Source organism: Diadema setosum, chromosome 22, assembly GCF_964275005.1.
Source record: "Diadema setosum chromosome 22, eeDiaSeto1, whole genome shotgun sequence".
Lineage (NCBI taxonomy): Eukaryota > Metazoa > Echinodermata > Echinoidea > Diadematoida > Diadematidae > Diadema > Diadema setosum.
In genome coordinates, this window is record NC_092706.1 from 22,431,422 (window position 1) to 22,690,055 (window position 258,634).

The 258,634-nt window shown below is 38.5% G+C and overlaps 9 protein-coding genes and 1 pseudogene across 9 annotated transcripts; 8 read left to right on the forward strand and 2 right to left on the reverse strand.

The window, feature by feature from the left end:
• Positions 1-94,804: 94,804 nt before the first annotated feature.
• LOC140245104 (carbamoyl-phosphate synthase [ammonia], mitochondrial-like) lies at positions 94,805-227,762 on the reverse strand. The gene is made up of 34 exons (XM_072324701.1): positions 227,643-227,762; positions 226,794-226,903; positions 225,709-225,853; positions 225,236-225,382; positions 223,588-223,770; positions 222,588-222,716; positions 220,724-220,830; positions 219,749-219,890; positions 219,059-219,136; positions 217,441-217,638; positions 216,275-216,511; positions 215,566-215,676; positions 214,600-214,728; positions 213,116-213,260; positions 211,873-212,083; positions 211,121-211,319; positions 210,045-210,215; positions 208,617-208,735; positions 208,241-208,382; positions 205,949-206,014; positions 205,196-205,259; positions 203,993-204,174; positions 203,145-203,269; positions 198,447-198,516; positions 197,311-197,378; positions 112,904-113,057; positions 111,680-111,787; positions 109,198-109,287; positions 103,835-104,005; positions 102,065-102,139; positions 100,434-100,592; positions 99,039-99,154; positions 97,541-97,670; positions 94,805-95,306 (listed from the first exon to the last, which is right to left on the reverse strand). Exons 1-34 carry the CDS (start codon positions 227,760-227,762, stop codon positions 95,205-95,207), a joined length of 4,503 nt encoding a protein of 1,500 aa, XP_072180802.1. The 3' UTR covers positions 94,805-95,204.
• Positions 115,809-116,741, forward strand: LOC140245417 (toll-like receptor 3). Its single transcript, XM_072324995.1, has one exon. The coding sequence runs from the start codon at positions 115,809-115,811 to the stop codon at positions 116,739-116,741; it is 933 nt and encodes a 310-aa protein (XP_072181096.1).
• LOC140245416 (toll-like receptor 3) lies at positions 127,437-128,372 on the forward strand. Its single transcript, XM_072324994.1, has one exon. It carries the CDS (start codon positions 127,437-127,439, stop codon positions 128,370-128,372), a length of 936 nt encoding a protein of 311 aa, XP_072181095.1.
• Positions 137,506-140,274, forward strand: LOC140245520 (uncharacterized). Its single transcript, XM_072325085.1, has 2 exons — positions 137,506-139,044; positions 139,318-140,274. The coding sequence occupies exons 1-2, from the start codon at positions 137,506-137,508 to the stop codon at positions 140,272-140,274; spliced, it is 2,496 nt and encodes an 831-aa protein (XP_072181186.1).
• LOC140245401 (toll-like receptor 6) lies at positions 145,876-146,696 on the forward strand. Its single transcript, XM_072324977.1, has one exon. It carries the CDS (start codon positions 145,953-145,955, stop codon positions 146,694-146,696), a length of 744 nt encoding a protein of 247 aa, XP_072181078.1. The 5' UTR covers positions 145,876-145,952.
• On the forward strand, positions 160,627-161,559 carry LOC140245087 (toll-like receptor 3). Its single transcript, XM_072324685.1, has one exon. The coding sequence runs from the start codon at positions 160,627-160,629 to the stop codon at positions 161,557-161,559; it is 933 nt and encodes a 310-aa protein (XP_072180786.1).
• On the forward strand, positions 168,916-170,570 carry LOC140245521 (piggyBac transposable element-derived protein 3-like; annotated as a pseudogene).
• On the forward strand, positions 179,073-180,122 carry LOC140245407 (toll-like receptor 3). Its single transcript, XM_072324984.1, has one exon. The coding sequence runs from the start codon at positions 179,190-179,192 to the stop codon at positions 180,120-180,122; it is 933 nt and encodes a 310-aa protein (XP_072181085.1). The 5' UTR covers positions 179,073-179,189.
• On the forward strand, positions 189,733-190,665 carry LOC140245426 (toll-like receptor 3). Its single transcript, XM_072325006.1, has one exon. It carries the CDS (start codon positions 189,733-189,735, stop codon positions 190,663-190,665), a length of 933 nt encoding a protein of 310 aa, XP_072181107.1.
• A 15,914-nt stretch (positions 227,763-243,676) lies between the features above and the next one.
• On the reverse strand, positions 243,677-247,444 carry LOC140245079 (uncharacterized). Its single transcript, XM_072324679.1, has 2 exons — positions 247,378-247,444; positions 243,677-245,635 (listed from the first exon to the last, which is right to left on the reverse strand). The coding sequence occupies exon 2, from the start codon at positions 245,622-245,624 to the stop codon at positions 243,960-243,962; it is 1,665 nt and encodes a 554-aa protein (XP_072180780.1). The 5' UTR covers positions 245,625-245,635; positions 247,378-247,444; the 3' UTR covers positions 243,677-243,959.
• Between the last annotated feature and the right edge of the window lie 11,190 nt (positions 247,445-258,634).

Sequence of the window (258,634 nt, forward strand, 5' to 3'; positions counted from 1 at the left end):
GATGTTTGCTCATACTTTTGGAAATGAAAAACGATAAGACTCAGCACCGTATGGTGCTAAAACTAATGTCAGATATTTGATTTTGCGTTCGGAAATGATTAAGGACAACATTCGGCTCCGGAAGACGCTGAAATAAATGTCGAACATTTGCTTTGACGTTCGGAAATGAAAAACAATATTCAACTCCGTACGATGGTTAGATAAGTGTCGGATGTTTCCTTATACTTTCGAAAGGAAATAGCAATAACATTCGGCTCCGGAAGATGCTGAAATAAATGTCAGATGATCGCTTTTATGTTCGGAAGTTCCAATAACATTCTGTTCCATACGATGCTAAAATAACTGTCTGATGTTTGCTTTTAGATTTCGAAATGAATAACAGTAACATTCAGCTGCGTTCAATGGTAAAATTAATGTTTGATGTTTGCTTTGACGTTCGGAAATGAGTAACAATAACATTCAACTCCTTACGATGATAAAATAAATGCTGGATGTTTGCTTTTACGATCGAAAGTAAATGGCAATAACATTCAGCTCCGGAAGATGCTAAAATACGTCTCGAATGATTGTTTTTACGTTTGGCATGTTTGAAAGTGAATAGCAGTAATATTCTGCCCCATATGATGCTAAAATAGGTATTGGATATTTGCTATTACATTTCGAAATGAATAACAGTAATATTCAGCTACGATTGATGGTAAAATAAACGTCTGATGTTAGCTTCGACGTTCAAAAATGAAAAACAGTAACATTCGGCTCCGCACGATGATAAAATAATATTGTCAGATGATTCATTTCACTTTCGGAAGTGGACAGCAGTAAAATTCGGCTCCGTACGATGATAAAACAAATGTCGTATGTTTGAAATGAATCACGGCAATATTCTGCTTCGTACGATGCAAAAATAAATGACAGATTGTTGCTTTTACATTTGGAAATGATTAACGGTATCAATCCGCTCAGTTAGATGCTGAAACAAATAGCGGATGTTTGCTTTCACGTTTGGAAATGGATAAGGATAGCATTCAGCTCCGTAAGATGCTAAAATGAATGTCTGTTGTTTGCTTTTACATTTAAAAATGATTAACGGTAATATTCGGCTCCGTAAGGTGCTAACAGACTAATAAATGTTTGATGATTGCTTTTACAATAAGAAATGAATAACGGTAACTTTCGGTTCTTTACAATGCTAAAACAAATGTCGGATGCTAACAGATGTCGGCAAATGCTCCCACTTTTTCATTTCAAACGTAAGTTTTGACCTAAATTTTTAGGCATCAACTTTTATAATAATCTATACGCCTATTTGCTAAATTTTAAAACACAAAATAAGATGATTGGATTTTCTAATTCTAATTTTGAGTAAATTCGACCACCAAAAAATAAAGATCAGTGATACTGGTGGCCGATAAAAGTTAGTGTGGAGCCCTGTCTATTCTATTCTTTATCATGCTCGGCCTATACTTCCACATCATGTTCCACAATATTTTCATAATCGCATTGCTGAAAAAAAAAAAAAAAAAATCAGTGCTTGCGTTCTCGGGGAAGAATAAATGAAACATACTTCGTGAAAGGCAAAAAAAAAAAAAGTTAAAATAAGGCACTACGCAGGAGATTGATGTTTGGACAGTGGACCGTGATTAATGCCAAAGATATACTTAGTAACTGTCAACACCCAACACCTACGCAGGTGCGCCACGACGGTTTAGAAATCTACGCGCGCGGTATTAGACTATCATGATCAAGAATTAAAACACAGTGGTTAAAGAAAAGAAGATGATGGGCAGAGCGTAGTGCTATCGTAAGCACTCCATTGGCAAGGGTGCTATGTGCATACCGTGTACGTGTGTAGGTATGTGTTGGGGATTTTTCTTGTCAGCTGTGTACCGGGTATTTCTTTGGGCGCGCGATTGTTCTGGTCGGGAATATTTACAGTCGAGTGTGAAAAGATTTGTGACATGTCTTCTTCGCTGTCCACGCGCGCTTAATCGGAGATGCTGAGTGATGTTGCAATTCGATTCGAGCTACATGCTGGGAAAAACAATAAGTTAATTAAGATCGGGACAGTAGATTTCACTTCGAGGTAACCGAACTTCGAGTTATTTCTTCGAGCTACGCGAATTTTAATACACGGAAACTCCATAGGAACAATCGGGACTTTCATTTTGCCCCCGAGTTAAGTGATATTCGGCTTATCCGACGTCGAGGTATCCGAAGTTGACTGTAATACGATTGTAGAGGAATGCAGAAGATTAGTCAAAATCTTGTTGAAACACTGCACTTGTTGCTGAGTAAAGTCCCACATTTATTTTCTTGCAAGGGCTGAGGCATTCATCGTGACAGATATCAGCATTGTAGGGTAGAATTCAAACTATTCCTCACAATCATATGTAGCTAATACTTTTGCCACAAATGTGTAATGTCCGTAACGCATTGGTTATGTAATGTCCGTAATGCTTTTTAAAAGGAATTATGCAGGTTCCCGAAAAATTGTGTGGACATGTTGTGTGATATCACATTTTAGCTTTGCGTTTGAATTTGTAGAACAAAATTAGACCAAAACACAGTGTGTTACAAAAACTTTTACATCTAAAACGTTACGGACATTACACTTTGAAAGAGGTGGAAATTCAAAAAATTGAAATGCTCATCTTTTAAAATAAGGATTATTTTCTTTCAATACCAAGAAGGATGATGTAAAAATGAGTCATCAGCTTTATCATAGCATAAAAATGGTTGCCTGTAAAGTCATTTTGTAGGGAAAATTTCTACTTCAGAAGAATTACAATTTGTACATGCAAATCATACTGAATTTTTCTGCAATGGCTTAGAAAAAACACACGATTTCAATAGCTAAAAAATTACATTTGTTCCAAATTGTATCAAATTTTTTCGTCATATCAGTTTGATATGACCCTTCCTGAATACTTTCCACATTAAAATAAAGTTGTTTCTTGATATTCATTTTTTCAACCTCGGGTAACATTTTTCATGGAATTGCCCATGGGCCTTAAAAATTTCAATGACGACCACAACGACTTACGTGTAATGTATGTGGATGGGTGTTCTAGGCAGTCTACAGCAGGCCTTCGAATGTACAAAAATTATTGTACTATCTTTGTACTTGTAGGACTTTTAGATCAATATCTACAGTATGTAACATGGTCAGCCCCAAACTGGCCAGAGAAGAGACAAATCTTCTCGTATCGATCACATTGCTTTGGGTAAGTCTAAGATACAGATTGTACACAGTGTACACTAGGCTATACACTTGTAGGATTACACATGTAGGACCCTAAAAAGGTTCCCTGAGAAGGCAAGATTTCATCTTCAATGCTTAGCTAATCGGCTCTATAATAGTACATGTACATGTGACATGTTTGGTATCAGGGCAAGTCCAAGATAACGCGCGTTACGTATGGGACATTCAGAGACTTTTATGACCTGAAAAATATAAATGTTAATGGCCTTTGATCATATTGAGCTTTATCATGATGATTGATATCTAGGAGAAGTATTTAATTAGAATGTAAAAAATGAAGAAAAATGACCTTGACGATTATATTCTAGAAGAGGAAATACTGTACATGATGTGCCGTTTCATATGGGACCAGAAAATGTTTGTTTTTTTGAACATTTTTTTCAACCTCAAAACTCTCTGAAAGTATTTCATTCTACAACTTGTAACTCACTGTGATGAAAGTTACAACACTCAAGATTATCAGAGGTAAGTTTCAAGTCATGAGGCAAAAAGCACTAATTACAGGTTCTAATTAAAGACAGACATGACGTGTTACATATGGGACAGTTACGTATGGGACACTTTGTCCCCCATTCGTTTAGTGTGTGGAGAACCATGTTTATGGGTATTTTGCATTTAATAATTATTGAAGTAAAATCAGTTGAAACTACTCAAATACTGAACCAGATTGTAAAGGGAACAATATTCCCCAAATATTTATCATCATAATCATATTTAATCATATTTTATAATTCTTATATGACCAACCAGGGTATGCATGCCCTTTGTCCCCCATTCATTTAGTGTGTGGAGAACCATGTTTATGGGTGTTTTGCATAATTATTGAAGTAGAATCGGTTGAAATTACTTAAATACTGATCCAGATTGTCAAGGGAATCAATATTCCCCAAATATTTACCATCATAATCATATTTAATCATATTTTATATTTTTATGACCAACCTGAGTACGTACATACATTGTAATGTACACTTATGCATGCATGCCCTCAGCTGGCCTCGAATTACCCGCGCGGCAAAAGGCAATTTGCCGCAATGCCCTATCTACTTGCCGCGATGCGTCTCTAAAAATTACCATGCTTACAGCAACTTGTTGCCGTTCCCTCTCTTTGGTTTGCCGTGATTCCCTTTCAACAGAAACGCAGCTCAAAAAATTGTATTTGTTACGAAAAATTGAAGGGAATACGAAATTTGATACAAAAACGTCCTTAAAAAGTACAAAGTCACAGTGGGAAAAATAATGGGTAAAAAATGACAAACACACATCGCATTATGTGCCATATCATCTGTACTCGGCTGGGATATCGATGCAACGCGTACGCACTGTATGTAGAAAGCGCTGAATAGAAAAGTATGCGCACACGCAAATCGCTGCTTGCGTACTGTACATGTATACACCGAATGGAACTTCGCATGCGTGAATCCCTGCCCTTGTAAAAAAATACCATGGTTTGACTATGAGGCATAACCATGGTTTTACATTGGATCCATCCATGGTTTAACCATAGTGCAATATGGTTTGATTATGGTCAAACCATGGTGCACTAGTGTTTAACAATAGTTTAACAATAGTTAAACAATGTTGCACTATGGTTAAACCATGATAACTACGGTTAAACCATAGGTTTAGCATGGGTTAACTATGGTAACCATGGTTTAAAGGTGGTAAATTGGAACGTACTTACCATGACATTACTGTGGTATTACCATGGTCACTACTGTGGTTCTACTGTACCAAAACCATGGTTAAGAAAAAGTAAAACCATGGTTAAGGAAGTGTAAAACCATGGTTAGGAAATGGTGAAACTATGGTGAGGAAAAGATGAAACCATGGCAAACTCATGGTTCAACCATAGTGCAATATGGTTTAATTATGGTCAAACCATGGTGCACTAGTGTTAAACCATAGTTATAACCATAGTTAAACAATGGTGCACTATGGTTAAACCATAGGTCTAGCATGGGTTAACCATGGTAACCATGGTTTAAAGGTGGTAAATTGGAACGCACTTACCATGACATTACTGTGATATTACCATGGTCACTACTGTGTTTCTACCAAGCCAAAACCATAGTTAAGAAAAAGTGAAACCATGGTAAAGGAAGTGTAAAACCATGGTTAGGAAATGGTGAAACTACGGTTAGGAAATGGTGAAACTACGGTTAGGAAAAGATGAAACCATGATAAACTCATGGTTTAACCATAGGGCAATATGGTTTAATTATGGTCAAACCATGGTGCACTAGTGTTAAACCATAGTTTAACCATAGTTAAACAATGGTGCACTATTGTTAAACCATGGTAACCACGGTTAAACCATAGGTTTAGCATGGGTTAACCATGGTAACCATGGTTTAAAGGTGGTAAATTGGAACGCACTTACCATGACATTACTGTGGTTTTACCATGGTCACTACTGTGTTTCTACCGTGCCCAAGCCATGGTTACGTAAAAGTGAAACCATGGTTAAGGAAGTGTAAAACCATGGTTAGGTAAAGGTGAAAGTTTGGTTAGGAAAAGATGAAAATATGGTTTTACAGCTGCCAAACCACAGAATTACAACCCAAATCACGATACAACCATGATCCATTGTACATAGTAAACCCACTATTCATTAACCACAGTGCAATATCGTAGAAAAATGTATTTTTAACTACAGTTGTATTTCACAAGTACTTTGAGAAACCATGGGGAAAATTGGTGAATAATAAAAATTGGTGGATATAATATTTGATGAATAATAATGATCAATAAATAGCACAGGTAGAGTCTTCACATAAAGTGATGAAATAAAAATATTTTCAGTAAATTACCTGGAGCAGAATAATAATTCTTACAATTCCTATACATATGTATTATGATACAGTACATTTGTAAACATGTATATGAACCTGGACTCTGAAACAGGAGAAAACCAATTCTCTATTATTTTCCTTCTAGCTATAGTCTAAAAAATATGTACAGCTGTATTTAAAAACTGACTTCCATGTGTGTGTTGGTGGATGGGTGCAGATTGTAAGTGTTAATTGATTCACTATTTAATGAAAGAAGCTATATGTAGCAACGAGTAGGTCGATGCTCTTACCAGCATTGACTTTCACACAGCCAAAGCTCTCCCCAAAACATACATGTATATCGAATACACTATGGCCAAATTGAGGAAACCAGAAAGTCCCAATTTTTATGGCCTAGTCATGTGTATTCCTCTGAACATGCAGAAGTCAAACATTGCCCAATTTGATGTGCTTTTTCAGTCAAAACTGACTGACTGGAGTTGACTGTACTGTCATTAGCATTTAAAGGCACATAGACCCGGTGGTTTGCTTGCGTACACGGCGCACGGCACAAGCTTCCTTGAGAGACCTATGCTATCGACTCCTCTTTATCGTTAGCGCTTACGCTTTGACCCATTTCCATGAGTCCGAAGAAGTCCAATCCACTGCTGATGATGACAGCTTTAATATTTTTTTCTCTGAAGTCAAACAAAGAAGCATGCACCCTGGCATTCAAATTCTACGGACTGTCTGACACGCAGAGAAGACAATGAAGGCAACATTACCTAGCAACACCTACGCGCTTTACTGTTGACGACAGCTCAATTTCGGCAGTCTTTGTATCAATGCTAATGGTGATCGCCACTCTCATCCAAAAGCGCTGCAGCAACTACCGGGTCTAGGCACCTTTAAAATAAGAAAGTACACAAGGGTAGAAACAGTCAATTATGATTATACATTCAAAAGTTATTTTTCAGCAGCTGGGTGTGAGAAGTCAAAGTATCATACAAATATCACATTATTTCCAGTTGCAAAACTGTAGGTTTATGTAAACAAATCAATGAAGAAAATGTACTCTTACTGAACCTCAGTCAACAAATAAGACATAAGAATGCACATTTGCTCACTTTGCTGTTACGATTGAAAAGTAGCTTTTTATTGCTTCATGAGCAGCATCTTGACTGTACGTAGGTATGGCTTATTGCCAGTCACATGATTTAAAACTATAACAATATCACCTGCAAAGATTTAGTTGGATAATTAAATACAGTGTACGTTGTACATACATTAATGCATGTTTGATGTACATGATCATTTGTACATGCCGCCTACGGACCCGAGGATGTTTACTGTACATCGATCGTGCCACCGTGGTAGCCCCGTGTGTGTGTGGCCGGCTGGTGATGGGGAGGAGCACGAGTAGCTAGCTACACCAAGGAGGTACTAGGCGAGCTCGCCTACACTGTAGTACATTGTACCTCCTTGGCTACACACTGCAGCCAGTTCTAGCCACTTGATTGTACTACAATGTACAGGTAGTGCCCTACAAGTTGTATTTCGTTTTGAGGCGGGGTAGAAGGCGTTCCGTTTGTACAATGTCTGCTTCTTTTTCTCTTCTTTTTCATCCACTTTTCCCTTGATTCCCAAATTGTACGAAATAACTTTTAGAGTGTTGTGTGTTTTTTTTTTAACTTTATTGCATCATTTAATATTTTCTGCAAGTAAGAGGTGAGTTTCTGTTCATGTGTTGATGTGCACTGCAATACCAGTGGCAGTACCGCAGGCGAAAAGCGTTCGAACTTTCTTTCCTGTGACTCGATATATTTCTAGGCCTATTAAAAAGGTCTCATTTATAACAGAATACTTATAACAAACTATTTTTCCGGTCCAAATTAATTAATTTCCTTTGTTTTGTATCGTTTATTGACTGTTGATCTCAAGGATCTCGTCGCAATACCAAGTTTCTACTGTACATTTATTTTCTCGTAGCTCCCGGTGCTGCAAACTAGTGCTAGGGCCACTTGTCGATATATTTCGGTCATTTCTCATGCCTCGTTTGGTACAATTTCTTCCGTTTAATATCACTTTATCCGTTCCATTTATACTTTGTATTTAAACGTAATTCTTTCAAGTGTCTCGCACTGTACAACGTGTACATGCATTTTCGTAACGGCGATTTCTCTGCTTTTTGCTGCAATATTTCGAAGTGAGTTTGATCCCAGCCGCTTCGGTGTGCTGTGTGTTATCTTTTGAAATGTTTGTGTTGTTGTCGGGAGGTTGTTACTTTGTATTTGTGATTTATTTATATTCCTATAGGCATTTATCTCGAGTGATGATGGTGATCGTGTTTCTATAAAATGTTGATAGGAAAAGGACAAATGAGTGATGCCTGATGGTGATGATAATTAACGATGCTGGTGTAAAAGACGGCTTGCTGTGAATGCTGAGCATACTTGCCCTTCGTTTTATTTCATTTTTACCTCTTGCTCTTCTTTCCCCTCCCAAGAATGATAAATAAGAAAATACATACACCTCAAAACAAAAAGAACCAGGTGCTACCAACCTTCGTAAAGTGAAATCTAAATGTTCACTCTCAGCAATGAATAAGGGGAAAACACGAATGACAGTAGGCCTAAAGTGAAGAGATTGTGTATGCATTCTCTTATTCGGCTCGAAGAAACTTGACACCCCACCCCTCTCCCCTTGTGGAAATTTCCACAAAAGGTGGCAAATCCAGGTGCGTGCCAGACGAAAGAATGCGCGCACTGGAATAAACAGCGTGTAAATATCCTGGAAATATCGATCGGAGAACTAGCTCATGAGTTGAATTAAAGGAATCATCGCAGAGATATGATTCTACATATGTATATCCTTTCTTTTGGCAAATAATAGGAAACATCGAACAGTCAATTATATGTAGTGTACTTGATTGAATATCTTTCTTATATGTTTCCTGAACAATAAAAAAACAAAAGGATTGATTAATCATTCGATTAATAAGTAAATGCAGTCACAGAAGAAATACATGAAAGATCTCATATGCCCATGCCCAGACAAATTCTTTACGAGTAGGTCCTATGAGATGCAGCCATCACCAGGTTAGACAACAAAATCATGACAATTAATTCATAGCTCATCAAAACTGCTTATTACTTTTCAAAGTTTTAGCTGTCAACATTTGTTCGGTGGTGTTTTTTTTTTTTTCCCTTGTGAAAGCGGCACGTGTAATCTGAAATGGTAGGGCACGATCGGCAAGGATAAAAATTTAAGTGGATATTTAGCCATCCTAAACAGTCCGACTACAATGATACCCGATGTGAGAGCAAACTAAATGATGTACCTGAGCTGCATAGTATCCTTTAGTTGTGCAAAATACAATAAAATAGCAGCATTCGCTGTTTTCATTTGGGCACGCCAATGGCGAACTGTACGTAAATGCCCTTGTGTGACCAAGCCGTGTATTACCATATGAGAGCCCATATCACGTACGTGCACGCAGATAGTGTGTTTCGTGTAACCATCGTCAATACATACAGTACGCGCAATAGAAAACGGCCGACGAAAGTGCGTCCAAATTTCGTCCCAACGCTTTTAACGTTATTGATTTCGCCGGGGACGTTTTCAACGCTTTTTGCGTCCAGACTTCATGGATGGATTTTGGACGAATTCAACGAATTCAACGAAATCCCTGAACGCTTTTCCGAAGCTGTGGACGCTTTCAACGCTTTCAACCCTTTGTACACGCGATACACACCCACAGCTACAGTGTACATACAAAGTTAGCTCTAATCGCGAATCGCTAGTTCTCTAGGTTTCCCGTCCATTTCTCTCATTTTCTCTCTTTTGCTTTCGTATCATTGTATCCCTTTCTTTTGAGAGTACAATCATACTTCTGAGAGTGTTTCTTTTTTTTTCTCATTTTTATTAAGTGATTACCCTGTTTGCCACAATTTGGGGTGAGTTTTTGTTCGAGTGTTTGTTGAGTTTTTCGATTGAACGATGTGTCGGGATTATCTTCGTGTGTGCGAGAACATCGTACCCACTCATTTGTTTCCGTGTAAGTATTTTTACCGTAAAGTGTCTTCATCGTTCGTCTTCACGCATCGGGTTTTCACCCTAGTTTTCCTCATCGCAGTTTTCCACATGTATCCATTTTTTTTTTCCGGTGCAAGATACTCTGTGTATTTTCTGCTACGGTAAAATGCCATCGTCGATAGTTTTTGTGTATTTATCGTAGTTTTCCACCTCCATTTCATTTTTTTGTGCAAGATGTGTAGCTAGGTCTGCGATGTCTGAATCGTTTACAGATGTGAATTGTGAGAGCATTAACCACGATGATTTTGAGGATTTTGAGGGTTTCGCGGTGGATGAGATTGACTGGAATGATAGTGATAATGATAATGATTCTACTATCTAGTGGTGTTGATATGAGAGCTCTTATGATGATGCAATTTATTTGGTGTGACCGACCATCATGACGTTGGCGATGACGAGTACGAAACGAGTAGCCTATACATGTACAATGTAGGCCTGTATGATCTAAGACGAGAGTGACAGTGACGACATGGCCTGGCCCTGGGGGCTGTTTTAGTGTTGCTCACTCGATCGTGCACTGGAGTGGTCTAGAGACCTGCATTTTATTTTTTCATTTAATTGTATCCTTCTGCTTGTTCACTCTGGTTTACTGCTACCAAAATTTATGTCTCTGAAGAAACTCAACCAGAAGCTAGACAATATGTTTGCATCAGGTCCAAGTCTGTAAATTGCGATGTTCCTACTCCTGTTAAACTCGAAATCCCATTTTCTTTGCTCATTTTTCCACTGATAAATTATTCAGAACTGTACTGCATTTCTGATGAATTGCTTGTGTGTTATATCAAGAGCCTGCTGAGTAGGTGTTTCATTCTATCCTTTCAATTATCTTTCTATCACTTTCTTCTTTTGACCCTGGATGAAAAAAAAAAAAAACCCTATCTTGCCATGTAAAGACAGAACATGTACCATCATGAAATATCATGACATTACTAAAGTAATAAAAGAAATAGGTAAGCGATGAAAATTCTTGTTTGTAAAATCATAAATCAAAGGTGATTTCATATGAACACCCCCAGCTCTTTGAAACGTATTTAATTTGCCTATTGATACTTGCTTTGCAAGTATACATTTTCTCTCCCATGGACTTTGTGTCCCCCTTTTTTATGTGCTTTAATGATTATTATTCTAATTTGTTTTGTCAATATCATCATTATTGCTGTATTAATATTACCATACTTTGATATGGTTAATTGCATTTGTTGATTGACTCTCACTTTCATTTTGTTGCCTCCTCTTGGTACTTGTACAGATCCTTTCTAGGGCTTGCTGTTTGCTCACCCCCCCCCCCCCCTTTGCTGTTGCTATTTCACTCTTTACCTTTCTTTATCTCTCTGTTCCTTATCTTGTTTGATGTTGCCTCCATATTCATCCTTTTCCTTCAATGGTTGCCCCCTGGCCCTCACGACCATTACCAACCTTCCCCTGCCTTTTGTCTGTCCATCCTCCTGCTCTAATTCCCCTCCCTTTACCTGTTGGGCTCCTTGCCCATGACATCCTACCCTCTCCTTTTGTTTTCTTTGTTCCGTGTCCCTTGCCTGTTCCTGACTGTTCTTGTTGTGTGAAGTCGCTTTACATGTGTGTGGTTGCTTTTTCTGCCTATTTGCCATTTTGCTTCTGACGAAGATTCTGCTATGATCGAAAGCTTACTAATAGGTCCCTTTTGACTCTATCCTAAAAACATTCATGTACACTCCCAAAATTGCTGGGCTAGTAATGAAAACTTCCATTATCTAGCAGGGGAGGGGGAATGCTTTCATTTTCTCAAGAGAGCTTTTGTGTGAGAGAATGCAAAACTTGATTGGGTGTTGCCAAGTTGTTTTCAAACTTCTTCATTTTATTTGATCTTAACCATAATCACTTTCGTAAGTACATGTACAGTATTACGATTTCTTCTCCCCTGACTGTAATCGGAAAGTTTGCCATAACGACGATCGCTATAAATGTGTTTGGATGTGCCGATATGCGAAACACGTGGTTCAAAGGAATGCACCATGTGCTACTTACTGCCTTAGAGGTTACTGCAAGTTGAATGGATCGAATGCGCCATAGGCTTAGTTCGGTAAACAGTTTACATTCGATGCGAATAATTATTACTTCTTTCAGGATCGAGGAATAATACACACAAAACATGCAAACAAACAAATCCACGAACGAGCGTTGATAACCAAAATTCATTTGAAAAGTAATAGGCAGTTTTGATGAGCGTGAAATTTTATTGTCATGATTTTGCTGTTTAATCGGGTGGTGGCTGCATCACGTAGGACATCTCAGTGAATTTGTCTAGGCATATGAGACCTTTCATATAAATCTGTGATTGCATTTTTGAGTGATTAATCAATTCCTTTTTACAGTTCGGGAACATATAAATACATTGTACTTAGATCAAGTACACAATAATCGACTGTTCGATGTATGCGCCTAAAGAAATGATTCCTTTAACTCGACTCACCAGCGAGTTCTTCGATCGATATACTACACCAGTGCGCGCATTCTTTCGTCTGGCACCTGGGGTCTGGCACGCACCTGGTTTTGTGGAAATTTCCACAAAGGGAGAGGGTGGGGTTTTTCCAATCCCAAGAGACCGCATTATACACAAGAAGACAATCTCGTCGCTTCTATCATTTTCCGTCACTCGTGTTTTCCCCTTATTCTTTGCTAATAATGAACATTTCGATTGAACTTATTTGAATAAACGAAGGGCACGTACGCTCAGCATCCACAGCAAGCCGTCTTTTACATCAGCATCGTTGATTATCATCACCTGCACTATATCATCAGGCATCACTCAGATTTTTGTCCTTTTTTTATAAACATTTAGAAACACGATCACCATCACTCGAGATGAACATGTAGCAGTGGCAGATCCAGAGGGGGCGCATGAGGCGCACGCCCCCTTTATTTATCGTGAAAAAAAAATTAAAAAATAGGAGTGAAACCAGGAAGTGGCACCAGAAATATTAGTTGCGCACCTCCCCCCTCCTTTACAGAATTCCTGGATCCGCCCCTGCCTGTACGAAAATGAATGTCAACAGACAAAGTATCAACAACCTCCCCGACAACTACATAAACATTACCACAGAGCACACCGAAGCGGCTGGCATCAAACACCCTTCGAAATACTGCAGCAAAGCGGGAAATCGCCGTTACGAAAATGCATACACAGTGCGAGGCAATTGAAAGAATTACCTTTAAATATTTCAGAATATGAAGGGAACAAATAAAGTGATATGAAACGAAAGAAATCGTACACCAAACGAGAGGTATAACGACCTCCAATAGGCCCTTAGCCGCAGCATATCAATAAACATGACGTATAAGCACACGGAATATGCGTGTTTCGGATTCCTTCCTTCTGTATTTCTTTCCTGAACTATTCCCAATGCCCGAATAAAATAATGACTTGTTTGTTACTCTGATTTCTTCTTCTGAGGTAAGGAAGTTCGTTCATCCGAAAACAAAAGGATTGTCACTCAGAAGGTTTGCTAATCGGGCACGTGCCCCCCCCCCCCCCAAAAAAAAAAAACAGCCCACAAAATGCTCGTTAATCAAAATATTGGTTAAAAATGTTGAAGACGATAATAATAATAATAATAATGATAATAATATAAATAATAATAATAATAATGATAATGATAATAATAATAATAATAATAATAATATAACAATAGGGAGAAATAAAACAATATATGGCCCTATAGCAATTACCCGCAGCATGATTATACATTTTCTAATCAACAAACATGGATAGGCACAAGGAATATGCGTGTTTCGGATTCGAAATAACGCCGTAACCATCGGAATAGCGCACCCGTTTTCTTTTTCGGAATAATGACCACCACGGAAATGAATTAATGATTTCAAACTAAGAATCCTTCGTAATTCTTGCCTTAAAGATTTTCCTCCCTTCTATATTTCTTTCCTCAACTATTCTCAATGCGCGAATAAAATAATGACTAGTTTGTTACTCTGAAAGTGGTGTTGTGAGTTACGGAATTTCGTTTATCCGAAAATGAAAGGATTGACACTCCGAAGGTTTTCTAATCGAACAATGGGAAAAAATAATAATAGTAATACATTTTATTTTCACACTAGGTACGAACATCTACAAGGTGTAGGGAATTTGTGTGTTACGGAACATTTTATCACTTTCGCATCAGCGAACTTTACGTGCAGTGGGTACTACAAAAATGCCTCCCCCCTTAAAAAAAAATTGTATATATAATTACACCAACACTTGACAACACATAACAACAAACAAGCAAGCAAACAAACAAATAAACAACTTAAGATTTAATCTCATAGCTGCTTTGAATATTTTACGTTCCGTCTGTATACTTCTTTTCAGAATTATCTCTCGCTTCCCGCTTCACAAACGATGTCAAACTACAAGTATCATAAGAATTAAACTTACAGTATTGTCTTGCTCTGAATATAAAATTCATTATTCCAAAAGTTTGTTTATCTGTGAATACATCAGGCTCGATACTACAGTACTCCGAAGGTTTGCTAATCCGACAATAACGCACCTATCCAATCACAAACATTCGTGCATTTTCGGATTATGAATCATAATTTGACTATCACATTTACGAACATCTATTTTTCGTGTAGGGAAGTCGCGTGTATTTGAATGTTTCATTTTCGTACTAACGAACCTTATGGGTGCATGGGTACAACGAACATGACCCTCACCCCCCCCCCCAAAAAAAAAGGAAAGAAAGAAAGTAAGAAAGAGCCAAGTCAAGCTAAGAATCAGTCTGAATTAGTCGCTTTAAAAATTCCACGTACCGTCTGAATTATCTCTCTGTCCAATGAAGAAATAAACGATATCAAACTAAGAATTAAACTTATTGTCTTGTTTTGAATATTTTTTGCTTTTCTGGGGCCCGTTGCATAAAACTTACCATTGAATTTCAATGTTAGGCATCACAGCCAATCAGCATCAAGGATTATAAAATTTACCGCTGATTTGAAGACTTACCGCTAGAAAGGAGCGGTAAGTCCAGTGGTAAGGGTTTTATGCAACAGGGCCCTGATTCGATTAAAAAAAAAAAAAAAAACGGGCAATGTAACACGCAATTGCTGAAGAAAGAAAATATATTTAATGACCAAATAACGGCGAACAAATCCTTCTAATTTCTTTTGTCCTCTTTTGGGGGGTTAATTTTCTTTCTATACTCAAATGGATTTTACGTACACGCAATTTTAGTGAAACCATTTTCTTTTTGGTCAGCATTCTACGATACGGTTCCTGTGGGTTCCTGTGGGTTCACCCTCGCCAAAATTGCGTGATTTCTCTTCAATACTATGAACCCAAATGATCTCTGATTGGTAATTTAGTCTATTTCATGATCAACAGTTGTTTATTTTCTGCTTGTAAAAACAAAAAACAAAAGCATGTGAACTGCTAGTACATCGTATAGCAATGGCGACGCACATATGGCGCAATCGCCTTTCCCACACGTGCACATTCCCTGGTTACATGCAGCCCGCATACCACCATGTGATGTATCAGCTGACTTACTAAATGCAGTGAATAATCTGCAAACGGTGCCGTACTTACAGCAAGGGTAAGGGAAACTAAAACTTTTACAAATTGCTTTAATGAAAACGGCATTGATACTTGTGTACATATTACCATTTCTAATATTATTATGTGTATCAGGTGAATTCCACGCCTGTCTACTGTTTTCATTCCCGACCACTGTGCTACTTGTTGAGTCTAATCTTGCAGTGATTCTTGACCTTATTCTCTTTCTCTTTTTTTCTTTTCCTTTCTCTCTCCCCATTCTTTCCGTCTTTTTTGTCAAGTCGTGTCATGTCTTTTGTATTTCTCCTGTCTTGTCTAATCTGTCTAATCTTGCAGTGATTCTTGACCTTATTCTCTTTCTCTTTTTTTCTTTTCCTTTCTCTCTCCCCATTCTTTCCGTCTTTTTTGTCAAGTCGTGTCATGTCTTTTGTATTTCTCCTGTCTTGTTCCGTTCTGTCGTAAATTATACCTGTGATAAGTATTTGTAAATATTAAAGTAATTCATAAGTTTGTTCATTTTTTGAGTGGTTCACAACATACAAGCTTGCTTTTTAGTGGACCTCTCAGTTCTTTTTTTTCCTCAACTGAAGCATAACTTTGTACTTTTTTGCCAGTATGCATTCTTTTGTTTATTTGTATCATTTATCTTTTACAAAGTTGAATGTTTATGTTTATGATGTAATTCCAAATATATTATGCGTTATGTTTTGTTGAAAAAAAGAAGAATGAAAAAATAAATGAATTGAATTGAATTGAATTGAATTGACAGCTATCCGGCTAGCGGCTGTGGATGTGGCCACTACACACACACGTGTGTACTGTATTCCATGTGCGCCTTGGATCACGGACGCTTCTAACGAAATTTGGACGAAACTGCCCAGCTCCGAACACGCATTTTCCGAACGAGCGACGCATTTGCCGAACGGAATTGAGCGGGCGGTCATGCGTGAAATGCGTCCACAAAGCGTCAGAATTGTTGCTACTGGATCGATAACGAAATTTCGTCCAAATTTCGTCCAGATTTCGTTGCTACTCGATCGATAACGAACTTTCGTTGGAAAACGAAATTGACGGAGGCGTTTCTTATTGCGCGTACTGTACACAGGCGCAGGCCTGTAATCTGATATGGAAAGGCACGATCGGCAAGGACAAAATTTAAGTGGATATTTAGCTGTCGACATCACTGCTAAACGGTCTGAGTACAATGATACCCAACTTGAGAGTAAACTGAATGACGTAGCTGAGCTGCAGAGGATCCTGCAGTTTTGGAAATAAAATATGGCATTCGTAGCTTCCCGTGTACCGAGAATGCATCATGATATGCAATGCAACACAGCGACAGGCTCAATGCATACGCATATCTCTCTGCGATATATTCCCCGTACCCGGTATCCATAGTGTGTGTGTCATGTCTCCGCGAACGATCAGCTGGGCGAGCGAGAATGCCGACTGTGCTACCACAGATTGTATAGAGTTCTGTGTGTGCGACCTGAGCCTGCGAGCTGTATATAACCCGTATACATCGTGTGCGTGTGTGTGTGTCCGCAAGAACGATGATAGAGCTTTCGCCACTGAAGCGGGATTCCAACGCGCAAACGCTGCATGTTGTTGTTTGTCTTTTGTTTTTCTTTGTTTTTGTACCGCTCTCGACGTCGACACGGAGGAGGAGCGCGGACGAAACCCGAACGGGAAATAGAAGAGACCCTCCCGCTGCCAACGGCACCGGTCTCGGGGGCCCGGAGCCGGTGGCTTCGGAGGAGATAGCCGCACAAAATAAAGCACGGGAAGGCATGGGGGCGATCCTTACGCGATTATAATATAGATGATGTCTGTCTAGCGACCGGTTGTTGATTCGAATCACACCTCAGTATGTATCACCCATGATTTTTGTCCTGGCTACTACTATGTGATAAACTGATCTTATGTAAGTCTGAGGTTGAGACTACTGTACTATCATTTCCGCGTGGAGCCTGTGTTGATTGAAGATCACACACATTTCTTTCTGCCATCTCCACACTTGTCGCAATGTCAACGGCCTTAGTGAGATCAAGCTTCTTCTCAGCTAGAAGAATACGTTGGATCCGATCATGTCTGATGCCGCAGACTAATCGATCGCGAATCATCTCACCTAGAGTAGAACCATAATTGCAGTGCTCTGCCATTGACTTTAGTGCAGCTATGAATTCACTGATTGTTTCTGAGTCTTTTCGAAAACGGCTGTTGAACTTGCACCGTTCAACAATTTCACTTGGTGCTGGGGTGTAATGCTCCGTCATTACCTGGACAAGTTCAGCATACTTCTTGTCCGCTGGCTTGGCTGGAGAAACAAGACTGCGGAGAAGACTGTAAGCTGCTGGCCCGATGACAGTCAGCAATGTCGCTTTCCTCTTCTCCTCTGCTTCAATCCCATTGGCTTTGAAGTACAGGTCCAATCTCTCTATGTATTGGCACCAGTCGATTCCCTCTCGGAATTCTTCTATATTTCCTACCAGACCAGCCATTTTACAGAAGTTTAATCCTCGTCGCCAGTATTATAACCTTAATATATATGTGAAGTATATAGCTAGGTTATATGCACGCAAAAGAAAGTACTGAGTAGACGTTGACTCAGTGGCTGCAATTACCGGACTGACTTTATTTCAGTCTATGTACATCTTTTATACAGTGAGTTCCATGGGAACGGAAGGGGTTGTGGTCAGCAGTGGTCAGTAAGGAATGCATCCAGTCTAACCACTGGCGTCTTACAGCAGATAAGAGAAAGATGATAGATATTGTGGCATAGGAAGAACAGAGAGTTACTGTTATCAGAGAGGAGAGAAAACAGGGCTGGAAGTAGAGAGGGTGAGAGCAAGAGCGGAAATGATAGTACAGTAGTCTCAACCTCAGACTTACATAAGATCAGTTTATCACATACTAAAAACTGAATAACTGAGATATCCAGAAACGTGGTGTCCTAATAAAAGATGGGTCACATTTTTCATTAGGACCACTTTGTTTTACTTTGTTTGTTTTTTGATATCTCAGCCATTTCAAATTGGATCTTCATCAAATAAACTTTGAATTCCTGTAGTCTTAGAATCATCTTGTAAAATGTTGAAAACTGAATCCCCCATCCATTTAAGGCTGATTTTCATTGTGTATTTTGGTGTCTCCCCCTCCCCCTTTCTGAAAATTGTTCAGTCAAGTTCATGTATTGTTTCAAGTGTCTACAAAGATACCAAATGGCTAAAACGTTTCCCATTTACTTTTTGTAGGATATTCGGCGACAGAAGATGTTCAGGCCCCTGTTGGAGAGGATATCAAGCTGCCCTGTCCATTCAACTACAGTGTGGAGGATGTATTTTTGTTGCAGTGGAGGAAAATCGTTAATGGAGAAAAAGAACATCTTGCTCAAATGAATGGAGTGGGGGAAATAAGTGCTGAATCCCCGCGATACAACATTTCATCTAACCTCGACTTGTTAATCAGAAATGTGTCCTTCACGGATGCAGGCATATACCACTGTCACGTGTCACACAGGGACATTAAGGTTACAGCAACGGAAAATGATGTTACCCTGAATACTTATGGTAAGAGTAAAGTTCGATCACAAATATGTCATTGCGTGGACATTGGAATCATCCTTTGATTTGCCTCATGCATTCATGATTTTTTTCTTTTTATTTCTTCACACATTCTTTCTTCTGACATTCTTTCTTTCTGACATTGTGCCATATAACCAGCAATGTGTACATTGTAGCGAAACTTTAGAGGGGAGATTCCAAGCTTTACAATGATATGTACAAATGTAACTCAAGCAAGATAACATGCCTCCCAACCCACTTACATGTACAGGGGAAATCCAGTCCAATTATAAGTTAGTCTGATAAAAAAGACTAAAAATTTATGAGTATAACAGTAAAAATTTGACTGAAATTAGATTAAAAATGAGGAAGTTGTGTAATTTTGAAGTTTCGATAATTTCTCCAAAACAGTTCTTGTACAGTGGGTATGAATATATGCAAATGAGTGAGCTAAAGTAACAATCACAATTTGCCATTGATTGTGTACAAAAAAAAATGACAAAAATTCAATGTTAACATCTTACAAAATGTATGTCATTGAAGTCTGGAACAGATGTTATTCCTGGTTGAATAACTTTAGAATAGTGATCAGTTACTACATGTACAATGTATGAGGATTTGAGCCTCGGGCATAATTACATGTTTTGTATACCCCCATCCACACATAGTGTGTATGGGGGTATCTAGATAGGAATCACTTTGAGGTCGGGTGGCCGGCCGGTCAGTTTGTCAGTTGGTCGTTCCGTTGCAAAATCTTGTGGATCATACTCCTCTCTCATTTTTTAGAGCAATTGACCCAAAGTTTTGCATGTGTGACCTTTATCAAAGGTAGATGTGCAAGACACCTTTTTCGTTATTCAAATTCATGAAATTCTTCCGTCGAGATGTTTTCATTGCAACTGATTGACAAATTGCCCTACATCGACGTAAATAAGCACTGAATTGATCAGTGTTTTAGTAGTAGCCATGATAAAAAAATCATGGGCGTACATACTCGAGCAGGATTCGAACCTACGACCTCCTGATCAGGAGGTCGTAGGTTCGAATCCTGCTCGAGTATGTACGCCCATGATTTTTTTATCATGGCTACTACTAAAACACTGATCAATTCAGTGCTTATTTACGTCGATGTAGGGCAATTTGTCAATCAGTTGCAATGAAAACATCTCGACGGAAGAATTTCATGAATTTGAATAACAAAGCAGTACCCGCTGCATGCTATAAGGACTAGAACCAACACCTTTTTCGTTATTGTCACGTGATGCGTTGTCATGGCAATGGCATATTTCTCTTTAAAAATTGTGGATTGAACTACTCTTTCATTTTTTGAGCAATTAACCCAACATTGGGCATATGTGACCACTATCAAATGAAGATCTGCAAGACACCTTTTTCATTAGTATTGCATAATGAGTTGCCATATGGCAATGGCAAATTTTTGAAAAATCTTACAAAATGTTGTGGATCGAAGTACTCTCTCATTTTTTCAGAAATTGATCCCAAATTTGACACGTGTGACTGCTATCAAAGGTACGATTGTAGATGTGCAAGACACCTTTTTCGGTAGTGTCACATAATGCGTTGCCATGGCAATGGCATAAGTGTGTTTTCATTAAAAAATTGTGGATTGAACTATATATTTTACTCTCTCATTTTTTAGCTCAATTAACCCCAAATTTAGCGTGTGTGACCGCTATCAAAGGAAGATGTGCAAGACACCTTTTTCGTAATCATTGCATAATGAGTTGCCATAGCAATGGCAGATTTAAAAAAAAAAAATTCAAATTGTTGTGGATCAAACTACTCTCATTTTTCGAGCAATTGACCCTAAATTTGGCATAGTATACTGGTGACTCCTATCAAAGGTTAATGTGCAAGACACCTTTTTGTTAGTATTGGAATATGTTGCCAGGGCAATGGCATATTTTCATAAAAACTTGTGGATCAAACTACTCCCTCATTTTGTGAGCAATTGACCACAAATTTGGCATTATATGTGACCGCTATCAAAGGTAAATGTGCAAGACACCTTTTTTGTTAGTATTGCATAATGCATTGCCATGGCAACAGCAAATCTAAAAAAGAATCTTACAAAATGTGGATTGAACTACTCAGTTTTGCAGCAATTCAATAGAAATTTGGCATTATACGACCAATGTAAGTTTTGAATAAATCTTTTGCCATGGTAGCAGCAGTTTTTCATACAAATCATACAAAAATATTTGGATTGACCTAACTCCCTGAGATTTTGAGCGTTTGACTTCAATTTTGGCACATGTGACCACTACAGCATGTAGATGTGCAGAACACATCTGCTGTCAATGTTGAACAATGTATTGCCATGGTAACAACATTTTTCATTAAAAAAGAATGCAAAAATATTGTGGATTCAGCTAACTCCCTCAGTCTTTCAGCCTATATATGGCTTGAAATTTGGCGCATGTGATGGCTATGGTACGTACAATGTAGATGTGAAAACTTAATCTTTTGTCATTGTTGAACAACGTGTTGCCGTGGTAACAGCATATTCTGAAAGAAAATAATGTAAAAAAATATTGTGGATTCAGATATCTCCCTCAGTCCTTGGACATTTGGCTTGAAATTTGACACATGTGTCTGTTGTGGCCGGTGCATACATGTAGAAGTGCAAACTTAATCTTTTGTCATTGTTGAATAATGCATTGCCATGGTGACAGCATTTTTTTTTTTTTTTTTTTACTAAAAAGCATGCAGATATATTGTGGACTATTAAAGATTGCACCCTCACTCTTCAAACATTTACCTTGAATTTTGACACATGTGACCACTATGGTACATACGTAGATTTACAAACTTATTCTTTTTTCATTGTTGAACAGTGCATTGCCATGGTAAAAGCACTTTTTCCTAAAAAGCATACAAAAATATTGTGGATTCAGCTTACTCCCTCAGTCTTTGTGCATTTAGCTTAAAATTTGGTACGTATGTGACCACAATGGTACGTAGATGTGCAAACTTATTCTTATTCAAATTCTTATTATGCCTCCGCCACGAAGTGGTGCCGGAGGCATTATGTTTTCGGGTTGTCCGTCCGTCCGTACGGACGTCCGTACGTACGTCCGTCCGCTTTCGTTTACGCGATAACTTGAGTAATATTTACTGGAATTTTACCAAACTTGGTCCAAGTATGAAGTATGATGGGGCAATTATTTGATTAGATTTTGGGTGAAATCAGCTAAAGGTCAAAGGTCAAGGTCAAATCATGAAATTGTATCCGTTTACGCGATAACTCAAGACTGCATCAAGCAAATTTCACTAAACTTTGTTGGAGGAGGATGTATGATAAAACAATTACTTGATTAGTTTTTCAGTGAAATCGGACAGAGGTCAAAGGTCAAAGATCAAGGTCAAATCCTAAAATTTATCTGTTTACGTGATAACTCAAAACTGGATGAAGCAGCTTTCACCAAACTTGGTCCAAGGATGATGTATGATGGGACAATTAGTTGAGTAGATTTTAGTGACATTGGCAAGAGGTCAAAGGTCAAAAGGTCAAGGTCAAATGCTACAAATGTTGCAATTTCCCCATATCTATGCAATGCCCCAAAGGTATTTTCTTGAAACTTGGTGTGGACATGTACTACTGCGTAAAGATTCTCCAGAGAGAGTTTCATGTCATAAGGTCAAAGGTCAAAAGGTCAAAGGTGAGGTGAAAATGTTGCAATATCACTTTTCTCGCAAATGGTTCAATGTATCTTCGTGGAACTTGGTAAATATGCATACTGGCAGGGATTATCTAGGGAATTTAGGGGTCATGGGTTAATAGTCAGGGGTCAAAGGTCACGGTCAACTCCTCAAAATTTTATTATGTCCCTCATATACTAGTATATGCAGTGCTTGCATTATTAGTTTCAAAACTTAATACATGCATTACCAAATTTCCAGCCAGAAAGTCAAAGGTCAGAGGTTTAGGGTCAAAGGCCAGGTTTCAATCCCCCCCCCCCCCAAAAAAAAAAAAAAAAAATACATATATATATATATATATATATATATTTTGTACCATCATTACACTCTTTCTTCATACCTTGGAAATTACTCAATGCATAAACTAATAAAAAGGTCCATCAGAATTCAAGTAAAAATTCTCAATTCTCCAAATATGTGTACCTGCACTCTTAAAAAAATTATAGCAAACCCAGATCAAGACATTTCTGACAGACCTGTCATTTCAATATTTTGCCAGTTATGTGAAACTGTCATGGATTACACATTGTGAAGACATTGTACTATACGCCTATTGGGAGAATCATGCATTATGGCGGAGGCATCAGGCGCCATAGCGACATTTCTAGTTCAAATTCAAATTCTTCTTCTAGCTCGGTGGTCTAGTGGAGATGACGCCTGTCCGGTGATGAGGAGGTCGTATATGTATATACTCGAATCCTGCTCGAGTATGTATGCCCATGATTTTTTATCATGGCTACTACTAAAACACTGATCAATTCAATGCTTATTTACTTCGAAGTAGGGCAATTTGTCAATCAGTTGCAATGAAAACATCTCCACGGAAGAATTTCATGAATTTGAATACTATAAAAGCAGTACTCGCTGCATGCTATAAGGATTAGAACGGACACTTGCGTCGGGCGAAAGCTCGGTGGTCTAGTGGAGATGACACCTGTCCGGTGATCAGGAGGTCGTAGGTTCGAATCCTGCTCGAGTATGTACGCCCATGATTTTTTATGATGGCTACTACTAAAACACTGATCAATTCAGTGCTTATTTACGTTGAAGTAGGGCAATTTGTCAATCAGTTGCAATGAAAACATCTCGATGGAAGAATTTCATGAATTTGAAGAATAAAATGTCACAAATGTACACACTAGTAGTTATGTACATGTATGATGTACTGCATGCATGGTTGTTTTAATTTCGGATCAAACACGGCTTGAACTTGCTAAATTGGAAATGGAGAAAGAGAAAATGAGACTAGACTTGGAATTTGTCAAGACAGACAAATTAGGTGATCCGATTTTTTTTTTTAATCAATGATTCGAGTCCTGATTGCAATAGGCATGACCATATAGGTTTCATCTGTGTTTAGAGACATTGGCCGTGTGATATTTGGATTCTCATTTAGAAAATAGAATCAGGTCTGCCATCTTAGGTACCAAATTCGGTATACACTATAACGAAGATACAGAAAGAAGTATATGTGACCATTGACCCAACTTTGCACAGCCAAGATGGCCTCTGAGCAAAAACTGGTTATTTTGTGAAATGATTCTTGTAACATGGTCTTTGCGTGTGCAAAATATGGGAAAGATAGGACATGTATTCACCAAGATACAGGTTGAAACATTTATGACCTTTGACCCTTATTTACATACCCAAGATGGTATCTGATCAAGTAGTTGTTATTTTATGAAATAATGTACGTGACATGAACTAAACATGTGCATAATATGAGGATGATAGGGGCTGTTTTTCTTGAGTTATTGCAAAGAAAGTTGCAGAAAGAAAGATATATCTCAATACATCAAAGATAAGTTTGATTTCAACCAAGTTTTTTAACGCAATTTCGGCGTCGTATGAAAAAATGCAGAGAACATTGGCGATAGCCCAAAGTGTCAGCTACAACATATTGAAATCTGGGAGAAATTCACCGAAGAGTGGTGAGCTAGTGCTCGATAAGAACCGTCATGTCAATTTTCATTTCCAGAAAAATTCCCTCCCATAGAGATAACACGTAAACTGGTTAAATTTTACAAGGTTACAGTATATCCATTTTCACGAGGTGAAGACATCATCCGATTAAAACTTTCATTGAACAAAACTTAAAGAGTATTAAATTGGCTACAGTATACTAAAATCTGGAAGAAATTCACTGAAGGGTAAGTGAGCTAGTCGATAAAGACAATCATGTCAATTTTCACATCTAGAAAAATTCCCTCCCATAGAGATAACACGTCATAACGAAGATACAGCAAGAAGTACATATGACCTTTGACCCCATTTTGCACAGACAAGATGGCCTCTGAGCCAAAAATGGTTATTTTGTGAAATGATCCTTGTAACATGGTCTTTACGTGTGCAAAATATGGGAAAGATAGGACATGTATTCACCAAGATACAGGATGAAACATTTATGACCTTTGACCCTAATTTACATACCCAAGATGGTGTCTGATCAAGTAGTTGTTATTTTGTCAAATAATGTACGTGACATGAGCTAAACATGTGCAAAATATGGTGGTGATAGGGTATGTTTTTCTTGAGTTATTGCAAAGAAAGTTGCAGAAAGAAAGAAATATCTCAATACATCGAAGATAAGTTTAATTTCAACCAAGTGTTTGGACGTGATTCCGACTCCGTATGAAAACATGAAGGGCACGTTAACGATAGCCCAAAGTCTCAGCTACAACATATTAAAATTTGGGAGAAATTCACCGAAGCATAAGTGAGCTAGTGCTCGATAAAGATAGTCTTGTCAATTTTCATTTCCAGAAAAACTGCACTCCCATAGAGATAACACGTAAACTGGTCAAATTTGACAAGGTTACTTTCAATCCCTTTTTACGAGGTGATGCCGTCATCTAATCAAAATGTTGTTATTATATGACTGAAAGACCATTTAATAAGCTACAACATATTGAAATGTGAGTGAAAATCGACAAAGGATAAGTGAGATGCGCTTGAGTAAACTTGAAATTTGATGACGTCATTTTGAAAATTTACTTTTTTTACTTTATTAAGAAATTTGATATTTTTTAATCATTTTTTCAGTATCGCCAACCCATGAAACGACATGTACAACTCATCAGCTTTCAAAATATGTAAAGAAAATTGGGGGTCACCGTCCATCCTGACGAGTAAAATCGGATCTAAAATTGGCGGTTTTTTGACATAGTTGCACTGTATATCGCCATTGACGGGCGTGCGGAATTTCAACTTTGACGGGCCCGCATGACGTCATATTGAGTCGGATCGATTTGAAACTTGGTAGAAATATTCCTTGACATTTCAGACATCCGATTAAAGTGAAAAAACAGGAAATTTCTATTGCATATGAGCTGTGTGTACGTATATGCGCGCGCGTACGCGTCCGTCCAATTTTTTCAATTTTTCAAAAAATGCTCCAAATGGTCTGAAACGTGTGCAAAAAAATTTTGAGCTCGATTGGAGCATACAAATATTTCAACGCGCGCGTACGCGCACGTTTTAAGGTATAGATGAATTTTGAGAATATGAGTAGAATGCGCTTGACTTGAAATATGTGACGTAAATTTCATTGAAAAATTCCATTGCATTAATGAGATATGATTGAGAATGTGTTTTCATATAATGACGTCATAGTGACGTCACGGTTGACTGATCACTTTGATTTTATTTCGATTGTCGTCTTTGGGACACGATACATATATGGTATAAGTTTGACATTCATAGGCAATGTACTTTCTGAGCTAACCTCTGCACAACTTTTGGGGAGAAATAAAGAAAAAAAAGAAGAAGAAGAAGAAGAAGAAAGAATCCGTACAGAAACAGAAGGTGATCCGAGAGGATACTCGGATCACCTAATTAGAAATGAAGAAACTTGAAATGGAACAGCAAAAATTTGAAGTGGAGAAACAAGTGAAATTGCGTGAGATGGAATTGACTCATGCACATACTGTTGAAAATCGTGAAAGGGCTCCTTCTGAATTTGATTTGGCCAAGAACATTCGATTGGTGCCAACGTTTGAAGAAAACAGAGTTGATGCATACTTTGTGTCATTTGAAAAGGTGGCTGACAGTTTGAACTGGCCACAGGAATTTTGGCCCATGCTCCTTCAAAGTGTGTTTGTCGGCAAAGCAGCCGATGTGTACTCATCTGTTTCCAAAGAGCAATCACGTGACTATGCTCGGCAGTCAAGAAAGCAGTGTTGAATGCTTATGAGTTGGTGCCAGAGGCATACAGACATAAGTTCAGAAGTTCGTACCGCAAACCAGGCCAGACACATGTTGAGTTTGCTCGTGAAAAAGAAATGATGTTTGATAGGTGGTACAGATCCCTGAAAGTGGATCAGGATTTTGATAACCTACGTGAGGTTGTCCTCTTGGAAGAATTCAAAAAGAGTGTTGCTTTCAGTGTGAGGTCACATTTGGATGATCACAAAGTGACAAGTTTGCATAAAGCAGCCTTGATGGCCGATGAGTATGAGCTGACCCACAGAAATGACAACAGACCACCTTTCAGAAATTTCTCTGGAAATAAGAGACAAAAATCAGTCGAGCAATCCAAAGAATGCTGGTTCTGAAAAAGGCACGAGTTCTGATACTCCATCGGCACCAAAGCCTCAATCTGACAAAGGGTCCTGTACAAGTGCAAATGTCATCAAATGTTTTCACTGTAACAAGACAGGGCATGTAAAATCACATTGTTGGAAGTTGCAAAACAAAACAAAGAAAGACATGGGATTTGTCATGTCAAAAAATGTCCTACCCGAAAATAGTGTCCTGTTCAGTGAAATACAGGCCATTGAAAGTCAATCTCCCAAATTCAGAGATAGGACTAAGCAGGTGGATGAGAGCTATCGTAGCTTTTTGTTTGATGGTGAGGTGACCCCATGTACTTCTGGTGAGGCAGGTAAACCAGTAGTCATCCTGCGGGATACGGGGGCCTCTCAGTCGTTGATGGTGGATGGTGGTATGACTTTTCCACCAGATAGTGCAGTGAATGCAAAAGTCTTGATTCAGACTGTTGATGGCAGTTATATGTCAGTACCACTGATAGAGTGGATTTGAAGTGTGACCTAGTTTCTGGTCCTGTCACTGTTGGAGTTGTTCCTGAGTTGCCCATGGCAGGGATTGATTTCCTGTTGGGGAATGACTTGGCTGGGGACAAGGAGGTTGCGTCTCCAGTTGTCGGATAAACCAGTGGTGGTTGCTGAAACTGAGCAGTTGCAGGAGGAGTTTCCTGGGATTTTCCCAGATTGTGTTGTGACTACGTCTCAGGCTTGTAGAGCTGTTCAGGATGATGCGGATTCTGTTGATTTGGAGGAGAATTCCGGTGTTTGGTTGGCAGAAACCTTTTTCAAGGATTTGAATGATGGGGTTGCTGTATTAGGCTCCGAGGCTAACAGTGATGGGCTGTTTAGCAAGTCTTCCTTGGTTGAAGCACAGCAGGCAGACTCTGAGTTGAAAGGCTTGTCTCAGACGGCGTGTTCTGAGGCTGAGGCTGAAAAGGTCCCCGAGTGCTATTATGTCAAAGATGGCATTTTGATGAGGATGTGGAGACCTCCCCATAGGCCAGCTGATGAGGATTGGACGGTGGTCCGTCAAGTTGTTGTCCCTCCGAGTTACCACAGTGAGATCTTGAGGATTGCTCACGAGTTACCTGTTGGCGGCCATTTAGGCGTCAGAAAGACAAAGGATCGGATCATGAGGCATTTTTATTGGCCAGGGTTGAATGTGGATGTGGCTGAGTTTTGCAAGACTTGTCACACATGTCAGGTGGCTGGCAAACCACAGCATTCAGTGAAGCCGGCGCCATTGATTCCGATACCTGCGTCTGAAGAACCATTCAGTCGGGTTCTAGTTGACTGTGTTGGACCTTTGCCTAGGACTAGGTCGGGTCATAAGTACCTCTTGACAATCATGGATATGTCTACACGGTTTCCAGAGGCTATCCCATTGAGAACTATCACTGCCAAGACTGTGGTAGATGCTCTAGTGCAGTTTTTCACTGGGTATGGGTTGCCCAAGGAAGTGCAGTCTGACCAAGGGTCAAATTTTATGTCAGGCATAATATTTCAAGAAGTGATCTATCGTTTGGGTGTGAAGCAGCTGAAGTCATCAGTTTATCATCCCCAATCCCAAGGTGCGTTGGAGCGCTACCACCAGACCCTAAAGACAATAATTAGGGCATTTTGTGAGGAGTATCCCGAGGATTGGGATAAGGGCATCCCTTTCCTGCTGTTCGCAACGAGGGACTCCCCAAATGAGTTGACGGGTTTCATCCCATTTGAGTTGGTGTACGGTCATGAAGTTAGGGGCCCACTGAAGCTCATCAAAGAGAAATTCATGACTGAGGATGATGAGGTCCACCTACTTGACTATGTGTCAAAGTTTCGTGAAAGGCTTTCAAAGGCTTGTGAGGTAGCTAGGGAACACTTGAAAGTGTCACAAGACTCAATGAAGAGAAAGGCAGACAAAAATGTCAAAGCCCAAACCTTCAAACCAGGTGACAAAGTTCTTGTACTGCTGCCCATACAAGGTGAATCACTGAAAGCCAAGTTCAGTGGCCCATACTGTGTCAAAAAGAAACACAATGATGTGAACTATGTGATCAGTACGCCAGACAGATGAAAAGATCGGAGGATGTGTCATGTAAACATGCTGAAAGAGTACTATGAGAGAAAGGCTAGTCAGCCTGTAGGTGTAGCTCAGGTGGTAGAAGAGGAAGTAGATGAAGAGGGAGAAGATCAAGATGAGAATGGAAGTGAGCCCTCTAGTGCCAGATTGTCTAACTCAGAGATGTTAGGGAAAGTAGATGAGGCACTGAACTACCTACCTGAAAATCAGAGAAAAGATGTGACTAGTCTGTTACATGAGTACAAAGAATTGTGTAAAGACAAACCAGGCTGCATCCCTCTGGCTGTACATGATGTTGATGTTGGAGATGCTGACCCTATCAAGCAAAACCCTTACAGATTAAACCCGAGCAAACTGCAAAAAGTAAGGGAAGAGGTTCAGTACATGCTAGACAATGACATAATAGAACCGAGTAAAAGCAGTTGGAGCTCCCCAATCGTCATGGTGCCCAAACCGGATGGGTCTCAAAGATTCTGTATAGATTACCGAAAGGTAAACGTCGTGACGAAAACAGATTCTTTCCCCATTCCCAGACTAGAAGACTGCATTGACAGGGTCGGAAATTCTGCATACGTCAGTAAAATAGAAAGATTAAATGAGAACTTACCTGTTTGAAATTTGATCTTTATTTTACGAGGGAGTTGTAGGAAGAGAATACATTGAGAGACCCGCTTTGTGCACGCGCAGTCATTTTTCGAAGCATCAAATGTGGCTGCTGGATATTTGAAAGATTATGGAGAACTGAGCCTCAAGTTTGAAAACTTTGGGAGGGAGAGGAGGGAATGTATTCTCTTCCTACAGCTCCCTCGTAAAATAAAGATCAAATTTCAAACAGGTAAGTTCTCATTTAATCTTTCTGTTTTACTTCTGGAGTCTCCGAAAGAGACTACATTGAGATTTTGAAGCCCAGCAGCCATATCTGTAAGAAAGATAACAGAAATGACTCTAAGAATTGTCATTTACCAAAAAAGGGTAAATTGTTTACCTTGTCTGGTCATTTCTTTAGTAGAGCAGTTGTGAGACACTTGCTCCCATCATCAAGCAAGGGTTTGCTGTAGAACTTTCTGAAAGTTTTTTCATTCGTCCAGCCTGCCTTCTCAAGGATGAACGAAACTGGCAAGTCTGCTCTGTGTGCAGCTGACATTGCAGATGCTCTTGTTGAGTGAGCCTTATATTTTGAAGTGTCGATTCCTGCCGCTGCCATAACATCTTTGATCCACCGGGAGATGGTTTGTGACGTTACTTTCGCATGGGGTCTGCGAAAACTAATAAAGAGCCGGCGCTCTTGACCTTGAATTTCCTCAGTCCTCCGCATGTAGGCTTTGATGTAGTTGACAACGCACAATCGACGGTCTGGCGGGTAGGCTCTCATGCTCAGTGTGAAGCCAGCGTTTCCCGGCCTATTTTGTTTCAGTAGCTCGCTGAAATGAAATGTTACTGATGATTCCTTGAGTATCATGTTGTCCAAATTCAGGAGCTGCAATGACTGTGCTCTCTGTGTTGAGATGAGAGCCATGAGCATGCATAGCTTTTTGGTGAGATCTCGTAGGCTCAGTGCATTTGCTGGTGACAGCTTTCTGAGATAGCAAAACACAATATTTACATCCCAAGTATCTACATAGCGAGGTCTTGGGGTTCGGAGATGGAAAACTCCCTTCATAAATCTTGATATCAAAATGTTGTTCCCAACTGTAGAGGCACCATCCTCAAGAACTAGGAATGATGCGAGCGCACTTCTTGCTGTGTTGAGTGCATTGTATCCAAAACCTCCTACATAAAAAAGCTCACTAAGAAATTCTAAAACAAACTGAACACTAGAGTGAAGATGGCTTTTCTTCTTGCTCTTGCAAAAGTCTTTCCACTTCCTTATGTACACACAATATTGCTTCTGGGTAGAGGCTCTCCAAGAAGCGGCCAAAATGTCCACAATTTCCTTCTTTAGTCCTCTCCTTTCGAAGGGGTGCCGCATAACCTGCAACAGAGAAGATCAATTCGATCATACAAGGGATGTGGTTCATGCGTTACAGGTTGCGTTAATAGGTTCCTACTCCTTGTAATTAGCACTGCTTCACCCTTTAACATCCTTTTCAGTTTAGGAAACCATGCCTATGTGGGCCAATTTGGCACTACCATTATGCCTTCAGCTCTATCTGTCGTAATTGTTTGAAGACATCTTGGGATGAGACAGAATGGGGGAAAGGCATAGAATTTGAATTCTCCCCAATCCAACGTAAATGCATCGACGGCTTCTGCATTTGGATCTGGCAACCAAGTGACATATCTCTCAAGTTGGTTGTTTAGTCTGGACGCAAAGAGATCAATATCTGGAAGCCCAAAAACTGAAACTAGTTTATTAAAGGCTTGCTTGTTAAGCATCCATTCATTTCGGTCACTGAACTTTCTAGACCTGCTGTCTGCCTCAGTATTCTCACTCCCTGGAAGGTGTGCTGCAGTAACCCAAATATTACGTTCAATGCACCACCTCCAGATGTCTCTAGCTGCACTGTCACAGTCCTTGGACTTAATACCTCCCATGTTATTCAAATAAGCAACTGCTGTTGTGTTGTCTGACCTGAGGAGGACATGAACATCATGTAAAGAAGAGCAAAAGGACTTCAGTCCAAACCCGGCTGCCAATGTTTCCAGGTAATTGATATCATTCTTTCTAGCTTTTTTCATTTCAAGATCGTTCCATCTGCCTCCTGTTTCCATGGACAGATTTGTGGCTCCCCAACCAAGCCCACTAGCGTCTGTACGCAGCTCAAGTGTAGGTCTGTTACGCTTAATAGTTGCACACTCCTCAATGACATGATTAATCCACCATTTTAGCTCTTCTTTCCCTTCTAATGACAGCTTCATAGGTCTGTCAAAATGGCCTTTGTTAGCTTTAAGGGCAGCAATTTTGTCACGTTCTAGGCATCTGTAGAAAAGAGGGCCATGTTGGACTCCAGGGAAAGTAGCTATTATCTTCCCGATAACATGTGACACCTGCCTGATTGTGGGTCTAGTATTGTCAAGCAAGTCTGAACAGACTGTGATAATGTCCTGCATTTTCTCTTCTGGCAGGGAGATAGTCATATCACCCGTGTGCAGCTTAAACCCTAGGAATGTGAGCTCTTGTTGGGGTTCTAGCATAGATTTCTCCTCGTGGACTACGAAACCTAGTTCAGACAGGAGATTTGTGGTTGCACGTACAGCCTCCTTTGCTTGTTCTATTGACTCTCCGATAATGAGAGTATCATCAAGGTAGCCCAATACTATGTGCCCCATTTCTCTCAGTGTAGCGAAAACGGGTTTCATGAGCTTGGTGAAACATCTGGGCGCTGTGCTGAGCCCATTTGGTAGGACCTTGAACCTGTAAAATTTCCCTTTCCATGGAAATTTCAAGAATTTTCTGTATTCAGTGTCAATTGGGATGGATTAGTAAGCATCTCGGAGATCGACTGAGGCTAGGAAATCTCCTGGGGAGATTAAAAGGGCAGCTGTATGAATGTTATCCATTTTGAAGTGTTGTACGCTCACACACTTGTTCAAATCTGACAAATCAAGTATTAGTCGGACACCCCCATTTTTCTTGGGTCATGTGAAAATGTTGGAGAGAAATTCTCCTTCTTCATGACCACATTCTTCGATAACATTCTTAGTCAGTAAGCTTGCGATCTCTCTGTCAATACAAGCTGAATCGTGCTGGTTTGGTTTGTATTAAATGAAGGGCTTATCCCTCCTAGGGGGCATACATGCTTCTTCAAACTCAATTTTGTAACCCCTGATTGCTGCCAAAATAAATGGATCAGCTGTGATTTGGCACCATCGCCTGTAAAAAAGCCTCACTCGACCTCCGACTGCCACTGGAGCTTTCCTTGAAATACATTGCACACATGTACAAATACATTGGGGACTGCAGGTATGATCATGATGTGAATCGAAACTACCTACCTCTTTGGGTATGCTGGTAGTTATTTCTTGCGCTGCATTGGAGGCCTGTGCTGAGGAGCCTGTTGTGGGGGGCGGCTCGCTGTGCGGGGTGGTGGCTGCTTGCTGTGACCCCACTGTGGGCGCTGACCTAAAGAAGGCCTGCTACTACCGCCGGCTGTTGGTCTGTGTGTTGAAGCAGCTGAACTTTTGCAGTCCAGCCAGCACTTCTGTATTGGCGCTTGGAGGAAGCGAAATTGGGTTTCTCATCACCCCTGATGCAGCTTTCTGCTCCTCTTTGAGATCTTTCATTCTCTTTCCCAATTCATCCCCGAGCAGGAATTTAGTGACGGAAGTGGAAGGTTTGCAAAGATGAGAGTAAGTGGCTGCCATGTCCGGCTTGATAAGTTCTTTCCTCAACGAATTGAGTTCAAAATTGGCATTGCACAGCAACACCAATGCGTCCTGCTGTATGTCATTCAGCCGAGGCGATGGAAAGACTGTATTAGCACGCTCAGCCCCTTCGTCAGCGACTTCTGCACACGCTGTAACTTAGCATCTCTACTGCGTGTGTGTTGCGGTAGGTTATCCCAGATCGGGCCGTTCACCTTCGGTGTAGCGAGGTAAACACAGTTGCTCGGGGCTGGATACTTAGATGCCGTCTCTTCCAACACTTTTTCTTCAAGCGGGTGACTGATGAGGTAAGAAGTAGAGCTGGCTAAGTCCTCGTCCACCGGTAGCCCCGTATCACCCGGCTTGGCAAATTTTGCTGCGAGAACGGGAATTTCTTGCACGTCTGTCGCAAATTCGCCTTCTTCCCTGTTGGCTTCGCCCGTGTCACGCACGTGCGGCTCCCCGCACTGTTGAAAATCAGTTTCCATAGGAATTTCACACTGTCCGGCGCTGTGCGCCTCATCGTACGCCACAAAATGGCGCGATGCCGGTTTCGGCGTGGAGTTTACACTGGGCAGTGCGTCGACCACTTTACTCAGAAGACTTTCCAGTCTCGATAGTCTGTCCTCGACATCCGAGGATTTTTCGGCTGTCTTTGGGCCCTGCTTCGATTGCGGCACTTAACCCGCCATGTTAGTACCGGAAACCGTATCCGACTTTACTAGTTTCTTTTTCGGCTTGACTTTTTTGTCTGTCGGAGAGGAACGTTCTTCGCAAACAACGTTGATGCTTTCCGCTGCGCCGGGCTTAGCCGGATGATGCAGCTGTTGGAGCTGTTGTGCCTCCATCACGATATAGCCACCGCGTGACTTTCGTGGAATGAGGCCGCTAGAAGAGGCTGTGCTTGCCGCCTTGCTAAAGCACCGAATAATCGTTGTACGATATAGGAAGATTGCGGAGATCTAAATTCCACTAACTGCTGGTTTCTAGAACCGTTAGTACCGCGAAAACGCAATAAAAATCAGAAATTTCGACTGCGATAGGGGAACTACGTTCGAAAACTCGTGCGTAGAAAAGCGATATGACTGCGCGTGCGCAAAGCGGGTCTCTCAATATAGTCTCTTTCAGAGACTCCAGAAGTAAAATAGACCTTCTAAAGGGATACTGGCAAGCGCCCTTGACTGACAAAGCCAGGGAGATTTCTGCCTTTATTGCCACACCAGATGGCTTGTTCCAATGCAAAGTAATGCCATTTGGCATGAAAAATGCTGCGGCCACCTTCCAACGGCTGACAAACCAAATCATTGCCGGACTTGACAACTGTGTAGTATACATTGATGACATCCTAGTGTATAGTGACACGTGGGAAGAGCACATTACACACTTGCGGCAACTCTTTGATTGACTCAAGGAGGCTGGATTGGTGATAAATCTGGCAAAGAGTGAATTTGCAAAGGCCAAAGTGGTGTATCTCAGGCATGTAGTCGATCAGGGAGAGGTATTGCCAAGAGAAGCCAAGGTAGAAGCTATACTAGGCTTTCCCATCCCCCAATCCAAGAAGGAGTTGCTCAGATTTCTGGGCATGGCTGGTTTCTACAGGAAATTTGTACCGAATTTCAGCACTGTAGTCACCCCCCTAACAAACCTGCTGAAGGGCAAGGCAAAGTACACCTGGACTGATGAGTGTCAAAGAGCCTTCGAGAAACTAAAAGCAGTCCTTGCTAATGAGCCTGTTCTGGCAGCTCCTGACTTCCAAAAGCCATTCAAGGTGGCAATAGATGCTAGCGATGTAAGAGTGGGAGCAGTTTTGCTCCAAGAAGATGGAGAAGGCACTGAACGACCGGTTAGCTACTTTTCCAAAAAATTGAACGCATAGCAGAAAAAGTACTCCACAATCGAGAAGGAGGCTCTCAGTCTCATCCTTGCCCTCCAGCAATATGAAGTGTACTTAACAAATAGCAAAGGGGAGATCACGGTCTATACTGACCACAACCCCTTGGTCTTTTTAGACCGGTTCAAAATGAAGAACAACAGGTTGTTCAGATGGAGCATGATGATGCAGCCATATGCACTCAAAATCAAACATGTGGCAGGCAAAAATAATGTAATTGCTGACGCTTTGTCAAGAGTGTAACATGAAGAGAGTATCAAAGGTGAAAAGTTTTCACCGCATTTCACTTACAGTGTATGTGTTTAGCATATCCATTAATGAATACAAAACAGTTTGACATGATGGTATAAGCTTCGAGAATCCAAGCAATATCATTGTAAATGGTGTCCATGAAAAGAGAACATGGAATTAATGCAGCTATTCAAAAGGCATGTGATAGTATGTGATTATTGTTGCTTGACTTGGATTTTACCTCACATTCATTGTAAATAACAATGAGAAATTGTGAAGGTAAAAGAAATCCTTGCTACGGCAAGGCTTTCTTTTTCCCATGGGGGATGATGTCACAAATGTACACACTAGTAGTTACGTACATGTACTGTATGATGTACTGCATGCATGTATGTACACAGGTGGACCAGATTAATGGAGAACATTCTATATGATGTAGATATACTACATACACTGTACAGGTTGACCAGATCAGTGGAGAATTTTCTAGGTGGTATACAATGTAACTATAGTACATGCATGTGACAGGAAATACATTATAGCTCACTCAATCTAGAATGATTTCACCCATTCCAGAATGTTCTAGGAAGTGCTAACATATGTATTTGGCTGAGCGAGGCACTGTCCCTGTAGCCCAATGTGATTGGTAGTTATTTTTGGCAATGATGTTATGCACATACTGTTGTAGGCAGTGAGTCATCCAGGATTCCTGGAACTTGGACTTGCTAGAATATTCAAGTGTGTAGCCCCAGGTTGGAGAAAATTACAGAATGTACTAGAAAGGGGTGAATGGATTGTATAAGCCGGAGAAATTCTGAGGTAGGCAGAGTACCCAACACCACTGCTCTGAGAGTTACATGTACGTCAGTTCTGGCTCTGAAGCGACTTGTTATAGTCAGTCCTGTGTTACCTGCTAACCTGTTATGTTTGTGGAGATAAGGCCTGGGAGACATTGTGCCTGCAGAGAATTAATTTGCCTACATTGTACATTGGAGATAGACTCCATTTTTCTGTCGATGGACATTGCTACGGCAAAGCTGTGATGGGCTGGATTCCTAGCTGAACATTATTAAAGTGAATCATCATTCAACGCATCAACTGGACGTGGTCGTCATAACGTTTGGATTCTGCACGTTTCGCCGTGGACATATACCGTGGATTTTACCCCGGATCTATACTGTGGACTATCGTAACCTGCGCCTTTGGAGTTACGTCGGAGGAATCATTCATCGGTGTGTCAAGGATCATTCATCTGTGCATCGAACATCCTATCTGGACACTACCAGGGAACTGTAGGGACTTTGTGATTTCCAGGGATATTGCATGTAATACGTGTAAGTGATTCCACTACCTATTTATAATCGTTTCTATTGATCATTATTGTACTGATGTCAAAACCGTTTACAAGTCTGTACCCACAATATCACTGTTAATAAACCGCCTGAACGTTAGTTGATTGTTTCTTTTGTGCGATCATTCTCAGAGTGATTTTGGTCGTAACAAAAAGCAGTACTCGCTGCATGCTAAGTATAAGGATTAGAACCAACACTTGCTGTCGGGCGAAAGCTCGGTGGTCTAGTGGAGATGACGCCTGTCCGGTGATCAGGAGGTCGGAGGTTCGAATCCTGCTCGAGTATGTACGCCCATGATTTTTTATCATGGCTACTACTAAAACACTGACCAATTCAGTGCTTATTTACGTCGATGTAGGGCAATTTGTCAATCAGTTGCAATGAAAACATTTCGACGGAAGAATTTCATGAATTTGAATACTAAAAGCAGTACTCGCTGCATGCTATAAGGATTAGAACCGACACTTGGGTCGGGCGAAAGCTCGGTGGTCTAGTGGAGATGACACCTGTCCGGTGATCAGGAGGTTGTGGGTTGAAATCCTGCTCGAGTATGTATGCCCATGATTTTTTATCATGGCTACTACACTGATCAATTCAGTGCTTATTTACGTCGAAGTAGGGCAATTTGTCAATCAGTTGCAAACTTATTCTTTTCATCATTGTCGGGTGAAAGCTCGGTGGTCTAGTGGAGATGACGCCTGTCCGGTGATCAGGAGGTCGGAGGTTCGAATCCTGCTCGAGTATGTATGTACGCCCATGATTTTTTATCATGGCTACTACTAAAACACTGTTCAATTCAGTGCTTATTTATGTCGAAGTAGGGCAATTTGTCAATCAGTTGCAAACTTATTCTTTTCGCCATTGTTGAATAATGCATTGCCATGGTAACAACATTTTTTCCTAAAAAGCATACAAAAATTTTTTGGATTCAGCTTACTCCCTCAGTCTTTGAGCATTTAGCTTGAAATTTGGTAGTGACCACAATGGTACGTTGATGTGCAAACTTACTCTTTCATCATTGTTGAATAATGGGTTGCCTTGGTAACAGCATATTTTGAACAAAAATCATTAAAAAATACTGTGGACTCAGTTATCTCCCACAGTCTTTGAGGATTTTGCTTGAAATTTGAGACATTATGGTATGTGACCTCTATAGTAAAAAGATGGGTTAACTTCATCTTTCGTCATTGTTGAAGAATATGTTGCCATGGTAACATATTTTGAATGCGACCTTTGTGAAACATTCGCCAGTGGTAAACTTTTAACCTTCATTCATGATTTTAAATGAATGGACGCTGCGTTATTACCTCAAGCAGAGGGTCAATAATTAACCTATCGCAGTGGACGTTATGTTGTGTATCACACACACAAGGATCGCCTGCGTAGGTGGTTTGCTTGATTTGAAATGGGGTCGGGATGGATGACGGAGGCATGAAAATATTCGTGTCACTATGATTGAATCATATAATTTTTTTTTAATTGAAGCAGATGAAGGGAAATTTTCTCTGCTTTCAAGCAAACAACATATTTTGGGATGTTTTCCAGCTCTAAAAAAAGTTAAGAGCCTTCATACGGGACTAGTCATCCAGTCACTCTCAAAAACAATAAAAATAGCAAATTACCTCATATATCAATAAAAAATTTATTAAAAATACTGTACAAAAACCCTGATTCATTCAACTTCTTCATAGCCTGCAGAAGCTCCTGTCCTCAAGCAATGTCCAACACCACCATACACTTGTAGGTGGCAATTTTCCACTTGACTGATTTTTAATGATTTTTTTTTTGTAAAAAATAACATTACCTCATCTTTGTACTGCCTTCCCTGTAGGCAATGCGCAAGTTGAATTAGGGGCGTGAGGCCCATAGAGCAGTCGAGTGCTTCCAAACACTTTTTTAACACTTTCATCTTGTAGAGATATTAATTCCGACTACAACGATATAAAACTTTCTATATTTCATGCTTGTTTTCAGCAGAGTGGACCCCATCAAGCTACAGTGCACCATGTACTGAAATCCAATCAATGCACCCTTACTGGCATTATACCTTGGGTTCGGTGAAGTGGATGTAGGGCCCATATAGACAATAATTCAATGGTATTCATTCAGTCCAATTTGAAGGTTTAAATGCTGGATACCCTGAAAACCTCCCAAAATATCAAAATAATTATTCATAACACATTTCAAGGTAAATATTTAACTTCAGTGAGCAAGAAAGGGAAGTTCAATTTTACTGTTTCATGGAGCATTTGAGCCCACCACCAGGCTGGGCCATATGATGTACTTTTACAATATAAATCAATGTAAAACTCAATAAAAGGTAGACATTAGAGTTCACAGAGGTTAGTATGAAGAATAGAATGGGATGGGATGAGAAATGGGGGGGGGGGGGTCCAGGACATGCCTACAGAATTAGGGCAACAACAGAGAGCATGAGTAGAGGTTTATACAATACACAGAAAACTGTCAGGGTGAGATAGCACTGGATTTCAAGAGTTCTACACTATAGCTTAGACTGGGTTGAATTTGAGCCTAGTTCATAATTACTAGGTACTGTAGCTAACAATAGGGTTAAATTTGGGGTTAGAATCTGATTTTAGGCTGAAATCTAACTATGGGTTGGCAATGGATTCAACTTTAGGGCTATGGTTCGGGTTAAGGGCAAGGGCTACCTTAGGACTACACTTGTTTACTAGTGGTCTGATTTACCCCTTGAAGAATCAGTATTTCCGAATTTGAGCTAGCAGGTACAATGGCAGCAACCCGGGAACCTTCCCGTACACTCTGCATGCCGTTTGCTGTGGCGAGAACATCGCATTCTAGTAGACAACTCTCATGGCCACTGCCTACCAGTCTCGCAGTATAGGCCTCACGCTCCTTTTCCGGGCTCCCATAGAAACCTTTGTTAAATGCAGCATATTCCATAAATCATAAAAAATCAATGGAATCATAGAATTTTTTTAAATTGAAGCAGATGAAGGGAAATTTTCTCTGCTTTCAAGCAAACAACATATTTTGGGATGTTTTCCAGCTCTAAAAAAAGTTAATAGCCTCCATACGAGACTAGTCATCCAGTCACTCTCAAAAACAATAAAAATAGCAAATTACCTCATATATCAATAGAAATTCATTAAGAATACAAAAACCCTGATTCATTCAACTTCTTCATAGCCTGCAGAAGCTCCTGTCCTCATGCAATGTCAAACACTACCAAAGGTGGCAATTTTCCAATTTTTTTTTGTCTCCTTGACTCCAATATATGATGAGTATCTACGTTTCCTCTATACGAAAAAGCCAAAATCAGAAACGACACTTTCTTAATCTGGTCAGGAACCAAAAACGAACTTTAGATGACAAAATCTGCCATGAAAAGCAGGTAAAATTTACGCAAATTTAACTGATTATATCGTCATGATAAGAACCGATATTATACGCAAATTTGGTATCAAAATAAAGATCAAAGTCTGGAGAACAACTTACAAACGTAAGGTGACTTGTAGCCATGATGAATGTACATGTATGTACAAGTCGCTACATTGTGAAAACCATAGCCCTGTCAAACTCTCGCAAAATCTCGCACGTACGAGACACCTTTCGAACGCAAAGATCGTCAGCTGAGAGTGCTGAATAAATCTTGCTGGATCGGCTCATTAGCATACGTGCTGCGGTCTGACTGGTTTTATTAGTACAAAATATGTAACCATCAAAACAACTAGAAATAACGCCATACAACCTATAGAAAGCATCACAAGAAATACTAAAGTGATTGAATAAAATGGAAGCAAATGTATTCACTCATTTTTTAGGAAGAAATATAAGTTGATCGTCTGAAGAAATTCAGTGAAGTTCATTTCATAATTTGGATCTTCTCATGACAGCCCTTAAAAGTCAAAGGTGTGATGGTCAAAGTTTACATGTAGGATGTGTGTCACAAATGTACACACTAGTAGTTATGTACATGTATTAAGGCTGTATGCATGGTTGTTTAATGTGTATGTACACTGGTGACCAGATTAATGGAAAACATTCTATATGATATAGATATAGTACATACAGCTGACTAGATCAGTGGAGAATTTTCTACGTGGTATACAATGTAGCTACAGTACATGTATGCATGTGACAGGAAATACATTAGACGTCTATAGCTCACTCAATCTACCCATTCCAGAAAATTCTAGGAAGTGCTTGCATATTTGGCTGAGTGAGGCACTGTCCCTGTAGCCCAAGATGATTGGTAGTTAATTTTGGCAATGATGTTATGCATATAGTTAGGCAGTGAGTCATCCAGGATTCCTGGAATTTGGACTTGCTAGTATGTTCAGGTATGTGGCCCCAGGTTGGAGAAAATTACAGAATGTACTAGAAAGGGGTGAATGGATAGTATATAAGCCGGAGAAATTCTGAGGTAGGCAGAGTACCCAACACCTCTGCTCTGAGAGTTACGTCACTTCTGGCTCTGAAGCGACTTGTTACAGTCAGTCCTGTGTTACCTGCTGACCTGCTATACAAACTGTGTTTGTGGAGATAAGGCCTGGGAGACATTTTGCCTGCAGAGAGTTAATTTGCCTACATTGGAGATAGACTCCATATTATAGTGTCAACGGACATTATTACGGCAAAGCTGTGACGGGCTGGATTCCTTGCTGGACATTATAAAGTGAATCATCATTCAACGCATCAACTGGACGTGGTCGTCATACCGTTTGGATTTTGCACGTTTCGCCGTGGACATATATCGTGGACTTTACCCCGGATTTATAACGTGGATTATTGCCACCAGCGCCTCTGGATTTACGTCAGAGGAATCATTCATCGGTGCGTCGCGGATCATTCATCTGTGCATCAAACATCGTATCTGGACACTACCAGGGAACTGTAGGGACTTTGTTCTTTAAGATTTGGATGCATATAAGTGATTCCATGACCGATTTGTAATTGTTTCTATTGATCATTATTGTACTGAAGTGAAAACCGATTACGAGTCTGTACCCACAATATCACTGTTAATAAACCGCCTGAACATTAGTTGATTGTTTCTTTTGTGCGATCATTCTCAGAGTGATTTTGGTCGTAACATGTGTCAAATGATGGTCAACTCTTTCAGCTTTGACACCAATATTAGAAGTATTTCTAGGCATTTGAAGCACAATACAAGGAGAACATGCTCTTATTACCTCCGCCAAGGGAGGAGATTACGTTTTCATTACCATTTGTTTGTTTGTTTGTCCGTGTGCAAAATAACTCAAAAAGTAGTTAACGGATTTGGATGAAACTTCGGGAAAGGTTTAGAATGACACAAGTAACAAACGATTAACTTTTGGTAGTGATCCGCGAATATTGTGGGAATTTATGAAGGATTTTTGATATTTTGGCAGGTAGGGTCATTGAACTTGGGAGTTCAGGCTGCGCGTATTTGAGGTTTGCATGCGCGCACTAAAGTGCATGCTCTAGTTTCTGCTAGGGTGAGGCGCGCCGTGCAGCTGAGGGTTTATGATGTAACAAAGACTTCTATATTGGGAAATTGGGCGACTTTCAGCACACAATGCTATATACAAATGTACGTATGGATGGAAATCACTAATATCTCTAATAGATGGAAGAACAAGATCAGTGGTGGAAATGAGCTGCATGCTTGGCGGAGGTCTGCGCTCTCAGAGTGCTTTTCTAGTTTTTGATATGTTATGATTCCTAGGAATTATGAATAGAATGGAAAAATGATCATAAACATGTGTGTGTGTAATTGCTTGTTCATGAAACCTGTTATCGGTTGGCTACTTTTTATGCCTCTGCCACGAAGTGGTGCCGGAGGCATTATGTTTTCGGGTTGTCCGTCCGTCCTTCCATCCATCCGTAATCAATTTTGTGGACAGCGTAACTAAAAAAGCTTTAGAGTTATCCTAATGGAACGTGGCATGTACAGTGATGAGGGGGTGAAGTGCCTATCAACTTTTTGGTGTACATGCTCAAGGTCAAAGATCAAAAGGTCAAGGTCAAATGCTTAAAATTTCACTATTTCCCCCATATCTATGCAATGCCTGGAGATATTTTCTTTAAACGTAGTGTATACATGTAATACCCATTTAAAATTCTCTGGTAAAAGTTTGGGGTCATGAGGTCAAGAGGTCAAGTAAAAATGTTAAAAATTTCACTTTTTTCTCCTTACCTTGGAAATTGTTCAAGGTATTTTCATGGAACATAGTATAACATGTATGCATGTACTGATTGGCAGTGATTATCTAGGGGAATTGGGGTTCATGGGGTCAAAGGTCAGGGGTCAAAGGTCAAGGGCAACACTTCAAAATTTTACTATTTCCCTTGTATTTATGCAGTGCCAGCAGGATTATTTTTTTTTTTTTTAACTTGGTGTATGCATGTACAACCCAAGAGAAATTCTCTGGAAAGTTAGTTTGTTTGTTTTTGTTTTGTTTTGTTTTTTGCCAAAAAGGTCAAAGGTCAAAAGGTCAAGTGAAAGTGCTAAACTTACAACTGTACTTCTCTATCTCGGAAGTGGTTCAAGTTACAGTATCTTGAAACTTAGTACATATTTATGCATGTTCTGCCTGACAGTGATTCTCTTAGATGAATTTTAGGGTCAAAGGCCAGATGCAAATGGTAATAGTATACAAATAATGAATGTTTATGAATGCAGTGGACAGAATATTTCATGAGGTGAAAGATGAAATGGTCCATTCAACGAGGCGCAGCCGAGTTGAATGGATCAAACATTTCATCCTTCACCGAATGAAATATTCTGTCCATTGCACGAATGAAAAACATTAATTATTTGTTTTATATAACGCCTAAAATAGATCCTTTTCATTTGATGTTTTATTAATTTAGAAACAAGAGAGAATCTGAGATTGTGAGAGTGCTCACTGAGCGCTTTACGCTAGCGCGCTGTCGCACACACACACTGCACTATCTTTGCTGCAAGCGCAAGCACGTTTGACACGCGCAGTGTGCCGGGCTCTCAGCGAGCGTGCAATGGAGCAAATCGTGTGGATCCAAAATTGCATGGTAAATGGAGCCACAATTGCACGGACGATGATGTCATAGTGAAATGGGCCGAATGATCAATGTCAAACAACCAAATGACAAGGATCTCTTCAGACGTTATATAATACGGTCTGCTATGTCGAAACATGGGATCCCGTGAGATTTTCGTGCCAAAATTGATTTTTTTTTTAGCTAACTTGGTCACTTTGGGGGTGCTGAATCCAAAAAACTTTGGTTCCATTTTTTTTTACCACATCTTCAGCCGCCATTTGAATTTCAAAATGGCCGCCATAGCTAACTGTATTCTGACCATAGAGCTGTATTATACGTACTAGAGTGCGGACTCGTCATACGCGCGCAGGTTAAGGCTATGTGATTGCATGGAGCACGGTCCGCCGTTACTAAGAGTGGCAAAACTTCAGTACAGTGCGAATCGCTTGTGTATTTAATAGCAATGTACCGTTGCGTTGACAACCACAATGAAAATCAACGATTTGAGTGATAATTTGATAATCTCATTCACAAAACCACACGTAACGCAATATAATTGCTATTTTTAATGTAAATTAAAGCTAAATAATTATCTCCTCAGTAGTGTATCAATTTTCATACGTGGACATTCAAGTGCAGCTACGCAGCTAAATAGCTCTGATTGATCGAGTGGTGAACGCGACTTGGAGATAATTTGTAACCCCGGGGTGGGAATCAGTGGCATAGCTAGGATTTTTCCAGTAGAGGGCACTGGGGGCCTCGCAGTAGGGGGCACCCTGAACTGCTACTGTGATTATTTTTTATTCAGCACATTTTTTTTTTTTTCAGGGGGTCATGGTGGCATACAATTATTATTATTATTTTTTTTTTTTTTTTGGGGGGGGGGGGGCAGGTCCCCCATACCTACAGCCCTGCATGGGGACACTGCCATTACATTTACAAGTCCTGAATAAACAATGCGTGTAAAAGGGGTTGTTTTTCAATTAAGGACGGGTGATGTACGCGCGTGTAGTAAAAAGGGTAGAAAAATTGCTGGAATCAGAGGAAAAGGCCATACTTTTACAGAAGTAGCTAGGCTACTTGAAAAAAGGTAGCTTCAGAGTGAATTTGGTGTATTCTGAGATCAAAGGATCATTACTCATACTTGTACACACACACACGCGCGCGCGCGCACACACGGGTGACACAAACATAATGGATACCTAACAAACATAAATACATACACATACACATCCATAACAAACACAAATACACACATGCACACACACACACTTACTGAAGGCCCCCACCTCAACCTTAATTAGGAATACAATAATTTGAATGGGACATAGTGAATATGCCTGCACACACAAACACACACACACTCTCTCACTCTCTCTCTCTCACACACACAAAGTCCTGCACATATCACACAAATGAATACATGTACTACAGAGCATATATTCTATGCATTTGATCTTGTCATGGGATATTAATTCCCAAATTATTCGACATACATCATAAATGGCTGTTAGAAAATCTGTAATACAAAATACAGAATTATTTAAAGCCCAAGTACGCACTGGCAATATCGTCTGCATGCACAATTTTGGCAGATGCAGTGCGCGTGCATAATGCACTTGCCACTCTTAGTAATGGCTGCAAGCTCTCCATGCGATCACAGCGATTTAAATGAGTATGCCCTCTAGCGATATGTAAATACAGCTATATGATTTTGACCCAGTTCTCATAATATGAGCATCGTATAAGGTTCAAATTTGATGCAAAAAGCATGTTTATGATGTCAGACATTCTGATACACCATTTTCTGATATTGTATATTGTTTTAATACAATTTGAGGGCTGCCATCTTGAAATTCAAAATGGCCGCTATAGCTAAAATGTATTTTACCTGTATCTCGCGTTGTAAGCGTTAGGAAAAGTATAAACTTGGGGCAAAAAGCATGCTTATGATGTCAGAGATGCTAATATATACATTTTTGTTTTAAATAATGGATCATTTTGGTTGGTGGCCATCTTGAAATTCAAAATGGCCACCATAGCAAATGTAATTGGGCCTATATGTCATATCGTATGCATTGTGTAAAGTTGTAACTTGGGGCAAAGAGCATGCATATACATGCTATCATCTTTTTCTGAAATGATCGTCCATTTTGATTTTATAGGTGGCCGTCTTGAAATTCAAAATGGCTGCCATATCAGAATGTATATTTTGACCCATATTTTTTGACCCATATTTCATGTTGTAAACAATACAGAAAGTTCACATTTCGGGCATAAACCGGGCTCATGATGTTGAACATTCAGATGCACTTTGATCCCCTCCCTAAAATTGCAGATCGTTTTTTAGGCTGCATTTTATCATTCAAAATGGCTGCTTTTCAGCTAATATCTGTGCATGGTTACAAGGAACTTTTAGGCATATCAATGTGTATGGTGGTTTACATTGCACATTCTTTTACAAACACACACACACATAATTATTCATTCTGTAATAATGGATTATTCACATTGGCTGCCACTCTTGAAATACAAGATGGGTTTCGACCCATGTTTGGTGCTGTAAGATCTTTACCAAGCATACTCAAGCATGCTGGAGCACTTTCATGATGATGTAGGACCTACATTTGTGTGCATGTATGTGTAAGTCAATCACTTCAATAAATAGTATTATTATTATTGCATAGGCGGGACTGCTTCCTGTAGGTACACTGCCATGTTGAAATGCAAAATGGGTGCCATGGGAAACATTCCTTTAAGAGCATTGCATTTGGGTAAAACTTGTGAATGGGAAATCATGTGATTCTGGTGTCAAAGCAAATGACTTTCAAAAGTGCTTCAGTAACTGTGTTTGAGTGACTAAATGCCCCCATTTAGACGATTTGTTTGTAGAGTTTAGATAAACAATATTAGCCGTGTACTAGAAAATTTATCTGAAATTTGCTTTGTTAATGTCTTCTAGGCTCATTCCCTCCATGTGTTTTTGAAGTCATACAACTTGTACAGGGCTGTACACAAGGGAGAATTGGTTCTAAATTCTTCCAGAAACAATGACTTTTACATTTCTTGCCATATGAATATGATAATGAATTCTGTTGCTACCGTTGGTGTAGGAAGCTCAAAGCATTTAATTGCACAGTTTATGTATATCCCCTGGAAATAACTACAATGTATATTCCCCTGTAAAAAGAGGCACAAATCAGGCTGTGAAGGTTTACGAGGTTTGCTCTTTGGATGTGTTGTATCAAGACTCTACGATATCAAAGCGGGAGATTGTCCAGGTTGAAGTCATCCGCGCCCAACTTTGAAGGCATGGACTGTGTCATTGCACATTCTGCATGATTCAAGGCTTAGAGAATTCTTGATCCATCTGATCTTTGAGACATCCTCAAATTTTCAACTTCAGCCTGCACCATGAAAGGCGTGACCAAGCAGACCTCTGTTTTTCGCAACAATTATACAGTGAAACCCCAAGTTCTGTTATAACGAGGAACCGCTTATAACGAGGTGATCGCGTCGGTCCCGTTTTCCTTTGCAAACGTATGGCAGAATGAATCGGTTATAACGAGTTCGGTTATAAAGAGATTCCGGTTATAATGAGGACAATTTTAGAGCATCATGATAAAGAAAAACATAAGCAATTTGATCGGATATAACGAGGCTCAATTTCTTGACTAAATTGCCGCTTTCAAACACGCGACAAACGAAACACTGAAAACCGAATTCACGCTATCCACGTCTTTTTCCCATTTTGCAGAGAACAGTTCCATATGTTTTCTTCTTAATCACGCAATAAGACACAGGAATGCCTTCCTATGTTCCTACTAAATCATTAAACATAATCATTTGATTTTTTTTTTCGCGAGACACGCGTGCGTGATATTAGGGCAGAACACAGCGCAACGAGAAAAAAGAAAAAGAAAAAGATAGCGCATTCAAAAACTTTTCATGTAGCGACACTTGTAGCGATCCCGCCGGGTGACAGTAGCGTAAAAATAGTTGAATAACGCATGTTAACCTACTTAATCGGTGTTCAGAAAAAGAAACAAACGCATTTATTAATTTGAATAGATCTGGATTTGTTCATTATCATTTAACAAATGGTAATTTGAGTATGAGTGTGTATCATTAAAGCCGAAATAATTAATGAAGTCATCGCGATCTCGCCGGGTGACAGTAGCGTAAAAATAGTTGAATAATGCAAGTTAACCTACTTAAGTGGTGTGCAGAATAAGAAACAAATGCATTTATTAACTTGAATAGATCTGGATTTGTTCATTATCATTTAACAAATAATACTTTAAATATGAGTGTGTATATTAAAGCCGAAATAATTAATGAAATCATCGCGATCTTGCCGGGTGACAGTATAGCGTAAAATAGTTGAATCACGCATGTTAACCTACTTAATCAGTGTTCGGAAAAAGAAACAAACGCATTTAACAGTTCAAGGATGTACAACACGCGAAGAGATTTTCGAAAGAAAATAAAGAACGCATTTTTAATCCCTTCGGACGCAACAATCATACATTGTATGAAATCACAGCCGAAATGATTCATGAAATTATCGAATTCCTGTTGGGCACCAACAGCGTAAAATACCTCGCAAGTTAAAGGTAAACAACGCATGTATGTTACTCTAGAATCATCGCGATCTCGCCAGGTGACAGTAGCGTAAAAAATAGTTTAATAACGCATGTTAACATAAATCAGAAAAAGAAACAAACGCATTTATTAGTTTGAATAGATCTTGGTTTGTTCATTATCACAATTTTAACACTGCATTTCACAATGAAGATTTTTCTTTCTTTCAGAATGGTCTACAAGGTACAGATTTGCGTAAAAGGGATCACAATGTAACCTTCCACATTCAATCCTGTCGCATACTTTTCAAGAACGGATGTACAAAACGCGAAGAGATTTTCGGAAGAAAATAAAGAACGCATTTTTAATCCCTTCGAGTGCAACGATCATATATTGTACAAGATTACAGCCGAAATGATTCATGAAATCATCGCATTCCCGCTGGGCACCAACAGCGTAAAAATACCTCGCAAGTTACGGTAAACAATGCCTGTATTTTACTCTATTTGCGCTGGTGTTAAAAAAAGAATTAACGAACAAGAATTACAATAAAGAATTACCTCATTTTAATCCCTACTTTTTCGTCTAATTCACAAATAATTTCCCTTTTATTATATCTCAATAATAATGATCCATAATTGTGTAATAACAACGTAAAGATTGTTCTACAGTCTGATTGATAGGTATATGATTTCGTGCTTATGTTTTTCTTTGTTTTTGATGCGTACGGTTATAACGAGGTAATATCGCCGGTCCCGCGGACCTCGTTATAACGGGGTTTCACTGTACATAATATGTCAACAATGTAAATTGTACTTTATCATCTCCTTTTCCAGTGATGGAGCAGACAACATGCGATGCAGTATTAAAAGTAAAGCAAAGATCCATTAGGAGAATGAAAGTATCAGTGTCTATACATAATAATCATCTATACCTCTGAAATTCCCTATTGCTCTTGAAGTAGCATCTAATACATGCAATGGAATGAGGATATCTTCTTCCTCGTTGTGATGGGTGACAGTTCCCATGGCATCTTGGATGAACCATTTGTTTCTTTTTTCCCCCCGTTCTGTGTCAGATGGAATTGACTGATCAGTATTTCAACTGTCAGGCTGATTATTTGGCTCAGTCTTGTGGGTTTCCAAGGCATGGGTATGAAAAATGAACCTTTGTATAGTGAAAATTAGGAGAAGGCCATAAAATTGTGAGATGAAGAGTGATTGTGGAATTACTTCGAACAGTAGAACTAAGATAACTTCCGATAACTGTATCATCCAGTAATGGCTGGATAATAACAGGTCTATCAGACTGTTGTACCTGCAGAAGTACGTGTTCTAAGAAGGTATTGATTCAATCTTTCATGGGGTATTTCAGTTGCAAGATCTCAATGTCTGACCTTTCTCATATTATCCCAGACAGATTTTTTTTTAAATTCTTTCAGATACAAATTCTTAGTGCAGAACATGAAAACTTCCCTTTTCATCTCTTTCTAGAATATCCTCCTTGAATGTTTCCTGTACCTGATTGCCAAACCCCACATCCATCAGTTCCAATGCAGTGACAATTTTTTAGATTACCCTCGTGTGATGGTGTTCTAAATTGTTGAGGAATTCTGATGCATCCAAAGTGTCACAGAACTGAGCTTTTATTGCTCCTTTGTAGTTTTAGAATCACTGGCGTTACAGCAGTAAGCATCTTGGAAGTCTTGATTATAGAGGATGACCCACACAAGGGCAGTCAGGAAAAACCTACTCATTGGTATTCCTTATTCATTCTGTGTTATTCCAGAAATACATCCAGCAATTATGAGCTCCCTGATGAGTTGTTTCATTTTCTGGTCAACAAACAAGCTTGTGAATGAGATGTCTGGTAAGATGACCATGGTATTTCTTGCCATTGCGAGACTTTTCCTTGTTTGTCTTCATTCTCTCGAGGCAGCGTCAAGTTTTTGAAGATCACATTTAATCGTATCAATGCTTGCTTTAGTACAAATATTTAATAACTGGGATTAAATATAACTATTAACAAGTTAACCACGACACCAAATGATGTATTGCCTGTGAGGCAGAAACAAATCACGTGTGTATTAAGCGCATGTAGCTGTAGCACGCAGTATACGCATGTAACGCTAACATGTTTGCCCACACTTATGGGAAGTGGTATGGCACCCTTCCCCCCCCCCCCCCCCCAAGCAATTTTTGCTCGTCAGGATGGTTTGATGACGTCATTTGAACCTCATCCTTGCAATCTGAATTTATGGCGGCCATTTTGAATTAAGAGATGCGTTACCTGAAAATGAATTCGGTCTAACTCTGACAATTTTGGCAAATTCATCTAAGGCTCTTACCACAGTATTATATGTTTTTCTATGGCCACCATCTTGAATTCCAAGATGGTGGCCTTAATGATCCACAATAGGAAACAGCTGTACTAGAACGTTGGACACCACAAGCATATGTGCATTACTGAAAATTTGATGCTCCTACAATAATTGCAACATGAGATATGGGAAAAAACCAAAGAGGTTCTATATGTAATAGAGTAAGAGCTCACCATTCAGTGCGTACAAATGAAAACGGGGCCAATTGAACAGTGGCGCGCGCGCACGAAAGAGGTCGACTACCAGAAGCCCGAACCCGGAAGTGTCGATAGTAATACACGTAAAGTACAGCTTCGAAGATGGGTTGGGTTGGAAAAATCATTCTAATTTTAAGGAAAATCAATATTTGTCCATATGCCTCCAGATTTTATAAGTGAGATACATTCTCAACACAGTATACGTGTTCGATGAAAAAAGGACTTGCTCTAATGTGTCAAATATGTGCCTTAAATGAAGCCAAAATTGCCAAACAGGCATTCATGCATTCATACTACATTATAAAGATTGCAGAAAGGTACAGTGTATGCTTTTTGGTATGGGAGTACTGATTTCACATAATATATATGTCACTTAGAAACATCAGACACACATACAATACACACTCCCACACACATACAACACACATTCCCACACACTTTTTTTTTTATAATATTCTTTTATTTGAGTTTCATTAAATGTGAAATCCATATTAACAATAAAATTAATACATCCACCAACAAAAAAAAAAGAAAGCAGCTGTATTCTTCTTTCTTGTGCTGCTAAATCATTTTTCAAACATACAGTACAATATATTTGATTCTTTTTACCAAATCATACCCTGTTTTTATAAGGGAAATGACATAAAAAATCTACATAATTCTCAGAAAAAGCTATTTTGATCAGCCTAATCAAGCCAATCCGAATGTGCCTTATCACTCACACACCGACTAAGAAATGTGTGCTACTCAATCACTTTTTCACTTAACTTCCTTTTTTTTTTCTTTTTTTTTTTTGGCAGAGCACACACTATATACATAAATATATCAGATAAAGTATAACTCTTAAAGGGAAAAAAATCTTGATCAACTTGATCAGATTGCTCAATATCCACTTCATTATATAAATTCTCTTACACTCTTTTGAGAATACAGCACTTCCTAAAACATATAAAAAAAGGCATTCTTTACTTAACCGAACAAAACTCATCATTTTTTTTTCCATCACACACACCCACACACCCACAGCAAACACACACTCACACACCCACACACATACGCACACACATGTACACACCAAACCACTTTTTTTTTTCAAATTCCAACACACATACACACACACACACACAACACAAAGTGTGTTTTGTGTGTGTGTGTGTGTAGGAATTTGAAAAAAAAAAAGTGGTTTGGTGTGTACATGTGTGTGCGTATGTGTGTGGGTGTGTGAGTGTGTGTTTGCTGTGGGTGTGTGGGTGTGTGTGTTAAATATGGTTGTTAAATTCAAGTGGGTCTTTATAAGTTCACTCAATTGATGAGAGTTCCGTCTCACTTGGTGGAATTCTAATGCTTTTTGAAGTTAAAAAGGGCATGGTCATGCTTTGTAGATAAATTATAGATAGGGGTGTGGTGAAAGATGTTTAAACACTTACTTTGTAGGTATGGTTAATGGATTCCCAGTCCACCCATACCATTGCTGATAGAAAGTTTTGTCTTTAAGTTATGGAATTTAATTTGCATACTGGTATTTACACTCAATAAAAGGGAGGAAATATATGTAGTTTTAGGGCGGTTGCGTATGACATGTTTCGAAAGTCAAAACAGACAGTTTTGTAATTCCAAACTGGACAGAACCAGTTTCTTGCTGGTATGCCTGCCATGTAGGCAAACTGTCAGGCTCGGGGGTGATGCTGTTATTGTTACATTAATACACAATGGGCGTTTTCGCATCGGCCCGGTGTTTCGGGGTGGCGCGCTGTTTTCTGACTTGGGAGATTGGAAAGTGTCTCGGGCCTGGATTCTTGTCGGGCTGGTGTGGAGACGCCTGATGTCTTGTTAGTTTGTTTGTTTGTTTGTTTGTTTTTGTGTGAGTGTGTGTGTGTGTGTGTGTGTGCTCAGTGGGCGTTTTCGCGTCGGCCCGGTGGGGATCTGGGCCCGGGATATATATATATATATTTTTTTTTTCTTCTTCTTCTTCTTCTTTTTGCGATCGCAAATTGGCGCGCTGTTTCATTTATTATTCGCATCAGCCCAAGCGTTATCAAGTGGCGCGATGGTTCGCATCGATTTACACTGCTGTTTCGAGGTTTCCAGAGTTATGGACTCGGGAGGATTTCTCGATAATAGCGCGCTGATTGGTATATCATTAAATGGCGATCTGTCGGGGCGTCGGGCTGGTGTGAGGACGCCTATTGATATAATTTTCGATGTGAATTACACCACACCCAGAATGTACGAATTGTTGGTTTGACATGGGCAGAACCATTTTTTTTTTTTTTTTTTTTTTTTCTTTTCGCTGGGATGCCTGCCATGTATGTTAACTGTCAGGCTCTGGGGTGATTTGTACACTATATTTATACAATGTTTTGTTTTTGTTTTGTTTTTTCCCATCGATATGGGTTTTGGTGCGTGTTGCACCACACCCAGAATGCACAAATTCTTGGTTCGGTATGCTTCATATTCTTTATGCATAATTTGAATATTTTTTTTTTTTTTTTAATTTTATCTTATTATCTACCCGGTTCAAATTTTATCTTGTTATCTACCCAATTCAAATGTTATTATCTACCCGGTTCAAATCAGTGCATGTATGTCGGGTAAGAAATTACTGTTAAGTTATGTGTGTAGAGTACGCAGACTTTGCAGAAACTCTTTTTTTTTTTCTTCTTCTTCTTCTTCTTTTTTCGTATGGCTTTGGTGGAGGGCCGCTTTCAATCATCTCCTTATGGTATGGAAAGTGGGTTAGTTGTTTTGGTATGGAGGTTTATTTTTGTAGTGTTTGAAGTTATGTACAGGGTAGGTATATGTAGCACATGGGTATCAGGTTTTTGTTACCGAATTAGATATTGGGATAAGTTAGGCTGCAATAGGAGGGAGGGAGAGGGGATTAATTCTAGGAGTGAAGGGTGTGAGGTGAGTGTTGTGTGCTTGAGGTGTTGTGAGCGTGAATGTTATGGGATGTCAAGTCGTGGTAGGGTTGCCTGTTTCCATTTTAAGGAGTTATTTTCAGTCAGCGCAAGTTCGCACTTTGCAATTTCCTGTCTGTGTAATCAGTTGGGAAGAAATGTCCTGGGAAAGAAAGTTTTTTGTGGGCATGTTTGGGGTGTGATTGAATTATCTGTTGGGAATAAGGTTGTTAGAATTTTTGGGATATGTGATGTAGTATATGAATAGTCTGTCTTCTTGTACATTTATGTCTTTAAATGTAAGAGGAATAAGAGATAAGTTGAAAAGGAAGAATATTTTTGAATGGTGTAAAAGTAAAGGGAGTGATATAATTTTATTACAAGAAACATATAGTACACGGGAGGTGGAAGATATATGGAAGTTAGATTGGGATGGACCTATGTTTTTCAGTCATGGATCAAATCATAGTCAGGGTGTATTAACGTTGATATCTTCACATTTAAAATTAAAGATTGAAAAAGTGGTAATAGATGATGATGGAAGATATGTTATTTTCAAAGGTGATATGCAAGGGGTTACTTTGGTAATGGGAAATTGTTATTTCCCTACAAGAGATAAAGAGAGAATGCAAGTGGAGTTTTTGCAGAAATTAGATATTAGTGTATCTAGGTTGTATAATCCTAATCAATTGTTTTTTATAGGAGGGGATTTTAATTTGATAATGAATGGAAGTTTAGATTATATGGGACCAAGGAAGGTGTTGAAAACTGTTTTTAATGAAAAATTTGAAGATTTTTTGAATAAATATAATTTGATAGAAATATGGAGAAAGAGAAATCTGAATAAACAACAATTTACGTTTAGACAAAAATGGCCTGTTATTCAAAGCCGTTTAGATTACTGGTTTTGTTCTTTTAGTTTACAACACTCTGTGAAAAAGTGTGAAATAATAACGTCAATAACGCCTGATCACTCTGGTGTTTTGTTACAGGTTGAACAGTTGGTAGATATATTTTGTTATGGTAAGTCATACTGGAAATTTAATAACAGTTTATGTATGGATAGAGAATTTGTTGAAAAATTTAGTAATGAAATAATTAGATTAAGGGAAGAATTGAGTTTGAGTATTCAGGGTAAACGATTGTTATGGGATTTTATGAAAATGAAAATGAGGGGATATATTATAAGTTATTCTAAAGATAAAGCAAAATTGAGAAGAAGTAGAATAGAGGAGTTAGAAAGAAATATTGAGGAATTAGAGAACCAGATATTAGTTTCATCCAGCAATGCGGTAGTAGATGATATAGAGGAGAAGAAATCGGAGTTACGAAAAATATATGAGTATTCTCGACAAGGTTTGAGAGTTCGGTCTAGGGCTGAATGGTTTGAAGAAGGAGAAACAAAAACACAGTATTTTGAACAATTGTTGAAATCTAATAAAAAGAAAAGTGTTATTAAGGAAATATATGATAATAAAGAACAGTTGATAAAGGATGTAAATGGAATAATGAAAGTAATTAGGTTATTTTATGAAAAGTTGTATTCTAATAATGATGAAAATATCTATGATATAAATTGTGTATTTTTTGATGATATTCCGAAATTAAGTGAAGAGAGTAGAGAAAGTTGTGGAGGGAAAGTTAATATAAATGAATGTTTTATGGTTTTAAAAGAAATGAAAGGTAATAAAGCTCCTGGAAACGATGGTTTCACAGTGGAGTTTTATCTCACTTTCTGGTCGGTTCTGGGGCAAATGATGGTAGATGCTCTGAATGAGGCATATGATGAAGGGGCTTTATCAATATCAGAAAAGCAAGGTGTTATTACTTTATTAGAAAAAGAAAATAGGGATGTACTATACATCAAAAATTATAGACCAATTACACTTTTGAATGTAGATTATAAGATATTATCTAAGGTCTTATCAAATAGAATTAAAGTAGTTTTGGGAGAGATTATTCATTTTTATCAAGTTGGGTACATAAAGAATAGGAATATAGGAGAAGCGGTAAGATTAGTAGATGATATGTTATTTCATTCTTTGCACTATACAAGTGGGTTTTTGGTCACAGTGGATTTCGAAAAAGCGTTTGATTCAGTTGCACATGAATTTTTATTTCGGGTCTTACATAGGTTTGGTTTCGGTGAATCGTTTTGTTCCTGGGTTAAGGTGCTTTATAAGGATATTAGCAGTTGTGTTATGAATGGAGGGCACTCTACTGGTTATTTCAAAATCAAGAGAGGGGTTAGGCAAGGTGATCCCCTGTCTCCGTATTTGTTTTTATTAGTAATTGAAACACTGGCACAAGTAGTAAGGAAAGATAACACTGTAAAAGGAATATGTTTTGGGGGAAATGAAATAAAGCAAATTTTATATGCGGATGATATTTCGTTGTTTATAAAGGACATAAAATCTTTAAATAGGTTACAGTATATTTTTGATGAATTCGGGAAAATAAGCGGTTTAATTGTAAATAAAGAAAAATTTAATTTTTTGTGGATGGGTAAGGATACAGAGAAACCTGTATTATCTGTATCTGGAAAATATGTTGATGCAGTTAAAATTTTGGGGGTGAATTTTGTAAGAGATGTGAGGGGGATGAATGAGATCAATTTTAAAGAAATATTGAGTAGAATAAAAAAAGTTGTTAGGATGGTGGAAACAGCGTGATTTAACACTCATGGGAAAAATTCATTTGTTGAAAACTTATGCATTATCAAGGTTAAATTATGTTTCATCACTCATAGTTGTTCCTCAATGGATATTTCCTGAATTGGATAAGATGATTTTTGAATTTTTGTGGAATGGTAAAGACCGGGTAAAAAGGAATATTATGTATCAAGATTATGTTAATGGGGGACTGCGAATGATAAATTTTAAGTTGTTTGTCAAAACGCAACGTATTATGTGGCTGAAACGTTTATTGTATGGTGAGAAGAAATCTGGGTGGAAAATGTATTTTGATTTCAGTTTTCGATCAGTAGGAGGAAGGTTCTTATTTTTATGTGACTATGAATGGTCTAGATTGACATTGACAAATCCAGTTCCACCTTTTTATTTAGAAATGGTTAAGGTATGGCAGGAAATGGATAAATGTAGGAATTTCGAAGATGAAGTGATGAATCCAGTTATATTTAATAATAGAAAAGTATGTATAAAAGGGAAGAGTATTTTTGATTGTGATTTATATGAAAAAGGTGTTTATAATGTACATCATATTTTACAAGGAGGTTTTATTAAACCCGTTGGGTATTTTCGAAATTTAGGTATTATGGGAAATGGTATATTTAAGATAAATGATATTTATAATGTTCTTCCAGAAAAGTGGAAAGAGTCCGCAGGGAGTGTAAAGTTTCAGCAAATTGATGTATTAAATTATGATATACAGGTGAAGATTTTTGGTAAGATATTAGAATTTCAAAATATTAAATCAAAAATAGTGTATGAGTATTTTGTTACAGCTTTACAAGAATTGTATACTCTGGAAATAAGATATGGTGAAGTGAAGTATGATTGCAGTGATAAGGAAATTAGAAATTTATTTCTTAGACCTAGAAGCACGACTTTACTTAGTAAACATAGGGAATTTCAGTTTAAGTTGTTACACGGGGTGATATATACAAGGGAACATTTGTTTAAGTTTGGTTTTGTGAATGATAATCTTTGTTCTTTTTGTCAATTGGAAAGGGAAACTTATTCACATATATTTTTTGATTGTGTAAAAGTAAAGCCGATATGGCAGTTTCTTATTGAGTTTTATGATTTAGTTGAGTTAGAAGAATTAGAATGGAGAGATATTTTTTTAGGTTTACGAGGTAGTTCAAATCGAATCAAATGCGTGAATGCCTTGATAATTTTGATGAAAATTGTAGTATTTCGGTCAAGAGAACAAAATAAGTTACCTAAGAGGGAAAAGATAAAGAAATTTGTTCTGGATTTTATAGAGGAGGAAAAGAACGTTGCGGTTAAAGCAGGTAAGCTCGGTTTTCATTTGCAAAAATGGGAGCAGTTGAAACTTTCATAGAGTCAGATGTATGGTCAGTTTAGGTTTTAGCCGTATTAATGTTTAGGAATTGGTATATGTATCAGCATTATGCTGGTCACTTTTTTTTTTCCCCCATGTAAAATGTTTAGTTAGCTTCGGTTTTAATTTGGTGTGTGTTTAACTGTCAAAGAAACAGGTAACCAAGATACCACAAGTATGTAGTGTGATTTGGCGTGCAAATGTTGGTGTTTGTGAGTGCGCACTGGTGGGTATGTTGTTGTTGTTTTGGTTGATGTCTAGTGCATATATGGGTGTGTGTGTGTGTTGAGGGAAGGCTACGGGGGGGGGGGGTATGTTAGTGGGGAAATAGGTGGGGATGGTTAGGGTTATAGGTAGATGTAGTTAGGTTAGAGTAGAGTAATGGTTAGCGGGGAAATAGGTGGGGATGGTTAGGGTTAGGTAGATGTAGTTAGGCAATGGTAGAATAATGGTTAAGGGGTCAGGCAGGAATATGGTTTGTTTTGATGATATACACATATGGTTATTTTGTGCTTGTACGGGGGGGGGGGGGGAGGGGTGGTTGATAGGTTAGATGGAAAAAAAAATGATGAGTTTTGTTCGGTTAAGTAAAGAATGCTTTTTTTATATGTTTTAGGAACTGCTGTATTCTCAAAAGAGTGTAAGAGAATTTATATAATGAAGTGGATATTGAGCAATCTGATCAAGATTTTTTTTCCCTTTAAGAGTTATACTTTATCTGATATATTTATGTATATAGTGCGTGCTCTGCCAAAAAAAAAAAGAAAAAAAAAAAGGAAGTTAAGTGAAAAAGTGATTGAGTAGCACACATTTCTTAGTCGGTGTGTGAGTGATAAGGCACATTCGGATTGGCTTGATTAGGCTGATCAAAATAGCTTTTTCTGAGAATTATGTAGATTTTTATGTCATTTCCCTTATAAAAACAGGGTATGATTTGGTAAAAAGAATCAAATATATTGTACTGTATGTTTGAAAAATGATTTAGCAGCACAAGAAAGAAGAATACAGCTGCTTTCTTCTTTTGTTGGTGGATGTATTAATTTTATTGTTAATATGGATTTCACATTGAATGAAACTCAAATAAAAGAATATTATAAAAAAAAAAAAAAAAAAAGTGTGTGGGAATGTGTGTTGTATGTGTGTGGGAGTGTGTGTTGTATGTGTGTCTGATGTTTCTAAGTGACATGTATTATGTGAAATCAGTGCTCCCATACCAAAGAGCATACACTGTACCTTTCTGCAATCTGGTATGTAGTATGAATGCATGAATGCCTGTTTGGCAATTTTGGCTTCATTTAAGGCACATATTTGACACATTAGAGCAAGTCCTTTTTTCATCAAAACTCGTATACTGTGTTGAGAATATATCTCTCTTACAAAATCCGGAGGCATATGGACAAATATTGATTTTCCTTAAAATTAGAATGATTTTTCCAACCCAACCCCATCTTCGAAACTGTACTTTATGTGTATTACTATAGGCACTTCCGGGTTCAGTCTTCTGGTAGTCGACCTCTTTGAAAATGGCGGCGGGTCGTTCAATTGGCCCCGCTTCTGTATGCAAGCGCGCGCTCTATTACATATATAGAACCGTAAAACGGGGTGAATAGGGACGGCGAGGTGAATAGGGACAAAACCGAGAAAAGTTTTTTTGAATGTGCATGTTTCATATTTGCTTGAACTTTTTTTCTTATTTTTATCACAGGATGGAAGGACCATCCAACAGTGTCCAGAAAATGGTCCTCCTGATGTGAAATTTTTTTTAAAGGGTACAGGAGGTCCAAATAAAAAGTTTTCAAAAAATCACAAAAAAATCAGGGCGGTCAAAACTTTTCTGCTCCTGTGGCCATTGATTAATGAAATTCGCTGAAAATGTTCATGAATCTAGCCTATTAGGTCCTACAACACACCTTTAAATATGAAATAATCATTCCAACAGGAATTTGTGACAGCACATTTTTTCTTCTCTTGGGCAAAAAATCAGTTAGACTGGGGTGAATAGGAACACCATGGTGTCGTTTGATTGGCCCTTTACATTTTCTGTATGATTAAAGGCATAATTTACCATTTGCAGATGAAAGCATTAGTGCTATAAAATAGTTCTAAAATGTGAGTTAGGGATAGAAACAACCACTGTCAAAATTTGAATCCGTATAATCGATGTTAAGTGTTGTTAAATACACAAAATGTGAACAATAGTTATAATAAAAAAATTTCCAGACTAAACCGTATACAGTTACGGTTTATTGAGAAAAACCCTGATATCTCCTTATATTTTAGGTTTTATTGCAAATATTTCATATGGTAGGATGTTTTATGATACAACAGACCTACACATATGCATCAAATATGATATCTTGAAAATTTTTGAAATCACTGCTCCCAAAGGTAAACTGGACCTTTAACTATTATAATGTCATAAATTGCTCTGAAATGTTTTTTTATGTCCAGCTATTTCCAAAAGTGTGAATTTTTATTCTAAATCTCTTGACAAGAGAGCAATAAGATCTTTGGATATGTGGCTTCACTTTTGTATACATACATGAGAGTGAACTTTGCTGTCTTAACCCTAACTTGGGGAGGAAGGGTCTGAGAACCCCGGTCCCACTGACCCTCTTGGGAATTTTTTTCACTGCCTAAGACAGGCTAAAACTTTTCCACTTGTATTTCATGACCCTTTTCTCTGTCTTCTGCATGTTTTAATGCCAATAACACATCTGTTTGGGTCAGACCCATACTATAGGTGCCAGCTTATAATTGCTGTAAGAACTCCCAAAATATCCCCGACATCATAAGAGTCAAGTTACACTGAATTTAGAGTGTATGAATAAGATTGTACATCATGATTTACCACTAGAAGAAGAAGTGGGTTAATATTTGAGTGCAATTCAATGGATTAGTAAAGTTTTTACTTACTTTTCAATCTTAACCATTGACCTGATGGGTCACATTTTTTACATCAGCTCATTTTGTTGTGCTGTTGCAATTTTTGTTAAAGATTAATTTATAAATGGAATAGATTGCTCTTAAATGTTTGTATATCATTTTTAAACTCTGTAGTTGTTCCCGTAATCCAATTCATTGAATGGATTGAAAAAAATGCCTTCAAACAGCTTTTTTTTGATCAAAAATAGTGTTGTCCCTGTTGACCCCAAATTTGGGGTCAACAGGGACAGCATCATTTTATCAAAAAACATACTTTTCCCCAAAATATTTTTTTTTCACAATATCAAATTAAAGGTATTTTAGGTGGACATAAAATCCCCACATAAGATTGAGTCTCTGGGCGGCATGAAAAAAAAATACAATCATAAGAACTTTAAATTTGTCCCTATTCACCCCGTTTTACGGAACCTCTTTGGTAAAAACGCTATGGTGGCCATTTTGAAATTCAAGATGGCAGCCTACAAATTGTATCAAAACAATCCACAACATCAGAAAAAGATATACAAGAGTGTCTGACATCACAATCATGCATTTTGCACCAAATTTGAAGCTTCTACCGTGCTATAGTAACTGATCAATGGGAATCAGTGGGAATGCTGGGGGATGATTGTTCCCATTCTTGTGGGATTCATTTAAGAGTACATTATATATCTATTGTTGTGTGAAAATTATTTGCTTCAGAGTGGTCTCATATTCAAGTAATTAAAATGTGCAGTTTAATGTTTCCAGGCTAGCATGGCTGTACAGTGACAGGACATTAAACTGCACATTATACTTGAATATGAGACCGTTCTGAAGCAAATCATTTTCACACAACAATAGATATATAATGTACTCTTAAATGAATCCCACAAGAATGGGAACAATCATCCCCCAGCATATTCCCACTGATTCCCACTGATCAGTTACTAGCCATCCCCTTTAATGAGATATGGACAAAAATACAGTTTGCTATGGCAGCCATTTTGAAATTCAAAATGGCGGCTGAAGACGTAGTCGAAAAAAATGGAACCAAAATTATTTAGATTCAGCACCCCCAAATTGACAAAGTTAGCCAAAAAAAAAAAATCAATTTTGGCACAAAAATCTCACAGGATTTCATACTGTAGTAGCCTCTACTATAACAATTTACTATTCAATACAGAAATTGGACTTTTTCTCCATACCTTGAAAATTACTCAATGCATAAACTTATGAAAGGGTCAAGGTCAAGTAAAAGTCCTTAAATCCACAAATACATGTAAGCTCTCCTATTCATCCAATTAAACCTAGGTCAAGGAAGGTGAACATTCAACACATTTGTCACAAATATGTTATTTTAGAATATTGCCAATTTTGTGAAAATGTAATCACGCATTGCCCTCATGTACTATAGACGTATTAGGAGAATCATGCATTATGGCGGAGGCATACCAGTTGCCATAGCGACATTTCTAGTTTTCTTCTTCTCTTTTCTTTTTATTCTTTAAAGAAGTTCATTAAAGTTCTATGAGCTACATTTGTACCGTATGATAGCTCACCCTTCACAGTATTTGTCTGGTACTCCTCTGCGGAGTATAGAGCCTGTCTTTTGTGAAGTACATGTGCACATTTTTATCTTGAAAATGTGTGGTCAAGAATGTCACCAAACTTGGCAGGAATGTTTGCTACATGTAGGAATGTAGAATGTACATTTCTGTGCAAATGGGCACCATGCGCCACCTTGTCCCTCCTTTGTGAATGTAGAGAATTTTCCAAATGTGTGGCTGAAAAAAAAAATGTTCCTGTATAAGCTGTTATTTTCGCGAGGGTTTAATTTTCGCGAATTTCGCGAATCACAGTTGGATCGCGCATCTTAACAACCCACAAAAATGCCTCTATGCGCTTTATTGATAGAGCATTAACGGAAGTATCGGTATCAATTCACGAAAACAACATCTCGTGAAAATGTCTGTGACCTCGTCATCCACAAAATCATCTGTACGCGAAAATAACAGCGTAAACAGTAAATGTTTTGTAGCTCAGGGCTTTTTTTTTTTTTTTTTGTGAGGGATGTCCCAAGCAGAAGCATTGCACAGTCTTGTCTTGAGTTTGAGGTTTATGGTAGTCAGTCCGGACTTGTGATGCACACAATGTCTTCCATGGAATACATTGTATCAAAAGGTAAAAATGACTTGTTGACAGTCCACAGTGTTGTTGATCTCCAGCTGACTTATTCATGCTCGCTGAGTGAGCAACTCCCTTCTATGGGAGGGACACCATTCCCACAATCCCTCACGCCCCCACCTCTTGGTTGTATGCTGTCTCATAGAATAAATCCTGGCTCCTGGGTCAAAGTGATCATGCTGTATGTTGGCATTGCTGGACACATTCACTTTACTGTAAGTCCATATTTGTGGCAATTCTTCTGTGCTGTCTGAATCACGATTGGCAAGTTCATGCTCAATCTCTTCTTCAGTCAATTCTGCATAATGCCCCCTTTAACCCAATAACATTATTAAAGCCCAAGCTATTTTGACCCCTCACAGGCCCAAAAAGGGGGGGGGGGGATTGTGCCCCCCCCCCCCCATATACCTTTTTCTTTTATTATTTGATGTATCATCGTCATATTTGGTACATGGGTAGAGTAACTCATACTCTACATGACCGTACATTTGAATTTTCTCAAAGTTGCCCATGGAGGGCGCTATTTACCAAAATGTAAAGAAGTACATAGGAAATATGTTAAAAACATGTTTCGGTATAATTTCTTTATCCCCATTATATATGTCTTATTTCAATCATTTTCATATTTGCTGCAAATGATAAGCAAGTGGAATCATTTGTTATGGTTGAAATTTCTCGAGGTCACCACAGGGGCGCTATTCATATCAACATAAAGAAGTACATTATGAGATCTGACATGAAATGTTTTGGATGGGTACATGTACATGTAATTATGACATTTCATATGTTGCATAATAGTGGAATTTTGAGATTGCAAATTGATAATATGATAAACTAATGATATTAGAGGCATAATTTGGGTGAAGGAATCAAAATAACACAAAATAGAAGGGCAATCTTTAGAAAATATTTTTGTTTTCCATTATCTCTATTATATCTATTGTGTTATGCCTTTGTCACATAAAAACAAATGAAATAATAAAAGGAAACTTTCCAGGACCATAATTTTTCCAAATTTTGCTCCTTCAACGAATTTCAGCAAAGAAACATCCACTTCATACACTCTAATGCTGTTAAATGAAATTGGAACAGAAAAAAAAAGAAAAATCTGACTGACATGGTTGCCATGGCAACCAGCTACATCAAATATAGCTAAAATATACATCAAAATGTTTGCAATAAGATTTTAGGAAAAGTCACCAAATTTGGTTGAAATCGGATAAAGGGCTAGGGAGTGGCAAATGAAAATCTGGTAGGGGGGCACAATGTACCTCCCTTGGGCTTTATAGGGAAACTATTTAAGTCTGGAGATTACTTTGGATTTCATTTGCATTTTGTGTGTGTGAGTGTGTATTTAAAGCAATACTTGACCTTTCTTGATGTTCGACATGTAGGGTGTATAATACATTGTATATAATTATATTCATGTTCGATATGGAGGTGAATCATTAAAAGCTCTACGGTGTAGCTGTCTTTAACTGAATATATACGTATAGCACCCTTGTTTGGTTCATCTTGGGCAAAATTAGTTTTAGTATTCCAATGGTTTGCTTAGGCTGTGTGCTCTATAAGCGGTTAATAATCCAGTCAAGTCCACCCCTATCACTTTTTAATGGTGATGCTGCTGCTAATGTGATGTCCACAAAGCCATAGACAGTCTCCATGTTATTTCTCTTGTACGAACTCTGCTATGCACATTTTGGATTTATTCATTTTTCCCTGTCACTAGCATGGAGGTACATCATGGTGAAACTTACGTAAAATCCCTTTTTGTATTTGGTGTTCCTGCCCCTAGTGTACCGTCTTTAACATGGATCAAATTTTTAGGGACAACAACAACAACAACAACAAAATCATTTTTGGTAACAGGTATAAAGAAGAAAATTCTTTCAAAAGGTATACTTTTTTCTCTCTTTTTTTCTTACAGCTGTAAAAAATGAGACGGTTAGGGGTCACATTGGAGCGAGTGTGAAGTTATCCTGTCCGGCACCAAGTGAACACGGAAAACCTGAAGGTGCCTATTGGGAGATTTACTCAAATGACTTTCCAGGAGGCAAGCTAATCGCTACCTTTCCCAGTGACATCACAGCTGATGGTTATACAGTCGGATTTGACTTCTCCCTGACAATTCAGAATGTTGCACCAATGCATAAAGTGTATCGGTGTTACCAACCTCCAACTCAGGAGACAGCAGGTGTTTTGCTTTCTGTTTCCCTCCATCCCTATGGTAAGATCATGGGAATTTATTTTCTTTTGTTGGTATTTCATTCCATTTTTTGCTCTTGGCTCGGTGTTTGAAGGATTAAATTTGCTATCATCTTTTGCTGACTGTGGTGATAATCTCTGTCGCTGTTTTGTCTCTATGGCTTGGTAGTCTTATAGTTCCCGCATTCACACAGGAGTCCCCACGATGCAGGGAAAGTCCTGAGCTATGTATGGTACATGTACTTTCTATATTATACCCCCTTAATTAATGTGAAGGGGGTATTTAGGAATCACCGTGATGTTGGTCAGGCGGTCAGGCGGGCGGTGGGGCGGGCGGTCGGGCGGGCGGTCGGGCGGGCGGTCGGTCGGGCGGTCGGGCGGTCTATTGCAAAATCTTACGTTGCGAACTCCTACAGTTTTGAAGCAATTTAAATGAAACTTAGGGTAAATGATGATATTGAGGTATAGATGTGCAAGACATGTTTTTTGTGTTTGTCGGACTATGCGTTGCCATGGTAAACCATAATTTTACCAAAACTTGTGGATTGAAAAACTTCCATAGTATTTAAGCAATCAATTTCAAAATTGGTATCTCTGATGATCTATAGGTGTAGTTAGCAAGACACTCTTTGTGTTTGTACGTGACAAAGCGTTGCCATGGTAACCGCATGTTTTCTTCGAAATCTTGTAGAGTGAACAACTTCCACAGTTTTGAAGCAATTGAAATCAAATTTGTTAGGCATTATGGCCTTGAGGCATACGTAGATGTGGAACACATAATTTTTGTGTTTGTCGGACAAAGCGTTGCCCAAAAAAAAATTTACCCAAACCTTGTGGATTGAATAACTTCCACATCATTCAAGCAATTAAGGTCAAATTTAGTATGCATGGTGATCGGGAGGTGTAGCTATGCAAGACACCAATGTGTTGATATAAGAAAAATGTTTTGCCATGGTAACCACTCATTTTTGTATCAAATTGAACTTCTTGTTTTTAATCTGCATTGTATGAAGGTAAAATTTGGTGTGTATGATGCTCTTTAAGTGTAGTTTTGCAAAATGTCCTTTGTACTTGTATCGGACAATGCGTTGCCATGGTAACCGCGTTTGTTTTTGTTTTTTTAATTCCTGTGGCGTGAACTTCTTCCACAGTTTTCAGGCAATTGAAACCAAATTTGGTAGGCATTATGGCCCTGAGGTATAGATGTGGAACACATAATTTTTGTGTTTGTCACACAAACCATTGCCATGGTGACCACAATTTTACCAAACTTTGCAGATCGAATAACCTTTCCATCATTCAAGTAATTAAAGTCAAATTTAGTATGTATCATGATCTAGAAGTGTAGTTTTGCAAGACACCAATGTGTTGCCTTGGTAACCACTCATTTTTGTATCAAAGTAAACCATTCAAGCTATGAAGGTCAAATGTTGTGTGTATGATGGTCTTTGAGTGTAGTGATGCTGGGGGAAAGCATGTTTCCATTTGCTGTAAGTTTTATACTCATTGTCAACTCTGTAATTGTAAAGTAAACTATACTGTTTCCAATTCGACAAGTGCACAAACCTGGTATTAACGTCATTGCCCTCATGACATCACATACTATAAAGTAACACTAGGGGCGGGGGTATTTATCACCTTCAGTGATAATTCTAGTTAATGCTTGCTGGGAATTGTCTGGCCCCCCCCCCCCCCCCTTGTGTTTGAGAAAAAATCTCAGCAATCACGCACTATAAAAATCGTTTTAAATACTGGTTGCACAGTTTATCAGAATTTAAAAGGTCTATCACTGTGAAAATCGAATATGGAATTAGTGCATCGCGGCTCATACAGTGTATGTAGTTTGAGATGGGTATGATTTCAAGTGTGCTCATGTTCAGCATATATGAACCTGTACTGAGCAAAATCATTCGATCTATGCAGCCATCAATATACATGGTACCCAAGAGAAAAGTATGTTTAATACCAAGACCCCTTTTTGTAGCAACTACCTTGCCAAGGTTGTAGGGGCTACCTAATTTTTGTTGTGTTGTAGGTAATGTTTCAGCAGCTGCTGACTCTAAGTAGGAAAATATTTGCCAGTGTATTGAGAAAATTTGTGCATGGTCATTCTGTGTGTGTACATTATGTGTAAGTAAGTACTGCTGCAGTGACCACTTGCAGTGGATTGGATGTCAGTGGGGAAGAGCTGTGAACATGAGTCTGGCAAAGTTGCCCCAAATAGAGATGGCATGCACATTGTTCATTAAACCTTCAGGAGTCACAGTGACACAAACAACAATAAACTGATGATGATGGTGATGATCGTGATAATGATAATAATAATTTTTCGTCACCTTGAGATACAATTGAGAGTGAATCTTCTGAAAATCAAGAAAATGATTATGTGTGATAATGTTAATGTCATAATTTTGATATCTTCTAAATTAATTCTTATGTACAACAAAAGCTACAATTCGTTACAAAGATTTCAATAGTTTTGTTTATTTGATTATAACATTTTATCATATTCAAGACTGTGATAATGGCATTTATCTGTTTCTGTACTCAAACTCATGTCAATAATACTACTTTATCATATCTTCAGGGAAGAGTAGTTTAGATTGCTTCACATTATACCGAAGAAAATGACTATTTTTTTGGCCTATATGTTTCCATGTTTGCATTCCCTGAAAGTGAATGCACTTTACCAATATTTAAGCACACACGTCATGCCCAGATGTTGTGACTGTTAATGAGTAATTACAATAGATTATAGCTCTTTAGTTCTTAAAGTAAACTTGATGTTACGAACATGTAACTTGTGATTTATTATTTGTTCTTGCAGAGTTCACTAATGAGCCGTTGAAGGGCCAGATCAGGGAGATCATCACATTTTCATGCCCGTTATCAACAGAACTCAGCAAGTCTGATGCTTATTGGAAGGTGTACTCAAATGACTCTCCAGGAGGAAAGCTGATTGCCTCCTCTTCTGGTAACTTTACTGCTGCTGGGTACACCATCGGCCCAGACTTCTCTTTGTCAATTGACACAGTGTCGCCAGGTGATGATGGATCTTATGAATGCATCCAAAGTGCAACTCGGGAGACAGTAGGTGTCTCCCACACTGTTACTTTCAGTGCCTATGGTAAGATCATGTAATTTCTTCTTCTTCTTCTTCTTCTTCTTCTTTTTTTTGTGTGTGTATCACAACAAATTATTTTTTCATACTACTAACAACTAACTGCTAAAAGATAACAAATGTACAAATGAATTGAGGCATTTTCCAGTTCCCTGTGATGTCCCATTGATATTTACGTACCTAACCAATGTGAAAAAGATTGACTCCAGTGCCAACATATACACACTACATGTTATGTACAATCTTGCTTTACTGCTGGAAAAGTACAACACAAAGCCATGTGTGTGTGCATTGTGTTCAGAAGTGGCATCAGTAAAGATCACAACAGTGTACTTCTTTTGTAGAGTGATGTAGAAAGATTAGCATGTAATCACTGTGGTTGGAAATCACTGAAAGGGGAATAAAACCCTATTGAACATACTGTATGTGAATTTTAGGAAATGCAGCAATATTAATAGAACACATCAATAAAGTGTTAGAAAAATCAGTCTGGTGAAAAATAATGAATTTTTAAAGTTTTAATGCAACCATTAGTGGATGAGAAATAACCAACTTATATCTTAAGCAGGGCTCGACACTAACGGTGGCCTGGTGGCCTGGGGCCACCAAAAATGCACGTTGGGCCACCAAAATTTCAGAAATGAAGATTTTGGTGGCCCGATTGGGCCACCAAAAAAAGTCGGATGTTTGCCTTTACTTTTGGAAATGAACAGCAGTAACAATCGGCTCCGTAAGACGCTAAAATAAATGTCAGATGTTTGTTTTTCATTTTGGAAATCAATAACGGTAATATTCGACTCCATATGATACTACAATAAATGTCGGATGTTTGCCTATACTTTTGGAAATGAATAATAATAATAATATTCAACTCCGTACGATGATAAATTAAATGGCGGATGTTTGCTTTTATGTTTGAAAGTTAATAGCAATAACATTCAGCTCCGGAAGATACTAAAGTAAATGTCGAATGATCCCTTTGACATTCGGAAATCAATTTCTAACAATAATATGCAACTCCGTACGATGATTAAATAAATGTCGGATGTTTGCTTTTACTTTCGAAAGTAAATAGCAATAACATTCGGCTCCGGAAGATGCCAAAATAAATGTCAGATGATTGCTTTTACGTTTGGAAGTGAATAGCTGTAACATTTTGCTCCATACGATTCTAAAATAAATGTCGGATATTTGCTATTACATTTTGAAACAAATAACAGTAACATTCAGCTGTGTTTGATGGTGGAATAAATGTCTGATGTCTGCCTTGACGTTCAAAAATGAAAAACAACATTCGGCTCCGTACAATGCTGAAATAATTGTCAGATGATTCATTTCACTTTCGGAAGTGGACAGCAGTAACATTCGGCTCTGTACGATAATAAAATAAATGTCGGATGTTTGCTTTTAAATTTGGAAATGAATAACAGTAATATTCTGCTCCGTACGATGCTAAAACAAATAACAGATTGTTGCTTTTACATATGGAAATGATTAACGGTATCAATCGGCTCAGTTAGATGCTATAGCGGATGTTTGCTTTCACGTTCGGAAATGAATAAGGATAACATTCTGCTCCGTAAGATGCTAAAATGAATGTCAGTTGTCTGCTCCGTCCGTGCGTCCGTCCGTCCGTGCGTCCGTCCGTCCGTGTGTGCGTCCGTGTGTGATCAAAATGTTCAATTTGCTACTTCTCTGTCATTTATGAGCCAATTTTGATTCTGTTTGCTTTATGTGATAGCACTACATGGGAGCTTTAAAACTTCTACACAGAATTTCAGTTGTGACCTTTGACCTTGACCTTTGACCTATATTGTACATTTTGCTACAAAATGCTACTCCTTTGCCATTTCTAACCCGATTTCGATTCCGTTTGCTTTATGTGATGGCACTAGGTGAGGGCTTCAAAACTTCTGCACAGAATTTTGACCTTTGACCTTGATTTTTGACTTATATTGTACATTGGCTACAAAATGCTACTCCTTCGCCATTTCTAACCTGATTTCGATTCCGTTTGCTTTATGTGATGGCACTAGATGAGGGCTTTAAAACTTCTACACAGAATTTTGACCTTTGACTTCTTTGACCTTTGACCTTGATTTTTGACCTATATTGTGCATTTTGCTACAAAATTCTACTCCTTCGCCATTTCTAACCTGATTTCGATTCCGTTTGCTTTATGTGATAGCACTAGGTGAGGGCTTCAAAACTTCTACACAGAATTTTGACCTTTGTCTTCTTTGACCTTTGACCTTGATTTTTGACCTATATTGTACATTGGCTACAAAATGCTACTCCTTCGCCATTTCTAACCCAATTTCGATTCCATTTGCTTTATGTGATGGCAGTAGGTGAGGGCTTCAAAACTTCTACACAGAATTTTGACCTTTGACTTCTTTGACCTTTGACCTTGATTTTTTACCTATATTGCACATTGTGTTACAAAATGCTACTTCCGGCGGGGACATATATTACGCACCGCGTAATTTCTACTTTTCCTTGTTATTTTTGTCATTTGGACGAAGGGTGGGGTTCCAGTCAACGCGATGCGACCCAATGCGTAAAAATCATCGCGTAAAATCATTTAATAACATATTTTCTTCTTCGGCACAGTGTCGCGGATAAATTTCATCGAAAAAACAATGGAAAACATAAAGTCTGTAAAACAAAGAAATAAAAAAAACAATAAAATACTTAAGAAATTTTTCTGATGCTACAATTTTTTTTCTCTGACATTGGCTAAGGACACGAAAAAGAACATTTACACAAAAAAAAAATGTGGCTGTTTTGAGCTTTATTGAGTGATTTAAAAATTGTCTGATTTCATGCATCATTATGCATAAATTAGCAAAATTTAGCATGAATGATAATTTTTTGAAAAAATAACTTCATGGCACTTTAGATATTACATCATGGGCAATGTGTGTACCAATTTCCGTTGCGATCGCGCAGTCGACGGCCGAGATCTGGGGGGGGGGGGGCCTGGGAGGACTCAAATTGATTAGCTCATGAATATAAAAGTACACTTTTCTGAAAATGCCTGATTTCTGGTCCTCACACTGTGTCTCCTTTTTTTTTGGGGGGGGGGGGGCAAAATAGTAATTGTCCCCGCCGAACGAATTCGAGCAGGGACTATGAAACGGGCTCCGTACGTGTGTGTGTCCGTGCGTCCGTCTGTCTGTGTGTGCGTCCATGTGTGATCAAAATGTTCAATTTGCTACTTTTCTGTCATTTATGAGCCAATTTTGATTCTGTTTGCTTTATATGATAGCACTCCATGGGAGCTTTGAAATTTCTACACAGAATTTCAGTTGTGACCCTTGACCTTGACCTTTGACCTATATTGTACATTTTTCTACAAAATGCTACTCCTTAAGCCATTTCTAACCTGATTTCAATTCCGTTTGCTTTATGTGATGACACTAGGTGAGGGCTTCAAAACTTCTACACAGAATTTTGACCTTTGACCTTTGACCTTGATTTTTGACCTATATTGTACATTTTGCTACAAAATGCTACTCCTTCGCCATTTGTAACCCGATTTCGATTCCGTTTGCTTTATGTGATAGCACTAGGTAAGGGCTTCCAAACTTGTACACAGAATTTTGACCTTTGACCCCTTTGACCTTTGACCTTGATTTTTGACCTATATTGTACATTTTGCTACAAAATGCTACTCCTTCGCCATTTCTAACCCGATTTCGATTCCGTTTGCTTTATGTGATGGCACTAGGTGAGGGCTTCCAAACCTCTACACAGAATTTTGACCATTGACTTCTTTGACCTTTGACCTTGATTTTTTACTTATATTGTACATTGGCTACAAAATGCTACTCCTTCGCCATTTCTAACCCGATTTCGATTCTGTTTGCTTTATGTGATGGCACTAGATGAGGGCTTTAAAACTTCTACACAGAATTTTGACCTTTGACTTCTTTGACCTTTGACCTTGATTTCTGACCTGTATTGTACATTTTGCTACAAAATGCTACTCCTTCGCTATTTCTAACCCAATTTCGATTCCGTTTGTTTTATGTGATGGCACTAGGTGAGGGCTTCAAAACTTCTGCACAGAATTTTGACCTTTGACCTTGATTTTTGACTTATATTGTACATTGGCTACAAAATGCTACTCCTTCGCCATTTCTAACCCGATTTCGATTCCGTTTGCTTTATGTGATGGCACTAGATGAGGGCTTTAAAACTTCTACACAGAATTTTGACCTTTGACTTCTTTGACCTTTGACCTTGATTTTTGACCTATATTGTACATTTTGCTACAAAATGCTACTTCCGGCGGGGACATATATTACGCACCGCGTAATTTCTACTTTTCCTTGTTGTAAAATGTCATGTGCAAATGTATGTACATTGTAGCTCACCAAGTCCTTCCATGACTAAAATTGATGCATTATCTTTAATAGGCTTCAAATTTGTTTTAAAAGATGAGAGAACACAGATTTAGCATAGCCTCTGCAGCTGTTAGTTTTGCAGTTTTGCAAAAATATTTTGTTTAACAGTTGTCCTCCAAATGACTAGATTGATACAGGCAATGCAAATCATTTAGTGACAAACATTGTTTCCTGAAGTTTAGGTGGTAGTCGCCCTCAGAACAGGGCAGCATGAAGAGTAATTCTTTGAAGAATCATTGATTGCTGTCATACAATATGTCTAATCTTTCAGTATCATCTTCATTGTATGTACAATATGTATGTACATTATGACATAGCTACAGTGCAAAAGTGAATATTCTTTTATCTGTCTCAATGCTTGATAGAGTGATTGTCTTTCTCTCCCCTACCCCAAACAGCATTACCTGTGACATCTCCACACATCGGTGGTTGCAGAGGTGATGCAAAGCAGTGCGAACAGACAATCCTCTTTGGGACACATGCCAACTTCAATTGCAGCATAGAAAATGTCTATCCAGAGACATATCCAACATGGGGTGAACATAATGAATATGTAGGCCGAAGTATCAACAGTGATGGCACCTTTAATACTTGGTGTGTAGTCTTCATCAGCAGTCCAAATGCCCCAGCTGAGAGGCACTGTACCTTTGCATTGGAGACATTTCATGAATCTTCCCACCTGATAGTCAAAGGTATGTACTCTGCATCGTGTTTGAAGTGAATTGAATAAAAACTCATAAACTGTAACATGCACACAAAATGTGATAAAGATACACTCTTGCACAGACCTGAAAAACAAGCAAAAACAGAAACATTGCATTTTTTAGTTCACCTGAGCCAAAGGCTCGAATGAGTTATTGACACTCTTGCACAGAGCTGAAGAACAAGAAAAACAGATATATTGCATTTTTTAGCACACCTGAGCCAAAGGCTCGAGTGAGCTATTGCGATCGATCTTTATCCGGCACTCGGCGTCCATCATCTGTCGTGCGTAAACTTTTTACATTTTCATCTTCTTCTTGAGAACCCCATGACCAATTTTCACCAAACTTGGCAGGTAGCATCCGTAGGAGGATAGGATCTCAATTTGTTCAAATGGGCACCATGCCCCACCTTGGGGGCCCCCAAAAAATTAAGGAATCTTAATGCCTCTGCCCGAAGGGTGCCAAAGGCATTATGTTTTCAGTTTGTCTGTCCATCCGTACATCTGTCCGTCAGTCCCCATTCGTTTACGCAATAACTTGAGTAATATTTAGTGGAATTGTACCAAACTTGGTCAAAGTATGAAATATGATTTGACAAAAGTAAGATTTTTAACTTCAGTTTGCATATAAAATAAGATTTTTGCAATCCACGAGTAAGGTATTTCATCTTGAAATGTTGGCAGGTATGGTACAGGGATAGGATCTCAGTATGTTCAAATTGACACCATGTCCCACCTGGGGAGCCCCAGGGGGCCTAACCTTCCCCCCAGTAAGGGATTTTAAAGATCTTCTCTAGAACCAGAAGTGATTGAGTTAAATCGATACATGAGTCAGTATATTGATGACTGTTGTTTCAAGTTTGTTCATGGCAGAATCAGGGGTGCCCCCCTCCCTTGGGACCCAGGGGAATGGAGTGGGATGGGTTCAAATCGGGACTTAAATCGTATGTGTTCATATTCTTCTTGAAAACCCCTTGATGAATGTTCACCAAACTTGGCAGGTACAATGTACAAGTAGCATGCCAGGGGGTTAACATCTCAATTTGTTCAACTGGGCACCATGCTCCCCTTGGAGGCCCAAATTAGGACTCTTTTTCTCTGTTTAGGAATCCAAATTTCTGTCACTACTTTGTTATGAATATATGGAGCAGTTTATTAGAATGTGTGATCAGGCTTTGGTACATTTTGCAGTAATTTGTTTTTTAAAAAATTGTAAAGTTATATGATATTGAGTTTTGCAAATTCATCACTGACAACAGGGAGAAAGGTTATAGTTTGATCTCACTTGTCATTAATCATATATTTTCTACCCATACACAAGGTAGGCAGAATGAAGACAAATAGAACAAATAGAATACTATGTCATTCTTAATTGGCAGCAATACGACAGGAATGATCATCTATGTAGTAGCCTGGTTGAACATTCAAACTACATGTTACTGTGCTATGTAAAGGCCGTGTCACACCTTTCCAGGCAAGCTACGTGGGCTTGTGGCGAGGAGGTAGTTTCCAGCACTTAGAAGATTTTCCGCGGGCGAAAAAGAATGTTTGCAATTTTCGCACTTGTTTCTTACCTACTAGACTCGTGCTACTTAGCTTCTACTTGCGTGCATTCTGTGTTACCTGCGTGAGAGCTCTGCAACCGATCCATTTTCTGTTACGAGCGACTTATGGGTACTGAGAGGTACCTGCGTTGGAGTTGCCGGCGAGGTGCTGCTGGTAAAGGTCTCCAACTGGTGTTCTGCGTGTACCTCTGCGAGTGAACCCCCAAGACTCACTCGGAACAAGTTTTGAGCATGCTCAAGGCCTTGTCAACCGTATCTGGGGAAGTTTTCCCCGGGGAAACAAATTTGGTACCCGGAGCTCTCCGCAGTTGGTCCGTACCTGACAGTACCTAGCGTGTATCTCGCCTGTAGTTGCCCGGAGGTGCTCACGCAAGTCCGATTTAAAGGTCCTGTTTACCTTTGGGAACAGTGATTCATTAAATTTTCAAGATGTGACATTTAATGCATATGTGTAGGTCTGTTGTACCACAAAACATCATATAAAATTTTCACGATAAAGCCTAAAATATGAGGAAATATCTGTTTTTTTCTCAATAAACCGTAACTGTACACAGTTTAGTCTGGAAACATTTTTATTATAATTACTGTTCACATTTTGTATACTTATCATCAATTTTACTGATTCAAATTTTTACAGTGGCTGTTTTTATCCCTAACTCACATTTTAGAACTATTTTAAAGCACTAATGCTAAGTTTTGTTTCATCTGCAAATGGTAAATTATGCCTTCTGAACTGCAGCCAAGTTTTGAGCATGACCAAAACTTTTTCCGGGTGAGTCGCGGGGATGCCCGCAGAGGTCCATGCAGAACGCCAGTAGGAGGCCCTCAGCGGCAGCACTTCGCAGGCAACTTCCACGCAGGTACTTCGCAGTCCCCGTATGCAGCCAAGACAATGACATTCCGTGGGACTTCTGTCATTCCTTCAGAGGAATTCCTTCACTGAGTTGTCAGCCCCCATGTGACTGGTACACAGGTTACACAGTATACCCGCAAGTAGAATTTAAGTAGAACGTGTCCAGCAAGTAAGACACATGCTTTGACTCCCCCAAATCCTTGTTCGCCCTCAGAAATTTCAGGTATGCTGGAAAATTCCTACACGCAACAAGCCTGCCTAACTTGCCCGGAAAGGTGTTACAGGGCCTAAACATGGCTGCGGGTAAAAAGATTTGCGTGCACACCTCCGGGTGACTACGGGTGAGATACGTGCTACAGGTACTGCCATGCGCAGCTCATTCCGGGGACCTCTGGGTAGTAAAAAATGTTCTTCATAAGTCGCACGCAAGGATTGCCCGGAAAGGTGTGACACGGCCTTTAATTTAGTGGATGCGAAGTGCTATTTATCATGAAAATGTTGGTGCAACACTTTAACACTTTCCACACACTTATTAAATATCTTTGAGTTTATGAAGTAGAATTCACTGAATATTGTTGGGGTTTGCAATGAGTTGCTGCTCCTGTTACTTATGCAATTCTCAGCTTTGAATGCTAATAATGGATCCACTTGCCTCTTTACCGTGATTATACTGTATTTTAGGGATTTCTCTTCAAGATTATCAAGAGCCAATGGGATATGTCATCACGACATATGTTTTGGGCGTCTTGCTTGTGCTGTCATGTGCTGCTCTCGTGTACACAAACCGAAAGCTTTTCTGGAGAGGCAGACCAAAGAAGAAAGTACAACAGAACGGACACCACTACAACCCTGCACCGCAGGGAGATGATGTGCACATAGAAATGATGCAGGGAAAAGGCTCATAGAGTAAGTTTGGGAGAGGAGTAACACTCTGGACATCCAGCAATGTTCTTAGTATGGCAATGTATAATATGTGACCCTGCATAAGTCGCCAGACATAGATTTTTAGTTATGGGCATATTCTGAAAGAGCAGACTCTAAGCTGTAAAATTATGTATAACTCAATTCAAATGGACTCCCCTAACCTACCTAAATTTTGGAAAGAAAGCACACACTCTGGAAAAGTGTGAACTGAGAAAAGAGGCTCTGAAGTACAGGGTCTATTCAAGTGCTTAATCTTTACCAAGAAGTGCTAGCTGTGCAATGAAAGGGACAAAACACAGGATGTAAACCACAGGAGCAACAGCAACGAAGGGATTATCAGATTACGTAGTAAGCTGAAATTGAGCATGTTGTATCAACACATTCTATCCATGATTAATGCCAACTTTCAAAGCAGTAGCAATATCCTTTCAAAAGTTATTAGACTTGAAAGTGAAGAGTGTGCAAAGGATTTCAAGAAGTTAGAAGGGGCCCATTAGACATACCTGATCATTCTACTCTCCCCCAAATTGGGTTGTAGAAAAACTGCTGAAAACACACTTTCCCATTCATGTTGTGATCCCAAATTAAAGAATAATGTAGAAGAAAGATAGCTCTTTCAGAAAATGTGATAAATTCAAGATTGACTCGGTTGACCCATTCCACCGTTTTAAGTCCTCACATAAAATTGAGGGGTGCAACTTTTTGTGATGCACGGTCACATACTGTATACGCTGTTATTAGACAGATATTTTCGCAAATAAGAAGGTCACAGTCATTTTCACGAATTGACACAGAGGCCTACATAAGGGCAGTGTTATTTTAGCGTATGGTGACACTTTTGTGTGCTGTTGAATTCGCGGTCCAACTGAAATTCGCGAAAAATCAAACCCTCGTGAAAATAATAGCTTATACAGTAAATATGTAGTTTTGACCAGAAATGTATGCATATATGCAGGAAGGCATGTTTTGTATTTCGATGTTTATACTGATGTGTGATTGTACGTACATGTACAGTGTACTTGTATGTTTTAGTTGTTAGTGTGTGCATATGTTTACCATTCAAAGAGTACAGATACTGTATATGCTGTTATTTTCGCGTGCAGATATTTTCGCAAATGACTAGGCCATATAGACATTTTCCGGAGATGTTGTTTTCGCGGATTGACGCGGACGCTTATGTTAATGCAATATTAACAGGGCGCGTTGAGACATTTTCGCATGTTGTCAAATTCACAATCCAACCGTGATTCGTGAAATTCGCGAAAATTAAACCCTTGCGAAAATAACAGCTTATACAGTAACTTGGATTTAAACTGGTCCTAGTTCTATGCTAGAGCCATTCACTGCATCGTATGATAACATAGTGATTCATATAACGTCTGAAGAGATCCTTGTCTATTTGATTGGCTGTTTGACATTGATCATTTCGCCCACATTTCACTATGACGTCACAAATCCGTGCAATACTGGCTCCATTTACCGAGCAATTTTGGATCCATATGATTGGCTTTATTGCACGCACGCACGCCAAGAGCCCTGTAAAACGTTTGCATTTGCAGTGTGTAAGGTTGTGCAATAGTGCGCCAGTGTAAAAGCGCTCAGTGAGTACTCTCTCGATCTCAAATTCTCTCTTCAAATGAAAAAAGACATTCTCTCATCAAATGACAAGGATCTATTTTAGACGTTATATTAAACAAATAATAGATGTTTTTCATTCGTGCAATGAACAGAATATTTCATACAGTGATAGATGAAATCTTTGATCCATTCATCTTGGCTGTGTCTCGTTGAATGGATCATTTCATCTTTCACCTCATGAAATATTCTGTCCATTGCACTCATAAACATTTATTATTTGTACAGTATGGAATGCACTGTTTTGTTCTCTCTCACCTTTTGGAAAAGCATGTATTTCCTCTGTTTTAACAGATATGACTAAACAAGGTTTGCAAATGTTGCAATGTTTCTTATTTAGTCATGTCAGTATGATTTAATAGCCACATGCCATCAATGAGCTTCAAGAGATGGAGTCACCAATGTTTGAATCCCTTCGGACCCATGTTCAAAGCTGCCACTTGAATAGGGTATTTGTCAAACTGGTTCTGCCTCACAGATAGGAAGACAATAGATTCATGTCTCATTGCATAATGACTATCCACTCTGAAGGAATATCTTTATGATAGTAGGCCCTTATTACAAGTTCGTTTTCCATCCTTATAAAAGATGTGCAATACATAATGGGCCGAATGCATTACAAAGTACTTAGCAATACCCTGTGCTAGCCTTTCACTTGAAACCGTGTGCATAGAAATATTTCTGCTTTTGCTAGCAAGCACAAGCAGTAATTGGTTACTGCCTGCAAGCAATAAGTGGTTGCTGCCTTTGAACTTTACTTACAGATGAAGCATTTGCATAAAAGCGTATCCATGCCAAAAAACAAAACAAAACAAACAAAAAACAGACCTTTTGCTTGTTCTTGTTGGCAATTGCATACTTTTCTTCAAGCTCTATAAAATGAGCTTGAGCTCCGACTTAACAGCGGCATTATTTGCTTTTCAGCATCATATCCATGTTTGTAAGAAAATGTATTATTTTGTGTGTGTATGTGTAGTATGCGTGTGTGTGTGTGTGTGTGTGTGTGTGTGTTGATGTCACAATGATGTTTGTATTAACAACTCATTGTTACACTTCCAGGGTAAACAAACTTTAATTCCATCATCATTTTCTGTTCACATGTGCTCTATGGGAAGAGATGATAGCAGGAGTATAGTGTGCACCAATTATTGTACTTTTTCTTTCCTTGTATGTTTAGTAATACATGTACAGTGTATTTTGAGTCAGATTTTATGTTTTTTCATTCTCTTTTCCACTGTCTGTAATCTTTTCCTCTTTTCTGCAGGAAGTTGGAGCCACAGAAAACTGCCAGCTCAATCAAGTGCTCTTAAATTGTGTTTCGTCAACTGTCTTTACATGCAATGAGCTTGAGAAAGAGGTGTTTGAGTCCCGGTACACTAAAACCGATACACTGCAGAAAGCTGTACTGAGCTAGAGCTGATCAAGGGAGCATGGCACCAAGATGGCTACCCACAGATTTGTTTGAACTGCATGTATGTTTGGGGTTATGTGCAACACATTTTATGTGGACCATAACAACGGATCAAGAAGTCAGATGTGGCTCCATCCCCAAGGGCAACAAAAACATCATGTCCGTACATGCCAGTTTTTTTGTTCCTGAGTCTTGTCACCATTCTTTAAGAAAACGTGTCTCAGATAGCTGTCTTGGTGCCTGGGCTGCACATGTGTCGTGAAATATGAGTATATGAGTATGCTGAAAACGTTATCTTGCCAGGGTTACGAGATACCACTCATATTGCGACATGTCTCTCAGTAGTTTTCCATATGTATTTCAAACCATAGAATTTAAGTGCCACATTTTCAGTCACTTTTCCTTAAATAAAGTATCTCTTCTCTAATGAAACATTCAGCATCTCCTCCTAATTGATCCATATTTCTTTTCTATCTTATCGTTCACTTGATATTATTTTATGATTGCTGCCATCGAGCCAAGCTCCTGATGGTGACATGATATTGTAAGGATTATGTTGTAAGAATTATAACAAATCATCCTTTTTGTTTTTCAAACTTCTGACATATAGATGAGCAATATTTGTCCCTTTGTCCATGAGGAAAATTGGGGGAGTCAATTCAGGGGAGCAAACGTGAGAAGAAAGATGTGGATGTTATCTGGTTGGACCTTGTGAATGCATATGGATCAGTGCCTCACAGTTATACCTCAGTTTTGCTTTGGAGTTTTTCTGGGTTCCTAGGGTGATCTGGGAAATGGTGCAGAGCTACTCAGGCCGTTTATGATGAGATTCACGACCCAGACTTACACAACGGAATGGCAAGCGTTAGAGATTAGCATCCTCATGGGATGTCCAGTCTCACAGCTGCTATTTGTTCTAGGGATGAATTTGTTAACCCAGTGTGGCCACAAGAATTGAGGGGTTGATGCTGGCTGAGAGGTAGCTGTGCCTTCAGTTAGGGCTTTCATGGATGACCTCACCACTGTGTCTGGCAATGAGACCCAGGTTGAAGATGACCTCCACAGGTTAGAAGAGTTGGTTGCCCGGACACGGATGAAGTTCAAGGTGTAAAGAGCCTTTGGACGATGGTATGAGGGCAAGTTGAATGATAGGCATTGAAGTGTTCATATTTATGACAAAGTGGTTGAATGGCGGAAGAGAGTGAACAGATCGCTCATCCCTGGGAATGCGAAAGTGTGGTGCTGCCAGTTTGGCTTGCTACCACAGATCATGTTGCAACTGGAGGTGTACGAGGTGGCAGTATCCAGGGTTGAGAGGATGCAGCAGAAGATGAACTCGTACTACCGGAAGTGGTTAGGCGTTCCAAGAATGCTTACAGATCTGGCATTCTTTTGCAGATCAGGCAAGTTGCAATTGCCTATGAAATCAGTGGTTGAGAAATTTAAAGCTGGCAAGGTTAGGCTGGTGATGATAATGAGGGAGTCGAAGGACCAGACAATAGCAGGAGTTAGACCACTGATCCGCACAGGGAGGAAATGGAGGGCGGAGGAGACTGCGGACGAGGCAGTGGCAATGGCAAAGTGGAAGGAGATGCAGGGTGCGGTTCAGGTGGGGCAGAAAGGGGTTGGGTTTCATCAGAGTGTTAGATGGTACAGCAAGCAAGGCAGGAAGGGTAGGAGGGAGTTGGTGGTGGAGGCAGTTAAGGAGAAGGAGGAGGAGTTCCGCTTTGCCAAGGCTGTACAGCAGGGAGTGCAGGGATCATGGACTCCATGGGAAGGGGTGGAGCAGAGGAAGGTGACATGGAATGACCTTTGGTCGATGTCCTCTGGAGCTCTGCCTTTCATGATCAGTTCAACCTTTGATGTTTTACCTTCTCCAGTAGATCTTAAGAGGTGGGGCGTTGGAGGACAGAGGATGTAGGGTTTGCAACAAGACGAAGGGCTCACTAGAGCACATTTTGTCAGCATGTGGAGGGTTATTACAGTTGTACAGGCCTATACATGGAGTCATAACCAGGTTTTGAAGGAGATAGCGGGAGTGGCAAGGGTGGCAGTGGAGGTGAGAAGGAAGAATGGGCTTCCTAGGGTGACGGATATCCGGTTTGTGAAGGAGGGGGTGAGATGCAGTCCGAGAAGGAAGGGCCAAGGGGATGATGTTGGAGGGATTTTAACAGTGGGAGACGATTGGGAGACGATTGCGAGGTGCGGGTGGACGAGGGAAAGCGTACGGTGCCAGAGGAGGTGGTGGTGATGTCCTGCTGCCGGGGCTGGTGGCTAGGTCTGTGCACAGGATAGCAGCGATGGAGCTGACTATGCCGTGAGAAATGAAAAGCGAGGATGGATGAGGCAAGGAAAGAAAGTTGGATAGGTATGCTGAGTTGAGAGAGGAGTATGAGAAAAGGGGGTGGAGAGCAGAGATGCATACTTTGGAGGTGAGGTGTAGGGGATTTGCTGGACAATCAGTGAGGAGGTGGGTCAGAGCGATGGGAGTAGGTGGTAGGGAGGGGGAAGGTGGATTACGAGGATTTGTGGGGCAGCAGAGACAGGATCTGCATGGATAGTTTGGAATGCCTGGGAGGGGAGGGGGGATGGGAATGGAGGGAATGGGGAGGTGTAGAGAGAGTGTTAGTAGAGGTTTTTACGAATTACCAGTTTGGTTTTCGCGAGAAACATAGTACTACGCATGCTCTTTTGCATTTTGTTGATAGAGTTGTTCATGCAATTGATAACCATTCTCATTTAGTTAGTATTTTCTTGGACTTCTCCAAGGCCTTCGACACTATCGATCATGATATTTTACTTTATAAGTTATCGCATTATGGAATACGTGGGAAGGCCTTGGAGTGGTTCAGGAGTTATTTAGTTGATAGAAAACAATTTGTGACAATTAAAAACATTGATTCAGTTGTCAGAGAAGTCAAATGCGGCGTCCCACAGGGAAGTCTTTTAGGGCCGTTGTTGTTCATTATTTATATCAATGATTTTTGTCGCGTATCCGACAGCCTCTCTTTTATTCATTTTGCAGATGACACAAATGTATTTTTTGCCCATAATGACATTGATTTTCTTGTTCATAAAATTAATATTGAATTGAAGAAAGTGACAAATTGGGTCAGGGCCAATAGGCTATCACTATCAATGCTCAAAAAACGAAATATATGCTTTTTAGTAACACTGTTGATAGTTTAAGTATGAATATAGTATTAGATGACTCTCATCTACAAAGAGTCTCACATACCAAATTTTTGGGTGTCATTGTGGATGACAAACTTTCCTGGAAATCACATGTTGATAATGTTTGTAATACAATATCACGCAATATAGGTATAATAAATAGATTGAAATTTTATATTGCACAAAAATCATTACTTATGTTATATTCGTCGTTAATATTGCCTCATCTTAATTATGGAATACTAGTTTGGGGCAACACCCATCAGAATTTATTAGACAAAGTGTTCCTTTTACAAAAGAAAGCTCTTCGTGTTATCTGTAATTCCTCTGTATGTTCTCATACAAATATGTTGTTTTCCTCCAACAAGCTCTTAAAAATGACAGATTTGTTTTTGTTTAATTTAGGACAATTTATGTACCAGTATTGTAATAACTTGCTTCCATCTATTTTTGATTCTATGTTCCTCAAAAATCAATCATTTCATAAATATCCCACTAGGCGATCTAGTGAATTTCATTTACCTCTTTTAAGAACGATTTTTGCTAAAAACACACTTATTTATGTAGGTCCAAATTATTGGAATTCTTTGAATCATGACTTAAAAAATGCTCCATCCATATACTCTTTCAAGAGGAGACTGAAGTTTTTTATTACAATCGTATGACTCTACAATACTGAATTAACCTTTTGGCCTTTTTTATATATTAACCTGTTTACTTTGTCCCCTATTCGAAGAATTAATGGTATTTTTTCCCCTGGATGTTTGCAATGTTGTCATCTTTGCCATTTTTACCCTTAGCGTCTAGTAGTTGACTTTCCGTATGCTACTTCGGTTCATATATCCCTCTATTTTCTATTTTCTTGTCTTTCTTTAAGGCGTCAAAATTTCACTTTCCCCAGCAACTATCTTCTGTTTCTCTTGGCATGCTTCTGCCGAAGATCGCTGTTTATGTTTATGTTGCTTCTGTTGTTCTGTTACTATTTCTGTCTCTGTTTTGCGTTCTTGTCTGCTACTTTGTCTTCAGTTCGTCAGTCTTGTCCATCCCGTTTTGTCCTGTACAACCTTTCCTTTAGTAGTTGTCTTGCTGTCTAGTCCTGTTTTATGTTAGTTCGCGTCTATGTAAATGTATTTATTTGTTAATCTAATAAAGTGGGCTTCCAGACTTCCTCCACTCTGTTATTTTTTTTTTTTTTTTGTATATTCGACGGTTCAATAAAATTTATCTTTTCGTTGATGTTCTTCTCCAGAGGGACCCACATACTACAAGCTCTGTCTTTTTAGTGGGTCCCTCCATTTTTCGCATTTAGAAAACAACGGTATACATGTATTTCGCTTTGATCACTTCTGTTTCTTTCTTGCAATACAATGTATGATTACTGGTCCTCAATTGTTGTAGTCTTTTTATTTCACTATGTTCTATTTACCTTATTTTCTGTTACTAAATGAAGTGAAACATATGTTTTTGTTGAAAAATGAAATAAACTTTGAACTTTGAACTTTGAACTTTGAATCTAGAGGGAAGAGAGGTTATTGATTCCAAGTGTTTTTAAGATGCCATGGGGGTGCTGTCTTGGGAATCCCAACGCAGCCTGGCCAGCCAGGGGGAGGTGTCCAGTACTATAAATGGCTGAAACACTGGTGATCCCTGGTGTGCTGCTGACGACCCATTGGCATTGGCAGAATTAACACCTTTCTGTTATCTTACCTGATACAATAGAAAACACACCCATACAAAACCAAATAAAACACAAAATATTCATTAAGGTGACTCATAAGAGTCCTCACACATGAGTGCTTTATCCGGATGCAATTAGTATTCAAAAGTTGTTGGCTTTTGATCGGAATTTTTAATGGTATAAAAAGGTTAATAGTTGGTTACACAGTGTAACACTGTCTTCTTATATTGCCTTTTTTCCATTGAGTACCATATCAAAGGTTTGATACTAGACTCATTAAGTAATGAGCACATGCATTTTAGGGCTTTCATTAATTGATTAAAAAATAATTAATGTGGCTGAAATCCTTTTTAGCAATGCAAACCAATATTGATTATGTTTGCATTGTCCCATTTAAGTGATGATTAAGAAATAACACATTTTCTGTTTTATGAAGTGCAATGTTCTCCACTTTGATACCTTGCTTTGTCATCATTCCTGAACCCATGAGCACGAAAAAAAGATAAGAAATGTGGGATATGATGCAGAAAAGATACCAACATATGTTTGGTCTTCCTGCTGAAGGATACTGCATGTGCTTCATCATTTGTGTATTATACATGTACTGGTATATACCAGATTTTGCATATCAGATCATGCTATGAATTTCTTTTCATCACACCATTTAGTTTGTGTAAATTGGTCAATCCCGTCTTTGAAAACTTAATAAAAAGTAAAAGTCTAGTTGGTATTTTCATGTACCTTTTGAATTAACATGGTGTGAATGAAAAGTGACATGAAGATATGGCTCACACTGTCTTGTGTATTATTAGAGGATTGTTTGCATTCTAAAATGCATACACCGTGATGTACAGTCTGTATCTTTTTCATTTTGCATACATGCAACACCTGTGTTTTGGTGTACACACAGGAGTTTAAAAACGACTTCAATTCTCTTCAATTTTAGAAAAGGTACATGTACATGGGGGAGGGCTAAGCTTTAATGTACATAATGCTCGTTGGTGTTCTTTTGAGCTCGAAAAGTTTTGTAAAAGATATCCAAAAACAGAATATATTTATACTGTATTTATGTGTGGTGTCTGTAGTGACTGTGTTTCTATAGTATAATGAATTCACAATGTTTTGAAACAAGTGATATGTAAGATACATGTACTTTGCAAAAACAGTACGTCATCTTTATAACTGCAGCCATAAATCTGACATTTTTAATATTTTTATATTTAATGTTCAGCTGTGAGATTTTATCGAGATCATGAATAATTGATGATGATGAATTATCTTTGTACTACTTGCTCTCATTGTATATGTGTCTCTGAAATAGACTATAGAAATTTGCATATATGCATATACATTGTAGATGTTTTGTAAATGTTCTATTGAAAGGTGTTCTGTAAAAAGGCACTACATAAAAAAAAAAGATGTATATATATATATGTATGTTTAAGTGGTGGTGGCTTATTAATGAAATATTGTGAATGTGAATTCATTTTTTTTTTTTTTTTTTTTTGAGATATGAAATGATAAGATGTAATGAAACAGTGCGCTGTTCAATTTTAGTGCAGCTGGTGTGAATCTCAAAAGATTGGAATTCATGTGCACCTTAATGTTTGATTCAATTGTTCATTTATACTGTTTCATCTTGCTTTTTCATATCTGAAATAAAAAGTTGATTGAATTTGCTCATTTTTACAGCTGGAATTTTGACCTCTCTCTGATGTTAATGTGCACATTTGTGGATATGTGTTGTAAAGGAAGGATAGTAATGAGTCAAAATAATCTGCCTGAGGACTGAAATCAGTGTCAGATATGCATTCATATCAATATCATGTCTGTTGCAACTACTTACAATATTCAAATACAGTGTGTAAACCATGGCAAACCCTTGTAGTGGTTACTTTACAGTACAGAAAGATTTGTGGTAAATTTAACATAACATTACTGCTCAATGAACGCATTTCATAATTATAGATTTTTTTTATTTTTATTTATTTTATTTATTTATTTATTTTTTATTTTTTATTTTTTTTTTTGGGGGGGGGGGAAATACATTATTATTACATGTGTGCACACATGGTCTGCCAGCATTGATTTCATTTACACACAATCATATAGTTTATGTGTGTGTATATATATATATATACATATATATATATATATATATATATATATATATATATATATATATATATATACACATATATACATATATATGCACTTAGCAAAACATATTGTTCATAGAAGATTTTGATGAAAATCAATGCATTATACAATGTATATCATCTTACAAGTAATTTAATTGGCTATATAACTATTACATTTGTAGGTCAATAAAAAGGGAAATAAACATTTTAACACAATGTGAGACATGAATGAAATAGCCAAAAAAAAAAATTGTTCTCTCTATTTCTTCGTAACCTCAAAAATAAAGTTGGAAACGCAAAACGGAGAAACTAAGAATTTTCTGTCAACTCAAAACTTCAAATGAAATAGGGAGTAAGGGCAAAATGATGATTGAATAAACAGAATATCTTTATTTCATTCTTGTAATTCAGAAATTAGAAATTTAATTTATTTCAAGAATCAAATATTTCTTACAGGTTTCATAATTTGAGAAATCAATTCAAATTTCTACCATTTATCGCTTCTCTCATTTCTTTTGAATCTGAATTTGACAGAAGATTCTTCATTTTCCTTCATTATTTTAGCCTTTATTGATCTTTTGGGCATCAAAGATATACAGATCATAGCTGCTTTTTTGCAACTTAATTTGTTATCTATATTGTGTTATATTTGTCCTTTTTTTCTAACTACACAGAAAAGCGCTTATGAAGAGCACGCATGAATGACAACTTGCTAATTTCTGCAATTTTCACTTTTGTGCCTTTGAAGAGAAAATGAAGGTGTTCACTCATGCGTAAAGTTTACATTTTTATTGACCTACTAGATTGACAGCCATGTTACTTTATTACCTTTCATAATGGTACATAGTACATTAACCTTTATGCAAATGTTCTATGAGAAACATAAACTTGAAAAAGTGTTAACTTTCTTTTTTGCTGGGTGTTTATATATACATGTGTAACATGTAGATACAGTAGATATTTATCATTTCATCTACACACACACATGACCCAAAAAAGCAATTCAGCTCCCCCTGATCAAGTTATCATATCAAAAATCAAAGTGAAATGATTCTTCTAATTGGTATACATCTTGTATGATTACCTGTCATCAATGACCACATTTTGTGGATCTCTTTCTCCAGTTGTTGCAGACACATTCCACAATAAATACTCAAAATACATGGCCCTGTTGCATGAAAACTTGCAATCAAACATTCAGAAAATCAACCCAAGTCTGGTATGAATTGATCATCATTGAGTAATTGGGAGACTTTGGTCGATTTTCTGACATGCATCAAATCTCAACTTTCATACAACAGGGCCCAGTTTGTATGTATCATCTATGGCTATATTGGGCAAGCTGTAGGCAATCCTTGGGCAAGCCTTGGGCAAGCTTCAAGCTCACTTTGCAAATTTTCAAATCATACATCACTCAAAATTTGTGCACACATACATTATATACTGGTGTATGCAAGTATACATTTAAATACATTGTATTGAAGTACACCAGTTATATTCTAGTTCATTAGAGCTCAAAGTGGCCTTAAAATCCCATTAGTGTTGGGATTCATGGGTAGTCCAATTCATTTGCTACTCCCTGGAGTACTATACAAAAACCACAAGTAGCAGCAGCCAGCGAATACATGCATCAGAGTGTACACTCGTCACTCGCGGTCGATTCCTGTCAAGATTCTGCAGCTCTGTGTGTCCTTACACAGAGATCAGTGATAAAGCTGTACACAATTCGTTACTGGGATTCTTGAATGTATCTGAACCAAGCCAGCCTTCCTACTCCATGAATACCCATGCCACGGGGTCTCAAACACTACAACTCAGAACATACTGATGATAAACCAGAGTAAAAGAGCCATAAGAATTACAAAGTAAGATGGTTTTATTTCACATCAGCCACATAAGTCACACAGTGCATTTAAAACAAATGTGCATATATTCAGAGACAAAAAATTCCAAACCCAAAATTTAAAAAAAAAATACCCCCACCAAATTGAGTAAGCTACTCTATTGAAAGATGAGTGCCACCAACCAAATGTGCACATCCACTGATTCTAAGAAAACAAAAGACAGGTCTGGAAAAATCTGCTTTTATGACTTGTTACTCCTTCAACTTGAGAGATAAACATTGTGTAAATTATCAACCTATGAGATATCTGCAGTTATAAAACCTCCTGAAATATTCGCATTGTAGTACAATATATTCAAAATCTCATAGTTAAGTGATTTGTACAATGTCTTATTCTGTCCTTAAATCCCATTTTACTGTTACAGTTAGGTTGGTTGCCTCTACATATCAAGAATACAAAGATACTCAATTAAAAGTGACACATTAACATATAAAAGACATTGATGAACATAATAGTTGTTACAATAGCGACAGTCAAAACCTCAGAATTCAGTTATCCATTCAATTTTCCCTTGATATGGAATGTTTGTTAGTTTGTTGTTTTTTTAAGTCTGTTTCCTTTTTCCACTGTTTTTATAGTGATATTTGACTCACACCAACAAGCTTCATCTATAACTATGTGCTCACATTTTAGACTCCGTTCTTTTCAGGACAAAATAATTTTCCTCTAAAGAGAGGCAGAAAATATTTCAGCTTATAACTTTGAAACAATTGCAAACATTATAACAAAAATGAATGAAAACAATACAATCAAATTGTGCAACATCATAATTTGTCAAGATGTTTGACTCACACCTGATGCTGCTCATAAAAACACAAAATGTGTACTAACTATGATCATATTATAATGTCACTGGTTGTACAACCTTTGACAGTGAATAGAAATGCTTACATTTGAGAAATATTGAATAATGTGTCTTTTGAGACTAGAAACATGACATGAAATGATTGAAATATCTCTGATCAGAGTGACAAAAAAAAAGTAGAATCATAGGGGATTAAAAGAAGTGCCAAGAATGTTGAACAATTCAAATCTCAAACAACTGAATTAAAAAGAAAAGATTATTTTCCCTGTGATAATCTGAATTACAGTTTGCTAAGAAAATTCATATAAATGTTTTCTTTCTACAAAATTAAATACTGTATGCATCAATATCATTATACAATTTTCAATGAAAAAAAAAACAGATTAAAAGAAAGTTATTCGTCTTTATAGGTAATACTCAAACAAAAAGTTATGGTTGAAGATGACAATATCATTGTGACAAATGGGAGTCCCATTGTAGTGAACAGGATTACACAAAATTTCATTAGAAAAAGAAGATTCTTCCAGGCTTGACTATCTTGCAATGATGAGGTTCCCCTGTAGTCTATGATACCTGAACTCCACATGATCACATTCTCAATACCTTGTCAAAAAATGTAAACCTGGTAGACTGTAAATTTCACGAGGTTGTTTTTGTTTTAATTCAATCAAATTTGACTAAATTTATGCATGTATTCCAGGAGCTGACAAACTATAAACGCATAAGACAGTAAAATTTTCCATCACAGAATGGCCTCCTCACTACACCTTCGTTTAAAGACCAGAAACATGTTATCGCACCAGGGCCCTGCTTTATCAAAAGATAAAATTGATTGTAAACTCCCTTACCACACAGGCTACCATAGACTTATGATAAAAATCAACTATATAATCAATTATAACTCTTCACAAAACTAGGCCTAGGAACAGCTGTAGCATTGATGGCCTTACAGACTGCTCACACACATGTTGAAATGCACTCTGTCATTTGTCGTTTGCACACACACTCACAGAAAATAAAATCCACACATCAACTTTTAAGTAAAACTTACATGTGTATCAGAGTTTGTGACCATATCTGTGAGTACTCTCTGGGCTGGTAACACTAAAATATGGCTAATTAAAATTTTTAATCTGGGTTTTTTTTGTACTTCATTCACTGATGAAAGAAGTCTTTTTCAAGTTTCTTCATTCAAGACGCAAAGGAAGGCAAGAGGGACCTGTTACAAATTCTTTTCATCCGACCACACAAAGAGATAAAAGAAAGAGTGAGAGAGCAACACATCCTCATTTTCAAGCTCTGGACAAATGACCATCCACAGACATTTCAAATATCATGTAATGGTAGAAATAAATATAGCCGTAGATATACAATGAAGATTTATTTGGGCATACAGTGATGAACTAAAATTACCACCATACAAATAATAACAATAAATAACGACAAGTGATTTTAAGTATGAGTGAATTTCATTGTTACCCATACTTTAGAAATTACCAGTTTGAAATGCCCGACGTGTATTTCCGTTGTGTCTAGATATATTGCTGATCTCTTGGGATGAAAAGTGAATGATATGCTTAACAAGGCATGGGTAGGGATTGCACGTTACAACTTTGGAGGACAGTTTCCCTCCTTGTCATGCACACTAGACACAAATTTACACCTTTGCTGTATAGAGACATACTGTTTAAGGCAAGGACTGTTGGTGGCCAGATAATGTACTGCTGAATTCCTCCCTTCTGTTTTTGTTAACTGACATCTTTTATCAAATTGGTTTACTTTGTCTTTTATGTTAATATCATATGTATGTGTAAATGATACTCAATTTTACTTTATTATTTTATAATAATTTAACCCTGTTTATATTATGGACAACTAGAGTATGTGGATAAAGTGTAAGCACAGAAAATGTTCAATCTTTGCAATAATTTGTAATCTTTGTAGTAATTCACATTATTCTCCAACTTCAGAGCAATCATCTCCTAAACAAGATAAATCATACACACCTTATTATAAAGTCAAAATCTTAAGTCTGCTTTTGCCCATTTCTAGCCAGCTTACATATTTAAATTACTTCCATCACTAGCAGTGCTTTTATCTTTCAACTCTTTTTTTTTGCTTTTGATTTGCAGTGTTGCAGATAGATTCCTAATGATATAATTTGTCATGTAAATCATCTCATAACATTTACCCATACACATACACTATGTTCAAGCAGACCCTGTTTACCGCAATAATTAGTCACTCATAAGCACACCTAAGAAACTTAGAAACAGAAAGCATACAGGCATATAGGGAGAAAATAAACAAAGGGAAGTCACACTCACGTCAAACAAGCTTTTACTGTTCTTCAACAGGAGTTGCGACCACTCATTCAATCAAGTGAAAGGAAAAAAAGATTCTACAAACATTCTCATACTCCAGGATGGCCGCTTGAATCGCACTGTGGAATTGCGTCGTAGTGAATTACCACAGTACAATGTCTAATATGCTTTTCCGTTATGCTGTACAATGCACATCACATCTCTAAATTTTTCTCTCATTTACCTTTCAAGTTTATCAGCTGACGGTGGTGAGTAGATAACATCAGATTAGGTAGAATGGCTCAAGTTTCATCAAAATTGGAAACTGTAAGTTACATTTTCACCTAACACAGAAATATTAGACAAAGTGATTATGTCTTCATCTCACAAGCCTACCAATCATACATACATACATTTTTTTTTTTTCATGTATGAAATCGAAATTGTGCTTTTGGTTGATAATTTAGAAACACTGACCTCTTACACTCTCTAAAAATTATTGTAGCAAAGTAATTATAAGATTAAGAGTATTCCATGCTAGAATACATCCTACTGTCAGTGATTTCATGGCTAAAAAAAAAAAAAATGCAAAGATCAATTCATAGTTGCATGAGAAACTTTGCAGAACAATAAATTATATCATTATTTCAAGCAATTTGAGTATACATGTACGTTTGCGACTGATATCGGGGATTTCTAAAGTCTTTGGAAAAACTTTCAAATTTCATAACTGTCTTAATTCAGATCCAATTTTGATGAAACTTTACCATTCTGTTCAGTGTCTGAGTTCACTCCACCTACAAAAGCTGACTTACATGTACGTGTACATCTTTTAGCTGTCTTGAATGCGAGGGAACACTTGTGAATACAGTTTGCTGTCAGTGTCTTTACAAGGCATCAAACATTTCATCAGAAACCAACTGTGCACGTGCAAGAACTGATCAGTTTCCATTACTAAATATCAGCCATCACTGTGAAAAATAAACTGCTTTATCGACTAGAGGAAAGATGGACATTTGCCCCGTTCTGTTTGCCTGAAAAAAAACTTCCCAAAATAACATGGATGTACAGGTGGTTACCCCATTATCATATTTCAATTCATTACATGTATCACAATGCTTATCACTTTTTTCGAAGAGATTCCTGATCTTTCATTTTATTCATTCTAAAATCAGCCTTTCATCTCATGCAAGAAGAACCTGAAAGGAAGAGCCCCCGCGAAAAAGAAGAGAAAAGAAAATTAATATTTTGATAAAATCAAAGTTAACATTGGAGACATGGCAGCAAAGTTTACTTCACTTAAACTTTGTGTGTTTCTTTAAAGATTTAAAAAAAAGCCAAAAAGTACACCATTGACGTACACGTAAGGACTGAGCAATGAAATAGGTTAGCAACCAACAGTTTGACCTCCAATATTTACATCTTATAACTGCTATAAAAATACATTGTTATAACCACACACACATGCATACACACCCACCCACACACACACATACAGACCATTCATGTAACAGCCTCCACAGTGATCTTTTCTTTTTTTTCAGTCTCACATACCAATACCAATTTTGGCGATGTTATTATGATACTCAGGAACACATATTGTTTGGTTGTTTCGGGGCTTACTTTTTTTTTTTTTTTTGGGGGGGGGGGGGGGGGGGGTTGGAAGGGAGGGGGTTCCAGTCAAGAAGAAACTAGAATTGTATAATTTCAGACATCAGTCTTTTGTGACCAAATTCAGCCTTTTTTCTTCCTAATCTTCTTCTTTTTCGAAGATGAAATATATCCTTAAAGCTATCTTGGAGCTCTTAAAAGGCAACACTTGAAAAAAAAAATGACCCTGCATAGATTCCTGACAGCATTGTTCTCTGTCCAGTCCATTTCTAGCACCTCTAGTCCAAAACCCTCTTAATGGTACTCTTAACTACAAACCCACATACTCAGCCTCAACCCCATCGCTCCTTTACAAGAAACCATCTGGGAGACAGACCAAGTATCGGATCACTCCTCTTCAATAAACCCTGCATGATGCTATTTCAGAACAAATATCGTGAGAAGAATGACACACTATACTTAAATGTGATAATTCACATCAGCCATTATGATTTCATCAACTTGTCGCCTTAAAGTCCCATCCATTATAGAATGCAGCATTAATACACAAACATTTCACCATGACCATGGACACTAGAATACCCTTAGCCATGAATGGAAGGCATTGCACACATTCTCCTAGAAGTCACATGATCAGGTAGACATATGTCACCTGACAATTGCAGGTTGTCTTCCTCAAGACTACACAGAATAATGCACACTGAATACCTGCTTACCATTGTGAATATCACATGCATATTATATATAGGGTATTGATAAATCGTTTTCTCAGTACGAGTTTAAATACAGCCAGCTTTTTTGTGCAACCTTGTAGGATACATGCAGACTGATTTTATCTAACATAAATATGGTATGAGCAAACTATAAAATGAATGAAATCTACAAGTACAAAATGACAGGTTCGGCATCTCTGCACACGGCTTGTATTCAGTGACTCAGTTGCAGCATCTTAGAAATCACTGTTACGTAATTCCTTGTACGGTTTGCGAAACTTTCACTGAAAATTCGTGATTTCAGTATGTAGACTTTTACTCTAACGTGGTGTGAAAACCATCAAGCTTTTATACTAATTCCTAACTCTTTTGTAAAATCAAGGTGTCACTTATTTATAGAAAAACTCCAGAAACATACATGGAATAACCATTTCTCACTCGAAATATTTCACTGTACTATTTAAGAATACAGTCAAACATTGCTGGTACATGAGGTGTGAACACAACCCATTGTTAACCCTAGGGGGCATTCACACAGAAAGCTTAATGGTGTGCTTCAGCGGCAGAAGGGCGGGTGTAGTGGAAAAGCGAAGTGGCGTCCAGACTTCCAACATGGTCCAAGGCTTCTGCAAAGAGCTTGACAACCTGTTTTGTTGGAAGAGAATGAAGATGTGGGCATGAATTTTGCCCAACTCTTTTGTGTGAATGCAAACTACAAGGTGTACATTGACGACAACGATGGCAAATTTGGGCAAAGTGCTCAATTTCAGTACAAGGTGAATGTGGGTATCACGTATTATTCCCTATACTTTGTATGTGTACTGCTTTATATATAAGACAGGGCTCAGCACAAGTGAAGGCCTGGTGGCCCAGGGCCACTAAAAATTGATGTCAGGCCACCAAAAGAAAAATCTGATGGCCCACTCTGCCTACTAAAATTAAAAATAAATTTTGATCTCTTTTACATTATGTTCACTTGTTAATTTCAAATTTCAAATTGATTTTCAGCAAATTGTTAAAAATCAAAACCAAAAGGGTCGTACTGTACCTGTTATTTGGAAGAATGCTTATAAATCTACCCACTTTTGATAAACAAGCTTTTTATGTAATGAAAATTGATTGGTTTAGTTTTTATTTACACTCAAATCTTCTACTTCTCAGCCAACGATTTCATGCCCTCTTGAGAAACACTCACAATGAAGAGTAAATATTAATGAAGAAGGAACAGAAAGATATAAGATACAGCCACAAAACCAGATATCGGGTTTATAGGAATTTAAAGGGAAATGAATACCAAATAGAGTCTGTGCTTAATTATGTAATTTGAGGTTAATGCAGCAATATTAGTAAAACACATCAGGGAAGTTTGGGGAAAATTGGACAATCCATTCAAGTTTTATGAATTTTTAAGTTCTGGTGCAGACATTGCGGGATGAGAAGACTACACCTTGTGATGTCAGGTATGTACAATGATATCAAGAAAATAAAGAGAAAATTCAACATATTTCCATTTTTCTAGCATAATGAATGAGCACTTGTCTTACCTATTACAAAAAGCAGGGGGAATAATACATTACCCACAACATATGTCAGTAACAAATACACATAACGGGAGTCTGTACTTTTCCATCAAAAAATTAATTTTGCAGAAGTTTCCTCACATTCTTTTTATATCTTCTCTCCCAATAATGACTGCACTGAAACTTTAAAACTTCATAACTTTTTACAGATGGTTCAATCTTAAACTTTACTGATGTGTTCTACTAACATTGCTACATTCACTCAATCCATTCACTCAATCCTTCTGTATATTTGGGGTTCATTCCCTTTTTAACCCTTACTGTACTGGGCTATTTGGCTCCATGAAAATACTGGGGGGGGGGGGGCCTCGGAGGCCCCCCCCCCCCATTGATCTCGGAAACGCACTGTCCAATGAACTTGAAAATTTGCATGCTGATAGATCTTCGCGTGCTGAATCTGATGGTGTAATTTATTTTAATCAATTATGCATTTTTTTTTGCATAATTAGCTAATTAATTATTCATAATGCATATTTTATGCATTTGGGGGATATTTTCATAATTTCAGCCTAAACAAGTACAAAATTACATGAAAACTGTAATAATGAAGAATGTTTCCCAAATGTAAAATAAATCAGAGAGAAAAAAACCCGAGAAAAAAACAACTTTTTTTGTTATGTTTTCTATTGTTTTTATTTCTTATGTTTTTTATTGTTTTATATTCCTTATGTATATCATTGTTTCTAAACTTTGCCCAATTTATTTGAGAACAATATAGAAGCATGAACCAAGTGGAAAACCAATTCCTGAGCAAAATTTATAAAGTAATGCAAGCCATGGTCTATTGACAGTATGTATCTGTACACAAATATATGCAGCGATTAGCCATTTTAATGACATACACATACTAATTGGCCCATAACACCCCCTAGGTAGGTCCGATATGGACAAATGTGGTATCAAAATGTGCGCAAGACTTCAGGGGAAAAAAAGTCTTGAAGCGAGAATCCGAAATTCCCAGCGGTCGCCATGCAATCGCCAAAAGTATGGAGGAGGGCCTCCCAGGCCCCCCCCCCCCCTCCCCAGTGCAGTTAGGGTTAAAGGTTACAATGGGTCATTTCTCTGTCAATGTACTACCTGATGTCTTGGTCGAGTTTCCCCACCACCACCATCATCAACATTATGCCTTTGCCATGTACATGTACATGTGTAGTTACAATTTGGAAAGCAAACACCGTTGCAAAATAGCACACCCCCATGAATTAGAAATGGCGCCCTCTACTGCCATACTTCACATATGAGAAAAGCAGAATACTATGCTTGTTAAACTTAAGATGTCCTCTCAATCAGAAACCATACCTCAAAGTTTGTCATGAGGGGCACAGCGGAGTCGATGGCAGCTCTGCGGATCAGGTAGTTATCCTTCACATACTTTGTGTTGTGATTTGGCAGGTTGATCACAAGATCAATATCGCCCTCGTAGATCAGTCTGGGAAAGGAAAGTGTTTTGAGAGGGATAGATACAAGCAAAGACATGAAATATATGTGTACAACTGTATATACAGCTAGAAAGAAGAAGATGGGATACTTCCAAGTCTAATAAGAATTTGAATTGAAGCCTCAGTCTTCTGGATCAATGGCTGAAATTAATTTCAAATTGTTTCTCTCACAGTTAACAATATGGTTTGCCCAAATTAATATGGTTTTATAGGGTCCCCCCCCCCCCCCTGCATAAAAACACACAAATGAACAAAGAAATACACACACATTGACTTACAATGTACACACACAAAAACAAGAAAGACTGCTATGTGAGTAATGATTTCTCTGGCAGGAAAAAATAATAAGTAGCTCACAGGCAGAGAGATAAGACTTTATTATCTGGAGTGTGCAGCCTGCTAGATGCAGTGAATCACTATTGCTGATGGATGACAAATAAGGAGGCCACTGACCGCAATAGACAGGTGACCATTATGTGCAAGATCTCTGATGTATACTTTCTCTCCACTAAAGTTGTAGTGCCAAATAATGTGAAGACCCTAAAAAGGCAGGATAAACTTAATTTGCGAACCTGAAATACATATGTCAATTTGCACTAACACAATGAAAATCAAATTTTCAGTGCAGTTTCCAACCCCAAGCATATTCAATGGGAGAATCTCCCGCTATGTTCCCCTGGCAATTAAACTAGAGACTCTGATCGCCAAATTATGTGCAGAACATTATGGGTTCACAGCACACAATATCATGAGTTTGAAGCATAACATGCTTTGCAGTTAGGGCCCAGGGCCCACTTCCGAGAGACCTGGAAGCTCTAGAGTTATAGACGGACTCTGGTGCTTTCTCAGCCTTCAGTTTGAACATTGTATGTGACAAAACTACAGCTGGGAAGGAGAGTTAAGCTAGATTTTATGCAGAAGAAGACAAATCCAAGGAAGATATTGAAGTTTCTTGAAAAAATCGGAAATCAACATTTTCAGGTGATTTTTATACATGAAAACAGCAAAATGTGTACAGACTTGAGGAAAAAAAAAATCTGAAATCAGATTTAAATCTACAGAATATCATGCCTGTGACATCTTACAATCTAGTAAGCAGAAGACACACACCTCTAGCGGGAGAAATTCAACCTCGTGAGGGAGACTGGGAAATTTCTAAAAATGGCATCAATACAGTAGAGCTCCCACCAAAAGTGGAAGAGTTGGGGCCTCTGCCACTGTACAGTTGTACTTGCTTCTGTTTTCGAGATGCCAAGACAAAAAATAAACAAAATAAACAAAAAAATAGGTGGGGGTACTCCAATGTCCATGCCTGTATGTGCCTAGGTCATTTGTTCACAGTCCCACAACAAACTTACTTGGTGGCCATTGGAGCATCGCTCTCTTCATGCAAATCCACCAGAGGCCAGCCGACAGTTGTTGCCGGGATGTTGTGAGCATTGAGGTACTCGGCAGTTGCTTCTGTTGCATACAACTGGATGATGAAAGATGGCGTACATGTGGAATAAGACAGGAAATTTACAAATCAATAACATACAACACTGGATGAGAATTGCTAAAATAATAGAATAAAAATGTTTACATTGGCAGCCATTTTTTTACCATCTCATTCTTTTTGCAAACTTTGGGAATGGTTTAACCCTAATCAGGATGAGCTCTTTGGCTATGCTATAAGGCAAGGAGGAGGCAGATTCCGCCAATCTCCCAAGGCCTTCTCGCCTTGCAGAATCATTGCGTGAATGGTTAAAGGGGAGCAGATTCAACCCCCCCGTAATCATGAAAAATACGCCCATGTATATAACTGTACTATGTCTTACAGCATGAGCTCTTAAAAATATAAAATGGTGATACACATCATATGTCTAGTCATATTGAGCCAGGTATCCTGTGCAAAAATATACCTAAAGAAGTTTACAGACACATGCTTATGCTCAGATTCACCACAATAATTTAGCTGTGAGAAATCACTGATGCATGAGTCGGTTTTACTAATCACATGATGGGGCAAGCAAGAATGTCAACAAAAGTTACTACTAGGGAGGTCAATGAAAAAAATACTCTAACAATTCAGGTATCCAGCTAATCAGACAGCCTAGATTCCAAACAAGAAAAAAAAAAGATTTGAAAACAAGCAAACAAACAAACAAAATATGACTGCCCACTTTAAAACAACAAAAAGGAAACCAATATGAGTTTAAACTTTTCTATGCAGTTTGAAAGAGCAAGCTCTACGCTTTGACTCAAATGATATAAAAATTGTTAAAATTGGACCATCCTAGCATTTAAAAAAACAAAAAATGATTGAAATAATAAAGAGAGAGGAGGTGCAGTTTCAAAGAAAAGGGAGAAGAGGGGATTTACAGATTATGGTCACTCAGATGTTCTGTGCAGAAATATCAGTTTTCCACCACTGAAGTAGCAATTAGTTGTCCCAAAATATATAGTCCAGAAAAACTGCTGAAAAAAACATACCTCATTCTGGTCAGTTTCCTTCTGTTTGCATTTCAAAAATACTTCAGTTACAATTTTGTTTTAAGATGCCAAATTTTGACAGCAGGTTGAGAAAAATTACTTTGCCAAGTAAGACAAAATTAATAAATTTGGGTCAGACAAACTCAAGAAATTTGAGTCAGTCAACTCAAATGACACAGTTTGGTCAATTAAAAAGAATCCTAATCTGTGGCTTTTTGTGAATTTTGAGCTGGTTAGTCACACATGACCACAGAGGTCTCATCTAGGACTTGCTGACTCACATCGTATCCCATCTGGTGGAAGCGCATGGCGGTCGGGAGGAACTCTGCCTGGAAGGTCTGTTGGATGCCGATCATGACACCCTTCTTTGGGATCTTGAACCCAGTGGAGAGGAGGGCCTTGAGGAAAGCCGTCTGGACGTTGGGTCCGAAGCACGCCACCTGTTGGCAAAGAAGGCATATTCTTCAGGAACTAAGCCAGAATGCTTTCCCCTTGGCAATGAATGAAATGCTAACACAGACTGATATTGTGTGTTGTTTCTTTCATCTTCACTAGTGTAACTTCAACCTCCAGCTCACCGCCGCCCCTATACTGTTACTATATGCATTCCTTTCACTGTTCTTACATTGTACAAAATTGTATGTTGCTTCTCTCCTTTGCTCTTCTCTTTCTAGGGTTTTCTTTACAACAAACAACAGGCCTTTTAACCCTAACTAGGCCGGGCTATTTAAGTAGATGATAGAGCCGATGATAGATTCTTTTAAGTGTCCTTAGCAAATGTAAGAGAAAAAAATTGCACAATCAGAAAAAATTTCCTAAGTATTTTATTGTTTTTTGAATTTCTTATGTATTTCCTTGTTTTTTCGACTTCATGTTTTTCATTGTTTTTTCAATGAAATTTGTCCGTGACATTGTTCCGAACAAGAAAATGCATTACTAATTGATTTTAATCAATAAACCCCCAAAATAATCATGCTTTTATGAAATTTGCCTGTAAACACAGTTTGCATTGAGATTGTACACAAATTCACGTTTTTGAGCAATTTTTGGTCTGACATGCACGTGCATATTTATGCGCAACCTCGGAAACGCGCACCCGGGCATTGCAAATTTGGTGTCAAAAGATGCGGGAGACTCGAAAGAAAAGAGTCATGAAATGTCGCGGCGATAGCTTCTCGCGATAGTGATACATCGCGCGAAACGTCGAGGGGGGCCTCGGAGGCCCCCCCCCCCTGGCCTAGTTAGGGTTAAGGACTGCATACATTTGGTGCTACTGCAAACCTCTTTCCCTCTAGTCTCATATTTTGGAAAATTATGGTTGAAAAATAGATGCTACAAGTATGTGCTTGTAAAAGGGGGTCAATCTGTGACCCGATTTACCTTTAGAGTCAGTTGATACCATACACAACAGTATTGGAATAAATCACGATTCAGTAAATATTGCATTGCTACATTGAAACTTATCCTAAGATTTCTCTGATAGTGACAGTATGATTCTAAAAACTTTTGTATGCTGGAGTGTTTCATTACTCATTTAAACATTATCATACAGCTAAGACAGCAAAATCCAACAATTTCTGAAACTGTGCCACCACATCATTCAAGGATTTCCTTTTAGGTGTCTGCATGCTTTCCTAAATCCAGAATATAAATGAGACCCCTACCCCTCTTTCTATGAGAAGATAATGAACATAGAGATTTAATGAAAAACTGAAAGCCAGAAATTACTTTCCTGATCAATTCATGATAATGCCTCTAGTGACAAAAACTTCTCATGTACTTATAGCAGTCACTGAAATTTTTGAATGATAGCATCATTATTAATATCACACTGCATCAAACATCACTGAATGATTTCTCATAAACATTGAATGATCAGGAAAATGATAAAGATATATAATGCCTGACTTACTTCTCCAGTTGAGGCCATTTCACACCTGAGCAAAGGGTCCGCATCCCTCAATCTTGGCCAGGAGAACATGGGTGCCTGGAAAAGTAATCAGCATGTATGGAGAAAATGAAAATATCATCACACTGATATCTCCCTTCAGCATGCTAAATAGATGTACATTTGTATCTGGTATCAATGTCTCCCCTATCTAAATACTTTTACACATTAAAGCCCTTCTTGTTGGCAAACACTCAACAAAATTATGTGAAAGTACAACAATTTACAAATGTACAGTAATGCCAGAAACCTTGAGAAAGACTTTGTGTATAAATTGCTCCCTCTGAGTACGTAAAGCACAATTTTGCACCATGTTTTTTACTCTAATAAATTGAGTAAAAGCAGATGAACAGAAACACTGAAGTTTCATCAAAATCAGATGCAAAACAAGACATAAACAGAATTTTACATAGTACATTTTTACCAAACAGTGTACCATATCCTCCCCAAGGTGACAAGACCTCATATCACAAAATAATTACTTTTCAGAGCAAGAAACCAAAAAAAAACCCAATAATAATAATAATTTTTGCACCATTTTTGTAAAAATTTATAAGCTAATATTACAGGTGCATAAACACACACATGCACACACATGCACACGCATACACACAATCAAAGCCACCCATCTGCACACATAAATAACTTGCATTGACACCATATGTATATACACACACACACACACACACACACATCACGTACAAGCTGCATGGACACATTTGAACAATGACTGCGATCATGTTCAGACTTATATCACTTTCTGTTCCCCTATCTCCTTAGATGTCTGGATACTTGTGGTTAGATGCCCATATCATACACCGTATAATATATATTAGATATCATTTCCCCTGATGAGGTCTCCTTCAAGTTTAAATAGCTGATCAACCATTAAAATATAAAGGTCTCCTGCATACATGTATTTCTTTCTCGTTAGTTGTAATTCTATCACTCCCCTGCTTTTGTTTTCCTTTAAAGATTATATGACATGAAGTGTTTCACTAATGAATTGATTTACATTGTACATGATGCTGTGGGATAATGCTTTGTAATATTCCTTCTTCATTTACATGTACATATCAAAACTACACCTTTCCATGTTCACTTGTTGGAAAGGATGCAGAAATCACATCAAATCAAATCAAATCAAATCAAATCAAATCTTGTCACAACTTCCCACTAGTTTGTACATATACACACATGCAAAAAAAAAAAATGAAAGTCATGATTGAGGTCTTTAATCTAGCAACTACAACGCCCTTTCACTCAAGAAAATCATTTTCGCTGGTTTTTTGCAACACAATAAAAATTTGATGCAATGAATGAACCCAAAAAAGTGTTCGTCAACTGAAGTCTTGTGAGGTCATGACATCAAGCTATTTTCATTTGTTTATCTAAATGCCATAACTATGTATGCAGGATTTCCTGTCAGATATAAAACTTTAAAATCTCATTACTCTTTATTTCAAATTTACAAGTTGTAGGTTCAGATTTGATGAAGTTCTGCCATTCCAATTGTTTGATTTTCAATCAATCTATCAATGCAAACTTGGATAATATGTGATGTTACACTTCAAACCAGAAAAATCTTCCCTTCATCATGTGATTATACATTGTACTTGCATACTTGAAAAAGGAGTTTGAAAGTAATACTAAGCGCATGCAAATCTGCACGACTGATCCATAATACTGAAAGAAGATTACTTCAAAGTGGGTACATAAGTCTGCGAGTCATACCTTGATTCCCACGTAACCCTTGGGAACGAAGGGGTTCTCCAGGGTCGGTAGGAGACTGGGGTCAATGTGCTCCCCAATCATGATCTTGGTCGCCACGTTGATGAAGTCACAGTTGATCGTCTTGGAGACAAATGGGAATGACCGCGAGGCACGCAGATTGCACTCGATGACCTAAAATCAGTTTAATGGTAAAGTTAACAATTCACAATTACTTTAACCCTATAAAGCCCAAGGGGGGCACGTTGTGCCCCCCCCCCCCCCCTACCACATTTTCGTTTGCCACTCCTACACCCTTTACTCGATTTCAACCAAATTTGGTGACTTTTCCTAAAATCTTATTGCAAACATTTTGATATATAATTTAGCTATGTCCGACATTGCTGGCTGCCATGGCAACCGTAAACTGACAACCGTGTCAGTCAGATTTTGAATGATTTTCTGTTCCAATTTCACTTAACAATATAATAATGGATGAAAAGGGGGTTTTCTTGGCTGTAATTTGCTGAAGGACCAAAATGTGAAGTAATTATGGTTGTGAATTACCCTGAAATGGTCTTCTTATTATTTCCTTTATTTTTTATATGACATATGCATCAAACAATAGATATAATACAAATAATCGAAAATAAAGCATTTTCGAAAGAGTACCCTTTTATTTTGTGTTATCTTCACACAAGCTTGCCTGTAATTTCATTTTGTTATCATATTATCAATCTGTAAACTCAAAATTTCAATATTTTGGAAATATGAAATGTGATACCAATATATGTACCCATTCCAAGCAATACATCATAGGTTTCATATATTTCTTTATATTGTAATGAGTAGCGCCCCCATATGTTGACCTTGAGAAATTTCAACCATAACAAATAGTGAAGGTTGACTTGCTTTTCCTTTTTGGTAAATATGAAAATGATTGATATGAAATAAAAACATATATACTGAGGATAAAGAAATAAAAAGAAAAATACATGATTTTAGCGTATTTCCTATGTATTTCTGTAAATTTTGGTAAATAGCGCCCTCAGTGGATGACCTTGAGAAATTTCAAATGTTGGGTCATGTAGAGTATGAGTTGCTCTACCCATGTGCCAAATATGACGGTCATACATCATATAATATTCCTTGGGCCTGGAAGGGGTCAAAATAGCTTGGGCTTTATAGGGTTAAAGGTCCTGTTTACCTTTGGGAACAGTGATTAAAAAGATTTTCAAGATATGACATTTAACGCGTATGTGTAGGTCTGTTGTACCACAAAACATCCTATCATCAGATTTTTGCAGTAAAGCTTTCTGAAAGGGGATGGCTAGAAAGTGATCAGTGGAAATCAGTGGGAATGTTGGGGGATGATTGTTCCAATTCTTGTGGGATTCATTTATGAGTACATTATATATCTATTGTTGTGTGAAAATTATTTGCTTCAGAGCGGTCTCATATTCAAGTACTCAATGTGCAGTTTAATGCCCTGTCACTGTACAGGCATGCTAACCTGAAAACATTAAACTGCACATTACTTGAACATGAGAGCATTCTGAAGCAAACAATTTTCACACAACAATAGATATATAATGCATTCTTAAATGAATCCCACAAGGATTGGAACAATCATTCCCCAGCATTCCCACTGATTCCCACTGATCAGTTACTAGCCATCCCCTTTAAGATATAAGGAGATATCTGTATTTTTCTCAATAAAAAAGTCTGGAAACATTTTTATTATAACTATCGTTCACATTTTGTATATTCAACAGTACTTAACATCAATTTCAGCGGTTCAAAATTTTACAGTGGTTGTTTCTGTCCCTAACTCACATTTTAGAACTATTTTAAAGCACTAATGCTGGGATTTTGTTTCATCTGAAAATGGTAATTTATGCCTATAAAAAGATGACTGGCGAGGGAGAGAACACACAGGACAGGTGATTTCAACTTTGGCACTGGTGCTGGTGTTAGTGCTATCTCGACACTGACACCAGCAAAATCCCAGACTTCAAATCAGTTGGTGTTGTCAGGTTGACCTCAAAATTATAACATAGTTTCGTTAACTACTTTTGGATCTGGTGTTGAATATTGTCTACTCAAATCGAAATTCCTGTGGGACTTTGTGGTGGTGCGAAGATAATACAAGTGTTGGAAATCGATAATTATAATCAGTATTGCTGGTGTTAATCTGACTGTCAGTGTTGGCCCTTTTGGGACCTGAACACCAGTGTTAGCCCTGGCATTGAACTTGAAATCACCCAATATCCCATCTTAAAAGGGATGGTATATTTTTGGTCAAGATAGGGCTTCAATTTTTTTTTATTTTCAATTTTTTTTTTTGTGTGTGTGAGATAACGAGAAACTACATATTAAATATGAAAAAGTATTCTACTTCTAAAAGGAAATCAAAGTTTATTTGATGAAAATAAGTTTTGAAATGGCTGAGATATCCCAAAACACAGTGGTCCTCATAAAAGATAGGACCTAATATTTATTGAAACCACTTTATTTTGGATATCTCAGCCATTTCAAAACAAATTTTTATCAAATATACTTTGAATCTCTCTTTTAACTGTCTGCTCTACCATATTTCATAAGTGATTTCTCATTTTCTTACAAAAATAAAAGTAAAAAATAAAAAAAGCTAGAGTCCCATCTCAACCGAAACTATACCATCAGGGGAAGTCATGATTTCTACAAAGATGTAGTGAAGCTACTTACAATCTCCCACAAATGGTACTTGTACTTCAAACCTCAAGGCCACAATATTCTGTATATTTCAGACATTCCCGACAGCCAAAGTCACCATATGTAACATTTCATGTTTTCATAGTTAACATTACTCTGAGACTCTATACCTAGACTTCGTATTTCCATAAAAGCCATTCTCATACATTCACTGTATATTCCCACCAAGCCCATAGTATGCACATCACAGCTGTTGTGCCGCATAATACCCATTGGGTATCTCATAGTCTATCATGCACCATTTCCCCAAATCACACTTCCTTTATTAACAGTTACCTGTTGCAAATATCCTGTTGCAGTTTCATTTTTATCATTTTTAAACAAAGTGTAGCAATCAGCAACCCTGAAAACAACATCGGCCGATCAGTTAGTATCATTTTCCATTTGTTTCCATGAATAGGCTTAAGTTCCGTAATAGGAGAATAGCACCCTGGATGTCCAGCCCACAGGGACATATAACAAATGTTCAACTGTTACAAAGTAAATGCCTGTTTGTTTTTTGTTTTTGTTTTTGTTTTTGTTGTTGTTGTTGTTGTTTTGGTATCATGCTTTACAACAGTTGCGACAGAAAGAACCACTGCTCCTAAAATTGCTCACAATTTCACATCAATAAATTGGAACATGCATATGAAAGTACCCTCACTTTCTTGTAAAGTCAAATAAGCACAAAATCATAATTTACCAGTATGGTTGGGTGTCCATAATATCGGACACCTAACGTTTTTCTATCAATAGAAACGTGACAAATCTCACAATTTGCCTGAAATTTTACTCACGTGTGGAGAAAATACTCCGGATTCACAAGCGCGCACTGAAAATGCGATCTGAGGTACGCGCTCTAGATGGCGGCTTCGAACGCGTGGGGTGTCATTTTTTCCGCACTCAGTTGCCGGGCTCATATCGACCGACCACCCCGCCCTCTATTGACAATACGTATAAAGCGTACTTAAACGCGTTTTTTCGACAAGCTGCTGTTTTTTTCTAGTCGTAATTTTTTTCCCCAATAATATTTGAATATATTTTGAATCCTTCGATATTACTTTTGAAGGACTGTTTGATGAATTTGACTTGATTTTCATTAGGAAACTTTTCATCGTAATTGAAATAAATTAGATGAGTCGGTTTGTTTTTTCACATTCATTTCTCGTTTCTGCATCAACTCGTACGGTCGTAGCGGGCGACAAAATGTTTACTAGTATGTCATGTGTATGTGTAACGTGTGTGCACGATCGTACAAGCGGCGGTGACAATTTTGCGGTCAAAATCGTCAAATTTATTACGGAAGGATAGTCTACATCTAACAACGAGTCAGCAAAGGTAGGCCTAACTTGTTAGTTATATGTAGTTACACGATAAACCTTATTCGATTTTGCTAAATTTCGGTAATTTAGAGGGAATACTTAGTTGTTTTCGCCACATTTTACTCGGTAGCGTAGCCCAGTGAAGAATCGAACACCGTTGCGCGTAGTCCCATGCGTACATTTTCTTTCTGTACGCGCAATGCCATTATAATGCGCGGTCGGTCGTTATGGACCCGGTCGGTGGGTTGGACCCCTACCATACTGGTCAAACACAGACAAACTTCCGGCAATTTAAGATCTTTTAACGTGAATGTGATAAAGCGGGTATTGTGCTTTGAGATGCATACAGCCTCTCCCTGTTCTCATGACTGTGTTATTTTTGGGGAGTGAATGTAAATGTGAATTAACCCTAATCGGGCCGGGCTTTTTAGGCTATGCTAAAACCAAAGGGGGGCAGATTCAGATTTAGTGAGCACTTATGAAAGAAATACAGGAGAGCACAAATGGTGAGTAGACCAAATTAATTTTGTACACTGTATGCATCAAAAATGTTCCATGAAGATTACACTACATAATTCATTTAGATTTAGATCTCCACACTAAGAGATAAAATCATTATCTTCCACTTGTATTTATGAAATACAGAAATATCTTCCTTTTGGCTCCCAGTCTCAAGGAATAAATGAATATTGACAACATCAACCCATTTTAAAAGGATTTTATAGGTTTGGTTGAAACCTAATTTCAGGTTTCTAACATTTTTGGTGAGATAATGAGAAACCTCTTATGAAATATGAAAGTGCATGTAATTCTACGAGGAATTCAAAGTTTTATTTTAAATGAAAATTGGCTTTGAAATGGCTGAGATATTCTAAAAAGAGCAATTCTAATAAAGTGTGGGACCCACACTTTATTACGATCGCTTTATTTTACTTTGTTTTTGGAGGTTTCAATCATACAAAACCCGATTTTCATCAAATAAACTTTGATTTCCTCTTAAAATGGTATGCTCTGTACAATATCATATTCTTGCAAAAAGTTAAAAGCCAATTCTCATCTCCTCCAATACTGTACCATCCCTTTAATGTATATATATATATACATTGTAAGTAACTACTGTAAAAGGAGAAATTTTCCAAGCTACTGCAAAAAAATAAAGGCACACTAACATTTTCGCTTGTAATATGTACCGCTACTAGATGTCATGATTCCGTGGAATTACAAAACACATGATATAAACTTTACCCTGCCCAGAGCGAAAAATTGCTTGCATGAATATATCCACTTTTACAGCAACTCAAAGGTAACCAATAGTCTGTCAGTCAGTCCCACCTTGATGTCATTGTGCCGGGCCAAGAACTGGATGTTGAACGGTCCTGAAATCTGGAATCGCTGAGCAATCTTGGCTGTCATCTCTCTCACCTGAATGAAAATGAAAATAAAAAGAAACAATGTACCACCTGTATAATTAGAAAAACACTCAAGAGAGTGCAGACCTCCACCAAGCAGCTCATTTCACACTTATTATAAGCATGCTGAAAATCGTGCAATTTTCCAATCATAGAGAAGCCTAGTCTTTACATCAGCTTCCTGCTACGCAGTGCCTTGAGCGGAGAACGCGTTTTTGTGCGCGTACACAAATCTTAAATACTAGTACGCCAAACTTGAACTCCCAAGTTCATTGACCCTATTTGCCAAAAGACAAACAATCCTCAAAAATTCTATAAAAGCCCTGGGTCACAAAAAAAATATTATAATCATCTGTTCCTTGTGTCATTACCAACTTTCCCTGTATAAAATTTCATCAAAATCCGTTTATGACTTTTTGAGTAATTTTGCCAACAGACAAAGACATACAAACAAACACCACCAAAAACTAAACTTCTTAAGAAAGAAGATATATATAGAGAGGGTAAGGCTGCATTTATCTAATTCAAGAGAGAATCACGTTTCAAAACATGGTTTGAATGGCGTTCAAGTACATGGGTGATTCTAGGGGTGCCGCATTCATCTAACAATCATATAATCGCAAATTTGAGTGTTGTCACGGTACAGCTGCTTCGCACCATTCGACCTGGGAAGTAGAGGTGAACTGCGCATTACCAAACATGCCTTTATCATTCATGCACAAACAATGGGTAGAAAACACAGATACAGGTGCAGTGGAGCACCCCAATTTGCATCTCATTATCGCCCCGTTCTATTTGAATTTCCAACGGGCATCCACAGCTGCCCGAAACTGTGTGCATGAAAAAGTCAAATCTTTACCTTCTCCTTGTGCCGCTATGCGTGCCGCTAGTAAACTCAAACTTTCCACACTATCTAAGTTTTTAAAAACCTTCCTTTTGATGAAAAAATTATGAAATTTGCTGCACTAGAACTTGAGATATTAAAGCGTTTTGAAAATCACCTGGCGCAAAACATGCTCTCTATTTTTTTCCGACTGGACTATGGCCGGGCTCCAATGTGTCCGAAATTGGCAACATATAGTTTATCAGGCCTCAATCCATATATGGTGAAAGTTTTCGCTTGGTTCCACTTCAATCAACTCAACTTGTTTCTACAGGGTTTGGAATAGAAAATTGTAGTCAGCGAAACAATTGAAAATGACGTCATTTCTTTTCCCGTAATATTAGGCATGCGTGGTACAGTACGTGAGATTCAGGATTTCGTGCTCATTGTTGGTTTGCATGTGACGCAGTCAATTTTGCTGAGTGTCGCACGGCGGTGACTGCTGAGCTGCTGCCGCGCACGCTGCATGCAGCAAAGCGTTGTGTGTGCTGTGACCACAGAAGTTCTGTGGCTGTGACATGCAACGCTACAGTCACGCGATTATATATACATGGGACCGACCTGTACGCTTTGCGTTCGTGTCATTTTTGACATCACCTTCTGTTTTTTTTCCGACACAACCATGGCCGGGAATATTACGGTATGACATTTAAAATGCAAGCAGATAAATAAATTTCGGTGTACTCTGTTTGAATGGCGCTTTGGTTCCGCAATCACACTTCGTGAATTTTAGGATGATTTTCGAGGCATATTTTTGGTAATTTTGCTCGCCAGGTTTTCGCTAAAATTTCACATTTTATCATTGTCAAATCCGTTAATATGTTATATGTGCATATTCGGACATGTTTTCAAATTCAAACTAACTCAATTTTAATCCGAAAATAGGTTTCCTTAAATTGTTATTAGCTTGAGAAGTTGTTTACTTTTTCTCAACTACGCGAGTACATGTTGTTTACTTTATGCAAAAGAGGCTCGGCTGCCGATGGATATCTGCGAGATAATTGGGGTGCTCTACCGCGCCTGGATAGGGGATACTTTTTCTCAGTAACAGGAAACAGCTGGAAGCCAAGTTGACCTTGGCGGCTTGGAGACATAATCACATTTCAAAACAGCATTTTGTTTATCTACTTGCAGAAGGTGATCATGGTCTAAAAAGTGTTCTTAATCGTTCTTTGAATGGCTTTAAAAATGTGATAATCTATCGCCTGAAAATGCCTCAAATCCCTTTTTAGGATCATGTTTCTGCTTCAGAATATTTTTAGATAAACTCACAAGTAGACACATAGAAAGATGATAGCAGTGAGAGACTGATAAGACAGAGAGATAGAGACAGAGAAAGAGAGAGAAAAAGAGAGATAGAGAGAGAGAAAGAGAGATAGAGACAGAGAAAGAGAGATAGAGAAAGAAAGAGAGAGAGAGAGAGAGAGAGAAAGAGAGATAGAGAAAGAAAAAGAGAGATACAGAGAGAGAAAGAGAGATAGAGAGAGAGAGAGAGGGAGAGAAAGACTCTGACTCCACCCACCTTCTGTTGCTGCTGATCGGTGAGTGTCTGTGGGGGCAGGATGAGGGTAGCATCTCCAGAGTGAACACCGGCATTCTCCACGTGCTCTGTCACTGCATGGCAAACCACCTGTCAAGAGTTCATCCCAGGAATGTAGTGTTTTTCAATGTAAGGTCATTGACCTTTTGACCTTTGCCCTTGTCTGATTTTAATACCTAATATTTGAACTTGACTGGCATCTTTAGGTGTTGCACCTGTGGTGGGAGTTTTATGGTCATAGCTCAAAGCTGTGGAAAGCTATTTAGTACATCACAATATATGGCGGTTAAATCAGGAAAGGTTCATTGACATTTGACCTTTGGCCTTGTCAGAATTTACCAATATTTGACCTTGACTGGAATCTTCACATGATGTACCTGTGGTGTAATTTTGGTAGTCATAGCTCAAAGCTGTGGAAAGTTATTGAGAGTACACCACAATACTATGTGCAAAGTGCTTATAAATTATGGAAAGTTCATCAACCACTTGACCATAGACCTCATCAGAATTCACCAATATTCACACTTGACCGGCATCTTTAGATTACGTACCTGTGGTGTGAGTTTGGTGGTCATAGGTCAAATCTGTGGAAAGTTATTGAGTAAATCACAATACTGTGAGTACCGTGCTTACTAGAGAAAGTTCATCAACCTTTTAACCTTTGACCTTATAGGACATCACCCATAGTTGAACTTGACCAGTAGTTTTAGGTTAGTACATGTGGTGTAAGTTACATAGGTCGTTATAGCTCAAAGCTGTGGAAAGTTAGCAAGAGTACACAAAATTGCCAACTGCCATGAAGTGATGCCTATATTGTATGTCTCACTTCCACTACTCCAGCGAGAAAAAATGGCAAGAAATTACATTGTAAATCTGAAACATACCAACACACATACACATACACATACACACACACATCTCTGTAAATTGCAATGCTGACGCATAAATTGATGCGTTCTGGAAATTTCGTAAATGAGAATCTGGTGGACATGTCATCACCACTGACCTTGCCATTTCCGGCCACGGCGTCCATCTCAACCTCCCTGGCCCCCTGGATGAACTTCGCGATGACCACCGGGTGTTCCAACACACATACACACACACACACACACACACATCTCTGTAAATTGCATTGCTGACGCATAAATTGATGCATTCCGGAAATTTCGTAAATGAGAATCTGGTGGACATGTCATCACCACTGACCTTGCCATTTCTGGCCACGGCGTCCATCTCAACCTCTCTGGCCCCCTGGATGAACTTCGTGATGACCACCGGGTGCTCCCTGGACACAAGGGTTGCCTCCTCCAGGAATCGGCGCAACTCCTCTGGTCCGTATGCCACATTCATCGCGGAACCACTGCATATGGGCAGATAATGGTTTGAATAACAAGCAATTATTCTGTTTGAAGTTAGTTGACTATGAAGATAGCAAAGAGAAACTGATTATTGCAAACAAAATTAACAACACCTAATGTACCTCTTGAAAATGATTGATAGATTGTTGATTATTCAGTGGTCTAGTAGTAACTGTGATTGAAAGGGGAAAAAAAAATCATGGGCATACATTCTTACGCTGGACATGCATACTCTGGACCAACTTGATTATGACTGCCTGTGATTTTTTTTTTTCTTATCATGGTTGCTACTACAACGATGAATAATAGGTGCTTATTAATGTTGATGATGAGCACTGTCAATCAGTTACAATAAAAAACAACTCCACAAAAGAATTCATTAATGTGAATAAGATACAATACACTGTATGTCTTCGTTAAAATCATATGTCACTGCAATAATACGGATGAAATTCAGTTCCTCTTTCACATCAGAGGCCAAGGAGTCGTAAGGGAAATGTTTGTCTCGACACAGCTTTGATTGACTCCTTAAATAGGAAGTCGTGGTAAAGCCGGTGCGTCTGTCCTTCCTGAATACCTCAAAATACTGGTTCCCAACACATTACAGCTCTTTCCTGCACATTTGTAGCTGCATATTCTACTGTTACTTATAAACTGGATAAAGTCTTGCAAAGCATGCAAAGGAAAGTGAAAGGAGCAAATGCAGGAAATTACCTGCCTTTACTTAATCCTTTGAGGACAAACTGATTTTGCTACAACACAAATTTTCTATAGACATCTGCCCAAGTATACTCAGGACAAGTCTTAAACGGGTTAAGAGCCGACCCAGAATACTGAAAAAAAAAGAAGAAGAAGACAGAAACATGAGTACATGCAATCTTGTGAATTCATATTGAATCATTTTGCTGCTGCAAACCACAATGGCTGGAGGTAATGTTTTCATGCTTTTGAGTTCACTGATGACTTTATCATGCTGTGTGGGTCACTGGGAGCAATTACCACCTCCACCTCCTCTCACATGTACTACCTCTGGCTTGGATCCTTCACCACAAGCAGACTGCTCTCACCTCAACCTCTCTTCTGTCCCGCAGAATCTTCCACACAACCTCAACAAGCTTGACTTATCTTACAACGATATTATGAGCATCACAAATGCTTCATTTGTTGTGTATCCCAAGGTCCAAACCCTGCTCTTGCAGTGGAATGCCCTGAATTGGATCGAAGAGAAATCATTTGAGAAGCTCCAAGACTTGAGAGTGCTTGATTTGAGTTTCAACAACATCAGCCGACTTCCAGACACTCTTTTTCTTCAGAATATCCACCTCTCACTCCTTGATGTCTCCCATAACAGACTGACTGAGATCCCAAACAACGCTCTTGGGTCCATTAGAGCCTTGAAGTACATCTTCCTCAGCCACAACCTGATCACAAACATCAGCTTTGCTAAGTTCTCTTCCTGCCAGCACCTAGAGGAAATTGATCTCACCAACAACACAATTTCACACCTTTGGCAAGAAAGTTTTGCTCCTCTGGGAAAGTGTTCCATCTTTTACCTCACTCTGGGCTACAACAAGCTCTCAGCACTTCCCCAAGAACTTTTCACCCAGTTTCGCCACCTGCAAAACCTCAATCTGAACAACACAAACCTCCTCACATTTGACATGAGAGCATTCATGGGAAACTATACCATCAAGCAAATGTGGCTAACAAGTGCAAACATTCATACTATTTCTCCCCTCACGCAAAAGGGCCAACATCTGGACTTTCCTCGTGTGACAGCCATTAATCTGAGGCTGAACAGACTCTCTCAAATCCAGAGCAATGCATTTTGGGGGTTTAGGAACCTTCGTTATTTGGACCTTGAGAGCAACAGTTTAATCTCGATCACTAATGAATCATTCTGTGGATTGGATTCGCTCACTTACTTGAATATGGCACAAAATCAACTTTCGCAATTGCCTCCTCATGCATTCACTTGTACCAAGAACCTTACAGAACTCATGCTGTCCAAAAATAGAATTGTAGTTTTAGACAACCTAGTATTTCATGGCATTCCCTTGCTACAATCATTGGATCTTTTCTCAAACAACATTGACAAGGCAGCAGGACCATGGGATCTGAGTTCCTTGCACACACTGAACATGGAAAGCAACAGGTTACTGTCTTTGAATGAAAACACATTTGCTGGGATGTCCCGCTTGCGTAAAGTTATCTTGACAGGAAACAAGATCACTAGCATTGCAAAAGATACATTTACCAGGCTCACTTCTCTGGAATTTATTGATCTGTCTTATCAATCATACCTCACTCTAAATGGTGCCTTTGCAAGACTGAGAAACCTTCACTACCTTAACCTGGAGAGAACACGGACTCTCCTCCCATCACTGAGTCAATTTACAAATGCAAGCTCTATGAGAACACTCATCATGTCAGTTGCAAAACTAAATATCAAGGACCTGGTAAGAGTGCATCAAAATTCAACAGTCTTCAATGGGTTGGTATCACTGAGATCCCTCAGTCTATGGGGAAATAATTTGACTAATCTGCACAATTTCCCTTGGGTGTTCCAACCCTTGAAAAAACTTGAAAAACTTGACTTAAGCCAATGCCAAATAGCCACTTTGACACCAGGGATGTTCTCTAATTTATCATCCCTAAGACGACTAATGCTATATTCAAACCAGATCAAAAAAATCCATCCACATTCTTTTGAACACCTGGGATACTTAGAGGAATTGCTTCTGCAGGTGAATATGCTCACTCTGTTTGACAAAAATCTACTCACCGACACGCCAAATCTCACCCGATTGTACCTTCACACAAATCATCTCACTACAATTTCTGCGAACACCTACATGCCAGACACTCTTGTGCGCCTCGACATCTCCAGCAATCCTTTGACTTGCGACTGCAGCTTGGCGTGGTTCCGAAACTGGCTACAAGTGACCAATGTTGATACCTCACCCGGTAATGAAACCTTATGTTCACAGACTTCATTCAAACAACTTGTGAATCTCCCACTTGAGGCATTCCATCCAGGTGACTTTTGCGGAATTAATGCACCACTCATCTCCGGACTAATTCTTGGCAGTGTCATAGTTTTCCTGCTGGGAGTTTTGATTTACAGGAAACGCTGGTGGCTGAACTACAAGATCTTCCTGCTAAAACTTTTTGTGGTGGGTTACAAGCAACAAGAAGAAGACCCACAGGCAGATGATTATGAGTATCAGCTCAATATCATGTGTCATGATGATGATGATGACTGGGTTCATGATGTCCTCAGACCTGCACTGGAAGAGAGGATGCCCCATCTCCAACGGGTTGCCTATGGCGATGAAGCTTTCAGGGCTACAATGTATTACATTGACGCTGTCTACCACATCATCGACAACAGCTACAAGACTGTCCTGCTGCTTAGCAACCACTGTGCTGATGATGCCTGGTTCATCACCAAGGTCAGAGTGGCTCTGGAGCATGTGAATGAAACAGGACTTGACAAAGTCATCTTGGTATTTTTGGAGAACATACCAGATGAGCGGCTGCCATACCTGGTAAGACTCTTTCTGAGCAAAGACAGGCCTAACCTGCTCTGGACTGAGGACCATGATGGTCAGGATTTGTTCTGGGCCTACTTTGAGAAGTGCATGCGGACAAATCCACAGATCAATCATACTCTTCCAATCTAAATGGGACCAAGAAATTAAGATATTTGGGTCTCTTGCAACTGTGTACTTTGATTTGAACAGTAGAAACCGATCCTTTCTGGGAATTTAGAGTAAACTTCAATAACAAAAGGGAAATACCCATCATGAAGGAACAAGATGTATCGATTACCATAAATTTGTAAATCTACAATTCCAGAGACTTTGCTACCATTTGTTTCCCTAAATACTTTCTTTGATTAGTATATTTTCTCAACTTGTATAATAATCTGGAATGTGTACAGAGGATTTCCATTATGACGAAGTGCTCGGTACCAGCAGTTTTCTTTCGTTAATATCGAAATTCCATTACAACAGAACAAAAAAGAACATCAAAACTACATAAAGTGGATAATATTGTGGCCTCAATTTTTGCTTCGTTGTAACCGGATTTCTTTATAACCATGTTCATTATAAGAGGAATGCACTGTAGTTGTTTGTATATTTTCAGTCGTCTCCTTTATTATTCTATGAGTGTCTTCAAATGTTTAAAAATGTACAATGTATATCATTTGCAGTCACATCCACTATTCTACACTTCTTAAAGTGGATGTACTGACTTCACTTTTTTAGTAAACCATGTTCAGCCATCATGGCAGTCCTTTCAAAGTTATGGCTGTGTCATGTAAAAAAAAAAACCCTTACTTCTCGCATGTAAAATTATTGTCTCTGTAAGACAGGCTGCACTTGGACAGTGTTTGTGGACCTTTCAGAAACTGGTGTCATTCATTCAAACACACACTGTATATGTCATATATTTAGCGAGTCTACATTTTTGCATATCGAAACTTCCCGACAATTTCGCAAGTGGTTAAATTTGTGGTTGTGGAGTCCTGTACTGAATGGAGAAATGTATGTGTGCGTCACATTCAAAGTGTGATCTGAGTCAATATTTTCGCGTGTCTTTAATTTGCGAATAGCACCTGACTCGCAAAATTTGTGAAATTAAAAATGTCATGAAATAATCTGCATATATACAGTACTGAGATCAGTATCACTGGTAACATTCTCAAACGATAAAATGGGTATGAAATGCTTGGTTAGAAAGTACTGTGTCACATGAATGTACATAGAGTCATATTCCACAGTATCATAAGGATTGGGTGTGGCTACTACAAAAGACCTTTAATTGTAACAACATTTTGTCACTGGATGTTGCATAAAGAGTGAACAGTATAATATCATAGAGAGAGAGAGAAAGAAAGAAAGTAATTTCTCAAGATGCTTCAATAATTCAAGTGTATTTTGAGCAGCAAACGTATCATTATTTCACAAAAGGCGCTTTCACATCAGCCCTATAAAAATCCAAGCTCGTGATATTTTTCGCGATTGCAAATTAGTACGCTGTTTCATTTCTTATTCACATCAGCTCGAAGAGTATTAGCCTTAAATTTTTTAGAAAATAAAACTCGACAGCTGAGCATGTGCAAACAGCATCAGTAATGTGTGCACTTTGAAAAATTCCTCATGATTTGTGTGCAGTTTGCCTCGATTGATTGGGTCACATACGCTAGGCATGATGGGATGCATCGCACTAATTTCTCGAGTCGTTTTCACATCATCAAATAGCGCGCTACTATCCTGCTATTTCAGAAATTTCCAGAGTTGGACCCAAGAAATTTTCTCGATCAGAGCGATACAATTAGCACACTAATTTGTGTTCACATTATCAAATAACGCACTATTTCATAATCGGGTTAATTTCCAAGTCAGAAAATAGCGCACTATTTCAAAACATCAGGCTCGTGTGAAAATGCCTAAATTCATTTACATAAGATGTCTTTGTACAGCATGCTGCGCCACACATTTTTAGAAATCCTATGAACCAACAGTCTGCTCAATTATTTTCTTAGAACAGGACTAATTGTAATTCCTAATTTTGTCATGCAAGAAAAACCAGGCTGCAAATAGCATGGTTTCATTCTTTGCCCATGAATTGACTTTTGAGAAAGAGAGTTGGAGAGTACTTGCAGGAAGTACAAAATCTGAATAAAAAAATCTGAAACTGATGAAAATGAAAGCTGATGTGCATTAATGGGATGTATAGTTTTGGTTGAGATGAGGCTTCACATTTCCAACCTTCTGGTGAGATAATGAGAAACCACCAATGAAATATTAAAGAGCACACAATTCTAAAAGGTAGTCAAGGTTTATTTGATGAAAATCAGTTTTGAAATAGCTGAGATTTCTAGGAATCTAGTTCTTAATAAAAAGGTTGGTCCCACTATTCATTAGGGCATCTTTGTTGTACTTTGTTTCTGGATACCTCAGCCATTTCAAAACCAATTTTCATCAAATAAACTTTGATTACCTCTTTATATTGGTTGCTCTTTAATATTTCTTAAGTGATTTCTCATATCCTCACAAAACGTTAAAATTTGAATATCCCATCAAAACAAAACAAACCCCCCCCCCCCCGAAAAAAAAAAAAAAAAATACTATCCCTCTAAACCCTGAACATTTTCAATGTGTCTGAATTGCCAGAAAGCATGCAAAAACCTGAAAATAATAGTGGCTACTTGTATAGCGCACAGGTCCACTTTTCAGTGCTCATGGCGCTACAAAATGAAAAGATATCATATATTTACATGCATATACATATTCAAACATTTCAACAAATAAGAAAATGGTAAACAAAAACAAATATATACCAAATAAAGAATACAACATATACCAATTAAAAATACAATATTGATCCAATATTAATGACATACAGCAATTACAGTCCTCAGTATGAAAGGAACAGATAAGTTTTAAGTTTGGATTTGAATGACTCTGTAGATGACAGTTCCCTTAACTGAAGAGGTAACTGATTCCACAATTTTGGTCCCATAACGGAAAAAGCACGATCACCATATCCATGTTTTACTCTGGGTGTTTGGAGTAAGAATGCATCTGATGATGAACGTAGCCTTCGTGCTGGAATGTATTTTTGAACAGAATTACTTATGTATATTGGGGAAAAAGAATGAACTGAATGATGTACTAATAACAGAATCTTGAAAATAATCCTTTTTTCTACAGGTAACCAATGTAAGGAACGGAGAACTGGTGACATGGAATCAAACTTATTAGTAAAAGTTAACAATCGGGCAGCAGAATTTTGCAACCGTTGAAGTTTTGTGACATCTTTTTTTGAAAGATTACACAACAATGAATTCGAAAAATCCAACCGAGAAGAAATCAAAGCATGAATAAGTATCTCAGCTGCAGATTTAGACAAATATTTCCTTATGAAACTTAAATTACGCAACTGATATCGAACATTCCGCTGAATATGAGCTACATGACTTCGAAATGACATTTCCTGATCAAATATGACACCTAAATTACGGGCTGTTTTCGATGGAGTAATGCAAGTGCTACCGATGTTGACATGACATGACTGATAATCAACTTTGCTTAACATTTGCTTTGATCCCAATAACAGAAACTCAGATTTATCATCATTTAGTTTAAGGCCATTGGATGTAAGCCAGATTTTCAGGTCTTGCAAACATGCTTCGAGTTTTGCAATGGCGGATGACAATGAAGACACAGTGGGTTTAAAAGACAAAAAATATAGTTGTATATCATCCGCATAACAATGATAACTAATACAATGCTTGCGAAATACTTCACTAATTGGTTGCATATACAGAGAAAAAAGCAGCGGGCCTCCAACAGAACCTTGAGGTACACCAAACTTTGTCATAGTTTTACAAGAGGTAGAATCACCAATTCTAACATAATGAGATCGATCACATAAGTAGGATATAAACCAATCAAGAACAGTTCCTTTGATGCCCAAATATCTCAATCGTTGAATCAGAATAGCATGATCGACTGTGTCAAAAGCTGAGCTCATATCAAGCATGATAAGAGCAGTGATGTTACCACTATCTAATTCTCTGAACACAATATCTGATAAGTTGACTAACAGTGTTTCTACACTATGACCAGGCTTGTACGCAGATTGAAATGAATCAAGCAATTCATTATCTTGCAGATACATTGTCAGTTGTGAGAAAACAACCTTTTCAAGCAATTTACTTAAATAAGGTAAATTTGAAATTGGGCGGTAATTTTTTAGACACTCCTGATCTAAGCCTGCTTTTTTCAAAGTTGGATGAATAACTGCTTTTTTACACACCTGTGGAACTACACCTAATCTCAGGCTAGCATTTATGATTCTTGTGATAACGGGTGCTAAAACTCTGCCACACTTCTTAACCAAATCTGTTGGGATTGGATCAAGTTCACATGATTTGTTAGGTGAGTTCTTAATAAGCTTTTCTATCTCATTAACAGTGACAGACTGAAACTCACTCAATTCTGACTTGACTTTACATACAATGTCATTTGGCTGTTCACAACGAGTTGGGAAACTCCGTTGGATTGCCACAATTTTATCAATGAAAAATTGATTAAAACAATTGGCTAACTCAACTTGATCACCATGAGTGAGGTGTTCTGGCAAAGGAGATCGTTGTTTTCGACAAAGCAAAGCATTAGCAACTTTGTACAACTTCTTTGTATCTTTCCCACAATCCGTAACCTTGTTTGAATGATATTGTAACTTAGCATCTTTAATCAAGGCATTTACACATCGCCTTTGTGCATGATACATCTGCTTGTGAATCTCCAGTTTTGTGGACCTTGACTTCCTTTCTAACTGTCTACGAAGCAGTTTTGCTTGAGCTATTTCTGGGGTATACCATTCCGTATTGGGGTGTATTGTGACCTTGATTCGTTTCTCAGGTGCCAACTTATCAAGGGTGGCAGTGAGTAAGGTGTTATACAAATTCACTTCATCATCAACATTATTAACTTGAGATTCAGCTGATAAAAGAGACTTAACATGAGTATCAGCAACAAACTCTTGTGGGTTTACAGATTTCAAATTCCGTGTCACAATAAATGTTTTTTTGATACAACGTTTAGGAAGGTTCAATTCACACATTATTGCTGAATGATCTGATATACCTTCCACAACACCGGTATTACAAAGTTGTACAGTGTTACCTTTATGAGTTATAAGCAGATCTAATACATGGCCTCGATTATGAGTTGGCTCATTAATATGTTGAATCATATTAAAGGCTGACAATAATTCAAGGAACAACTTCGAATTCGAAGTTGATGAGTCCACAGGTATATTGAAATCACCTGCAATCAACAAGTCAGACGAGCAGAGAAGCTGTCTATCGAGAACATTAGAAAACTCATCCAAGAAAATCTGAAACTGTACTGAACTGGGTGGACGATATACATTGATGAAATGCAACGATTTCTGCATATAATTCAGAGTCATCTGAATCATTTCAAATGTTGTAACATTTGGGGAATCTACAATTCTGACATCTAATTGACTTTTAAACAACACAGCTATTCCTCCTCCACGTTTGCCAACTCTGGGAATGTGCTTAAATGTGAAGCCATGTGGTGTCAATTGACCAATCGGAGCAGCATCATTAGGCGTAAGCCATGTTTCACAAATAGCAACAATGTCTAATTCATGATCAAGAATATAATCTACAAATTCAGCGGTTTTGTTCTTCAGCGATCTGGCATTTAACATAGCAAATTTCAATTTCGTACATGAAATATCAGAATTCACAAATTTTCTTTCGTGTAACAACTTCACAGTTTGATCCCTATTTTGTCTTACTACTCTTTTACCTCTGTGAGTCTTTTTCACTAGAGCTGTTAATCTGTAGTGCTGTTATTCGTTGCCATGTCACTTCATTAATCCTAAGGCACTTACAAGAAGGTTTAGTGGAGTAAACATTGTAAGGGTTCAGCTGTAAAAGGTCCGAAATACTATATGCACGTCTTGTATTGTTATCAACAGCATGATCTTTAGTAGCTGACACACTAAATGACGGACCTGGGTTGATTTCAACATCTCCACTGGTAAGCAGTGACATGTGAAAAGTAGAGCTTGCATTCTTATAATACAAAATGCATGCTTTTGAGTAGCCTTTTACTCTGATACCGGTACTAGACATGTTCTTATCATTCTTCACAGTTGGTAGTATAGACCTACTAAAAGTGCATGTGGGTGTATAACAATACATACATGGCAAAAGAGTCAGTATTAGACTCACAACAAACATATACCTCATTCGTTCCATTATACTGATCATTATCATCACTGCGTTGTGCAAAACGTACATAAAAAATTTAAAAAGCTACAGCTCATTCAAGTACAACAGTTGAGCGCATGAACACAAACGCGTATGACTTAACTACGCGCTTAACAGCTCTAGGCTCGCATGAGCGCATAAACACATACCTGAATATGAAGGCTGTAGTGTGGCTCCCGTACAAACGATATCAAACCCCAAATCCAGTTTGCCGATTTTCAGCCAAATCCTCGAATTACTTAACACAAAAATGGTCCAGGAGATTCACAAAGCATATACAATACAGTGGGCACAGTGACACAAAAATAATATCACAGAACAACACAAAAATCATAAACAACTCAGAGCACAGAAAAGAGGCAACCACGCAGAGTGCTCTCTACGATCAATTACGATCAAAAGTGGGTTTTGGGCAAAAAAAAAAAATCTGAAATAAGATTAAACTCTGAACTGTCACACCTCTGTCAGAAGGATGACACATTTTTCACTTTGAATTACTGGCTATTGTAAATGTGCAGATTTATGTGGATATAGTGCAATATTGAGCAAAATTCCCTGTATTTGAAGATGACATCCAGATGCACCACTTGCCGAATCAGCATAATACCATGATCAGAAAATCTCTTCAGATAATATAAGCGGCTTCTCCTAGCATAGTAAACATATTGAGGAAATTATACTATGCCATCTTATAAATTACATTTCAATAATTACAGTACTCTCCGCGTAATCGGGTATCGCTTAAACGGGTACTCCGTTTAATTGGGTAGTAATGTCAAAATCAGTTCCAATGCACATTAAAATTACCTGATAATCGGGTTGACTCTCCGCATAAATGGGTAAAAAAATTTCTTCTAATCGAATTTCTACCCACATATTAGCGCAGATATAACACTTCAAGAAATCATCAATGTCAAAATTTCGACAGCTAATCGCATTCTCTGTTTAATTTGCAAAGAAGACCGACCATTTGGGGAGTGATTAAAACACATGTACCAGTACCGACTTGCCACACGTAAACAAACATTACACATGTAGCTGGCACTCACAATTGCATGGACAGACATGAGTTGAACACACTTGCACTCCTCCCTTGCTCCGCAACAAAATTCGCAATACGAGATGTTTGCAACGAAAATCTGGCCATGCACCAGCTCCAAAATTTTGTTTTTCCCCAGTCACTTCTCGAAAAGTAACCCGACGTTCTACGTGACTAAAGCACACAGATGTGTTCATTTCAGAAAACGCCTGCGTATTAGCGAGGAGTCCATTGTTAAACGACAAAGTTTTCTGAAGACACATTGTCCACATTAAATTATTGCTCGTAACTGTATGAGAAAGTGTACGGTATCTATAATGTGTCTTGCAAGCATGCGTGTTAAGCATGCAGTGTAGATGTTTGGTGCAGTGTAGAATGCACGTACATACACATTGTGTGTGTCAATTGTGAATGAGACGTGTTCTTCTGGTAATCGGGTACTCCGCTTAATGGGGTAAGAAACCCTCTGCTCGAGCCTACCCGATTATGCGGAGAGTACTGTATCACCAATATATTTGAAAGTTTGCATGGTGATGGAAAAGAGGAAGATAGGTTTGTGATAACTCCAACTGTATGCAGTCCTTGCAAGTACTTTTGGTTGGTAAAGGAAGACTGTAAAATGAGGAGATCGAAGGAGGGAAGTGACATAGGGAGTGTGTAAGGAAGGCAAAGAATGACTGTCAAAGCAGTAGTGAGCCAGAAGTTGAGTAGACGGGAGACTAGGAGACAGTCTGGGATAGTTGTAAGTAATGCGTGTTGTAGCAAAATCAGTCCATCTTCAACGGGTTAAGTTAAGAATCATAACTTTAAGTACATTGTATACCTGGTGCTATGTAAGCAACATAGACATAATCATGAAAGCTTTTGAACAAAAAATACCACAGCTGTATTTGGAACAGTCAGATTATGTCATTCTTACTCTTCAGTGTTAAATATCTCCAGCATCATAAGTGTTAAGTAATATATTTCTGATCAGGTGGGGAACAACTAAATTCTTTCTTTTTTCACATGATGAGAAATCAACAACTGTCATATCACTGCTTATTTTGAGTGCACAAAACTCAAAGCTGATGAAGCAGAAGGATGTTTTGACTGGGTCCTGACATGGGGAAGTCACGTAGTGCGCATTTTGATCCATCTTCCCAGAATAACATGCCCTTGATAGTAAATTCCTGGGGGGGGGGGGGGGCCTCAACAAGCAGAGAGCAGTTCCTGATTCACAGTCATTGGCAACATACCACGATGGGGGACAGCTATTATCAAAGCTGCATTATTTCACCTCAATAAAATGCTTTCCTGATTGTAGCACTTCAGGATAGATACTGGACAAAGTACATTCAACCGATCTTGTCAACTCATGATGAAGAAATTATTGGTTCATTATTAAAGGCAGCAATACGAGAAGCCCATGCACCAGACCTGAATGATACAATTGTACCCATCTTCCCCTATAAGCTGTCACTTAAGTGTAATGGCACTTCTTGGATGTTGCTATTGGCGATTAAAACTGAATTGACTGCTCTAATGTATCCTGAAATAATGCCTGTACAAAAGATTGGCATTGGGAAAGAAAAAGTACAAGAAACTGCTCACTCTTGTTCATGCATTGATGAAGATTCCTCAAAACGGACTATAATGAGAGCACACACCAATGCGAACCCATGGAGTAAGTTACTTTGCTGCAAATCACAATGGCTGGAGGTACTGTTTTAATGTTTTTGAGTGCGCTAATAACTTTATCGTGTGCAAGTTACTGGGAACAAGCTCCATCTCCGTCGCCTCTCACATGCTCCACCTCTGGATTGGATGGCTCACTGCAAGCACACTGCTCTTATCTTAACCTCTCCGCTGTCCCCCAGGATCTTCCACACAACCTCAACAAGATTGACTTATCACATAACAACATTACAACCATCACCAATGTTTCATTTGCTCCATATGGAAAGATTCAAATCCTGCTCTTGCAGTGGAACATGCTGAAAGTGATTGAGGGAAAATCGTTTGAGCTGCTCCAAGACCTGAGAGTGCTTGATTTGAGTTCCAACAACATCAGTCGACTTCCAGATGCTTTTTCTTCAGAATATCCACCTCTCAACTCTTGATGTCTCCCATAACAGACTGACTGAGATCCCAAATAATGCTCTTGGGACCATTCGAGCCTTGAAGTACATCTACCTCAGGCACAACCTGATCACAAACATCAGTTTCGCTCGGTTCTCTTCCTGCCAACACCTTACACGGATTGATCTCACCCACAACAAGATCACGCATCTCTGGCAAGAGAGTTTTGCTACTATTGGAAACTGTTCAATCTACAACCTCATTCTGGCTTTTAATAGAGTCTCAAAACTTCCCAGGGAATTGCTTTCCCTTTTCCGTCACCTGGAGCATCTTGATTTGAACAACACAAACCTCCTTACATTCGACATGAGCGCCTTCATGGGAAATTATACCGTCACTGAGATATTCATTAAGAATGCAAGCATCCATTCTATTATCCCCCTCACAAACCCAAGGGTGGACATTCCTCATCTGACAAAAATTAGTCTGAGACTAAACAAACTCTATCAAGTCCAGAGCAATGCATTCAGGGGGTTTCGAAACCTGTGTTATTTGGACCTCCAGGAAAACAAGTTAGCGTCTATCACCAATTTATCATTCTGTGGACTGGATTCTCTCACATCCTTGAATCTGGCAAAAAACAAACTTTCATATTTGCCTCATCGTGCATTCGCCTGTACGAAGAACCTAAAAGTTCTAATGCTGTCCAACAATGGTATTGTAGTGTTGGACCCCCTTCAATTTCATGGAGTTCCCTCTCTACAATGGTTGGATCTTTACATGAATAATATTGAGACACTTGCAGGACCATGGAATCTGAGTTCTTTACAGACACTGGACCTACAAAGAAACAGGCTCCTTCTTTTAAATGGACTCACATTTGCAGGAATGCCCAAATTACAGAATGTGAACTTGAGTAAAAACATGATCACAAATATTGCTGAAGATACATTCATCAGGCTCACTTTTCTGGAATCTGTTGATCTGTCTTTACAATCATCACTCACACTAAATCGTGCCTTTGCAAAATTGAGGCACCTCAAGTACATAAGTCTGAAGGGAACGAGAATTAAGTTTTCATCACTAAATCAATTTACAAATGCAAGCTCTATGAGAAAACTAGTCATGTCAAACACAAAGTTGAGCATCAGGGACCTGGTAAATGAACATCAAAATTTGTCCGTCTTCATTGGGTTGAAATCACTGATATTACTGGATCTATGGGGAAATAATTTGGCAAACTTGCATGAGTACCCTTGGGTTTTTAAACCTTTGCATAACCTGCAAATAATTAACCTAAGCGACACTCAAATCACCATTTTGACAGCAGGGATGTTCTCTTTTTTATCATCCCTAAAAGAACTAAGGCTATATTCAAACGAGATCAAGAAAATTAATCCACATGCTTTCGATGGCCTAAGAATCTCGCAGCAATTGCTTCTGCAGGATAATATGATATCTCTGTTTGATAAAAATCTACTCACCGACACACCGAATCTCACAAGGTTGTACCTTCACTCAAATCATCTCTCTACAATTTCTGCAAACACATACATGCCAGAGACTCTTGTTCGCCTTGACATCTTCAACAACCCTTTCACTTGTGACTGCAGCTTGGCATGGTTCCGAAACTGGCTCCACACGGCCAATGTTGATACTTCTCCCAATAATGAAACTCTGTGTTCGCAAGCTTCTTTCAAACAACTTGTGAACCTTCCACTTGAAGCATTCCATCCAGGCGACTTTTGCGGAACCAACATACCACTAATTTCTGGACTCATTTTTGCTGGAGTCATAGTTACCTTCTTAGGACTTGTGATTTACAGGAAACGCTGGTGGCTGAACTACAAGATCTTCCTGCTAAAGCTTTTTGTCTTGGGTTATGAGCTACAAGAGGAAGAAGACCCACAGGCAGATGACTATGAGTATCAGCTCAACATCATGTGCCATGATAATGATGATGACTGGGTTCACGGTGTCCTGAAACCTGCACTGGAAGAGAGGATGCCCCATCTCCAACGGGTTGCCTTTGGCGACAAAGCTTTCAGGGCTACAATGTACTACATTGATGCTGTCCACCACATCATCGAGAACAGCTACAAGACTGTCTTGTTGCTTAGCAACCACTGTGCTGATGATGCCTGGTTCATCACCAAGGTCAGAGTGGCTCTGGAGCATGTGAACGAAACAGGACTTGACAAAGTCATCGTGGTCTTTTTGGAGGACATACCAGATGAGCGGCTGCCATACCTGGTAAGACTCTTTCTGAGCAGAGACAGGCCTAACCTGCTCTGGACTGAGGACCACGATGGCCAGGACTTGTTCTGGGCTTATTTTGAGAAGTGCATGCGGTCAAATCAACAGATTAATCATGCTCTGCCAATCTAACTGGGACCAAAGAATCAAAATGTGTTGGTCGATCTCTTGCAATTGCATAGTTTCAACAATTATTTGATTTGGAGTTAGAAGGTTGGCCCAGTTCAGGTGTATATGAGAATCCCCGTAACAAATTGTGTGAAGCTTTATCACAGATCTCAACGGAGGTATACACACAGCATAAGAATATCCGCTGGAATCAATTGTCACTGAGGAGTGTACCCTTGAACGCACGTATGAACATTGACACATGGCTAACGGGCACTATTCATGCTTTTCAAATGCAGTAAATTCAATTGGACTATGCAATCCCATGTTTCCCTACACTCTCGAGGCTTTAACACAGGTACATTGTAAATGTATATGTACCATGTATTTCAAACACAGCAACATTAAACAAGATCACAACTTACCAAACTTGTGCTATTAAAAAGGAAGAATATATCCATTCTCTTGGGGAAAAAAGAGAAGAAATATATAATTTCAAGTATTGAAAACTAAGCCTGGACTTCATTACCCTAAGGAAACATTAATCACCCACATTAAAAAAGAGTTAATCAAATTACTTATAAGTGTGTTTTCCTAGACATTTACATGTACTTTTACTGTTTTGTATGATATGATGCTTCCATACTTAAATGTTCACTTTTACAATTCTACAGACTTTAACACCATCTATTTTCTTTTAAGACTTTCTTTGATCTTGTAAATATTCTCATATTGTACAAATTGATTGTTTACAGCTGTTTGCTCATTTCAGGCTGTCTTCCTTAAAAATTGTATGTTCATATGACCATGTTTAAATGTCTTAGATATACAATGCAGTCAAATGCATCATGTCCCTTTTCTCCATTTCTTGAAAGTAGAATGACTTCACTTCAAAAAAAAAAATGGTTCAGGCATCATTGTGGGATGGTAGTTAAGATAAAATGACCTTTAAAGGTTTAAAGGTTCTGGCTACTGTATATGCCGAATATTTCGCGAGGTTTTTATTTTCGTGAATTTCGCGGGTCAGGTGCTATTGGCAAAATTAAGCGAAAATATTGACTCTGATCCAGATGTGAATGTGACTTACGCGTGTACACTTCTCCGTTCAGTACAGAACTCAACGATCGCGACTTTAACCACTCGCGAAATCGTCGGGTATTCCCAATTTGCGAAAATTTAAACTCGCGAAATATATGGTGTATACAGTATGTTATGTAACAAGAAGGTCCACTCCTCTCTTCTACACCACTTACCAGTAAGGTCTATGAAAGAGATACACTAAAGCAAATAGTGATTGTAAAATTCTTTACACCATTTCCTCTTGGCCATACAGGACATGAAATAACTGTAGGATCACTGGCAGAAAAAGGAATGCTAAACTCTAGGGAAAAGACAATTGTCTAATTTCAAAAAAACAACAACTTTATTCTATGAAAAAAAAGCCAGTTTGCAAGCAAACTGAAAAAAAAATCATCAAAATCAGATTTTGAAAAATGAGGAAATTTTGACTATAAGAGATTTGCTACTCTTTGCAAAATAGAGTCAATATTGATATGCAAATGCACAAGCTGATGATACCATCACTTCATAATTTTTCTCTGATTATGTTGAACATAAAAACTTTACAAAAATGAAAAAAAAAATGAGGAAGATTTCAATTCTCATCACTTCTATAATTTTGGTGTAATTTTTATTTTAAAAAATCCCCCCATTATACCTACAAAATTGAATTCCTTCTTTTTCAGACTAATATCTAACTGGCCGGGAATTGTCCTTTACAGAAAATTCCCCAATCAAACCATATGTATACTTTAACAGCAATGGTGTATGAAAATGAGACTTATAACATGTAGTACTGAAGAAATAAGTTTCTATTTATGATAGATCCTCTAAGAATACTGCTTTAGGGCCAAAAGCTTAATGGCACTGTGGCCGATTCCTGCTTGAAGATTGAATGCATTTATCAGCAAATGTTTTTACAGGTTATGAGCACACAGTACACATTTAGCTCAAATAGGTTATTGAAACTGGAACGCACTTCTTTATAATTGTTGACAACGTAAAGGCTAGGTAGTACATGTGGAAATTTGTCAGTGTGAAAGGAATTAGACATTCTGTTGGTGAGCTATGACCAAGAAAAAAAAACTATTTTGTAATTAAAATTTCATTCATAATACCTTTCACCCACAACAAGAACGGTCAAGCACTTAACTTCTGGGTGTTCTTTTTTCTTTTTCTTTTTCTTTTTAGGGCCAAAAATTAAATGGCACTGTCGCTGACTCATGCTTAAAGACTGATTGTATATATTGTTTCAGCCAATGCTTTTACAGTTGATTTAATGACCACATAGTACTATCTCCCGTAGCATATTGAAATTGGTACACACTTTATATTTGTTGACATGTAGATAGTACGCAAGTAAAATTTTGTCAGTGTGAAAGGAATTACACATTCTGATGGTGTGCTATGACAAAAAAGAAGCTATCTTTGATTGCATTTAATTTATTTCAAAATGTTATCTTTCACATAGAACATGAACTGTCAAGCACTTAATAACTTCAGTCAATGCTTCACTTGTATAAAATGAATAAACTTGAAGTATTAACAAAAAATTATGCTTAATTTGATTTTAATCTTTATGCTCGCTTGCTGTAAATCTCAAAGGTATCATTGGTCATTCGTTTAACATGTTACATTATATTGCTAACAGGATATTACTCCGCATAATACTTTCCATTCCCTATAACCCAGGCTTTACTGCATTGTCCTGAATGATCATGTTTGTGGCCCCTTCAGAAACTAGAATAATCCATACCTAAAAATATTAAGATCAGCATCACAGGCAATATTATCAAATGATAAAATGGGTATGAAATACTAGGCTAGTAAACACTACGTCATGTGCCATTTAAATACATCATGAGGATTGAGTGTAGCTCCTAGAAAGGACCAATGTTTGCAGTCATATTACATCACCTGCTGCTGCAGGCCTATGTTAATATTGTGCTATGAAGCATGTTTCCATTCAAATAATAATAAAGTCTGGAACATCACAGATTTTTCCATTTTTTCCTCGTTTTTGAAATGAACAAATGCTGGCAAGGGACAGACAAGATGCACTGTGACACTAATGTATTACTACTTTGATGGTAATTAAAAAATTTTCTTAATTATACAAAATTATACTGTATATATTAGGCCAAGTAAAAAAAGAAAGTAGTTTCTCGTCCGGGTTTTTTGAGCAAGGCGATGAGGGAGGTCCTTACTATTTGATATCTTACTATTTTTTCGAGGATTGTCAAAATGAAAGTAATATGTGTTTCTCGTTCGGTGATTCTGAGAAAGGTAGCGAGAGAGGGCTTTACTATTTTCCATATCCAATTTATGAAATGAAATATCACTCGGGTAGCTGTGTTATGAGAGACCAGGGCCCCGTTGCTAGAAACTTTGCGTTTAAACGCAACTTGCAACTGATTGTCACTGACCATTCTGATTGGCTCAGGGTCTGCCCTATTAAGAAGACATGCATGCAACAATGATTTTGATTGGCCAGTGACAATCAGTTGCAAGTTGCGTTTAAACGCAAAGTTTCTAGCAACGGGGCCCTGGTCCCAAAGTGTAAGTCTTGCTTGCACCCTGTGCATTTTCAAACAAATAGATATATGTACCATACTTGAAATGAAACTTCATGCATGCAGAAATACATTTGCTTTTTCACTCCACTACAGATGTCAAGGGAAAATGACCATCTTAATACTGGTATTTAGTGTTGTAATGGCATTTCTGATACCAGTGTACTTGCAATTCTGATGTATTGTGCTATTAATTGAAGTAGGTATAAAACATGTCTATCAACAAATGTACGACTGAAATAAATTCCATGATATTCAAAACACTGCTTTATTTATCATTGGTGTTTGTGACTTTTTGTGTCCATACAGCTGGTATGTATATGCATTTCTTCACAGCACAATTGTAGCACATTCAACTGGAAACTGGCTTGTACAATTGCAGATGGATGTCAAAATGATACTGATTTATGGCATTATAGCGTTTAAAGATGTTTCTTCATGTTCTAAAAAGACATTTGATAATCACTCATCATTTGGATGATGAATGATTGTACAGTGGAAACTCGATATAACGAGATGGTCGGGACCGAGTCGTTTTCCTCGTTATAGCCGGTATCTCGTTATATCAGTAGGCATAAAAGAAGGAATAACATAAAGACATTAATTTGCACACATGGGACTACCCATCATCTTTCAATCAATACTGATAACTTGGTAATGTGTGTGAGGTAATACTCACCTTTATGGGTAAGAAGATGTTTTTTCGCCAATGAAATCCGATATCAAGAATGTTTTTCTTCTTTTAATTGTAGAATAGATGTTTAAATTTGTAAATCTATATAGCTTGCGATTGTGTGAAGATCGTCTGTGGATTGGTACAACTTGTATGTGGTTATGGTATGGGTGTTGTGTGTGGAAAGCTTATGTATGGTCTGCAATGCTGTGTGTGTGACACATTCTGTATGTACATTATGACTGCGTGTGTGTGTGTGTGTGTGTAGATGGGGAATTCCCTACGGAGAAAGCCAATCTCAGCATCAGATTGCCTCACACTTGCTAAACGTCATGATGATGTCATGTATACGGCCATCCCACCACATTTTCGGCATGTGATGACATAAATGGTACCCTGGGGTACCAGAAAAAAATCGGCCATTTTGTTGAATTATTTATTATTTTTTAGGGCTGTACCCTGGGTTACCAAAAAGTGGGAAATTAATTTTTTTGTGTGTGATGAATTCTTCAACATTCAATTATGGCCATTGTTCTTGTAAAAAAAACCCTCTTCATCAGTAGTTTTCTCAATTAATCCCTTGTTAACGTTATGAGTAACTATCCCCGGCGTCACTGGCCTTCTGAAACACCTCCAGAACATCGGCGGCCCCTTCCTTCCCCAACTTCCGAGTGGCGCGAAGCCTCGCGTTTTCCAGCCTCTCCTCTCTGGAAATTTTCCTTCTTTTCCGGCCCTTTCCTTTCAGTGCGGCATAGCCCCCATCACCTGCTGGCATTTTTGCAGCTTGATCCTAATTGCGAAAGGATATTTTGTTCGGCACAAAGTGCACAAAGCTTACAAAATTACGGGATCGAAACTACGTCTACGAGATCGTAACTTTGGCACAGCTAGCGGGCTATTATAATAGTGCGTGTAGTCAGTGCATGAAGCGCTATACTGAGTATCGCACCATACCACGGGTCAGTACAGTGCGCATACGTAATGCAGTAACTCTGCGGTTGTACTCGAGTGAACGTGAGATGGCGCTACACAACGTGGTACCCCGGGTTACTACGATACCCCGGGGTAGCGCGTGGTGCATCATGTATCACACACACACACACACATACACGTACAACATGCGGTGCAAGCTGTAGAGTGAACTGAAGAAAATGTGTGTGTACAAGACAGTTTTTGGCGCATCGAACTTTACAATCTCGGACCGTGATAGCACAGGTGAAGTAAAGCTTTACCCGAAGACATTTTGCTTTATCTCGCTATATCAGGTTTGATTGGCTATGTTTTTCTTTGTAATTTGGAAGTCACGAAATTTATCTCGTTATAGCAGTTATTTCGTTATAGCCGATCTCGCTATAAGAGTAGCATTTTACACAGACTTGTGTGGAAGGAAATTTGGGAACGGGAAAATTTCCTCGTAATAACCGATATCTCGTTATAGCAGTGTTCGTTTCCCCTGTATACCACACGTGAATTTACGTCGTATAAAGAAACCAGAATCCGTGGAAAAGTTATTTATTTTGTAGATACACCCATTTAATAATTCTACATTTGCTGGAAAAGCGCATTCATTTTCTCTTCAAAATAGAACAATACATCGCCGTCAGATGAAACGTTACAGAGCAGAGTGTATGGGCCTCTACACATTCGAATGTGTTCATGCGTACATGTGTGCGTGCAGACAGCTGACAGACCAGGGGGGCGTTTCATCAACGAGTTCGTCGGAGTTTTCAACACCAAATTTGCTATCAGCCAATCAGACCAAGGATTTCATTAGCTTTTAACAGTTGTCAGTGTAAATCCTTGCGTCTGATTGGCTGATAGCAAATTTGTCGGTGAAAACTCCGACGAACTCGTTGATGAAACGCCCCCCAGGGGATGGGGACCACAGCTAGCTACAGACACGCACACTTTGCCAATATACGGTGCGGCACGGCCACTGCGCTGGCACCGTACCTTCCGACACTGCATACACACATGCACATAGTCACAATGACATGAACAACAAACTGGATACAATCCTCACAAGCATTTGTACAGTACAATTCATCCGCTTAAAATATGAGAAACGGGGAAAAATACGAACAATGCGCGAAATATGCGTGGAATATCAGCGATTGTTCGCAAAAATGTTGCCGCTATCGCATTCACGACGTACCGAGTGCGCTGTTACATCCGCCCAGCCCAGGCCCGCCCGCCCGCCCATCCAACTACAGTTCGACTGCTTTGTGGGTCATTCCTTCTTGCCGAGCTCGCAATGTGAAATGCATGCGTTATTACATACGCACTACAGAAGCCACAGCAGTACTACAGCTAAGTAGAGGACGCAAGGCGTAATTAGATATGAGACATCAAGATTATTGGTAGGTGAATTGTTGATTTTTTTTTTTTCGGTGGCCCAAAAAATAGTAAATATCAGAAAAGTCAATGCGGCAACTGAAAATCGATGCGGGCCGGGAGCGGGCTGGGACGAGAATTATGAATTTCTAGGTATTTTCAGCGCCATTTTGAAAATAGTAAATAGTAAAAAAATTGATGCGGCGGCCAAAATCGATGCGCGCGAGGACGAGAAACTGGTTTCTTTTTTTACTTGGCCTTATATACACAAATTCAACTTGAATTTGAGCAATTTAGATTCGGTCCTGCTCCCTTACATGGATAAAGCCACTTCGAAAAGGAGGAACTTGGTTTGCCAAAAAAACAGAAAGGTCTGGTGATACTGGATGTGTTTGCTGCACACTGTGCAGAGATAGTGAAGAATGTGATGTTGGAGAACAACATGTACATTTGTAATTTGTCAACGTTCCAGGTGGGTGCAAGGGGGTGTACACATGAGCTACAATCGTTACACATCAGAATCAATGCTCAATTCTACGCAAAGCTGAGAGACTGTTTTACGCAGTGGTAAGCTGATGAAGTGGCAGATGTCATGAAGAATATTGACGGTAATGACATTCCACCAGGGCTTACAACAGAAAAGGTTGATCTATGTCTCAGCTACCTAAAACCTATCCATGCTTGCTGGATGGTGGAAACAATCGATCACATTCAAGATCATGATGAGATCCTGTGTGGTTTTGTAAAGTCTGGGATTATCAACGCAATAGAAAACTTCACCCCAGCCTTCAAAGTCGACACAGCTCAGTGACATTCATGAACAATAAGTCAGCAATGACAAACTGAATATCAAGAAATCAAATTTCTTTCTCTGTTTGGTCTGAATTGCTTGAGCTTGCTTTAATGTAGACATCGGTAAGAGCAGGTACAAGTGTACACATTAGGTAATAAATACTAAGTACATTGTATGTGGTACAAAATTTTGATTATTAGTACAGTGCACTAGTACTAGTATTTCGGTAGGCTTTTGAAAGGAATCTTGAGTGACAGTAACAGATGGTGCCAGCACAAGCGTAGTACTGTTTACTTTACAAATTCATCGCACACAAGGTCTACTACTGATTTACAAATTATGTAGTAACTGAACATAAAATACAAGTCAGCGTACTGTGCACTCCATCGTATTTGGCTTTCAGTACATGCATTGTGATGTGTATGCAGACAAAAACTTTCACGAGCATTTTAATTTCGCGAATCTTGGCTCTGGTAAAATTCACAAACTTAAAATGCATGTGAACATTCCCCATTATCCAGTAGTGCAATTAGTGTATCCGTCACGCGAGCAAAATGCATTGTGTATTTTGGTTCCATACACTGAGTTCCGAGGAAGGTGCCTGGGAAATTTGACTCTCTCAGTGAGCCAATCAGAAGGTGCCGTGGTTGCTAGAGGCAGAGTTTAATCTCGATTGGCATGGTGATTCCAACTTCGCATTGCCGCTTGGACATTGTCTTCGAGCAAGAGGTGAATCTTTAAAACCAATTTTCTTGCAGTTTTGTCAGGTTAACAAATTAAAAAGTGCATTATATTTCTCTTCATATGACCACTTATGGTGCCAGAGAATACAAGTGTTTAATATCAATGCAAAGCCTAGGAAATGGGCAATTGTGATTCGATGAAAAAGTAAATATTAAAAATTCCTGACTTTTGCTTGAAACCATTGCCATCGGTCACATAAGGATACCTTACATGTACACTGACTTGACATTATGAAATCAGGAAGAACAAAGTTCATCTTACAGATGGAGAAACTTCCATAGACAGTGTTTGTCTCGAGCACAAAAACTCAGTCCTGAATGAAGCGGAAGGATGTTCTGACTCTGTCCTGAAATGGGAAGTCAGGTAGTTTATATTTTGATCCATCTTTCCTGAAGAAAATGACCTAAATGATAAATTCCTTGGGAGACTAAAGGCCTTAACAAACAGAGATTAATTCCTGTTTCCCAGCCATTGGCTAAATGACAACATTGGACAAGGAAATTCAATGGCACTTGCTATTAAAACTTCCCTCATTTCACCTATTGATATACATTATGTAGCCCCACTATTTTGAATATAGAGTTTCAGACTACAAACTGGACAAATATCACCAACCTCTTCAAAGAGAGCACTACAAGAAAAGAAATCAACCCGTGACTGAGCAATCAATAATTAACGAAGGCTGCAATAACAAAAGCCGGTGATCAGGACATGCATTAAACATATTTGCGGTCATCTTCCTTTCAAGCAGTCATTTAAGTGTAATAGCAATTCTTGGATGTAGCTATTGGCAATTAGAACTAGATAAAGTTCATTAAACTATTTAGAAACAATGGAGTGAAAAAATGAAAGGAATGAACACAGGAAACTGCCTGCTCTTGCCCACTCAGGGGCACAAATCGTGGATTGCTCCAGCAGACACAAAATGAGCACACACAGTACTGCAATTATATAGAGTGAATTACTTTGCAGCAAGCCACAATGGCTGGAGGTACTGTTGTCATGTTTTTGAGCATGCTGCTGACTTTGTCATGTTGTGCAGACATCTTGGAACAAACTCCATCTCCATCGCCTCTCACATGCTCCACCTCTGGAATGGATGGCTCACTACAAGCACACTGCTCTCACCTCAACCTCTCTGCTGTCCCTCAGAGACTTCCAGACAACCTCAACAAGCTAGACTTATCATACAACAGCATCGCAACCATCACCAATGTTTCATTTGCTTCATATGGAAAGATTAAAATCCTGCTCTTGCAGTGGAATACCCTGGAAGTGATTGAGGGGAGATCTTTTGATCCACTTCGAGACTTGAGAGTGCTTGATTTAAGTTCCAACAACATCAGTCGACTCCCAGACGCTCTCTTTCAGAAGAACTTTCGTCTCTCAATCCTCGATCTGTCTCAAAACAGACTGACCGAGATCCCAAATAATGCTCTTGGTTCCATTAGAACATTGAAGAACATCTCCCTCAGCCACAACCTGATCACAAACATCAGCTTCACTCAGTTCTCTTCCTGCAAACAGCTTTCACAGATTGATCTCACCCACAACAAGATCACGCAACTTCACCAAGCGAGTTTTGCTGCTCTTGGAGACTGTTCCATCGAACACTTCAAACTGAACAACAACAATCTCTCCCAACTTCCCAAAGAACTCTTCTCCAATTTTCGCCATCTGGAATATCTCAATCTGGACTATACCAATCTCCTCGCATTTGACATGAGGGCTTTCATGGGGAACTATACCATCAAGCAAATATGGATCAACAACGCAAACCTTCGCATGTTACTCCCTCTCAGACACAATGGCCAAAATCTAGACTTTCCTCATTTGAACGCAATTAGTCTGAGGCTAAACAAACTCTCTCAAATCCAAAGCAATGCATTTTTTGGGTTCAATAATCTGCGCTACTTGGACCTTGAGCGCAACAGGTTAACATCAATCACCAATACCTCATTTTGTGGATTGAATTCACTCATCTACTTGGATCTGGCAAGGAATAAACTGTCACACTTGCCTCTTCATGCATTTGCCTGTACAAAGAAGCTACAAACTCTCTTGCTGTCCAAAAATGGAATTGCAGTTTTGGACTCCCTTGTATTTCATGGCATTCCTTCCCTGCAAGTCTTGGACCTTTTCTCAAACAATATAGACAACATTGAAGGAACATGGGATCTGAGTTCCTTGCATACGCTGAAAATGGAAAGCAACAGGCTACTGTCTTTGAGTGAACACACATTTGCAGGAATGCCCAGCTTGCATAAACTTGTCTTGAAAGGAAACCAGATCAATACCATTGCTGAAGATACATTTCTTAGACTCACTTTCCTGGAATATATCGACCTGTCTTATCAAGTGTATCTTACACTACATGGTGCTTTTGCAAGACTGAGAAACCTCAACTACCTAAACTTGGAGAAAACACGGATTCTCCTTCCATCTCTGCATCAGTTCACAAATGCAAGCTCTGTGAAAACACTAGTCATGTCAAATGCCAAGTTGAGTATCAGGGACTTGGTAGGAGTCCATCAAAATTTAACTGTCTTCTCTGGGTTAGCATCACTAAAATCCCTCAATCTTTGGGGAAATAACTTGGCAAATCTGCACAAGTTCCCTTGGGTGTTCAAACCATTACACGAACTTGAAATACTGGACTTAAGCCAATGTCAGCTCACCATTATAACACCAGGCATTTTCTCTCATGCATCATCCCTAAGACATCTAAAGCTATATTCAAATGAGATCCAAACAATCTATCCACACTCTTTTGAAAAATTGGAATTCCTACAGGAACTGCTTCTGCAAGTAAATACGATAACTCTGTTCGACAAAAATCTATTCACCGACACGCCGAATCTAACACACTTGTACCTTCACACAAATCATCTCACTACAATTTCTGCTAACACATTTCTGCCACAGACTCTTGTACGACTTGACATCTCCAACAATCCTTTCACTTGCGACTGCAGCTTGGCATGGTTCCGAAACTGGCTCTACACAACCAACGTCAACACCTCCCCCAGTAATCAAACCCTGTGTTCACAAACTTCTTTCAAACAACTTGTGAATCTTCCTCTTGAAGCATTCCATCCAAGCGACTTTTGTGGAATCAACACACCACTTATATCTGGTCTCATGTTTGCTGGTGTCATTGTCATATTCCTGGGACTATTGATTTACAGGAAACGCTGGTGGCTGAACTACAAGATCTTCCTGCTAAAGCTTTTTGTCTTGGGTTATGAGCTACAAGAGGGAGATGACCTACAGGCAGATGACTATGAGTATCAGCTCAACATCATGTGTCATGATGATGATGATGACTGGGTCCATGATGTCCTCAGACCCGCAATGGAAGAGAGGATGCCCCATCTCCAACGGGTTGCATATGGCGATGAAGCTTTCAGGGCTACATTGTACTACATTGATGCTGTCCACCACATCATTGAGAACAGCTACAAGACTGTCCTTTTGCTTAGCAACCAATGTGCTGATGATGCCTGGTTCATCACCAAGGTCAGAGTGGCTCTGGAGCATGTGAATGAAACAGGACTTGACAAAGTCATCCTGGTATTTTTGGAGGACATACCCGATGAGCGGCTGCCATACCTGGTAAGACTCTTTCTGAGCAGAGACAGGCCTAACCTGCTCTGGACTGAGGACCACGATGGTCAGGACTTGTTCTGGGCCTACTTTGAGAAGTGCATGCGGTCAAATCCTCAAATCAATCATGCTCTTCCAATCTAACTGGGATGAAAGAATCAGAACGTTGAGGCCCCTTGGTACTGCATAGTTGCAACAATTACTGTAATTTGATATCGACAATGTGAGCGTGGATTTTAAAATCCCTAGAAACTACACTGTATCAATCAGCCACTACTAAAAAAAGCACACAGAATACCTTTTTTAGTTTCAAAATCTAAATTCAATAATTATTAATCACACTCATAACACTCACAGCCACCTTGTACATATGCTCCACTTCTTGGAAATGAGTACATTAACTTTACTTTCCAACAAAATCAGGCATCATGGCAGGTGAAAAGTATATTTTCATGTTATGACTGTGCTACGAAATGTAAAGAGCAACTCCACTCCACTCCACTCCACTCCACTCTGCCACACCAATATTGTTTGTAAAAAAAAAAAAAACATGCTTTACTTTGGTGATGCTAAAACTGTGATTGTATAATTAGCACGCTTAAGCCCGCTCAAGACCTATGACACGAATGCTACGACAACGCTAGTTACCACTATTCACTATTCTTTACATTATTGTGACTTGTCCACAGGGGAATGAAATGATCTAGGCATTATAATCAGTGATCTAATGGGCAGAAATCTTTCTAAGACTGAATTAAAGGATAATTTTGAATGAGTGAAAAAAAAAATGATTATTTCTATTGAAAGGCAATTGCCAGCAGACTAGCAATTTTATTCACATTTGATCAAAAGAAGAAATTTACGAGCTTTGTACAGTTTAGTAAAACAGTTGATATGAATAAAATGAATGAGCCAATTATGTCATCACTTCATAAATTTTCTACTGTTCATGTCCAAAAACCTCTGCAAGGACAATGTTATTGTCAAAACTTCCAATTATTTTCTTGGACTTTGATAAAACGTTGATTGCTGTACTTGTGAAATGTTAAATTCTTTATTTTCAGGCTAAAAAAAATCACTGATCAGGAATTGTCCCATCAAAAGAAAAATCCCTTCCAGGAATAAATCAAATGCGCATTTTTACAGTAGTGGGATATGAAAGGCAAACAAGATAACTTGTAATTCTGAAGAATTTAGTTCCTATAAAATGATTCAGATACTCTCAAAAATAATTCCTTTTACTCTCGGATGTTTTTAAAGCCAGCCGAAGCTTGATAGCACTGTGGTTGACTATTGGCTGAAGACAAAATGTGTTATCTGCAAATGTTTTACATGAGAACACACATGTAGTAGCCTTGTTTCATGGTTAGGTGCCACTTTTTGTCAACCTACTTGTAGATGTCAGAATTTCAAATTCTCTTTTAAAAAATGGAATGACATGATTTTTTGTTCCTTACAAATAGAATGTGGATTAGATTGGAAATGCAATGGCTGGGCTTAATTAATAATATCTGACACTATGAATGGTTCTGCAAGAGATGAAGGTAATTTTGCTGAAAGAGAACACTATATTAGGACAGAGCCGAAGCACCATTTGTCCAGCACATAATGTGATCAACTGTGACATGATTAAAGTGACATTTCAGCTAACTCTGTGCCAGATTTTCTGTTCTTATTTAAATCTATTGGAAACTTGTACCACTTTGAAAGAAAAATAAAATACATTGTACATGACTACGAAAAGTTTCCTTGTTTTACACTTCCTCATTCTTCTATTTCATGGAGACAAATGTGTGGGGATACAACTTTTGAAGCAAATATTTAATCTCTGCACACTGTAAAACTTGTGTTTGCTGTATGATGTCAGAGAATGAGTCATTACCAAGTATTTCAGTTTATTTTCAGCACTGAAATGTATCATATTATTTCACTAATTTACTTCTGAAAGAAAAATTTGTTAAGTATGCAGTGCCATGCTTTTTCAAGTTATCATAGAGAACAAGACTGGTGGTTTATATCCTTACAATAGATCTCATTGGAATGATCTATCATATAGATTTGGTAATAGTGCAATGCAATTGTGTAGATTTAATATTGATATGGAATAATTGGGTTAAATTCCTCATGTTCATAGTCAACACCTGTATGCACCACTTAGTAAAATGAGTATAGCGATACACCTTGTACCATGACTAGATCATTAAGCTCTTTGAAGAGTGTTACCGGCTACTCTATGTGATGATAATGATAATGAGTATCAGCAATCATTACTAGTTCAATCACCTAGGATTGATAATGAGCAGCCTTTAACATTGGGTGACACAAAAACCAACAGAAAAGTGGTTTTATAGAGCAAAAGGGAGTCTAACTGACATACAAAAATAATTGATACTCAAAGGACAAGTTCACCTTTATACATGTGAAGTGAAAGAATGCAGCATTGATTTTATTTGAGTGCATCCTTTATGCCAATTCACAATTTTGTACAAGTCGTCAAGTTACTGTACTTTGCAATAATCTTGTATCATTTGGATATGGAAATATAACATGAAATGAAATATAATGAATGTTATGTACCTGCTATTTCTCCAAAAACAAATGAAAGCTTTTTTGAAAAAAAAGAAGACTACATTATCTCTATATATGAAACATTAAGAATATGACATTCTAACATTTCAGTGCTAAAAACATCTCTATTACCATACATGTATGCTGATATTTGAGACTTAAATCACAAACATATCAAATTCCTCTTTTACACAAAAAGCCAACAACTCCCAAAACAGTGTTTGTCTTGGGTGCACAAAACTGAAAGCTGAATGAAGCGGAAGGATGTTTTGACTGCACATTGGGTCCTGCACTGGGGAAGTCAGGCAGTTTATAATTTTCATCCATATTTCCAGAATAAAATGTCCTTGATGAAAATTCCCAAGGAGTTGTGGGGGGGGGGGGGTCTATAACCATCTAGCAGTTCCTCATTCACAGTCATGAGCAAAATGGCTAGATGGTACAAGAAATATTCATGAGAAATGCTACGTACACATATTTCTTTCAAGTCATTATAAAACTTTCCACTTTATAGTGCTTAATGCTATAATGTGGGCAACATATTCACAACACATGCTATATTCAAGTCATTGTAGTGACACTTTCTTTAATATAGTGCTTAATGAGCTCAATCTGGGCAACATATCACCAACATCTTTTAGACAACGACTGGATGATCAGGTTGTGGCCTTTTGGGTCATCCCGGGGGAGGCGCAAATAATTTGCTGAAATTACTGCAATGCCTCATAGTTGATACCTGCGAGTCAATACATATTTTCACAGGTTTGAGTGGCCGCACTTTATTATTTTTATTTTCTTTAAATATCAGTTTTTGTTTTGCCTTGTTATGTTTCAAGTATATTCATGACCATTTTCAATGTATGTTACTCTAACTTCAATAAAAACATTTCGACGAAATCTTTCAGATGGCAGGCAGTAAATTGATAAATTTATGTCAACGTATCATTGAGAAATTACTGATTGATTACTGCAGCAAAATGACAAGCTGATGTATGGGAAATGCACAAACATGACTGCACCTTTCTTTCCATTGACCAGTCACCAACGGAAACAAAATTTGATATGGGCAGTGCCTTTGTTTGAAAAGGAGCAGTACAAAAGAATAGAATCGAAAGGTTTGCACAAAGGAATGCTCATGAATGCAGTCATATAGAATGTTCCAACAGACATACACGTAAAAGAGTGTACACAGCATTGCAAATGTACAGTGGATCAGTTTGCTGCAAACCAAAATGGCTGGAAGTACTTTTCTCCCGGTCTTGAATGTGCTGATGACTTTATCATGTTGTGCGGGCCACTGGCAGCAATCACCAACTCCATCTCCTCTCATGTGTTCTATCTCCGGACTGGATGGCTCACTGCAAGCACACTGCTCTCACCTCAATCTCTCCGCTGTCCCTCCGAATCTTCCAAACAACCTCAACAAACTTGACTTCTCATACAACAACATTGCGACCATTACCAATGTTTCATTTGCTTCATATGGAAAGATTGAAATCCTGCTCTTGCAGTGGAATATCCTAAAAGTGATCGAGAGGAGATCTTTTGATCCACTTCAAGACTTGAGAGTGCTTGATTTGAGTTCCAACAACATCAGTCGACTCCCAGATGCTCTCTTTCATCAGAATCGCCATCTCTCCCTCCTTGATCTATCCCATAATGGATTGACAGAAATCCCAAACAACGCTCTTGGGTCCATCAGAGCCTTGAAGTGCATTTTCCTCAGGAACAACCTGATCACAAACATCAGTTTTGCTCAGTTCTCTTCCTGCCGGCGCCTAGAGCAAATTAATCTCACCAACAACACAATTTCACATCTTTGGCAAGAAAGTTTTGCTCCTCTGGGAAACTGTTCCATCTTTGCCCTCACTCTTGGCTACAACAATCTGTCAGCACTTCCCAAAGAACTCTTCACCCAGTTTCGTCACCTGCAAAACCTCAATCTGAACAACACAAATCTCATCACATTTGACATGAGAGCATTCATGGGAAACTATACCATCAAGCAAATGTGGCTAACAAGTGCAAACATTCACACTATTTCTCCCCTCACACAAAAGGGCCGACATCTGGACTTTCCTCGTGTGACAGGCATTAATCTGAGGCTAAACAGACTCTCTCAGATCCAAAGCAATGCATTTTGGGGCTTTCGCAACCTTCGTTATTTGGATCTGGAGAGCAACAGGTTAATCTCGATCACTAATGAATCCTTCTGTGGACTAAATTCGCTCATCTACTTGAATTTGGATAGGAATAAACTTTCACAATTGCCTCTTCGTGCGTTCGCCTGTACAAAGAAGCTACAGAAACTCTTGCTGGCCAAAAATGGGATTACCAGTTTGGACCCACTTGTATTTCATGGCATTCCCTCTCTACAAGTCTTGAACCTTTTCTCAAACAGTATAGAAAACATTGCAGGACCATGGGATCTTGGTTCATTGCACACATTGAGCATGGAAAGCAACCAATTACCGTCTTTGAATGCACATGCATTTGCAGGAATGCCCCGCTTGCGTGAAGTTATCTTGCGAGGAAACAAAATCAACCATATTGCTGAAGATACATTTACCAGGCTCACTGCTTTGAAATCTATCAATCTAGCTTATCAAAGGTACCTTACACTAAATGGTGCCTTTGCAAAATTGAGAAACCTCAATTATCTAAACTTCGATAAAACAACCATTCTCCTTCCCTCATTGGGTCAGTTCACAAATGCAAGCTCTGTGAAAAAACTAATCATGTCAGATGCCAAGTTCAGCATCACAGACTTGGTAAGTGTGCATCAAAATTCAACTGTCTTCTCTGGGTTGGTATCATTAAAATCCCTCATTCTATGGAGCAATAACTTGGCAAATCTACACAAGTTCCCTTGGGTGTTCAAACCATTACAAGAACTTGAATGTCTTGACTTAAGCAAATGCCAAATCGCCATTTTAACTCCAGGCATTTTCAATCATTTATCATCCCTAAGACGACTACAGCTATATTCAAACCAGATCCAGACAATCTATCCAAAGTCTTTTGAACGACTGGGAACCCTACAGGAACTTCTTCTGCAAGTAAATTTGTTAACTCTGCTCGACAAAAATCTATTCACGGACACACCAAATCTCACACATTTGTTCCTTCACAAAAATCATCTCTCTACAATTTCTGCAAACACATATATGCCTGAGACCCTTGTGCGTCTTGATATCTCTCAGAATCCTTTAACTTGTGACTGCAGCTTGGCATGGTTCCGAAACTGGCTCCAAATGACCAATGTTGATACCTCTCCAGGAAATGAAACCCAGTGTTCACAGACTTCCTTCAAACAACTTGTGAATCTTCCACTTGACGCATTCCATCCAGGCGACTTTTGTGGAATCAACACACCACTTATATCTGGTCTCATGTTTGCTGGTGTCACAGTTACTGTCCTGGGACTTGTGATTTACAGGAAACGCTGGTGGCTGAACTACAAGATCTTTCTGCTAAAGCTTTTTGTCTTGGGTTATCATCAACAAGAAGAAGACCTACAGGCAGATGATTATGAGTATCAGCTCAACATCATGTGCCATGATGATGATGATGACTGGGTTCATGGTGTCCTGAAACCCGCATTGGAAGAGAGGATGCCTCATCTCCAACGGGTTGCCTATGGTGATGAAGCTTTCAGGGCTACAATGTATTACATTGACGCTGTCTACCACATCATCGACAACAGCTACAAGACTGTCCTGCTGCTTAGCAACCACTGTGCTGATGATGCCTGGTTCATCACCAAGGTCAGAGTGGCTCTGGAGCATGTGAATGAAACAGGACTTGACAAAGTCATCCTGGTATTTTTGGAGGACATACCAGATGAGCGGCTGCCATACCTGGTAAGACTCTTTCTGAGTAGAGACAGGCCTAACCTGCTCTGGACTGAGGACCATGACGGTCAGGATTTGTTCTGGGCCTACTTTGAGAAGTGCATGCGGTCAAATCCACAGATCAATCATGCTCTTCCAATGTAACTCAGATTAGAAAATCAAAAAAGTTTTTGGCCTCTTGCTACTATTATTATATTGATCATTTTGATTTGACCAATACAACAAAGGAATCTTTTCTGGTAATTAAATGTAAAGCTTCAGTAACAAAAGACAAAATACTATTAATCAGACAAGATACATTATTTAGAGAAGAAAATAATAAGCATTCAACCAATCAGTCAAATCATTTTTACATCTGACTTCTTAATAAGTACATTCAGATGTTTGAACAATGATGATTGTGTAATCATGCATGGTCACTGAAAAAAACAACACACAATTCCTTACGGTTGAGGTGACTTCTCAAACTCATCTGCCCTCGAATATACACCACTAATATGTATACTTTTACAGCAGTGGTATATGAAAATGAGACATGTAACATGTAGTTCTAGAGAAATAAGTTTCTATTAATGATTAGATGCTCTAAGAATATTCCCTACGGATCATTTTTTTAAGGGCCAAAAAGCTTAATGGCACTGTGGCTGACTTCTGCTTAAAGATTGAATGCATATCAGCAAATGTTTTGGGGCAAGTCCAAGATATTGCGCACCTTATGTATGGGACATTCAGAGATTTCAAACCTCTGCCAAGTAATGAAAGAGCACTGGGATTTAACTGTTTATCATCAGTAGGACTGGTATCCCTGAGAGGAATATTGTGTTTTAGTTTGATGTCATTTGACCATGGGTTAAGTATTTTATTAAGAACTAGAAATGTCGCTACTGCGACTGGTATGCCTCCGCAATAAAGCACGATTCTCCTAATAGGTCTATATCTATAGTACATACATGTGGACAATGTGTGATAGCTGTTTCACAAAACTGGCAAAATATTGAAATGACATGTTTGTGACAAATGTGTTGAATGTTCACCTTCCCAGACGTAGGTTTAATTGGATAAACGGGAGAGCATGCGTTTGGGGATTTGAGGACTTTTACTTGACTTTGACCCCTTTATAAATTCTGCATTGAGTAATTTTCAAGGTATGGAGAAAAAGTGCAATATCTATATTGAATATAATTGTTACCATTTTCACCTGGCCTTTGACCCTTGACCTTTGACCCTAAAATTCATAAGGGAATCACTGTCAGGCAGAACATGCATAAATATGTACTCAAATTCAAGATAACTTGAGCTACTTCCGAGATATGGAGGACGAAGTAAAGTTCAGCAATTGCACTTGATCTTTGACCTTTTGACCTTTGATCTTTTTGGCAAACAAAACAAGCAAACTTCCCAGAGAATCTCAATTAGGTAATAGGTGTATAAGCCAAGTTTAAAAAAAAAAAAATCCGGCAGGCATTGCATAAATGTGGCAGAGTAAAATTTTGAGTTGACCTTGACCTTTCACCCCTGACCTTTGACCCCATGAACCCAAATTCCCTAGATAATCACTGCCAGTCAGTACATGCATATATACTATGTCCCATGAAGATAGTTTAATCCATTTCTAAGATATGGAGAAAAAAGTGAAATTTTAACATTTTCACATGACCTTTGACCTTTGATGCCATGACCCAGAACTCTCACCAGAGAATCTTAATTGGGTAGTACATGTATACACTAAGTTTCAAGAAAATATCTTCAGGCATTGCATAGATATGGGGGAAATAGTGAAATTTTGAGCATTTGACCTTGACCTTGACCTTTTGACCTTTGACCTTGAGCATGTGCACCCAGAAGTTGATAGGCACAACTTCACCCCCTCATACACATACATGCCAAGTTTCATTACAATACCTCAAAAAGTTTTTTAGTTACGCTGTCCACAAAATTGATTACGGACGGACGGACCGACGGAAGGAGGGACGGAAGGACGGACAACCCGAAAACATAATGCCTCCGGCTCCACTTCGTGGCGGAGGCATAAAAATATGGCAACTTATGTATGGGACCAGAGAAAAACTAGATTTTTCAAAATAAAGTTTGAATTGAAAATTCTCTGAAAGTATCTTACTGATCAAGTTCTATTTAAAAGTGAAGAAAGGTACAATACTGAAGTGTCTTTCAGCAAAATTTCACTGCAAAAGAATACTGTATACGCCGTTATTTTCGCGTACAGATATTTTCGCGAATGACGAGGTCATAGACATTTTAAATTAAACCCTCGCAAAAATAACAGCTCATACAGATATTTTAATGATGTTTAATTGATGAAAGTACACCTTACGTATGGGACATTTGTCTTTAGTGCACAAGTGCATTCATGGAAATGATTTTAAATTTCTCCATAGCATCATATTCAGTTCTACAAATCATACTATAGTAAAACATGTAGCAAATGAAATAGACTTGTAAGTGTGTACTTGCCTGGTTCAGGTACCTAACAAAAGCTAAAATGAAAACAAATAAAAATAATCACCAATTTACAACTTACTGCAAAATCCATCAAATTTTCTTGAAACTTTAAGATTTTAAAAGCCATGGTCGACCAAAGAGATAGAAGAACATAGATGTACACGTACCTATAGTGTTTTTTGTTTTGCTTTTTTTTTAATTGCTTGGCTTCAGGTCTATGAAACTAAAGAAGACAAAATTTGCTTTACCTTGTACATAAGTATGTACAGTATGTTGTATGCTGGGGTACTAACACAGGAACGATTATCAGTTGTACATTCAAATATTAAGAGAAAATGTAATTCTAGATTTAAAACACTTAAGTAACTCACTGATCTGAAACTTACAATTTTGATAAATTCTAATAACCTCATTTGATCATACAGATTACAATGCATGTAGATAATGTGTAGATTTGGGGTACAATTAAGTATGATTTATGGCCTGACATACATGGAAGTGTCTCAGAGCTCATCTGTTTTCATACTATAATGAACATTCCAGGTCTCTTCAAACACACAAAATAGAAAAGAAAAATTAATTCCCCATTTTTTTTTTTTGTGTGTGTGTTTTTAGCATTTCAACCACAGAACCAGTATTGATATTGTGGTTCATGGCAAACGTGAAGTAGTCTTCATTTTACTGGATTTTCAGAAATCATGTTCATGACCTTGATTAGTCATGACATATTCTGTGCAGTTGAAATATTAAACATCACATCAAAAGAAAACAAAGTCCTCTAGCAGGGTTTTTCCTCTGCCATCAACTCTAGTAATGACAAAGTTACCTGCTATCACTTCAAGTGAATTTTCACTAAGACCTGCAATGTTGCCATTGATGAGCGCCACAAGCACAATTGTCTTGTTTCCTTTTGAGGCTGTAGCACATGCTGAACAGTGAACTGTACCTAAAATGACACTCAGAGAATCCCATTCCCTTAAACAAATTCATTTTGTAGAGAGGTAAAGGTGAAATGAAAACTGAATTATAAACACGTCCATTAAAATGTTACGAGGAATGTTAATTGAAGACCAACTGCACAGCCTGTCATGAAAATAAGAGATAAATGGAAATAAATAGATTCTATATTTTCCTTTCTTAAAGAAGAAATTTATAGGAAATAATATTATATAAATTGACTGTTTTCTGTCATTTAATGTTATTTTGATTAATTTCTGACATAAATCATGCAATAAAGTTCTCTGCTTTGATTCTAAGAATCTTTATTTTTACCAAATTTGAGCACTGGAAAAAATTTGATGCGGCTATGAAAAGTGCCAAATCTGCGATGTCACCAAATGTGTATGCAACCCAGTGGGATTTACGTATCTATAGGCAAACTGTGTGCACTTTTCAGGAAATTGGTGTGTAATTTGTTGTCAATCTAGAATAAATCGTCCCCCAAAACTATACATTCACGTCATGAAATTGTTTGTTTGTGTTCATGGGAATCATTTTTTACACCCATAAAATTACGGAGAAACAAAGTTTTAAAAGCACAAAACCTATCGTCAGCTCAAGATTCATGATCGCCGTGATCAGCTGTTCCTTCGTACAGCCACAATTTGCTGTTATTATTGACACAACAAATCGATCACTGTGGGGGAATTGCGTATAGCTCAGGTAATCTTACATACTCATGAAGGATGATAACTAAGTCAAAGAGCTGTAATTGATTGGAAATCATTTTTACACCAATAAATTTACGGAAATACGACGTATGAAAAGCACAAAACCTACCGTAATCAGCTCAAGATTCGCGATCGCCGTGATCAGGTGTACGCACAACAGTACCAGCAGAATCGGCAGTGAAGAGGTATTCCTTGATGCCGTGATTTCAGCTTGATTCTTCTTTGAAATGGCATGATGAAGGTTTGTTAGATAAATGTGACCTTCTTTTTCTCTTTTGTGTTCATTTAAATTCTAATTTCTACCTCAACTTGCTAAAAAAACAGTCTAACAAAACGGGAAACTGCAACATTTCCGTGCTGAGCAGCAGTCATGATACACGTGTTGCATGCAAGCATGCACCGCTGCTGCAGCGATCCCCATCGTATAACACGTAGGTTGCTTGTAAACAAGGGGGTCCTCGGCGCAGTTGACCAATCATGAACACGTATTTCGATCATGTGTCTTGGTAACAAGGCTGTTTACGCGTCTGGGAGACGATTTGCATAAACTTACGCATGTTTCAGACAAATTTATGAATGAAAGTGAGTAGCATGACATCATGCCATGACCATATTTGGAATAAGCAGAGGTAGAGCTTTCTGTAGGTAACAAATGTGTCAGGGTTCAACACAGAATATCTAAGACACGATCGCCAAAAACAGTCATTTTCGCCGTAAGCAAAGGCGATTTGGTCTTTAGATGTAAGATTTTGGCCAACTTTTGAGATTGACATCCCACCTTTCTCTTCAAAATTCCACATTTTGTAGGTTGTATTTCGAAATGTTGTTGATATCAATCAGAAACTAGAAAATTTCCCCTACAACGTGATACCAAAATGTCAATTTGGTCCCTGAGGTCATTTTTTGACCTTTTTCGGGCTGTAGCGCGAAATCACATTTGCCAAGAAGTTTCGGGTTTTGCCAGAGCGGGTCTCATATAGCCGTACGGCAAATCAGCTCATACACATTTGGTGACGTCACTCAAATCCGATGTTTCTATAGCGAACGAAGCTATGTGGTCATGGAAATTGGGTGTTTTTTCAATCTTAAAAACAGTTTGGGGGTAAAGTTACATCGTTTAAAGATATCCAGTTTTGTTAACTAGCTTCTTAGCTTTCCGTAGATATCAAACTTGTCATATTTCTAGATTCTCTATAAATTTCTGCTTTAATAATAGAATGATCCAATAGTGCTGTTCTTACTTTCTCCCTGAGGTCAACTGAATAGTAGAGGCAAATATGTAGACATATCCTTCAGAGTAGGTGCAAAGATAACCATTAACCACACAAATGTAAGTACATATAGTATATGTCAAAAGGAGGTTTTCCCATTCACTTTCCAGGTAATGTCCCATACATACGGCATTTGTCCCATACGCAAGCAAACTTTACTTATAAGATGAAGGACTAATTAAATTTTAACATCTAGTTTTCCTAATCAAGAGTTAAAATTGATAAATTAGACCTTCCTAAAGTATGATTGGTCAATGTTAGAAATCTTCAGAAAAAAATTTAAAAAAACATACTCAAATCTTTACGTATGGGACACTTTATTCTGGGAAAATGCATAATTTGCATAATTAATCTGCTGACCTTGTCTTACCAGTTGGAATTTATAATAGATCATACAGGGGTCATGTCCATAAATGAAGTAGTTCAAGAACAAATTCAACTGATTTTAGATGAATATTTTTATTTGTCCCATACGTAAGGTTTGTTTCTGATTTATGCAAATTAAGGCAGTATTTCTTGCATAAATTTGCATAATTCAATATTTTCTTTGCTGGAAATATATAATTTAACTCTTTGGCTACAACATGATATCAATGATTTTTTAATTAAATCAAGATGAATTTTGAGCATCTGAGGGGACATTATCTTGGACTTGCCCTTTTACAGGTAATGAGCACATAGTACTCATTTAGCTCAAATAGGTTATTGAAACTGGTACACACTGAAATTGTTGACAACGTAGAGGCTAGATAATACGTAAATGGAAATTTCGTCGGCTGAGAATGATAAGGGCGTTAAGTTGCCACTAAACCCATAGTGTTCAAGACCACTTAACGCCCTTCCCATTCTCAACAGACGATTTGTCAGTGAGTGTAAAAGGAATTACACATTCTGATGGTGTGCTATGACAAAAAAGAAGCTATTTTGTGATTGTAATTCATTTCATGTTATCTTTCACTCAGAACAAGAACTGTCAAGCACCTAACTTTTTTTTTAAAGGGCTAAAAGCTCAATGGCACTGTGGTTGACTCCTGCTTGAAGACTGAATGTGTATCAGCAAGTGTTTTTACAGGTAATGAGTACAAAGTACTCATTTATCTCCCATAGCTTTAGTATTGAAACTGGTACACACTTTATATTTGTCGACACGTAGATAGTACGAAAGTGGAAATTTGTCAGTGTGAAAGGAATTAAACATTCTGATGGTGTGCTATGACAAAAAAAAAGAAGCTATCTTGTGATTGTAACTCACTGCCTCCGCCAAGGGAGGAGGTTATGTTTTCATTGGCGTTGGTTTGTTTGTTTGTCCGTGTGCAAAATAACTCAAAAAGTGGTGCACGGATTTGGATGAAACTTACAGGGAAGGTTGAAAATGACACAAGTAACAGATGATTAAAATTTTGGTAGTGATCTGCGAATTTTTATGGATTTCATTAAGGATTTTTGATATTTTGGCAGGTAGGGTCAATGAACTTGGGAGTTCAAGCTGCGTGTCACTGCAGCAGTGAGCAGTGAATATTCTTGACAATAATCTTTAATGTAGAATTAATTATTTTTAGTGTGTTCAGTTTTAGAGTACATGTCAGTGTAATCTTTAATATGAATATATTCTCTCTTCGACATGGTTTTTTGCACATGCAATACATAGTGTAGAAGCCTATATAGTATACTTATATAACATACAGTACGTAGTGTAGTGGCCTATAGAGTTTATATGCTTGTATATATGCTCCAATTTTAGACAGCTTAATTAGAAAGACATACACAGTCAAGTTTGTTAGTTCAAGCTTCTATTCACTCTTCGGACAGCTATTGGCCTCACCCAGGCCAGTGGGCTTTTTATTCTGACCATAAACTTGGCCCAGGCAGGAACAAACAAAGACTTTCTTCAAATTGTGCAGTCCCCTATTGTTAGAACCCAACTTCTGCTGGTAGCCTTGGCAGTTAGCTTTTGCAACACTTGGGGTTGGAAAGCCAGCAAGAAAGCCAAACTAGTCAGTATCATGTTCGATCATCATTGAGAAAGCATCTCATATCTAGTACCTCGTATCTCGTATCTTCGAAGTTCGTCCCTTCGTTCCAAAACCAGTCTCAACAGTTCAAAGCCTCCAATTGGTAAGAACAGTTCTTTATTTCAGTATAAGGTGATTTGTATTTAGGCCTAGTAATTTCAATAACCAAAACCATTTTAGTATTTTTGAACTTAATTCTTGGAAGTTTTCTTGTTCAGAGTTATAATTGAAGTCAGTTCTTAAAGTATAAGATCAATGTATATTGAAGGCTGAATAATTATGCTTAAATTTCTCATCAACTCTGAGTTCATTACATAAGTTAAGATTTTCATGTTATTGTAAGTTACTTTCTGAAATTCTGTTTCCTTTTATTTCTCTGATTTTAGTAACTAAATGATAGTCTAAAGGTTATATTCATTGTTGGAATAATATGTTCACATGTGTGTATTTAGATTAACAGTCTAGTAAATAACAGATACTTGTCTAATTATTTGTGTGATGCTCAGTAATATTTAAGGCTTAAGAAATAATCTACATTTCATTATTCGGATATGTACAGTGCACATGTGGGTTTAATTTGGTTGTTTTATATTTGTTATATTCAGTGAATTCACCTCTATTGACTTTAGTATAAGGAGAGTTACTTTTGAGCACTTTTCTTTAATATAACACGCTCTTAGTCGCAGTTATGAATTTGCTCTCCTTGTAATATTGTTCGTTGATTAGTATACTAAATGTTTGCTTTATTTGTTCTATTTTTTTTTTTTTTTTTGCAGTATTTTATCTACTCTACTCTACTTCTACATGGGAGATTTGGATTCCAATGAATTCATTTTCGCAAATTCATATCTCTCTGTTCGGAATAAATTCTGTTGGAGTGCTATCGTTCTTCGAACTAGACCGAAACTCCTCACTTAGCAACTCGTGTTAAGTGAGGCAGCCACACTGCGCGTAATTGAGGTTTGCATGCGCGCACTTAAGTGCGTGCTCTAGTTTCTACTAGGGCGAGGCGCCGCGCAGCTGAAAGTTGATGACGTAAAAAGGCTTCTATTTTGGTGGGCTACTTTCAGCATGCACTTCTATGAGTGGAAATCACCGATCTCTATTGAACAAGATCAGTGGTGGAAAAACCTGCTTGGCAGAGGTCTGCGCTCTCAGAGTGCTTAAGTAGTTTCATAATGTTATCTTTCACACAGAACATGAACTGTCAAGAACTTAAAAACTTCAGTCAATGTTTCGCTTAAAAGAAAGATATTATCCAGAGGGGTGAATGTTCAGGTGAGTTTCTTCAATTTGTCTCCTCTACAAATTAAATTTGTTAAGATTGCAACTGCTGATCTGTAAATTAACAAACATGTCGGAAAAAACGAGTGGGACTCAAACCTTTTTCCAACAAGTTTGTTAATTTACAGATCAGTAGTTGCAATCTTTAACCCGTTGAGGACGAGTCCCGAGTATACTCGGGCAGGTGTCTATGGGAAATGCGTGTTGTAGCAAAATCAAACCGTCCTAAACGGGTTAACAAATTTGATTTGTAGCGGGAGACAATTGAAGAAACTTACCTGTACCTTCACCCCTCTGAATAATATCTTTCTTTCATTTAATATGCCTTGTCCGCCTTGGACTATTTAACATTTAATGTCCAAATTTCGGAGTTTGGGTATTTGTTCCATGTTCATTGTGTTAATTGCCGGCAACCAGGGACAGCCTGGTGGTAGTGTCACTGCCCGGAAAGCAGTAGATGACAGGTTCGAGTCCCATAGGTTCCTTCTTTCCGACATGTTTAATTTACAGATCAGCAGTTGCTATCTTAACAAATTTAATTTGTAGAGGGAGACAAATTGAAGAAATTTACCTGAATGTTTTACATGTATAAAAATGAATAAACTTGAAGTATCAAAAGAGAATGATGCTTAATTTGACCTTTTATGCTTGCTTGCTGTACACCTCACCAGCATCAGTGCTTGGTCATTTGTTTTGCAAGTTATATTGCTAACAGAATATTACTCTGCATATTACTTTCCATTCAATATAACCTTGGCCTTTACTGAATTGTCCTGAAGGATCATATTTGTAGTCCTTTCAGAAACTAGAATAATCCATACCTTAAAAAAAAAATACTAAGATTAGCATCACAGGCAATATTATCAAATGATAAAATGGGAATGAATAAAAATTAAGGCTAGCAAACACTATGTCATGTGCCACATTACATCACCTGCTGCTGCAGGCCTATGTACATGTAAGTGTGCTATGAAACATATTTCCATTCAAATAATAATAAAGTCTGAAATATCAAAGATTTTTCCATTTTTGAATGCATGAAATGAACACCAGCATATTTAAATGCTGGCAAGGGAAAGACAAGATACACAATTTTGTATTACTACTTATTAGCTATGGTAATTCAAAATTTTGACACTAACCACAAAATTATACTGTATATAGTATATATATACAAATGCACTTTAAATTTGATTCTGTTTTAACCCTAACTAGGCCGGGCTATTCAGGCAGATCATATAGCCGGGGGGGGGGGGGGCCTCCCAGCCCCCCCCCCCCAGATCTCGGCCGTCGACTGCGCGATTGCGACGAAAATTGGCACACATATTGCCTATGATGTAATCTACAGTACTACAAAGTTAAATTTTTAAAAAATTATGATCTATGCTAAATTATGCTAATTTATGCATAATGATGCAGGAAATCAGACAATTTGGTATAAATCACTAAAAGCTAAAAATGGGCACATTTTTTGTATAAATGTTCTATTTAGTGTCCTGAGCAAATATAGGAGAAAAAAATTGTGCCATCAGGCAAAATTTTTTAAGTATTTTATTGTTTTTTGAATTTCTTATGCATTTCTTTGTTTTTTCGACTTTATGTTTTTCCTATGAAACCTGTCCGCGACATTGTTCTGATCAAGAAAAAGGTGTTATTAATTGATTTTAATCAATAAGACCCCAAAATAATCACACTTTTATGAAATTTGCTTGTAAGCACAGTTTGCATTGAAATTGTACACGAATTCACGTTTTTGAGCAATTTTTGGTCTGACATGCACGGACATATTTATGCGCAACTTTGGAACCGTGCGCCCGGGCATCGCATATTTGGTGTCAAAAGATGCGGGAGACTCGAAAGAAAAAAGTCATGAAACGTCACGGCGATAGCTTCTCGCGTTAGCGATACATCGCGCAGAACGTCGAGGGGGAGGCCTCGGAGGCCCCCCCCCCCAACCTAGTTAGGGTTAATCATTAGAATATATCCGTTTACCTAACATTCACTGCAAATATGAATAAAAATGACATAGCTTGACTATTGCAGTATGCTTTCAGACCTCAGCAAGTGGCAAAAATAATTCCATATTAAAACGACAATTAATTTACTTTACATGTAAAGCAACGAAAAACTAGTAAGGAAAGAAAGACAAGATAGAATTGGTCATCAAATATTCAGATGTAATAAAAATATGGGATACCAAAACAACAACAAAAAATTACAAATTTTAGCACCACATTGCACTGCAAAATCACTACTAATCTTCAAATCTAAAGAGACCTTCCTATCTTCTATCAGATTTTTGAGGAATAAATTTATCCTGATGGTGAAATATTTGTTATTATAAAAGAAGGGAAATTAAGAACAAAAATTACTCTCATTAAAGAAGTGTGATTTTAAGTAGACTTATTCTTTACCATTTTTTTAATGCTCTTTGTCATATAGGAGAGTATATGTATTTGGATGAATATTAAAATAATATGTATTTATCTGAAAGAAGGGCACAAACTGGCTTCTTTCCGTATGCTCACAGTGCACGTCAAATATTTGGTGTCCAAGTGAGGTCATCTTTGCTGTGATTAATATACCTGATAGTGAAGAACACAGTGAAAGTTTAGACAAATTATGTTTACAATTCTTCAAAATGAAAGCTTTTTTTCAAAAAAAAAATATTTCTGCTTTACTTGAAACAATAATAATAGGACATTTTTACCCTTCCATGCTAAAATTACCATACATGTACACTGATATCTTTGTGACTATAAATCAGGAAGAAATGACATTCATCTTACATATGAGAACCCAACAACTCCAAAGACATTGTTTGTCTTGAGCACATAAAAGTGAGTGCTGAATGAAGCAGAAGGATGTTTGATGAGTCCAGACATGGGGAAGTCAGACAGTTTATGTTTTGATCCATCTTTACTGAAGAAAATCCCCTTGATGAAAAATTGGGGGGGGGGATGGGGTTAATAAGCAAGTCAGCCTTAACAAACAAAGAGCAATTCCTGTTTTACAGCCATTGCCAACATAACAGCATGGGACAAGAAAAGTCATGGCATAACACTATTAAAACTTTGTTATTTCACCTACTGATATGTAACCACACTTATTTGAACATACACTTTGTAGCGTTTTTATACTACAAACTGGACAAGTATCACCAACCTCCTTCAAAGAGAGCCCTAAATGAAAAGAAGTCATCCCATGACTGAGAAATTAATAATTAACTATCAAAGGCAGCAGTAAGAAAAGGAAATACATGGGATGTGCAGGAAACATTTATGTGCTCATCTTCCTTTCAAGCGGTCATTTCAGATTGAGTGTAATGGGAAAATTCTTGGATGTAGCTATTGGCAATAAGAACTAGATAAAGTTCATTAAACTATTTGGAAACAATGCAGTGAAAAAATGAAAGGAACAAACACAGGAAACTGCTCACTCTTGCCCACTAAGTGGCACACATTGTAGATTGCTCCAGCAGACACAAAATGAGTGCACACAGTATTGCAATTATATAGAGTGAATTACTTTGCTGCAAGCCACAATGGCTGGAGGTACTGTTGTCATGTTTTGGAGTGTGCTGCTGACTTTGTCATGTTGTGCAGACAACTTGGAACAAGCTCCATCTATGTCACCTCTCACATGCTCCACCACTGAATTGGACGGCTCACTGCAAGCACACTGCTCTCACCTCAACCTCTCCGCTGTCCCCCAGGATCTTCCACACAACCTCAACAAGCTTGACTTATCATATAACAGCATTGCGACCATCACCAATGTTTCATTTGCTTCATATGGGAAGATCCAAATCCTGCTCTTGCAGTGGAATACCCTGAAAGTGATCGAGGGGAGATCTTTTGATCCACTTGGAGACTTGAGAGTGCTTGATTTGAGTTCTAACAACATCAGTAGACTTCCAGACGCTCTCTTTCAGAAGAACTTCCACCTCTCAATCCTCAATCTGTCTCAAAACAGACTAACTGAGATCCCAAATAATGCTCTTGGTTCTATTAGAGCACTGAAGAACATCTCCCTCAGCCAAAACCTGATCACAAACATCAGCTTCACTCGGTTCTCTTCCTGCCAACAGCTTTCACAGATTGATCTCACCCACAACAAGATCACGCAACTTCACCAAGCGAGTTTTGCTGTTTTTGGAGACTGCTCTATCAAACACTTCAAACTGAACTACAACAATCTCTCCCAACTTCCCAAAGAACTCTTCTCCAATTTTCGTCATCTGGAATATCTCGATCTGGACTATACCAACCTCCTCGTGTTTGATATGAGAGCTTTCATGGGGAACTATACCATCAAGCAAATATGGATCAACAATGCAAACATTCGCATCTTACTCCCTCTCACACACAATGGCCAAAATCTAGACTTTCCTCATCTGAACGCAATTAGTCTGAGGTTAAACAAACTCTCGCAAATCCAAAGCAACGCATTTTGGGGGTTTAATAACCTGCGCTACTTGGACCTTGAGCGCAATAGGTTAAAGTCAATCACTAATAGCTCATTTTGTGGAATGAATTCACTTATCTATTTGGATCTAGCAAGAAATAAACTTTCACACTTGCCTCTTCATGCATTTGCCTGTACAAAGAAGCTACAAACTCTCCTGCTGTCCAAAAATGGAATTGCAGTTTTGGACTCCCTTGTATTTCATGGCATTCCTTCCCTGCAAGTCTTGGACCTTTTTTCAAACAATATAGACAGCATTGAAGGACCATGGGATCTGAGTTCCTTGCATACACTGAACATGGAAAGTAACAGGCTACTGTCTTTGAGTGAACACACATTTGCAGGAATGCCCCGCTTGCATAAAGTTGTCTTGAAAGGAAATCAGATCAATAATATTGCTGAAGATACATTTCTCAGGCTCACTTCCCTGGAATATATTGACCTGTCTTATCAAGTCTACCTTACACTAAATGGTGCTTTTGCAAGACTGAGAAACCTCACCAACCTAAACTTGGAGAAAACACGGATTCTCCTTCCATCACTGCATCAGTTCACAAATGCAAGCTCTGTGAAAACACTAGTCATGTCAAATGCCAAGTTAAGTATCAGGGACTTGGTGAGAGTGCATCAGAATTTAACTGTCTTCTCTGGGTTGGTGACACTAAAATCCCTCAATCTATGGGGAAATAACTTGGCAAATCTGCACAAATTCCCTTGGGTGTTCAAACCATTACAAGAACTTGAAATACTGGACTTAAGCCAATGTCACCTCACCATTTTAACACCAGGCATTTTCTCTCATGTATGGTCCCTGAGACATCTAAAGCTATATTCAAATGAGATCCAAACAATCTATCCACATTCTTTTGAAGGATTGGAATTCCTACAGGAACTGCTTCTGCAAGTGAATATGATAACTCTGTTCAACAAGAATCTATTCACTGACACGCCAAATCTCACACGATTGTATGTTCATATGAATCATCTCACTACAATTTCTGCCAACACATTTATGCCAGAGACTCTTGTGCGGCTTGACATCTCCCACAATCCTTTCACTTGCGACTGCAGCTTGGCGTGGTTCCGAAACTGGCTCTACACAACCAACGTTAACACCTCCCCCAGTAATCAAACCCTGTGTTCACAGACTTCCCTCAAACAATTTGTCAACCTTCCACTTGAAGCATTCCATCCAAGTGATGTTTGTGGAATCAACACATCACTTATATCTGGTCTCATGTTTGCTGGTGTCATAGTTATCTTCCTGGGACTATTGATTTACAGGAAACGCTGGTGGCTGAACTACAAAATCTTCCTGCTAAAGCTTTTAGTCTTGGGCTATCATCAACAAGAAGAAGACCTACAGGCAGATGACTATGAGTATCAGCTCAACATCATGTGCCATGATAATGATGATGACTGGGTTCACGATGTCCTGAAACCCACACTGGAAGAGAGGATGCCCCATCTCCAACGGGTTGCCTATGGTGATGAAGCTTTCAGGGCTACAATGTACTACATTGACGCTGTCCACCACATCATCGAGAACAGCTACAAGACTGTCCTTTTGCTTAGCAACCACTGTGCTGATAATGCCTGGTTCATCACCAAGGTCAGAGTGGCTCTGGAGCATGTGAATGAAACAGGACTTGACAAAGTCATTCTGGTATTTTTGGAGGACATACCAGATGAGCGGCTGCCATACCTGGTAAGACTCTTTCTGAGCAGAGACAGGCCTAACCTGCTCTGGACTGAGGATTATGATGGTCAAGACTTGTTCTGGGCCTATTTTGAGAAGTGCATGCGGTCAAATCCACAGATCAATCATGCTCTTCCAATCTAACTCAGACTAGAAAATCAAAAAGTTTTGGTCTCTTGCTACTATTATTATATTGATTATTTTCATTTGACCAGTACAACACAGACAATCAGACAAGATACATTATTCAGAGAAGAAAATAATAAGCATTCAACCAATCAGTCAAATCATTCTTACATCTGACTTCTTAATAAGATGTTTGAATAATGATGATTGTGTAATCATGCATGGTCACTGATAAAAAACAACACACAATTCCTTCATTTAGGTCATATTTGGCCGAGGTGACTTCTCAAACTCATCTGCCCTTGAATATATACCACTAATGGGGCGCAGCAAACTCCAAAACATGAAAAATTTAGTGTCACAAAAAAAAAAATGATTGATGAAGTGGACACTTGTGGACACACAGGTAACTTTGCTTAATGATAAGACACACATGTACATGTTGTCTACTATATTACTGTCCATGATAACTCTGAAACAATGTGCAAAAACTTAGAAAAAATTAGTAAAATATTTGTAAAGTACTGCATTTTGCAAATAAAATTGCCTGAGCGATGATTCCCCATCATATACTAAAATTGCATAGCATGTTTCTGGATTTTAAAGAGCTATTATATTCTGGGCATTAAGTAGTTTTTAGATTTTTCGAAGCACCTTCCTGTTTGTTTGTTGTTTTTTTTTCATCCCGGCTGGTTGTCAGCAGTAATAATGACAGCAAAGCTGAAAGAATGTTTGAAATATTATTGTGACACTTTTGATAGAAACAGGAGCATAGTTAATGAATTAACCCATTAAAGACTACTTGTGCAAGTGTCCATGGGAAAGGCGTGTTGTAGCAAAATCAGCTCGTTCTCAATGAGGGATGAGTGCCTATGTGTAGTAGACCCATGGAAATATTAATTACCAACCATTGCAAGGTACACAAAATGACGAATATATTCATGCACTTCTAGACATGTGTTTGTACTTTATTTTGTAAGATATAATGCATCAATTCATTTGCAATTACAGAACTACGCATTTTGCTACCATAATTTTTACATAAGACTTTTTGGTATTGTCAGAATTCCAGTTCAGATTCAGGCTGTGTTATGATCATTTTTTTCTCTCTTATAATGAATTCATTGTTTTAATGCAAAGTTGAGTATAATCCTGCAAAAACTTGGCAATATCGATTCACAATTACAAAATAATGATAAAAACACAGGGTTACCCTGCATTTTCAAGAGCTACGGCGAAATAAACAAAGGGATGGTTTTTTTTTTCATTGTATTCGAACACAGACGCACGTGGAATTTCCACTTTGACCCCAACCTATTACTTTGTTATGGGTCAAGATTGAAAGGAAATCATTGGATATTACTGCTGTATGTATAAGGAATCATAATCAATCAAAAAATGTGCATTTTCATGTTGCTTACGCACAGTGCACGCTAAAAAAAAACCAGACGGACGTGCACGTGTGAAATTTTTTTGAAACGCGTAAAATTGTCTGAAACATATAGAAAACCAGTCGGGAAGTCATTTTGAGCATCTTAAAATTGTACAGGGGCATCATGATAACCTGTGTGGTAGGCATATTGCAAGACAATCAGAGGTGACTTGAACTTAAATGCCTACCGAAAATGATAACGAAATTACATTTACTTATGAAGATATGATCGATCATCTGACATTGTCTGAAAATCACAAAATGGCACCTTGATGAAAAGTTTCATGTATTGAGATATTGATAAGAGATATATTGCCTGAAAATTTCATGTTAATTGGCCATGTCATTGTTGAGATATTTTGTCCACAAAATTCATCAGAAAGAAAGGAGAATAAAAAAAGGAAGATTCCGTACAAACACAACAGGTGATACGCTATCCAGTACGTACCCAAGAATGGATTTTGATTGCCAAATCCTGTGATTAGTATTCTGAGCAACCTCATAGTTCAGAGTTTTAGTTTCTTCAAATTATGACAAGTAACATGCAGTTTTGCTGAAGAAAGCAAGAAGCTTCTGAGATTGTTACCGATCATGCCACTGTCTGGCAGCTCTCAATCTGATCAACTCCATGGGGACATTTCTTTAAGTGTTTCATTAACTGTCTTTACCGACATTAATTTTTAAAGAAACTATTAATATTACTTGTTCAGTGTTCTCCATAATGTATAATGTTTGTTTTTAGCAGTATTCACTGGTCCTGTCAATTCAGTAATGTTGTGTTTTGGGATTGGGAGATTACATTGTACATGTAATACAGTATGCTGAAGGATACTTCTGACACATAGTGAATATATTTTGAAGTGTAATTCAATATAAGGAAAAGAAATAGCCATACTGTGTACTACCATATTTGTATTTTATAGTCCATGTTTTCAAAGGAAAGTGCTAAACACTGATGAAAATTTAAAGCAATGCAATAAAGAGAAGAGATAAAAGCAATCAAATTAATTATATTTGAATCATCAATATAGTTAATTCTTTAAAATGCCTACATGGCATAGCATCACTACATATCAAAACAATCAATTTGTGTACTTATTTTGGAATAACATCACGCAAAGTGGATTTCTTCTGTATGTAATGAAAGTGCATGTTACTCTTATAGTGTTTAAAAAAAAATTTAGTACAGTACTATACAATTTTAACCCATTTCCATCTATATATTTACTTCTTGCAAAAATACATACATATAAGGATTAAACAAAGCACTCGTATTTAAAACAATCTAAAGAAAACATATCAATCTGTGCAAAAACCTCTTCAGTATCACAAAAAGTGTACATGAGTTGATGCACAAGTGAACATAAATATGATACAAAATATAATCCCACATAATTAAAAAAAAAAAAAAAACATATGAATATGAAAAATTACACCATTCACTGATGCTGGGAAAGAAAAAGTTGTGGATTGGTACAAAATATATGACTGCACATATATGCCAAAGGAAAAGAGGCAGAGAAAACTTACACTGCAGAAAGATTGGTATGGGATATTCACAGCTACGAGCAACAATGGACAATGGGACAAGGAAGTATTTTGGAATCATTCTACAATTTGCTTGTTAACGCCGACATCAGAGCAGCGGTCCTTCCGGCATGTGGCTTGTGATAATACAACTAGAGAAAATTCATTAATTTAGCTAAAAAAGGAGTGGTAGAGAAAACTGAAAAAAGAATTGCACATGGGAAATTGCTTCCTTGCATTGGTTGTTGTCAAGTGGGTTGATCACAAACTGCATACTTTATATTTAAACACTAGAGGGTGCACTCATTCAAATTGCTGTGTCAAAATGGAGGAGCCGTCTGCCAACCCAATCTGAGCAAAGAGTGTTCATTCACAATCAATCACATGACACACTGCATGTATGCATGTGTGTGTGTCTAATATAAAGACTTTAAAAATGTGTATGCGGGGACTCTGCGTGTGCGTGTGTGTGTGTGTGTGTGTGTGCGACAGAGAGAGATAGAGAAAGAGTGAGAAAGATGGTGGGCGAGTGTGAAGTTATTACAGGTAATATCATAGAGGTAAAATTTACTGTAAGATTTACCTACACTCAGGTTATCTTCAATGTTTCAGGGTTTTTTCCCCCGTACATCTGTATATAAAGTATAATTTTATGTTATACCATGTGTCCCATGAGGAGGGAAACTAATGCATTGATTTATCTTGCCAAGGAACTGTAGCACTTTACTGGGGAGGATTTATATGGTTCAAAAATTGTTTCTGGTACATATGTATATATGACGGAATAGGAAAATAACTGGTGATCTTCACGATAGAGGGTATGTTTTTTCTTCAGTCTTGTGAGGCAATGGAGATGTCTTAATTGGAAATCAAGTTTCCTTTCTAATAGGTCGAACGGCACATTAAACCTGACCATTTTTTAGCTTTGTATATTATCATGTTGTTGTAAATAGGTACTTCTCGATCTTTGGCTTGCTGGCCCTGGCATCTGCCTATTCTTGGAACTCTGCGAGGTGATCAGATTTTGTTGTTGCTGTTGTTTTTGTTTTGTGTTTGTTTTCTATAATTACATATTTATGTGTTGAAATGGGCCCCACTCACAAGCTCTGCTTCTTGGGGACTCATATCTCATTTGCTTCATGTCCATTCTTTACTGTGACTATATCTGGTTTTCAATAAATTGATATGAAATGAAATGAAATGAAAAAAAAAAAAAAACCTCTTCAATGTAAAATTAGACATAAACAAATCAAGTGAAATACTTTGTGTAAATGTGTCATCAAAACTGCCTTGAAAGTGATGAAAACATCAATGAATACTTTTAGGTTGTGCTTCAAAATTGAAATTACCTAAGTTCTTTTTTTTTTCTAAGATGAATATGTTTTTACATCAACATTTGTTCAAATGGTAAGATTTAGATTATTTGTTTTCCATATTAATGCTAACAACTTCCATTTTCTAGGAAATATTACTAAAAAAAATCCACAAAGCTTTAGCTTATCATATGATTTCTTCAGGTTTCTCTCTCTCTCTCTCTCTCTCTCTTTCTCTGCTCTTCTACATCTAACCACATCAGATAATGACTGTTTTGTAAATTTATAATCTTTACTGTTTATTTCTTTTGTGATATGAAAAGAAAAAAAATCCTTTTCTGCTTGTTATATATTTCATGTATTTAAAACAAAATGTATTGTTTATTTTTAAGAAACATGAATATAAACTGAAAACTGGAAAGTGAATGGGCCATATGATTCTGAATTGATACAAAATGTGGTTGTTGTTTTTTAACCTTTAATGTAAGTTAAATCCTATATTTCCTTCAACATATCTGAAATAAATTGATAACCTTTTCACGTCATTTTAGTTCATGGTTTACTTCAAATATAATGATTGTATAATCTAATTCATTGAGTGTATTTTCATCAAAGATTGGATGCAAAATTATAATCATAATTTTTAAGCCAGGCAATACCGATGATGAAATAAAACAGTTTTAACAGTTACAAATTGCTGGCAATCTTGAGCATGATAATGAACTGGCTTTGAGTTGTATTAATACTGGCAAACATCAAATCTCAATATTTTTTGTTCCTACATTTTTTCCCCATGCATGACCTAGTAATGTTTTCACAGTGTTTTCAACCTCATATGTAAAAGCTACACTACTTTTATAGCAAAAGATATAAATGTCAGGGTACCAGGCATTTTAAATTACAACTGGACGATTGTGTAAAATTATTTGGGTTTGCCAAAACTATATTATTGTGGCTTTAATAGGGCATGACACACAAATCTTCTCTTTTCTTTTTAACCCTTTGCATTGTGAAAGGGCAATAAAACCCCAAATAAACATACCGTCAATTGAATGAATGCAGTAATGTCATTAGAATACATTAGTGGAAGTTTGAGGAAAACAGATAATTCATTTGAAATTTACACATTTTTAAGGTTATGGTGCTGCCATCACTAGATGAGAAGACTGCTTCAGTTCATGATGTCGCATAGGGAAAACATTTCAAAGAAAATATTAAGGAAAATCAACATACTTTCACTTTCTAGCATAATGAGAGAGCATTTGACTTGCCTCTTTCCAAAAGCAGGGAGAATAATGTTACCCTCACCACATGTCATTAAAAATTTGAGGGAATGGACACTTTTTATTAAAAATGAAATTTTGAGGAATTTTCTTTATATTTTCTTTCAAATTTTATCCGTTTTTTTTTTATATGATATATAACAATCAGCATTAGTCTTTTCATCCATTGATGCCAACACCAAAACTTTAAAAATTCACAATTTCTGAATGGATAGTTAGATTTTCCTCAAACTTTCACTGATCTGTTCTACTATTGATATTGCTGCATTCACGCAATCCAGAGGTGTTTGGGGGTTTCACTCCCCTGTATAAAACATCAAGACTTTCAACTACATCAGAATAAATGTAGTAATCAATCATATGTACAAAGTCTTGACCATGGCTATACATATTCACAGACTTGAACAGCCACTTCACACTTCATTATCCGCGTATGATTACCGCCTGACGCACAAAGCAGGAGAAGCGAACGCGGACGCGCTCAGAGCAGTACAAACAGTCAAAACCGCACTGAAAAAGATGACCGGACCTCTTCAGACGAAGTTGTCGCGCTTCCTGTTGAGCTACCGCACAACTCCGCAAAGCACAACAGGACAGACACCCGCGGAATTGCTACTGAAGCGTCAATTACGCACCCGCATCGCATCAGTGGTACCTGATGTCAACGCGACCGTTGAGAACAAATTGCTAAAACAACATTGCCACACTACACCACTACGTGAATTCGCTGTTGGAGCAACGATCTATGCGCGAAACCACGGACAAGGAGAGAGGTATGTCCCTGGTTACGTAATAGAACGCGCGGGTCCTGTATTGTATACAGTCGAAGTCTTCGTCGACGGCAAAACACTACACTAGAAGCGTCATATCGATCAACTTCACGCTAGATTTCAGCCGTCAAACACTCCACCAGACGGTAGGAAAGAAATGACGGACATCGACGACGTTATCGCAAACAGCGACATCGCCGACGTCGTAGCAGATAACGCGCTTCAAGAGAACAACGACGCCAATGAAGTCGTCGCAAGGAAAACTTATCCTCGGCGTGAATGAAGAGCACCTGATTACTATGGATTTTCTTAAAATGGACATGAACTTTGACCTGATTATTGAACACTGATTTGGACACTAATTGAACTGAGATTTATGGATTGAATTGGATATGAACTATGGACTGTCTAATGGATATGATTACGGATTAATGTTATGAAAGCATTTCATAAAGTTTTGGAAATTGCTTATTCTTATTATTAAAAAAAAAGATGTTTATTCAGAAGTATGCTAAATCCATTTCAGAGTTTGATTAAAAACAAACAAACAACAACTTAGAGTTACATACAAATGTTTATGGAATCAGATGGAAGTTCAAATTCAAAACAGTGGCACATAAATGTCATGCGCAAGGTTTTAATGATACATTTAATTATTTTGGCTTAAAACAATGCAAAACCGAAATGAAGAAATTGTGTTTGAGGGATAAATACAACTTTTGGTGGTTAAGTATTTTTTGGAAAATTGGATTAAGGTTGATAAATTATAGGCAATATAAAAAGGGGGAGAGATGTTATGTATCTGGATTAACTATGAGTGTGAACACATACATGTTGACGCTATTGTAAGCTGCGCATGCGCTGTGCGAAAATATATATATATATTGTAACCCTCTCGAGTGAAGACTTGTTTCTTTCGTCTCTGTACTTAAGTCACTTTAATGTTCACTGTAGGGAATACATAACATACTAACAGTAATTTGCCTTCGTCATCCATCATTTTCGTGTTTTATCATTTTTTCCACCTCCATTCATTTTTGTACTGCAATATGTTTGCAACGTCTGAATCGTATATTGATGTGTTTGGTATGAGTGATGATGATGGGAATGATTTTGAAGGATTTGCGGTGGATGAGATTGGTGGGAATGACACTGATGATGATATTGATGTTGGTGAAAGTTCAAGTGAAGATGGTGATGATGACGAGAGTGACATGACACAGAGGCCGATGCTCAGGTGTGGTCTAGAGACCTGCATTCTTTTTTTGGCAAGGTCCTTTTCAGGACCTAAACCTGGACCGACCACAAAACTGAATAAAACGTCTACAGTGCTGGATTTTTTCTTCTTGTTGTTTCCTTTGACTTTGATCCAGCACTTGGTCCAGGAGACAAATCGGTATGCTGCACAAAAACGGCAAGCCAACCCAAACCTCCCTTGGTGGCAGCCTGTGTCAGTGGAAGAAATGAAGTGTTACCTTGGTATTTGCCTGTACCTCAGCATAATGCCTCTCCCAGAAATGCGCTGGATATGGAACTCCGATGATGTTTTTGGCCATCTTCGTATCGCTAGGTTCATGACTCGGAAATGTTTTGAAGAGATTAGCAGCAATTTGCATGCTAATGATCGGACCAAACATCTACCAAAAGAGCACCCAAATCATGACAAGCTGCACTTGATTAGACCGGTGTTGGATGAAGTTTTGGCAAACTGTTTGCAGCAATGTAATCCTCACCAAAATTGTTCAGTCGATGAGGCCATGATTGCTTTCCGTGGCCGTCTCGGATTCCGCCAGTACATTCCAAGTATTAGCCAGTGAAGTGTGGGATAAAGGTGTGGATGAGAGCTGACCCTGTGAATGGATAGTGCAATGAGTTTCAGGTCTATGTTGGGAAAGAGAAGAGAAGAGAGCGTGAGAGAGGGTTTGCAGCAAGTGTAGTGATTAAGATGACTGAACGGCTTTGGGGGAAGCATCATGTGATCAACATGGACAACTTTTTCACCACTGTTGATCTGTTCGAGAGCCTCCAGCAGAAGGGCATTCTTGCTCGAGGGACGGTTCGTCGCAACCGTCGAGGTTTGCCACATGCCGAAGTTGCCGAGCATAGGCTGAAAGAACAGGGTGAGTTCAATGTGCTCCAGCGTGGCCAGCTTTCAGCCTACACTTGGCAGGACAAGCAAGTGAACCTGCTCTCTTCAGCCGATGATCCTACAGCAGAGACAACTGTCGATCGCAAGCAGCGAGATGGGACGAAGAGGTTGGTCCCATGCCCTGTCGCTCTCCGTGAGTACAACAAATTCATGAGAGGAGTCAACCGAGCTGACCAGCTGAGGACGGAGTATCCAACCCATTGCATGAGTCCGCAGTGGTGGGTGCATGTCTTCTGGTTTCTCTTTGATGTGGCTGTATCTAATACACTCATTCTGATGAATGAATCTGAGGCCCATCAGAGGGTGATCAGAAGTGGACGCCCAAAACCGCTGACTCAGCTTGAGTTCAGAAAGCGACTGGCGAAACTCCTCCTCTCCTATGGTAATGACGGTGGTAACCAGAACCATGGTGTTCATGCTCTTGGGAAGGGACCATTTCGGCGAATGTGTCAGGGGTGCAGGAGAGAGCGGCGAAGGTGTGAGACGAGAACGTTCTGTCTGAGGTGTGAAGTGGTGATGTGTAGCAAATCGTTTGCAGCATATCATGGATTGTAGAGTGTTTTGGGTGCAGGAGAGAGGTGTGAAGTGGTGATGTGTAGCAAATCCTTTGCTGCATATCATGGATTGTAGAGTGTTTTGGGTGCAGGAGAGAGCGGCGAAGGTGTGAAACGAGAACATTCTCTGTGAGGTGGTGATGTGTAGCAAATTGTTTGTTGCATATCATGGGGGGTAGTGATAGTGATTGAGTGTTCTGTTTTGTTTGAGAGTGGCATCTCACTATGGTCAATTCTCAGTCATCAGCTGAGCGCTGTCAGGATCCCAAATAAAAGTTCATTTCTGTTTCTAACTTTGTTCTGATAATTCATTGTAAAAGCAATGTAATATTCCAAACAGGAAAAATTTACCAAACTTGTAAAATGAAAACAAAACAAACTTGACATTAAACTGTTTTGTAATGTCCTCCTTTCTAATTCACATGAGCAGTCACTGAAGGCATTTAACTTGTTTTTTCTTTTACCTTGTTCAGTTATTCAGGTTCACTACCAAAATTCATTCGACAAAAAAGCTACCGGTAGTCAATAAATTTGTATCAGGTCCAGTTTGAAATGTTAACTTGTTTACTTGTAATATTGCATTCACTACTGTACATGTATGGTTATGTTGTATGCAATAAAGAGAGCCTGCTGAGCAGGTGTTTCACATTCTGTCCCTTTCATATCCTTCTTTTCTCTTTTTCCTTTGCCCCTGGATGAAAAAAAAAAATCCCACTTTGCCATGTAAAGACAGAACAACTAGAGCACTCGCACAGGAGACCCGTTCAAGCACATGTACGCCCCGAACTCATGTCCCATACCCCATCTGGATTACTTTTTAGGCCAGAATGTTGTATAATATGGCAACTGTCTACGGATACAATAAAATCCGATGAGAAATGAGGCTCGTATATAGCACATACAAGGAATATGACATGGCATCCTATAAAAGTTTGAACAATGAGAGCGCTGGCAATGAAAACTTTTGTTACCTAGAATAACTCCCCATAAACCTCAATAGCAAGTTCGAACTAGACTTGGAATTTGTCAACACTGACAAATTAGGTGATCCGATCTATTTGGAAATCAATGATTTGAGTCCTGATCCCAACAGGCATGACCATACAGGTTTCATCTGTGTTTAGGGAACATTGGCCATGTGATGTTTGGATTCTCATTTAGAAAAGGGTGTCAGACCTGCCATCTTTGGTACCAAATTCCGTATACACTAACGAAGATATAAAATGAGGTATATTTGACATTTGACCCCACTTTGCACAGGCAAGATGGCATCTGAGCAAAAAGTGTTTATTTGCGAAATGATTCTTGTAACATGGTCTTTGCGTGTGCAAAATATGGGAAAAAGAAGACATGTATTCACCAAGATACGGGATAAAACATTTATGACCTTTGACCCTAATTTATATACCCAAGATGGTGTCCGATCAAGTAGTTGTTATTTTATGAAATAATGTACGTGGCATGAACTAAACATGTGCAAAATATTGGGCTGATAGAGGCTGTTTTTCTTGAGTGCAAAGAAAGTTGCAAAAAGAAAGAAATTTATATGAAAATACATCGAAGCTAAGCTTTAATTTTAGCCAAGTTTTTTGACGCGATTTCGACGTCGTATGAAAAAACGGAGGCAAACTGTCGATAATGCAATGTCTCAGCTACAACATATTAAAATCTGGGAGAAATTCACCGAAGGGTAAGTGAGGTAGTGCTCGATAAAGACAATCATGTCAATTTTCACATCTAGAAAAATTCCCTCCCATAGAGATAACACGTCATAACGAAGATACAGAAAGAAGTACATATGACCTTTGACCCCACTTTGCACAGACAAGATGGCATCTGAGCAAAAAGTGGTTATTTTGTGAAATGATTCTTGTAACATGGTCTTTGCATGTGCAAAATATGGGGAAGATAGGACATGTATTCACCAAGCTACAGGATGAAACCTTTATGACCTTTGACCCTAATTTACATACCCAAGATGGCGTCTGATCAAGTAGTTGTTATTTTATGAAATAATGTACGTGACATGAACTAAACATGTGCAAAATATGGTGGTGATAGGGTATTTTTTTTTTTAGTTATTGCAAAGAAAGTTGCAAAAAGAAAGAAATATCTCAATACATCGAAGATAAGCTTTAATTTCAACCAAGTTTTTTGACATGATCCCGACATCGTATAAAAAAACGAAGGGCACACTATGATAGCCCAAAGTCTCAGCTACAACATATTAAAATCTGGGAGAAATTCACTGAAGCATAAGTGAGCTAGTGCTCGATAAAGACAATCATGTCAATTTTCACATCTAGAAAAACTGCACTCCCATAGAGATAACACGTAAACTGGTCAAATTTACCAAGGTTACTTTCAATCCATTTTTACGAGGTGATGCTGTCATTAAATCAAAATTTTGTTTTTACACTTTGAAAGACCATTTAATAAGCTACAACATACTGAATTTTGGGTGAAAATCGGCAAAGGATAAGTGAGATACGCTCGAGTGAACTTGAAATTTGATGACGTCATTTTGAAAATTTACTTTTTTTACTTTATTAAGAAATTTGATATCTTTTAATCATTTTTTTTAGTATTGCCAACCCATGAAATGACATGTACAACTCATCAGCTTTCAAAATATGTAAAGAAAATGGGGGGTCACTGTTCATCCTGACGAGTAAAATCGGATTTAAAATTGGCAGTTTTTTGGCATAGTTGCACTGTATGTCGCCATTGACGCGCGCGCGGAATTTCAACTTTGACGGGTCGGTATGACGTCATGTTGAGTCGGTTTGACTTGAAACTTGGTAGATTGACATTTCAGGCATCCAATCAGTGTAAAAAAAACGGGAAATTGCATATGAGCTGTGCGTGCGTATATGTGCACGCGCGTACGCGTCCGTCCAATTTTTTCAATTTTTCAAAAAATGCTCCAAATGGTCTGAAATGTGTGCAAAAAAATTTTCAGCTCGATTGGAGCATGTAAATATTTCAACGCGCGCGTACAAGCACGTTTTAAAAGTAGATATAAATTTTGAGAATATGAGTAGAATGCGCATAACTTGAAATATATGTGACGTAAATTTCATTGAAAAATTCCATTCCATTAAATGAGATATGATTGAGAATGTGTTTTCATATAATGACGTCATAGTGACGTCACGGTCGACTGATCACATTAGATTTGTTGTCTTTGGGACATGGTATAAGTTTGAAATTAATAGGCAGAGGACTTTCTGAGCTAACCACTGCACAACTTCTGAGGAGAAAGAAGAAAAAGAAAAAGAAGAAGAAGAAGAAGAACAAAGAATCAGTACAGATACAGAAGGTGATCCGAGAGGATACTCGGATCACCTAATAAAATCCGACAAGAAATGTGGCTGATAGAGCATGCACAAGAAATGTGACTGGCATCCAAGTTGGAGCACTGAGGGCACCACCACCACAAACTGTTGTGTCCTACACGTACATGTAAAATGACCATCCATTCACCGATCCTTACCAAGTCTGAATAAAATCCCATGAGAAATGAGGTTACATGTAGTATAGCACATACAAGAATTTAAATGACATGGCATCCTTAAAAGTCGGAACAATGAGGGCGCTGTCAATGGAAACTTTTGTTACCTAGAATACCCCCCCCCCCCACACACACACACACACACAAACCTCCATAGCAAGTTTGAACCCGAGTCTGGACTGAGCAATGTTGTGTGTATTAAAGCATACCGTCCCCTCTAGCAAGAGGCAAAACACTCTGTCCCTCGGATAGGACATTAAATGGAGGTCCCGTGTATGAGAGAGTCACAACTCATGCATGTAAAAGATCCCACTTCATTCATTCATCGCAAAGAGCAGGGTGTTTAACCCGGTGAAGTGGTCCCACCTCACATCCAACTGGACCCCATGGAAGACCAGCTTAACATATAGCTGAATATGGGCTATCCAGCCATCTTCACAGATGGAAACGTACAAACAATAAATTCTGACAAGAAATGTGGCTCATAGAGCATATATATACAAGAAATGTGACATGGCCTCCAAGTCGGAACACTGAGAGCGCCATCATCACAAACTGTTGTGTCCTTCATGTAGAATGACCACCCATACACCTCCTTAGCAAGTCTGAATAAAATCTGTTGAGTAGCAATCAAGTTATTGCATAATAATAATGACAAATAAATTAAAGCAAAAAAAATATTAAAATTCATACATGTTTGGAATATAAATAATTTCTTATAAAGCAGGTCATTCAAATGTTCAACATAGTTTGATAATGAAGCAAGTGAAACCTGAAAACTATCGTGGCAAAAAGTGATATCATATGTAATTCTGACAAAAACTGCTTCATTTGATAATGCCTGAATTTCTGTAAAAAAAAAAAGAAGGTAAGATCGTAAAATCGTTAATGCCACTGATAAAATCACATTGGTAATACACTTCCAATCTCACAGGAACTGCAGTAGTGGTACGACTCAAGAACAGCTGATTACTTATGCATTGTTTCCATGTCGTAACTGCAAGAAGGAGCATGGAATTTAGACTCGAATCAAGAACTCCACATATTATCATTACATTTGTCATTCGAAATTAGAAGAATTTCGGGAATGAAAATCCCCAAAAATATTTGCATTATGCTTCTAAAGTGTACAGTAAATAGATTAAGTAACAATATTTACGATTCTATGAAGAATTAGAATTACTATCCAAATATGAAATAAAAGGAGGGCTTCTATGAGGGCAAATTTCGCCCCTAGAACCTGCAGCACATCGTATCTGGTGCATTCCTCGTCTTCTTGCCACATGACACACATAGCACCTTCACTTCATGCAGTATGTGTTCTACAGTACACACGCTGTTGTATTATGTACTATTAGTACCTGTATGGAGTTCACTGATCTCAATTTTGATCTTGTGGAGATAGGAAAACTCAGAATTACTGTTCTCAAACTCAGCCAAACATGAACTTGGAATCTACATTACAGTGTCAAGAGCGTTTGTCAATCGTTTTCGGTGATTTTGATTTCATTATTCATTTTAGCTCTCGAAAGTATGGCTGTTTTTACATCGCATTCCTTTGTACCATGCCATGTTTTTGCCTTTCCGAATCAGCATAATGCACATGCTTACTGCGTCACACTTAAGGCCTAAAAGGTGTTTGCTTTTCCCACGCTATCGCGATTGAAGATTGAGCGAGAGCGATAACTTGTGTTGGGGCAGACATGCGGATTTCAGCACAGGGTAAATGAGTAGTCAAACGTATCACGATTGCATAAAAAATCTTTTTCTGAGTCTATAAAAATTAAAAATATGTTATCTAAGCATAAATACATTGTGATACATTCACACAAAATATTAGCAGTCGCAAGAACTCTCTTATATGAGAGTTACTTCACGACGTTGCAAAACAAAAACCCCATCATTGAATGGAATGTCCCAGAGCTGTCTCGAGGGGCTTGAGGACATTATGGACGCTTAGATTTTCGTGTAGGTGAGGTGTGATAACAAGTGGGTTGAAATGAAGAGGAAATGCGAATGAAATACACGCAAACGTAATTTTTCTTTCAGAATTCAAACATTTTATTATTTTCTTTCATACAATTTATATAAACTAGTGCTGTATTGAGTCAACTAAATGCACATACACATGAGTGTACAAGCATCTACCCTCCTGCTTAGTGGGAACGACATAGACAGCTTTTCAATGACGTATGAATGCCCTTCGCATATAGATCACGCCGCAATGAACATCGCACCCAAGTTCACAGCCAACCTCACAGATAGGCACGTAATTAGCCATTACACACAGGCCCGTACATGGATTGGTTAACAAATCAAAAAATGCATTATATTTCACTTCATATGACCACTTATGGAGCCAGAGAATACAAGTGTTTAATATCGACGCAAAGCTTAGGAAGTGGGCAAATGTGATTCAATGAAAAAGTATATTTTCAAAATTCCTGACTTTTGCCTCAAACCATTGTCATTGGTCACATAAGAATACCATACATGTATACTGATTTGACACATGAAATCAGGAAGGACAAAGTTTATCTTACAGATGGAGAACCCAACAACTTCCAAAGACAGTGTTTGTCTCGAGCACACAAACTCAGTCCTGAATGAAGCGGAAGGATGTTATGACTCTGTCCTGAAATGGGAAGTCAGGCAATTTATATTTTGATCCATCTTTCCTGAAGAAAATGACCCTAACGATAAATTCCTTAGGAGGCAAAAGGCCTTAACAAACAGAGATTAATTCCTGTTTCCCAGCCATTGGCAAAATGACAGCATGGGACGAGGAAATTCAATGGCACACGCTATTAAAACTTCCCTTATTTCACCTATTGATATACATTATGTAGCCCCATTATTTTAAATATAGCATTTGATTACAAACTGGACAAATATCACCAACCTCTCCAGAGAGAGCACCACATGAAAAGAAATCAACCCATGACTAAGCAAATCAATAATTAACGAAGGCTGCAATAACAAAAGCCGGTGCTCAGGACATGCACGAAACATATTTGTGCACATCTCCCGTTCAGGAATTCATTTCAGTGTAATGGCACTTTTGGATGTAGCTCTTGGCTATAAGAACTAGATAAAGCTCATTAAACTTATTTGGAAACAATGTGGTGAAAAAATGGAATTGAAAGGAACGAACAAAGGAAGCTGCTCACTCTTGCCCACTCAGTGGCATACATTGTAGATTGCTCCAACAGACACAAAATGAGTGCACAGAGCATTGCAAATATAGAGTGAATTATTTTGCTGCAAACCACAATGGCTGGAGGTACTGTTGTTGTGTTTTGGAGCATGCTGCTGACTTTGTCATGTTGTGCAGACAACTTGGAACAGGATCAATCTCCATCGCCTCTCACATGCTCCGCCTCTGGATTGGACGGCTCACTGCAAGCTCACTGCTCTCACCTCAACCTCTCTGCTGTCCCTGAGAATCTTCCAGACAATCTCAACAAGCTTGACTTATCATACAACAGCATTGCGACCATCAAAAATATTTCATTTGCTGCATATGGAAAGATTCAAATCCTGTTTGTGCTGTGGAATACCCTGAAGGTGATCGAGGAGAGATCTTTTGATCCACTTCAAGACTTGAGAGTGCTTGATTTGAGTTCCAACAAAATCAGTAGACTTCCAGACGCTCTCTTTCAGAAGAACTTTCGTCTCTCAATCCTCAATCTGTCTCAAAACAGACTAACTGAGATCCCAAATAATGCTCTTGGTTCAATTAGAGCATTGAAGAACATCTCCCTCAGCCACAACCTGATCACAAACATCAGCTTCACTCGGTTCTCTTCATGCAAACAGCTTTCACAGATTGATCTCACCCACAACAAGATCACGCAACTTCACCAAGCGAGTTTTGCTGCTCTTGGAGACTGCTCCATCAAACACTTCACACTGAACTTCAACAATCTCTCCCAACTTCCCAAAGAACTCTTCTCCAATTTTCGCCATCTGGAATATCTCGATCTGGACTATACCAACCTCCTCGCATTTGACATGAGAGCTTTCATGGGGAACTATACCATCAAGCAAATATGGATCAACAACGCAAACCTTCGCATGTTACTCCCTCTCACACACAATGGCCAAAATCTAGACTTTCCTCATTTGAACGCAATTAGTCTAAGGCTAAACAAACTCTCGCAAATCCAAAGCAACGCATTTTTTGGGTTCAATAACCTGCGCTACTTGGACCTTGAGCGCAACAGGTTAACGTCAATCACTAATACCTCATTTTGTGGATTGAATTCACTCATCTACTTGGATCTGGCAAGGAATACACTGTCACACTTGCCTCTTCATGCATTTGCCTGTACAAAGAAGCTACAAACTCTCCTGCTGTCCAAAAATGGAATTGCAGTTTTGGACTCCCTTGTATTTCATGGCATTCCTTCCCTTCAAGTCTTGGATCTTTTCTCGAACAATATAGACAACATTGAAGGAACATGGGATCTGAGTTCCTTGCATACACTAAACATGGAAAGCAATAGGCTACTGTCTTTGAATGAAGATACATTTACAGGAATGCCCAGCTTGCATAAACTTGTCTTGAAAGGAAACCAGATCAATACCATTGCGGAAGATACATTTCTTAGACTCACTTCCCTGGAATATATTGACCTGTCTTATCAAGTGCACCTTACACTACATGGTGCTTTTGCAAGACTGAAAAACCTCAACTACCTAGACTTGGAGAAAACACGGATTCTCCTTCCATCTCTGCATCAGTTCACAAATGCAAGCTCTGTGAAAACACTAGTCATGTCAAATGCCAAGTTGAGTATCAGGGACTTGGTAAGAGTGCACCAAAATTTAACTGTCTTTTCTGGGTTGGCATCACTAAAATCCCTCAATCTATGGGGAAATAACTTGGAAAATCTGCACAAGTTCCCTTGGGTGTTCAAACCATTACAAGAACTTGAAATACTTGAAATAAACCAATGCCACATCGCCATTTTAACACCAGGAATTTTCACTCATTTATCATCCCTAAGACGACTACAGCTATATTCAAACCAGATCCAGACAATCTATCCAAAATCTTTTGAAGGACTGAGAATCCTACACGAACTTCTTCTGCAGGATAATATGCTCACTCTGCTTGACAAAAAACTATTCACTGACACACCAAATCTCACACATTTGTACCTTCACACAAATCATCTCACTACAATTTCTGCAAATACATATATCCCTGAGACCCTTGTGCGCCTTGATATCTCCCAGAATCCTTTAACTTGTGACTGCAGCTTGGCATGGTTCCGAAACTGGCTCCAAATGACCAATGTTGATACCTCTCCAGGAAATGAAACCCAGTGTTCACAGACTTCCTTCAAACAACTTGTGAATCTTCCACTTGACGCATTCCATCCAGGCGACTTTTGTGGAATCAACACACCACTTATATCTGGTCTCATGTTTGCTGGTGTCACAGTTACTGACCTGGGACTTGTGATTTACAGGAAACGCTGGTGGCTGAACTACAAGATCTTCCTGCTAAAGCTTTTTGTCTTGGGTTATCATCAACAAGAAGAAGACCTACAGGCAGATGACTATGAGTATCAGCTCAACATCATGTGCCATGATGATGATGATGAATGGGTTCATGGTGTCCTGAAACCCGCATTGGAAGAGAGGATGCCTCATCTCCAACGGGTTGCCTATGGCGATGAAGCTTTCAGGGCTACAATGTATTACATTGACGCTGTCTACCACATCATCGACAACAGCTACAAGACTGTCCTGCTGCTTAGCAACAACTGTGCTAATGATGCCTGGTTCATCACCAAGGTCAGAGTGGCTCTGGAGCATGTGAATGAAACAGGACTTGACAAAGTCATCCTGGTATTTTTGGAGGACATACCAGATGAGCGGCTGCCATACCTGGTAAGACTGTTTCTGAGTAGAGACAGGCCTAACCTGCTCTGGACCGAGGACCATGACGGTCAGGATCTGTTCTGGGCCTACTTTGAGAAGTGCATGCGGTCAAATCCACAGATCAATCATGCTCTTCCAATCTAACTCAGATTAGAAAATCAAAAAAGTTTCGGCCTCTTGCTACTATTATTATATTGATCATTTTGATTTGACCACTACAACAAAGGAATCTTTTCTGGTAATTAAATGTAAAGCTTCAGTAACAAAAGACAAAGTACTATTAATCAGACAAGATACATTATTTAGAGAAGAAAATAATAAGCATTCAACCAATCAGTCAAATCATTTTTACATCTGACTTCTTAATAAAGTACATTCAGATGTTTGAACAATGATTGTGTAATCATGCATGGTCACTGAAAAAAACAACAACACACAATTCCTTATGGTTGAGGTGACTTCTCAAACTCATCTGCCCTTGAATATACACCACTAATGGGGAGCAGCAAACTCCAAAACATCAAAAATTTTGTGTCACAAAAATAACAATTGCTGAAGTGGACACTTGTGGACAGACATGTAACATTGCTTAATGGTAAGACATACACGTACATGTTGTCTATTATTACTGTCCATGATAACTCTGAAACAATGTGCAAAAACTTAGAAAAAAAAATAGAAGGACAGTTCACCTGCCAAAACATTTGTAAAGTACTGCATTTTGCAAATAAAATTGCTTGAGCAATGATTCCCATCATATACTAAAATTGCACTTGCATGTTTCTGGATTTAAGAATTAATATGTTCTGGGGAAGTAGTTTTTAGATTTTTCAAAGCTCCTTCCTGTTTTGTTTTGTTTTGTTTTGTTGTTTGTTTGTTTTTAAATCCAGGCTGGTTGTCGGCTGAAATGTGATTGTGATACTTTTGATAGAAACAGGAGCACAGTTAATGAATTAACCCATTGAAGACTACTCGTGGAAGTGTCCATGGGAAAGGCGTGTTGTAGCAAAATCAGAGCATTCTCAACAGGTAAATGAGTGATGAATGCCTATATGTGTAGTAGACCGATGGAAATACTAACTACCAACCATTGCAAGGCACAAAAAATGATGAATATATTCATGCACTTCTAGACATGTGTTTGTACTTTATTTTGTAAGATATAATGCATCAATTCATTTGCAATTGTATATATTTAGAACTATGCAGTTTGCTATCATAATTGTTACATTAAGACTTTCTGGTATCATCAGAATTCCATTTCAGATTCAGTTCATAATCAATTTTCTCACTTATTTTGAGTGTATTGGTATGCACAGTTGAGTATAATCCTGTAAAACTGAGCAATATAAATCTACAATTGCAATAATAATGATAATTATCATCCATCATTATCATCATGGCTTCACACCAACCCATTTTTTTTTTTCTGCTGATCCAACTTGTCCTTGTTGGCCCAGTACGAACCCACGAATGGATTTTGATTGCCAAATCCTGTGATTCGTATTCTGAGCAACCTCATAGTTCAAAGTTTTAGTTTCTTCAAATTTTGACAAGAAACATGCAGTTTTGCCGAAGACGGCAAGAAGCTTCTGAGATTGTTGTTAATCATGCCACTGTCTGGCAGCTCTCAATCTCATCAACTCCATGAGGACATTCCTTTAAGTGCTTCATTAATTGTTTTTACCGACATCCATTAAAAAAAAAAAAAAAATACCGGTATGGCTGGTGATATTAACTGTTCAGTGTTCACCAAAATGTATGCAAGTTATTTTATAGCAGTATTTACTGATCCTGTCAGTTATGTATTGTGTTTTGGGATATGGAGATTACATTGTACATGTAATATGGTATGCTGAAGGATACTTCTGACACATAGTGAATATATTTTGAAGTGTAATGCAATATGTGGAAAAGAAATAGCCATACAGTGTACTACCATATTTGTATTTTATTGTCCATAATGAAATTGATGAAAATTGATGAAATCTTAAAGCAATGCAACAAAGAAAAGAGATGAAAGCAATTAAATTGATTATATTTTAATCAGCAATATATTTCATTTTCTTTTAAATGCCTGCATGGCACAGAATCACCACATATCAGAACTATAAATTTGTGTACTTATTTGGAATAATATCACACAAAGTAGATTTCTTCTGTATGCAATTAAAGTGCATGTTACTCTAGGCTTACATGTATAGTGTTAAAAAAAAACAGTACAATACAATCTTAACCCATTTCAATCTATACATTTACTTCATTGATTGCAAAAATACATGCATATCTACAGTACATGAAGGATAGCAAAACAAAACACTTGTATAAAAAACAATCTAAAGAAAATATATCAATCTGTGCAAAAACCTCTTCAGTATCACAATAAGTGTACATGAGTTGATGCACAAGTGAACATAAATACGATACACAATATAATCCCACATAATCTTAAAAAAAGGCATATAAATATGAAGAATACACCATTCACTGATGCAGGAAAATGAAAAGTTGTGAATTGGTACAAAATATATTTACTGCTATGCCAAAGGAAAAGAGAAACCTTTCACTGAAGAAAGATTGGTATGGGATATTCACAGCTACGAGCAACAAAGGACAATGGGACAAGGAAATATTTTGGAAACATTCTATGATTTGCTTCTTACGCTGACATCAGAGCAGTGGTCCTTCCGGCATGTAGCTTGTGGTACAAGTGTAATTACAACCTAGAGAAAATTCATTAATTCAGCTTAAAAAAAAGGAGTGGAAGAGAAAACCGAAAGTGTAAGAATTGAACATGGGAAATTGCTTCTTTAAACAGGCTGTTGTCGAGTGGGTTGATCACAGACAAACTGTATACTTTATAACACTAGAGGGTGCGCTCCTTCGAATTGCTGTGTCAAAATGGAGGAGCCGTCAGCCAACCCAATCTGAACACAAAGTACTCATCCACAATCGATCATATAACACACTGCATGTATGCATGTCTGTGTGTGTGCATCTACTATAAAGACTTTGAAAATGTGTATGCTGTGACTCTGCATATGTGTGTGTGTGTGTGTGAGAGAAAGAGAGAGAGAGAGAGAGGGTGAGTGAGAAAGATGGTGTGAAGTTATTATATTAGCTAGGTAATATCACAGAGGTCAAAATTTCTGTAAGATTTACCTACTTAGTCCGCTTAGTCAAGTGCTCTTTCATAATTTGCTAGGAAAGTTAATTTTGTGGAATTTTCATCTACTGGGCTAGCAGCTACTTTATTAAAATTATGTAGTTTCTATCATTCTCTTTGATCCCACTGTTTCAGTTTCCCATCACAATGTCAAGAGACTTCATTTTTGTCCCACTCTGCTACATTCTGTATACGCTGAATATTTTGCGAGGTTTTTATTTTTTGCAAATTTCGGGAGTCACACGCTATTCATGAAATTAAAGACACACAAAAATATTGACTCTGATCAAGCTACAAATGTGACATAAGTGTAATACATTTCTCCATTCGGTACAGGACTCTAGGATCGCGAATTTAACCACTGGTGAAATCATCGGGAAGTTCTGATTCGCGAAAATTTAGACTTGCTAAATATATATGGCATAAAAGGTATACAGTATTCAGCACACCAAATCTGGGCAATGTGAAACTTTTGGCACACGGCACACAGCCTCTTCATTTTGCACATCAGAATGACATGATTGGCGAACGCTGTCTATGCTTCTCTATTTTATCACATTTCTGCGACATTCATTGAAAATGTACACTTTTTTTTTTCAATTTCATATCAAATATTGATGACTAACATGTGCATTCAACATTTTCTTCATGAAACCATGAAGCTACTGACAGTCATGACATAACTAAAAGACTAAATATTTATACTGAATGATTCTATACATGTACACATTTGTAAACAATGCATCAACCTGGCCAGGTCTTTCACCGATATAGCGCCAGCTTGTGTCCATCCCACCACAGAGCAGTAATTTGAAAATGTACACTTTTTTTTCGATTTCATATCAAATATTGATGACTAACATGTGCATTCAACATTTTCTTCATTAAACCATGAAGCTGCTGACAGTCATGACATAATTAAAAGACTAAATATTTATATTGACTGATTCTGTACATGTATACATTTGTAAACAATGCATCAACCTGGCCAGGTCTTTCACCGATATAGCGCCAGCTTGTGTCCATCCCACCACAGAGCAGTAATTTGAAAATGTACACTTTTTTTTCGATTTCATATCAAATATTGATGACTAACATGTGCATTCAACATTTTCTTCATGAAACCATGAAGCTGCTGACAGTCATGACATAATTAAAAGACTAAATATTTATATTGACTGATTCTGTACATGTATACATTTGTAAACAATGCATCAACCTGGCCAGGTCTTTCACCGATATAGCGCCAGCTTGTGTTCATCCCACCACAGAGCAGTAATTTGAAAATGTACGCTTTTTTTTTCGATTTCATATCAAATATTGATGACTAACATGTGCATTCAACATTTTCTTCATGAAACCATGAAGCTACTGACAGTCATGACATAATTAAAAGACTAAATATTTATACTGACTGATTCTGTACATGTATACATTTGTAAACAATGCATCAACCTGGCAAGGTCTTTCACCGATATAGCGCCAGCTCGTGTCCATCCCACCACAGAGCTGGGTTTTGTACTACTCGGACAATGAGATTGTCTTGAGGTCAAAGTCAGTTTATTTCCAGAGGATACTGGAGATCTCATCCTTGGTTTTAGCACTTTGAGGGACGAGTCAAAGAGGTTAGTTTATCGCATGAATTATTTCATCAGTCATTGCACACTAGCTGAAGAAATCAAACTTTCATACTAATAATCATGTGCTGCCTAAAATTTGCGTACTTCAGAGACTAGAACTTACTGGAAGTTATCACATATGATACAGTGGTGTATAAGAGATTCTCTTATGAGAGTGGCATTCAAATAACTGGTTTTAATGAAAATTGTAGATTTTTTAGACATTATTCATTCTTGAGCTTAAATGTCAAGTCACTGTGAATGACAAGGTCACACAACAGAGATCACAAAAAGGTAAGTACAGTGAAACCCCGTTATAACGAGTTCGGTTATAACGAGGAACCGCTTATAACGAGGTGATCGTGTCGGTCCCGTTTTCCTTTGCGTGTAAACCTATGGCAGAACGAATCGGTTATAACGAGTTCGGTTATAACGAGATTCCGGTTATAACGAGGACAATTTCGGTAAATCATGATAAAGAAAAACATAAGCAATTTGATCGGATATAACGAGGTTCCATTTCTTGACCAAATTGCCGCTTTCAAACACGCGACAAACGCAACATTGAAAACTGAATTCACGCTATCCACGTCTTTTCCCGTTTTGCAGAGAACCGTTCCTTCCATATTTTCTTCTTAATCGAGCGATAAGACACAGGAATACCTTCCAATGTTCCTACTAAATTATTAAACATAATCATTTGATTTTCTTTTTCGCGAGAAACGCGTGCGTGATATGAGTTCAGACCACAGCGCAACGAGAAAAAAATAGATAACGCATTCAAAAACTTTTCATGTAGCGACGATTGTGACCAAAAATGGACAATTGGAATGCGTGTGCAACTCATCATTATATCCTTTCCAATTTAAATTCCGACTTACAATTTTGCTGGTTTTGAGCAAATATGAGTTTGGATGATTAAAGCCAAAATAAAAAAGAATCATCGCCCCCGATCCCGCCGGGTGACAGTAGCGTTAAAATAGTTGAGTAACGCATGTTAACCTACTTAATCGGTGTTCAGAAAAAGAAACAAACGCATTTATTAGTTTGAATAGATCTGGATTTGTTCATTATCATTTAACAAATGATAATTCAAATATGAGTGTGTATGATCAAAGCAGAAATAATTAGTGAAATCATCGCGATCCCGCCGGGTGACAGGAGAGTAAAAATAGTAGAATAACGCATGTTAAGCTACTTAATCGGTGTTCAGGAAAAGAAACAAACGCATGTATTAGTTTGAATAGATCTGGATTTGTTCATTATCATAAAAATATTGAATGAAATCATCGCGATCTCGCCGGGTGACAGTAGCATAAAAATAGTTGAATAACGCATGTTAAGCTATTTAATCCATGCTCGGAAAAAGAAACAAACGCATTCAACAGTTCAAGAACGGATGTACAAAACGCGAGGAGATTTTCGGAAGAAAATAAAGAACGCATTTTTAATCCCTTCGAGCGCAACGATCATACATTGTATAAAATTACAGCCAAATGATTCATGAAATTATAGAATTCCCGCTGGGCACCAACAGCGTAAAATACCTTGCAAGTTAGCGGTAAACAACGCACGTATGTTACTCTGAAATCATCGCGATCTCGCCAGGTGACAGTAGCGTAAAAAAAGTTGAATGACATATGTTAACCTAAATCAGAAAAAGAAACAAACGCATTTATTAGTTTGAATAGATCTGGGTTTGTTCATTATCACAATTCTTTCAGAATGGTCTACCAGGTACAGATTTGCGTAAAAAGGATGACAACCTCCCACATTCAATCCTGTCGCATATTTTTCAAGAACGGTCGTACAAAACGCGAAGAGATTTTCGGAAGAAAATAAACAACGCATTTTCAATCAATTTGGGCGCAACGATCATACATTGTACAAGATTACAGCCGAAATGATTCATGAAAATCATCGCATTCCCACTGGGCACCAACAGCGTAAAAATACCTAGCAAGTTACGGTAAACAAGGCTTGTATGTTACTCTATATATTTGCGCTGGTGTTTAGAAAAAACTTAACAAACAAGAACTACAATAAAGAATTATCATTTCAGCCCCTATTTTTTCATCTAATTCACAAATAATTTCCCTTTATTCTCTCAATAATAACACTCAATAATTGTGTAATAACAACGCAAAGGTATGTTCTTAAGTTTCATTGATGGGTATATGACGTCATGCTTATGTTTTTCTTTGTTTTTGATGCGTACGGTTATAACGAGGTACCGGTTATAACGAGGTAATATCGCCGGTCCCACGGACCTCGTTATAACAGGGTTTCACTGTACTATAATTCAGGTAAAGCTGATTATCCCTAAAATGCAATGCTAGGGAATTGAGATGCATTGACTTTTCAAACAAATATATTTATCTATCCAAATACCTATTACAAGAATTGTTGAATACGTGTTTGGGAGGATAGTTACAAGATATAACCAATGCTACCTTTCTGGATGTACACAGTTGTATGTAGTGTGTGAGCTTATTAAAGTAGACTACTATTCATCTAGTCAAAGTGTAACCTCCAAATTCTTATAAATCAGAAACTGGACTTGAAACTTACGTCACACGGCATTTTGCCGATTAACAATCAGCATTTATTCTGCTTGCATCCTTCCACTGGAAGAATCCCTTCCTTTTATGTAAAGTTGTGCAGGAATTTCATGCACTGATGTGCTTTCAGTGCATGATAGATGACTCTGAATCTCTCGGATTGCCCGGTCCCACGCATGTTGATAGATTGACATTGAGCCCCCCCCCCCCCCCCCTTCCTGCAACTTCACATATTTTAAAAGGATATTCTTTCATCAGAAGGATGCCATATGAAGCTGATTGCTAATTGATGGAACATCCATTGACATAAGTTTCAGGTCCAGTTTCTGATTTATAAGAATTTGGAAGTTATGTAATGCGTACTTATGATGATTTTGTTTTTGTTCCCTCGCCACACTTTTCAGAGAGCTCATGGAACCAGCAGAGAAAATGGAGGACAATTAAATCAAGCTTACAAGAAGATCTCACGGAAACCCTTGTCTATTACAGCTTTTTGTTGACCTTAATGCAGTTAATTTTGTGTGTGGCCAAGACTACGGCATCACAAATAAAATCAGTGTGTGCTGATTCAGCTGGAAATCATGATGGCTGGAGGTACTCTTGCCATGTTTTTTAGTGTGCTGATGACTTTGTCACTTATTGCTGGCCACTGGGTACAATCTCCTTCCACATGCACCTTCTCAGAGTCAGGGGGCTCAATTCAAGCAGACTGCTCTCACCTCAACCTCTCGGATGTCCCTCAGAATCTTCCAGACAACCTCATCAAGCTTGACTTATCATACAACAAAATTGTGATCATCACAAATGCTTCATTTGTTGCATATGAGAAGATCCAAAGCCTGCTCTTGCAAAGGAACGCTCTAAATCAGATCAAGGAAAAATCGTTTGAGCTGCTCCTAGACTTACGAGTGCTTGATCTGAGTTACAACAACATCAGTCGACTTCCAGATGCCCTTTTTCATAACAATGTCCATCTCTCAATTCTCGATCTGTCCTACAACAGACTGATTGAGATTCCAAATAATGCTCTTGGGTCCATTAAAGCTTTGAGGAACATCTCCCTCAGCCACAACCTGATCACAAACATCAGCTTCACTCAGTTCTCTTCCTGTCGATACCTATCACTGCTTGATCTCACCCACAACAAGATCGTGCATCTTCACAATGAGAGTTTTGCAACACTCCGAGACTGTTCCATCAACGAGCTTAACCTGACTGACAACAAACTCTCTGAACTTCCCCAAGAACTCTTCTCCCATTTTCACCACCTAAAACATCTCAATCTGAACAATACTAATCTCCTTAAGTTTGACATGAAAGCTTTCATGGGGAATTATAACATCACTCAAATATGGACAAAAAATGCAAATATTTACACTTTACAACCCCTCACACACAGAGGCCAGTATGCAGACTTCCCCAGTTTAAAAGCAATCAGTCTCCAGTTAAACAAACTCTCTCAAATCCAGAGCAATGCATTTTGGGGGTTTAAGAACCTGCGTTTCTTGGACCTCGAGAGCAACAGGTTAGTCTCAATCACAAATGCCTCATTCTGTGGATTGAATTCACTCACAGACTTGAGTCTGGAAAAGAACCACCTTTCACACTTGCCTCTTGGTGCATTTGCCTGCACCAAGAACTTGACAAATCTCCTGTTGTCTAAAAATGGTATTACAGCTTTAAACCCCCTTGTATTTCATGGCATTCCCTCTCTTACATATTTGGACCTTTTTTCAAACAGCATAAACAACATCACAGGACCATGGGATCTCAATTCCTTGTGCAAACTGGACATGAAAACCAATGGGTTACCATCTTTAAACAATAAAACATTTGCAGGATTGCTCAGTTTGCGTCAAATAATCTTGGCAGGAAACCACATCCATACCATAGAGAAAGACACATTTATCAGGCTTACTTCTTTAGAAGCTATCGATCTTTCATTTCAAGTGTACCTCACTCTGAACGGTGCCTTTGCAAGTTTGAGAAACCTTCACTATCTAAACTTGAGGATGACACGGATTTATATCCTCCCATCACTGCGTCAGTTCACAAATGCAAGATCTATGAGAGCACTAATTATGTCAAAAGCAAAGTTGAATATCACAAACCTGGTAAGCCAGCATCACAATATGTCAGTCTTCACTGGGCTGGAATCACTAAAATACCTTGTTCTATGGGGTAATTACTTTACTAACTTGCACAAGTTCCCGTGGGTATTTAAACCACTACGTGAACTTGAAAAACTTGACTTAAGCAAGTGCCTAATCACTGTTTTGACACCAGGGATGTTCTCGTATTTATTATCCCTAAAACAACTATATCTATATTCAAACCATATCCACAAAATCTATCCACATTCTTTTGAACGACTGGAAAACTTACAGGCACTGCTTCTGCAGGTGAATATGCTCACTCAGTTTGACAAAAATCTACTCACTGACACACCAAATCTAACACGGTTGTACCTTCATGTAAATCAGCTCACTACAATTTCTGCAAACACATATTTCCCAGAGTCCCTTATCCGCCTTGATATATCCACCAACCCATTAATTTGTGACTGCAGTTTGGCGTGGTTTCGAAACTGGCTCCAAACAACCAACATTGATACCTCCCCCAGTAATGAAACCCTATGCTCAGAATCTTCCTTCAAACAACTTGTGAATCTTCCACTTGAAGCATTTCATCCAAGTGACTTTTGTGGAATCGACACGCCACTCATATCTGGTCTCATCTTTGCTGGTGTCATAGTTACCATCCTGGGACTTGTGATTTACAGGAAACGCTGGTGGCTGAACTACAAGATCTTCCTGCTAAAGCTTTTTGTCTTGGGTTATAACCAACAAGAAGAAGACCTACAGACAGATGACTATGAGTATCAGCTCAACATCATGTACCAGGGCGATGATGACGACTGGGTTCACGATGTCCTGAAACCTGCACTGGAAGAAAGGATGCCCCATCTCCAACGGGTTGCATATGGCGACGAAGCTTTCAGGGCTACAATGTACTACATTGATGCTGTCCACCACATCATTGAGAACAGCTACAAGACTGTCCTCTTACTTAGCAACCATTGTGCTGATAATGCCTGGTTCATCACCAAGGTCAGAGTGGCTCTGGAGCATGTGAATGAAACAGGACTTGACAAAGTCATCCTGGTATTTTTGGAGGAAATACCAGATGAGCGGCTGCCATATCTGGTAAGACTCTTTCTGAGCAGAGACAGGCCTAACTTGCTCTGGACTGAGGACCCTGATGGCCAAGACTTGTTCTGGGCCTATTTTGAGAAGTGCATGCGGTCAAATCCACAAATCAATCATGCCTTACCAGTCTAGCTGGAACCAAAGAATCAAAATGATAATGATAATGAAAGGACATTTATATTGCGCAGCTACTATAATAATATACTCTACTGCGCATTACAAAATGACATGCATACAAGAAATTCAAACAGAAAATACTGCTTGTCTTACTGCTTGTCTTACAAACAAAGGGAGATTATTCCATATTTTTGGTGCAGCGTACAAAAATGCCCTGTCACCAAGAGTAACTTTTGATTTCCCCGATGGATATTTCAATAATGTTTGATCCCGTGAACTCCGAAGATGATACAGAGGAGAGCTGCATCATGCGCTCGATCCATGCTCTATAGAATGTTGTGGTCTCTTGCTTTCACAAAGCTGTATCAGTTATTTTAATTTGAATTATATTCTACATACTAAGAATCTTGCTATTGGATTGGTCAAGAGCTGATCACGTGATAAAGCATAGTTTTGCCCATCACATCACCTGAGAATAAAAGTTTGTTACACTCTACGATGATAGTCATTCTGTTTCGCTGATATCTTAGTCCACACAGTCCGAACGCGTGATATAACTTACAATTTTGAGTACGCGCGAAATGATAGTGTGTTGCTCTGTGGTCTATCATTTGACCTGGGTCAAGTGATAGACCACTGTGACAGTGCAACGCACTTTTATTTCGGTGTCACGCACGGGGCGCGGAGCAATATGTTGTTTTGTCATCTACTCGCATACATCATAAAGTAAACTACATAGCCTAAGCCCTGAGGATACCCTAAGACAGCTAAAACGGTTTCAGATGTGGAATACAATGGGAATATCTAGGACCCTAGATGTGGAATATAAAGCAAATAATCAACTTTTAGTTTCAGGCAATGAGACAAACTATCACTTCCTCAGCGATCTGAATGTGTACGCTATCTTTCCTCAGCTGCGCTTCGGAAAGATAGCTACATGTACATCGAGATCGCCTCAGAAGTGACAGCTTGTCCCATCACCTTCACCAACATTGACTATTTGCTTACTACACAACAAAAGGATATATTGATAAACTTACAAACACATTTCCCTGAAGACAAACAAAAAAAAATCAAAATTAATTTAATCATTCATGTGCATCAGTTTTACTTCCAACATTTGCATAACTTTGAAATCACTTCTTTGTTTTTCTTTCTTTCTTTTTATGCTACCAAAGAAGAAATACTACTGGATGCTTGCTCTACAGTCCATTACTTATCCATGTACTTCGTTCCATATAACTTCATTCTTTTATGCTCTCACAATTCTACAAATCCAGCGACTTTCCTGGCATTTTCAACAATTTAAGCTAATTTTTCTTGGGGGTGGGGTGGGGAGGGAAGGTGGAACATATTTCCTGATTACACACAGTTTTGCTCTTACTTGTTGTTCAGTCATCTAATTTTTGTCATCTTCATTTGCTTTAACAGTGTAAAGTTGTATATACAAAATCTGAAGGGGGGTCATATTGATTCCCCCCCCCCCCCCCATAAAAACTTGGTTTCAAATAGCCCAGTTAGAATAGGGTTAACGGCAGTATGGAGATATTTTCTTTAATTTCCATCACATTTATATCTTATTGTGTAAAGTTCTTGAAATGTTAGAGAAACATGTCATCTTATGAGCCATCTTGTGTATCAAACTTAGATCAATTTTTGAGAAATGATTCTTTGTACGCATAATTCTACATAATCCTCTAACTCACCCTGTCACCTCTTGTGTAATTGTTCTTCCATAGTGTACTTATAATTCTACACAATCCTGTAATTCACTCTGTTCACTTTTGAGTAACTTTTCTACAATGAACTTGTAATTCTATATAATCTTGTGCTTGTAAATTGTACATGTACTTGTAAATGTAACTAATCTTGGAATTGACTTTGTTCACTTTTGAGTAAATGTTCTTTGATGTATTTGCATATGTATATAATCTTGTAATTCAATTTGTTCATTTTTGAGTAATTCTTCTTCCATATACTTGCATATGTATATAATCTTGTAAATTCACTTTGTTCACTTTTAGGTAATTATAATTTGATGTACTAGTAATTCTACAAAGTCCTTTAATTCACGTTGCTCACTTTTGAGTAAATGTGACCCGCTACAACAAAATGATCCTAAAGTCGGGCGAGGTCGATTATTTGAAAACTGCATGACACAATTCCCTAATCTTTCTGCTTTAAATTGATATATAACACGTCTTATAAAAACAATCGGCTGCGGAGATATCGATGTTTAAAAGAGAGCATGTCAAGACGTCTGGGAAATCACTGTTTTGAGAAAAGCGCCCTAAAAGTTCTCCTTGCGACGCAATCACAATCAAGAGACACGCAAGTCAGTATTCACCTCCGGACAATAGAAGTTAAGCCCTAGCAACCCCCGAAATGCTCATTCAAACACAGCGTCGGCGGTTTCCTCACCGACCAATCAGTGACCAGGATGTCAGGAGAAGCGGCTAGGCATAGCGCAACCCGCCCGCACGCACCAGTCGACTGGGCAGTGTGCGAGCTTCACGCTTCAGTTAGCGGCAAGCAGCAAACTGACCAATGAGATCACTCTGGTTGTTGTTAGGGGCGGAGCCTATGTGTGGCGCTCAATCCAAATGTTCGAACCAGTTTCTGCTTCGTTGAAACGCTAAAAAAACATGGCCCAGAAAAACGCTATTTTTTGGTCTTTCCTTTCATCATTTTGCTTCAAAATTTCGACAGATGATAGAAGACATGTCAGACTCTAATAATATGTCAAATTCAGAAAATCGTAAGTTTTGACCAATTTTGATGCTCTAACTTCAAACTCAATTTTCACGGCTTCGACCGTGCGTGACTTTAGGACCATTTTGTTGTAGCGGGTCACAAATGTTCTTTGATGCACTTGTAAATGAATATAATCCTGTGATTCACTTTGTTCACTGTTTAGAGATACATTATACATGTAAGTACCAGTAAGTTTTTGATTAATTGTAATTCTACATTATTATCTTGAAATTCAATTGCTCACTTTGGAGAGTTTATTCTTTGATACACTTAACCCTTACTGTACTGGGCTATTTGGCTCCATGAAAATACTGGGGGGAGGGGCCTGGAAAGCCCCCCCCCCCCCCCCCATTGATCTCGGACACGCAATGTCCGATGAACTTGAAAATTTGCAAGCTGATAGATCTTCACGTGCTGAATCTGACGGTGTAATTTATTTTAATCAATAATGTATTTTTTTTTTGCATAATTAGCTAATTAATTATTCATAATGCGTATTTTATGCATCGAGGGATATTTTCATAATTTCAGCCTAAATAAGTACAAAATTACATGAAAACTGTGTAATAATGAAGAATAATGTTTCCTAAATGTGAAATAAATCAGAGAGAGAAAAAAAAAAAACGAGAAAAAAAACTTTATGTTTTGTATTGTTTTTATTTCTTATGTTTTCTATTGTTTTATCTTCCTTATGTATATCATTGTTCCTAAACTTTGCCCAATTTATTTCAGAACAATATAGAAGCATGAACCAAGTGGAAAATCAATTCCTGAGCAAAATTTATAAAGTAATGCAAGCCATGGTCTATTGACAGTATGTAACTGTACACAAATATATGCAGCGATTAGCCGTTTTAATGACATGCGCATACTAATTGGCTCATAACACCCCCTAGGTAGGTCCGATATGGACAAATGTGGTATCAAATTGTGCGCAAGACTTCAGGGGAGGGGGGGGGGGCCTCCCAGCCCCCCCCCCCCCAAGTGCAGTTAGGGTTAATTCTATATAAAGTAATTTTCCATGATTTTTACTTGCATTTGCATTAAGCTATGTACATTTCCTATGTTTACAAGCTGTAATTGTGAAAAGAAGGTTGTGAGAATGAATGTTTAGTGTAGCATGCGAATACACGCACTAAGTGCATTTTCTTCATTTGAAAGGAATACAATGACAGATTTTTCTAGAATGCAATGTTTTTATGTCATGGCAGGAAACATTGATAAGAGCTCTGTGAGATAAGTTTCCAATTTTCTAGAGGGTTGGAGGTTAGAGACTCCATTGTCTACTTATGTTAAACAAAGAAGTTCAAGGACTACAGGGCACACTTAGTGAACTTTTATATATCCAAGCAGCCAAGGTTGATCTGTATGGAATCAAATCTTAAAGGGACGCAGTCCTCACGAAATTTAAAAAAATATGTTGTTGTTGGTACCTCCAATGAACTACTTTCATAAAAAACAAACTTTCAAATCACCAAATAAGCTCCTACATTTCGCTTAAAAAAGTGTGACTCTGCAAATGAGCAAGTCTTGGCGGAGAGTCATACGTCATCGATGCACAACTCTTTCCAGCGCCGTTCTGCTCGTCATCCCTAGTTATTTATAAATACATGTTTACTATTTATTTTTATATTAATTGTATATATAAATAAGCTTGAAATATTTTGTTTGAAATAATAAAACCACATGTTGTCACATATTATGAAAAAATCAGATATGATCATTTTGAACACTTAAATTGGTTTTCTGAGGCACGGCTGTCAACTTGAGAGTAGGGCATCAATGACGTTGCACCTTTTGGCAGGCTCTTATACGATCGCTTGCAGGAATTATTTTTTGAAAATCGCGTACGGAGACAATTTTTGATGTCCACGCATATAAATTGGTGAAAGGTTATATTTTTTACTCTTCTTAATTATCAGTACAGTGAAAATCTCAGGACTGCTTCCCTTTAAATTGTACTCTAATATCATGCTAATTTCATGAACATTACACATGTACCTTGTTCTATAAATACCAGATTAATGACAATGAGATTTATCATTATTCTACACCCTGTTTCTTTATCGTCGTAAGAAATGAATCAGCGAGTCTTGTATCTTCATTCCTGTTCGCCTCGGCCTGGTCACAGTCACTTTCGTGTCATGCAATTTGAGGCCAACATCCCGCGAAACTTGCCGTGGTACACAAGGTGACAAGCAATAGAAGGCAGTGATCAGTACTTCCTCCATTAACTTGATCGAGAGTCAGAGCTGGATTTCAGTAGCAGTTTCCCTCTTCTCAGGACGGGCGGTGATTTTCGCTAGCTTTAATAGTCTGTAGTGCGTCTGCCTCCCAATCTAAACTAGAGAAGCACTCTGAGAGCGCAGACCTCCGCCAAGCATGCAGCTCATTTCCACCACTGTCTGATCTTGTTCTTCCATAGAGATATCAGTGATTTCCACCCATACAGATACGTACATAATGTAGTATTGTGTGCTGAAAGTCGCCCATTTCCTAATACAGAAGCCTTTGTTACGTCATAAACCCTCAGCTGCACGGCGCGCCTCACCCTAGCAGAAACTACAGCACGCACTTTAGTGCGCACATGCAAACCTCAAATACGCGCAGCCTGAACTCCCAAGTTCATTGACCCTACTTGCCAAAATATCAAAAATCCTTCATAAATTCCCACAGAATTCTCGGATCACTACCAAAAGTTAATCGTTTGTTACTTGTGTCATTCTCAAACTTTCCTGCAAGTTTCATCCCAATCCGTTAACTACTTTTTGAGTTATTTTGCACACAGACAAACTAACTAACTAACCAACGAACTAACTAACGAACAAACCAATGGTAACGAAAACATAACCTCCTCCCTTGGCGGAGGTAACTAGAAATACCACTAAAGGTGATTAATAACCCCCACTCTCACAACCCAGACTACTATGAAAAAAACATTGAACCAGGGTTTGATTGTGTGTATGTATGTGTGTGTGTGTGCGTGTGTGTGTGTGTGTGTGTGTGTGTAGTATCTTGTGAGTACCTTGCGAGTTTGATGGCTTCACAATTGTGGAAGTAGTTCAAACCACACAATTTTCAAAAAATATGTTGTTACCGTGGCAATGCCTTGTCAGGTACAAACACAAAGTGTGTCTTGCATAACTACATCATTATACATACCAAATTTGAAATAAATTGCTTAAATACTGTGGTAGTTCACTCAATGAGTTTTTGAGAAAATTGTGGTTACCATGGCAACACTTTCTCCGACAATCACACAAAAAAAAAAACATGTCTTGCACATCTACCACACCTCAATGTTATCATGTATCCCAAGTTTCATCAAAACTGCTTCAAAACTGTAGGAGGAGTTCGCATACCACATACCGCATGCTTAAACACTGGAAATAGTTCACTTCACAAGGTTTGGGGAAAATTGTGGTTACCATGGCAACACTTTTTCACATACATTTTGTGTATGCGGGGGTATAATGACTCAGGTTGGATTCCAGAGTCTAGCTGAGCAGTGTTGTATGTAATAACACCGCAGCCACTAGTAGAAGCAAAACACTCCATCCCTCGGAAAGGACATTATAACAAAGGTCCAGTGTGCCAGTTAAAAGTAAAAGATCCCACTTCAGTCATTCATCGCAAAGAGCAGGGTACTAACCTCTTGAAATGGTCCACCAACCTACTCACACAAGATAACGGGTGAAAGATGCCGACCCCTCGTGGTTTATGCCAGGTAGCTGGCAATAGTCAGCAAGCGATAGATATATATGGATGTATATTCTTTTTGTTTTCAGGAGACGAAGGTGGAAAAATGTTGGGGAGATAACACCAACACCAACAGCACAGCACCAGCACCTGTATCACACTCACAATCACCAAACACATGATCAGCTATCAGCAGTATTTTCTCACCTGAGGACAAATGAAGGCCGAAGGAGGCATGGGTAACCCACACTGGCAGCAAACTCCAGTGCCTCATCCTGGGGGAGAAAAAAAAGAAGAGAGAAGGTACATGTACAGTCAAACCTGCCTTTAGTGGTCACCTGTCCATAGCAGCCATCAGCTGCATACGGCCACTAAATAGTGTTGCTGGGCGAGCAGAAAAAAAAATGGGGTAGAAATACTTTATTGAAATCGCAACCTGATATTTCTTTATGCCTAACTACGAGCAGATGGGGAGTGGTCTCCAACATGAGCTAACAGTAACAAAATATTTGCATGTAAGACATATCTGCCTGCTGCCATGCAACCCTGAGAAAGTGGAAGACATTGAAGTAAACTGCGCTGTTAAAATTGACTTTAGTGTATACTGAATGGAAGAAGTCCCATTACAATCAGACATATGATAGAACCCAAGAAACCCCCTAAAAGTTCACCCTTGTCACCTTTTAAAAGCATTACTCTTTTTGGGGGGGACAAGACTCTGCAGAAAAGTGAAAAAAAAAGAATAGCATGAAAGATTGATGACATATGAAAGACACATCTCCTGGGGGACTTGGTGTACACCGTAGCTGTAATATGACATAAAAAGCTCAACATTTGTACTTAACACCACCAACACAGCGTGGCTTACACAACAACCGAAAAAATGACCTCACATTCCCAAATATCATTAACCCACTAATCATATCATAGTGGTTTTAATGAACATTAATGTGTCTTAATGAAGAAGTGCCTACAGCATGCAATGATTAACATGTCTCACCAATATGGTACACAAACAGATTTCATATGATTCAGTCTTTCATATTGTTAAAAATAGATGCAAACATTCCACAACTGCTACAGTGCAATCCCGTTATAACCAACACAGTTACAAATAACAAAATTCTGGTTACAACAAAGTAAAAATTCTGGCAGCAACATTATCCGCTCTTTGTTCTTTATTGTTTATTTGTTTGGTTACAGTGAAATTTCGATGTAACGAAAGAAAATTGCTAGTCCCGAGGACTTCATTATAACGAGAATCCACTGTATTTTGCTAGTGGTTTGATACAAAAGCAATCATTTGTCTTGAATGTGTGGTTGGTTTGTAAAGAGCTACTCACAAGTGAGGCCAAAGCTCTCCACGGGGCTTGGTCGACATTCAAGTCGTCGAGGATGGCTGAGAAGATAGACCTTGGAAAAGAGAAAAAGAGACAGAGTGACCAAGGGAGAAAGACAAATAAAGCAAAAGACAAAGACAATGTTTAGAGAGGGAAGTGTAGAGACAACAGGGGTAGAACAGAAATAGTCATAGTGATAAAGTCATAGTAAGAGAAGAGGAGAAAGATACAAGTAGATAATGAAAATGATGATTCAGAGCTTTTATATGGCATCATTATCATATGTACTTTGTTTTGATTTTTATCTTAAAAAAAAAAAAGAGACTTAGGCCCTGTTTTAATAGACTTTACCCTGACAGCGTCATAACAACGTCCGGGGAACAAAATTTCTTGCCTCGGGAAATAAAACTGCTGGAGAGAGCGAGGGCTATCGTATCAACAGACACACACTGAAAACCTTCTCTGGGTAGGTATCCGTAACAACCTACCCGTTCACGAGCAAAGAGGGTGTGGTTACAATCCACGCATGTGATTAGCAAGTGGTGTGTCATTCTGTTTGGACTGTTGCGCACGCGTGTTGAGTATATCAAAGGAATGCTACTGCATGAGCATTCTAAAAGAAGGGTTGTCAGTGTAATTCAATTACCCGAGCTGGTTAGGGTAAAATTTGGCAAAAGTAACTTTGACGATGTAAGAGCAACATTTTGCAGGGACCGTTTTAGCACATTACCCGAGCTGGTTAGTGTAGAATTTGGCAAAAGTAACTGCGACAATGTCCGAGCAACATTTTGAGGGGGCTATTTTAACAGACAGAGTAAAAAAAGATTACCCGGACACTACCCAGACATTGTCGTAGTAACTCTGGTTTGGAAGGCTTTGCTAAAACGGGGCTTTTAAGCAATGAAATGTCTGGCAAACAAGAGACCCACGGGTCTCGCACTCACCCGAGTATCGCAAGTTCACCTTCCATGCATTCTTGCAGACTCTTACCTGAGAAAATTGGAACTTGAGGTCGGGGACAGCTTTGAGAGCTGGGGGCATGGTGTCTATTTGCATTTTCCATCACACTGGTAAAAATACCAGTCAAGTACACTATACTAAGAAAATTGGACTATGCAGGTTGGAAAAACAAGTGAACCGTGGGTCTTGCGCTCACCTGAGTATCGCAAGTTCACTTTTCACGCAGTCACTAATCTAAATCATTCACAGCTCTACTAAAATTTGACCAAGCATTCTCAAGTAGAAGATGAAAATGTACAATAAGGGCCCAATTTTTTGAAGATTCCTTAATTTGGGGGGATTGGGGCCCCCTGGGGCCCTCTGGGTGGGGCATGGTGCCCATTTTGATAAATTGAGATCCTGACCCCCTAGGGATGCTACCTGCCAAGTTTGACGAAAATCCATCATGAGGTTTTCAGGAAGAAGATGAAAATGTACAATTCAGGCCCCCATTTGGACCTTCCCAACCCCACCCCCCCTGCCCCCAAAGAGGGGCACCCCTGGATCTGCTATGAACAAACTTGAAACTACAGTCATTAATGTACTCACTCATAGTATTATCGTAGCTCTATAACTTCTGATTCTAGAGAAGATTTTTAAAGATTCCTTCCTTTTGGGGGGTTTGGGCCCCCCTGGGGGGCCCCCTGGGTGGGGCATGGTGCCCATTTTCACAAATTGAGATCCTAACCCCCTAGGGATGATACCTGCCAAGTTTGGTGAAAATAGAACATGGGGTTCTCAAGAAGAAGATGAAAATGTACAATTTAGGCCCCATTAGGACCCCTCCCCACCCCCCTCCCCTGGGTCCCAAGGGGGGCACCCCTGATTCTGCCATGAACAATCTTGAAACTGCAGTCATCAATGTACTAACTCATAGTATTAACTTAGCTCTATCACTTCTGGTTCTAGAGAAGAAGATTTTTACAGATTCCTTAATTTTGGGGGGTTGGGGCCCCCCTAGGGGCCCCCTGGGTGGGGCATGGTGTCCATTTTAACAAATTGAGTTCCTAACCCCCTAGGGATGCTACCTGCCAAGTTTGATGAAAATCGGTCTTGGGGTTTTCAAGAAGAAGATGAAAATGTACAAAGTTTACGCACGACGCACGATGGACGCCGGACGAAGGGCGATCGCAATAGCTCACTCGAGCCTTTGGCTCAGGTGAACAAAAAAAGACTTAAAGCTTTATCGCTTTTGATTCCAGAGAAGAATATTATTGAATATTCCTTAATTTAGGAGGTTTGGGCCCTTGGGGCCCCAAGGGGAGCATGGTGCCAATTCAAACACATTGAGATCCTATCCCCCAGGAATGCTACTTGCCAAATTTAGTGGAAATTCATTATGGTGTTTTCAAGAAGATGAAAATGTACAATTTAGGCCTGGCATTTGTCGATTCGTTGATTGTCAGTTTGGTGAAAATCAGTCATGGGGTTTCCAAGAAGAAGATGAAAATGTACAAAGTTTACGCATGACACACAACACTTCATATAAATGAGGGGGTCGCTGCAATATAGTGCTAACTCACACTTTTGTCAAAATTGAGTTACATTGCATTTTCATAATCCTTATCCTTACCTCTAATCTCCGTGGAAATATCATATTTGAATTCAACCAATAAGATGGTAAACAAAAGCATGCATTCATGTTTTATTAATATGCAATGTATGGACTTTCCAAACATTCAACAGCGATTATCTCAAAAGAACTATTGTGTGGGTTAGCACTATATTGCACCGACCCCCTCAAATGTGCCATGGGCAGATGTACTGTAGAGAAGGAGGGATGAGGAGAGACAAGGAAGGACTGAAAGTGAAAGTATGAAGGATAAGTGACAGATAAGAAGACAAATCGTCCGGTGAGAATGATAAGGGCGTCAAGTTGCCACTACAGCCACAGTGTTCGAGGCAACTTCATTCTCATCCTGCAAAATGCAGACACACGAAGACACACAAATACACTGTACATTGATTGGAAGGTACACGCAGACATACACCAGAGAATATGACAAAGACTTAAATACACAAATGAGAAATACAAAACATAACACCATGAGGGAGAGAAAAGAATTAAAGCATAAACAGAGGGAGCAGTGAATGCATAAGAAGAACACATCAACAAAGTTTACACCTTGAAATGAAAACACATTGGTTCAACACCCTGGTGTAATCAACATACACCGAATATTTTGCGAGGATTTTATTTTTTTGCCAATTTTGATACTATGGTGCCATGCACAAAACTACATGTAAAAAATGCAAAAATATTTATTCTGATCATGGCATGAATGTGACATGTAGCATAAATTTCTACATTCAGACTAAACTCCACAATCGCAAATTTAACCACTCGCGAAATTGTTTGGAAATCCAGACTTGCTGAGTATATGGTGTATACAGTATTTCATCTGTAACTCTTTTCAAATATATGTTGCAATTTTTTGGAGGGGGGAAGGGGGAGGAGGAAGGAATAGTGCCCTAAACAAGGTCATTACTGCTGTTCTGCTTGGCAAGATTTCTTTTTTTTTTTTTTCATTTTTATAGATTTAACCCAAGCTCAGCTCAGAATAAGGACGGATGCTTCAACACAATGATTTTTGTGGATATGTAGGTACTTGATTCATCACAGCCGAGCTCATAGAAAGAAAAACAAAGATCGTCTTGGAATAGGACAATTCTTTTCCTATTTTGCTATTATATTTAATCATCATGTCTCCTGTGTATTTATATCTAAAGAAACTGCCATTATCATCCACTATCATCATGTTATCATCCACTGTGGTGGACGATAACATATTTTTGTTTCCATTAACTATCTGCACAACAACCATCACCACTCCACGAAAAGTGTGAAATTGTCAGCAGGTCTGATGACTGTCTCAATATATTCCAATCCTCTAATTAACACTTGAAAAAATGAGTATGAGTGAATTTACCATCTGCAATAAAGAGCCACACCGTCATACTGTCATTGGCATCATTGCCATAAAAACATAATCATTAATAAAATCATTTTAACAAAGGCCAATATAATCAAAACTGCCATCATCATCACAACCAAACTCAGTATTACAGAATTCATATTCACTGCCATCAAGTCGTTATCATCTCATCGACTTTCATCAATAGCTCTAAGTAAATTGACCATCCTCATTATCAATAAAAGTTATCATAAAATGACATTTTGAAGAGGAAGCAATATCATCTCAATACAACGTTATCAACAGACCTGTCATTAACATTTTGAGCACATACATGTTCTCATCATTTTAATCCTCACTGATGGTACCTCATTATAAATTCCCACAATTACATCCATCATCGTCATTACTGTCGTTAATAATGACTGCTGAATAACAATGTCATCACAAATCCCACCCTTACCAATGACTTCACTTTCATTCCATCGGTACAATCATGACTAACACCACTGAAAGACATTCATAACATCTAATCCTCAGACATTAGAATCATCATCGTTATCACCAGAACTGCCAACACTGATCGACATCACCGCCATCATCATCATAATCACCATAATCAGTGCTTCCCAAAACTGAAGACATTTTTTTTTTTACAGTTGCCTCCAACAAACTCCTCACCATTACAATCACTATCACCATCATGACTACCATTAAAACCCTCTGCCAACACCACCACCATCATCACCATCTGCATCATCATCACTGCCATGGCAACCCATCTTACCTCTCCTCAGCAGCATGGATCTGCAGGGGGCTCGTTCCAAGGATGTTCACACCGTCGTTGTAGAGCGGCAGGGCAAGATTGTTGGGGATCTGTCCGCCCACGGAGATGATCATACCAGTGCAGCCCTGCAGAGTGTACAAGTGAATATTAAGAGGCATCAGGTGAAGAGCAAATGCTATGCTTTGTGATGGTGTCATGGTCTAGTGGTTTGTGCTTTGCATAATCATTTGGACGTCCTGGGTTCAAGCCCCTACCACAGCACTTGCATAAAAAGAGCAGGACACTGTCTGCAATGACTCCTCACCAGCAAGGTGAGTTAATGGCTACCAAGTAGGACCCAATATGTTATTGTTGTCAGGCCTAGCATTTGTGCCCCAGGAAAATGCAACAGCATTGGAATGAGCTACAGGGAGTGGAATGAGCATGCGACTCGCTGCTGAAAACTAATTGTAGAAAAGAGCAGAAATAAGTTTTAAAGCACTTTGAGTATAACAACATGGTGGAAAGGTGCTACCAGAAAAACCGTATTAGAGAAATTACTCTTCTCTCCCCCCCCCCCCCCCCCCCCCCCCCCGCTACATACTGTTTAGTGATAGGGTTAGAGTGAAGATTAGGATTAGGGTTAGGTTTAAGTTTAGGGTTACAACTTGGATTTGGATTAGGATTAGGTTCAGGATTACAGTTAGGGTAAGGGAAAGGGTCTTGTTGGGTAATTGTCCAGGGGGTAATTGCCTAGAATCAAATGAATAAATTAAATTACTGTGACCATTATCATTTCATGCATTAGCGCATATCAAAATAACCCTTAAAGACTTAAAGACCTCACTGCCAGGCTGCAGTTGTTTTACCTCGTGCTGATAGATGTCCAGTACTCTTTCTCGGGACAGCTCGTCAAAGTAGAGCCGGTCACACTCATCAAAGTCCGTGCTGACCGTCTCTGGGTTATGGTTGACCATCACCGTCTTGCGTCCCATCTCGCGCAGTGACCGTATGCTGGACACGGCACACCAGTCAAATTCAACACTGCTCCCTGGATACAGCAGGGAAGGGGAGGTGGAATGAGATTGGGTACCTATATCCTTCTTTTTTTTTTCTTGCATATCATTACAGCACAGTTTATGGGTCTTCATTCACCATGACTACTGCCCTCATTGTCAATTTGCGTGTACACTTTTTACCAATAGATTTCCGGTAGTGTATGAAGGTGCTGGGCTGGACGGTCATGAATACGCATTAGTACTGACGTCAGTCATAGACGTGTATCGCACTTTGATGTCTTAAAAGACTTCAATATACTGACGAAATAAACCTCAATCCCATTTATAAAAGACACAAAAAACATGGTGAAAATGATTTCAAGACTCTGACCACGTTTTGAACCCGTTTCGAACCCGCACAGCCCTTCGTGTCGAGTCTGTGACTCTGCACCCAACCCACTGAGCTATGCGAGATTCGCTGCCATGCTTGGGTTGTTTGGATTCTTATAATGTTTTGTGTATCCCACGCTGAACTAATGCATTCGTGTTTTGGTGCGAGTGTTGTATGCAATGCATGCAATCGACGGATTCGAGACGTCATCGTTTAATGTTTATTCATGACCGTCCAGCCTTGCACCTTAATACACTACCTAGATTTCCTATGTTTAGGACAGTCTTACTTACTTGAAGTTAGCTATTAAACTACAATTCCATCATGCTGTAGCTAGCTTTAGGTTACAAGCCCTTGTGGAGCCTCTAATTATCAAATTTATCAAGTTTCTGCGCAGCCATCGTTGATGAGAAGACTATTAAAGTTCATGACATTATGTCATGTTATGTACAACGCTAAAAGAAAATTGAAACTTTGAAAATGTATAACTTTTGAATGCACTGTCCGATTGTTCTCAAAATTTTACTGAAAAGGGAAAAGGGGTTTCATTCCCCTTTTACCTTACTTCTGAAGTCCACTGAACATAGGTCTGAAATTAACCCATTCCTTACGGGAACCTGGTGGCTTGTGTATAATGTCTATGGGGATTTCAGAATTCAGTAGCAAACAGGTTAAATCCTTACCGATGTGATATGGTCCACAACCAAGAACCATTGTTCCTCTGTCATCAAAGGACAGATCATGCTCCTGCAGTTGTCATGGACAACAAAATAAACATACAATGTATACTCCTTTTCACAATGTTGCTTTGAAAAAAGAAAGCAATAATACATTACTTTGAACAGTTGAATATATTACTTCCCTACAAAGCTTAGAGATTCAATGCACTTTTCGTATGATCTTAGGACTACACAATATTTGGTTGCTAATAGTCACAATTGTTCACATTGCTGTGAATAGAAGAAACCATCTCTGACAAGGGACAGACTACATTGTATTTCTTGCCACATAAATCATTTAAGTGTACATTTACAAGATCTCATCCATGGATCTCAGAAGTTGTGTCAAACTAGCTTAATTTACAGTGTGTACATGGAGTATACAGTATTCAAAGTAGAGAGTTCTACACTTTACACAAATGATATTAAGGGAATCATTTTTGTAACGGGCTTGAAATTTCCTCCATGTTAACTTCAGGGTTAAATACAAGAAAACAATAAAGGAATGGACCTGCAAATTTTATCAGGTATCTCACAATATGTGACCTTGTTGTATTGGAAAGTAGTATTTATGTCATATATTTATGTCATATATTTATGTCATATACAGGAACAAATTAGATATTTTTCATGATGCTAACACCATGATTACACTCTGAGAAAAAAAAAACCGACTAGTTGTGCTATTGCGTCTAACCTCTGTGTAATTATACTCACCATGCCATTGTAGGTGCAGTAAAGATAATTGGTCTTGGCAGGATATTCTGCTGCCATGGTATCAATCTAACAAGATGGAATCAGTTAAAAACATCTTAGATTACTGACATAATATCAGCAGACACATACAGGACTGTGGGCAAAGGAATGGAAAATTAATCAAAGGTTTGCCATTCTCAATAAAAGTCTCGATAAAATTTGCAGGATGATACTATGCAATGGAAAGGTTGACCAAACTTGCATATATTTTGGAATCCCAGCAATGAATTGTGCACATTTTTTTTTCACTACATTCCATGATAGTAGACATCAAGCTAAAGAATTTCAATTGAAGTTGCATGTTATTGACAAGTGTATGCTTGAATGCACTTGTACAATTTTGTAATACTATGCTGATGGGTATTCTATTCTACTTGTTGCACTATTCATGGTTTTTGAGGTACCACTGGTGGGGAGCGATTGAAGATTGATTTTCATTCTGACCATCTCCTGTCCCTCCGTTATTGGGGTTTAACTCCTCATGATGAACATGAAATTAAAGGCAGTCTTCTCATTCATAAAGCCACTGAGTGGTGTGTTCAAGTACAGTATGAGCACATTGCATCCTAAAACATCACTTTGTGTCATGACTTCATTGACCTTTGGTTCATGTACCCACTGGAATTCATAATGGGCTATGTAATTGTTACACTGGGGTTGGTTTATCTCTTACTTTCCAGACAGGTTTGGGGGCAGGGGAAATCATTGTATCTGAGTTCCACAAAAGGAGCTTGGCAAATTTAGAGCTACATTAACTGTACATCGGCACACACAATTCGTCTTCAGACACAACAGACTAAGGTTAAAGACTTTAGATGATTGATTGTTGCAAAAATATCAATTTCTGCGAACGGACAGAAATTGTCAACTTCTATGATACACATCGCAATGCAAAAATCGATTCAGCACTGTTCTTTCTCTTTTTTTTTTTTTTCATTTTATAAATTCAAATGAAATTGGTTTTCTCATTGCAATCCAAACTAGAAATGTCGCTACAGCGACTGGTTATACCCCCGCCAAACAACATTTCATAAGCTTTGGTCAAAACAACATTTGATAAGCTTTGGTCAAAAAACTGAGGAAGTAGTTAAATCCGCAAGATCTTTCCTTGATCTTCTGCCATTAATATGCCGTTACCATGGCAACGTACTTTCGGGTACTGTCGAAAAATGCGTCTTGCACATCTACAACCAAAGGCACACATCTGTACCAAGTTTCATGGAAATTGGGCAAAAACTGAGGAAGTAGTTTGCAACACAAAATTTTCCATCATTTTGGCTCAAAATATGTGAGCTGTTACCATGGCAACATACTTTTTGTCACTGTCAAGAAATGTGTCATGCTGACCTATATCCTAAGACAAACATTAAATATGAATTCCATGAGAATTGGAAGAACACTGATGAAGCAGTTTTGCCATGAAGCATTTTGCCCTATATTTTACCAATAACATGCCGTTACCATGGCAACGCACTTTTTGCCACTGCGGAAATATGTGTCTTGCACATTAACATATTCAGATGAACATCTGTACCTAATTTCATAAAAATTGATCAAAAACTGTGGGAGGAGTTCGCGACGCAAGATTTGTACCCATTTTTGCCCATAATATGCCGTTACCATGGCAACGTACTTTTGGGTACTGTCAAAAAATACGTCTTGCACATCTACAACCCAAGGCACACATCTGTGCCAAGTTTTATGGGAATCGGTTGAAAACTGAGGAAGTAGTTCGCGACGCAAGATTTGTACCCATTTTTGCACATAATATGCCGTTACCGTGGCAACGTACTTTAGGGTACTGTCAAAAAATACGTCTTGCACATCTACAACCCAAGGCACACATCTGTGCCAAGTTTTATGGGAATCGGTTGAAAACTGAGGAAGTAGTTCGCGACGCAAGATTTGTACCCATTTTTGCCCATAATATGCCGTTACCATGGCAACTTACTTTTGGGTACTGTCAAAAAATATGTCTTGCACATCTACAACCCAAGGCACTCATCTGTGCCAAGTTTTATGGGAATCGGTTGAAAACTGAGGAAGTAGTTTGTGACGCAAGATTTGCAACGGACCGACCGCCCGACCGACCGCCCGACCGACCGACCGCCCGACCGACCGCCCGCCCGCCCGACCGTCCGCTGATTCCTATATACCCCCTTCAAACTTCGTTTGGCGGGGGTATAAAAACAATTAACTCCTGTGTACAAACAAGGCTTTAAAGGGTGTTTAAAGGACCACATCACTCCCCACCTGCTTCACCCAGGGGAAGATGTCGTGAGACAGCCGCAGCTTGCGTGCCTCCGTCTCGCTGACCCCGATGTTCTGGCCGATCTGGAGGTCGGAGAATCCCGCCTCCTTGGCCTCCACCAGGTTTTCACGGGGCACTGTCTCCCTGGAGACCAAAACAAAAAGGAGGAGGGAAGGGGGAGGGGCAAACATTAAGTTTGGGTCTATGGTACAACTATGGCAGAAATATCAACTGTACATATAAACATATCAGAATCAACTTGGCTATTAAATGCTACAGATTTCCATAAAGAGAGATTTGAGGGAAGATCATATAGGAATGGTAGCTGACTCAGCCTTGAAAGAAGACTAGGCTGATGATAATCTATACAGTACTCACACAGAGAAATTCTGGAGGTTGGAGCTGATGTGCATGATTCTGTCCAGCTTGTGGAGGAACCACTTGTCTATGGCCGTCAGATCATGGATCTTGTCCACAGAAAAGCCAGCCTTCATGGCCTGGAAAGGAATAAAGACAGTTTGAAAACAGAGGAATTCACACTATGGTCAAATGGTCAGGGTCATCTCTTGTAGGCATTAGATAATACACACGACAAAGAACCATTCCTACAAATTGAAACTTTAAGAGGAGTGGAACCCAATTATCTATATGGACTGGGTGAATGCAGCTGAACACATCAGCAAAGTGTAAGGAAAATCAGACAATCCATCTATACAGTTATGAATCTTGAAAGTTTCAGTGCTACCATCACTGGATGAGAAGTTCCTGGCTCCATGCATGCACAGTTATATAAAGAAAATACAAAATTTCAGCTTTTCTGTAACACTCAACCGGCTGCGAACTGGGGTAGGCAGATTTAATGCTAACATGCATCGTTGGGGACTTCGACAGTCACCGGCGTGCATTTGCGGAGCAGACGAGCAGACAGCAGACCACGTCAGCTACAACTGCCCTGTTCTTCAACCCCCTGATGGGATGACCGACCTGACAAGTCCAAACGATGCCCAAGCCAACTGGCTCGCCCGGCTTCAAGATATAGCCTGATACTACTGTCTCATATGAAAGAAGAAGAAGCTTTTCTGAAAAGTACACATTCTCTTGACTTGTTACTAGCATATGTTCTGGGTAATATCATCCCCCCTGCTTTCAGTACTCTTTTATCATGCTAGAAAAATGAAAATATGTTGAATTTTCTTTATATTTTCTTTACTGTAAAACAATATTTTTGCGGAATGAAATTTTCGCGAGTTGCCTCTAACATTCAATGCACATAATGTAGACAAGAACTCTGACGTGCATTTTAATTTCGCGAATCTTGGCTCTCGCGAAATTTGGGAAATTCAAATGCACACGAACATTCCTCGTTTTACAGTATATCGTTTTTCATATGTGATATCACAAACTGTGGTAGTCTTCTCATCTAGCTACAGCTGCACCAAAACTTTAAAAATCCATAACTTTTGAACAGATTGATTTTCCTCTAACTTCCCTGGTGCGTTCTACTTATATTGCTGCATTCCCTCAATGCATGTGCATATCTGGATTTCATTCTCCTTTAATTTCTACCACTCCCCTGCCCCAGCCCAATGAACGAGAACTCAGTAACATCCCAAGAAATCATCTACACTGATTAGGTACTGAGTAATGGCTCTATTCGTGGTTTGAGGGTGGTCAGAACTGAAGCATTTCTTCTATTTTCTGTAACAAAAAGTACAACTAAACATGTGAACAAAATGTTATGATATACACAAGTTCTGGACTCTTCCACAAGGCTTTACTGTGATTATCTTCAATGTTTTCATTTACCTGGGCAACGGCATAGATGCGGTTGCTTGAGGGCACCCTAAGTTCATCCTCGAGGGAGCCCTTCAGCGACTTGCCATTGGGGAGGTTAGGGCTGAAGCCCTCGATGGACGGGTGGATCATCCTTAGGGCTTTCTGAAGACTCTCCTCAAAGGTTCGTCCAATCGCCATCACCTGGTCAGATAAGCATTCTCAAATATTAGAACTACTTCTTTTTCCCGCTGATAGGACATAGTTTGTAAAGTTATGCTGTTTTGAAACTTCTCAATCTTGTAAAACTAAGCCAGCTGCAGTAGATGACAGTAATTATACTCAACAATGCATTGATGCTTAAGAGAAAAAGGGCATCAAGACTTATTTGCAATGCCCATGCTGGAATAAGTCGCTTAGTTCTGATCTGCTTTATTCCATTCTCAGCAGAATGTCAAGAAACAAGGAAAAGATATATGTCATCTAAAACATTCCACATTACGAAAGCAAATATCAGGCAAAGAGCAGCAGTATCAGCTAGATCTTACATCATCCATACCTCATATCTATTGATTAATCAGTATCATAACATTGACAGCAAGGTGCTATGTCTGTAATAGATTGACACTCATGGCACACAAACAAAAGCAATTTTTGAAGACATGCCACCACTGTCTCCCATGTGGCATATGTAGTTGGGGAGGGAAAAAGAGAGAAACACTATAAAGTGATATTGCCTCCACTTTCTGGAATTTACCACTTTTTTAGGGGGAGGGGGAGGGAAGGGTAGGGGAAGTTGGTGGCGAGGGACAGAGCAAGAAGTCTCTTGTCAATGTGGATATGGATGTACATAACAAAGATATGGCCACCATCAAAGTCAAGCTTTCGTTTAAGATGGTGGTATCCTGCATTTCTGTGTAATAATTTGATTTTTGAATAATACATGATTTCATTGTTTATGTTAAATATGACACTTTATGCATATTGAATGAATTTGTTCGTGTAGCATTTTTACTGTACAATTGAAGATTTCTTTGTACTGTTTTATTTTTTGTGAAAAATGATGAAGCAAAATGAAATCAGAATCAAAATCAAACGAAGGCACGCACCTCCCCAACGCTTTTCATGGCACTGCCAATCTGGTTTGAGGTGCCGTGGAACCGGTCCAGGTCCCAGCGGGGGATCTTGGTCACGATGTAGTCCATGCTGGGCTCAAAGCAGGCCGTGGTGGACTGGGTGGTGGCATTCTTGATGTCTGGCAGTGACACCCCCAGCGCCAGCTTGGCTGCTATGAAAGCCAAGGGGTATCTGGAAAAAATGGCAGCACAAAGCAATGAACAGAGCTGTAGAGCTTGCGACATAAAACTCAATGTATGGGACTGTAGACAACATTGCCCACAAGTCACGAAAAGAGTTGTCCAGGTGCAGTAAAATGCAAAATGTACAATGAGACAAAATACTTTTATTATTTCCAATCATAACAGCCAGTATGTTTTTTGCTGCTTTTTTTTTTTTTTAGTTTTATTGATGTTTTCCTGCTCCTCAATTTTTGCTCTTTTTTCCCCATTTTCAATCAGAACAAAATTGGCAGGAGGTACTGTAAATGCCAAATATTTCACAAGGTTTTTATTTTTGCGAATCTTGTGAGTCAGGTGCTATTCCACGATTTACAGACACGCGAAAATATTGACTCTGATCCCATAATGAATGTGATGTGAACGCATACATTTTTCTATTCAGTAGTGTACTCCACAATTGCAATTTTAACCACTTGCAAAATCATCAGGAAGTCCCAATTCATGAAAAATACACTCACTAAATATATGGCTTATATAGTAACTCCTCCTCTAAGAGAACTCACCCCGTTGCCTTGGAAGCCAGGGCAGAGCTCCGTGAGAGGCGGGCGTTGACCTCGATGATGCAGTACTCCAGGGAGGACGGGTGGAGGGCGTACTGGATGTTGCACTCCCCGACAATGCCCAGATGGCGCACACACTTGATGGCGGTGGTGCGCAGAAGATGGTACTCCTGGTTGGAGAGAGTCTGACTGGGGGCCACAACGATGGAATCACCTGGTATTGGGGAGAGGAGGAAGGGGGGAGGGGCATGGTCAAAGGTATGACTACACTCAGAGACTACAACTATCACACTTTTGGTAGGAAATCTCTCACTTTGAGGTCTTTTTCTCAAAATCGCCAACTCTCCCAAATGAGTTTGAATTTCTCCCGCACTAGCTTTGTGTTTCCAGAAGAAGACATATGTGACCCGCTACAACAAAAGGATCCTAAAGTCGCTGACGGGCGAGCCAAGCATGGCCCAGAAAAATGCTATTTTCAGGCCTTTCCTTTGATCAGTTAGCTTCGAAATTTCGGCAGATGATAGAAGATACATTAGACTACAAAATTATGTTAAAACAGAAATCCAAACGTTTTGACAGATTTTGGTGATCTGACTTCAAACTCGATTTTCTCCGCTCACCCGTCAGCGACTTTAGGATCCTTTTGTTGTAGCGGGTCACATATTTTCTCTAGCTTAAGATTTGGCTTTCTCCTGAATAAATTCAGTTTTTTCAATGATGTCCAAAATATGGCAAAGGCAATACCAGAGAGCATCTTAAAGGGACTGTACAGTACTGGTTGAGGTAGATATTCATGTTTTGAACATTCCTAAGTGAGATAATGAAAAGCCTCTTATGATATATGAAAGAGCATGTAATTCTAAGAAGGATTAAACGTTTATTTGATGAAAATTGGTTTTCAAATGGCTGAGATATCCAAAAAGGTGTTAATAATAAAAGGCGACATGCCCCAACTTTATTAGGATATCTTTGTTTCACCTTGTTTTTTGGATATCTCAGCCATTTCAAAACCGATTTTCATCGAATAAACTTTTGATACCCCTTAGAACTGCATGCTCTTTGACATCTCATAGAGTAGTTTCTGAATATCTCGCAAAACGTTAAAAGCTAAATCTTCACCCCGACCAGAACTGTACACACCCTTTAACCCTAGAGCTTCCACACCCGATGATTTACAATGTCAGGAAAAGAAAGCTGACTCTACTAATGCTGTTTTTTTCATATCTTAACACCCCCCTCCCTTTACCTGTGTGTACTCCAAGGGGGTCAAAGTTCTCCATGTTGCAAACCGTCACACAGTTGTCAGCTGCGTCTCGGACCACTTCATATTCCACCTCTTTCCATCCCAGCAGCGACTTCTCGATTAGCAGCTGATTGGACAGTGCCAGACCCTGCATAGGAAAGGATAGCATCCATGGTAACATCACCTCATGACCATGAAGAAAGGACACCAAATCTATGAACAATCACCACCTCCCCCCCCCCCCCCAAAAAAAAAAAAAATAAATAATAATAATAATAATAATAATAATTATCAGGGTGGTCCACAACTTGATATTTGAACATGTTGCAAGCTCAGAATTTGAGAATATTGCAGAAATTGTATGTGCACACATCATGAGCACATAGTACGCAATATTTCGCAGCTGAGTACCTTTGTGCTGCTTACATTCAATATTCTCTATCTTATTTTGCACACATATATCTTAGTACCAGGTAGTTTGATGTCCCTAATGCTTTGCACATGTTTTTCGCATATTTGAATACATTTTATTTTGAGCTGACACAAATTCTTGAGGATGTTGCACAACATGTTGCTGGCTTTTGAGGATGTTACACAAGAGTTGAGGATGTTGCACAAGAATTTGTGCAAGTTGGAGCGACATGCTGAAATCCCTCATGGACCACCCTGATTATAATCAGCCTGCATTCCCTGCAGAAATCAGAGTCAAATATCCTTCTGACTCCATGTACCCTTCTCTTCACAGCAGTTTTGACACCATCTGTGCCATTTTGTCTTCAGATAATGTTGATCATCACTAAATTGACTTGAATTTGTTTTACATGGTTAAGGAAGCAATGGACCCTTGTAAGCAGCTAGGCAAGAGGATAAAGTGCTTTGCCCAGGGGCACCACCACCACAGCCTGGGGACTTGAACCATGGGACCTCCTGATTGAGAGCCCATGGTCTCTAATCACTAAGCCACAACAGCTCAATGAAAATCTCTCTCCCCAGCTGTGAACAATTACTGGAATGACGCACTCCTAATCCAACCAGACACTTCTCCCAGGTCCAAGTTGCTGAAAGCAGTGTCCTTGTCCTCTCTTGTCTCATCTCATCACGTCCCATCTAACAACATACTGTCCATATCGTGCTGGTCATTTGAAGAGTTCTATTGCAAAATGAGCTAAGCGCCATTTTTAAACATTGCAACGTAAGTCCATTATCAGATAGAGCAAAATCAAACCTTTCCAGTAATACCTCACTTGTGACATAACAAGGAATATTCTAGAAGTTATGATTAAAAATGTCCCGTATTTTCTTATTATTTTCATTGTTTTTTTAGCAGTTTTTTAATCACAAATGTCTGAACTTAACATGAATGGAGTTACCTCATTTATTGAATTAAAAGCAATTTCCAGAATTACTTCAAATTCCTCTTCTACAAAAGAAGCACACATCATAGTTAGCCAGACTGCCTACCCTGCAGTAAACTGAGTGTTTCTCACCTGCCGTGCTATGTCCAGCAATTTTGCCTCATTCTCTGCAACCCCTGACCCCAAGCCTCCGAGTGCGTATGCTGCCCTCACCATCACAGGGTAGCCAATCTTTTCCGCTGCAGCAACTGCATCAGGCACCTGCATCACATGTGTTGGCACAGCACAGGACAAAAAGAGCCCATACTTTAGAATATGCACCATTTACCCACACAAAACACTGAAGATGACTTATGCACATCTTATTTATTTCTTCTGTTAAGAAAATTAGAATAGTAGATTGATATGTCTTGCAGATTTGATATTCATTCAATATTCATCAATTTAAATTATTTAGGACAGTGCAGCAAGACAACATTACAAAGTTCTCGCAGCGCAGAAGAATATATATGCATAGTTTCTGCACTCAATAATGATTCATTATCAATACTGTCCTATCTTTAATTCATCAATCTCAATGGGCAATATAATACCTGACTCAGAGAGATTTTTATAAGAAAAACAAAATGGCAATATTGAGTGTAAAGTCAAGTGGTATAGAACATGAAACATGATTAAAACAACATTACAACTGACACTTGAATGAATACTTTGGATGTTGATATAGTAGTGGGAGTGGAAATTGATTAACTCTTTAGCACTACATTTGACCTTTCTGGATACTGTGCAGAAAAGCATCTACCCTACAGAGTAGCATGTGAAAAGTGGCTCTCTTCTAAATATGGAGCTCATTAATGTCATTGTGTACATACATTTATATTGTCTGAAATGGAGACTATGGCACCAACACATAATTACAACATGTAAAATATAATTTACCAAATATTTGCTGGTATGCTGAAATCAATATAAACTAAAAGCATGCAATCATCAATGACACAGAATAAAGAAATCAGAAAAGGTAGAAAAAAAACTGATTTGGCATGACCTCCTTTCAGAATCATTACAAAGATTGATGAAAGCTCTGTTCACACTCACCGTTTCCACAGCAACGCTGGGAGCAATCTTTTCATTGATTTCCATGAGTTTGTCATTGAACGTCTGCCTGTCCTCAGTGGCCATAATCGATTCAATGGGAGTACCCAGTACCTGATGGAGGGATTTCAAATGAGGCATTCCTTTGACTTAATGTAAACATTATTAATTTTGCATTGAATGGCTCGCAAACATATTCACAGGTTCTTAAATTTGCACCACACAACTGCCTACCTGTACGTTTCTATTGGTGAAAACTGATGTTCTTCTTCACTGAACAACATGCATACAGATACATGTAAATGAGATCAGTAATTTCCACTCATACGTATGCACGCTGAAAATTGCCCAACTTCCCAATATAGAAGCCCTTTGTTACGTCATCAGCTTCCAGCTGTGTAGCACCTCGCCGGAGCAAAGCATGCAATTTAGTGAACTTTATGAAAACCTCAAATATGCACAGCTTGAACTCTCAAGTTCAATGACCTTACCTGCTAAAATATCAATAAATCCTTCACAAAATCTACAAAAATTCCAAGATCACTACCAACATTTAATCATCTGTTCCTAATTGTGACATTCTCAACCTTTCAGGTAAGTTTCATCCGAATCTGTTTGCAACTTTTTGAGTTATTTTGCACACAGACAAACAAACAAACAAACAAATGCCAATGAAAACAGAACATCCTTCCTTGGCGGAGGTAACAATTACCTGGACCCCATATTCCTGCAGCACACCCCTCTTGTAGAGCTCCACCCCACAATTGAGGGCCGTTTGACCTCCCATGGAGAGGAGGATTCCATCTGGCTTTTCACGCTTGATGACGTCGGTGACAAACTCAGGTGTGATCGGGACAAAGTACACATTGTCTGCCTGCTTCTCGCCATATTCGTTGGTCTGGACCGAGGCAATGTTTGGGTTCATCAGCACAGTCTGAATGTTCTCTTCCTGTGGGCAAAGAATGTTAAATTGAATTGAGTTGAGTTGAGTTGAGTTGAGTTGAGTTGAGTCGAGTTGAGTTGAATCAAATTGAATTGAGTTGAGCCACGATAAGCATGTAAGGTTGAGTTTGTTTGTTCATTTTCCATCTGACAAGGTTCAGTGAGTTCACTCGAGTTGAGTCGAGTGTTGGGTTCAATTGAGTTGATATGAATGGAGATGCGAGTGTCGAGTTGAGCACGTTGAACTGCATTGAGTTTAGTGAGCTGACCTGAGGTGAGTCAAGAGTGTTGGGCTGAGTTGGGATGAATTGAGTAAGTTAAGTGAGTTTAGTGTGTTAAATGTCCTGTTTACCTTTGGGAGCAGTGATTTAAAAAATGTTCACGATATCACTTTTGATGCATAAACTGTATGTGTAGGTCAGTTGTATCACAGAACATCCTACCATAAAATCAAATTGCAATAAAGCCTAAAATACAAGGAGATATCACTACTTTTCTCATGAAACCATAACTGTAGACAGTTTAGTCTGGAAACATTTTTATTATAACTATTATTCACATTTTGTATATTTAACAATAGTTAACATTGATTATACTGGTTCAAATTTCTACATTGGTTGTTTCTATCCATAACTCACTAATGCTGGGTTTTTGTTCATCTGTAAATGGTAAATTATGCCATTAAGTTGACTTGATTCATGGATAGGCAAACCTAAGCAAGACCACATAATCAGGACTCCATCTGAAAGACTTGATCTTGACTCAAACTTCACTGATGTGATCTACTAATTTTGCTGCATTTACTCAATACACATGTACCTTTTTAATTCAATTTCATTACCCTTGAAGCATGAAATGGAATTTCCCTTAATTTCAATGACCGGTTCTGCCCCTCAGATTACCAAATTTCTTCTCTCCTCATCCCACAAAATTCACCTTCAGGGCCTTGATGGCTTGAGAGCCCGAGTAATCAAACTCTCCGGCCTGTCCAATGGACAGTCCACCCGACCCCAGGACAAGCACTTTGGAGACATCCACTCTCTCGACCTTCTTTACAGCTGGACTCATCACTTCCTTGATGTTCTTCGTTTTCTTTCCACTACGCACCATGTCCATGAAGGTGTCAAACAAAAACTGTGGATAGAGTTAAATGAGGGGCATGAACAAGTGTTAATTGTGACCCAACGTATATGTTAAAGACATATGAAACCAAAGTACATTATACAACACCTAAAAAGAATGCAGCTATTTGAGTGGTTGATTACCTACCATGTGATATTCAGTTAAAAGTCTTTACTCTTGCAATGGAACAAGATTTCAGACTCGGTGAAAGAAGAGTTGCACTATTCAACTCGGCTTTGCCTCGTTGAATAGAGCTCCTCCATCTTCACCGCATACGAAATCTTGTACCATCACACTCATGACCATTTATTATTTGCATAATATTTGTCAGTATGATGCAGGCTATCCATCAAAGATGCCTGCAGGATGGGGCTGAAAATGTGATTACTAATGTATTCCAAACAGCCTGCCTTTACCACTGCCTCTTGGTCATGCATTCAACATTAACCTTAAAGGGCAAGTTCACCTTCATAAACATAAGGATTGAGAGAATGCAACAATATTAGTAGAACACATCAGTGAAAGTTTGAGGAAAATTGGACAATCGATGCAAAAGTTATGAATTTTTAAAATTCTTGTGTTGGAACCACTGGATGAGGAGACTACTACAGCTTGTGAGTCATATGCGTACAACAGTATAAAGAAAATGTAAAGAAAATTCAACATATTTTCACTTTTTTCGCATAATAAAAGAGCACTTGACTTGCTTCTTTCTAAAGGCAGGGGGAATAATATTACCCATAACATTTGTCGGTAACGAGTCAGGGGAATGTGTACTTTTTTCAAAAGATGAAATTTTGTGAAATTCTCTTTATATTTTCCTTATATTGTTGTACACATGTGACATCTAAGTTATTCACACACTGCAGTAGTCTTCTCATCCAGCGGTTACTGCACAAAAACTTCAAAAATTCATAACTTTTGAACGGATTGTCTGATTTTCCTCAAACTTTCAATGATGTGTTCTACTAATATTGCTACATTCTCTCAATCCTTATGTTTATGAAGGTGAACTTGTCCTTTAACTCACTTAGGAAGGGCCGATTTGGCTATAACACTCATTTCCAATAGACCCCTGGCCAAGTATACTCGGGACTAGTCTTCAACGGGGTTGAAAAGTCCCTGCAATCCAAATGTACATGAATACTGACCCTTTTACACAGGCTAGCACATGGTATACAATTGTGTCTATATTACTTCTGTTGTGTCAATGCAAACATATTCAAATGAAGGGAAAATGACAAGACTGTCAGATATTGAGTACATGAAAATTTTGCAGTTGTGAATACCATTATTGGTCATACTCTTCCCATTAGGTTGTGGAAACTTAAAATTCATTCTACAAACTAAAAAGCAATAAGGTGTTCTTCAAGTGATTCAAGTGAAGACATAAAACAGAAATTTAATGGAGACAGAGCCGAAAAATTCTTACCTCAGTGTCCGTCGGACCTCCACGATGCTCTGGGTGAAACTGGGCTGTGAAGAACGGTTTTGATGCATGCATGATGCCCTTTAAGTACAGAAAGAAGATAACAAGTGGTTGATGTTGGTAGACAGAGAAAAGATGTAGACTTCACTAGTTTGGTTCATCAATTTGTTTCCTTTTTTTCTATTCCCGAATGCACTGGACAGCTTGCTAATTTCCCATGGAATCTTTCTTTTTCTGCCTACATTCAGCAGCTTGTAGATTTCAAATTTGTCATAGAAACCAGTCTAACAAGATCCCCACCCCCCACCCCCCCCCCCCCCCCCCATGAAGGGAGAGGTAGCAGTTATGCTGGGTCCTTATAAAGCCAACTCCAATGTACGAGTATTGCAACAACAAAAAAGAATAAATAAATAAAGGAACGAACGAGCGAATGAACAAACGAACGAACAAACGAACAAACGAACAAACAAACGAACAAACGGACGGACAAACGAACAAACGGACGGACGGACGGACGGACGAACGAATGAAGGAACGAACCAATCAGTAAATCAATAAATCAATGAATTTTTAAATTAAAAAGTGTGCCTTTTACAAGAGACATTGTTGTAAATGAAATGATGCATTTCAATATCATCAAATCGCTAAGCCTCTACTGAACGAGAAGGCCTATAAACAGCCTCTTAGTCTCACCTCATTTGTCTTGTCGTTGGCGTTAATGAAAACTGGTGACCACTCTGGAGGCAGCTGGTCACTGTTGATGGCAAACCCGTGGTTCTGAGATGTGATGAAGGCCTGTCCATTCAGCATATTGATGACTGGCTGATTGTGTCCCCTGCAGAGTACCAAGCACACAAGTATTTAAAGAAGATACATACTACTGAAATGAAGGGCACTCTTTGAGGAATAGTGCAAGCGCAGTATGCACACAGCACTTCAGAAATATAACTTGTCTGAAGATGTCATCAACATCATACATACATTATGTGTCAACAATTATGATTTAAAGAAGTGACGCATTTGCCTCACAAAAAATTTAGTATAGAAACGGGTGACATATGCAGAAACAACAACTGATAATCAATTCCTGCACAACAGAAGTGAGAATTCTCATGTAGAATCTCCCATTTCAACCGCTTATCTTGTTCTTCCATAGAGATCAGTGATTTCAACCCACACGTATGCATGCTGAAAAATTGCCCAATTTCCCAATATAAAAGCCTTCTGTTACATCATCAACTTCCTGCTGTGCTGTGCGCCTCGCCCTGGCAGAAACTAGAGCATGCATTTTAGTGCGCATATGTGCAAACCTAAAAAAATTTGCAGATTGTAGTCCCAAGTTCATTGACCCCACCTGCCAAAATATCAAAAATCCTTAATGAAATCCACAAAATTTCATGGATCACTACCAAAATCTGAATGAATGAATGAATGAATGAATGAATGAATGAATGAATGAATGAATGAAATCTGTTCCTTGTGTCATTCTCAACTCTTCCTGTAAGTTTCATCAAAATCCGTTGACAACTTTTCAAGTTATTTTGCACACGGACAAACCAACAAACTAACACTGATGAAAACATAACCTCCTCCCTTGGTACAGGTAATAATACTACTTTATCAAAGTCAGCAAACCAGGAGTGGCACTCTGCTTCAAAAAACACTCACCGATTGCCCAGCGGGAGTTTGTAGGATGAGGCACCAGCAGCCAAACCAGTGAGCTGGTTCCCCATGCAGATACCAAACAGAGGATTGGGGTTGTCTTGAGCCAGAACCTGCCAGTGAAGATGACAAAGGGATTTAGTATGTGACATAAAGCAGCAGGTGTCAGCATCTCCGTACAAACAATGTTGTGGAGGGCATCGACTACGAGATACAAGAGCTGACCATGGGTGCAGCAAACACCTGTTCCATACCTGCCAACATTTCAAGATGAAATATCTTACCCGTGGATTGCAAAAATCTTATTTTATATGCAAACTGAAGTTAAAAATCTTACTTTCGGACAAATCTTCAGAAAATACACATGAAAGGTACATGTATATCTAAATATTTTTTTAAATCTTATTTCTCTGACAAAAAATTTTATTTTGCTATTTTTAATGTAAGAAATCTTACTGAATCTGATAAAATCTTATTAGTTGGCAAGTATGCTGTTCTCGGACTGACCATCTGATGTCAAAAGAAAATCCCTGGCAGGAGTACCAAAGAGTATAGGCATGTACAATGCACTGAACTGCAGAAGTTTAGTTATTAAATACTCCGTACCAAAAATTTATAGTGTTCTATGCCAGCAAATTGTGAGTGATTTTGCTGACCAAAATGCTTACTGTGCTTCGATTATCGATTGGCATGCATGCTGGAGTGACTTTGTAGAAGACGAACACGTGTCTGGAAACTGATCATCAATGAACAGAGATTACCTAACCCTACTGTGCCACCATGGCCTTCCTGTTGGACCGAGGTATTGACCGATTCGGGTTCGTTGAGGGCAGCAGACATTTTATGGCACTGGGCGCAGCCATGAGCTCAAATTGCGGTGTCTCAGCCGACCCCCCCTGCTCTCCCCCACCCCCAGGGCAACATGTTTATCGTGCACTTGTAACAAAGGTTCGCGCACTAAGCAAGCATTCGCGCACTCAGTACGAGACGCCCATTGGCTAAAGCAACCATGCATCAGTTTTTCATTCTGCGCACGTGCTAATGTAGGGAGAGGGGTGGGGAATGGGAAGGGGGGGGTCGGCTGAGACACCGCGTAATGGCGCTGCCCATGCCAAAAATACACATAGCGTGTCACAGAATCGGTCAATATCGCTACACCGGAGTTCCTACTTTGTAGCTGGCTAACTTTACAACTAGGTTGTGTTCGGAGGTTATGTTTGGAGAGATTTTAAACCGAGTGCTGACCAAAAAAAAAAAAAAAAAAAAAGGTTTGGCAAACTAGGCTACGCTCCATCTATAGCACACAAAGGGTTAAAGGAGACCTCCAGATTAATTTTCAGATTTTCACATTTGAACAAGGATAAATTACTTATACCCGAGTACAGAGTTTCAGAATTTATAGTGATTGGAATGAGGAATAAGATTGTATTAAAATTTAAAACAAATTGAAATGAGTAAGTATGATGACATGGCAGCCTCACCATAAAAATGCATGAGTTGGGGCTCAAGGAAACAGAACAAAAGAAGAAGGTATGCATACATTTTACACATGTGATCTTGTCAATCAAGTGGTAAGATAATGGAATTAAACTGGTACATTTGTGAAGTATGTGAGGATCTTATGTCATCAACACTGTTCAGAGTAATTGTTTAAGATTTTTCAGAGTATTGGTTTCTCTGCTCAAAGACCGAAAAATATTCCGCAAGTCTGTACATGGAGCTGTTGATTTATGCAATACATGATGTGAAATATTGAAAATCGTCTGCAATACCTCTCTAATGTATCCTCAGCACAAAAAGCTAGACCAATGACACATAATCCTCGCTCCTGCTAGACAGTTTCATTCACAAAACAACACAGTCTACTCACCTTCTGCAGGTTTTCTATGGTGGTCTTAGCCAGAGCGGGGTCTCCCGGTCCATTGGAGATGAAGAGGCCATCGTATTCCATCTGGTTAAAGTCATGGTCCCATGGAACCAGGTGAACTTCTGCTCCCCTCTACAGAAGAAATGACATAACAATTGCACATTATTACTTATCAAAGTCACATACTGTAAAGCAAGAAATATTAATTTTGCAGCATGAAACTTTCATGAATTGAAGCCAACTGTCTTTTTCCGCAGCATGATATTTTCGGAATTTGGCATCCAGGCATTATAGTGTAGACAACAACTTTCGTGTGCATCTTCATTTTGTGAATCTTGGCTCTCATGAAATTATAATGCGCACAAACATTTCTGGTTTTACAGCAGACTGGTATGACATCCCACCTGTTTTGCTTACCAGGCATATACCAGTAGTCGGTGGTTAGTGTGTGCAATTTTGGGGAAATGCATATGATTACCAAAAACATTGCTTCAAGCTGCTCCAGAACTCTGCTGCTAGATTAGTAACTCTAACAAAGAACTGTAACTTGTGTATCTATGGGGGTCACATTCTAGTTTGAGTGTTTCAACAAGGCAACTTTAACAGAAACAGGGCAGCCATCATCAGATCTCTTGGACCTGCTTTTCAAAGTGAGTCTATAAGCAGGGAATAATTTCACTGTACACCATGCTTTTTTTCTTCAATGTGAGTGTGGCCCTTTTTCAGGACCACACTCAAACTCATACTCTTGCAGACAACAAGAACATGCCTACAGAAACATTGAGATTGAGTAGGTCCTTATTAGGGCCAAACTCCACATCTACAAAATACATGATGTACAGTGAAACCACTCACCACTCAAAGACTCACTTGGAAAAGCAGGTCATTCTACCACCATGGAAATCTTCAAAGAACAAGGGAGTCTTGTTCTAAACATCAACAGTGATCATTAATTTACACTTTGATGTGTGGGTAAAACAAGTTTTTTTCTTCGTACACCCACCTGAATGAGACTGCGAATAATGTTATGCTTGATGCCACAGTCCACCGTCACCACTTTGTACGGGTTTCCCTTGCCGTAGATCTTTACCTCTTTGGTCGAAACCTCCGCCATCAGGTTCCTCTGGTTGGGGTCGTCGAACTCTACAGGGTCACCCTCAAACTCAATCTTACACAAGATTGTACCCTAAGAAATCAGAACAAGCCAAGAGGTTTGTAGGGAGGTGTGTAAGAGATGTGCATGCTTTCCCTAGTAAGACAGTTTGAATCAAAATTCATGGGAAAGAAGTACACAAACAATATATATCTCCCATAAGCTTTACAGCTACTCGGCAATATTGTGGGTGGGTGCGATCACACACACACACACACACACACACACACACACACACACACACACACACACACAAATTGTCCACAGCAGAAGCAAATTTGCATCAAATCTGCATCTAATCTCTCAGAATAAAGTCTGTTGGGAACAACGTATAGGGCATAATATTTTTCAACCAGCTACTAACCAATTCTTCCAATCTGACCAAAATTTATATATATTGTGTTCTAAGTACTTGCTTCATTTGTGTAGATGCTAAAACGTCAAAGTCTCCTACATTTGCATCTTATTGAAAATTGAACAAGTTATCAGACCCCTTGGAACTAGTACGAAGTTTAGGAATACACCTATGGATGTGCATATACATGTACCTCAGTTTACTGTCTCTTGCATGTAGCATGATTGTTTAACTTTCACCCTGACATTTGTTGTTTTCTTCACCCTTTATGGATGCAGCTGACATACAGATAATTTGCCCAACCACTTGGATGTGATTTACGCTGGACAGGCTAACTCATGTGCAACAATGCGGTAATCTTACACAAGGGTTTGCTGCAATACGAAACAAATCATGATGGTCACCTGACCTCTACTGACTGGCATCCAATAAAAAAAAAAAATAAAAAAATCAGCTCCAGGGCCCCGTTGCTAGAAACTTTGCGTTTAAACGCAACTTGCAACTGATTGTCACTGGCCAATCAAAATCATTGTTGCATGCATGTCTTCTTGATAGGGCAGACCCTGAGCCAATCAGAATGGTTGTTTCAAAATTAGCAATTATTTGCAATTGATTGCAACTTTCTTGCAACGGGGCCCTGCAGATCACTGAAAAAAGCACGTCAGAGGGCGTAGTGCCAGCCAAACAATAACACAGCACAGTGAAGGGTTTGAGATGCTGGGTCAGTATTCAACAAGCCACATTGGAAAAAGAGAATTTCACCTAGTGATGGGTTCGAGATGCTGGCTGGGTGTGCCACCAGCAATGGTGGGAAAAGAAAATCTCACCTAGTGAAGGGTTTGAGATTATTAGCTGGTTGTTCCACTAGCCATGGTGGGGAAAAGAAAATTGGATCTTGTGAAGGGTTTGAGATGCCTGCTGGGTTTTCCACCAGCTGTGGTGGGAAAGGAAATCTCACCTAATGAAGTGTTTGAGATATTAGCTGGGTGTTCCACCAGAAAAATTCTCACCTAGTGAAGGGTTCGAGATGCTGGATGGGTGTGCCACTAGCCGCGTTGGGGAAAAGAGAATTTATCACCTAGTGAAGGGATTGAGATTATGAGCTGGGTGTTCCACCAGCCACGGTGGGAAAGAGAATCTCACCTTGTCCCTGACTCTCTTGGTTAGCATGCGGGTGTCAATGCCAAAGAGGGCAGGAACCTCCTCTTCCTGCAGCCACTCGGACAGAGATTTGACCGAGTTCCAGTGGCTGTAGTTGTAGGAGTAGTCCTGGACCAAGAGTCCTGATACCTATGGCCAAAAAAAAAAAAAAAAAAAAATAGCACATTGTTTTATTAGTTCATTATGGCTACTGTATATGACACATATTTCATGTTTTGTTTTGTTTTTCCCATATTTCACCAGCTGGGTGCTATTCATGAATTTTACAACACATCAAAAAATCATTACCTCTGGTGCATGATCCCAACATGAATGCAAAGTGCACACATGCATTTCTCCTTCTATTGCTGAACTCAATTCGCTACTGATTGACAAATTGCCCTTCACCAGCATAATAAACACTAATTATTCAGTGTTGTTCACACATTTATATTTATTGTCTACTCTAAACGAACCTGTATCTTTTCAGACTCAACAAATTTCATCAGGCCGTGTTCGTCAATTGCGTGGGTGTCGGGGACACCATAGTTGCCAACAATCGGAAAGGTCAAGGTCAAGATCTGACCTCTGTAGCTTGGGTCAGTCAAAGACTCTGGGTACCTGAGTAGAAATGGGGAACAAAACGAAGAATTATCTATTACGGAAAGGTGTTGTGAGGAGCATTTTCATATAAATTCCTTCTTCTTTTTTTTTAAATAGATCTTGACTTTAAAGGTCTTGTTTACCTTTGGGAGCAGTAATTAAAAAAATGTTCAAGATTTCACATTATTATGCATATTTGTAGGTCTGTTGTATCACAAAACACCCTACCATATAAAATTTTTACAATAAAGCCTTAAAAATACAAGGAGATATCAGTATTTTTCTCATTAAACCATAACTGTAGACAGTCTATTCTGGATTTTGTGTATTTCAATATACTCAACATCGATTATATGGATTCAAATTTTTACAGTGGTTGTTTCTATCCCTAGTTCACATTTTATAACTATTTTAAAGCACTAATGCTCCATTTTTGTTTCATCTGCAAATGGTAAATTATGCCTTTAAAGCACAAGACACGAAAATTGAGTAACCTCTGCATTAATCCTTGGCATAAATGCTTTACTCAGTTAGTACCCCTTGACCAGAAACATAAAACAAATGAATAAATAAACCAAAACATGGTAAATCTTATACATCTTCCTGACACATACACGTATGTTATACACGTATGTAATACAGCAAGAGTGACTTAATAAGCAAAGTTCTGATAATTTTGTTTCTTTGGGGAGTAATCTGTAAGGCTGGCTGATCGTGACATCAGGCTTTCCTTCACAAGTCTTTTTTGTAGTACTTGCCAATACAATTACATCTTTCATCAATATAAAGTATATCTATTACACACCCGATTATGTTTTATCAATTTAAGACATAATAAAAAATAGCAGCTGCATCATTACACAGGTAATGTGGGCTGGGTTTTGTGTGTGTGTGTGTGTGTGTGTGTGTGTGTGTGTCTTCACTTGATGGTACAAGTGACAAAATTTCAGGCACTTACCCGACGAGACCGGTGTTGAAGACCAGTTCACCAGCAGTAGACTTCTGGTGTCCAAAGGAGTAACCAGTGAATTTTGTTCCATCCTGAAGAATCAAGTGTGCTGTAGTGGGCTGTGGAAAAAGAGAAACCATTCATTAGTACATTTGGTAATCACATTGCCAATGTAGACGATACGATGAGTTCTTACCCAGCATAGTGCTATCAGTATTCTGTTGAGTCAGAAGGCCCCATCTAACACAGATGTTTACAGTTACATGACTGTCAATGTAGCTACCATGGCAACTACTTACATACAACTGATTGGTTGTTTGTTTGTTTGTTTGTTTGTTTGTTGCTGTTGTTTTTTCTGTTTCCTGTTCATCATAAAGAAAAGGGCATAATGCATAGCATGCTTCAAATAATTGAAGAGACACAATGTTTAGCAAAGATGATCAGTTAGTGACGAAAATATTTATTTATCATTGATTAAAGGGGCTGGCTAGTAACTGATCAATGGGAATCAGTGGGAACGCTGGGGGATGATTGTTCCAATCCTTGTGGGATTCATTTAAGAGTACATTATATGTTGTGTGAAAATTATTTGCTTCAGAATGGTCTCATCACTGGCTGTACATGCATGCCAACCTGGAAACATTAAACTGCACATTGCCTGAATATGAGACCATTTTGAAGCAAATAATTTCCACACAACAATAGTTACCTAATGTACTCTTAAATGAATCCCACAAGGATTGGAACAATCATCCTCCAGCATTCCCACTGATCAGTTACTAGCCATCCCCTTTGAAAATAATCATTCTCATTTATTTGACCTGACAAAAAGAATTCCCTTATAGAATATAAATGTACCTTCTTTTTCTCTGCTTGCAAGTTGGAACTTGTCGACAGAAATCTGGACTTGTGAGCCAGGTACCGAGGGAGGGACCAGGTCTTCTTCAGGAGACCCGACACTGCTGTGAGATGAGCCATACCAAAAACTTTTGCAGATCAACAGCGGCTCATAGATAGTCCCAAGTTCCTGTCGAATGTGAAAAGAAAATGGGTTCATTCCAGCTCTCTAATTCAATTTGCAAAGACAATGAAGCTATTACAATGAAATAATCGCCTTCTGCCAACTGTTGATAATGGCTGCTTCCTAATCCATGTGGGAAGTAAATCCATGTGGGAAGTACATGTATCTGATGACATTCACACCCTTCATTTCTGTTTGTTTTTATCGTCATTAGAAATGAATAAGAAGATCAATAGCATTTTTTTTTATGTCAACAACTACTCATCACAAAGATTTTGCTCTGAAATATGAACACACAAGTTATACACGATATGGTTCCTTCTGGATTGCTTTCATGAAGGACACCCCCCCCCCCCCCCCACCCACAAACACACACACACCCTTTAGTACCAGTAGACAAGAGTAATCTGCACAAGTCTTTATGGGCAAAGATGTTTCTGCTTTTAGAACATGCAGAAGGTGGAAAGTTGCAGCTCTAGTGCTTGGCATTACAACTTTGTCTCAACAGATAATGGCAGAAACCACTTTAACTTGTAAACAGGTAAATAAGCTGACTATGACATGAAAGGATGCACCTGTTTCATTCATAACTATGCACGAATTGTACTAATGCTTTTACCCAATCCACACTGATATCATAGGCTTTGCTGTCCTTTAAGTTTATACAGTACAACTGACTGAAGTCTACTGGTAGGACATCAATCATACCTAAAAGAGTGTGTATGGAGCATTGTGGTGGTATGGCAGCCATCTATCCATGGATGGGAGAAGCACACAGTCCCCCCCCCCCCCCCCAACACACATACAAACACACCATCTTGTGCTGCTATTCATGTAGCTAGGCAATATACGCAGACTCCTCAGCAGTAACTTGCTCTGACAGTCTCCTTACAGAAGGAGGTATTGTTAAAGTGAATCCTTTACATATGTGCCTAGGCACACTTTGATACATCTGTAGCATAATTTGCCAAGGTTTTTCCTCAGCAATCAATAATCTGGCCAAACTTGATCTAGAATAGCTGTACACTAGTACATCTGTACAAGACAAGCAAGCCCACTCATGTGTAGCAATTTGCCTCAGTCCAACAGAAGGCCATAGTGACACAATAGGGATTAAGGGGATCAGGTAATCTCTATTCAACAACAAGACCTCTGTGCTAATTGGCACAGACAACACTCCAAGGTGTGTGCACAGGGGAAAAACAAACAAAGCACAGTAACAGTTACAGCTCCAAAACATCATTTTTATGAGGTAATTGTCACAGTGAGAAACTGATAAGATATTCTCTACTAGCCAAAGATCCAAGTTTTCATATTCTCTTGATAATTGCAGGGGGAAAAAAATGGCTTCAAAAAATGAAGGCCACCTGTCCACCCACCAACATGATGGAAGGACCAAATTCAAGTTGGCCTTAGATTATCACTACAGGAGGCTGAATGCCAGTTCTAAGGAAGGAATGAATGGAGGAGGGTAACTCACAGGGACACCCCATCCTATGCACTGACATCAAGTTAAGTAAATCTTGCTATTGCACATACATGTATTTTAATCAACATGCATACATAATAAATGCCAACACTAGTTGGCCAAAGACTTGGAAAGATAAAGAATACATACACACAGCATGGGTGAGTTATAAGTCTTGCATTTTTTTCTGTTCAAAAAGAAGAACATTCCTGCAATAACCAGTAATTCTTTTTGCTTCATGGGAAAAATATTACCCTGTAGATTAGGAAAAAGAAAAAAAACACACAAATAACAACTCGTTTTGTTATCATAATTATAAATGCTTAATACATACCAGGCAGCTACATATTATTAAAGAGGGTACTATATTGAAACACAACATATATTTTGTCAAGATGGTAAAGATTTCTTTGTAGCAGCTGGTAGAACCCATTACAAATCCTACCATTTCTGATCTCCTTACAACTCATATTTCCTTGGAAACCTGCAATTCATACAAACTTCAGCTTTTTGAAGATTTTCTTCCAATTTTTTTTTTTATATCTCTCTCTCTGCTCTCTTACATATAAATATTAGCAAATTACTAAATAAACAAAATTCTACTGTGTATGTCTTTGTTAGTCTTTCACAACCAAGGAACCGTGTCCATGTCCTCAAAGAGTCAAACAAATGCTGAAAAAAAAAATGAGCCCATTAAAGAATATTTGCACATGACTAAATAAATAATTTTTACTATATAATTTCTTTGTCGCTCTTTCACAACCAAGGAACCATGTCCCTACATGAAGTTGAAGAGGCTGGGGGACTGAATGACTGAAATCAACTTGAAAAGGGTTTATTGTAAAAGAGTTTCTGATTTGGACTTGGTTTGAACAATCAAAAACCTTATCTACCTGAACACAAAGTACTGTCATGCTTAAACATTATTGTCTGTTCACAAGTGAGTCATGTATCAGCCTACAATGTCTCTACCCAACAGATGTCATGTTTGGCATGGCAGATCTTATCAAGAACCTGAATTTAATCACACTATTAGAATAAACAACAAGATTGTGTTAAATCTGATACAGTGATAACAAGGATGTTGGTGTTTTAAAAGTACAGTTAAAGGTCTCGAGGAGTTCAGGACTTGTGGTGTCCACAAGATTGCAAAATCCATCAGTCTTGTAGCTTCTCTAAGGTGTACCTCCCTGGTCTAACTTGGAGCAATGGACTAGCACATTGTATATCACTGACTCTTAAATCTAAGGCAGTGTCACGAACAGTTTGCAGCTGAATAGAAAACTTTTATAATCTTTCTGGTCAGTTCATTCTGTCTTTATTTGTTACAAAGTCAAAAAGCTGCATCACTTCGGAGACCCCTCGCATTTATCCCCAAGTTGAATTATCCTTCAGGTTTATGCCAGGTTTAAGTGTATGCGTGTGTGTCACACACAAACACACTGCTATAGCTTCTGACCACCCGAGCATTGAGAATTAAGGGTTTCTGGGACGAACAATGAACTAGGGCTTTCTATAGCTCAGTCAGTAGAGCACCGGTCTAGCAATCCGGAGGTCTCGGGTTCGACTCCCGATGGAATCCCATTTTCTTTGCTCACTTTTCCACTAGAAAAACATTTGTGACAAGACTAGAAAAAGAAGGAAAAACAACAATCAGAATAGAGAAGAAAACATTTTGAGAAAATGATGTTGTCTAGAATGTAAGATAAACCAGGTCAATTCATGACGGTAAAAGGTAATGTAAAATACATGGTCATTGCTTCCAAGATGATGTGGCTGTATCCAACTAATTGTCAGGCCATGCATCTACAAACGTAGCATTCAAACGATTAATGGTAAAGGCATGAGTTATTACATGTGACTATATAAGCATGGGCTTTATACATTGCCTAAAAATTTGATAGATCGATGTGGTAGATTTCTACATAGATTTAACTTATTACCATAGTGCCTATAGATCTACTAAGCCTATAAAAGTGGTAGATAAGCTTTCTACTACGAAGTGAAAAGGGAAAAAATAGGAGTGCAACAAGTTCTTCAAGAAGAGTATGTCTATGGATTTTAATTGGCACTTGCACCAGTTCTTCAAGCTGGGTTTGACTTGGCGTAGGCCCTAAAACTAGTTTGAAAAGCATTTGATATGTTTCTCATCATACTGTTCTACAAGTAGGTCTAGCAGGCGGTGGAATTTTGGACGGTGTTGTGGTCAAATTGTGGCAGTTTGCGTTGATAGGTAATAACAGTAAATTAACACTTCTTCGGTTATACGACGGGGGGGGGGGGGGCAGGGATCTAACAATGTAAAGTGTAATTCTAATAGAATCTACAGTATTACAGCATTATGACTCCAGTGGAGAAGGCACCTAGATTATGATTCCAAACTTCTTTGGCCCCTACTAAACCCCTCCTGGATTGTCGAATATAGTAAACTGTCCAACAAATGACGACGCTCCCTAACGTTACTGCTAACGTTGTTAGTGGTGGGGTCAACCGGCCAGTGCAGTTTTACAGGCTCCTGAAAAGACTCTGACAAAACAATGCATTGCCATTCCTTGGTGAATGGTGTTACTGTTATCTTCAAAAAAAAAAAAAAAACAAATGTAGCTCTACCGCATTTTAATCTGTGAACAAGGGAGTCTCAAGCCCCGGCCTCAAGCATGTCGACTGAGTCGGCTTCTTGCAACCAGGGCGTCACGCATCAAGCACGACCACGACACGGCCACGGCACGGGTCATCGGAGCATGACAGCTGCTCTATCTAGGGCACTGTATTGCATCGTCTACCCCGACGAACGCCCTTTATCGCGACACCCGGGGCCGGGTCAAATGCCGCTGCACGGCACGGGACCGCGAAACTGAAGCGAGTCTGTGTGAGTGTGAAGTCTGAAACTAGACCTATGAAAATACATCAAACGTTCTCGGTATCCCTCGTCATCTAATACTTACAGTCAGAAAGGGCAGGAAAGCTATCACAGGTGTATACACAAATTAGATTGAAGGGTGCTTCTTGATCTTTTCAGCATGAAGCTCACAGCATCCACATCCCTCGATTAGCCGGTTGATGCAGGGATGCAGAGCAGCCACCATGCAGCATAGCAGACTGGCAGGTGTGAGTATTATGAGGAGGCGGCCGCCGGTAGCGCGGTGTACTATGCATACTTGATGTATCAGCCGTGTTTACACACTGTCGTGGAGTGTATGCAGCAATGAGCTTTACTACAATAAAGGCCACTGGACATTTTCCGTCGCACCTTGCAGCACGTGAAGTGTGAACACCCTAAATAGCAGCTGACACTAGACGCAGATTGAGAGTTTTCCGAGGCACTCGTGCAAATCAGTAGTCTGTAATTTCGGAAAAAAATTGGCTAAAACCAAAATACATTTCTATCCTGCATATTGCACGATCAATGACCCGAAAAATAATGAATTAACCAAAAATAAACGAAGGAAAAAAGTTACAATCTGAATAGGCTCGACACTAACCACTGTTAACTTTCAGACACTCCTGAAACTCTCGGGTTTTTCCGAAAACAGCTGACGAGACTACTGTAGTCGAACATAATAATATGGGCAAACCTTTATCAAATAATATTGCTCGTGCAGAATCCATTTCCTTCTCCAAACAGTCAGTCAATTCATGCAAACAGACATTGAGACGGTCATGTCTACAACGTGATAAGTTACTACCAAGTGGTTATTTTCTCTCTTTTTTTTTTTATTTCTTTTCTCCTTTTTCTTTTTCCATCCATGGGCATGATCTTGCATCATGCGCTGGATACGCAATCAATGATGATCGTATTGCATCATACTTTTATTCCCAGAGGTCTGTACTCGCTCGTCTCAGTGGCGGACCCGGGGAGGGGGGGGGGCGCAAGGGCGCGCCCCCTTATTCTACTTTTAAAAATAGACAAAAATGTTGAAGGGGGTGCGAGCGCCCCCCAGCGCGCCCCCTTATTCTACTTTTAAAAAATAGACAAAAATGTTGAAGGGGGTGCGAGCGCCCCCCCCCCCCTTAATTTTTTTGAAGAAGCCACCTTTGTCAGCCGCTTGTAGTGACAGCAGAAAATTGGGGTGAAGCCTTCTTTTTCTTGTCAGCCCGATGAAACCCGGAAGTGGCACGAGGAACGGAAGATTTCGCGTTGACGCATGCATTTGTTTGTCTGTTTGTTTGTTAGATTGTTTGTTTTGGTTTTGTTTTTGTTTTGTTTTTGTTTTCTGTTATTTGGCTTGTCAGGCGATGAACCCGGAAGTGGCACCAGAAATATTGTTGGCACCTCCCCCCCCCCCCCCCCCCCCCCTTTCGGAATTCCTGGATCTACCCCTGGTAGTTGAGCGTAGTTCCAAGTGTATATTGGCAGATGATGCAAAGACTCGGAATTACAACAAATAATCATAAAACCTATACTATAAACATGCTTGCATATTACTCATAACTACACCCGAGTTAAGCACACAATGAATGGTGAAGCCTAGATGCATGATATTTTCTGAAAATTGATGGAAATGTTAATTTAAAATGGAGGGGAAGCTCATACACATCAGAGCTTGTATGCATTCCCTCAAAACCATTATTAATAGGTTAGAGGAATTACCATGCACGGGCAGAGAAAGTGAAGAGAAAAGAAAAGTTATGGAGAAGCAACATATTGACGACAAAACTAGGAAGCAACGCCCTTATCAAGAGCGCCTTCTTGCCACAAGGATTGGGGAGGGGTGCTATGAGGAGTTATGATATGAGTTGAGTTTCAAGCGGTCCAATTTGGATTGGGAAAGGAAATTATACGAAAAATAACATATCCACTCACAAAGCTAAAATTCGGAGGGAGAATATAGGCGCTCTGTATGGATGGCATCAAGGAAGGGGTCATCCCACGAGGGTGCACGTCACGAGACCGACACCCACGAGTAATACAGCCCAAGAGTCATACAGCTCACAAGTCATACAGCCCATGAGTTATACAGCTACGAGTCATACAGCCCATCAGTTCGACACTAAGCCAACAAGGCCCACGAGACCGACACATTAAACCCCATGTTGTATCTGTCGAACTCGTGGGCTGTTTTCACTTAGTGTCGGTCTCATGGGCTTTATTTGCCTATTAGATATAGTGTCGATCTCATGGGCTGTATATATGACTCGTGAGCTGTATGACTCATGGACCTGTTTTCAATGTCGAACTCATGGGCTCAGTATGACTCGTGGGTGTCGGTCTAGTGGGATGACCCCGATACTTTGGTTCCCTGAAGACCCGGTCTGTATAACAGGAACATAAAGAGGAAATCCACCCTAAAAATGAATAAACTTCAGGAGAAAGTGAAAAAATATTCCTTACAGAACGATACAAAAATGAAAAAAAAAAATGGATAAGAAACGAGAAAGATATATGACATAATATTAGATTTTCATTTTTTTGTTTCTAAAAATATTTCTTGACCAGACCTTTATGAATATTCAAATCAGCAAATTGGCGATGTCATCCTCTCCGCAAGAAGGTCCTTATAAGGCCCTATATTTCTTAAATTATTCATTTCATATACAGACAAAAATCTCATTGGGCCCTATTTCAGTTGTATAAGAATAAATCTTGTCTCAAAACCACCCAAAATATAGACCAAATGTTAACTGATTATCTTCGTATGTAAACATGCTTTTACTTTTAAATGTGTTACTTGAAGGTTGGCATGCATGGTGGAGTAAATGAGGGAGAAATGTTTGCGGCGACACCGTATATGTAGTAGTCCTTAAAGGACAAGTTCACCTTCATTAACATAAGGATTGAGAGAATGTAGTAATATTAGTAGAACACATCATTGAAAGTTTGAGGAAAATTGGACAATCCGTTCAAAAGTTATGAATTTTTGAAGTTTTTGTGCAGTCACCGCTGGATGAGAAGACTACTGCAGTGTAGGATGTCACATGTGTACAACAATATAAGGAAAATATAAAGAGAATTTCACAAAATATAATCTTTTGAAAAAAAGTACACATTCCCTTGACTCGTAACTGACATAATACTGTTATGGGTAATATTATTCCCATTGCCTTTAGAAAGAGGCAAGTCAAGTGCTCCTTTATTATGCGAAAAAAGTGAAAATATGTAGAATTTTCTTTACATTTTGTTTATACTGTTGTACTCATATGACATCACGAGCCTTAGTAGTCTCCTCATCCAGCGGTTCCAACACAAAAATTGTAAAAATTCATAACTTTTGCATCGATTGTCCAAGTTTCCTCAAACTTTCACTGGTGTGTTCTACTAATATTGCTGCATTCTCTCAATCCTTATGTTAATGAAGGTGAACTTGTCCTTTAACCGGATCGTTGCTTGGCAGAAGAAGAGACTAGAGAGAGAAGAATTGAAGAGAAGAATTCTATTCTTTCCAGTGGCTCTTCTTCTGTCAAGCAACGATCCGGTTAAGGACCACAGACACAATGATGGTGTCACAGCAAACCTTTCTCCCTCATGCTTTTACTTGTATTAGCTAAAAATAATATTTTTTTCCAGAAATTAATAATACAACACTGGGCCTACATGAAAAATTGGAGGGCATGACATCATCAACTCGCTCATTCAAATATCCATTAGGATAAAAAAATATATATATTTTCCGAAAAAAAAATGAAATTTAAAACTGTCATATCTTCCTCATTTCTTATCCGATTTTTGTCATTTTTGTATCATTCTGTAGGGAATTTGTCTCTTTCTCTTGAAGTTTGTTTATTTCGGGGTAAATTTCTGTTCTTTAACAGAAATGATTTCCGCCTATATCTAAATGACGAAAATGGTGCAAGCCTTGACATCCAAAACTGTCTTAAAGGGAAATCAAAATTTAGGACCATCAGCATGATCAGCAAATAGAATTGGTGGGAATGGTTCTCGTTAACGGGAAGTGAAATTCCTTCAAATGATTGGTTGGACACTAAATGAATTCATTAGATTTTTTTTCTTTTACATCGATCCATCAAGCGTGAGCCAACAGTCCTCCATGATGTTCACATGACTTCTCGTTTAGCATGGCCCAACGATTTTCGGTCACTGGTTTTAAAGACAAACATATTGCTTTTATAACTAATTTGGGGATATTAGCTGGTCGCGTGAATTTGCGGGTGTGCAATATGTCGATCGGTATTCCCGACTGTGTATGCCATCATAGAGATATCTCTATACGGTGTAAGAACTGTCATTTTGATATCAACAAGTTCATAATTCGTTATTCTTTTTTTTTTCAAATCTTCTTAAGGCCTTTTCTCCCTCCCTTCCTTTCTCATCACAGTAATGGGGCACGCACTTCAGTTTTCAAAGCGACATGATGAGCAAGTTAAAGGACAAGTCCACCTTCATATACATAAGGATTGAGAGAATGCAGCACTATTAGTAGAACACAATCATCAGTGAAAGTTTGAGGAAAATTGGACAATCCGTTCAAAGTTACAAATATTTTAAGTATCTGCGCAGTCACTGCTGGAAGAGAAGACTACTACAGTGTATGATGTCACATGCGTACAACATAATAAGGAAAATAAAAAGATAATTTCACAAAACTTTACTTTTTGAATAAAGTGCACATTTCTTTGACTTGCTACTGACGTATGTTAAGGGTATCGTATTATTATTCCCCCTGCCTTCTGAAAGAGAGAAGTCGAGTGTTCTTTTGTTATGCGAGAAAAATTGAAAATATGTTGAATTTTCTTTATTCTTTCTTTATATCGTTGTACTCATGTGACATCACAAGCTATAGTAGTCTTTTCATCAAGCTGTGACTGAGCAGAAACTTCAAAAATTCATAACTTTTTAACGGATTGTCCGATTTTTGCTCAAACTCTCACTGATGTGTTCTACTAATATTGCTGCATTCACTCAACCCACATGTCTATGAAGGTGAACTTGTCCTTTAATTGCAAGTGTTTTTAAGACTGCCCTCTTTTGTCTCACAATGGTACATTCTTCCGTGTCCTCTACGTAAATTCAAGTAGGTATATTAGACAACCTCCATCGCGTTTGATGTCTCGTCTTCTCTCTGTTCGCGTCATTTTTGTGTGATAGTGACGTTTTTGTTTGCTTGGGGTTTTTTAAAGCAAAAACAGATTAACACATTATTATCACTTGAGATATCTGATATTGAAGCTAAATGTACTCAAAAAAAAAAAGAGAGAAAATAATCAAGTGTAATAAAATATTCATATCTTCAAAAATACTTGTGTAGCCGGGGCAGTATCATTGAAAAGATGTGATTTGTCTCTGTTTGACTTTATTTTGACTTTGAAAATGGCATTCACCTTCTTTTTTGCATTCTAACTTTTCATATACAGTGAAACCCCGTTATAACGAGTTCGGTTATAACGAGGAACCGCTTATAACGAGGTGATAGCGTCGGTCCCATTTTCCTTTGCGTGTAAACCTATGGCAAAACGAATCGGTTATAACGAGTTCGGTTATAACGAGATTTCGGTTATAACGAGGACATTTTCGGCGCATCATGATAAAGAAAAACATAAGAAATTTGATCGGATATAACGAGGTACCATTTTTTTGACTTGTCGCTTTTCAAACACGCGACAAACGAAACACTGAAAATCGAATTCACGCTATCCATGTCTTTTTCCCGTTTTGCAGAGAACAGTTCCTTCCATGTTTTCTTCTAAACCACGCAATAAGACACATTAATACCATCAGATGTTCCTACTAAATTATTAAACATAATCATTCGATTTTCTTTTTCGCGAGATCACACGCGTGCGTAATGTTACAGGTCAGACCACAGCGCAACAAGGGAAAAAAGATAACGCACTCAAAAACTTTTCATGTGGCGACACGTAGCAAATATGGATATTGGAATGCGTGTGCAACTCAAAATTTATTATCCTTTCCATTTGTAGTCCCAACTTCCAGTTCTTTCGCTGGTGCTGGTTAGCAAATATGAGTGTACATTGTATGATTATAGCCGAAATAATTAATGACTTCACGATCTCGCCGGGTGACGGTAGCGTAAAAATAAAACGCGAAGGGATTTTCGTAAGAAGATAAAGAACGCATCTTTAATCCCTTCGGGCGCAACGATAATACATTGTATGAGATTACAGCCGAAATGATTCATGAAATCATTGCATTCCCGCTGGGCACCAACAGCGTAAAATAACCTTACGGTAAACGACGCACGTATGTTACTCTGAAATCATCGCGATCTCGCCGGATATGACAGTAGCGTAAAAATAGTTGAATAACGCATGTTAAGCTACTTTAATCGGTGTTCAGAAGAAGAAACAAGCGCATTTGAAAATTTGAATAGATCTGGGTTTGTTCATTATCACAATTTTAACAACGCATTTCACAATGAAGATTTTTCTTTCTTTAAGAATGGTCTACGAGGAACAGATTTGCGTAAAAAGGATCACAACTTGACCTTCTAACTTCAATCCTGTCCCATATTTTTCAAGAACGGACGTACAAAATGCGAAGAAGAAAAATGAACAACGCATCTTAAATCCCTTCGGGGGCAACGAACATACATTGTATAAGATTACAGCCGAAATGATTCATGAAATCATCGCATTCCCGCTGGGCACAAACAGCGTAAAATACCCCGCAAGTTACGGTAAACGACGCATGTATGTTATTCTGAAATCATCGCGATCTCGCCGGTTGACAGTAGCGTAAAAATAGTTAAATAACTCATGTTAAGCTACTTAATCGGTGTTCAAAAAAGAAACAAACGCATTTCACAATTTGAATAAATCTGATATTGTTCATTATCACAATTTTAACGACGCATTTCACAATGAAGATTTTCTTTCTTTCAGAATGGTCTATGAGGAACAGATCTGCGTAAAAAGGATCACAACCTTCTAACTTCAATCCTGTCGCATATTTTTTAAGAACGGATGTACAAAACGCGAAGAGATTTTCGGAAGAAAAAAAACAACAACGCAATTTAATCCTTTTGGACGCAACGATCATGCATTGTATAAGATTACAGCCGAAATGATTCATGAAATTATCGCATTCCCGCTTGACACCAACAGCGTAAAAATATCTCGCAAGTTACGGTAAACAACGCATTTATGTTGCTTTATTTGCGCTGGCGTTTAGAAAAAATTAACAAACGCATTTTATACAATCTGATTTTAATATAATATAGAAGTAAAAATAATATAGATATAAAATAATTTCCCTTTATTCTCTCGATAATAATGAGCCATAATAAAACGCAAAGGATGTTCTTAACTTTCGTTAATGGGTATATAGGTGCCTATTATAACGTCGTCCTTATGTTTTTCTTTGTTTTTGATGCGTACGGTTATAACGAGGTACCGGTTATAACGAGGTAATATCGCCGGTCCCACGGACCTCGTTATAACGGGGTTTCACTGTATAACAGTAATTATAACTATAGACATATCATTGTTGGAATTGGCTTTTACATGATTGATATTCTGAATAATACTACAACTGTGTATATGCTGTCTAATGACAACTATCATTCTAAAACTAGGAATATTCTTGTTCCATTAATGTAGTAGTGATAGTGTGGTGGTTAATCCAGCACCCAAGATAATCTGAGTCTGTCAAAGTTAACTTGTATGTCCCGATTTTCCCTGGTACACAATGATTTCCTGTTTACATTTTGAACTTATGGCACCATAGCCCTTAACATCATCATCACTTTCATCATGAGTTTAATATAACACAGAACCATCAGCAGCAGCACACCATAATAACCATGCTACCTTGAAAACCATTTTACATTTAAATAACTGAGAAATCCCAAACGAAGCAATCCTAATTAGGAACACTTTTTTTTAATTGTCTTTGGACATCTCGGCCATTTCAAATCTGATTTTCATCAAACAAAATTTGAATTCCTCTCAGAATTGTATGCTATTTAACATTTCATAAAGTTGTTTCAATGTATATCTCACAAAAAGGTAAAAGCTGAATCCTCACCTCAACCAATACTATACGATCCCTATATGGTGTAACCATTCAATCTTGAATGGCATTCCTCTAAATTAGTACAGTGGACAACAGTATACTGAGCATCAACAATTCCAGGACTCTCCTAAAGCTCTTCAACCGAGATGGAACAACACAGAAAAATAGACCACAAGTGAAAATTCATTGATCTCTATGTGTTTTATTGATACACGAATTCAGCGGTGTATTATGTGTATTACTGAATTTGAAGCGCATACCCAATAAATAAAATCAAACAAACGAATGAATATATTATACATGTATCACTATTCATATGGCTTGACTACTCCTGGTAAAGGACATTCCTATCTCTCCAGCGTATTGCTTCATTAACTCAAAGTGACATCTGATCATTTTGAAGACAGCCTACAATTTAAAGAAGATTCTACCTGAAGGAAAATTACTCTTTTATGATCAAATTCAAATAGCCTCATATCTGTATGAATTGAAGCTATATCATATGAGCAACAAAAAACATTTATGTCACTTTAATCTATTAGGTATAGCGAGAAAACTTTCAAGAATTTTATACTCAAAAGAACCGGTGTGCAAAAACAACAACAACAAAAAACAATACAAACAAACAATCAGATAAAAAAATTGCCTATCACCAGATTTGTTCTCTGCATTATTTTTCAGATAAACAAATAATACTATGTCAGAGAGTTAACACATTCAGTGAGGTTTAATGAAATATTTCTAAAGAACAAAATGTAATTGTTTGGTTTCTAATTCCAACTGCTGGTTCATGGATAAAGTGTTGTCAAAATACTCTTCAAGAACGTTTTTCTTTTTCTTTTGTTTTTAAATAACAATTCAAGAAATAAGTGCTGTACAAACAAGACAAGGACAGCCACACAACAAACGTCCCAGTTATATGGTCAGGACAACTACTGCAAGATTTTGTTCAGCTGTCACATAACAAGACTTACTGGCAATATGTCTACTCTATGCTCTCTGCGAAGTTTCACTCAAACACTGGGTAATAAAGTAGCTTTGACTTTGTTTGTTTCATTGACAATAAAAGAAGAAAAAATGAACCTCCCCTCCCCCCCCCCCCAAAAAAAAAAGAACTATCATTGAAGGTGATTAATACTTCCGCTCCAGCATCTCAGACTCCTATGAAAAAGAATTGAATCAGGGTTTGATACACACCATCAGTTTGACACAAAAATGTGTGGTTACTATGGCAATGTTTTTCTTATACCAACACAATGGTGTCTTGCATATCACCACCTATAGATCATACATACTAAATTTGACAATTGCTTGAATGCTGTGGAAGTAATACAATTCACAATGGTTTGGTAAAATTGTGGTTACCATGGCAACACTCAGTCTGGCAAACACAAAAACCAGGTCTCCACATCTACACCTTAATGCCATAATGTCCATCAAATTTAACTTCAATTGCTTCACAATTGTGGAAGTAGTTCACTCCACAAGATTTTCAAGAAAATACACAGTTGCCATGGCAATGCCTTAGGGTATTTCATAAAGACAGTGTCTTCCATAACTACACCTATAGATACTGTTTACATACCAAATTTGAAATACACTGTAAATTGCTTAAAATACTGTGGAAGTAGTTTGCCCCACAAGGTTTTGGGGAAATTGTTGTTACCATGACAACACTTTCTCAAAACAAAAACAAAACAAAACAAAAAAAAAACATGTCTTGCACATTTACACCTCAATGTCATCATGTACCTTAAGTTTCATCTAAACTGTTTCAAAACTAAAGGAGTTCGCGACGCAAGATTTGCAATGGACTGCCTGACCGACCGGCAGACCAACCGACCTCCCGATATACTGCCAAGGTATCAAACGTCAATGGCAACTGTCCCTTAAAACTAAATTCCTCTGTGCAATGTGAACAAGGCATGCCTGAAACAACTATTCCGCCCATCTAGAGCCAGAATTAGTTAAATGCAGTACAAACATTTTGGGAAAACAAGACCAAACAAGATTGCTCTACCGTTAACATTTAATAAGCAGTGAGTTCCTGATCAACATCCCTGTTTTAAAGACCCACCCCATGGGGGGGGGGGGGGGGGAGGGGGAGGGGGAGGGAAAAGAGGAAATTGGGAGATATGAATGTAAAAGAATGCTTGGCATATGAATTGAATTTGTATGTTTTTTTATGATGTGATGTTAAAGCATTTAATAATACATTCATATCAAGCCATTAAGTGTTACAATTCATACATCCAATTTGTTCATAGAATCAACAAAATGACAACCAGTGATGTCAAAATACCCAAAGATAGTTCTCTTAAAAGGACAAGTTCACCTTTATTAACATAAGAATTGAGAGAATGTAGCAATATTAGTAGAACACATTGAAAGTTTGAGGAAAATCAGACAATCTATTCAAAAGTTACGAATTTTTGAAGTTTTTTTTTTGTGCAGTCACCGCTGGATGAGAAGACTACTGCAGTGTATGATGTCACATGCGTACAACAATATAAGGACAATGTAAAGAGAATTTCACAAAATTTCATCTTTTGAAAAAAGTACACATTCCCTTGACTCGTAACCGATATATGTTATGGGTAATATTATTCCCACAGCGTTTAGAAAGAGGCAAGTCAAGTGCTCTTTTATTATGCAAAAAAAGTGAAAATAGGTTAAATTTTCTTTACATTTTCTTTATACTGTTGTACTCATATGACATCACGAGCCTTAGTAGTCTCCTCATCCAGCGGTTCCAACACAAAAATTAAAAAATTCATAACTTTTGCATCAATTGTCCAATTTTCCTCAAACTTTCACTGATGTGTTCTAATAATATTCCTGCATTCTCTCAATCCTTATGTTTATGAAGGTGAACTTGTCCTTTAATCTTTTTTTTTTCACTTCAGTTCATGCATATGATAAGACAATGGTGAGTCTGAAATAAGAGGAGAAAGAAAAAGAAATGCACACCACTCATATCAAGTATCACTTAATTAAGGAAGATGTGCACGCTTCTGATGTGTTGATAGAAAAAGGACAGCATTGATAATGATAATGAGCACTGAGCATTACAGACTAAGTACTGTACAAGTGGAAATTTTCATGGTATTGAAATTTCTGCGCATTGAACACAACCAGAAGCTACCGCAAAGATAAAAGCATGCAAATATTTTTGCTTGTAATATGTACCTCTGTATAATGACTTGATATTCCAGGGAATTAAAATCATGCAAAATTCATCTTACTCAGAAAAAAAAAAAAAAAAAAAAATCATGCACAAAAAAAAAATCAAATTTTACAGTATGGATCATCCACAAAAAAGAATCACTTCAAAACCACTAAATCTTAATGTTAATAACTTTAAAAAAAAAATCAAATGGAGTTTCAGGTTGCAGTCTTGTTTTTAATGTGCAGCCAACTCAAACATGCTCCAAAAAAAGGGGGGAGGGGGACATATACTGAGAGTTCATATACTGAGAGTTCATAAGACTATTGAAAACCAAATTACGCAACCATAAGGAAAGGATTTTGCTGGGTGGCTTGGGATATATCAAATTATATAATATTTGACTTAAATTTCTCTATTTTCCAAAGTACATGTCTTATAGGCCTGTTTGAACCACGCAAACTTCTTCAAAGAAGCAAAAGCCATCGGAAGAATTGATATACAATGTACCTGTAAGTGAAGAATGAATTGAGAAAAGAGGGCTATACTACTACCATGTCTAGTGTATATTATATTTCATTTAATGTATTTCATTGAGCGGGAAGATAATTTGTAACTCCTGCATCATACACCGTCTGTACTGAGATGGGCACCATGCCCCCAGGGGCTGTTTGGTAGACTTGCTCAATAACCTGGTATTCTGGTATCTGTGATGCTTGTCCTGAAGACTGTTCTTGCCCCTCTTGACCGCTGGACATTTGGACAATACGGACAACCTGAGTGATCGGCAGCATGTCACTGGTGTCTTGGAGGGCTGTCGTTGTCACAAGGGTCTCTTTCCTTTCGTCCTGGTGCGTCCTCTCGTGCCGTTGGAGCGCGCTGTTGTCCGTGTACGAGCGATCGCATATCTGGCAGCGGTATGGCTTCTCCTCGAAGTGTGTGCGCTCGTGCCGCTTCATAGCGTGGCTGACCGTAAAGCCACGGCCACAATACTGGCAAACGAATGGCTTGTTCCCGGTGTGAGTTCTCTCGTGCCGACGGAGAGTGCCACTTTCAGAGAAGGCCCGTCCACAGTACTGACAGACAAACGGTTTCTCACCCGAGTGGACGCGGGCATGCCGTTTGAAGTTACTGATGCATGAGAAAACCTTGTTACAGAACTTGCACTTGAATTCAGGGTCATCCATATGTGTCTGTTCATGCTTGCGCAGATACCAGTTTTCGCTGAAAACTTTGCCGCAGAATGAGCACATATGTTTCACCTTGTCCTTGTCATCAATGTGCGTTTTGAAGTGCTGCTTGAGATAGTGCATCAGTGTGAACGACTTATTACACTGCGTGCAAGTATATGGTTTCTCCTCTGAATGAGTGCTCTGGTGTCGCTTAAAGTTGCTAAGTGTAGCAAACTCCTTCGAGCACACCTTGCACTTGTATGTGTTACTTTCCGTCTGTCCCTTATGAACTCTCTCGTGGCGCCTAACATTTCGGATTCGCTCAAACGTGCGCTCACAATAGTTGCACTTGTATACACCCGGTTCATCTTGAGTTGAGTCAGCATGCGACTGCTCGTGCTTCCGCAGCATCCATCGATCGCTGTAGCACTTTCCACACTGGTAACAGATGAAGGGCTTGTCCTTGTTTGTCTGATGCACACGCTCATGTTGTACCAAGTATGACTGCAGCGCAAATGCTTTTCCGCAATGCATGCAGACATACGGCTTTTCATTCGAGTGAGTCTTTTCATGCCGCACCAGGTTGCTCTTGTAGCCAAAGGCTTTCTTGCAGAATTTACAGCGATACGGCATATCCTCGTCAAAATCATCTGTGAGGTCACTTTCACTGAGGGATGCCAGATCCTCCTCCTCGTCCGTGCCTCCGCCCAACTCATGGAACTCGATGTGGTCCTTCTGCACCAGGTCATCGCCACTAAACTCAAAGATCTGGATGGTTTTCAAGACAGACTCTACTTCCTCATTAAGGACCTCGGGCACCTCTCCATCTATGTTGATATTCTCACTGTCTCCAAGCTCTTCAACCTCCGAGACTCTCACAGACGCTGTATCTGCTGCATCACCATTTGAGGTTCCAGCCTCTGTTTCGCCAACCTGGTTTTCTACTGGCTGCGCTGCTGCAGGTATTGGAGTAGATTCTTTGGTGGTCTCACTCAAAACTTTGGTCTTTACTGGTTGTGGTTTGGCCGAACTGTCCAGCTGCATAATTGCCTCCACAACCTGGCTGCCTTCATCATCTGCCATCCTGAAATGGACTGAAATTGAAAGACAACATGCCACATAATTGCCTAGATTCTAGACATATACCGTCAAGGTGATCAAGAGATTGGATCTAATATCAATTTGGTTGTGACACAGTTCATATTCTTTATGATAACTTCTCAGGGCAGGGCTAAAAGTAGAATTACTGCATTTAACTTTCAATCATTTGATTCTTTATTTTGTTACCGGTACTGTACTTTTGAGTCATTAGGTCAGGGTTCATGACAGCACCATCAAGGTTGCAAATACGAAAATAGAGGATATAGTGTGAAAAAAAAAAACACTGAATAAAAACATAATAATAATGTTGAATAATAATAGTCTAACAGTCAATTGATAAAAAATAAAAAAAAAATCTACATTCTTTTATTTCTACTGCAGCTGTTTCTTGCATGACCCGTTACGGAAGATACAATAATGATGATGATCGAATTCAATGATTCTTAAAAAATTATATATTTGATGTAGTGCAGGGCTGCCAACACTGGAAACTAGTTGAGAGTGAGACTCCCATAGGCCAATGCTATAATTTAGGAGTCAAAGTGAGTGAGATCAATAGAAATGCATGCAAATGAAATAAAGTTTTAAGAGTGAGAAAGGACCAAAATGCGTGAGTCTCACACTCAATGCGTGAGAGTTGGTAGCCCTGGTAGTGATGATCAACGACTAGATTCTAGGTAGGAAGAGGTCTGTCTAACTGCGCGGTACCAGTAGATTTAGACTTCCAAGTCCTAAATTCTAAGGCAATGCATGTGCATTATTATCTGCATCAAATTGAATTGAAATACAGTAGATCCAACACATTAGATCCACAGTCAGTAATAACAGTATACTGAACATTAATTCATTCCCCCCCCCCCCCCCCCCGTCTTGCAGCCCAATTCAACGCAATGGAAGATCTAAGGACTTGTAATGTTCACAATACAGTGTACCTGGTATAACTTGGCATAAGTGGATTGGGGGGGGGGGGGGCACCCGGTACCACTCCAGGCCCGGGCGCGCGTGCACCCCCTCCCCCATTTTTTTAAACAAAAAAAGGAAAAGAAAAGGAAAAGGGGGCGTGACTGGGCGCCCCCCCCCCCCTTAATTTCTGAAGAAACCATCTTTGTCAGCTGATTGTGGTGGCAACAGAAAAATGCACTGAAGTCTTCTTTTCTTTTCTTTTTTCTTTTTTTTTTTTTTGGCGCACTGGAAGCATTTTTTTCTCTCTCTCGTCAGCCGATGAAACTCAGAAGTGGCATCAGAAATATTTTTGACGCCCCCCTCTTTTCGAAATTCCTGGATCCGCCCCTGATAATCGCCTGAGAATCGTTCTGGGCCGAGCTTAGTGTTTGACCATACCAACACTGCAGCAACATCCCACACGGCACGGTCATGCATAGCATCAGCACTACGTCAATATGAAGGAGCGGGACTACAATAATTAGGGGCACCTATATTTCTCAAAATGTGCTTATTTCATCAAAGAGATGCGATTATTTCGCTGCATGTCGCTGAGATCCATCTATCACAATAACAATATAGCCAAATGATAAACCAATGGCAATATTTATAACGAATCTGTGCAATTTCTTGAGTAAAATCTAACCGGCAACGAACGGCAACTTCTGATCTTGCGTTGCCGCTCATCCGTCATTTTGATATCAATGTGCAACTCTCAGCTTACACGGATTATTCATGAATATCATTGGGACCTAATAAATGACAATATAGTAGATTAAAAATGACACAGTACCTGAAAGGAGCTTGGTTCGTCAATTGGTTAAGCAGTTTTTTCACATCGGTCCTTCCTTACAACTAACTTCTCGCGCAACACAAGCCGCCAAGATGGCTGCAAAACTGGCAACGCGTGCGCATCTCATTCTGCGCTTGCGCAAGCATGCACTTCTGGGGGTGGGGTTCATCACATGGCGGGAATCTGGAAAAGAAAAGAAAAGAAAAAGACACTATCTGAACCAGAGATTATTATTGAAGTTTTTTTGAAAAAATCGAAAATCAAAATTTCCAGGTGATTTTGATATATGACAATAGCAAAATGTGTACAGACTTGAGAAAAAAATAAAATCTGAAATCAGATTTAAATCTAAAGAATATCATGCCTGCTGAACACATACATATTATGCCACAAATGGTGCATGATTGTGTCATGATGATACATTAATACAATTCTCTAAATTATGTTGCCTGTCATCTACCAAAACGTGTGTGCAATATTGTATACATCTTTGTAACAATATCATCTGCTTACCTCCTCTCTATATCCTATAAGCCCCCGTTCCACTATGCCGTTCTCGCTACGATTTGACAATTTTCTCAGGTCGGGAAGGATCGGGTAAAACCTGAGCCGATCTGGACACAGTACGATGTTAGAACGCTCTAAGCACGCTGCAGTTACGACTACCAAGTGCTTGCTACGCTCTTACTACGATGATCGGGAATGAGACATCACGATCTCTGCCGCTGCCGGTACGCTTTAGAACGATGTAGCTACGCTGTCAGTGCGATGTTGCCGATGTTATCCGATCGATGCACGCTTTTTCTACGCTCTGAACGATCTATACGATCTTATCACGCTGTTACCCCGTTCAGAGAGCTGAAAAGTGCCCGATGTGCCCCGATGTACCCCGATTCGACTGTCGGTCTGCAGTCGGTCAACTTATTAGCATGCAGAACCGAAGAAATATTCTGTGGACCTCGAAGAGGCTCCTAAACTCACGGTTCTTTTGCAGCAATGCATTTTATAAACAAAGACGTGCTGATCCTATTTGTTTAGCAGTGCATTTTGAAGACCAGTCCTTTTGAAGACAGACTTTCATGTCGTCTTTTTTCTTCTGCTTCTTCATCTTCTTCTAGTACGGTGATGTACTTGTATCTTCAGTCTGTTGGCTTTGATGTACAATTGTAAAGCGCCTTGAGCATTTAATCAAAGTGGAGAACGGCGCTATAGAAATTGTATGTATTATTATTATTATTTTTCCAAGGCTTTTTCTTGATGTCTCTCCTTTTATAGTCCGTCTTCCTCCAGTTGTCGATGATTTCATATTCTTCAAAATTCTGCTATGTCCTCTTCCTCCTCTTTCAGCATTACGCGCAGTCTCTCTTTCTTCGCCTTTTGGGTAGCTGCTTCGCTGCTTTCTTCTCTTCTTTTTCTTCATCTCTTCCTCTTCTTCGAAAATTACAGCTAAAATTACTTCCCGTTCTTGTGCCGATGTTACTACGCTCAGAAAGACCTTGTTACGCTTATCCCGCTGCGTTTACGCCGTCACTACGCTCTCCCCGCTGCGTTTACGCTATCACTGCGCTCTCCCAGCTTGCCGTACGATTAAAAATATGTCAATTTTGATCGGGGAGATCGGGAAGAAATTTTGAACCGGTTCAAAACTTCTTCCCGATCTGAAAAAATGCCCGCTCCAACCCCGACCTCCACACGCTGCTGCTACGATGCTTCCGATCCCCGTACGCTTTTGCCGCTCTCTCCCGATCTGCTAGATCGGGACAGATCGGGGTCCAAATCGTGAAAGTGGAACGGGGGCTTTATCCATGCAATCTGTGTTTTGGAACTAAATGTAGGTTCTACTGTACATTCTGTAAGTGTATAATCATTGAAATGTTTTTGTACATCACTCTGGGGGAAAAAAAAAAGAAGAATAGATTCAGAAATTGTAATCAATGCATGTGATTTGCAAACTGCAAATCTCAAATCTTCAAAAAAAAAAACTTTAAAAGAGAGATATATATATATATATATATTTTTTTTTTTGCTGTAATAGATTTACTTAATAGATTTTATCTTATTCTATACAGTACCATATGAAGGGTTTGTTTGCAAAAACCGATAAGTCCATATTTGCCAAATGGAGATATTTGCAATTAAAGGTCAAGAAAAATAAAGAGAATAATAAGAAAAATTTTGCTTCTTTTGACCATAACTTCAAAAATGTACCTTTGTATGTAGTGACCAATATATCATTTAAAAGGTATTATTTTGTACTTTATCACAGAGACCGTACTTCAAAATTTTCAAAAATGGACTTATCGGTTTTTGCAAACAAACTCTTCATATAGTACCAATGATCAAATGTCATTGATTCAGTTAGTTTTATTTATATTATCAAATGTTACGAGTTTCCAATTGTGAATAAAGGAAATCCAGATTTGCAGTACTATATAATACATGTACATGTATATATTTTCTTTTAAATCAACACAGAAACGCAGGAGAATGAAATCAATATGTGTTCAGAACATGAGCCATCATAATACACATACACGTATTATTCTGCACATGGATTTTGACACGAGATTTCTTCTGAAACTATCAAATGTGTGAAGTTTAGAACACTGACAGCAAGAAAGTAACACGAGAGACACAGGAATTCATCTATTTTCATCACTCGATAAAATGTTTATTTTGTGTACATGGTTCAATAAAAGTAAAAACTTCAATACAAACACCACAATATTGGCTTGTTAGTTTTCCTTTTGATCTACAACTGACAAATAATAAAATAACTTTATAAAATGTAATTTCTCCAATGTTGCTACTAATTACAGTGTACATGACGATAAAACAAGCTTTTTCGTATATTTCTTTACACTCAGACATACATTGGATGGAAACATTTACATGATAGAGAAACAATATACACAATGCAGGGACTATTGTCAGGTTCAAACAGGTAATGAGACAGAAAATCACATGTTATGTCTTGAATTGCTATATGCAACTGTGTAGCAATAGCACACCTTATTGAAGAGCAACATGACTTTTCAATGACTCCAACTCGTAGAAGTCCTAATATGTATAATACTCATAAATCAAGACGGCAAAAAAAGAATATCAAGAATAATATATATTTCTATACCTACAGCTGTTGCATTAACTTACAAATCATGAATGGCTTATGCAGGATTCACAAAAACATCCCAAATGATGAGATACTTGTTGGATGTTGTTCAAAGAAGGAGAAACTTAGGAACAAACACAAAGTTGTGAGGTTATGAAAAGTAATGAAAGGTCGTAAGGCATATCCAAAATCTGGAACTGATAAAGCTCTTGAGTCATGCAAAAGTTATAAAAATGTGTCTGTGACCATGTTACCTTGTTCTTTCACTATCTGACTTCGGGATATAGATTTGCTCTGTTTTGACTTTACTTGGAATCTATGAACCATACTTATTAAATAAAAACTAACAATATTTATACAAATACATGCAAACATGAAATGCAAATCATAGATTTATATGTATACTTACTTCAACTGCATTTGTTGTATTCTACTGGTATATTTGTTTTTTATTATTATTCTTTCTTTTTTTTTGCATACGCAAAAGGCGAAGTGTCACCCCACAAATACACTAAAATGATAATGGGCAGTTTCCACATTAATAGTAATTGATGAATCAGATGTCACTCTTTCGTGAGACTAAACTGAGTTAAAGGTAACTAAATCTGTAACTGTTTTTTTTTTTTTTTAAGAAAAAAAAATATCCCAGAGAAGTTCAGCTTTGTTTACAAAACACACAGTGAACAGAGAAAAAGTTGCAATGTTTGGCTTCATATTGTTACAACCTTTGATGGTATGGTAGGTATTCCTAAATTATTGTATGACATTTACAACACTTTTCACACATTAAGTTTGACAGGAAGGAAATCATCTCTGGATTTTAATGTCCACGCAATACGTCCAATTTCAAAATAGAATCTTAGCCTGGGAATGCAGAGGTCTTTGATATTTAAATCCTCATTCCTGATACCGATACAATGTATAGAAGACAAAAATTACACATTTGTCAGTTTGCTTTCCTCCTTATGTTGTAAAGACTGCCTTCAGTGAAAACCAGTGATCAAAATTTCACTTGTCAACAGACACCTTATCAAACAGAAAGAAAGAACATTTGAAAAAAAAAAAGAATTACAAAAGAACTGAAATGCAATTATTGCAGCAAAGTGACACCTTTTTATTAATGCATTCAATATTAAAGACCCAGTAGCATGGGGGGAGAAAGTTGGCCCCATTTAATCGACCTTCATTTGCTGCCCACTGGGGCTCATTTGAAAACCAAGACTAGCACAGGTCTGCTGGAATAGAATTGCCCTATAGTAAATATGTGCACCAAAGCATACACTCCGCTAATATTCAACTCTGGTTGAAATTACAGTGGAAACTCGGTAAAACAAGATCCTTGGGACCAAGACAATTTGTTCTTTATATCAGATATTTTGTTATATCAGAAGGAAATAAAAAATACAGAATAAAGGAAATAAATCCATTGAGATCAGAGAAATTAGTTTGTTTTATCAGGTATTTTGTTATATCAGATCTCTTTATAGCAAGTTTCCATTGTATTTGGCTGCATGTGCGTGCTGCACTAGAGCCGCATTCAATTCATTATGGGGATTTTCAGATTTATCTGAGTTGGGACAGTGTTCCCCCCCCCCCCCCCATGCTACCAGGCCTTTAATCAGTGGTGGTGCTTTCCCCTTACACTCTGCTTGACGTTTGTGCGGTCATTTCAGATGAGAAACATTTGTACAATCAAACTTTCATGAAGTTACTCGGTCTTAACAGCAAAGAGCAAATCTTCTCACAGAAAACTTAACTTTTACATTATTTGGGTTTTATTTTTCACCTGCAAGCTAGACAGAGAGAGAGAGAAAAAAAAAGAAGAAGAAAAGAGTCAGAATCTAGGCAGCTAATAACCGGCATGATTACTCTGGCCAGAGAAGGAACAAAATCATGAAAGCATGTATAGCTGTTGAGGTGACAAAACCTTGTATCTTGTCAAATGTTCAGGAGAGAGAAAAGACATGGCAGCCAAAGCACTGTAAGCAAATGGGACTGTCTCTCCCTTGACATGCTGTGGTGGCTTCATATTGGGGGTAAGACAGCTAGGATTCACACAGGACATTATTTCACTGATTATCTGACAATTAATGTCAGAAAGTGAATTCAACCAAAATCTGAGATTCAAGGTCTTGCCACCCCAGTGACAATATCAGTAAAGAAGCAAGACATTGACTTTGAAGAGGGGATCTTGAAGAAAAGAACAGAAAAAAAAAAAAAGACTGGAAACAAAATCAGTGGAGTGCAATATTTCAGAAAGTTGTGGATGGTGCTTGTTTTGAATTAAAAAAAAAAAGAGATTGAAAATAACTTGCAGTATGAAAATACAATGTACTTGATTCAACTTTTTTTTCTTGTGAGTGTCATATACAGCAGTTGTGAGAATTTCAGTCAGTTCAACTGGAAAAAAAGAAAGTCACACACCAATACCATTCAAACATACTATACTGTCCTATGTTTTTAAGCTGTGGTTATTTTTTTTTATTTCATTTGTTGTTGTTGTTCTTGTTTTCTTTCAGCAGATTTGATATACTAACAGGTGATGTACACAACTGTTTAAAATAATTCTGGGGGTTGCTGTTGTTGTTGTTGCTGCTGCTGCTGTTGTTTTTCTTCTTGCTGTTAGTATAAGAATGAGCATTTACTGTTTTTTTTTCCTTTTCCCCCAAATGACACACATCAAAATGATATACACTGTACAGTGATTACTATAACTTCCAACATTAAAACTGAGGGGGAGGGGGCCCTGGCCATCACATTCATTTCAGTTAAGATCATCAAACTTTCGAAAGCAAATGTAAGGCTCCAAATTTCTGACCACATGAGGGTGCACAACTATCAGCACGGTGATATACTGTAAAACGAGAAATGTTCTCATGCATTTTAATTTCGCGAATTTTGTGAGAGCCAAAATTCGCGAAATTAAAATGCACGTGAAAGTTCTTGTCTACACTATACACATTGAATGTTAGAGACAACTTGCAAAAATGTCATGCCGCGAAAAAGGCCGTCGGCTCCAATTTGCGAAAATTACATGCCGCAAAAATATTGTTTTACACTATACCCTCCTTCATTCCCTACAGCTTTACTTCTTCACACCTTCAATGCCGTCAATCCAACGATGAGGCATGCTTCTAGCATTCCGACATCTCATGAGCAGTCCTAGTTTAGAGGACCTAGGGCCTACTGAGCTACAGAACAAATGTACATAAACATAGACTTTTTAAAGGACATGCCATTGAAATGACAGCATGTGTTCACTTATAGAACTTGTTCAAGAGGGGCTGTAACGTTGCTGCACACCAAAGTCATGAGGTATAAGACATAAAATTACCTTTTCCACTGAACACTGATGCATAGCATCTGATCTACAATGCTGTCTTGTGGCCACAATGCCTTCTACATTTTAAATCACACAAATAATTTTCTTTTCTTTTCCTTTGAACTCTCAAACAACTTTTAATAGCAATGAAGACACAATAAAATCATTACATTAAATTAAAAGAGCATTTAAGGGTAGCAGCTGCAACCAGACTTTTGGCTGCAGCTGTTGTTATATGAAATGTAATTATCAACAAGTTCAAAAAGGGCATACCGGTATAACAACTTCACCTTTTCATATCACTGAGATACATGTAGGAGCCAGTCTGTTTTAAACATGCCATAATCATGTAATGCAATCAAAAAGAAAATACTATATTATCTGGGAGGGGGAGGGGGTGAAATTCATATAGGGCCCAATGTAAATTTGGATTACATGATACTGCCTCAATAAGACATATTAACCTTCAGTTACAGAACTCTTTTTTTTTCTCAGTGTGTGTGTGAATGAACATGCAGTCCTTCGCACTTTCACTGTCCTTTTGAATTAGGCAGACTCCCCCCCCCCCCCCCCACCCCCGACCAAAAACAGACAAAATCTTTCACAGGTGAAAGTGAGAAAAGCAAAAATGACTTCTATGAGGTGTGAAGTTTGAGAGGTTTCAGTTGCGAAGAAGAGTATTATTGAGAATTTGATTTGTCACATTCCTGACTGGTGTATACACATCATCATACTGTATAATAAATTTGATTCAATAATATACCTGCTCTTGTTCATTATTTACATTGTTAAAGTCTGATATTTGACAAATCATCATGTGCCATAACATCAGGCACCAGATAAACCTGTACACAAGTCTTTCTTTAGTGTCCTCTACAGAAGAAAAAAAAAATCAACCCTGAATGATTGATCATGTAAAGCTTCAGAAATGCAGGAACACCAATGTTCTCACACTCTAATGAAGAAGATGTCAATTCACTTTAATAAAAGAACACGCATGCATATAAGTTCAGAATCTGCTTACAAACTGAAGGTTCAATTTCTTAAAAAAAAAAAAAAGAAAAGAAGAAAGGAGAGGCATTTACGATCCTATCAACACACATGACTGTTTTGAAGAAAATTGTGAGGCATTCGCACAGTAATCATATTCATGATTAGATCGTTTATATTTAAAAGTAACTTTTAATAAGTCATCAGAGCCACATTACTCCCCCCCCCCCCCCAACCTTTGCAGAGTATCACTATGTGCATGATAATAATATACTGACCATCACCCAGGATTGAACAACATAGCAATTCATCACCGTGGAAATGGGTTCTAAACAACATCACATGACCTGAATATCTGCGAACACGAACAGTTGCTATTAACCATGCGCATACCAGGTTCCAACCCACCGCCCGAAGCCTTGTGCAAGACTATATTGCGTGGAACCAGTACTAAGCTACATCAAAAGTCTGTGACATCATCACTTCTATGCTCTATATTGACTTGAGGTATTTCAATCTTATGGTGAAGCCATCTTAAGAGAAAAAACAAAAACAAACGCACAAAGACCTAACTACCCCATGATACTGATCTTTCACCTGCCACTATCAACTTTCAGAGCTGCTATGAAATGACAACACAATTAAAACTTTGGATAGTCACAACCAAGAATCAATTGATATAATACAATATTTGTTGGTGTCAAACAAAACACAACAAAAAATAAACATGCTAGAAATTACATATTTATAATCATAAGAATAATACTCTTGGGTAATACCTTTGCTCACGACTGCTCCAAAGACATTGTTGGTAGCATTAGGTATACAACTTTTACACTATTAAATACAATGAGGTGGCCAATGTCCTGTAAGAGAGCTTTACAGCTAAAAGCATGCGAGGAATTTGTTGAGCTAAAGTTCGTCAACTCACAGTTGACTGCAAGAAGAGAAAATAATGTTATGTAATTAGCTACATTAATTGTACATCACGCATCGCCACTTTCACATGAACCTGCCCCACAACAAAGAAAGAAAGAAAAGATGACTTCTTTACCCAATCCTGCTCATCTTCGAATGCAGTGGCAAATTTGCACAGAAATGGTCATAAATCTGAGAGGTGGGCTCAGCGGGGCATCTATTGTCTCCTGATATTTGCTTTGATAAATACCGCCTCTCCACACTCAATACTTGGGCTTTAAGAAATCATCAGAGAGCGTGTGTTCTTCTTCATTTGCTGGAAAGACAGTTCATGCTTGTACAAGAGAGATAAAAACCATACCATACAAGCTCTGCCTTCTTTAAAGAGAGGAACATAAACTTTCTTTTAGGTACAAATTGTATTCAATACTTACATTCTATTTCCTACATTATATATGTTGCAAGGAGTCCATGCTTTTTTACTTTTATCAATATTGGATAGGTTTGGTGGGTTTGTTTGTTTGTATTTGTTGGCCATGGGGACTATCAACCTCCACCATGATTCATACTCATACCTCTTCGGCTGGCTTCAATGCTGAAAAGCAGAGAGGGTAGATTTACAATTAAGAGTAGGGTAGATTTACAATTAAGAGTGGGGTAGATTTACAATCAAGAGTGGGGTAGATTTACAATTAAGAGTACAACCACTAGACAGGCCAGTGAGGAACGATTCTGCCAAATCCACAACAATTCTCTGACTTTCTTGTTAGTCTCTCTTCTAACTGTTGATGAGATAAGCTCTGCACAATCAAAACTATCTGTCATCTTACTCCTTTCAATCTTGTAATGCCATTATTCAAGATGACTGCCATATCCTAGTGAGTTCTACTCTATTGATTGCCTTGTGATCTGTTCCTACAAGAGGCACATCTTTATATCAGAGTAAAGTAAATAAACAGCTAGACCCTTTGCTACGTTTATCTGCCAATCTCTTTTCCATCCAGTCATTTTACATGATTGGGTCAACAACACATCTCTATAACTTAGAACACACTCCGAACAACTACGTCACACTCTCTCATCTTTACTCTTTTTTTTTTTTTTTACAACACATCATATTCATATCAAAAAAACAATTGATTGGTAATAAAAATATTATCTCATTAGATGCATTTTTTTTTTCTCTATCTACAACCAAAAAAATCATATAATAATAATATGCTCTGTACACATTTCTACAATCCTGTTATCTGTAACTCTCTTTTTTTTCCCTCCCCTCCCTCTAACTTTACAATTTTTTCTGTTCTGTACATATATATTTCTGCAACATCTGAGACGTGATGCAACAAAATAAACCTACATGTATCTGGAGAGATGAACTGCTATTCATTTTTTTTTTTCACGACAGATGTGGCAAGTGAAAAATAACGAACATCGCCGGGAAACAGAGTTGTCCCTGTGAGCTCCAAGCTTCAACTTTTCTTTTTTTCTTCTGTTTTGCTTCTAATATATCCATTCCCGTGGGGTTCCTAGTCAATTACGGATTCGAAGCAATCTACCATGCAGGGGAACTGCTCCGTAGGGGAAATATTCTGATAACGTCTGGTATCGATGTTGGGTTTATAGTTTTCCGATATCCTGGGCACGCTGCTTATAGCATGGTATTGCTAATGATGACTTTATAATGTATAAAGGCATAAAGTTCTTCTTCCAAAAAAAAAAAAAAAAAAAGAGAGAAAAGTAATGAGCCTGGAATATTGAATGGAGTGATCTGTATTTTGCATACTCAAAGTACATTTCCACCCAAATCTCGCTAAAAGATGGCATTTGGTAACAGACAGCAAAGTAACAACTACGATTGAATTATTTTGGGTGTTCAGCAGCAGAAAACGGAAAACATATCCCTCAATTTCCCATCCATCATCATCTATTACTGTCTAGAGAAGTTTCTTTGGCTCATCGTAACATCAAATTCAAAATGGGGAAAAATGTGAGATTTTGAGAACAAAATTGAGGGTCATATGGTGATTACAAGAGTTGTCATTGACTTGTTGGTTTAGAACAGACTGTGCAAATTCTGTTGCCCACACAATGGCAGCTAAAAATTTGAGAGATCTGCCATCGATTTCACTTCAACTTTTCTTTCTTTTCCTATTCACTATGCCTGAGGTTTTTCTGGTCACGAAACACTTTCTTTTTCACTACTTTGCCATCTGTAACCAATGGACCTGTATTTTTGTTTATTTTTTTAAATATTGTTTGGTCATCTTTCTATAATTTCATATAAATTTATCATCACATGCAATCTGACTCATGCTGCCAAACAATGTCATTAAAAAAAAAAATGGAGATATTCCCCCTTCTCAGTCATAATTACAGAATAATGAATTTCTATGTACAAACAAAAATAACCCTTTAGATAAGACATGGTCCCACCTCATTTGGGATTTGGTTACCGCCCAGGGAGATGCATACCATGGTACTAGTTAGGAACATACCAGTCGTGCATGAACCGTTTTATGGGATGGGAACCCCAAGATGCCTGTTTCCACGAAGTTACTTCTCTTGCCAAATTAGAAAAAGCCACGAAACTTCCCTTTGTGATAGAGAAGGAAAAAAAAAAATCGAGCAGCCAACACATCTTTAGCAGCAAAAGGCTTTGAATGGGGACTGACTTGACACACAAGTGGTAGCTTAACCCGTTGAGGACGAGTCCCGAGTATACTCGGGCAGGTGTCTATGGGAAATGCGTGTTGTAGCAAAATCAGTCCGTCCTCAAAGGGTTAAAATCAGGCAATAGGTGTCAATAGGCTAACCCTTTCTGTGCCACGGACTTTGGACATGGTGCACGATGCTATGGGGTTTCCGTGGCAAATTGGCATGCAAAGCACACAATGGGTTAATTACGTCAGGTT

Excerpts from the sequence above, each read along its gene's own strand:
- LOC140245417 (XM_072324995.1), top strand. The coding sequence starts at position 115,809 with ATGCTCACTCTGTTTGACAAAAATCTACTCACCGACACGCCAAATCTC.
- LOC140245520 (XM_072325085.1), top strand. The coding sequence starts at position 137,506 with ATGGCTGGAGGTACTGTTGTCATGTTTTTGAGCATGCTGCTGACTTTG. Across the intron at positions 139,045-139,317 it reads AGTTGAGTATCAGGGACTTG|GAACTGCTTCTGCAAGTAAA; the intron begins GTAGGAGTCCAT and ends GAATTCCTACAG.
- LOC140245104 (XM_072324701.1), bottom strand. The coding sequence starts at position 227,762 with ATGGCTCATCTCACAGCAGTGTCGGGTCTCCTGAAGAAGACCTGGTCC. Across the intron at positions 197,379-198,446 it reads GGAGAGCTTTGGCCTCACTT|GATGAGGCACTGGAGTTTGC; the intron begins GTGAGTAGCTCT and ends TTTCTCCCCCAG. Across the intron at positions 113,058-197,310 it reads CGGCCTTCATTTGTCCTCAG|TGGTTCCGCGATGAATGTGG; the intron begins GTGAGAAAATAC and ends GCCCATATGCAG.
- LOC140245416 (XM_072324994.1), top strand. The coding sequence starts at position 127,437 with ATGATATCTCTGTTTGATAAAAATCTACTCACCGACACACCGAATCTC.
- LOC140245401 (XM_072324977.1), top strand. The coding sequence starts at position 145,953 with ATGACCAATGTTGATACCTCTCCAGGAAATGAAACCCAGTGTTCACAG.
- LOC140245087 (XM_072324685.1), top strand. The coding sequence starts at position 160,627 with ATGATAACTCTGTTCAACAAGAATCTATTCACTGACACGCCAAATCTC.
- LOC140245079 (XM_072324679.1), bottom strand. The coding sequence starts at position 245,624 with ATGGCAGATGATGAAGGCAGCCAGGTTGTGGAGGCAATTATGCAGCTG.
- LOC140245407 (XM_072324984.1), top strand. The coding sequence starts at position 179,190 with ATGCTCACTCTGCTTGACAAAAAACTATTCACTGACACACCAAATCTC.
- LOC140245426 (XM_072325006.1), top strand. The coding sequence starts at position 189,733 with ATGCTCACTCAGTTTGACAAAAATCTACTCACTGACACACCAAATCTA.